The sequence below is a fragment of the Gymnogyps californianus genome, chromosome 5 (assembly GCF_018139145.2).
Source record: "Gymnogyps californianus isolate 813 chromosome 5, ASM1813914v2, whole genome shotgun sequence".
NCBI classification, from domain to species: domain Eukaryota; kingdom Metazoa; phylum Chordata; class Aves; order Accipitriformes; family Cathartidae; genus Gymnogyps; species Gymnogyps californianus.
The window spans coordinates 25,851,762-26,120,029 of record NC_059475.1 but is presented as its reverse complement, the minus strand read 5'-3'; the positions used below and the strand labels follow the sequence as shown (position 1 = coordinate 26,120,029).

Here is a 268,268-nt window from a genome sequence, read left to right as displayed (position 1 = left end):
GGCCATGGCTCCTATGGCCCATTGGCCTCTTCCCTGCATGTTCACGCATACACATGCATGCATGCACACAGAGAACAGCTCATAAATTTCTCTTAAAAATCCTGTGAAAAAAATTTACTTTCATCGGGAAATTTTCTGGGTTTAGTTTGTAGAAGGTGCAACCAGCCCTGTGCAGTAGTGGTGGTGAGGAAAACTCCAAACCCCTGCTTTCCACCCGAAAGCTACTGAGTGAAACTTGGACTCTTCAGAAGAAAACCTTAAAAAACCCCACCAAAACCCCCAAAGCCCAAGAATTCTATCTTTGAGCATAATGTGGTGAAAATATTTAGAAACTCTTGGAGATCCACTATATCTAGCATGAGTTATTACTTTCTTGGAAGTTGATACCAGAGGCATGAGATTCAATATTCACCTTCTGCTAGTCATTATTCTCCAGTTTAAACATTTCAAGCATACAATCAGCAAGAGGGGAAAACGCCTACTGACCAGTTACACATCCACAGTCACGAACAGCGATGTATGGAAACAAAACAATCTGAAAAGAAATGATGGGCTGGAAATTGTTCAGCCAAACACTTATGCAGAGTGCTGTTATTCTCAGAAATGAGAACAGGTCTGAACTGAAACTGCCATATCCAACATTCACATGTTTTAACCATCTGCCTTTGGGTTAAAGCATAGAAGCACAGACCTGCATCAGACATTAGGGGCTTGTCTGCTCTGATGGATGATACCTCTTATATTTATCTGTTTGCAGTTTATAACAGCCTGCGTGCTCTGTGGCTGCGTGAGTGCCTGCTCCCTTGTGCTAGTAATTGCATTCTGGGTCCGATGGGGATTTCTGGATGGAGGGAGAAATCGCACTGACCAAGAGAGAAACTGAGTTTGCAGAAGTGAGAGAAGGTACGGGCATGCAGGGGTGGGGAGGAGGTGGGTGGGAGGGAAAGGAGCTTCAGCGGAGAGACAGGGAGCTTGCTGCATGGGCAGAGGTGGGGAGGCTGCCAAGATGAGCAGGGAGAAGATGTACCACTCAGGCCTGGAAGAAGTCAGCTTTCCTTGAAGACTGTAAGGAGACAGTGTGGAATTTGCTGCTACTTGTCACTACTTGGACCTTTACCAAGCCTCTTTCTCTCTTTGCATTTCTGTTTCCAGTCTGTGTCAGCACTGGTTATTTTTACCTCCAGCACTGCAGAGTGGTGGGGCCAATGCGATGGGTGAAGGTTTGTGAGACACTTGGGTGAAGGTTTGTGAGACACTCTGAGTCCTTCCTGAGAAGACTCTGCAAAGGTGATGCCTGAGCCACTGGGGTGCTGGCTGGCTGGTAGCTGGGCTTTCTGCAGTCCCCCGCTGTATCTCAGCAAACTCTCAGGAGCTGAGACACCCAGGTGTGGCAGCCTTGCTGGCTTGGGGCAGGAAGCCTGGAGCTGAGGAAGGGAACCAGCTCTGTGCCTAGACACCAAACAAGCCAGGATCTGCTTCTGAAACTTCTCTGGATCTCACGAAATTGGCTCAAACTGATACATCTGCAAAAGACTGGAAACCCCACAAGAAGAGAATATTTCTGATGCTTCATGTTTCCCACCATGGAGAAGGCCTGCCACCGCCACACACAGTGCTTCTGGTCCTGTCCAGGTGGGTAGCATGCAGGCTGCCAGCCCTCCAAAACATGCTTCTTCTGCAGGCATTTTGCTGCAATTCCTCCTAGACCTGCTCCCACAACATCACATGCCTTAACTACCTCCAAAAGAGGCAAATGTTTGGAGCTGTGATCTAGCCCCAAAAGGTTATTCCCCTGCTTTGCTTTCAGAGAATAGAGTTCCTGTCTATCATTCTGTCCACACCTCTTTACACTGACCTGCAGTTATGTCTTTATCCACACTCTCGCTGGGTGATGGATATAATCCCTTAACCTAATCAGGGAATCTCTGTGCACAATTAAAACACTGAAACAAGCAGCCTGCTAAAGGGATGTGTGGCCGCCTTTTTTTCCTAACAACATGGTGACACATTGAGCCACAGGCAGCAAACAGCTTACTGATGGAGTAGTTGGTGGGGTTTGGGGTCAATGAACATTGCAGGATGTGGCAGGGAGAGGAAAGAGAGAAGTTCAGGCTGTCAGCAGCACAGTGAGGAGAGGACCACTTTCTAATCCCCTCTCATCTGAGCTGCCAGAACAACCAAAAAGAAAAGCAAAGGACTCTGGATAGAAACCTCATGTTTATTTCCTCAATAAGGGAACCCCTGTGAGGAAGAAAATAACCTTATCCCAGGAGCTGCTAGGCAGAGCCCTCGGGGCAGTTTTTATGCAGCAGCAATATCTAGACCTTCACAGGAGGGGAAATATAGTGCACTCAAATAAAAGTCTGTGCCTTCAGTTGTTCACTCCTGAACACAAAATAAAGAACCATATGTGCTGCTGCGCTGAAATGCTAGATGATGTTTCAGGAACCATTTGGAGGAGAGAGATGAGGATTATTGACATTGATGCCTGCAACCTCGCAAGTGTCAGAAGGCCAGCAGCTTGCAGCTGGGTTGTCTGCCTCAAATATAAACCAAGTTACACTCAAGCAGAGACACAAGAAGGTTTCTTTACTCTTCCTGGATTTGTAGGTGACACTAAGCAGTACAAGAATACAAAATTCTTGTGTCCCAGGAAATGTTTGTGGATGTCACGGGTCTAAATTAGCAAACATGAATATGTTGCACCTGAACACTCATGCCTGAGTGCCTGGCAGGTCTGAATACAGCTCTATCAAGGTATGTAGTTTTGCCCCTCTTGCCTGAAAGCACCCAGAGGTTTTTGTTTCTATGGGGTCTTTTATTTTGTGATATGTGTTCGGAGTAGTCCCTGAAGCCTTGGCTCGGAAGCAGCTGTTTGTTCTCTTCAGCGTGCAAGCAGCACAGTGGGGGCTCTTTCTGGAGGAGCGTTGGGCTCACAGAGATGTCCACCCAGTGTTTGCTTCCAGTCCCACCTGAGCTGGGAGGCTCTTTCTCTATGGCTGTTTTCTGCAGCACAGAACAGGGTCATTTTCCCTCACCACCCTTGCCTTGGCTTGGCTGTAGGACACACCAGCCTGCTGCAGATAATGTGAAGGAAAGCACAAAAGGGAAGGTTATGTATTCCTGCTCTTTTGGGTTATCAAGAAACTGAAAACACAATGGAAGCAGAATATGCTGGGAAAACATAAGAGTGTCAGTGATTGGCACAGACACATCCTCCAAACCTTGAACAACCCAAATGGGCTTATAGGTGAACAGTCTTGATGGAAAAAGATCTTGTACAGCATCTTCCAAATTAATAAATCACTACAGTGATAGATTTTCTTTGACTGGCAGAGTATCTGTGGCTTTGGTGTTTGTTCTGCTAAATTCAGTCTCTTCCATCCTTGGCTTTTTTTTTTAAATTCAAATCTGCAGGAAATGAAGCTAATATTTCATTCTATCTGTCAGCTTGTTGTTCTACAAAGCAGCATGTGAGAAGAATAAATGTGACTGTACCCTGACCTGCCTGGCAAAAAATCTGACCCTCTCCCTCCACAAACACACACAATTTTTGACTTGCTTCTTTGGGGAAGAACATGTACAAAGCTAGATGAGACCAGGCAAGAGAATGAGTTCATGAGGAAGGAAAACAGCTAATATTCCCATTTCACCAGGGCTTTTGAATAAATAAATAGAGCAATTAATAATTAATAGACCTAAACTTGAAGTCCTTACTCTAGGCAAAATTCTCCTTCAATGAGCTCTTTGCTCAAGCACAATGTAGGTCGGAAATTCAGATCTGGCATGAAGTAGATGTTAATAAATAATAATGGTGGGGTGATTTTCTCCCCTCCCAAAAGAAACATTAACTGGAAGGGCCATGTGGAAAGTAGAAGTCGGTATTGTTCTGCTGGATCTTGTTCAATGCTGGGGAAAGGAGGAGGCTAATGCATGGTCTGTGTCTTTCTTACACGTCTTTGGTTCAATAGGCAGCAATAAAGGCATCCAGGGAAGGGCATCATAAGGCCTCCTGAGCCCCGCTTTGTATGGGGCAGGGAGATAGTCTGTAGGAGAGCTTCCTGAGTGGAAGAAACCATAGTATAGCTGGACTCACCACTAATTCCATCTACAAAAACAATCTACAAACTATCCAAAGGGATTTCTTTGCTTACTGCCTATCCAGAGGGATTTCTTTGCTTACTGCCTAAAATGATGGCTAACAGCTTCAGACTAAAAGCCACACAGCAATTTGGCAGACCTGGAGCATTCTCGTGACTGAAACCAAAGCTTTAACACATGAATGGTGTGATTCAGGAGATTTTGAGGGCCCCTTGCTCACTGCCACCTCCTTCTTCTGTGCGTTTCTTCCATTTTTACTTTGGAGAGGTGATACTACAATCTTAGGAGAAAAATTATACAAAACTGAGTCAGGAAGGGAATTTGAACCATCAGTACTTGGATTTTTGTTTTTTCCATTTTTAATTTTTTCTAGTTCCGGATTGCGCTCTGCTTGCCATCTAAATTGCCATCCAAGCAACCTGTGCCTCTTCTGGCTGGATTTCCTTCTCAGGCTTTACTAATGCCTGCATGATGCTTCTCCCCAAACTCTCCAGCCATACTTAGTCTTCTCTCCTGTCCTGCCCCTGCTGCCTGCTCCCTGCCACGGCCCCATTTTTTGTTGTTTCAAATTCCCAATCCTGACCCCTACCTCCAGGGCTTCTGACGCTTCTGTTTATCCCACTCATCAGCAACCATAACATATCGGGATGTCTTTCCTCTTTGCTGGTGATGCTGGCCTAAACACTTTGCTTGTCTGCTTCTTGCAGATGTACAAAGGTTTCCAGCTCTCTTGAGATATATAGACAACAGCTTTCCTGAGCTAAGCCAGGAGCCTTCATCTCCTTCAGATGCCCCCCTACAAATCAACATTTCTTGCTGTTTGGAAAGATGGTAAGTGAACAGAAAGACCAAACAACATGCTGATGACAAAGCTGTCTCTGTGGTCAGTAGAGATGAAAGGGAACTCAAAGCAACTTCACATAGAATCGGATGGGTAAATGGCAACAAAAGAAATCAGTGTTGGTTTTTTTTCTTTAAAGGCTCAGAGCAGGAAGGCACTTCAACTGTTTGTACACTGTAAAAGTTTCCACATTAGCTCTGTCAGACAGGGAAGATACCAAGGCGTCATTGCAGACAGTTCAAAACAGCCTTTTTGACCTCGGTCAGCAAAGCTAATTGTGGCAGGCTGTAAGAGGAATGGGATGGAGGAATGTACTGAAACATGCTTGTGATATACATGCTGAAAGACACATAGGGCTGATGTATATATGTTTAAAAAATTACCCAGAATTTGCCCCAGGGCTGTCCCATTTTGTTTTCTTTGAAGAAGGCTGTAAAAGTGCTTTCATTTCATAAAGTATGGAGCACAAAGTAGCTGTCTGAATTTCATAAACCCTATTAGAGAAGTCAAGTGGGCTATGATTTTATAGCAGGTGCCTTCCCCGCCTATTGTTTGGCCAGGAGTGAGCCTGCAGTGTTGTTTTCTCACCAGCCATGGCTGGGGCAGAGGTGACGGCCAGGACAAGTGGGGAGAGGGGACCAAGTCCTCTGAACATGCAGCCTCCTGACCTGGCAGGTTCAGAGGGCTGGTCCAGCTTCATCATGGGAATGACAGACAAGTACCCTCAGTCCAAAATATCAACTGGCAAATGACAGCACTAGGGGAGAATATGCAACAGTGCTATCTTTTTCTCCAGCAGAGTGACTCATTCAGCCATGGCTGCCAGCTGGGGCTCATTAATTGCTTTAGATATTGAGGAGGCAGAGTGATCTGTGATTTGCTGAGAAAATATTAATTGCATAAAAAGATAATCATGGAAAGGCAATTCACTTCATGAAATGACTGTTTTGAGAAGGTGGCAGCTCTAGTGCTGGAGCAAGTGGATAATGCAGGAAGCGACGGGTGTTACGCTACATTGAGCAATTAAACACACGCTCCTGGCTGAGATGTATTCATAAACTGAGCAGCCTGTGAATCACTCACCCCAAGCATGCTTGAGATTTCACCTCCGTGACATATTCACTGCCACATAAACACGGCCTCCGACACTGGGCTGCATCAGGGATGGTTTGGCTTTCAAGCAGAGTCGGGGCTCTCCAGAGCTGCTGTGAGGACCTGCCAGGGTGAGACGGGCTTGGCCTCAGGCTGGGCGATTCCCCCCTGCCCTCAGCTGCAGGGGCACAGCCATGGCCATTTGCAGGCAAGTCCCACCTGTGCAGCCGGCTGCGCTGTTGGGATGGGTGCTGCCGAGCGCCCAGCTGGGACGTGGTGGCTGACCAGAGGGCTGTGATGGACTCTCAGTGGAAGCTGGCTCAGCCTCTGCAGATGGGCTCCCACTCTGGCTACGGGGTCTGCGCCCTATGGCCGGTGCGAGGCTCTGGGGGTGATGGGGAGAGAGTAAGTAACATTTACTGCAGCACAGCCAGGGCCTCTGTCTGTTTTGGCATTTGAGCCTTATCCATAATCTTCAGAGAAAAAACCCAAAGCAGTTATATACACTGAGGCCTTACTGATCTGATCTGACAGGAGGGAAGAGAGGGGAGGGGAGGGGAGGGGAGGGGAGGGGAGGGGAGGGGAGGGGAGGGGAAGAGGAGCGGAGCGGAGGGAAGGGAAGGGAAGGGAAGGGAAGGGAAGGGAAGGGAAGGGAAGGGAAGGGAAGGGAAGGGAAGGGAAGGGAAGAGAAGAGAAGAGAAGAGAAGAGAAGAGAAGAGAAGAGAAGAGAAGAGAAGAGAAGAGAAGAGAAGAGAAGAGAAGAGAAGAGAAGAGAAGAGAAGAGAAGAGAAGAGAAGAGAAGAGAAGAGAAGAGAAGAGGAAAAGCCCTCTGAGAGGATGAAAACAGTCCCTGCTGTGAAACGAGGCATCTGTGTCCCCTTTGACCAGAGCTGAGAAGTGCTTTTCTCTTCACAGCTCCACATAGTAGCAGGACACAGCCATGGTCTTCGCCTACAGGCAGTGGCTGAGAGGGATCCATGGGGGCACACAAGAAGCCCTCTGCTAACAACCTGTGTGTAGTCGAGTGGGTATCCAGAGCCCCTCTTCCCTGTATGGAGCTGTGAGGCTTTTCTGCAGAAAGCTGACAGCTGAGGATGCAGCTAGTTAAATCAGAAGAAGGTTGTAGGCAGGGAAGATGCTAATACAAAATACAGATATGAATACCTCTGTCATCTTGTCTTAAATTATCTCCCAAATTAGTCCTGGTTAGTCCCTCTTTCTCATATCCTTCTACCCCTCCACTTGAAGGTTGCCACCTCTCTTGCACACCGTCAGGGCTTCCTGCCAGCTCAGCAGCATCCCTCTCTCATCAGCCAGAGTTGGCAAGGGGTCACGCAAAATGTTCTCTCCTGCAGGGTGAGAAGGAAAGCACCCTATGAACCAAATCTTTCAGGGCCGATGCTTACCAACCCTGATGTGAACATCTGCTGTGGGATGACACAGCTGGGGAGCACACCAAAGAGTGCTCTGAAATTGTTATTTTTTGTATTACAGTAACACTTCCATGTGCAGTGAGACTGGTCATGGTAGTAACAACCCTAATCCAGAGGGCTTTGTACCAGGGACTCAAGAGTGACAAAGGGGCAGAATTGCAGGGAAGTGAAGTCAGGGTGACACAGCAGGTGAAACCATTGTCGGCTGGCAGCAGAATCCAGATTTCCAAAATCCCATTCTAGTGCCTCAGCCTTTGTGTCACATGCGATCCACTTGGGTTTTGTTAGTAAAAAATATTCTCCTTGCACATGGAAGACAGAGACTGCGAAGCTGAATAGGAGCTGATTCAGATGAGAATGTCCCAGCAGAACAATTGGTACTATTTATAAAAATGCACTCATTGCAGTGTATAATTAGAAGCTTTGCCTTCCACACACAAATTGGAGATAATGACTCTGAAATAAAGTGAAGGGAATCCAAACAGAACAATTTCTGTCCCGAAACTCACTTGCTAAAAATTCCTTCAGCTTTTCACTGAAGTCTCATCTGGAGAGTGTGCACTCTCCATGCCCCAGCTAAATGACTAGTGGGCCAGGGATGTGGAAGCATCACAAAGTGTTACTGAAGGTTTTGTAGCCAAGAAGGTAGCTCAGGTAGGTAGAAGTAAAACCTGTGGGAAGTTGGATGCCTGATTTGTGTTTGTCACACCCTCATGATCACAGATCACTTTTGAAAGCCCCTGTCATGGTTTAACCCCAGTCAGCAGCCAAGCACCACGCAGCTGCTTCCCCCTCCCCTTTCCCAGTGGGGTGCGGAGGAGGAAAGGAAAAAAGGTAAAACTCGTGGATTGAGATAAGAACAGTTTAATAACTAAAGTAAAAATAAAAATATACTACTAACTAAGAATAATAATAATTGTAATGAAAAAGAATACAACAACAACAAAAAAAGAAATAAGAAAAGACAAGCAGTGCACATTGCAATTGCTCACCACCCACTGACTGATGCCAGAGCCACGATCCACCCCTCCCGGCCAACTTCCCCCTGTTTATATACTGGGCATGACATTCCATGGTATGGAATACCCCTTTGGCTAGTTCAGGTCAGCTGCCCCAGCTATGCTCCCTCCCAGCTTCTTGCACACCTGCTTGCTGGCAGAGCATGGGAAACTGAAAAGTCCTTGGCTTAAGACAAGCGCTACTTAGCAACAACTAAAACATCAGCATGTTATCAACATTATTCTCACACTAAATCCAAAACCCAGCACTGTACCAGCTACTAAGAAGAGAGTTAACTCTGTCCCAGCCAAAACCAGGACAGCCCCACCTGTTGATGCCAAAGGGTGGAATGCAAAGCAGCCTGGAACAGAAGCTTCTATAGCTGGAGATCCAGACTTCTGAGTTGGAGCAAAATGTATTCTCAAAATTTATTGTGGAAAGGCAAAACCCAGCTGTTCCATTTTCTAATCACAGAAATACCTTTAATTGACAGTTATGTTTTAATATTTTAAAATACTTTGTTTCCATAATGTAAACACATATCATAGTATAGATAAAAACGTAACATGTCATTCTTAATCAACTTTCATATGTGTTGTTATATGTGTACACAATTAAAATTAATTAATAGCTAAAACTTTTTGAAAAGACAGCAAAGTAGTTCACAAAAATCAAAATAAAATGAAATCAGAAAGTTGCTTATGAAACCCTTTCGGTCAACATTTTTCTTAAAACTGACACAAAGTATTCCCACAAGATATCTCAGTTTTCATGAGGCAGCGTTTTCGGATGCTGTGCTGTCAACACTGTTTGTCCATCCACAGCTCAGAGGGAAGCCCAACTAGTGCTGCCAGCCTTGCTGCAAGCAAGGAACCTCCTCAGCAGTTGTCAGGCATTTTGGGAGACATCTTGGCCCTGGAACAAGGGAGAAAGGGAAGCCAAAGACCTGGTCCCAGCATGGCCCTGTGCAACAAGCTCTCCCACCAGCATTGCGGCCTCGGCTGATGCCGGTGGGGTAGGGACAGCCACTCTGATGTGTAGAAGCAGATTTTAATTAAATCCTGTCAGATGGCAAAACTCTTGGAGTCCAAATGCCAACTACTTCTCCGTCTAGGCAGAGAGCCTAGACACATCAAAGGGTGTGAGATCTTGAGTGCAGAGCCTAGACACATCAAAGGGTGTGAGATCTCGAGTGCGGGTGTGGGGGTTCCTGACTGCATTTGCTTGCCATGTGAGCTGTCTCTTTACAAAGTATAAATTAATAATATTTAAATTATTTTCATATATACATCATTGTTCAAAACTGATGAAGAACTGCTTTAAAAGCAGTGAAGGGAGTATTCATAGTCCCCCTACAGGGCAGCTCTTTCTTACTCCTATTTTGCAGAGAGATAAAATGAAGTGCCGTTGATCAGGATAAGTATCTGGTCTGGAGATCAGACAAATAGCTAGACGCAGAGCTAGAAATAGAAACCAGGAAACTTATTTTTCACTCTGTGTGCCACAGTGTCATTCATTCTCCTCATATGTGAAATGGAAATAATAAAACTACCATGGGAGCGTTGTGAGGTTTTGGTGGTGAAATGCTTTGGAAGGCTGGAAGGAAAACATTTCCTTCCCCACTCTCAGCTCTGTGTTGGCTCCCCTTCTCCGCTGACCACAGCGAACAGTAACAGACCCTCAAGTCTCTTGTCCTAAGGAAATATGTCGTTTGCATTTCTGACTCTTACTGGGTGCCATGAACTCCTGCCAGCCACAAGGCTACCCTTAATGAGCCTTTCAAGCATCCTTTGGGTGGGAGAAAAGAAAATCCGTTCTGGATGCCAGATGCATAACAGCAGGCTGGGCTCTTCTGCTGACTTGGTGATCCCTTTCCTCCGTAGCTCTGATTGCTCACCAACTGGAGACAGTGTATTGAGCAAGGCAGCGGCACTCCCTCTCCCAGTAGCTTTCTCTGAAATCAGAATATACACCACTGCTTGGATATGTGTTCACTCCTGATCTCTCAGCTACAACATCACAGCAAATATGGTTACCACAAGATTCTTGAAAAATATCCTAATCCTTACAATCTTTTTTTTTTTTTTAAAGCCTTCCCTAGTTGCTTGGCATATGGTTCAGATTATAGGATTTTCTGCGCTCTGCACTTCATTGCTGGTCATTGGTCCTCAAAGTTCGTTCCTTCCACCTCTGCTTGCTGGGCCCACAAGAACTTGGTTAGGATTGAGTGATAAATGCTTAAAAAGTGCTTCCAACAGCATGGGCTGAAATTTGGCGGGCTAAATCCTGTCCAGAAGAGATAAAGGCTGAAATGGCAGGACTGGGAATATGGATCAGTCCAACCAAGCAGGAGGCACCAACATGGCAGCCTTCTCCTGCCTAGGACATAGTAAGCAACCTGCTAGCAGGACAACCATGACAGTGTAGCCTGTGTGTCTGTAGATGGGCTCCACCTCCAGCCTGGGACCTTTTTTTCACCATGCTCATTTGACCAGAAGGAAGAATCTGTGGATAGGACTGGGGAGTCACTCATAACCTTCAGCATGACTTTACTCGTTTGGCTTCGCATGGATAATTCCTTAGGCAGCTGGTGATCAATGGGACCTGCTTGCAGCTGGGCCCCCTAATGCAGTTCACTTTTCAAAGAAATGCAGTAATGGAGCAGAACAGGCAGTAATGAAACTCTGAAGGACCCCAAAGTAGAGCTTCTTTTTCTCTCCCTTTAATTGCAAGGCTAATGTTCCACATAAATATCTAGCAGCTGGTTGTTTGTGTATGTCATTTTGAAAGCCTGGCTAAAAAACAAGAGAGAGTACAGCTGGGAGTCAAAAAAGCTTTCAGAGGAGATAAGGCACTTTGCCACCAGCACTTCATGGGAGGAGCATTCTGACAGCAACATGATTTTAAAAGATTAAGTGCACAGAGTATAAAGTTCTTCCAGAATTTAAATATTTATTAAACATAAGTACCAGAGGGAGCCACAAAGCACCAGGTTTAAAAGAGGGCTCCTGAGCTAAAAGGTAAATACTGGTGGTATACGATGCTCTCTAGTTCCACAGGAGGAGAAATCAGCCAGGCACTGCTAAATGAAAAAAAGCACAAACCTCTGAAATGAGCTGGGCAGTAATCGCCTAATGCCATAAGGACAGAGCACAGAGTTCTTTCCTCCATTCCCTTTATTATTCGTAATTAACTTTTTGCTCAAATCTGCAGCCATAACTGCTCTGGGTCACCCTCTGGGAAGCTGCTGGAGGCTGACATTTTAAAGGAAGAAGGAATCCAAGCTAGCCCCTGAAATGCAGGGTCTCTGCTTCTGTAGACAGTTACTCTGACGCCTCATGCAAATGTATGGATAAATATCCAATTATCTGTATTTGACAGACAGCCACGTCTGTATGAATAGAAACATGCAGATGTGTGCTCATCTCAGACTCCGGTGTTTAAAGATTGTCTCCTGCCTCAAGGAAGTTGGCATTCAAGAGGAGAGATGTGTTAACCCCCAGACGTTAGCTGGAAAGCCACAAAAGCTCAAGTAAGGAACCTCAGAGAACTGGCTTTCATGGAAACAGATGAGTAGAAGATTAGCTAACGGTCCGATCACACAGCACGCTGAGGAGCAAAGGGCAATGTGCTGCGGATGTGACACAGCAAGTTCATGTGCTGGTCTGCTGGGAATCGATGCAAATGGAGACTATGTGACTGTATAATGAAAATAAGAAAGAAACGTAAAACTAATCAAAAGTAAGGATTAATTCAGAGACCCAAAAGGGAATCCTTCCTAAGGAAGAAAGTCTTACCTCGGTTAAATTCAGAGATTAGGATTTAGGAAGGAGTCAGCCGCTGCAGATGAGAACATTCGCAGGGACACAGGTCAGAGGAAGTCAGCCTCAATGTGAGACCCCTTTTTTATGATCTTAATCAATAATACAAAATATTGGACTCCAGATGAGCTAATTAAGTATGTTCCTACCATCCTACCTTGGTCTAAATAGGGGGAAGAGTATGTCTGTTGGTACTTGCCAGCAAGCTGGCTCTTTTGACCTTTTTCTCACGGAAAGTCCTGACTCTGTGACCTAAATTCCACTTAACTTAACTAAAGCAATGATGATGCCTGTTATAGTTACTCATTCATGCTAAGCCACTACTCATATTCATATAAGGTTCAATTTCTAGTGGTTATAAACATTTTCCTCTATAATACAGGGCTACATTCGACTGTTTTTAGGCCTACTAAAAGAGTTAAAATTAAACAAAGGGCCAACATGTGAGACACGGGACGTGATCAATCGCCAGCACCGGTGGCAAGGCAAAGAAAAATCTGTGAGAAGATAACCTGAAGAGGTGAGAGTGGGTGGATGGAGTTTCCCACCAGCCGTTTCCAAGCAGGGGCTTTGCTTCCCGGGAGCAAGTCCCTGACATGGCGGCTCCTTGGTGCCATGGGGCTTCCTTTCTCGCTCTCCGGAGAGGCGGGTTTGGGGCTTGCTCCAACAGCGATGCGGTGCAGGTGTTGCTGCCCTTGCTCAGTGTGGAGGGCCAAAGCTGGGGACACAAGGAGAGGACACGCTTTCAGAGGGACCCACAATTTGGGCGATCCTAGCAAACACAGCTTCACCGGACTTCACTTTCAGGATGACTGTATTGAGCCCTTTCTGCCAAATCTGTCTCTTTTAAGCTATCTCCAAAATGGAGAAATTCATAGGCATTTTCCTAACCCCGTGGTGTACTAAGCTTAGAAAGCTGAATGGACTTAGGGCAGCCCAAGCTAATTTCTGAGATCCATTTATTGGCAGGATTTAGTTTCCTTTTGGATTTGTCAAACACCAAAAAATTAAATGCTTTTTTTTCCTCCTGTTTTGAAATGCTTGCCAAATGAGTCCTGCAAACGCATCAACATGGATACTCTCAACACAGACAATCTCTAACTGTGCCGATTAATGACTTTGAAATACTTGCACTGTGGGAATGTAGGAGCGCTATTGTTTTTCTTCCCAGGTGAGCATGATACCCACATCACTCACCCCCCTCCAAGGTTTTTGGGATAGCTGTGAGAATGTGCCCTGCACAAATAGATGCATGATATTTTCTCTAGACAAACTTTTCTTTATGTGCTTTCTTCAAATATTTGTGGGAAATAGATAAACGCGTCAGGAATGCCATGGTAGGGAATTAACTCTTTTCAGAGGAAAACGCCGTCACAGAGATACTGCAGCTCTTTCACTGAGCCTCTGCTCCAGCCTGCCCTGCTCACCTGTGCTGTTGGGCACACACCAGAACTGAAAATAGCACTGCTGGGCGTGAGCAATAAACTCTTTCATATCTGGGTTGCCGCTTCCAGTCTTGATGAGATGTGACAAAGTGGGTCTGATCAGATAATGATTTGCTGTCTGTGAAGCAAGGGGGAAGGCATCACTCCACTAGAGGATGAGTGCTTGAATCACTAAAATCATGACAGCATGGACACTACAGGTAGGATAAGAAAGCTGGTTTCTCCAGAGTCCCTCTATAATCAGTGAAGAAAAGCTCCTCGAAGAGGGACATTAGCTGCTTTAGGCTTCATGACTAACCAACCCCCTTACTGGACATTTGCTGGCAAGAGCATAAATCTTTTACATCCATGGAGCCTATGCCCAGCTCTTCTAGGCATGATATCATAGAGATGAACTTCAGCACTTCCTACAACAGCTCAGCCTGGGATGGGGCTAGAAAACCTCCAGTCAAGAGAGTTTCAAGGAGAAAATTTGGTCTAACGTGACAATAATCCAGTTCCTGTTCTTGAATACACAATGACAGGAGCTGCACTAGTGTCCTCCTTTGAACTCTCCCGTGGTATCTTTAGTAAGGTTTTCTCAGTTTCTAACACATTCCTACATGGCCTTTTATTTTCTCTCCTGCTAGGCAGATCTTTGAAGGATCATCAAGAGCCATTCAGTGCTTATAAAAGAAAGAAACCTTCCCTGGGGAAAGTAAGGTACCATCTTTCCATTGGGCAGGAAGGGGTTTGCCATTTAGTTGCCAAAAGCAGTCTCACAGGCAATCTCACTGTGTCAGGCAGTTTTGTTTGGGCTAGCAGGGTGTGTGGTGGAAGTTACCAGCTGTGCTGAGCCATCTGAGGTAGGTGGATTGAGATCAACAAGCCTTTCTCGAATGGGAAGAGGGAGGAACAGGCTGAGAAGGGAGTGAATTAAGATGGCAACCTGCTGTGCCAGACTTGACTCAGGTCAACCTTGTGCGGATCTGAAGAGGTCACTGTGCATTTTCCAGTTCAGGTGTTCCGAAGCTCCCAGACTTCAAAGTTTTCATTCTCAGAAGCTACGATTACTCAAGCCTATGAAAGTATATGGGTGCTAGTCTTGTCCAGCTCTAGCTCCTTCATATCTGTGATGAAATCCTGAATTTATGCCTGCTGGGTATTATGCATCATTCCAGCTCTTTTCCAGAGATTAAGTGGCTGAGCCAGGGTGTCCCCAGCAGACCTGAATTAGCAGCTGATCTCTGGGTTTTAAATGGACTTGGACAAGGCTCCATCATTCACGTATTTTTTCCAATGGAAAATGAGATGGACACCACTCACACATCTCACAAAAGCTGCTTTCCTTCAGTCTTGGATTTTCCTGTGACCATGGGTGCCCTGCCAAGCATTTTCATTTTGCTTTCTCACCAGACTAAATGCAGACCAGTCTGACAGTCATCACGAGGGCTAGCAATCCCGGACCCTCTCTCCTTTCCAAATCCTTTCCTATGAAGGGAGAATTAAATGTGGAGCTCTCCACAGGTTCGCCATGAAGAAGTGAGCATGGCACTGTCCAGTCCTATTTCCAATGAGAGGGAAGGACATGAGGGTTGCTCGAGCAGAGATCTTCCATGCATGATGAGAAGTTCAAGGAAGCATGGATTTATTTGTCCAACATTTAAAGGTATAAAGCTGAAAAGCCTGAAAATTACAGCTCATTTTGCCTGGTGAGCATGGATGCACCCAAGAAGTAGCAATACCTGCATCTCCCCCATGCTCTGGCACATGTTGGTGTGATTTCCACCTTCCCTGAAAACCTTCGCGAGGAGGTAAGAGATAGGCGTGCCTAAATCTCCAGCCTTTCCTTTGGGTGACCTTCTGGGCTAGTTTTGACTCAAGGGATGTTATGAACTGGGGACTCCTCCTCCTGATCCTCTTCATGAGGGTGATGAAAGAACCATTTGTGCCAAGCAGTCCCAAACTAACTGCACTGAACAACCCAGAACTTCTCTGTGAAACCATTAGCCTGTGGGTGAAAACTATTGAAATCTGATTTTTTATTTTCTGTCATAGGTGGCTTTCCAAATCTCAGTGCCGTTCAGTTTGCCAGCAGTAGCATCTCTGTGCTAGAAACTAAACTGAGATACCTGTTTATACAGTAAAAGATCAGAGTGGAAAACAAAAACCCATCAAACTGCATGATGGTTTTCTCCAACCTCAGGAACAGCCAGAAACGTTTCACAGTCGGAGTTCATCTGACACATTTTTCTGATGTATTCAAAGTCCGACTTGAATTCAGGTTTTGCACTCATGGCTAGACAAAAAAGTGGTTGTACTAAACAATGTGCCTGTTTGAGTAACCTCTGTAGATAGGATGTGAGAAGCTCACAGGTAAATGTTATAGAAAGCCCACAGAGATGTTTGTACAGCTATTCTTAGCAGAAACTTCATTGACCCAACATCATCTGTATTGCTTAAGATGACAGTTCTGGTAAAAAGTGCCAGACTGACAACTATGGGGACTTGAGGTTTGTTTATTCACTGAACTGAGAGAAAAGACAACAGTAGGGAATGCTTTCTTCCCAGCACTCCGTGCCAACTTTATTCTTATTACCTAACATTCATACTGAAGCACTGCTTAGGAGCTCCAACCAGTTTACACTCCCTCTGCTGAGCACTGTAAAAGTAGACAACCTCTTCCATTCTAGCAAGCAGGACCAGGAGAGTAAAGCACCTTTCACTCCCCTGAGACTCCCAATGTAGCTGCAGCTACATACTGTGGATTTTTTCTGTCCAGACCTGCAAACTCATCTCATGCAGGGAACAGTGTGAACATCTGGCATCAGCTAATCACTCAACACCTACTTAGGCTGCCATCAAAATCCTGTTTTAGTAGGACCCTGACCTAAAGCTGACACATGTTTCTGAGTAGTACATATGCTTAAGCCAAGAGAAAAGGAACAGCAGGAGAAGGAAAACTAGGAGAAGGGAATAGTTAGCAGAGACAGTGCATTACTGATACATCTGTTTGCCGCAGGGGCAGCAGAACACGACAAACTTGTGAAAATTACCTTTGATGGTCAGGGTTGAAGCTGAAGAACCTGACAAGATCTTGATTCTGGGGGAACTCCAGTGAAAGGAGATGGCATCCCCATTTGGAGTCCATCCAGTTCAGCGCTCAGTGCAGCCCTTCAGCATAGATCACTCTAATTGCATCCTATTTACTGTGTAATTGCCCTATAAACAGACACACACATACAGCATAAGAAGAGAATTGGGATGTATAATTATATGCAATTAGCAACATTCATTGCTCCCTGCTCTACTTATCCCTAATGAATGGCCTGTGCAAACAGCAGGCTTGGTACTGGGACAAATTGATGTGTGACATGGGCAAAGGTAGCACCAGAGATTAGCTCCATTCGTCACGGAGTGAGGAAACGGAGGAATATCGCAGTCTAGCACGAGCGATGAGCAGGTCCCCAAGGCCTGGGACGGGGTCAGATGGACAGAGCATGGCCAAAGAGCTCAGACTGTGCTTTTGGACCTGGCACTGTGGTTTCAGGAAAATAATTTTGGTATCTTTGTGCATCAACTTCACCACCTACAAGACAGGGCTGGCATCCTCATCTTCTTTGAAATGGAGGTGGGACATACAGAAGAAAATTTTTATGAAAGAGCTAAGATATACTGTTATTTCAACAATCCACAAGTGGCCTTCATATATTAGAGTCCAGTAAATACTTTGAAATCTTAGGGGGTGCAAAAGAATTAGAGAGATATAACTTAAAGATGTTCGCACTGCACCTGGTGAGAGCAGCACTGGCTGAAGAGGCACAAATGTGTGGCCGAGGAACTTCTCCAAAGTTGGAAATTTTAGGGCTAGGCAAAGCCAGATGTGTCTGAGGTGTTGACAGCAGATCATAGGGGAACAGGGACAGCCTCATCACATCAGGCTTGTAAAACAAAGCAATTAAATGTTGGAAAACTATATGCTTGGGTGCAAAAGAAGTCCTTCTGTGCCCGACAGATGGAGAAAATTGAGTTTTCTGTCCCTAGCAGCTACGGTTCTGGGAAACACAGTTGGGCCCTGAGTGAATCAAAACTGTCTGCGAAGCACTCCAGCAGATCTGTCATTTGCTAAACAATGATGATAGTGGTGAAAAAATATCCATGTGCTAAAGAAATCTGCTGAAAAGGGAAACCGCCCAGCTGGGCTTCCACTCTCTGTGCGAATTCAGGCTGTGGTATTATCTGGGAGGCTGCTTTCCTGCTGGCAAATGTTAGCCAGTACCTTCTGGAAGAGAAAAAAGCAAAACACTTTTTATGGCCCAGCTCTCCTGGGGAGGTGTATCCTACCAGGAGGAATTCAGCAGCTTAGCTTAGAATTGCTCTTTTTGTCTCTTCCATTTTTTTCTTGCATACCTAGCAACGCAGGTCATTTCCTTTGGCCTCCTTAGGCCCATCCTTGCAGTGTTCAGTCTCTTTTCCTCCCAGAGCATCATGTCCCTCTCTGGACTTCACCACACAGGTGAGGGTAGAGCCAGTGTGGCCGGGCTGCCCGGGTTGGCTGTGTTGCTGCCGCCTCAGAGAGACAACGCTCAGCCCTGCTGCTGACTGCACCTAGAGGCGTGCTTTGTGCCGGAGGCAGAAAAGCCTCGTATGTGCAATTTGTTTTGAGGAAGAAAATCTCTAGGAATTAAACATGAATTCCTGTTCTCTTTTGTTTGGTTACGGTCAGAAAATGTCGCCTCGGCAGGGCTGGCATCTCTTCCCACACACAGCCCGTGGCAGCTAAGGCTTCTCCTCTTTGTGCTCAGCTGGTTAGTGCCCTTCCCAAGAGGGCTTGTTTAATGAAATCTCCCATCTAATGGCAGAGTTCCCTGACACAGGCTCTCTCTTACTTGGCCCCAGGAGATTTAAGAATAAGCGGAGGAATTTCTCCACCCACATGGAGCAGAATGTAAGCCATGGGTGGGTGGGCAGCAGGCTCGGTTCTGGCAGCTTTGGAAGATAGTAAAGCATCTCCCTGGAGAAAGGCAGCTCCAACCTACCCTGGGGACCCATCCTCCCGCTCCCTTTCAGACAACACTAAAAGAGGCTGCTTCTGGTTCATCCCCTTTCTGGCATGTGCTTGGCTTTTTGGACCTTTATTTCCATGAGATATTGCCTGAGTTTTCCTGTGCTGTACAGAGGAGGTTTCATTCAGATATCAGCCTCACTTTCTCATCACACAGCTCAGAGGAACTCTGCGTCCTCCGCTGCAGCCCCAGCCCACTCCACTGGGCTGCCCGGCCCTGTGGAGCGCAGCATCACAGCAGGGCAGGCTCCTGGCTTGGTGCAATCCTGGAAACCCAGCAGGGACTCCCATCGGCTTTCCCTGTGCCAAGGAGCCTGGCACAAAGTGATACTGGCCAGGCATAAGCCTGTCGACCTGGAGGAGCTCAATGCTGGCTCTGCTTCAGCTGGAGAGCTCAGCAGGGCCTCAGCACTGGATAATCACAGCAACCTAGACACAGCCTCCGTGCTCAGTAAATGCTATATTTAATGTAAATAAAATAATTGCAGGCATTGCACTCACTGTAGTTAGAAAGAAAAAAGACTGCCTGCACCTTTGGTGTATGTTACCACTAAGGAGCAGTGTTTTCTTTAAATTCTTTTTCTTGCCCTGGAGCATGAGGGGTTTTGAGACCTAGCAATGACAGGAGAGGAGAAGGGAAGAACTTGAAACAAATTCTGCACTGGGTCCCAGCAGCACCCTGGGGCCAGACCCTTCTCCTCATCCCACCGGCAGCCAGACGTCTGCTTGGGGCTAGAGGGAACATGAAGCAGGGGCGCATTTTATGGCTGCCTAAAGGGCCTCTCCACCAGCAGGATCCTTTTGACAGCATGAGGAAGAGGAGCAGTCCATTTTTATCTTTGGTATTGGAGCAGCAGAAGGGTCCTACCCTCTGGGCTCAGAGAGAAAGAAACCTAAGATTACATTTTTAAGCCGTCCATCAAAGACCAGCAGCCGTAGCAAGCAAGACTTGTCTTTAAATTGCCAGTAGACACTGAACTGTCTGACGACGAATAGTTTTTTGCAGCTTGTGTATATGGGGGATGGATTCACCCAAACACATCTGTGGGTTGCAGATGGGGTGAGTATTTTGCCAAACTTCAGGAGACCTTAGGAGCTTGGCTGCATGCACGGAAGGACCAACAATTTCAGGGGCTTTTGCAAAACAGCACCCACAATAACAAGCAATTTTCCTTGTTCTTCCCAGAGCTGCACAACTCTCCCAGCATATTAAGAACAAGGCTACCCTGTAAATCCTAATAACATCCAGCAGTAAGGTTGATTCAATAGAGCATGGAATAAGTGCATGTGAGGGGAAAGGAGGGGCATGAAGAGATATTCTACGTAATTTTTAAACCGGGGCAGATCAGATGTGCTGAAGCAGCTCCTTACATCCAGGAGGATGCAGCAGCTGAGTGGGTGATTAATGAGGCCCCAGACTGACTGTATTGAACACTCTGCCAAGGAGTGGGCAGGGACACATCTGGGGGAGCTGGGGTGGAGTTGCAAGGAGGCAGCCTTAAAATTTGGTGCCGTTTGACAGCTTGCTGTTTGCTCAGCCTTGGCAATTCCTCCCTGTTTGGGTTGCTATGAGTATGGACAAGGGGATTGCAACCACTAGTTTTAGAAGTCTCAGATCAAAGATTTTTTATCATTAAAATTATTTCTTGATTGTAAAAAGAGAATAAATTTCACAGTAGCTCATAATGGCACTGTCAGTGAACAGATTATTTCTCATGCTCCTTGGAGAAGAGCAGTGAGAAAGACCGGTGAGCTGGGCAAGTTGAAAGAAAGATGAAAGAAGTTAACATAATGTAACGTTGACCTCGAGGACAGTGGAGGGAGAAATGTGCCATGGCAAGTTCGTAGGGCATAAGGAATGAGGAGGAAGAGCGCGCTGACCAAAGCGGCGCAATAGGTGATGGGAGAACCATAGCAACAGAAGCAGATTTAGGTGACAAAACAAGAAGTGCCTCCCAGGGTGAGGTCTCTCAGGGCAGTGAGATGACTGAACAGGACTGAACCAAGCCCAGGCAAAGAAAATCTGTCTGGAGTCGGCACTTGCTTCAGAAAATGGACCAGTGGAAGTCAAAGCAGTCTCTTACCTTGGTGCAAACAAACCCTGACATGGCTGGTTTTCTTGGAGCCAGAGCTGTTTTTAGGCTCAGCAAAAGTTATGGAAGCATTAATAATCATGATGCTTGGCTCTAGCCCTAATATCCACTTGAATGCATTGTCTTCTGCAAGATGCTGGGTCCTGCTTGCCTGTGCCAATTTATTGTCCAGTTTCTTATGCAAGTAATCTAATTAGTCTGTGGCAGATAAGATATGCAAATTATTGCTCTGCTACAAGAATAATTAATTTTATCATATGATTTTGAAATAATTCATACACTGTTTTCGTCGCTATATTTATAGAGTCCAAGCTTTTAAACCCAGGAGGCACAGGGCAATTCACCCTGACCATGTGTTTAAGCAGGCTGGCCAGACTGTCTTACCAACAATTTTAGTTTCAGACCAGCAACTTCTGTTTGAGATCCACTGCCTCTGATTGCTCTCTTTTTTCTGGTCCTCAGAGTCCATTGCAAGAACTGTTCCTACATTCAGGTGCAGATTAGAGCATATTCAAGCTGTCAACAGACAGTGAGCCTTTGCAGGTTTCCCTGACTGGTGCCTCTCCTGGTTCCAACCAGTTCTGCTTTCCACCATCATCCCAACCAAGGACTTGTCATAAATATGCTCAGGATTGCAGTAACAAACTGCTCAGCAAACAATATTGTTAATGATGTGAGGTGTTTTTCTGTTAAGAATGCTTCAACACGTTGGTAACGATGCTATCCTTGTGATCTTGGTCAGGCACTGCTTTTGGGTGGAGGCTGGAGGCGGTGGTGGTAATGGCACAGGTGCCTTCCACTTTCTGCCGTGAAGCTTATTACAGACTTTCCATTCCCACCTCCACGTCCAAAAAGGATAAGGTATTTTGGTCTTGCAGGAGGACTGGAAGAACTAAATCACTGAAGTTTCTGAAAGGCTGATCCACAGTGGCAATAAGCACATACATCCATCCAGCAGGAATTTAGAGACACGGGGTGAAATCTTGGTCTCTGGAAACAGGGGCAAAACTGCTCCATGATTTCAGTGGATCCAGATTTTCCCCTTTGGCACAAGCAAGATACACAACCTTTAGTTTCAGCCAGTGGTAAATCTGGCTCTCCTGCAAAGACAAATGGAATGATTGGTATACCCAATATAGGTACTGAGGACCAGAACATGTGCTATCGGTAGATTGTAAAGGATAGGGTGAGCGTAGGCTTTAATTGCATTTGCCTCTGTATCACTAGCAGCCTTCACCACTTTGTGTGAAATGAGATATTACTAATGCTATTCGTCTGCAGTGGCAGCAATCTTTCCCCAGCTGTGCGGGCTGGCATCGTAATTACAAACACTGCTTTTTTACACTATGCGCTGACTGCGCACAATCACCAACCATTGGCACTTGCTTTTCTTCAGTTCCTTTCTTTAATGAGGAATTAGCCTATACAATGGTGAACCCATGGTAAATATAATTTTCAGGTGGATACCTATGCCATAGCATTCAATTATTATAAAAGCTGCATTAACTGAGTTAAGTTATCAAGAAATATTTCCTGGTGTATGAAGTGGCAGCTGTTCTGGGAAGAGGGTAATTCTCCAGGCTCACAAAAGGCAGATGAAAATGCAGCGTAGGTCCTCCCTGGAGAAATATCACTGGCTGTCTCTACTCAACCTCTTAGCCAGCTCTCAGGCTTGAAAAGTAATCATCTGAAGCCTACATGTGCTGGCATGCAAAAAAGCCTCAAACCTTGAATACAGGGCTTGGACCCTGACCTTTGGGAAATGCTGACACAGCAGTCCCCCAAGTGCTGGCTCCCCAGGTGATGGTATGTGAATATAAAAGGAGTCAGGGTTTGAGTCCTGAGCTTGCTTTGTCCATGTGAAAGACATTTAGACAAATAACCACAGCCATTTTTTCTTTCACAGACAAACTAGATAACATGGCTCTCTTCTTCCTCTTGCTGCCCCGCCATTTTGCACATGCAACCAACAAAAATAGTGAATGAAAATGCTTGCGAGTATGATAGTTTCACTCGAATCTAATCCAGATTCTGCAACCATGTTGTAGAATAATTTTGTGGACTTTTTTTCCTGTGGGCTTTTAGCTTCATAGCTATATGCTTATATTTTATTTCTTCTACTCTTAAAATACTATCAGAAAGGCTAAGAGACATTAATGTGAAGATAGATGGGAGATCTGAAATGCATTATCAACATTGCCTTGTCAGCTGCCATCTGGGTAGACTAGCATGTAATAGAAATGTATGTTTAAGGTAATAAACTGTTTAAATTATTTCAGATTTGCCTCTCCAACTCCTACAGACAAGGCTGTATGGCAGTAACTACACATACAGAAGCAGTTTCATTTCTCTCTTCATAAACAGAGTGCATTAGGATGCTCCAGAGACCATATGTCAAGTTTCCTGAGTTTAGAAATCTGTGGAAACTCAAAGCAGAGAAGACAACCCTCAAGGGTCCTTTCTGTTCCCAAATCAATTGCGTCTCTTCGAGCTGTGAGGCTGAGATAGGCTACTGGGTTGCAATATGAATACATTGTGCCCAACTACAGACTTTGAGGGTCTCTCAGAAGTTTCAGTTAGCAGGGAAGGAAGAGGTTGTCCCATGCTACAGAGGCACAAAGCATCATCTCCTCCTCTCTGAACTGCAGTGGCTGCCCAAATGCTTGTAGATGCAGTTCAAGAGCTCTCACAATCCTGCGATCTTGGCTTGCTCATCAGTTGCCTTTGCTCATGGCAGTGCTGGCATGAGGCACTAGGGATGCCGGCTACTGAACTCACTGCAGCGGGTGCTGATCTCTGGGGAATTTCCTCCCTCAGACTTTATATTTAGCTATAAATAGAGAACAATGCAAAATACACTTAATTTACTGGGCATTTTCTTGGTTGCTTAGTTGGATGCCTTCTGTCTGGACAGATGAACACCACCCATGATAGCACAGTATTTTAAACAATGCTTGTTTATTCTTCATTGTGCTCGATGCCTGCATTGTGCTAGACATACTATAGTGATGGGCACTGACTCCATCCTGCAGTGAAATTCTTTCATATTTTCTTGGGAGACGGGCTGGGCTGGCTGTAGGTGCAATCGAGGCAGGCTTACACTGAGCTCTCAGCAGCACCCCACTTTCCTGCTGCTTCATCTGTAATAGTGCCACTTAGCTGCTTTCCAGTCTCTGGCAAGAGAGGAGGGTGACCTAAACACAGGAAGGGTCACGGGGAATTTTAAACAACCAGAAATCTGCTAGTGGAACTGGCTGTAGGCAAAGGTCACTCTGTGGCTGCTGAACGCCAGGTCCTGCTGCCAGTGGGACACGCACAGTCCCTGCTGCTGAATCGGCTCCATCAGCTCCTGAGGTGGACAGGGAGGGAGGAAACCAAACATAACCAATCCACTCCATGCACGTCTTGAGATGTCACCTATGGACTGGGACATACTCCTCTGTACCTGCTGGAGATATTTCCTTGGTGGTGGTATTTAAAGGGCAGTCTCCTGGGATGTCAGCCTCCCGAGACCTAGGGGAGGGAGCAGTAGGCTGGATTCTAAACACAGGACTTACTTACTTACTTACATTTAGAGCACAAGAGCTGAATTTTTGAGATGAATGCACAACTTCTGATGTGGCCGTTTCACGAAAGTTACAAGTAGTGCAGCACTGGACCAGGTTGCCTGGTTGAAATAGTTGTGAAATCTCCATCCTCGGAAATATTCACAAATTGGCTGGACAAAGGGCAAGTAACCTGACCTAAGCTGGCTCTGCTTTGAACAGGGACTGGGACCAGATGATCCTCAGAGGTCCCTTCCAACCCAAATTATCCTCTGGCACTCTGATGTCACGCTCAGATGACACGGCTTTTGAAAGAACTGTGAATATTCCCAATGCATGCTGGGCAAAATGTTTGAACATAGGCACATAAATTTACGTTCCTAACCTTTAGGTAAATAAAAGTGACCAAAAGTCCCAAATCCACTGATGTAAATGGGTTGTCTTTTCTTTTAAAAACATCGCTACTTTTCACTGCTCACCTTAGCCTTTCCTTTGATTCATTCTTCTGGGTTTTTCTTGTAACATAATAGTGAAGAAATCTGATTTATCCGCTAGAGCTGACAAGAAAGAAAGGCTTTTCACAAAGGATCAAATGTAGAGCTGTTTAAAGATTAAAAAAAAAAAAAAGAAACAAAAACTATAACACCACCCTGTATTGGGTTTGCATGGCAAGGTTTTGGTAGCGGGGGGGGACTACAGGGGTGGCTTCTGTGAGAAGCTTCCCCTATGTCCAATAGAGCCAATGCCAGCCGGCTCCAAGATGGACCCGCTGCTGGCCAAGGCCGAGCCCATCAGCAATGATGGTAGCACCTCTGTGATAGCATATTTAAGAAGGGGAAAAGTTACTAGGCAGCAGCAATTGCAGCCGGAGAAAGGAGTGAGAAGATGTGAGAGAAACAACTCTGCAGACACCAAGGTCAGTGAAGAAGGAGGGGCAGGAGGTGCCCCAGGTGTCAGACCAGAGATTCCCCTGCAGTCCGTGGTGAAGACCATGGTGAGGCAGGCTGTCCCCCTGCAGCCCATGGAGGTCCACGGTGGAGCAGATATCCACCTGCAGCCTGTGGAGGACCCCACGCCGGAGAAGGTGGATGCCCGAACGAGGTTGTGGCCCCATGGGAAGCCTGCACTGGAGCAGGCTCCTGGCAGGACCTGCGGACCTGTGGCCCCATGGAGAGAGGAGCCCATGCTGAAGCAGGTTTGCTGGCAGGACTTGTGACCCCATGGGGGACCCACACTGGAGCAGTCTGTTCCTGAAGGACTGCACCCCGTGGATGGGACCCATGCTGGAGCAGTTTGTGAAGAACTGTAGCCCAAGGGAAGGACTCATGTTGGAGAAGTTGGTGGAGGACTGTCTCCCGTGGGAGGGACCCCACACTGGAGCAGGGGAAGAGTGTGAGGAGTCCTCCCCCTGAGGAGGAAGGAGCAGCAGAAACAATGTGTGATGAACTGACTGCAACCCCCATTCCCCATCCCCCTGTGCCACTGGGCGGAGAGGAGGTAGAGAATTCGGGAGTAAGTTAAGCCCGGGAAGAAGGGAGGGATGGGGGGAAGGTGTTTTTAAGATTTGGTTTTGTTTCTCATTATCCTACTCTGATTTGACTAGCAATAAATTAAACTAATTTTTTTCCCCAAGTTGAGTCTGTTTTGCTGGTGACGGTAATTGCTGAGTGATCTCCCTGTCCTTATCTTGATCCACGAGCCCTTCGCTATATTTTCTCTCCCCTGTCCAGCTGAGGAGGGGAGCAATAGAGCAGCTTTGGTGGGCACCTGGCATCCAGCCAGGGTCAACCCACCACACATCCCCTTCCCCAAACACAAAACCCACAGCCGGGAATTATAAATCCTACAGAAGCGTCCAAACAGCCCAGTGCTTACAGCATTTATCTCAGGTATGGGCAAGCCAGAGTTAAGACCTTTTCTCTTTCTGGTTCATTATACGGCCAATGTTTTTAATTATATTTGTTTTGGCATAGGATAGACTCAGTGCAACCTGAGATCTGATGTCTGCTAGGGGACCAGGGTCTGAAGGACAGCTGGAGGAAAAAGCCAGCTTTGTTCTCTAGCCTTCATCCAAAAGCACACTTACTTGAATCCTGTACCAAGCATAGTTGCAATGAAATGACAGATCTGAGCCTGTAAACCCGAGTACTGAAGAAAACTCAGTTATGCTGGTAATGCATTAGTGTCCCTGAGACAAGCACATACTCTGACTGACAGAATTTCATTAGCTACATAAGATGAGGAGTCTTTTCAGAACAGTACAAGGGTGCAAGTCTGGAGTGGAGATGAAACATTTCAATATATTTTTTTATATTTTCAAGAAAGGGTCCTACGTTTTTCATTTGGGTCAGATTTTTGCCTGCTCTTTCTTCCTCTGCTGCAGGTTGCAAAGATGCACAGTCCTGGTTTCTGCTCCCATCTCTGCTGGGGAGGTGAAGCAGGGGCCTGGGCTGTCACTCTGCTGGCATGTTACACACACAGAGCAGGTCCTGTTGCAATTCATCTGTGGATTAAAGGATAGGCTGGGTGGCTTGCTTTGCCAGGAGTCACTCTTGGGGGCCTTCCTGTTATAGCAGCTGTAAACAGGGCAGGAAAAACATCATCCCTTCTTTGCAGGCTAAGGAACTGGTTTCAGAACAGCCTGGTCCAATACTCTATGAGAGCATCACTTGAGAGCTTGCACAAGTGCCGTTCCTGTTGCAGTGCTGAAATCTTCAAAAATAATGCAGTCATGAACAAAACCATTACTAACCCTTAAATGTTTAGTGAAGCCAAAAGAGAAAATTGGCAGGGAAAGAAATGTTCTTTTCAGACTTCTGAAAGAGCACTACAGGCAATGGGGAGCAAAGAGCAGTATTACAGGCTAATAACAATGCTGCTTGAGGACTCCTTCAAAGTAATAAATATGTTTTTAATAAGCTTATTTCCTCATTTTGGGAGCTCTGAGTTCACATACAGATGTAATTTCATATGCAGAGTGTGGCTGTCATGACGCATCTGAAATGCCGGGGGACTTCCCAGATGGGGAGGGCTGGGTATGTAGAGGAACAGCCTCCCATTAGAAGGTATTTAGTCTGAACTCTCTCAAAGATGAGAAAGAGCAGAAAAGCTGGCCGTCTCCCAGTCCCCTCCTCGTTCTCTGCCTCCCACAAAGGCGACTGCACGTGCTTCAGCAAGCGCTGCCCGAGAGAGTGCGAGACCCAGCCCCTGAGCAGGGCAGAGCATCAGCATCCTGGCTGTGCCTCCCGAATCACGCTATGGGGTATGGGCTGTTTCCCGCCCCAAGCCTCTGCATGGGGGCCACCAGCCTCTGGGACAGCCGCAGGGAATCTGCTGGCGATGCCGTGGTGACACAGCCCGATGGTCCGTCTGCCAAAGGTCCCTGCCACCTGCTTCTCATGAATGTCTAACAAAATTAATAGCGTGTCACTGCACTGTTGGGTGAGGGACACAATGGGGAGGGGTAGGCAGACTTCGGGTATGATTATCTTGTCTTCCCATGCTTTTTGCCTTTTAGTAAATAAACCTAATAAGATGCTGGGCAGCAATTCAATCTGTCACGCTTCACACATCAGAATAATTCAGCCAGAAATATAAAGTGTTCGACCCCCATTAGAGGCAGTGCCCTGAAGAACAGTCTGATTTCTCTGGTTTTTGGCTTGTAATTTATTTCACATCAATTATGCACTGCCAACAAAAGTAGCTTCATGCCAAGCTGTGATCTGCTTTTCTCTTAGAGACATCCTAACCATTTTACTTCTTCTCAGACTACTTGTTGGCAGGTTCCCATTGACAGCAAAGTCTCAAATATGTGAAGAAGTCACACATGGCACCTTGTTCCCAATACTCCAAGTTAATTGTCTTCGTGGCATAAGGTCCTGGCTCAGTTCTCCCCAAAGTCCTTCCCTCTCATTAAGACGGATGCTAGTTTTGCCTGGCCTTGTTCTGTTTGTCTCTGAGCAAGGACAATGTGTTTGGAGCAAAAGGTGACCGTCCCGCTGACCCCATGACCACCAGAGCAACCACGCGTGCCCTGGCCCTCAATCTTTGGCAGATCAGGGATTCAATACTCGCAGCTTAGGCTCATCTAAAAGAGGTGGCAGAGAGAGGAGCAGGAGTGCTGACACCATGGTCCAAACCACCGTGGTGGGAGCCAGGTTTCATGTTCACTATACATCTGTGTGCTCTAACCCTGGGTGGGAAGTTCCTCTGGAGAGAGAGATCCTCTCTGCATTGTCAGGCTGCTCCTATACCTCTGCCTCTGTTGCTGCATTGTCATGGTAATGTGTCTACTTCAAATGAAAAGCGATCCCCTTTTTTTATTACTGAATAAATTCTTCAGGGCAAATGCCATATGGCTTTGCTCCTCGTATTGCCACTAGCACAAAAGGCAAAACATTTTATACCTAAATTGCATCTTGCTGAAAAGGCACAGATAACATCCGCAAGAGAAAAGCAGGGCAGTTGGCAATGTCACTCCCATTTAGACAGCATTTCTGAGCTAATGTTTCCGTAAAGCAGAGGTGAAGCACCCCGAATGAACCACCCCTGTTGCTCAGCTCACTGTCCAGTGTGATGCTGTCTTGCCTTCCCTAGCTCTCATTGCACAGTGCACCTTCTGTATCCAAGTTTTCATGAATCAGACCTGGAATTCACAGCCTGTGCCAGAAATTGCTCATTCCATGCCCTTCGAAATGTTGCTGAATTGGACATTATTTTGATTCTGTTTTTTCGATCATTTGCAAACACACAGGGGGAACAAAACAGGTTTTATTTCTTCCGTCCCACATTCCCATCATGTGTCCCATTTTGAAAGCTTGTTGCAGGCACATGTGGAGATCTTTGTTTGAGGGAGCCATCGGTAGCTGCTGTCCTGGGAATCAAGTGAAAGGCAGGCAATAGCCCTCTGACAGGGAGAAGCTGGAGGTTTTTCACGTTTTTCTTGTGTGATGCCGGAGCCTAAAGGGGAAGGCACATCACTAAGAGGTGCACGTAAAGGCCATACCTGCCCAATGCATCCAGGACTCTGATCCTAATAGGAATCAAAGTGGAAATGTTAATTGATTCAGTCATCGAGCTGGCTATCATTTCTGTCATTAGCAAGGACGGGCAGGAGATGAATCATTCTCAGTGGCTGGCTCTGCCCCAGGGACGGGGGGGCGGCAAAGCCAGTCCCTGGTGGCACTGCAGTGCCAGGAGTGTGCCTGCGTTTGCCAAAGTGGACCCAGAGGGGCTGGCCTGTTCCATTTCAATCTCTCTGCCCTCTGGAGTGGGGGAGTGGGGCTGGGGAGAGGGGGGCTCGCCTCCTCCGGTTGCCCTCTGGAGGGGACAGGAAGGCTCCCGAGCACCTGGCATTTCCCGAGGGGAAGCAGAGCCCTTGGGTACCCACTGCTCTGGAGGAGGCGGCAGCTGGGAGCAGGAGTCTGCGTGCCAGGAGGCACTGAGACTGCTCTCCTTTTGAAGGGCTGTATTTAATTACTTTACTGCATAATAACATTACCTGTGTGTTTCCTTTGCTAATACATTTTTTCCTGCCATAGGAGACAAAGTGATTCTTAATCATGCCAAAGTAACAATTCAGGTATCAATAGCTCACTGTGTCGGTTATGAACCATGGCAGTATTCCCTTTATGTGTATTTTTGTGCCATTTCACCTGCAGGAGGTTGTAAGTATATCTCCTTTCTAACTTTCTAGCTAGTATTGTTTCTGCAGAGTCTTTCCGGGAGTTTTGCAAACAAGGCCAGCTTGTAAAGACCATTATGAGCTCTTTTAATAACCAGGGCAAGCTGCGACTAAGCTCCCTCCCCGGTGCAACGGGGCCGGGAGGTGCAGGAGTGGGATGCAGAGCCAGCCAAGGTGGCTGCGAGTCACTCAGGGCTTCTCACACTCATGTACAAGTGCCACTGTGGACAGTGGTGCACCTGCATGCACAGTAGTTTGTCTTTCTCCAATTTCCTCTATACATGTACATAAGTACATCATTGTCATTCTGTGTCTTACCTGAAACTCAGGCAAATACTCATTTGCTTCCAAGCAATTATTTTCAGAAAAATCTCCAAATCTTCTGAGTTTGCAGGAAACAAGCTATATCAGAACAATTTCCTCTGGTCTATTAAAGCTGTTGTTAGACTTAGGCTGAGACACTATGAGGTTTGTTTGTTTTCTTTAGAGCCCTGTCCTAAACACCCTGCACAAGCCCAATGTGCAAACAAGGTAGCGTTACTAAAGTGCTCTTCACAGTAGGTTTCATAATGTTTCAATGTCTATTTCTCATAGAGAAGCTCTTTGCCACCTGTAAATGTGCTCACAGACAGAGTCATGTTTTTCTCTCCCTTTGTTTTTTGTTCTACTTGCTGGAAAAAATGAGGGGGCTTGGGTGTTCTGTAATGAAAGAACAAATTCATGTTGTACAGCCCTTCCTGAAGGGCTCTCATGATGGGACAGAGTAAAACAATTTCCCTGGAAGGATGCCAGGCTCCAGCAGGCTGGACATTACTGGCACGGCCAGGGGTCTGGTGCTTATTCCTGTCTCCAGAACAGGCTCACTGCATGTCTGGGAGCACTACACGGGCTCCCTGCATCTCTGTCCCCATGCAAAGGCACTGCTGATACACAACCCCATCAGAGAAGTACTTGGACAGAAGCGAGTAGTGAGAGCTTATGCTGGTGAGGAATGCTGAGCCACCCAGAGCACCCAAGCAGTGCTGAGGTGCTCCTGGGGAGAGGAAAGCTGCGAGCAAGGCACACGTCACTCGCCAGGTCGCAGCAGCCCAGTCCCGGCCGATCCCACAGAGCTGCAGAGCCGCAGGCACTGGAGCCTGGATACCGTGCAACACTACCCATATTTAACTCACCACCAAACTAGAGGAAAGCACTGGTCCTTCACATACTTGTCTGGTGCGGTTTAACGCCAGCCAGCAACTAAGCATCACACAGCCGCTCCCCCCTCCCAGTGGGATGGGGAGGAGGATTGGGAGAAAAAGTAAAACCAGTGGGTTGAGATAAGAACAGTTTAATAACTAAAGTAAAATAAAATACAATACTAACTGATAATAATAAAAATATAATAATAATAATGAAAAGGAATATAACAAAAAAAAGAGAAATAAAACCCAAGAAAAAGACAAATGATGCACAATGCAATTGCTCACCACCCGCTGACCGATGCCCCAGCAGCTATACACGTTTCCTGGCCAACTCCCCCCTGTTTATATACCGAGCATGATGTTCTATGGTATGGAATATCTCTTTGGCTAGTTCGGGTCAGCTGCCCTGGCTCTGCTCCCTCCCAGCCTCTTGCACACCTGCTTGCTGGCAGAGCATGGGAAACTGAACAATCCTTAACTTAGGATAAGCGCTACTTAGCAACAACTAAAACATCAGCGTGTTATCACATCATTCTCACACTAAATCCAAAACACAGCACTGTACCAGCTACTAAGAAGAAAATTAACTCTATCCCAGCCAAAACCAGGACAATGTCTTACTTCTATTTAAGGACAGGTCAAGGGTCCTGCTGAATCAGGACATCCCATCCATGACTCAATGATCAGTGACAAAAGCATGACCTTACCATCACAGAGTGTTTCCAAGAGTGGGAAGGCAGTGATTTCTTCCTGATGCAGATGGAAATCAGCCTTGCCTCGAAGCACAATGATGGCCTTATCTCATAATTATTTCCTAATGAGTATCATTTCACATGCAAATCCCATCCATACAAAAATTTAATCCTTTTAAAAAATCTGAATAAGTGACAGGGTCTATAATTTCCTGCTGTGGCAACACCGCACAGTGTCATCAGGCAGTATGGTGGTTTCAGCACCCGCTGGTCTGATTTGCCTGCACACTGCACGAAGCATTGCCAATGTGCTTGTGGGCATTGCTGCCAGTACAGCCAAAGCTGCAAGGGTACTGGGCAAACAGTGAACTACACTCTGCAGGCACTTGCAATCTATGGGGCATTTATAAAACAAGATTTTCTCCGAACAAGCCCATTCAGGGCGCAAAATGCAGCTACAAAACTGTAACCCAGGTGCTTGGGGAACTGAAAAGGGTCCCTGATGTGTATCAGAGAAGGGGGATGACCACGAGAGATGTGGGAATTGCAGGTCAGGCTGATCGGTGCCAGCTGCCAGCCCATGCTGACCTTGGCTTAGCACGGGGCTAGCACAGGATCCTTTGCAGACAAGCAGGAAGGGAGAAAAAAGAAACCCAGAGATGTGAATTCGGGTAGGAATGATTCCTGGTCTTCAGCAGCCTCCAGCTGAAGGTCTCCAGTTGACAGCACCCTGTGGCCTGATTCCCACGTCCCCGCTGGGGATGTCCTGGTGGTCTGCTGAAGAAGTTGCGGAGGAGGGAGAAGCAGGGAAAGGTACTCTTCAAGGAGTTGTTTGCAGCTTTCTGTCCACTATCAAGGGGATTGATTAAAAAATTTGGAATTAATCTTTAAATAGGTTTGGTACTCAGACAGAAAAAACGCAAAAGTCATCTTCTGCAAATACAGTATTTTAATGTGATGAGCACCAACTGTCTAGATATTCATGTTCTTTTGCTTGGCGATTCCCCTGTTGGTTCACAGTTTGTATGAATCGATACAGCTCACAACTGCACCCTGAGCTCATGCTGAGAAAGGCAAGAGAGGATTCATACCTGAGGGGACTGCTTTCTTTACCTGGGCTGGCAGCCTGCCCAGAGTCGGCAGCCTTCAGCTGCAATCTATCAGTATCAAATTCATCAGTACCAGTTTGCTTTCTCATGATTGAAGTACAAGTGGTACTAGTTTGGATATAGCAAGAAATAAATCTCATCTCTGTCTCCCAGGAGACTTCTCTAAATGAAGTAACCCATCCTGCAAAGGCTTCGCCGGTGACAAACAGAGCATGCCTAATGTCGAATTAAAATCAAAACATACAGATTGACAAGAAAGAGTATCTTGGACTGGGGACAGGAATGCAAAAAGAGAGAAAGCAAAGCACAGAGACCAGGAGAGGAAGGAGTAAAGCCAGGAGGCAAATTAATTTAAAAGACATGAGCTGCTCCAGGCTGCATGCCTTCTCGCACAGCACCGTGACTGCTGGAGTTAATGCCAGAGTATAAAGCAGGCATTTGTGACAGCTGCTGCTGAGGAAACCTTCACCCACAACAGGAGCTGGGAGAAGGGAACAGTTTGCTTGGAGCCAGAACCCAAATCTGTGGGATGTCTGTAACCAGGGGAAAAGCTAAAAAGTCTTCCAGATGGCAGGAGATGGCAAAGCAGACTTACATATTGGGAAACCTTGGGTGTGCTGCCAGCCCTGGCCCTTGTAGATTTGTTGCTTTATACAAAGTTAAAGCGTGATTGAGCTCTGCTCACTTCAATATATTGCCTGGCTTTCTATTCAAGAGCAGCAGTTGAGAGGCCAAAGTACAAAGCTTTTTTATGTAAAGACAGTTCATTCAAAATCAGCCCAGAATAAATAACAGAATAAATTACTGCATCAGAGACCCGTGTGTTAGCCCACGTAAGAACAATTTGGTGGCCAGCAGTTCAACCCTTAATGGATCTGCTTGCAATGCTGGGACACACGCTGCCTTGTCAAACCAGAACGGGCATTTCTGGGTGGTCTTGTGAGAGAAGGCAGGACCTACTCTCACACTTTGAAGTGTTTTCTTCAAGGCAGGAGGTGAGCAGTTTTAAGAACTGCAGAGAAAGTCATCTTCCCCACTGGTGTTACACTTATGCTGCAAATAAATCTACTCCTTCTGAAGGCCATTGCTGGGCTGCCTTTTCTCTCACTGCCCTTCTCTCTGCCTGTCCTCTGGCCTGTCCCTGTCACCTGTCTCTGTCTCTGAATGGCATTCGCACCCCACAGACCTCAGCGTGTGGTCTAAAGGGCAGCATTCCCTGGTGTGGAGAGCAGAGAAAAAGCTGAGAACCAGAGACAAACTTGATTATTGTCCTGTTTCCTGGCCACATGATTGGTATAATTTCTGTATTCTCCTCTCTCCCTCCCAAAAGAACCAACACGTCTCAAAGGATGCACATTAAGGAGAAACAAGACTGCACGCGGGCGCTGGTGGAAGCTATTTTTATGTTGGGGTTGAAAAAAATGAAAGGACCCTGAATTTGCCATTTTCTTCCTTGTTGCAATTCTTCAGAAAGAAAGATAATTTAAATGGACAAAAGAGAGGAAGAAAGCCTGGGAAAAACAGCTGTTATCTTTGCACATATGAATGAAGCGTGCATTCAAACCCCAGAGATATTCTACAGGGGCAGCGAGCCCAGAGAGTATCCTGAGGTCCTATGAGGCAGACCATAAACGCAAAAATACTTGAACATCCTCTGTACTGGAAACTGGTTACTTTACAATCTGGAGATGCTTTATGATGACCTTGCCATGGGGTTTATGACTCCGAAAGTGGTCTCGCTGCTTTGTGGGAGAGCAGCCTGCAGGCTCCTGGGAACCTCTGGTCTTGCATCGGAGCACTGAGCACTGGGAGTGGAGCATTAACCCTGTTTCAGCCTATTGCTCCCAGCAGAAAGGCAAGATGATAGTTTGCTAATCCCCCAAATCACTCTTAGCAATAGACAAGCATTAAGTAAAAAAAGTCACATTGACTTCACTGCAATGCAAGGCCTAATGAAATAGTTAATATATTTAGAGACAGACTCCTATGACTGTGGTCTCACTGCAAGGCACTTCTGCTCCTCAGTTACGTAGCTAGTTACTCCAACTCAAAAAGCTTCAGAGTAAAGTCTTTTCTTCCAATAGCTTCCCAAAGCTGAGTCCTATTCCAGTGCCAAGCTTTTTCTACTTACTTGCCCTCTCCTAAAGTGCTGGTTGTGCAGCTTGAAATATCCCCTAAACATTTTCCAGCAGGCTTTCTGCTGAGTATATTCTTACCCTTGGGACTTCCTGCAACCCCTGGTCCTGACAACTGAACCACTTAGCCCTTCTGCTTTGCTAATGGTACTCTACCTGACAGAGTTCTGCCATCTTCAGGTAAAAATAATGCCTGTCCCACGTGGGTAGATCTCAGCAAATCTTACCTCCTCATGGGCTGTAAATAGCCCATGAAACCTGCTTCTTCTTAGCAAACAGATGGGTAGCATCAAATTTAGTATCTCTAAATGGACGGGAGCTTCTGTTCCTTACTTCTTATAATTTATCAGTCTACTTGGGAAACAAACATATATGTGAAGACAAGGGATATCCCAATACCTGACAGAAACATGGTGACACATGTTTGGGGCTGTTAGGAATAGAAAGTTCCTAAAAAGAGCATGCCAGAGTTGAGGATAACTCTAAAATACACAGTCAAGGTGTAGAGATGGTGTGCATTGGTACACCTACTCTGGCTTGAAATTATAATTTAACTGAAATTATGTAATTGGGTCCAAATAACAGCACTGCTGTGTCCACTCCAAGTTCCCAGCAGGCAGCAAAATCCAACCAAGATGGGTAAATCTCTGTGTGATTATCTTGTGTTGGTCTTTATCCTGCACAGTCCCTGTGGAGGTTGATTTAGGGCTAGATCTGGGGTCAATGTAACACACTTTTTGGTGCAAGGTATGTGAGGCAGGAAGCAAATACCTTAAACAAGTCTGGAAAAGATATGCTCAGTAGATGCTGAGGTATATGCACCTGTACCTAACTCTTTGTCATTTAGCCCTGATTGTTTTAGCTAATGATGTGATGTGATTTGATTGTTTGCGGTTTGTGTAATTATAGCACTCATTGTATCTCCATTGTTCAAAGTGCTTCCTTGTGGAAGAGATTATTCTTGTGAACGACACAATTTGTTCTTCCATGACAAATCTTAATCAAAAAAAAAAGCTAAATATAGTGTGGCTGATGGATCTTAAACAACTTGTCACTGTCGCTTGCTGTAGTGGAAGGAATCATATGTGGGACACTCAGATTCACCATTTCGGTACATTCGCCACTGTAGTATACGATGCATTAGAACAGGAGCAGGCTGCACTGATGTAGAGGGAAAGTTACTTATATAATGAATGACTATACTTGCAAGCTATTTGTGAAACAGGTGGGAAAGGGCAAAAATACATGCACCTAGCTCTAGGTAGCATACTTTAGCTGCAAATCCATGCCATGTACCACCTCTGTCTGGTTGCAAAACATTGCCTTGAGACAGTGGTAAATTATATCTCTAAACCATCTTAGAAGGGAGGATCTGCCCACAAGAACAGGGTAGTGGTTTATGTAGTTACACGTCCTAGCTGTTGCCATACTGGATAAGGGCATCAGTTCATCAAAATCTCTCTAGCCTGCCTCCAATGCACCAATTTTATTTTCCTACTGCATTAAATTGTCAGCTATGTTTCCCATATCTAATATCTTTGGAGAAAATTAGTTTCACTCACCACAAAATGTCACATTAGTTATAAACAGAATTAAATGCAATATGCATTTACTTCCTCCCTTCTTGCCCATCAGACGGCGGGTTGCACTGTGCATAGTTCAGAAGTTTGGTTTAGAAAAGCATCTCTGCTACCACAGAACTATGAAAATTAGAGAAGCTTGTTGGAACATGGTTAGAATTTGATCCTCAACAGTGCAGACAGTAGATTTTATAATCTTTATTTCACTTTTTCTGAGTCTAAAACTGACTCTGGGAAATGCCATGTGAGAATGTTCTTGCCAGCTTTCCAGTAGTCTGTGCTTCAAACTAAGCTGGGAGTACCAAAAGAGCAGACTCCAGAATGGCAGTCAATACACTTTGTCCTTCCTGCCAGCAAGGCCACCTTCATCTTTCTCTGTGAAGGACTTCAGGGATTGACTTATTCATATTCATAGCCTCACCTGGGAAATTTAGCCCACAGGAGCCCTGCAGCCACAATTCATGCCCTGTCAACCTGGTGCATCACACATCCTGCTCTGACATACGTTCATTCATTCATTCACTCCCAGATTACATCCCATGGTAAGAGTCTGGACATGTCCAATTTACCAGGTTAGGAACAAGCGTATTTGTCAACATTTCCCTTTCTGAGGGAGCTTTTCATATGCGAGAAACTCTCAAATTTGAGTTCATGACTTCATACACTTGATGGGAAGCAATCTACTGTTGTTCCATACATCTCCACCTCCCCAGCTGACACACAGGCAGTGCTGTCAGTCTGTGGTGAAAGAAGAGGAAACTGATGATTTACTTGCCTGACTGGGTCCACAGAAGAGACTTGTTAAGGAAAAACTTACCTAGATCTGAGGATCCAGAAGCAAAAGAGGTAAGAAGGAGAAGGATGGATCAAGCTATCTGACTCAGAATCTCTTTGAGAACCACAGAGTACCCTTTTTTCCCCAATATCAAAATGATGTCAAGCCATAATATAGAAGAAACACCCTGTTTTAGTAACAGATAGGTGACATCTTGAAACTAACCTACTAACCAGGCTGGTGACGACATGTTGTGTCAAGGTGTAGTAAGACCACTGCATATGACCTTACCATGCACAAAATGCATACAAGGTCCCTGAATTTTTATGGTAAGTCATATCTATTTGTGGTTCCTCCCCATCTGCTCCTGAGCGATTCCTTGGCGAACAGCATGTCAATACTACAATTTGTTTGAGAGTGTCCTACGATAAATAGTTGCCTTTTTGCTCCTGTGATTATCATCAGGCCTCTTCCAGGAACCCAGAGGACATCTGGATCAAATGGTCCACAGCCTGTCTTTAACAATATAGAAGAAGAAAACCACTCCCCAGTAAAGATGTCCTAATATGTTATAAACACAGACTGAGAGAGTAAGATGAGTGAGACATCATTAGGTGCACTGTGCTTTTACCATGTTCATGTTCAAGGGTCTATGTGCCTACTGACTCACCTGTTTGTTTTCTTCCTCCAGCTCCTTTTGGACTCTCACCTACTGCAAGACATCGCTGCTGGAGACAGAGGTGCCCGGGAAGTCTCTGTTACATCCACAGACTCTGCCACCCTTCCTCTCCACCCTTTCTTGCCTGGGCTGCCTTAAAGGCTCATACAATTATGTGCTGTTTGGCAGCCTGTAGCACATGTGCCTCCTTACTGGAAGGCAGCGCAGAGGTATTTTGAACTTAAACTAAGTTGACAGCATCAGTGCTTAGATCAGAAAGATGCAGGTGGGGAGCACACCAGGCCAAATGGTGCTTCCCAGAGACTTCCGTGCTGACATGATGAGTCACAGCCCCATCCCTTTCCATTGCTCTGGGCACAAACATCTATTCTCCATGCTGACCGCTGAACCATGAGCATCAAAGGGCTTTAACATTTCAAGTCTGAAGCCATGTCCAAGATTGCTGCTGCTATTGCTATGACATCTTTTGGGTCTGGTTAGACAAGCAATTTGTTAAAACACCACCACTTACCTACACAGTGTTTTCTACTAGTAATAGTCAAAATTTCTAATCATGAAGGAATCAGTAAGCAAAATTCTAAGGTCAAAATGATGATGAGTAAGCTCTATTAATTGGTAGATGTATCCAGGTCCTGTGCACAGATGTCCCGTGATAAGTCATGGCCAAATCACAGTCCACGTGTCACAATGTTCTTGGAGGAAGAGTTAGGTCAAGGAAATGTATTTATCCCTTCAGTCCTTCAGGACTTCCCTTAAATCAGAGGTGAGACACACTGCCTGTGCAGTAGGCAGTAGCTGTTTCTGCCCTGGAGAAAGAAAAAGTCAGTCACCAGCTGCAAGCCTACTTTACATTTATCTAAATAAATAAGAGTGTAATTAGCCCCCCTCAGAGCTCCCAGCACTGCTGGCTCCTCAGCAAGGCTGTCAGCATTGCCGGGGCTGGTACAGCCATCCACAGCATCCTGGAAGAGGGCTCCACTTTTCGGAGAGGTGATGGTCAAACCTGGAGAAACGGTGTGTGGGCAGAGCCCCAGGCAGGTCCTCTTCGGGTGTGGGAAAAGCAGCTCAGCTGTCAAGGAGGGAAGGTGTCCAGCCCAGCCTGCAGCGGGGCTGCTTCCCTCTTGCTCTCCTGTCAAACCAGCCCCTGGTGATCCCCTGGTGACCCCCCCCTCACTTGCAAGTGAAGCTGAGTATATCCATGACGGACAGAACTTGTGCTCTCTGGAGAAGGTGCTTTGGGGTGGCCTCTCCAAGGGGCAGCAACCAAGAAAACACAGCCGCGCAAGCTCAGTATTCAGGGAAAAACCCATCTCACAGGCTTTTTTTGCTTGCACTGAGAGGCAGGCGCTGCACAGGGCCAGGGGGTGAAGCCTGAGTTTTGGACAGCCTGGGAGGCAAATGCCAAGGGCCAGGGCGCGGGGCTGCACAGCTGCAAAGCGGTGTGGGCCTCAGGGGCTCAGGGGCTCAGGGGCTCTCGGCCACGTGCAGCCACAGGGCAGCAGCTGAGCCAGCCCCAAAGCATGGAGAAATACAAAAGGGATAAGAGTACAGCAGTCTACTGCCATTGGGGTCTGCTGCCGCTCCCATAAGCAGCTCTGTGAGCCAGCCTTCCCAGGGAAGGTAAATGGATCCAGCTAGGCCAGAGAGGTGTGGTCGTGGCCAGAGATGGACTGCTTTCTGCTCTCATATAGGTGAGATGTTGCAGGGAATTCCCTGGGGAAAATTGTGCCTCTGGCCCCAGATCCTGCATCCACATTGTCCTCCAGATATTTACATTTGTTCATGTTAATTTCTGGAACCTATAGCCATGTGACTGGTAAAGGTGATTAAGAAAGGATGAGGCTTTTGCTTACACATTACAGAATCACCCTCTGTTTCTAAATGCAGTTAGGAGACAATCATCTCCTCTACTGCGTAATTTAGATTTTTTCATAGTGCTGAGGTTTAAACAAAAGATTTTTTCCTAAAACAGGAAAGGAACTGGGAGCTACCAAGTACACAAGAGGTACAAACCTACTGAAAAAAAAATAAGTATAGCAGTTTTCTTCACGTGGCTGACGTGTGGCATCAGCAATTGGAAGTGGCATTGTCCAGCATAAAGTAAAAGGAAGGAAAATATGACAAGTCACATACAAGGACTTGTCAGCTAATGCAGCTAGTTTAGACTGAAAAAATATGTATGTATTAGAGCACAGCCTTCTTAAATTTGTGCAGATTTTGATTTCGATTTCTAAAAAAAAACCCAACCCACCCTGTTGGCCGTGTTGTTTCCTTTCAGTCTGGCTTGCGGTTTGGAGTTTTCTTTCTTTGTATTTTAAATATTTTCCATGTACGTTGACAATGGAAAAACCCACTTTGTTCACCATCCTTTCTCACCAGCCAGCTCCTGAATGAGCCAGCACAGCCCCCAGCAATCCCAGCTTGTACCAGGCTGGTTTTGCAGCAGCGGCAGCCGGCGCGGGAAGCAGGAAGCCTTTGGCTGCAGGACCAGCAGCCTTGGAGGTGCAGACCATGCCGTGCAGATGCAGGTTTGCAGGTCTCCGGTAGTGTCTTTGATGATCTGCGCGAGGCAGCTGGTGACTGACTCAGGCTGGGAAAACTCGACGCTTGTTTTGTGGTGACAAGGAAACGGCTCTCAGAAAGGCAGAACATTGTGGTGGTGGCTTCCAGTCTGTCCCTCACTTTGTCCATTGCATTTTCTGACCCTGTGGGAAGAGCTGGCTTGTGGGACAGAAGTGTGGGTGATAAAGACCTGGAGGATGTCTGTAGCTGTCTCAAAGGGGCCCACACTGCAAACTTAGGAGAACGGCGGCGCATAAGCTCTCACTGCCATAGATGAATTAAAAGGACAGAGCAGACTTATCACTTGCATAGTGCCTTCAAAGCTGAACAGAGACCATCATGCTGCTTCTATGGGGCCAGTCAAGCACAGCTAAATGCCCTCAGATGACAAGTGTTTGGGAACAAGGAAGGAAGTACCTAAACACCACCCTTTGGCCCTTCAAGGAGGGGTAAAATAAATCAGAGCAGTGACAGTGATGGAGAAGGCACCTAAGGCTGGGTCATTCACCTGCAGAGGGTGCTGGGGAGGGAGACCTCGGCCACCAGCAGCTCCATGCCCCAGAGCAGGGTGAGGGGCCTGGGGACCCCCTGCCTGAGTCATGCTGCCCACATGCCTGCGAAATGCCTTCCCAAGGCAGCCCCAAGAGATCAGGTGCCTGCTGTTTAGCAGCTTATTAAGGCACAGCTCAAAAGCACCATGGGCTCCCTCCTCTCGGCAGAGACCCACAAAGCAAAAATAAACCAGCTGGAAGAGACACGGGCAGTCCCTGTGTCTGGAGCAAGTGCCCAGGTTTGTTCAGAGCACCTGCAGCGATAGGAGGCAAAACTGAAGCAGGACCTATATCAGAAACGGCAGCGGGGAACAGGTACAGGCTGCCGCTGTTCGGGGCAAGGGGGCCCTTGTGCTCAGGGTGGGCCCTGCCCACTGTCTGCAGGGATGCTGCAGGGGCAGACCACGGAGCAGCGCTTCCCAGGCAGGCTGCTGCTGCCACCCACTCTTTGATGCCAAACAATACAGAAAAAGCTACTGGTTTTATTCTCAAAAACATCTGCTGTTAGATATACTCCTCAGTGTCAACACAACCTGCAGCACAGAGAGAAGGGATGAGATAGGCAGGGGACAGGGAAGAGGCTGTGATGGCTTTCTTAGCTGATAATCTCAGTGATGACCACGTCCCTCATTTTCCCTCAGCACATTTCTTCGCTCACATGGCTGTTGCTGTTTGCTCTCCAAGAATGTGAGGCTCTTTGGAGGCAAGTGAGCAGTGAATCCCATGACCCTCCCTGCCTCTTTGAGTCTGAAAATGGGGAAAGTTGTGGTTTGTGCTCTTTAATCTCCTGTTAGGAGGCTTAGTTAGGAGTCTGTTGTAGACTCTTTGCAGGATATATGCATCTGATATGTGTAGAGAGGCAAGGCTATCTTTGCAGGAAATACACTTTTCCTCTCCCTCCACCCCTTTTTTAATGATTTCATTCCCAGAGCAAGAAATGGCAGGTGGTTTCACACCACATATGGTCAACTCATAATGTGCATGTCCACAGAACTAATATCCTGCCATCAGCAATGTGCTTTCTTTGGGTCAGATTTGGAAGGTGATATAATCCTGGATGAATTGTCGGAGGGAGGCACACAACAGTTTATCTGCCACTCTCTTCCTCTGGCATCACAGTGGTGACGTGCAGCATTCCATTCCTGTTTGTGTGGGGTTTGTGCTTACAGCATTGCTGTGCGTTGAGATTTCTCACGCTTTCTGTCAGCTGGCCTAGACCTGGTTTCTGTGCGAGAGCCCAGGGCAGGTGGGGAGAGCTATGTCGTGCTTTTCAAGGGGGAGAAAAGTTTTAAAAAGGCTGGTTTAAAACTGTCACCCTTCCACAACCCAGTGGTAGAAGCAACGGTTAACATTTCTTCAGGTTCCAATAAAGCAGGAGTGCCATGTAAGTACGTGATTGCTAATACAAGAATTGTTAAAATAAACATATTTGTGGGAGATGCTTTAAATAAAGTGTATTTGTGGGAGAGAAGGAAAGGGCTAGATGGCTGTGTAATCCTCACAGCCCTCACATCACAGCAGTAGGGGAAGGTGACTCTCAGAAAAGCACGTGCGTGTTGCAATAGGTGCCATTGAGATAACACACCCCAGTGCACCCTGTGCCTGTTTGGAAGCCAGCGGGATGTACCGGAAAGGGTTGCTGTGCTACCAGGCCAGCTCCTAACTCACAGGGAGACAGCTGAGTGCATCCTCCACCACCAGAACTGACTCACAGCACCGATGGAGCTCTGCTTCTTTCCCCTCTGTAGTACCAGGGTTTGGTGCTGCTCTCCTGAAGCACAGTGCTCCGGTTTTAATGGTTTGTTGAGCCATCGCTCAGTGCAAATCTGGAGCTTGTCCGGTTTGCATGGTAATTTTTGTTTGACTTGAATAGTCTTGCTGGGAAATAAATTTCTTGCTAGTAGGGCTGTCTGGATCACTGGAACATATGAGTTTTCTCAGCACCTCCCAGGGCAGTTCCCAGGGAAGAAGTGGAGAAACAGAGCTAACTTAATTAGCTATCAACTAACAGTAAATAAACACATCTCACAATGAGCAAACAGCATCTCCAGGCCCTTGCTCCCCTCTGTCTCCTTTGCCTGCAAGTTGTAGAGGAAAGAGAGAAGCCAAATTGGCCATCACTCAATTTCCTGATCTGGGAAATATCAGATACATTCTTATTTGATATTGTCATAACATTTCTACGTATGAGAAGAAATATTTATGGAGGGACTTTTTGGATTTGCTGAAAATGTTTGGAAATTGCAGGGGTTTGTTTCGATGCAAAATTTTAAAATAGTTGTGGGAATGACACTGGATCAGAAACTTCTTTTATTTGACCAGCTTATGGAGAACAAAGAGGGAGGATGTGGGTATAGGCTAAGTGGAGAGCTGCTGTAACGCAGCACGGGAAATGGAATCTGATACATGTCCACAAAGCCAAACAGATGGAAATACAGTTTATACAAAATCTGTGTGAGCAGAAGGCAGGGATCAATCTGGAAAAGGGAGAGGAAGATCCAGGAGCATTAACTGATAAGCTGTGTTTAGTGCCCTGTAGCTTTAGAGTACTTTATGAGCCCTAATGAAGACTCACAACACCCTTCTCAAATGACAGCTACAAATGCCGTCCTACAGAGGAGATGTCTTGCTCTGCCTGAAATAACCCTACACCGTAAAAGTGCACGTATATATAGAACAAACAAAACAGGGAAATGCAACCCCAGCCAGCAGGAAATCCTCAGATGCATCAAGGGAAGCGGGCTGTGCTAGCGAGACGAGTCGTACATTATATCACTGAATTCAAGGCAAAATATAACCCAAAGGTTACATACGACAGGGAAAGGCAAGTAACATCCTTTTGATAAGCACTGCTGGTGAGGGCATAGAGATGCGGGACAGCACGGACAGAACTATGTGCTTGATTTTCACTTCGACTGTTTCATAAACCATAGAGAAACTTTGCTTCTTTTCTCCTTTTCCCCATTGCAGTTTTGGGGAGGGCACACCTTACGTAGCATGGCTATCAGGTGCAATGGGTCACCAGTGGGTTGAAAAAGCCCTCGGGGAATTTGCCTCTCCTCGGAGGGGCCCTTGGCGGCAGGGTCTCTGCCTGCCCTCTGGGAGCATCGCTGTCAGCCGGGGCAGGCAGAGCGCTCCCTTCCTCCCCCGGCGCCTGCCCCGCTCCTGCCCCTAGCTACCATTGTACTGACCACGGAGGTAACAGCTGGAGCACCTGAAGCCCCCAACACCCACAGTCTGGACTTTCTCAAACCACCCGATGGCAACAGGGAAGACGGAGGCTTCTTGCTTGTTCTGGCTGTGCAAGTGCACGCTTTTTCTCTTCCTAAGCCATCCTGCTCTGGTGCTTCTCCTTTAGCTCTCGGTTCATAGGCAGGTTAGCCTTTCCTCCTGGTTTATCTTCTTCAGCTAGTTTCCATTTCAGTGAGCCTTGTCAAACTCTTCTGTTTGTTCCCTTTTGCATGTGGAAAACCATTTTTCCAGTGGATCCCACCATCTGTCAGGTATTGCTGCCATTGCCTGGATGGCTACACAGACAGCACATGACGGAGGCATTTTCTGGACAGTAATCCAAGCACTATGGAACAGCTCTTCAGACAAAGATGTCCAGGAGCACAAAGATCAGGGAAAAGTATTGCAAGTTTCTTCTCACACTTTTTCTCTGCAGATTTTACTCATATCCAGCTGTTCTCCACCTTCTAGCACTGTCAAAAATAATGCAGCCTAGTGTCATCCCTGGAACAGGGCAGACTTGTTATTGTCCTGACACAACACTTCCAGGGGGAGGTAATATCTGGCTTTCAGGTAAATAGCCAAGGATAAACACAGGTCTTTGAACAAATCTAGATGCTCCAGACAACAATTCTCAAATAGCCGCACAGATATTCATGGCTCACAGGTACTCTCTTACAATTGCAGATTAGGAAAACAGACCCAGAGGGGCAGATTTGCATCCTTCTCCTGCCATGTTTCTCCAGCTGAGCTTCCAGATCAGGTGATGTGTGAACAGCTCTTCCCAAATCACAGAAGACAGCATGTGGTTTAGCTGAAGCAGATCCATGGGAGGGGCACTGGCAGGCTGCCATGCATGATGTGCAAGGAAAGGCTGAGGGAGATGGGCTCCTGCAGCCTCAGGATGAGAAGGCTTAGGAGGTTTCTCACTGCTGACTTTAGCTACCTCGTGGGGCAAGACAGAGCCAGGCTCCTCTCAGGGTAGGGAGAGGATAAGAAGCAATGAAGACAAGTTGTAAAAAGGGAAATTTTGGCTGCATGTAAGGAAAAACATTCTTCCCTGTGTCATAGAATCATAGAATAGTTTGCGTTGGAAGGGACCTTTAAAGGTCATCTAGTCCAACCTCCCTGCAATGAGCAGGGACAACTAGATCAGGTTGCTCAGAGCCCCGTCCAACCTGACCTTGAATGTTTCCAGGGTTGAGGCATCTACCACCTCTCTGGGCAACCTGTTCCAGCATTTCACTATCCTCATTGTAAAAAATTTCTTCCTTGTATCTAGTCTAAATCTACCCTCTTATAGTTTAAAAAGATTACCCCTTGTCCTGTCACTACAGGCCCTGCCAAAAAGTTTGTCCCCATCTTTCTTACAAGCCCACTTTAAGTACTGAAAAGCTGCAATGAGGTCTGCCTGGAGGCTTCTCTCCTCCAGGCTGAACAACCCCAACTCTCTCAGCCTGTCCTCATAGGAGAGGTGTTCCATTCCTCTGATCATTTTTGTGGCCCTCTTCTGGACCCGCTCCAACAGGTCCATGTCTTTCCTGTGCTGAGGGCTCCAGAGCTGGACGCAGTACTCCAGGTGGGGTCTCACCAGTGTGGAGTAGAGGGGCAGAATCACCTCCTTCAATCTGCTGGCCATGCTTCTTTTGATGCAGGCCAGGATATGGTTGGCTTTCTGGGCTGCGAGCACACATTGCCAGCTCATGTCCAGCTTTTCATCCACCAGTACCACCAAGTCCTTCTAGGCAAGGCTGCTCTCAATCCCTTCATCCCCCACCCTGTATTGATGCCAGGGGTTGCCCTGACCCAGGTGCAGGACCTTGCACTTGGCCTTATTGAACCTCATGAGGTTCATACAGGCCCACTTCTTGAGCTTGTCCAGGTCCCTCTGGATGGCAATCCGTCCCTCAGGTGAGTCAACCGTACCACTCAGCTTGGTGTCATCTGCAAACTTGCTGAGGGTGCACTCGATCCCACCATCTATGTCATTGATGAAGATTTGAACAGTACTGGTCCCAGTATGTCCCCCTGAGGGACACCACTTGTGACCGATCTCCATCTGGACATTGAGCCATTGACCGCTACCCTCTGGATCATCTACCCACTTCCTCTGATCATCCAGCCAATTCCTTATCCACCGAACAGTCAACCCATCAAATCCATATCTCTCCAATTTAGAGACAAAAATGTTGTAGAGGACCGTGCCAAAGGCCTTACGGAAGTCCAGATAGATAGACAACATCTGTAGCTCTTCCCTTGTCCACTGATGTAGTCACTCCATCATAGAAGGCCACTAGGTTGGTCAGGCAGGACTTGCCCTTGGTGAAGCCATGCTGGCTGTCTCGAATCACCTCCCTGTCCTCCATGTGCCTTAGTATAGCTTCTATGAGGATCTGTTCCATGATCTTGCCAGGCACAGAGGTGAGGCTGACAGGTTGGTAGTTCCCAGGGTCCTCCTTTCTACCCTTTTTAAAAATGGGTGCAATGTTTCCCTTTTTCCAGTCACCAGGGACTTCACCTGACTGCCATGACTTTTCAAATATCATGGAGAGTGGCTTGGCAACTACATCAGTCAATTCCCTCAGGACTCTGGGATGCATCTCGTCAGGTCCCGTAGACTTATGTATATTCAGGTTCCTCAGGTAGTCACGAACCTGATCTTCTCTTACAGTGGGAGGGACTTTGCTCCCCCAGTCCCTGCCTTGTGGTCCATCCACTCGAGAGGTGTGGGAAGAGAGGCTGCCAGTGAAGACGGAGGCAAAAAAGTTGTTGAGCACCTCAGCCTTCTCCTCGTCCGTTGTTACCAGTTTGCCAGTCTTGCTCATCGGGGGGGTACACTTTCTTTGACCTTCCTTTTCTGGCTGACATACCTGTAGAAGCCCTTCTTACTATTCTTTGCATACCTTGCTGTCCTGGTTTCGTCTGGGACAGAGTTAACTCTCTTCTTAGTAGCTGGTACAGTGCTGTGTTTTGGATTTAGTGTGAGAATAATGTTGATAACACGCTGATGTTTTCATTGTTGCTAAGTAGCGCTTATCTTAAGCCAAGGACTTTTCAGTTTCCCATGCTCTGCCAGCAAGCAGGTGTGCAAGAAGCTGGGAGGGAGCATAGCCAGGGCAGCTGACCTGAACTAGCCAAAGGGGTATTCCATACCATGGAACGTCATGCCCAGTGTATAAACTGGGGGGAGTTGGCCAGGAGAGGCGGATCGCAGCTCTGTCATCGGTCAGCAGGTGGTAAGCAATTGCATTGTGCATCACCGGGTCTTTTTCCTTCCCCCCCCTCTTCTTTTTTTGTTATATTCCTTTTCATTATTATTATTATTATTAGTAGTAGTAGTAGTAGTATATTTTACTTTAGTTATTAAACTCTTCTTATCTCAACCCACGAGTTCTGCCTTCTTTCCCAATTCTCCTCCCCATCCCACCAGGAGCAGGGAGGGAGGGGATGAGGAGTGAGGGAGCAGCTGTGTGGTGCTTGGCTGCTGACTGGGGTTAAACCATGACACTTGCCAAGTTCAGCTTCATTCGCACCTTGGCGTTCCTGACCCCATCCCTACACAACCGGGCAGTGTCCCTATGCTCTTCCCAGGATACCTGCCCCTGCTTCCACTGCCCGTGCATTTCCTTCTTGTCCTTTAGTTTGATCAGCAGGTCCTGACTCAGCCATGCTGGCCTCTTACCTTCGTTGCCTGATTTCTTACACCTGGGAATAGAGAGCTCTTACGCTCTATGGAAAGCATCCTTAAAGATCTGCCAGCTCTGTTCTGCTCCCTTGTCCCTGGAGGGCAGTTTCCCAGGGGGTCCTATTGACTAATTTCTTGAACAGCTGGAATTTTGCTTTCCTAAAATTCAGGGTCCTGATTTACTCTCAGCCTGACCCATATCCCTCAGGACTGTGAACTCCCCCAGTGCATGATCACTGCAGCCCAGGCTGCCTCCAGTCTTGACATCACCAATCAGCTCACTTGCGTTGGTGACCATCAGGGCCAGTGTCGCATCACCTCTGGTAGGGCCGTCTATTACCTGGCTTAAGAAGTTATCCTCAATGCATTCCAGGAGTCTCCTGGATTGCCTACAGCTCATGATGCTACTTTTCCAGCAGATGTTGGGGTGGTTGAAGTCCCCCAGCAGGACAAGAGCCTGCGAGCATGATGCCTCCTGTAGCTGGAGTAAGAAAGCTTTGTCAATAGGCTCCCCTTGACTGGGTGGCCTGTAGTAGACACCAACCACAAAGTTCCCTTTGTTGCCTTGGTCTCTAATTCTTACCAATAAGCTTTCAACCTGCTCATAGCTCTTCTTCAGAGACAGCTCTTCACACTCCATCCATTTCTTGATGTAGAGGGCAACCCCTCCACCCCTCCTTCCGTGCCTTTCTCTTCTGAACAGCTTGTAGTCATCGATAGCTGCACTCCAGTCATGGGATTCATCCCACCAAGTTTCAGTAATGGCAACTAGGTTGTAGCTTTCTAGCAGCGTGGTGGCTTCCAGCTCCTCCTGTTTGTTGCCCATGCTGCGTGCATTGGTGTAGAGGCACTTCAGCTGGGCTGTTGGCCGTGTCACCTTCTTAGAGGAACACCCCTTAATTCCTTTGAAGTATTTCACTAGTGTTTCCCTGTTGGCTCCTATTACCGCAGGAGCCCCTGGCTCATCTCCATAAGATTTCAAGTGTGCTCCAGTGTAGCCAGCACGTCTCGGAGCAGAAGGCTGAGGGCCCTCACTAGCACCCCATCCCTCTAACCTTGGCGTGTCATCCCACAGCTTGTCACAGGCAAGCCTGATATTATCCCCCTCACCCTTCAAGTCTAGTTTAAAGCTCTGTCAATGATGATGAACCCTGCTAGCTTGTGAGCAAAGACCCTCTTCCCCCTTTGAGAAAGGTGAATCCATCTGATGCCAGCAAGCCTGGTGCCGTCTAGGCCATCCCATTATCGAAAAACCCAAAACTGTGGCGGTGACACTAGCCACGGAGCCATGTATTAATAGACTGGGTGCATCTGTTTCTTCCAATGTTGCTGCCCGTAACTGGAAGGAGAGAGGAAAAAATAACCTGTGCTCCAGATTCCCTTACCAACCATTCCAAGGCCCTGAATTCTCTTTTGATCCCCCTGTAAAAGTGGTCATGCACTGGAAATGGTGCCCAGGGAGGCTGTGGTATCTCCACCCTTGGAGATACTCAAAGCTTGCCTGGACACAGCCCTGAGTGGCCTGATCTGACTGTGAAGACAGCTGTACCTTCATGGGGAGGTCAGCTCAGACGACCTTCCAAGGTCCCCACCAATGAAAACCATCCTGTGAGATCCATTGGGGCAAAGAAAGACAATGTAGAGCCTGGACTAGAGTGAAGCCAATGACTTTGATGGCAAAAATTACATCTTCTAATTCTAGTCTATTTAAACATCTAGGCCTACAATAGCAATATTAGGATCTAAGTTCACCAGCAAAATAATCTCAAAACCAAACAAGTTAAAAAAAACCCCTCGGGATACACTAACACAAGACATCAAGACATCCTTTCTTGATCTTCATGTGGTCACAGCTGCAGTGAAAATGAAGAAACCTGAAAATGTCCAAAAGAGACAACTTTAATTACCTTCCCAGGCATTAGTCTGCTGTTTGTGGAAAATCTTAAAATAAAATTTATTTGAAGGTGTGAAGCATGGAGGGGAATTTGTCAAATCTGGTGATGACCCATGGCACTAGACATATGTGCTGTATAAAATGATCCTTTCTCAAATTCTTGTTGCAAATCAGTTCCTAGGGGAGAGAACAGTTGAGGAGTTCCCTTTTTGATTAATCGTTTGCAGTGCCTCACCCTCAGATCACCTCTAAAGGGACAGATAGGAGAAGAGGAAAGGATCTTGTCCTGCTTTGTGCAGGAAGCCAAAAGCTCGGTATTGCTTATGGAACATATTTTTGCCTTTCTGAGGAAACATTTCCCAGCCAAACGCTTTTCATTTCTTCAACACAATTAAAGGAAAAGGAAGAGGCAGGCTTAGTTTGATGAAAATAGGCAGCAGATGCTGGAGGAGAAGAATGGGAAAGGTTGTCATCTGGAGCAAGGGGGAGAGAATAGCCTGTCGTGCGTGGGCACAGCTGGAAAGGGCCATGGGTCCACAGCCTTCTATCCGAGCCTGGAGCCACATCAGCTTTTCATGTGGAGGGGGACAGGTTACAAGTAACTCTCACAGGAAGGGAAAAATAATTTGTAAGCCCCAGGGATGAAAGGGATCAACATTAAAGTGAAGCCAGTTACTCCCTATAAGAGAATTGACTATATCCAGGACCCCTTCTTACAATTACACCACCCAACTTTGTGTGACTGGGGAGGTATTCTCTCTCTACTTTAGTATATATTCTTCTTGACTATAATTTTTCCTGCAGGCATTCAAGATATTCTGTGCAAGGGTAGGAAATGGCAAGTCTTGACCTAAATGTCTTGCAGTCTAACTGCATAAAATAGAAGACAGGAGATGAAATAATTTGGTGAACATCACATAGCCAGGCAGTACTGCAGCTAGGCACAGAAGCCAGGTCTCTGGAGTCAAAGTGCAAATCCATACACCCCAAAATAAGTCACCCTACTTCAGGCTTCCTGAAGTACAGTTCCTGTGACAGAGAACATGTTCTTGTCCCCAGAAACACACCAGGTTATACAAGGTTGTAAAAAAAACCCACACCAGCCACAACCAACAACAGCAAAAGCCCCACTTCATTGGAAAAACACCTATGATCAGAAAGCACCTGCCTTGGGGTGGTAGGAGAAACCCAGCAGAAATTTATAAACTTTGTTAAAATTTTTCTCTGTCTTTCTTTCTTAACAGTGACAGAAGTGGCATAACTCAGTGGAGTTCTACTTGTCTTATGCAACTAAGGTAACTACAAAAACTCCTTCAAACTTGTAATAACAGATAACAAGTTCATATTGCTGAGTTCTCATGCATTTGTGCTCCTACGCAGTAGCCCTCAATGAGGGTTTTGCTGGCAATCTCCAAGCTTGCAGAGGCAAGCATGTAGCAACCTGGGTTGAGTGTGACAAGCGACACGTAGAAGAAAGTATCCTCACCTTGTTAGTATTACCTTGTTAATGAGTAACCCAACATGGCCATGTTTTGTACACTGTTGTTCTCTTAGATCTCCACTGCATTACATGCATGTGGGCACACGTACACGCACGTACATCTACTACAACTTTTTCTGTTAAATTCCCCATCAGCTAAAAAGTTGTAGAGTTGTTACTGCCTGTGATTGTCCCCCAGACACTTGCTCACCCCACCAAAAGATCTAAGCTAAACTTTTGCTCCGGAAAAAAAAAAAAAATCCAACAAAGTACACACCAAAGCATCCCAGCACAAAGAAACCATTCCTGCAAAGGGCAGATATGAGAAGTTCTCTTTATTCAGTGCCATTATATGAAATTATTTCTAAATGCAAGCCTTTCACTGTAAGTGGGAAAACAAACACAATTGTTAGCAGAGTTGGTCTTGATGAGTCTTCTAGTACCTTGGAGTTTGTCATTACCGTGGCTGAAAACAGAGAGAGGGAGAAGGAGAAATCACCATTCTTACTCCTGCTGTTCAGAGAAAAAAAATAAATCAATGAATAGTTCCCCTGCAAGTGGTATGTATCATAAGCAAGAAAGGCTAGCTATTAAGGAATGTCCTTTGTTAAAACTTGAGCAGAAATCTCACGTCGCAGAAAATACTTAAACAGGAGTGAGGAGAAATTTTCTGTTCTAACAAAGAAAAAAAGACGCGGGGACTTCAACTCTTCTTTTCTGACTTACCAGACTGACTTCATTTTTATGGAGATTAGTATAAACCACAGATATTCCCAGCATCCCCTCACTCCTACTCTGACATCTCGTAAACTCCGCATTTTCACACCAGCATCTGCTGAAGGCAGCTCTAATTTCCAGTTCCGCACTTCCAACAAAGCTAGTGAAAAATGTTTTTTGTAATGGTTTGGTTAGCAGAGAAGTAAAAACCCTCAAGAAGTCTACAAAGACAGACTGGCATCTCGGTGGCTGTGCCAGTGTACCCTCTCCTGCTCTCTGTGATGGCGATGGGAGGTGGAGGCAGCCCCCCAAAACCAACCTGCTACCATTGGCTTTGCTAACACCGGGTATCAGGTCTGTGCCGGTGTGAACGAATTAATGGCACAAATGAGCATCACATCACAGGCCCCTGCTGAGCTGAGGGGGCTGAGATGCACACGGGCAAGCAGATCCCCCACCCCCCCAAGCAGAGCTGATCTGTGCATTTTTTTAAATCAAGTTCCTGCAGGCCAATGATCCCAAAATCCTTCTCACAAGCTGCTTCATTGAGTTGCACAGTTGCCACTCAGCACAGCCCTGACTAAAAACCCTAGTGCTGGGAAAGTTGAGGGTGGGAGCAGATGTCCTCCTCTTCCAGACCACGGCTCGACATGCCTGGAGGAGAAGAGGGAGCACTGCTGCGGGCAGCCCCACGGGCAGTCAGTGGCTGTGGGGTGCCCTGGGCAGGGGGCTGCGGCACGTCACTGGGGTCTGCCGCTCTCTGCTTTTGCCCCAGCAGAAACCAGCCTGTGCCACCTCAGTGCCTGGTCTTCTCTGTGAAGCACAAGAGGACTGAGAAGTTGGCACCAGGAAAATGCGGTCCTTTCTCCTGCGCCTGGCCCCGTGCCTCAGCGGTGACCTTTCCCTCCCACGCAGCAGCATCCAGGTCCTTGTCAGCCTTGGAAACACAGGGTGCATCGTTCCACGGCCACGCTCCCAGGGGAAGATTACCTAGAGTATATGTTGAATTCCTGACATTTTTGGAGGACAAGAGATAAGACTCTAACTAGGAAAGCAGAAACAGTTTTTTCAGAGAGGGGCTAGATCTTATGACCCCTGTCTCCAATGACCGTACATTTGGACCTCCAGCACTATCCTGTATCTCTGTGATTCACAACAAACTTGCGGGCTGCATAAGAAAATGTGTGTATTTCTGAGCACCTGAAAAGTTCAGCTACAAAACAGAAAAGCACTTTCAGCCTTAATTAGGATAAAGCTGTTTTCTGCCATGATGTAGAGTAATGTAAGAGGGGGATGAAAAAATTGGTTAGAGGCATGGGAAAACTTTCATAGGAAGACAGATTGAAAAGACAGAAACTGTCTAGTTTACAAAGAAAATGAGTATGAAGGACATGCTGCAACTGCATGAAATACAAACAAGCTAGAAACAGTAAATCCTTGATGCTTTCTCCTAGTAGAAAAATAGAAAGACATTCAGTGAAGCTGATACTCAGTAAATGCAAAACCTAAGAAAAAAATGTCATTTTCACACAGCACACAGTCAGCTTGCGAGACTCACTGGTATTTAAGTCAGGAGCTCAGCAGGACCTAAGGAGGGAGAGCGTGTTGTACAGAGGAGGATACTCTCAAGTATTACGGCAAAGGTTAAAATCGCAGATGGAAAACTACAAGAATTTGGGAGGGACATAAGCTGTCGTGTTCCAGGACATAAGCTACACACTAACAGCGAGTAGGGGCAAAATATTGACCTGTGGCCAGTTTTTTTACAATAGCTTGCTGCAGGTTGTTTGCGTTGTCCTCTGAAATGTTGCTGAGGGCCAGAGGCAGCGAGAGCTACAATGTCAGACCACCAGGAGCTGTGGTCTCCTGGGGCCTGTGGCAGGAGCTGTGGTCCCCTGTGGACTCCATACACTCATTTCTGGGCATGGTAACATGTCTGTGGAGCATCATCCCACGCACACAGCATCGAACCGGCGGCACCACCAGCCCTGCTGCCAGCATGGGGGGTTGAACTTTTGATAGAGGGAAAGACAGTCCTGCCTCCTGCCCCTTTGCTCTGGGGTCTCTGCCACAGGCACCAAGCGCTGCTCCGACCCTGCCCTGAAAGCGAAGAAACCAGCTGGATTTCAGCAGCTCCCAACAGAGACCCATCCCATTGGGCAGGTGAGAGACAAGTGGAACGTGCAAAACCAAGAGAGACTGCAAAATCACAGACGTGACCTCTGATCCAGCGATATTAAAATGAAGCTGATTTTAGGGTCTCTAAATTCATGCCATTGCCTAGTTTGACTTCTTAAACCATAACAGGTCACAGACTTTCATTCATTTATGACAGTAGTGAGAGTAATAACTCCTGCTTAAGTAAAAGATAGTTTTTAGAAAAGCAACCAGACTTCTGAATAACTGAAGAAAAATACTTTTCTCTCCTGACTGTCTGCTCGTGGTTAATTGCCCATGTTGTTTCTGTTTCGTGTATATATTTCTGTGAGCCAGAATACTCTTTGCTGTAAGTGAACAAAACTCTCATTAATATATCTTGATGCCAGCAATAAATCTGGTCCAGCATTGCACCTCAGTGAAAACATGCATACGTTGCAGTACAGACTGAGTCACAAGATGATGCTATTTCTTGGTACTAATGTAGGATTTTACGTGTTAGAAGCACTGTGGCTAATATTAACTAATGATAAGGTAATTAATCCAAATTTAGATGCCAATATAATTTCATTTTTGTGTCTGAAAGCTTTTAAGCTTCATACAGGCTATGCACAATGTGTGCCGTTCAATTAGCTGAACTCTAGTTAAGTATTGCAGTCTGCTACTCATCATCTCAGACAGAAAAAAACCCACATTATTAACCACTGATGGTATTTGATACTAGTAATAGCTTTAGCGGTTGTCTGTCTTTGCCAGTGATGACAACCAACAATTCATTCTCCATGTTAATTTTAATGGTGACTGCTAATACAAAGTCCAGCTGTGGTGATGAATGATTCAGCTTGCACAGAACTGGGGGAACCAGGCTGGCCTTGTGGGTGTTTTTTCTTGTCTTTTGAGGTCTACATGGGAATAATTTTTAAGGCAATCACATCATCATACCTTGTCTTTCATCAGTTTTGCAACAGGTCCCAGTGGGACAGTGGAAATTTGGCATTTTGGGGGTTGAACTTTCTCAGACAGGTCTCTACAAGAGCTGTCACTATCTAATACTGATAATCTAACAACAGACTTACACAGGTCAGATGGCCCCCCTCTGCCCGACCTCTGCTCTACCTGGCACCATGCTCGTTTGCAGATCTCTGTGCCTGATACCTCATACTCTCATCCAATTTTTGTAATTTCTCTGAAACACGTAGGAGGAAAAAAATGAATTCCTTAATGTGGTAACTGCAAGTGACTCTGCAATCACAAGCATAAGGTAGATCTGATACAGCTGTGGCCTCCTGAGTTACCCTGAGTTTTGCTGCAAGTTCAGTGCCTCTTTTCTCCCACAGCTTCACCCAAAGTCTTTTGGGACCACCGATGGCTTTGTAGAGACCCCTGTGCATTCCACCAGCTGTGAGTGCACCACAGCCTTGGTGAGACCAGCAGCACAGGTGATCCACTGAGGTTAACTCCTCAGCGAGCAGGGCACGCGTCATGCACCTACTGAATGAGCCACTGTCCTCAGGGGTGCTTACAATATAACTTGCTGTAAAGTTTGACTCACCCCATTTATGTGAGGTTCCTGTCAGCTCTGGGAAAGATTAAACAGAATTCTTTAGGGCAGCTTTTCCAAATCCTTTCTCATACTGAAGTTCTCAGTCACTGGGAGGGCTGTCAGATTTCTCTGCACTTCAGCTCGGTAGAAAACAGCTCTGGGCCCTAAGCCATCTCAGCAGTTTTGCAGCTAGAGCTTTCAGAGTATCCACAACTGCCTCTGTGTTACCAAGCTGTCACTTCTGGACTGCGACCCAAAGTGCTGGTGACGTGGAAGTCGGGGAAGGAGGGGTAGGCACTGCATGAGTTGGAAGGAGCGGGCTAGAGAGGGCCATCAGCTATGACAGGTTGCCTTGCCTGTTCTTACCCATAGCGATGATCTCAGCTTTCCATCTAGCTCAGGCACTCTACCTTTGGAGGCAGCGAAATGAATATTTCTGCTGGTTTTGTCTGCCCTGCCGAAGTAGATTTCATGATGAAAATGTGAGATAGGTTTCTCTCCAGCACTTAGGGACAATCGTCCAAGACCTCTACTTAAATTAGAGAGTCCTTATGAGAAATAAAGCCACGCAGGGATAACTATCTTTTGAAGGTAGTTAACAGGTGCACTTTGATGATGCCATTCTAGTACAGCACATTTCATTTCTTCTGGTGTTCTGATCAGTTACAGGATAACCCAAATAGGTCTTTCTGTACTCCCCCAGTGTCACTGCACATGAGGAAATAATCCAAAAGCTGAAATGTAAAAATGTGCTAAGTTGCTCAGCACTGATGAATAGCATGGAGCAGCTCCAACACCCTGGTCATGTAACATCCATCAAGCTGACAGAAACCATTTTCATGCCCTAGACTAATTATTTTTGCACAGTTGGCCATGTCATCCCTAGGACAATCTATTCCTGGTATCTAGTTAGTCTTTTATGTGTACACAAGCTCAGTAAAGTCCTTACAAAATATTTGGGAATGCATTATTAATAACAAAAATGGTTGTGATCTATGAGACATGGTGCATACTTGCATGCCTGCCGAAAATCCCGGAAAAGTATTATTAGTCTTATGTAAATAGGTCTCCTTTTTCTCTGTACTCTTTCTGAAATGCAATCTGCCTCACAAAAAAGGCAGCAATTATCCCCGTTTTCTGATTCTTTCCCAGTTCTCTGGTGCTTGTGTGCATCCCTATAATACATCTGATGTTGATGGAGGTCTTCTGGTGGCACCACATGGAATTCACTGCTCAGAAACCTGGCAGTGCCTCTGCTCATTCATTATGCTGTGCAGGTACACATTGCTTTACCCAGTGTAACCTAATGATAATGAGTTTACTGCGTAGGTATGCTTTAATACTGTGATAAACACCTTGATTATGGTGTGAGAGAGGTCTAGATGTGCTTTTCAAAACACTTTATTTCATAAATGATCTATTTACTTTCTTGTCAAGATGTGAAAAAAAGACTGTTTATTTTCCTGTCAGATTGCTGAAGAATTATTGCTTTGATCCCTCTGTGCTCTTGCAAAATCTATGAGATTTCAGAGTTCCCTTGCCTATGTTATCACATATTTCCTGTCTTTTTTTAACCTTCATTGCTAGGTGGGCGTGCACAAGGTCAGATTAGCTCTTAAGCTGTCAAATAATACAACTTCCTTTCTTGAAATAAGTTTAAAATCGATTCATCCATGAATCTGAACTGTTGTGTGTTTGTTGTTTCTTAGGTGAAGGAGGGCAGCAATTTCTGTTCTTGACGGACTGCTCTGTTACCCTGTCCAGTTTGGTCACTGACGTATTTCCAGAAGATCCCTTATTGCAAGTCTGTGTAGTAACACCCACCACTAGTATATTAGGTTGCCTCTGAAGTTGTGAATATGACGGTGTCACTTCCAGTGCTGTCCACGGCGATTTTTTGACAGGTACAGCTAAGCCAGTGACCCTGAAACCCTTTCTGCAGCATTTGCAGCAAGAGGAGCTTCTCCCAACACAGCCAGTACCAGACCGCTCGCTGGGCACAGTGTGCAGACGCCGTCGTTTTGCCTGAAACGCACCATGCCATTGCTGGATCTGGCACCATATCTGCAGCTCAGTTGTCATTTCTGACACATTCCAAAGGGACTTGGATTTGAGCTCCACTGCACGGAGGGCAGGGCTGGGTCTGCATAGGCAGATAATAACAAGTTTATTGTCATCACATTCCTCTAAAGCATGTGCTTGTTTAGAGAGGTATGCAAAAAGCTCTTTGTGTTTGCAGATCTATTGCTTCCAATTGTTTTCACACAAAAGAAAAAGATACCTGTGTGGGACAAGCCACAGCCATTTCCCTGCGGCAGTTACCATTGAGAAACATTTGTCGGAGGGACACAGCCCCAAAAAGCAGGTTGTCCCGCTATGTATGAATATGAGGTCTGCAGGAGATCAGACCTGGGATGCTTTACTGTTTTTTTTAAAGAAACAACTCCAAAATCTAGATGCAAATAATAGCACCTGGCTAACAGCAGTAATCATCAGGAGCCCAAATTAGAGCCGAGATCCCTTATGCTAGATACTGATCAGATCTGTGGTGAAAAAAACAGTTCTTTCTCCAAAGCACTCACGGACTTTGTCTGCCAGAGCTTGCCAGCCTGCTAGAGAGCTGCCGGGTCCAACAGATGACGAAGGTGTCAAAGGAGCACTTCAGGGAAGAAACAATCGAAGAAAGGAAAGGGAATGATTTGCATCAGTGTTTATTGCAGAGATGCTCAGGGAGGTTTCTACAGCAGAGTTATTTTATACAGGGGCTGAGTCAAACCCTCTCAGATTCAAACGTAGGGGAACTTTTGGAACAAATTAATGCAATGAACAGTAACAAATCACCAGGACCAGCCTTCACCCACACCTTAAGAGGAGTGTAAATTTGATACTGTTGAACCACTGATTTTGGGATATTACCTGCTGCTTGAACTGGTCTTCATGCCAGAAGAACTGTGCGTGGGAACCATGGCACCATTTTCAAAACCGGAACTCAAGGGGTGATCTGAGAAACCACAAACCAGCATTTCTGTTGCCCGTGCCGTTAGATATAAATGGTACAGAAGGGAGGAACTACTATGGTTTTGGCAGGGTCTGGTGGGTTGACCCTGGCTAGATGCCAGGTGCCCACCAAAGCTGCTCTATCACTCCCCCTCCTCAACTGGACAGGGGAGAGAAAATAAAACGAAAGGCTCGTGGGTCGAGATAAGGACAGGGAGATCACTCACCAATTACCGTCACGAGCAAAACAGACTCGACTTGGGGAAAAATTAATTTAATTTATTGCTAGTCAAATTAGAGCAGGATAATGAAAAATAAAACCAAATCTTAAAACACCTTCTCCCCATCCCTCCCTTCTTCCCAGGCTTAACTTTACTCCCGATTTTCTCTACCTCCCCCCCGCCCCGAGCGGTGCAGGGGGATGGGGAATGGGGGTTTGGGTCAGTTCATCACATGTTGTCTATGCCGCTCCTTCCTCCTCAGGGGGAGGACTCCTCACACTCTTCCCCTGCTCCAGCGTGGGGTCCCTCCCACGGGAGACAGTCCTTCACCAACTTCTCCAATGTGAGTCCTTCCCTTGGGCTACAGTTCTTCACAAACTGCTCCAGCGTGGGTCCCATCCACGGGGTGCAGTCCTTCAGGAACAGACTGCTCCAGCGTGGGTCCCCCGTGGGGTCACAAGTCCTGCCAGCAAACCTGCTTCAGCATGGGCTCCTCTCTCCATGGGGCCACGAGTCCGCAGGTCCTGCCAGGAGCCTGCTCCAGCACGGGCTTCCCACGGGGTCACAGCCTCCTTCAGGCATCCACCTGCTCCAGCGTGGGGTCCTCCACGGGCTGCAGGTGGATATCTGCTCCACCATGGACCTCCATGGGCTGCAGGGGGACAGCCTGCCTCACCATGGTCTTCACCACGGGCTGCAGGGGAATCTCTGCTCTGACACCTGGAGCACCTCCTGCCCCTCCTTCTTCACTGACCTTGGTGTCTGCAGAGTTGTTTCTCTCACATCTTCTCACTCTGCTCTCTCTGGCTGCAATTGCTACTCCCCTGTAACTTCTTTTCTCTTTCTTAAATATGTTATCACAGAGGCGCTACCACTGTTGCTGATGGGCTCGGCCTTGGCCAGAGGCAGGTCCATCTTGGAACCCGCTGGCATTGGCTCTATCGGACATAGGGGAAGCTTCTAGCAGCTTCTCACAGAAGCCACCCCTGTAGCCCCCCCCGCTACAAAAACCTTGCCACGCAAACCCAATACACAGAGGAAAGCCATACCTCACCTACCTGTGGGAACTCCTGGAAGCAATCCCCACCTCGGAAGCTATTCAAAGCTTGTCTGGACCAAGCCAGCCCCAAGCACCCTGGTCCAAGCTGGCCCTGCTTTCAGTGGGGAATTGGACTAGACAATCTCCACATGTCCCTTCAGACCTAAATAGTACTTTGGTTCTATATTCACAATGATAAGAAAAATGCATGAATGCCTAACAATAATTAAACTTCAAAATTCATTGCCACAGGACACCATTCTGATCAAAAGCAGAAATGGTTTTAAATATATAAGCCATATTAACTGTGGGAATACGAATGGCAACTAAATGCAATGATTTGTGTTCAAACTGTAGCACTGGAAGTCCCTGCAGTTTAAATTATATGAAGCTAAAAGCTGATACCTCAGAAAGCTCACTCGTGTGAGCTTGTGCTTCTCCTGTTACGCACTTTCTCTGAACTCCTGCTATAAGTTGCTGAAAGGGTTACAGCATTAAGTGAACTTTTATTCCGACTAGTGTAGCTGCTCTTATGTACAAAACTGATGGAAGAAAGTGAATGTGCATGCAGGGGTGCAGGGGGGGAAGCAAGGCAGCAGCAAGACCAGTATGAAGCAATGCTTTTTGAAGCTAATTGTCTTCAATTAGCCTTTCACCTTTGATTAAAGATGGACGGTTACTGCCAAAAAATGCCTCTTGAATATTCATTTAAATTAACTTGCCTTGGCCTGATTTCGTCTCTGTTTATTTCCTCTGAACACTCACACAGGATGGTTACACTGGCATGGAGGGCTGTGAATAGGACTGACAGAGCTGTGTGCCCAACTGTTTGTGAACAAAAAACTTTCGATTTATTCACACAGTGCTTATGTCAGAATGACCACACTAGTGCAGTGGGGGCTTTTTTGAACAGTCTCAGTAAAAGAACTTGACTTGCAGGGAGTTGTTAGTGGCCCAAAAGGAATTTAAAAAAGAAAGCTGTGAATATTGTTTGATGACTAAAAACAAACAAAATGAAAGAATACATGAAAATATACAGTCAAGGGAGAAGAGACTAACCAACTCAAGTAAGTCCTCATTCATTACAAATCATTTGTGTATTTTTTCCCCACTGGGTTGAACTGTGCCTTTCCCATAATCCATCAAACATTTTGGAAAGCAAGAGGCTGTGTAGTGGCCAAAATGTGGTGTCTCACACTTCTCAAGTTCATGCATCCACTTCTTCACCATCTTCTTGAATATCCCTGCAGAAAGTCCATGAGTTGGCTCATGTAGGTCAGAAATGTTGGCTGATGTGGAGGGATATGTCCCCCAAGCTGCGACACAGAAATTAACTGAATGGCATTGGAAACCCTGTGCTTTAAATGCTCAGACTTCACACTTTTCCTTCCCTACACCATTCTGCCTATGGTGTCACGCTGCTTCATTCCGAATAAACTACAGTCATAAGGCCCCATTTATCTTTTCTTAAAAGACAAAGCTCAAAGAGCCTTGTGTGGTAGGTTGACCCTAGCTGGATGCCAGGTGCCTACCAAAGCTGCTCTATCACTCTCCCTCTTCAGCTGAACAGGGGAAAGAAAACATAATGAAAGGTTTGTGGATTGAGATAAGGACAGGGAGAGATCACTCAGCAATTACCATCACCGGCAAAACAGACTTGACTTGGGGAAATTAGCTTAATTTATTACCAATCAAATCAGAGTAAGATAATGAGAAGTAAAAACTAAATCTTAAAACACCTTCCCCCCATCCCTCCCTTCTTCCCAGGCTTAACTTTACTCCCGATTTTCTCTACCTCCTCCCCCTGAGTGGCACAGGGGGATGGGGAATGGGGGTTTGGGTCAGTTCATCACATGTTGTCTATGCCGCTCCTTCCTCCTCAGGGGGAGGACTCCTCACACTCTTCCCCTGCTCCAATGTGGGGTCCCTCCCACAGGAGACAGTCCTCCACCAACTTCTCCAACATGAGTCCTTCCCTCGGGCTACAGTTCTCCATGAACTGCTCCAGTATGGGTCCCATCCACGGGGTGCAGTCCTTCAGGAACAGACTGCTCCAGCGTGGGTCCCCCGTGGGGTCACAAGTCCTGCCAGCAAACCTGCTCCAGCCTGGGCTCCTCTCTCTCCACGGGGCCACTGGTCCTGCCAGGAGGCTGCTCCAGCACGGGCTTCCCACGGGGTCACAGCCTCCTTCAGGCATCCACCTGCTCCGGCGTGGGGTCCTCCACGGGTAGGTGGATATCTGCTCCACCATTAACCTCCATGGGCTGCAGGGGGACAGCCTGCCTCACCATGGTCTTCACCACGGGCTGCAGGGGAATCTCTGGTCTGACACCTGGGGCACCTCCTGCCCCTCCTTCTTCACTGAGCTTGGTGTCTGCGGATTTGTTTCTCTCACATATTCTCACTCCTTTCTCCAGCTGCAGTTTCTGTTGTGCTGGTTTTTTTCCCCTTCTTAAATATGCTGTCACAGAGGCGCTACCACCGTCGCTGATGGGCTCGGCCTTGGCCAGCAGCGGGTCCATCTTGGAGCTGGCTGGCATTGGCTCTATTGGACATAGGGGAAGCTTCTAGCAGGTTTTCACAGAAGCCACCCCTGTAGTCCCCCCCTGCTACCAAAACGTTGCCATGCAAACCCAATATACCTTGGCAGTGTACAAAGCCCTCCTAGCCCCTACCCAAGTGGTAATAGTTAAACCTGACTGCCCTACACAACTTCACGTGCAGCATTTAATACTCGACTTGACAGCTCCCAAGTCATTGGAAACCCACATACCTATTCAAGGCACATTTTGTTCCTCCACAAATCATCCACACATTTCCTTTCCTCCATAAATGCTGTGATAACAGCTGAAAAGTGAGAGAAAAATAAAGCTGTGTGATATATGTGAAATGCAAAATGGTTGCTCTGTTCTGGCACCATTTGTACACTCATTTTCCCCTATCACCCACAAAAAGGGAGGTCATCAATAGAACAAGGCAAGGACTGTAAGGGAGGGTGATGCCTTGTATTAGATGAATTGGTACAGTTAGTCTAACTGTGACAGCAGATTCTTTTAGCCATATTTGTATTGAAATCCAAACCTTGGAAGATACAGCTCAGAAATTCAGAGATAATAAAAAAATGGAGGTATACAGAACCACTGAGCTGCCACTAGGGCCTCCTGCACAGGAAATAACTACTACTCTGTTTCCTGACCAACGTGCAGGCAGAAAGCAACATCAGCTCAAGGATGAGCAGGATTCAGGGCGAGAGGAAAGCCTCCTTTGGAGAGAGCTTGTAGTTCAGAGCCTGGTCCTGACAGGCACAATGCACAGTGAGGGAAAGGCCAGCAGCCTCGCGAGTTGTTAAGAGAAAAGAAAATAAACAACGAAATCACTGGTACTAATGAGGACCAGCACTCTCTGTCTTTGGAGGGCTCGGGAGTGTGGTCTCTGCTCAGAACAGCCATCAAAAAGTGCCGCGCAAGATGGAAAGGGGTACAACTGCTCCCTCAGGGTGAAACAGCTCCTGGAGATAAGGGGCAGCCCAAAACCCACCTTTCTCATCCTGGGAAACCCTGCAAGCTCACTGCCTTCCCAATACAGGTGGTCTGGGTGGGAGAGGGTCTCTTTTTTTTGCACGTTAGTGCACTCAACTCTAGTGTGTTGACACCTGGTGCTTTGTAGAGCAGCAGAGGAACAGTAATTGCCAGCTGATTCATTGGGAGATGAATGCTTCGGCTTTAGAGAAATGAACCCTGAGCACTTGTGTGGCTCTTCATGATTTATCACAGGCCTTTCAAGGTGCTCTTGAAGCACAGGGAGAGGATATGGCTTAGGCATCAAGGGGCTGATCTGGAGGTGAACAGAGCTGAAACTCTTCTCTGGCTCTGCGTACACACACATGTGTACACACATGGAATCATAGAATCATAGAATCATAGAATGGTTTGTGTTGGAAGGGACCTTAAACATCATCTAGTTCCAGCCCCCCTGCCATGGGCAGGGACACCTTCCACTAGACCAGGTTGCTCAAAGCCCCATCCAACCTGGCCTTGAACGCTTCCAGGGAGGCAGCATCCACAACTTCTCTGGGCAACCTGTTCCAGTGTCTCACTACCCTCATAGTGAAGAACTTCTTAATATCTAATCTAAATCTACCCTCTTTCAGTTTAAAACTGTTACCCCTCGTTCTGTCACTACACTCCCTGATAAAGAGTCCCTCCCCATCTTTCCTGTAGGCCCCCTTTAAGTACTGGAAGGCCGCTATAAGGTCTCCCTGGAGCCTTCTCTTCTCCAGGCTAAACAACCTGAAGTCTCTCAGCCTATCCTCATAGGGGAGGTGATCCAGCCCCTGATCATCTTCATGGCCCTCCACACACATGACTGCACATTTATTTTTGCATGAATTCCATTTTATACCATACATTTACAGAGAAGGATCAGGCTGAATCTATATTTAAAGAAACAGCATGGGATTAGGAGCTGTAGGCTCATTTTCCTTATCTGCCATAAATGTATATGAGAGTCTCCTTGTCCCATTCCCTATCTGTAGGACTGGATAATCTTCCTCTATCCCTTTGAAGACTCATCTACTTAATTGTAATGGCACCTGTCCCAAGAATGCTCCCATTTTTTTATGTCAGTAGAGCCAATTCCAAAATCCCTCAGGGATTAAAATTCATTCATACTGGGATAGGAAAGAAATCTGTGCTTTGTGCAAGCGGTTCAGACTAGATAACATCAGATCTGGCTGTCAGTTCTCTAACACATGACTGATAATAATAATAATAATAATAATAATAATAATAATAATAATAATAATGAGAGAACACATTGCACATTGTCTTTGGTCCAACCAAAATAGTCGCCAGCCTCTTTCGCTATGCTCTGTGGCCTCAGCCAGAGCTGAGATGGTTAGATCAGGGCGAGGATGATCATGGCCCCTGCGGTGGAGCACGGCAGGGCTGGGCTCATTAGCATGCCGAGAGAGCCCCTGTCCTGAGATGGAAAGCACCACAGAAGGCTCATTTTAATGCTCTATAGTTGAATAAGACTGCAAACAAAAAATATATCATTATCTGGGCACATCTTGTAATTCCTGTTCAAGTATTTTGCATAATTTGCTGCTACTTTCAACTTCTCTGTTCCCCATGTGGCATTGTTTGACAAAGGGGAAACAGTAAGCTATCTATTCTTGGAACATTTTCCATTGCTTATTGTCATATGGCTTCAGGCCAGACTCTAATTCAAAGGAGAAAAAACACATACAATCAGGAGTATGAATAGGACTGTCTAGTGAAAATCAATACACTTTTTAGTAGTAGGTCAGTAGATGGTTTGTTACCTCTCGCACCTAGAGATTTGGGGGTGGGGAAGGGATCTTCGAGTGAAGCAAGATGAGTCAAAGACCAGTCTCATTAACTACAGCTTGAGCACACATTCACCACTTAACACTTAGCAATTATGAAGAAAGAGCAAGGAAATGCATGAAAAATGTCTTTTCCTTACCTGCGTGCTTGTGTGGTAATAGGATGTATCTGATGCAGCAATGTCTCAAAACCGCCACTTAAGACTACTTGGGACTTATTATATGGTATAAACCTTTGTTCTGGAGTTTAAAAAATTTTTGTTACTAGCAAGAGCAGCTCTGCATTGCCATTAATGGGCATGCTGAAAAAGTAGGGGCCATGGTCTTGCTTGCAGGTCTGTCTTTGCTCTCCTGTGAACAGCTGTGAGGCTGAGCCACTCCTCCGTCAGTCGAATGGAAAGGCTTCTGCATTTTACAGGGGCAAAGGTACCCTATTCAGTGGATACAGATGCAGGCAATGTCTGACATACAGAATTTGGTATCCATTTTTTAAATGTCAAAGGTGTAGAGAGAGGGGATCAATTTTCAGAAGCAACCAGTGATTTTGGTGCTCATTGGAAAACAGTGTGACTTTTTTCTCCCCTCCAAACAAAATCAAACCCAAAGCACTAACATTCATGCTTAAACACTAAAATATTTGTTGCCTACAAGTAAGTAGCTGACTAATTCCAATCATAAACACATCACAGCAACATCATCCTTTTTTCTCAGATGAATTCAATTGCATCTTTTGTATGTAGGCAATAAATTTTAATAAAACCATGCTGTGGAGGATTGAGAGTGCCTTGTCAATACCTCATGTATTGACATTTACTTATTTGCAGAAGATGCTAAGACATTATTGAAGCATTTTACCATTGTTTTGCACTGGCAGACACAGGGTGGTATCAGCCATGCCGTGACTTGCAGGCACCCCCTTTGCTTCACAGCTCAGCCAGGAGCTCTCCACCGAAGGAGTGAGTATGGTTCAGGGGGCTTCACCCCTCGCTTTCCCTCTGTTCATCATGGCAAGTGTCAACTGCTACTCTGTGCTCTGGTTTTATTGCGTCTGAGCTCCATCCACGCTAAGATCAGATCACACAGTGCCGGCCAGCACAGAGTGTTAGCAGGGTACAAACACATGGTTGGTTACAGATGCTGCCATGCTTTTCTAGGAAATGTCTCTCTCTGTGAAAAAGAGTTTTAATAGAATTGCCAAAGTGATTTACAAATGAGGCCGCTCTGTGGTGCAGAAGACGGTGCTGATACAGTCTTTGGATTTTGGAGTTTATTTGCAACATAGACGTTGTGGCATATTCATTTGACAAAGGGAAAGAGAAAAGAAGAATTGCTCGGACTACTGCTGGATTTGTTTAGAGCTGATACGCGTAGTCAGGCCAAGACAAAATTCCCATGTAGTGTTGCAGATAAATGATGGATGGATTGGTCTTCTCTGGGCAGAGCGCCAGGGCATGTCCTGGGGAGCACCACTGCACTGTTTTAAATGGTGTAGTAGTAAATAAAAAGTGGATAAACCTACCTGCTGAGTATATACAAGAAGCCCATTAACTCTGTATTCCCTAAATTGGAGGCAGGTAATCTCCTTTATCTCTGTTTACCATCAGGTTTACCATCAGCTGCACAAAGGTTTATTGGGAGGGAACCAGCTTTCCCTGTGACGTAGAATGCAATTACAGAGAGATTGTCCTTGTGCCTCCGATGGCTCCCAGTCACTAACTGAGCCACACAGGCTGCCAGTGCCGCTACAGCAAGGAGAGCTGCCAGGAGCATTGCTGGACTATGCCGGCCATTTGCACTTCGGATGTCTGACAGGCTGGCAAGAAGGACTCCATCATCCTGTTCTGCTACTGGGGAGTCCACATCTGGTGGTAGAGAGGTGCAAAACCAATCCTTCCTTAGCATCATTTCTTTCTTCTTGTTTTACTGTCTTCTGTGGGTGTGACTAATTCCCTCCTTTATTGCCGCTGTTGTGAAGTGTTTATAATCTCCCATGAAGTCTCTCTCCTCACCCCTTGCAATCACTCTATGACGCAGTGAGACAACTCAGATTGTGCAAGTCTAGCTTCCTCTTCTCCTTCTCATATTTCTCTTCATTCCTTGCTGCCTAGGTGGTTTTCTCTTTGCCCTTCTTAGCATTTCTTATCTAATTTTTTGCACATTTTTGTGAAGAGAGACAAACAGAAGAGCGGGATCATGGAGCATCTTTGTCTGCAACAGTCCCACCCTGTTGTTCATCACCTTCATCCTTGAGCAGCTCTGATATAGTCTCCGTATTCCTGTTGTAACATAACGGCATGGGCTCTAGGATGTATACAGAGGACCTGCTGGTCTCTCTAACTGGGACTTCTTGCACTGAACTCAAGAACAGTTGGTTTTGACTCTTTGCATTGTAAGGCTAAGCTAGACAAAGTAAATCTGACTTTTGTCAGGGACACCTGTGTTAGTTATTCTAATTGCTTAGCTTTTAAATTCTAACTACCAGAGGAATTCCGTTAGCTCTGGGATTCGGTGATCTTTTTTTCTTCTGATTTTTTCTGTGGAATAAGACCAACACAACAAAAGTGATTTCAAAGAAGTATTTCAACTTCCATTACACATTTCAAGTCTGGTTTAAGATAGATTGTGATGATAATGGAGAAAGACTGGAGACAGGCAGACTTGACCCAAAACAGAGGTGAATACTCTATCAGTAAGCCATGACAGGTGAATAAATAGTGGAGTAATACAAATAATCAAAAGAAGCGAGGATGGTAATCATAACTGTCACTGCTGATATCAGTTTCATACCAATGAAGCACTGTTCACTGGAGAGATAGGAACAGCCACAAACTAATAAAAGAACAGTATGAAAGAACTGTACACTGAGCCAGGGGAAGCAGCTGATGGGCTCAATGTCTGCTTAGACTCTTCTGCAATAAAGTTCAACAATGTCTCAAGGGTGGCAGTGATGGGCAAGAGATCCCAATGTGCTCCTTGAAATGGGCTTTGTGAGATTCAGGCCACAAAGCACAAAAGCAATAGATAGACAATGATAGACAATATTCAGCTTTGCTTTCTCCACTCCCGGCACTGAATGAGATTTGCTGTCCTGAACCCAGGAAACCAGAGGTGACTCTTGGCTTAGGGATGGGCTGGAGTCTAATTCAAATGCCTTTTTACCTTTTATCATATTCCTCAAGGCAAAGAGGGGACAAAATGCTCCTGTATTGCAGGGGTCATGTTTGATAGCCATGTTGGGGTTTGGATGTTCTAGTTATTTATGTATACAATTGTGTTTCCCTGCGCGATCAACAGGCTTATGCTTTTGACCCACTCAGCTTGGTGGTCTATATCTGATAGCAGACTTCGGCTTTATATCATTAAGAACAAACAAATTAATAGAAAATGATCACATTTATTGAAGAGATGCCTGAAATAATGCTCATAAACAAATTACAGCTGGATGATCAGGACTGACACCAATGTCTGAACAAGGGAAAAAAGCCTGAAATCAGCTTTATCTAATCTAATTTGAATTCATGTGCAGTTGTTAAAGAAAAACCTACACACCTCTAGCTGTATTCATTCAAAAGGGTGAAGGCATGGCAAACATTTTGTATGCAGGCCTACAGAAATAGCACCAATTACCCTGCCCTGATCAGTTCTCTAGATAAAATGTTGTTACTCAGCAGTTCTTGCAATAGTAACAGCTGCCAAAAGAGGATTTTTCTCTGCAAAATACCAAAGATTGCTAAAAAAAAAAGGACAATGAAGTGTCAGGGAGAAGAACTGGCCAAGTAGTAACAACATTCAAAAGTTTTGATTGCACTTTTCAGTAGGAAGCCAAGAAAATGAGATTAATTTGCCAAAGATGCTCTCACCACTGTGAACTCAGAGCCCCTGGTCTGCCAGTTTCCAGACACCAGGGCTTCCTTCCTGTGGGCATGACTAAGGCGGGTGGTTGGTCATTAGCTGGACTGAAGATGAGAGTGGGATCCGGCTTCAGTGCTTACTGGGTTATTATCTCCTCTTAATTAAAGTGCCCTGTAATGTCACTTCTCCTTCAGAAGAAAGAGCCTCTAAAAGCTGTTAAACCTCAAAGCTAAGTAGGAGAACTTACATCCCCAATAACTTGAGAAAAGGGAAGGGTCGCTTGTCCAAATTAAAGAGGCAAATCCAGGAGTATATTTGCCGACTGATTCCAGAAAGGAAATCTTTATCCTCGAGATGAAGCCAATTAGTGAGGCTCATGACTGCATGTTCCACAAAGGGCATTTTGTGGGAGGAGAAAAAAAAAGCCAGTGTTAGTTGTTGAAAAGGTGACAAATTTCTTGTCCTTCTTTTCATACAGTAAGCACAAACTGCTGCAGGGCAAAGTCTTCTTCTAGTGATCACACTGGCCCAAGACTTCTGCTCTTTTGACCAACATGCAGGACCCCAGGTCTTCTTCTCTACATAGCACAGGGCCCACCAAAACTTGCTGATCCCCACAGTCACAATCCTGAGAGTACGTGGCTTGTTTCCAGTGACTTGAATGCTGGATCTGACTCATATTCCCCATTTTGTTTACATACTCATCATATTTGCTTCCCACTTATGCACCAGTGTAGCTCATGTCACAAAATTAGAAAATGAGACAGACTTGTTAGAGACCAAATATAATCTCTGGTTTGACTCAGCGGTGTTTATGTGGAGCTACCCAGACATAATGCGGTTTAGCACATTGAATGACACCAGAAACGGTGGGTTATAATAACATCCCAGTCTTTACCTCTCCCCCAGAAAAAAGCCCAACCCACTGAAATTAATTGGCATCTCCTGACATCTTCATTAATAATAGAAATAGATACACATGCATATGCCTTTTAGATCTGGGTTCAAAATTTAAAACTCCCTGAAAAGGCTTGTTTTTTCCCAGTTGTAGGAGTGATGCTCATGACAGGTACTACCTCTCCCTCCACAAATGCTCTTGCTCATTGCTTCACGTATGATATAAGATCATTCTGATTTCACACTTTAGATGTCTGCAAAAGGCTGAATCATCTTTATCTCTGGCTCTGATTCTGGCTGGTTTTTTGTAAGCTCTTGGGCAGGTGTTGATGGATGAGGGGACCAGGAGCAGGGTTTCCCAACGTGCATGGCAGGTGCGATGCCCGGGTGGGGGCTGGGTGGCTGCATTCATTGCCACATGTGTCTGTGTCCCCACGGGCTGGCAGGTGAATCCACATGGATAGCAGCTGCACAGAGTTGTTTCCTAGAGTTTGTGTGGGGACCAAAACAGGATCCAGCAGCCAACAGAGCGGGTTTGCGTAGCCAACAGAAACAGGCACTGAAGGCAGTGGCTCCAGGAAAACAAACACAAATATAAAGGCACAGCAACAACATGATATTATGGTGAGGAAGGGAGCTGAGCTACCTAACTAACTCAAGCAGTCGTGCACAAGCCAGCTGTACAGAGCGTCCCTCAGCTCAGGAGGTAACATGGGCAAAGGACCCCTTTCCATGGCCCTGAAAGCACGTCACGCTGTGATGGCAGTGAATTGTCAGCACAGAAAGAGATGGTCAGCTCAGGGGATGGTGCTGGTGAGGGCCTTTTGCCAAGATGGGAAACAGCAAAGACACTCATTGAACCTCCTGCCTACAAATTATACAAATGCCAACCTGTTGCATTGCAAATTTTTGGCTAAGGTGATTCAGGAACCCAAATCTACTGGATCTATATCCTCTGCCTTATCCAAGTATCTCACCATGTTTTCTCTATTCCTTCTTCTAACAGAAGCATTGGTTTCAGACTGGCACTGCTTGGTTAACAGAGAGGTAGCAGCCACGAGAAGGGTCCCGATGTTTACTCTCTTCGGATACAGTGGGGCTGCATCCCCAGGGTTGTAAACCCGGCAGGGTTTGCAGCAGCAGTGTTGGGGCTGGATCATGGAGCTGCGTGCTTGGCCTGATGGTCTCTGCACGTTTAATACCGGGCGTGAAAGAGCCTCACAGCGGCTGAGCCAGGCGGCCTGGATCGTATCTCTGTAGAAACAAGAACACATCATCTCCTTCCCTCTAAACACTCTCCTCTCATGGCTGAGGCAGAAACCGTGTAGGACAACTTGCTAGCAGTCTTGGAGATGGAGCCAAATTCAAGACAAATGTTGACCTCAGCTTTTGAATCCTAACCAGCCCATGCAAAGGCACCCTTACTTACACTTAATTTTCCTTCCAGCCTCATATTCTCCGGAGGCCTGGGGACAAGCCGCTTTCTTACACTGTGTGAGAGCTGAGCTAGGACAATCTAGAGTCTGGGAAGAGGGGAACCACACATCTTAATGGGGTAACACAGGGTCTTGCCTAACCTTTTTTTTCTCCTTTGGGACTTTTGGTTTGTTGTCTCCTGTGGTTTCCTGGATGACCCCAAAAGCAGAAGTCAGAACAGCACAGCAATTTGTGGAAAACATGCCACCCCAGTACAGCTCACGATCTGTTGCTTTTCTGTACGACAGCATTTATTTCAAAACAGGACCCACGTTTCTACAGCATTCAGCTCCTCTTATCGCTTACTCTCCACCTTGGTGTTTACACTTCTCTGTTTTGTGACAAAACAGCCATCCCTATGGCTTCCAGCTGTGATGCTACAAACACGGGATTGGGACCACAGGTAGTTTGCCATGTAAATTCCCTTAGTATTAAAAAAGAGCAACGATATGACATGCAATGAGAATGATGCCTTCGTGCCATCAAAAGTTTCTTGGGGAGAGAACCACACAATGAGATTTACAGGAATTTCACCTTTTTAACAGATAGTTTAGAAGCACAAATTAGCCTTGAGGGCTTGTACCTATCAAGGTGTTCCGTACCACTGGGGGCTTATTACCATGAGAAGGACTAGGCAGCTCAGGGCATTGCTCAGTAATCACCTTGGTGGGTGCAGCAAGGACAGTTGACACCTGGCCTGGCACCATGGCCTGAACTCAGGTGAAAATATTTAATAGCCTGTGACTAAATGAGTTAAAAATGGCGATTCTTCAGTTGCTCTAAGAAAACTCCCATATTATTCCTGTCAGATAACCTATCTTATCTTTTTGTGCTGGAGAACTACTGAGTCCCTCTATGATGATTCTCATGACATGGAGCCTAAAAAGGGTCTGACCCTTCCCCAGTGCTCCTCCAAGACCCTCCTGTCATGATCAAAATAATCCAGAGCTCTTAAAACAAAATGTGTCCTACTTCAGTGCAGGAGAATGGGGAGAAACTAATAGGAGCCTTGCCTGAACATCTAATTCCCCTCACTCTAGTTTTGCGGGGAAAGCATTGGTATAAAGGATTAGACGAGTAGAAACAAGAGGCACAGGTGCTCTAGATGTACTTCTTGTGGTGTTTCTAGAGCACTCAATGCACCTGCTTGTGATGTTAGCATTATTTTGGAGGCATGGGCCAGGTTTGGCAGCATGCTGGGCAATTGCTCTAAGGTCCTGCGTACTGTGGGCTTGTAATGGAGCCAGCGCGGCCATGATCCCTCAATCCTTGCTGGGCTGTTGGATCCCTAACCATGAGAGTCAGGAACAAACTCTGATTTTCATCTGAGCTATTGCTTCCATGTCCTTAGAAGGTTTAGGCCACAGACAGACATTAAGTTTTTCTTTAATTCACTGTTTAACACTGTTTAACACTGTTTAACAAACTGATTAAACTGGTGGTAATAAGAAGGAGCAAGCAATCTCCTCTGGTGTGTTATAATGGTCTACTGGTGATAAGGGGCTCCTTTCTTGGGGTCCTCTATATGCTTCCTATCAATAAAACATTCTGTTCTGTCACACACAAACCAAGGAGGCTGGTCCACTTGCAACGAAGGTCTTGTTCTGTCACAGGGTGTTTTGCGGCTTGTGATGCACTGAGAGGTTTCCCCTGGACCCAGCTGGATGAGTGGCCTGGAGTGACTATGGAGGTCCCTCCTTGGGGGATCATGCCCCTGCCTCGCACTGTCCCTGCCTGAAGCCAGTCCCTGAGCTGGAGTCTATGAAGCTAAAGAGGCTAATGACAAAACCTCTCTGCCCATGGGATCAATAATGAGGAGAGAGGCGGATGTGCCACACTCTCTTCATGGCAAGTGTTATTCATACTCCCCCTCAGATATGATTGGTGCATATAAATCACAGCAGAGACTATCTCAACATGTCCCACTCAATTCTTGTAAGAGAAAGTGCAGCTGGATTTTATTTCTCTTTCAATTCTATTTAAAGAAGGAGAATAATCTTGAATATAGTGGAAAAGCTCTTTAATCCCTCACACACAGAGTACAGAATAGAGTAGAAGGCTCAGGATCCCTGAAGTGAGTGACAGATGAGGAATGCTGTTCTCCCCTACATAAATCAAAAATCAGAGCAATTTTCTTGAATTCAGTCCTGTTATTGTGGTTTTCCGTATTTCCAATATGAGCATCAACCCTCCTCATTGTACGCAGCTACGTAATTGCATTCCCTGAATCCAAGAGGACATGTTAACTCTCACGGAGGACAAGTTTGCTGTCTCAAACCAGTAATTCTTATGATTTGCTATTCCAGTTGCAGCTCAGAGGCTGCACAGACAAATAGGAAGAGCTCTGAACAACTCATAGACCAGAAGAACCTTTTGGGCAACAACCATATTAAATGCAGGCTGGGGGGAAGGCAGGACAGACACAGCATCTCAGCCGCTGGGGGACTGTGGATGCCTACTTCAGACTTGTAAGCCATTACCCTTACACTGACTTGTGCAACTACTCTCCAAGGAGAATAAAATGGAAAACAAAAGCATTAGGGTCTGACCTAAAAGTTGGATGTATCTTATTAACTCAAGTAACAATTAAGTCCAAGTCCGAATACATCTGATCCTTCATCTCATTTGGTCGCTTCCCTTTCCTCTTTCTTGCATGTTTCCCAGTCGTTGACCGTGCCATTCTGCAGCTAAAGCTGCTTAATCGGGGGGGAGGGAGGGTTGCTGTTCCTTAAAATGCTCTTTCTTCATTGCTGCTTGGGTCTGAATCCCTTCCTGCTCTTATAATTAGTAAATGTTAAACATTGCATGCTCTCAATATTTACCTATTTTTAACCCTGACTCATTCTGTTTATTTCCATAATGCATGCCTCTCTACATTTTACTTCTCAATATCCGCATTCATTTTTTTAAGCCACAGAATATCCTAATTTATTTCCATTTGTAAGCACTTACGTCGTTTCTATTTTTAGTTCAGTTTTTAACTCTTCTTCTTTTCTTCTTGTCCAATTCTTGGTTTTTCTGGGATGTGGGATGTTGGGAGGTTCTTCTCCAGCCCAGGATCCCATATCCCTCTGTATCCTCGGCTTGGAGCTGCTATCTACCTGTTAGAAACATCCACCTCACTTTTACACTTTCCCCTGCAGAAATACCAGGGTCCACTGATTCATCCAATGAATCCTTAAGCATCACATCTCATACCCCATTGTATGGCAAAAACAGAGCTGAAAGCATCAGGAGACAAATTATCTCTGCAGCTCAGCTTACCGCTTAGCAAAAGAAAATCAAAAGGAAGATCTTAAAGGCAGATCCTACAGGAAGCCAGAGTGGTTAGCAATGGAAAGAAATCCCTTCCCTCCCCACTGCTGGTAATGAATCTTCTTTCCCTTTCAGCTGGTCCCAGTCCTCCCCTTGGAAAGCTAATTACCAATGTAGGGCACGCGGGAGCTGGCCATACAGCGTTAACTCTCAGTCCCCTAATGAGGCAGCACAGCAGATGTCAGGGTTATTTGGAGGTTATAGGTGCCCCTCCAACCCGTGCGGGGAAGCTGCGCCAGAGTGAGGTCACTACGAGCTCATCCAGGGAGCCCGTTCGGGGATATCATCAAGCCAGCAAACAAAGCAGCAGACAGAAGGGTTAATACTGCTCGATAAATGAACCAGCATCAAACAAGAGAGGCTTGAATCTTTCTTCCCCTGTAATACAATTTGTTGGCTGCTGGGAGCCTTCCCTCATTTAACTGGGGCCTTTCTCTCAGGCAAATCAGGGTGGGTGCTGCTTGCACAGCTGCAACATTCATTTCCAGTTCAGGGGCAGAAAAGGAGTTATTTTCTCCTCCTTTATGTCATCCCAGAATGAAAAAGGAGAAAAATAAATAAAAATCCCCTCTGTGCAGAATATGACACTGAGAGACCATTGTGCACGGCACAGCCCGCTCCTCCACCCACCCATCACCCTCTGGATACAACACTCTCTCATTAACTGGACTTTTCATACAGAGGCTGTTGCTCAACTTCATTTGGAATCATTTATTGGACCTGATTCATATCAACTTAATAGGGCTTTAGTTGAGTGCAGAAAATCCATTTCTCACCAGCAGTAATTGCAAGCGTGGTTAGGGGGTGACCCCTTCCAGCACACACACTGACAGGGCTGAGCGATGCTGGCCCCAGAGGATAAGGCTTTCACATGCATCGCTGGAAGCTGGATAGGATAACTCAAGGGTATCCCAAAGGTTTAATTCCAAATGGCACAATGCCTGTCCCCCTACCTTTCCCCCCCCCGCCACATCCTGTTGGCCGCTGCCACCCATGGCTTCCCCTCCAGCTCCTGCTTCTCAGCGCCGGATTGACCCCTCAGCCTTGCCCAGTCTTGAATCTTGCCAGACCTTTCCCTGCACCCGTCCTGCCTCTCCGAAACCAGTCTTCCTTTCCAGCTTCACTGCCTGCATAGCCCTTTCCCATCCTGTATCCAACCCTCCCAAATAGGACTATTTTCACGTATCCCAGTGGTGAGGGGGAGGTACCCTTGCTACCCACTGAAGAGCAGGTACCAAGCCCTATAATGCAAAATAGATGCCCTCCATGCGCTACAACCCCATGCCCGCTGCTGTCCTTGCTCCCTCCCAGGACTGTGGAAGAAGGGAGGAGAACCGTGCTGCAAAGTATTTTTGAAGATGATTCCTTCTCTTATCCCCTTGCAAATCATTTATGCCAAGCCAAAGAGCCCATCTGGAGAAGAGGTGGAGAAATGCCCATCCCTGTGTTTTCGGTCACCTCGTCCCACCTATGTGCTCCACAGCTTTGACAGCTGCTTCCTTTTCTGTGGCTGTTGGGTGGAAAAGCCCTGAGCCACGGTCCCCAGGCAGCAGCACAGTCCTGCAGGTGAGCACAGCAGCAGGGATGCTCAGCGGTAAGCCCACGCTGGCACGTTCATCCTGCCGTACCGCCTGCCATGCCACCAGCGCCAGGGAACAGGGAGACTTTGCTCCTTGTTCCTGGGGGATTATCCCTCGTGCGGCTGCCCGCAGTCACTGCCTGCTCTGGCAATTCAGTCCACAGCAGCGGCTCCCTTTCATGCCCCAATCTGTCAGGCTGGGGAGGGGTTAGAAGAAGAGGCTGGCCTCCCCATATGCCAGGGGCTTTTCAGTGTCTAACCCCAGAGCTGCTCAGCTGCGTGTGTCTTAACAGTACTGACTGATAAAGGCTTTCATTTCAGCCACGGCGTCTGGACCATTGTTCACATATGCCATTGAGTGTGCCTGCTGAAGCTCCTCACATAAACCGGTTTTCCTCAAGGCACATCTAACATGAAAGGGTTTCGGATGGACGCATGCACGCAGCAGGCTGACCTCTCCACTGTGCATGTCTGCCTTCCTTCCCTGCTGCTCCTCTCTTCCCATAATGCATTTATTTTAGAGGCCTGATATATGTTATGCCTGATGGGTAGATTTGTTGTGATACGGTTACTCTCTGCCCCACTGCCATGCCAGCTTGCTCATGTCAGGCTGTGTTTGAAGGCTATCAGTTATCAGTAGCCACCACTGAAGGTTAAACCCTTACCGTAGGGTTACTAGCGCCGCGCTGAAGTTTGCTCCAGAAGGTCGTGGTTGCTGTGGGCAGCTGTCCCAGGGAGGAGCAGGGCCAGGCTGTGCTCTGCTCTTGTGAGGCTGCTTCTGGGCACCCAGACTAAGCACAGGCATCACCGTGATACAGTAGCTCTAACCATACCTGGCACCACCAAAATGAATATGTGTGAGTACAGTTTGGTGGCCACATTGTAAATCTTGTGCCCAGAACCAGCAGGGAAGGCAGAGAGAGGCCGTGAAGGGACTGTGGCTTCTTCCCAGTGTTCCCAGCACTGACATGTACTCTGCTTCCACTGCCAATTAAAATGCAGCGGGGAGTGAGAGGGCAAGGGAGAACAGAGACTCCCTTTCACAACCGCCTGAAGCCCTCTGACCCTTTATATGAAAAATTAGCATCATAATACCTTGGCAGTATCACGGTGCTGTTAATTCCTCTCTCATTGTCCTCCTGAAAGATGCAAATGGCATCACCCATTACTAATTCTCAGCATCGGAGTTCTCTTTAGAAGAAGCTAACCAATAAGCAAGTTATTCTAAAATCAGCCTAATGGGCTTCTGCTGAACCTGAGCGCAGCTAGTGAGCCTGCCGATATGTGGCACACATTTGTAACACAGCGGTGGGTGAATGAGCGGGCTCAGTACGTTTGCAGTGGAGCATCTCTATTCCTGTTATAGCAGTAGGCATTACCTGATGCTCTGAGCGGATGGGAAAAGTCCTCCTGTTTTGCATACCACAAAAACTAAAGAAAGACAGTGCAGGGACAGCATCTTCCTTGATTTTCATAGTCTTTTGTGCAGATGGAGAAGAGATTTTTCAAAAGCCCAAAGGAAACTTTGACCTAAGGCTGCTCTCTGAAGATAATGGCCACCATGGAGAGCTTTTGCAAATCCTGCCCCCAGGCAGATAAAAAAACCTTTCAGTTGAATAAAGGAAGAGAGTAGTGGGAGTCAGAAAATTATGGAGCCATGAGCTGAACTTCTGTTTCTGGAAAAAATCCTGAAACAAATAATCGAACAAATATTTTGCAAGCACCTAGATGATAAGGCTGAGAAAAGTTGAAGTTAATAGGAATATGTCAAGAATAAATCGCGTCAACACAATCCAATTTCCTTCTTGACAGGGTAATAGGGTTTGTGGACAAGGCAGGAGCAGTCAATATGTCATGTGTCTTCACTTCAGTAAGGTTTACGACACCGGTCTTATATGACATACTCTTAAACAAGTTAGGGCCCAAAGGCAGCTTCTGTAGAATGAGTATAAGGGTAGCTTAAAACTGCTCACATTTAATTGTCAAGTTGGAATGATTCATCAGCTGAGATTTTGCAGTGATCATTCCTGTAGCAGATGTTATTCAATGTTTTCATTAATGGCTTAGACGATGGAATGAGAACATACTTATTAAATTTGCAGGTGGCATTAATCTGGGAGGGACTGTAGGCACATTTGATAAGATTAGAATTCAAAATGGTCTTGGTAAGTTAAAGAAATAGTCTGAAAATAACAGGAGGCACTTCAATAAAGACAAGTACAAAGTAGTATACTTAGGAAGGAATAATCAAATTCTTAAATAGAAGATGGAGATGGCAGGGTGAGTAGCGGGTCTGCTGGAAGAAAAGGGCTTGTAAAGCATCACATATGCAGACTTTAGACCATAGTTACACTTTGATGGAAAAAATCAAAATCATATTGGGACGTATGAATATAATTTGTAAGACAAATGAAGTGAGTCTACTTCGCTGGAGCAAAGCACTGCTGCTCAGAGGTGGCTCATGAGCCACACAGGTGTCCCTGTCACCAGAGAGGTGGTCTGCAGAAGAGCGGAGGGGGAGATGTCTGGGGGCAGTAATTCTCCCAGTCAGAGCACTTTAACCAACTGCCAAACGCCTGAAAATATCCCAAGGGTAAACCTCCCCAGCAGCCTAAACTAAGCAAAATCAGGGCTGCCTTCCTCCTTCCTTCACACCTCCACCCAGATGGTGCAGCCTGAGTGGCCAAAGTACCAGCCCTGCAAAAATAAGTGTTTCCTTTGCAGTGTCTTGCCAGCAGCTGAACTGGCTGGAAATGAACCCATCCTTTTTTTACTTTACAGGGATAGTATTTTGACCAGCTCAGCTCTCTGAACCCTCCCTACCCAGCCACCCACCCAACTGTGCTAGCAGTCCCACTGACCGCTGAGTAACCAATTCTCAAAATGACTAATGCTTGCAAATCGCTTAGATGTTGCCATCACTAGGCGAAATGGCGCGTTTTTTCAATGAAGCTGAGTTTCACAATTCTCCTACTCTCGAGCACGGATCTTCGCCAGCTGCTCATTGCTGCATAAGTCCAATTAGAAGCTTGTCTGCTTTTCCTTGGGGAGCCTGTGACCGGTGATACAGTGACAAAGTCTCCCTAAAACAACCTTGTTTGTTTTCCTTCACTGCTCGCTTCCATTTGCTAATAAACAGCCTACACACATATTTAGTCCCATCTAATCTTATGCTTCACTACAAGTGGAATTAAATTGGTTTCTCTCTCGTATTATGGGAAAAAAACAGATGCAACGTACATTATTTCTAAAAGTCAAGGACCCATTGGAATTCAAGCTGGTTTTTATTGTTCTTCCTGTCTCCCACTCTCTGTTTTTTTGCGGAAAACCAGTCGTCTTCTTCTTTTCCCCCAGAGCAAACATCCTAGAGCATGCCGAAGCCCAGCTACGCCATCATTTGCTGGGTTTTGCCACAAGCACTGGTTTCTTCAGGAGACAGTTTCAGGCGCAACGGAGCAAATCTCGCTGTTCGTCACCCTGAGAAGAAATTCCCCACTTGCTCCCCTGCCATGTCCCTGTTCCCCTCCTTTCTGCTCTAGCCCCAGAGACATGGCCCTGCCCACCTCCTTGCTTGGTTTGACCCCAAGCGGTGAGGCCAGCTACTGGGGTGCTGGAGCCATCCAGTCCATCCGATGGCACTTTATCCTCAGGTTAGTTTGAGCAAAAGGCTCTTTTCAGTGGTCTGGCCTAGGGGACAACCCCACAGCCTGTCCTACCGACACTGGCAGCAGTGGGGGCCTCTCATGCTGGGTTGAGAAAGCCTGGTGTACTGCTCCGCCAAAAGCAACGCACCATGGAAAAGCAACACGTGAGCTTAGATCTCATTAAACTCCCCCCAAACTCCTTTTATAGGATTAAAGCAGGTAGGCTTTAACTAATTCATTGTCATTCTCCTGGCTGTCCCCTTGGGGAACCTGGCAGTTACTTGCACCAGGAGGTTTAGGTCAGCCCTAATGAGCTCACATGTCTGTAAAATATGAATCTACTGTTTATGCTGGGCACATTGGGTGTAAGTATGTGAGATTTAAATGCTCACAAAGCCAGTTCAAAACATTCATCTTTTACCTTAAGGTACACATTGCCTTAGACAGCTTAAAATGCCATGGTGATTGCTGTTTGTTATAACCCAGGCAAAAGCTCTCTTGGGTGCCTAGAGGCTTTTGTAGCCAATTAAATGAAGGTCTTTTACAATCAGAGGGGTCATTTCACTGGTACAAGTCCACCTAACAGCACATTTGCAGGTAACATTAAAACCCACTAAAAGAGGAGGGGAAAACAAAATTGCAAAATTGAATGTAGAGTCCTGGGAGTGGCACATGTCATTCCATACCCTCTGTATGCACTTGGACTCTCCTTCCAAATCATCCTTCAGTGAAAGCAGAAACGTCTTGCAGGAGTTGCCCTGAGCAGCAGCCTCAACATTAGTGCTATTGCTGGGCTCCTGCCTCCGAATCTCTACTCTCTCGTGTTAATTCACCAAGTGGATGAACAGTTTGTACAATTATCCCTAACCCTGTCCTGCTCAGGATTGGCTGGAAATGGCTGAGACGTCCAGACAGGGGCTTTTGTTGGGTTTTTTTTAACGCTACCTTTCTGGCACCGAGTACGCCTGCGACAGCCTTTCTGTGCAGAGCATCCCCAGCCCCTACACCCAGCGAGGGAGGCACGTGGCTGTGGGTCTGACTGTACAGCATCAATAATGCTGGAAGAGGGCACGTGCCCACAGCCCGGCGCACAACTCGTTGCAGAGTCAGTGCCACCACAGTGCAGGCCCAGGTTGGATGTATATTAACATGCTGTTACCCAAAAAGGGCAACAGAAGTCTCTGTTGGTTAGTAAGAATGACGCAGATGTGGTGGTTTGCTATGTGAAGATGTTTGCGTTGTTTGCTAGAGCTGTGTCTGCTGAATAAGGAAGTGCAAGGCTGAACTGCAATAATAGCTTCACCGTAATAAAGCACATTTGAGGAAATGGATTTGTATAATCAAAAAGAGCTCGGCACTAATGCACAAATCAAAGTGGGTAAAGAAACTCTCAGAAAATCATCTTAGAAAATATAAGGGTGAAAAAGATATGGGTGAACCGTGGAAGGGGCTCAGGTCCCTGGACACCAAGCTAATGTGCTTCAACTAGCCTGTGCTGAAGTTACTGGGGCAAATAACTTTGGGCTTTAGGAGTAAAGAGTGTGAACATTGTGGGGTTTTTTATTTCCCCATAAAGATTTTTCTTAATAAAATGAGTGAGATTTGTCAGATGTGACCCTAGGAAAGCTGCTAAGTGTTAATTGGCTTCTACTTACTTTCAATGTAATTTGGGAGTGCGTAGCCTTTGTAGATCCACTCCCAAACACAAGCTGGAACTCGCACTTATGATAAGCAAATTTGGGTTGAAATGACGAACATCTCATTCTTTCCCATATGTCCTTCCCACAAAGGTAGAGCTCTAGACTGCTAATTGCACTCCCTCAAAATAGTTCCCAGTATTTCCCATAAAGCAGGCTCTTATCTCCCTGATAGTGCTTTTTTAAAATTTTATGCCATTTGTCTCCTTGGCTACCTGGCCCTACTCACCTCTCAGTGCCCCAGAGAAATTATATTTTACCCTTCTTTGGGAAAATATCATTGTAATTTTACTAGAAAGTGTGGGCAGAGTTCAGTCTGCCTCTCAGCAAGGTGGACATTGGAGAAGATTTGAAGGCACCTCTGAACACAAGGATACACTGGAAAAGTGTGCAAAGCCAGGGCCTTGCTCTGCCCGGACCCCTGCAGATCTGACCACCCCATGGCTTTGTCCAAGCCATGCCTGGCCTAGGGGCCGACCTGTAGATCTGAAAAGAAGAGCTGTTTTCTGCAGTCCCGCTGACAGCTGATAAGGGATTTAAATTCTCCTGGCTCTTTATTTGGGGAATAGAGGTACGGCATTTAAAACTCCAGCCAGGTCTGCACTAGGTCAAGGCTAGGAGTGAGGGCTGGAGCTCATCCTGAATGACAGATGTCTCCAGAGACTTGGCCTCTTGTGGTGAGGTTCCTCCAGTGGTAAAACTGGCCCTTTCTGGCTATGGATAGAAATTTCAGGAAGAGGGTGACAGGAAACATGGCCAGGTCTAAAGCCTTATTTCAAGCCTGCCTTTTGTTGTTATTATTAATTTGTATTTAAAGCTTAATTTTGATGATTAGAAAGGAAGGCAACTTGTCACTGTTTGTGCTGCTTATTTATTTCTTATATCACTTAGGCTTAAAACGTATTAGGCAGAAGCACTACACACAGCATCCTACTGCAGCCCTAGTTAAAATGGAAGTGGTTCATGGGTGTTGGACTGGCTCTTGCCACAGAGGGGAACCACAGTTTTGGTTCAGAGCTACAATGGATGGTTTCACTTACTGTTTACACCTGCTGCTTCGGAGGTGTCTGCACATCCCTGCAGCTGGGGATGCAGGGACAAGACAAAGTCTGTGTCACTTAAAAATTAAGAACCTGCCAGATGCTTCCTGTCAGCATTAACTCTTGTTCCTTCCTCCCAAGCTTCTTCTCCCCAGACCTAGCCCTGACTTTGATTCCCACTTTTAAGGGGTCCATTTCCCTTCAGCTGTGCTTCTGAGAAGTGCTGCTGTTTCTCCTTGCTCCCTGAGAGGAGACTGGACCTCAGGAACGGCTGCACCGGGAACTGGCCCCACTTTCGGCACGAGGGCGGCTGTCTGAGTGCCCAGAGACACAAAGAAGCCAGATGCAAGAAGCTTTCTGTTTACCCTAATGGGACTGAAAACATGTTTAGTAGATAGGCAAAATATACTGAGAACAGAACTCAGCACGCTGGAAAATATGGGAGTTGGCAAAGGCATTCATGGCATTAAAAGTATATACGTAAAGGTGCCAAGCATTATATTTATATAGCTAGCAGGCAGTGGAACATTTCCATCCCGCTAGATCGTCACCAAGGCCCTGCTCTCCAAGGGAAAGGTGTCCTCAGGGTCCAGCCATCACCTGCCAAGTTCTCTCAGCTAAATGCATCAATGTCCAACAGGTCAGGCAGGATGCCCCATGGCCAGGGCGGATGGCAGGCCAGCAGCTACCTCCTGGTGACAGAAATAACAAGTGGCCCTCCAGGCTGGCGGTGAAAGAGGCAGAAGTGACTGAAGAACGAGCAAGTGACTGAGCACCCCTTCAGTGTGGAGATCAGATCTGACCTCTCATCCAATGCTAACCCCATCAACCAAGGGTTGAGGAATTTGGCTTTATCCCTGCTCTGTCACCAGTCAAACCTGCATAAACACTTTGTCTCTCTTTTCCACTTTCCCTTGTTTACACTGACTGAGCTCATACCATTTACCCACCCTTATTTTGGTGAACACCATGTGCTAAGCAAATGCTACAGCTAAAATATGAGCTGCCATAGTGTCGAACACTCCCAGTCAGCAGGGAAAAAGGGAGCTGGCAAGCCTCAGCCAGCGCTGCCTGACCTCAGCCTGATGCAAAGCAGAGACGTGGGACCCTGTAAATCCCAACATCTGGCTGTGGGCAGCAGGTTACAGCTCTCCCTCGCAAGGGGCTGGTTGAGCACTGTCAGGCTGTGTCCCCATCGTGTATCCTGCACACAGCAGGCTGTCAGGTTGGTGCTGCACAAGACCAGCCCTGGACCCTGCTGACCCTGCGCAGCCACCCGCTAACTCCCAGTTTCCTTATAAAGTGCTTTTCCCGTCTTTTGGTTCCTCCAGCATCAGAGACTCCTCCTGGGCAGGGTCCCACAGGCGCCTGCGGCTCCTCGCTGTTCAACTCACATTGACCCAGCAGGGCACGGTGGGGTGCAGGGGCAGAGGCAGGACAGCGGGGCCAGGGTATTTTCCCAGTAACTTGTCGTGTTTTCCCTGAAAGTCTCTTTCCTGTCGATACCACGGGCAGCTGCAGGACAGCCTGTTGCAGCCTGTTCCTCACGAGCACCATTTTGCTTGCAGGGAGGTGCTCCAGTGCACCCCAGCCACTGAGGGACACTGAAGGGTAATTTATTTTTTGATGTAAATCTTTGCTCCCAGTGAGCAAAACTGGTCCCTTTCCCACTGCACAGCTGCTGAAGAAGCCCTGGGTTTGGTTCACTGTTTATGAATTTTTCCTATGTTTCTGTCAAATAAACCGTTACCATCAAGAAGAAATCTGTCTCTGGTGGATGTGTGCTTCCCGGTGTCATCTGGGAGTGCAACCGATTGCTCGGGGCCGGGGGGGAGGCATGCCTGGGAAAGGGGAGCTAGGCAGCCCGGAGCAAATGGCCACAGGCCAGGAGCAGCTCCGCTCATGGGCTGCGTTTCTCCTGGGGGTGCACACCGGCAGTGCCGGCTGAGGAGGGGACACCCATCTCGGGCAGGGGCTGCTCCTCTGAGATGCTGCTGCAGTAGCAGTGATGGGGTAGTGACCACGCTGGAGGCTGCAGGGAGGTCTGGAAGGGATCCCCACTGAAACCTTCAGCATCACCAGTGGAAAGCCCTGAATTTGAGCTTTCAAGCCAAGGAGACAAGGTGGGCATGCTCTGGGTGAGGGTCTGCAAGCCCCGCTTTGGCTGCAATGATACACAGGCTGGGAGCAATGAAAGGCAGACAGCGATGCTCCACGTTGCGTGACCAACCAAAAACTCGCCCGAGCACAGGTGCTGCTTTGCTTGGCAGCAGCCCTGCTGTGTCGCAGATCACAGCCGGTGAAACAAGCGCCCCTGAGAAGGGCCCAGCTGTTGACTGGGGAAGCTACACCTGCAGCAAACCACCAGCCCCAGCTCTAGTAAGGGTCCTGCTTTGAATATTCACCTTCGCGGTCATGCTTTGAATGTTGCCGGGAGTTGGCCTGCATGGCCGTGGCTCTGAAAGCGCCACGTAGGCAAAGAGGTCTGCGGTGGATGCTCTTCCCACCTTGCTGGAGCCTTCCAGCTGTTGACAGCTGCCCGGCTTTGTCCAGGGGCTGAAACAGTTAACTACAGAGATAGCTGAAATGTTAAACTAGGTGGCCTATATATGCCAAGAAACGTTCATGATTGCTCTTTGATGTTAAATTTAATCTGTAGTATGCTGTGTAAGTACGGTTGGCTGTGCATCTCGTATAAATTAATTACAAAGACCTCGTCATGCATGCAGAGAACAGCGGGCAGCACTATAAACACTGTGCACAGTCATTTAAGGTCGCAGGGGGAAATCCTGCTGCGAGGCTCTGCCACGGTGGTTTGCCTCCCTCCTCTTCGGGAGGCCACCCTGGGGATCACAGCTTCTCTGACCAGCAAGATGTGGTTCGAGCAGATCCCCCTCCTGTGCACATGGGTTTCTCCCTCCATCCGTGTCAGCCCCAACGAGAGGCACAGAGCCCCTTCCTCAGTCACCAGCACCCCAGGGTGATTCGGAGATAAGACACGCACTTGGTCTGGATGCTGGGGATGCACTTACTCTTTAACAAAAGGATGAAAAGAAAACTAGCATATTCGGGAGCTGACCCAGAAAGGGGCCATCCAGAATTACATGGAGGCTGTAATGGGGTTACCCGATGGCGAGTGGGCCATCAGGACCCAGGCTGACATATGCTGCATGCGTTTTAGGCAAAAAGTACCCTGGGAAAATGAGAGACCTTGTTAAGATGCCTGTGGTCTACAGTGGCACTTGGTTCGGTTTTCTTGTGACCTTTCGTTCTCAGCCTTGCACTGACAAGCTCTGAAGTCTTTACCTTGCAGCTCAAAAAGTAAATTGCTGCTTAACAGTTGTCGGGCCGTGGGGAACACATGTTCCAGCTGTACCATGCGCACATACCGGGTACGCACCAGCCCCAAAACCTGGCTCATGAGGGGACCGGAGGACAGCTCGCCTCCCTGCTTTGCAAAACGAGACAGCCAGCATCCTTTTCAGAAGGGAGAAGTTGTCTCCTTTCTTTCTCCCCTTTCCTCCCATCCTTCTGACCCAAAACTTCAGCAATCAACTAACACAAAGGAGAAGAATCTCACTTTCTGTCGGAGATTAAGCCAAGGAAATCTCAGCCCACAAGGTGAGAAAAGAAAAGCAATGAACAACCAGCAGCAAGAAGCTAGAAGGGAAAAGCTGACAGAGCCTTGTATTTGTCAATGTAAAACTGCTGTGGTGCCTACCCCAATGTCTGGTGTTGCTCACCTACCCGTCCTTCTCAAAGCACTTTGTAATCATTAGGTAAATTGGCTTACTTTAACATAGAAAAGGGAGGGGAGTATCTGAGCATCAAGTGCACAGGCCGCTGGGGTGCGCACGGCACAGGTGCGGGGAGCACCGGAGCTGGCATGGGGTGCAGCTCGGGCACGTGGCTGCCAGCAGCCCGGCAGTACCTTCCTACCACTGCGGTTTGAAAATACTTCTGCTGAGCTGGCACCTGAGCTTTCCATCCCCTCCAGAAACCCCCAGCAGCAAAAGACTGGGAGGCAGCTGGGGGGTCAGGGCAGGGAGGGAAGCCCCTTACTCCTGGTGTCGCCGGGGCGGCAGCATGGCCGCTCTGCAGTGGGAGGACTCGGCGGCCACAACTGGAGTGCCCAGCACAGCTGCCCTTGGAAGTGAGGGTCTCAAGCAAGGCTTATTCAGTAATTTTCCAGCACAAATCAAAGAGGACAAGGCTGGGAGGGAGCTCTGTCCTTGTTTCTATGTTATTCATTTGCTTCTATAGCTCCTATTGTTGCAGCCCCTCAGTGTCATTCACAGCCTTCCAGATGGGCAAGAGCATTACCAGACCCCAGTGTGGTGCCTGGGTTTAGGGGAAATCCCACCTCGCCCCATTAGCTCTGACACCTTTGCAACACTGCTCTCCATAACCCTTTTCCCCTTCCCCAGTCCTCTGTCCCTCCTGTTCTTGGCTGGGAGACCCCCTCACTAGGGTGTAAGATGTGCTCCTCTTGGGTACCAGAGGACAGGCAGCCTGCCTGTGTCACTTGCCTCTGCCTGTACCTGCAAATGAAAGCACAGGCAGCTCTTTTCCTGCGGGCAGCTCTCCATCAGCTTTGCTTTCCCCAAGAAAATGCCACAGCAGGTGCCGAAGCTGTCGGAGGGGCTTTGGTGGCCTCCCCTGGGTGCTGCTCCCATCCCTCCCTGCTGCCTTTTTCCTGCCGGGGAGAGAGGATGACCGCTGCCTTCTCTCCTGTTTTGCAGCAGACGCAATCCCAGGGTTAAAGCCATTGTGGTCTCCAGCCGTAGGTGAGGAGCCACTGGGTGAGCAGCCAGGCCAGCAGTGGTGGGAGGGAGAGCCGGTGGCTGCGGGGCCCTGGAGCTGTGGGAACCGCAGGGGCAGGAGCTGTGGCCCTCTGCCAGCACAGCCCGCTGCCCACCTGCCTGCCCTGCCCGCCATCACAGGGAAGCAGAAACACAGCACAAGGTATAACCATGGACCATTTATAAGTGACAGTTGCGTGGAAATCTAATCCCAGGTATAATCACTGCGCTGCTGTCGCCGGCATAGCACCTGGGAATGCCGGCAGGTGACAGACCCTGCTGGGATAATATCTGCTACCTCTTAACATTGCCACACTTTGACAGTCGACGCTTGGAAAATAGCTTTCCATTCAAATTTATGCTTCTCTGATGTCCTATACACGGCTCGTTTGTTTTCCTTGTGGGGAATCAGGTTGCTCAGTGTTTGCTGAGCACCAAGGAGGGCTTGGGAGATAACTTAATTTACCCTAGGTGGAAGGCTCAAGAAAAAGGCAAAGTGTTAATCCAGGAGGTGGCCCTGTGGTGTGTCATTTATTAACAGGAGATACAATGTTATACATATACTCCCAGAGCAGCCTCCTGTGAAGACTGAATGTGGGACCTTTAGATACAGAAGCCACAAAGCTGCTACTCCTGGAGCTCACTAAGGAAGAGACTTGCCCAGTGCCAAAAACAGATGTCCAGGAGGAAGTAAACACATGCGGAGAAACTTTGAGCTGCCACAGCTTCAAATTATACCTCATCCAATACAACTGCTCCACACATTCGCTCCATCACCACAAGCCTAGCACCACTAAGTTACCCCTTGCTTCCAGACGTACCCCTTGCTTCCAGATGTGCCATGTCCATTAAGCCAGCAGTACAGGGCACAGCAACTGCTAGTGACCAGAGATGGATGCCAAGCAAACTCCAGTGAGAAATTAGACACATTTTTTCACCAAGGCTGATTAAACATCGCAACAGGATTCTGGAATGGGACAGGCACTCGATTGCCCATCCCACCAGGTTTTTGTATCCAGAGGGAGGCTGTGCCCACCCTGTACACTTGCTGTTGGTTTCAAGCTGCTGCCTATAAGATGTGCACAATGGGATGGCTTTTGCCCCTGCCACCCACGTGCCTTGTGGAAGGCTGCGTGGGGGAAGGCAAGGTGACCTGTGGGTTGAGACACAGGGTCATACTGTTTTGGTTTGCCATTTTGTGTTGACTGGAGGCCTTCAGCATTCAGGAAGGTAACTTCTGCAAAGCAGCTTTATGGTAAAAGCTAGTCCTGACTGCCTTTCTGGAAAGTATGCTACAGCCAAGGAGAAGCACATGTTGTCACACTCAATACAGCTCTAACTAGATGAAATTCAGCAGCTGTGATGGATAGAGGAGTTTGGACTACGTAGTCTAATCATATCCTCTAATCTTACACCTTACAGATGTACCACTCAGTGCATTTTCTGTAGCATCTTTCAAAGGAAACACTAGGAAATATTTCCTAGTGTGAGAAAATGACAATCCAAAGGGTGAAAATTGAAGTCAGCAACTATCTCAACATGCTACAGGGACAAGATGACAATCTCAGATACAGAGCATAAAAGGACTGAAAAGAGGACACTCATGGATGCTCAGAGAGGCTCAGAGCTGATGGGGTGAGTAGGCACAGGGAAAAGCAGCTATAGGGTAACAGCAAAAAAGCATTGCAGAATTTTGAAAACGAGGGTGGCAATCCAGAAGGGCATGGGAGTCCGCTGAGGGGCAAGAAAAAGAGAGAAAAAATTATTGCTCTGTCCTGATGCGACCTTCTTTTGCAGCGGATGGAGTTTGTGCCCATCCTGCTGAGACAACAAAGCTCCTGCAGGAGCCTCGTGCAGGTGCTGGAGCCCCTTTCAGTGATACCCGGCTGCACACAGACTCCTTCCAACTCCTTCAGATGACACTCTCGGAAGAGCTTGTTGACTTTCATTTTTTTTGTTTTTTTTTTCCTCCTAAAAATGCCATTTCAGCAAAAACATTGAGTATGTCTTATGCTGCTTCAGGTAAAATTTGAAGAGATTGTTTTTAAAGTTTTTATTCCAATGGCACTTAGTTTTTCTGCTTAATTGGGTATACACAAAATTATTTAAAAGACAGAGATTGAAATGCAACACTTTGCATGCCCTGAATCAAAATGCCTTGACCTGAAACAACAGTTTTTGAGATTTTCTTGAAAGAAGAACAAAAAGTTCGTGCTAATCTGGAACCTATTTTTTCCTCTTTCTAGGCCTCATCACTTTTCACAGATCAGAAAACACAATTTTCTCAACAGCTTTTTTTCCTGCAACGTCTGTCCATCTGACTATGCAGCACCCTCGAAGGAGAGCAGCCTGGGGACACAGACCCTGCACCAGATCTCTGTGCTTCCCTTCCCAGACAAAAAGGTTACCTTGCTGTTAAAGCAGCTTGGGCCTTGTTCCGGGTGAAGACAGTGTCCCCGTCATTGTCTTCACCTTCCAGCCCCACCTTGGGGGCAGAATTAGGTCCCACCATGAGAAGTGATCCTAGCTCAAAAAGTACACGTTGTCTCGCAGGACCTGTGGGGCTGGGGTCACACCCTGGGGACACAAGGGGACAGATGGCCAGAGCTGTGAGAGGTGCTAATAAAAAAACAGACTTATCTACAGAGTATTGATTATTTCCACCTCTTTGCTGTTGCAAGGAGCTGCCTGCTGCATGCAAGCTAGCTGCCTCGCTTCCCCGGGCTGAGAAGGATGAGCTGCCCTCCCCAAGCCTCTTCCACAGAACAATTTTATCCTTCCACCCAACGCCTTGCTAACATAACTAAAGCAGCTCTGCACCCACCAGGTGCTGCGTAGGCAGAGGGCTTGCTTGAAGATGGCTGCAGCCTCCAGCCCCTTGGGCAGAGACCACCTTCACCCCCCGGAGCCTGGGAGGGGACATCTGAGGAAGGAGCACGTCTCGCTGCCAGCTCCAACCCCTTGCAGCACCCTGCTCTCTCAATATTGCCTCTCCATACGTTGCCCCTGGTTTTTCACAGGCAGGGTGCACCCACTCATACCCCTCATGGGTATTGCCAGACATGGCTCTCAGTGAGAAGATGACACCAGGGGCCAGCCCCCCAGGGCAGAGCAGGAGGCAGTGCCACCCACGGGCTTTACCTGCCCCCTCCATGTTTCCAACTGGCCTTGGAGAGAAATGAAGACTCAGCATTCCCTGGGGAAACAGCCAAATCCTCCCTGTCAGCATCGCGGGGGCTTGCGCCACACCCAGTCTAACAGAACTGAGTATCTGTGCTCTAGGTTCCCGCGCTGCTTCCTCTCAGCATGTATTTTAATGTGTTCAACACTGCATATAACAAATCCTACTCATGTATCTGCCTTAGTACATTTCAGAGGCATCATGTTTAACAGTCTGTCCTATTTGGAGATGCAGACGGCAGGCTGGTGTTTCTCCAGCCCAGGACTGCACAAACAGCACTCGGCTGTGCCTTTGATCTAGGGCTCCACACATTACACAAAAGGCTTTCTGCCCCACGATGGGGGAGGCTGTGAGACCCTTCTCCTTTGCAGATGCTCGTCCACCAGATATTCATGAGCGCAGCTCAGGAGGCACCCCAGGCCACCCTCTCCCTTCCCTGCTGCTCCCCGGGGACCTCAGAGCCCCTGTTCCTCTGTGTCCCGCTCTCTGCGAGTCACCACCTCTCTCCATGGACTCTCCCCCAAGCCCGGGACATTCCTTAGGGACAGTTCACAAATTTTTTCCTTTCCCTTTTCCCTCTCATCCAAGCGCCAGGCTCTGGCCAGCTCATGAGGGTGTCAGTGGCGAGCACAGCCCTCTCCGCGCTCCCCTCCTCCCTGCCCTTGTTTGCAACACCTCCATCCTGGTCTTCCCCCAGGCCCACAGCTCAGAGTTTGCTTTTCATCCTTCCTTCTCCACCGCCTGATTAAGTGCCTCAGCTGAAGCCCCTGGGGGACAGCGAGCTGGTGACTCTGAACTGTTTGATTTCCTCAGTCCTGCGGTACAACGCTGCATGACAATGTTAGCCCCAAGCCACTGGCGCCTGCTAGAGATGCTGCAGTGAAGGTTCGATTGCACACGTACTAAAGCTGCTGTGAAGGAAACTAAAGATTGTTTGGACCTGTGTAAGGTTGCAGCGCTGCGCAGGTGAAAGCCTCCTGCAGACCATCTGCTGCCTTTTGTAAGTCTTCTCACAAGTGCCTCCTGCCGCAGAGGGCCGCTGGTCGCTCCTGCGAGCTGTGTCACACCCCATGCCTGCCTGCAAGGAGTCACAGGAGAGATGCTGCCTGCATCCATCCGCCTGTTGCTTGGGGAGCCGGGAAATGCACAAGAAAGCCCGAGGTTACTTACCAAACCGCAGTCACACAGACCAGTACTAATGCTGTGATGACCCGCCCTGACGATACAGCATCAAAGAGAGAGGGGAGAGGGGCAGAGCTGAGAGCGCGTTTTGTGGCCGTTGTCCTGCCCTTGAAATACTCGGCAGGGAGGACAAAGGCTCTTCCCAGGCCTCTGAATGAGGAAAAGGTGGGTGGGTGGGAGATCTGGGCGGTCTCAAATAAAGCAGTTGCTGCAGAAGGCCTCTGGCTCTCGTTTATGAATTCAAATCTTGTCTGAGGGTAATATTTTCAAAAGCACGTTTATACGTGCCAGAAATAACCCTGGAGCTCCTTGTGACATCGGATGACACAAATGTTTGAATCACTTTTGAAAAATGACATTTACTACTTCTGAAACTCTTACCCCGATGCAGCAGCCTGAGCTATCCTTGGAAAACTGTCTGCTCATTACTTCTTTGAAACAATTTTGAGAGATCTCCTTGAATGCAAATTTCTCTTTAAAAAAGCCAGCATGACATATTTTGACTTGCCTTGTTTGACAATATCATAGTTATTTCATCTCAGTAATGTAAAGCATGATTGTTTCAGCTTTGTCTTCTCATTTTGCTCTGTGTGCTTTTGTATTACATTATCATATTTCAATGCCACAAAGCCCAGATGGAATACGTATAATATTTAATCTCTTGTACATGTTCTGGCACAATCACAGTGAAAATTTTGAACTTTATCACAGTAAAATGTTTCACTAGCTCCAAGTCAGGACTGGATTTGTTTTGGAATGTTGAATTTTTTTTTAAATATAAAATCTTCAGCTTTTTTTTTCCCGTTATGCAGCAAAACCAGCTATTGTAATGTCAGATATTCCCTCTGAAGAAATGTTCTGTTTCCCAAAGATTCATTACTTGGCCTCTGTGAAATGAGAGATTTCAGCCCAGTTCCCAGTGGATGAGCCTTCAGTTTCTAAAAGGACATCCTTGTGTTTGCAATGACCTCATCACACTGGACGTTTCGGGATGCGGTTCCCCATTAGGGTTTGTCCATGGGGTTAAAGCGAGTTCAAAGGTTCCCACCCCATCCCGCCTCGCTTTGCTTCCCTCTCCCTGACCCTCACCCGGGCGCATTGCCCTTCTCCTGCTTGCATGGTCCTCCTCTAAACCTCTAAACCAGATCAGTGAAATGAGCTGGGTCAAACAAACACACCAGAAACCTCACTCGGAAACCCAGGGAGTGGCATCAGGACAGAGACAGAGCTGCCCCCTGCTCCGCTGCCACCCCTCCATGTGCTAATTGCCCCTGATGTTTGCTGTTTACCATGTCGTCATTCTCTTTCATCACCATCTCATCTGGTCTGAGCTAACTGCAACATTAAAATGCCAGCACACCCGTTTTGCTCTCTGAGCACCCCTCCAGAGGGACCTAGTGATGCAAGCCTCACTCCAGGACAGGCTCTGGCGGAGGTTGCCGGGGGGAGCTGGCCCTGCAGCTCTCTGTGCAGAAGCAGGCCAGGCCCTTCCCCTGCACGAACTCACTTGGAAAAAATATGTGTTCCCCTGCGCCCACGTTTATTCTCTTCTGCCTTTTACAGGGAATTGTCTAACAGTCCTTGAAACCGTGTATACATGACCAGAACGACCGAGGCCCCATTTGTATTGCAGAGAAGGACTGGGACAATCTAGCCCTCACTTCGCCCTAACCCTCTGAACATGCAGAGATGAAAAAGCCCTCTGGCAGCTTCCCAAAGGGATGGGTGGGGCGAGGAGCCTTTTGTTGCTCCCAGTTACTGATTTATTTTCATAGGTCGCCCCCCCCCCCCCCCCAGGAACCGGCCCCCTGGACGCTGCTCTTTGTTCCCACGCGCCGAGCGCAGCCCACGCGTAACCTGCATATAAGCCACACGGAACCCACGCGTAACCCACAGGTAACCCACGCACCGCCCTGGCCGGGCAGACAGACGCTGCTTTCCGACGTGGCCGGCCGGGGGGTGCCGCGGAGCCGGTGCTGGGGCGGGCGGCGGGGCCGCCCCGTCGGGCGGGCGGCGGCGGCGGCGGCGGCGGCGGCGGCGGGTCCCGCCCCGCCCGCGGTGGGCCGGCCCGGGCGGGGCGGGCGGGCGCGGTAAAGGCGGTGCCGCGCGGGGGCCGGGCTCAGTCTGGCCGCCTGCGGGCTGCGCGGCGCCGGCCGGCTGCCCCCGCCGCCCCCGGATTGCTTTGCCCATGGGGCAGCCGCGCCGAGCCCTCGGGACGCCCCCCCGCCGCCGCCGGGACGTGCGCTAGGGCGGTGAGTACCGTGCGCGTCCCTCCGCGCCGCGGGCTTTCCGCGCCCCCCCGGGGTCTCGGGGACCCGGGTCAAGGGAATCGGGGGCGCGGACCCCGCCGTGGCCGTGCACCCCGCGGGAGCCCGCTGCTGGCAGCCGCCGTCCGGCCCCCACTCCCGGGCGTCCCCTCGGAGAGGGCTCCCCGGAGTCAGCGCGGGCGGGGGATGGATGGACGGACGGACGGACGGACAGGGGCGGCAGGAGAAGGAAGAGCCTTTGTGCTGGCTGCGCACGGCTGCGGTGGGACCATCTCCGTCCTGGCTGTGCGTGGTCCGGGTGGGATGGGTGGAGGAGGAGGTGGTGGAGCGCTGCATCCTGGTGGGAGAGTGGCAGGTTACCCGGACGCATAGGGGGGACAATAGCCATGCTGCCCTGCGAGGTGATGCGCAGGTGGGTCCCTTGGCTGCGAGCTTTGTGGTGAGGGCTTTCTCCTGGCTGTCACTCCACTCAAAGGCTGGGGTCCCATGTCGCTTCTTTCCTGGAAGCGCCCATCCTTTTCTGCTTGCTTGGGAAGAGTCACAGGAAGACCCCGGTCCCCAAATGGGTGCCTCAGGTGCCTGAAAAGGGAGGCTGTGCCCTGACCACTGCGTGGGCTGGGAGGTCAGCCTCGATGGCTGAGCCATGCCTGGGCTTGGGACGAAGGAGGCTGGCATGGCCGCGCTCCCATGGGGTGCAGCCCTGTAGGTGTGCTGGGGAGCCCTGGCTGCAGGGAGGGCTTGGCCATGGGGGATGGGCTGGTACTTGGGCTGGGGATGGAGGGAGAGGGACGGGGTGAGGGTGCTGCGATGGGGAGAGGAGACGGGACAGAGCCTCTGCCATCACAGCGGGGGAAGGTGAGGTGAGCCAGCTCTCAGTGGGCTCTGCATCCTTGCCTGGGCACTCGTGCATCTCTGCATGCTGAAATGTCTGCCATGCCACTTGAGGGACCTGGCTGTCCCAGCTGAGCAGGTGCGCTGCTCTGTCTAGAGCAGCAGCAGCAGCTCTTAGGCTTTCCAGGTGAGTACAGCTCCCACTGAGCAAACCAGGCTGAGGAAGAAGCAGCACCTTATTCAGCGCCTGCTCCTTGCCCTGCCCCAGCACTGCCTGGAGTTGGAGTCTACTGAGCCTTTCCCTTACCTGAGCGATGTCCCTGTCCCTCTTGCAGCTGCCTGAGAGACAGGGCCAGCAAAGCCCGAGCTGCAAGTGATTAAACGGGTACCATTTAATCCATCTCCTCTGTCTGCAGAGGCTAGGAGTTATAAACGCCAGCAGCAACCAAAGCCTTGTTGACATTAGGGCTACCACCAGTACAGCTGAGCCATGAGAAACTACAGAGTATGCAAGAGCACTGGCTATTCTGGACTTGGCATAAATAACTTGCTCAGTAACTCTATCTGTGCTAAAGCAGAGTCTGCTGAATAATGACACACAGGGCCTGTGGATGAGGACGGTGTTTTTTAAACAAATCAAGAGTAGTTACGCTTCAGGCAGGGGAGTACCCCCAGGAGGAAGTTTTCTTAGAAAGGTTTTGGTGAAAACCAAAAATAAACAAGATCCTAAGACTTGGAATGAAGTCGCTTCAACTAGCCATAACCATACCTTAGCTGGGTTGCATAAATACACCTGATGCGTGCACAGCTGTTTGCGAGGGACGCTGTGAACCTGCGGTGTCCTGGTGCCCTGAGCAGAGAGGGGACAGGTACTGATGGCAGCCAGGAAAAGCGAGACTTGGTTGCTTTTGAATGTGTCCGTGTGTTTTTGTTCTTTGTCTGCTCTGCAGAGCAAGGTCAAGGGAGCTCCTCTCCAGATAGGTGGTTTGTCCCAACCAGGAGGCTGAAGAGATGATGTCTGCCATATAGCCTCAAGGGAAATTTATCCCTTCTGCTTGCGGGCCTGTAGTGAGGATTTGTTGTAGAGAGATATGGGCAGAAGAGCATATCCAGAGACTTGCATCGGGGGGCGGGTTGGGGTGGCCATTGATCTGTGGGAGCCTAAACCACAGAGATGCTCAGCCCTGAGATTTTCTGTCCATTTGGAGCTGCTTGGAGGCTGGGGCCTGATCCAAAGAGAAATGTTTTTCTATTGTTCTCAATGAGCATCAAGTGCTGAAGTGTGCAAAATGCCCACAGTACATCTGCAGCTGGTGTTTGCTTGTCCTGCAGCTTTCTGAAGGGCAAAGTGTTTAACAGTAGGGGATGGGACTGGGAGGGATCATTCCACGTGCTGGTTACTAGCATCGCTTTGAGCTGGTCAGATCATGATCTGTTCCTTGCTATGTGTTTGGTAATGCCTCATCCAATAAATACCCAAATTTCTAATGAGAACTGCTAAATGCTGTTACAACACAGAGTATCTCCCTCTGCTGCAGGCAGGATGGGCTGCCACGCCACCGGGCTGCCCAGGAGGCTGCATGTTGACCTGGGTGGAGCTGGGGGCTCTTCTGAGCTGGCAAAAGTGAGAAGAGACCAACGGGACTATGAAGTGGGGGTGTCTGTCTTCCTAGTGCTACGTTTTTGGTTTCAAGCCTTCCTCTGGCAGAGGAAAAAAAGCACACGTGCACCAGAAAGATGTTGAGATTGTTTATGTTCTGCTTCTGGCCTGGTGCCAGGGGGAACGGCTTGGTGACCTTAGCACTGTTGGGACATTATTTATAGAAAGTAGATCTTCTGGGTTTTGTATTTTTGACGTAGGAATGTGAAAACAAGTCTTGGGAGGAAAAGACCTAATGCTGGCCCCCAAATACATTAGGACTTTCTCCAGACCAGGAAAAACAACACTGAAGAGGTGACCAGGTGTTCCCTGTTCACATGGCTTCTTGCCTTCCCTTGGAAAATACGGGTTTGATTCTGTCCTGGAGATTGCAGGCTGGCACGAGTTCACTCCATGTTTGAAGAGTTCTTGCTCAAGATGCTAAAAGATGTTCACAAAGACAAATCCAGCTATAACCAAAGACAGTTTGATGGTTCAGACATGAAGGGAAATGATAAATGACTCTCTGGTCTTCTTGGATTTCCTCTGTTTGTGAAGCTCTTTGTCATCTGCAAGGGTTAATGGATTTCAGTGTGTTTCAGTGCCCATCTGTGGTGCTGGTTAGTGTGGCTGCCCCCGGATGACAGATGGAGAAAATGAGGCTCAGAGATGCACAGGGTCTTGCTGGACGACGCACCATGCAGGAGCCCATGCTAGCCCCACAGCCCTGGCTCCCAGGGCTCTGATAAAACCCCAGTGGCAGACTTTCCCTCTGGGTTTCACAATGTGGGTACATTTCTCACCCTCATCCAGTGAGGAGGGTGTGTTTCAGTTACATAAATCCTTAAATGTCTTTCTATCCCTTTGTATGCAAAAGAGGAATTTATTGAGCACATTTGTTACTTGGTTTTGATGGGGAAATCCTTGCCTAGGCTGTACCTGACTCATCTATACCAGACCTTGGTTGAACCCGTGTACTCTGCTTTACCCAGCTCATCCTATGGGCAAAGCCAAGGACCCAAAGGGATGTCCAAAGCCACAAACAGAGTCTGTAAGAAAGCTCTAATCCACATTTATACTGACTGCAGCTGTGGTTGTGGGGAGGAGGGAGGAGAGATCTGTCACCAAAACGGGGAAATGGTCAAAATGATTGTAGCTGGGTTTAGTGCTAACAGTGAGAGGCTTCTGCTGATACTGGCCGTCACAAACTGTGTGCTCACTTTCTGAATCTATGGGGCCAAAATCAGAAGCTTGAGCATAGGGACTGGTATCTGGCTCCATTGCTGCAGGGCTTCCTAGAAGTTCTTGTTCGGGATTTGGATTAAGATAATTTAAGTCAAAGGTGCCGAGGAGAACATGGGGAGAAAAACAGAAATAAATCAAACAGTGATTTGGTAGTCCGGTCTCCTGGGGAGTGGTATTAGCAGTATGAGTTGATGTAGCAGGAGATGCGCACACAGGAGTGTCAGATAATACTGGCCACCAGCAACCTAATTCTTTGTTTGAAGCGATTCTGTGTTTTATAGGGAGATTAGCGCGTAGTCCCCTTTGCAGCTGCCCGCTGCTGCATGCAGGAGAGAAATTCCTCCTTTTCTTATTAAAATCAGGCAGCACTTCAACTGCTGGGCTCAGAGGGGCAGGAGGAAGGCAGGTGCAGGCAGAGCAGCACACAAAGGCTTGCAGCCCTCTCATTTTTAGCATATCCTGCCTGGGTTGAGAAAGTAAACAGTTTGAGGCCGTGTCAGCAGCCAAACAAGAGACCTACAGGGAAAACCCACAAGTTTTCAGGAAACTCTGTGGGTGACTCAGCCGGTGTTTTTGACTGACTACGCGTTCCTTGAGTAACCCATGATGGCAGCAGAAGTGCTCTTTTGTAGTGGTGCCATCTTATGAGTGAAATACAAACCTCTGGTCTCCGGTTGTTTCTGGTCATGGAAAGACTTGAGAAGCTTTTCCAGCTGACAGAGGTTATTTCAGGAATCCCACTGCTGACACCTAAAATCACTCCAGCCCTTGTTGGACACTGCAGTCTCTTTCTGGGCTCACAGCTGGCCCTGCTGTACATGCAGATGGCTGTGACAAAGAGCAGGCAGTTGCCCGAGGTCAGCCTGTGTATGCTGTGCTTCCTAACCCATCTTCCTTACGGCCAAGAAGGTGCCTTTAATTCAGCCCTCCTGGCTGTCTCGCCCTGCCTTGCTGTGCACGACATACACCCATCTAGGCAGCAGCCTCACTGGTCCCCTGTATGGTGTTGCTGCAAAGCTGTGAGAGATACATGGACGATGGCTTGGGCACAGCCTGGGTGCAGACTCTCTGCCATGCTATATGGAGCCTTAAGGAAGGAGCGTGTTATGGAAATGGGGGGGCGTATTGCCAGCAGTAAAGGAGTTCCAGGAAGCAGGCTGTTCTCTTAGGAAACAAGGTATCTTAAAGGTCCATGATTTTAAGTCCTTCTGAATCCTTCTGTTGGACGTTTAATTTTAGCTGCCTGGCATGTCATTCACAGTAAATGCTTGGTGTATTCCCAGGAGGTAGAAATGTGAGCTGCCCCCTCTCAGAGGGGAGAGGGAAACTCAAAAACCACAATACTGAGTCCAGAGGAGCTGGGTGGTATTGGCTTTTCACCAAAATTTTCTTTGTGGCCTAGGGAAAAAAAGTTACTGTAGAAGCTGCTTAATAGCAATAAAGAGCACCCAACAATTGCTTCACAGAAAGTGGAAATCTGCCAGGAGTCAAAGGCTACACTGAACAGGATTGAAGAATTTAGACCATCTGTCTGCGCATTCCCAGGTTGTTTTCATGGTAGGTGAGAATAAAATTTAGCTGCCTTTAATACCAGCATTGCTGGTGGAGTCTCTAAGTGCTGGCCACAGATGTGGCGTGCTTCTGAACATCAGGCACCTATAGTGCATCCTCCCACCCTCCTCCCCCATTGCCCTGCCCAGCGCAACCGTTTGCTCATTGGGGCGTATGAATGTGTTCTTGCCTTGTCTGCTGGCAAAAACCCAGATGCTGTACATCACGAGTTCAACAAGTCCCTTCCGTGAGCCGTGCCAACGTCCGCTGTTTAAATCTCTGGACAAGTAGGATGGATTGAGGGTTGATGGATGGAGGAATAATAAAGCACTTCAGCTTATCTCCTCTAGTCAATTTATTCCCTGCTCCACATCACCATGCAAACCAAGTGCCTTTCATTGATGCTTGCAAAGAACATGGAGAAGAGACCAGCCTGCAATCTCCAGAGCCACAGCTGCATGGGAATGACATTACAGGTAAGGTAATAGGGAAAGTGTTGACTAAAACCTGACACTTTGGTGTCATGAGCTCTTCTAAGCATGTGCTATATGCTTGCTGATAGAGATGTATACACACATACACACCAGTAAAGCACTATGTGTGTGTGTACACACGCATACTGCTGTTGTATGATGCTGATATTGCTGGAGCTTGTTGCGTTCAAGTGTCTGAGACTTAAAATTGTAGAAGCAAGGAAAGGTCCTTAAACAGCCCTTGATAGTTGAGATGAGACATCTGGCAACTCTGCATTTTCCATGGTTACTTGAGACCCTGATTTGTCAGTGCTGGTGCCACTAGCACTTGGCTTCCCAGGCATCCCTGTTGCCTCTTCCTCCCTGGGTACAGGAGTCAAACAAAGGTAGGCAGTCAGTGTGTAATTTGGCAAGGAAAAGGACTAGTCAGTAGTACCTTTACCCTTTCTTTCCTAAGGCTTCTCTTGCATGTGCCAAGTGAGATGGGGAGAGAGCTCCCTGACTGTGGGACCTCTCAGTTTTTCTCAGATATCCCCCACCACCGAGGCTATTGATGCCACACGCTGGAATCCATCCCTTTGTCTCCTCTCTGCTATAAAAAGAGAAATCTTGCTTTAGTTCCTTAGGCTGATATGCGTCCTCTGTGGCTGTGACTAATAAGAGCAGGTCTACTTAGGACATAGCTTCTCTGTGCCCAGCAGAAGAGAAGGGAACACCTTTCCTTGCAGGTTGTTGTCTAGCTTTTTTATAATCCCAAAGTGTGACTCCATGCTGCGAGATGGGCAAAAGTGATTGCATGTTTGCCTAGGATTGGGTAGTGAAAAGTTAACTGCAAGGATCAAGAATTTGTCTTGCCCATCCATATAAAAGCAATCAAAAACCTGGTCTCACTCATCTTCTAGGCTCCTCCTGTGGTCTATGGAAAGAGGTAAGCCATTGCAGGAGATGACGCATCCTGTCCTAAACCAGGCAGCTCTGGGGTATGGCTCACCCTGTCTATTTCCCAGGGAGCCAAAAAGAGGGAGATGAAGAGAGCTATAGGTTCATGTTATATTTGACACTTCCAAGCCCCACTCTCTCCACCTGTGACATGCTTTTATTCTGTGCTGGGGACAGACTGTCTGTGTCTGATCCTTGCAGTACACATACACTGGCCTTTTGTGGAAGCCAGAGAACCTCTCGCCCATCAGAGGCATTGTCTTTTTCAATCTTCTTTATATTATTTCCTTTTTCTGATGAAAGCTTTCTAAAGGGTACTTGTGTGCTGAATACCTGTTGCTGATAATGCACATTATGAAATCCAAAAGGAAGGTTGAGATTAAATGTCACACGCTTCACAGTCGGGGAATTCAAGGAGCCTTGTTGATCTGTGCGTAATTCAGGGGTTGACAGCTCATGCATAAACAAACATGCACATATATGCGTGCATGCACAGAGTCTTTTCCCCTGACTCGGCAGCAAATAAAAGCAAAATCAGGTTTGTATCAGCTCCTGAGGGGGTGTGGGTGCAGCATTTGTGGTGAGAGCCTGTGGGTTCTTCAGGGCTGTTTGACACTGGCAAAAGCGATTGCTTCTTGGTAGTGTGGTGGGCTCCCCTCTGTCTTCCTCCCCTGTGCAGCACCGCACTGAGCTGTGGCTGCTTTGGTTTAAGCATATGGGTTTAATCTGACCAGGAGGATCTTCCGAAAGCTTCTGGCACGTGTGAAGGCGGTATTGATGTGAGGTTCACCCCAAGGTTGCCACAGTGCTTTCTCCTGCCAGCAGGGAATTAAGACAGACAGAAAAAATTGATGTCATGCTAAGATGGTTGTTACTCAGGCCAGGAAGTGCATTTCTGCCTCTGACACGTCATGTGTAATGAACTGAGTGCTGCATGGGAGTCCGTAGCCTTCCTCAGCAGCACGGGGTGTCACAAGCAGGCAGTTGGCACTGGTGGGGTACGGTGCCTGGGCAGTCGCCTTTGAAATGCTATACCTGCTGAGCATAAGCCATGTGAACTTGGAGGGTAGGTTTACTTTTCATATACAACTGGGAAAACTCAGGTGTGAGAGGTTAAATAACCCGGTCTTGGTTGCATGGAGGGGCAGCAGCACTGCCAAACCTGCAGTCTAGTATTTTGGCTTTCAGGCTTGCTATTCTGTATGCTGGACTGTAGCTCTGTTCCTGAAAACAGCTGGTTATACTTCCAAGTGCTTCGTTGCAGGAGAGAGTGATACTTGTGGCTCCTCCTTGTTCTGGGGGGGATGCTGCAGTTCTGGGGGATGCTTCAGGCTGGAGCTCCACAGACACTTCCCCATGCACCACCCACTGCCCCACTAGCGGATTGCTAGGAATTTCTTTTAAGGTGGTTCGCCACCGACTTGCGAATTAGCAAAGCCTGTGCTAGCTCTGTCAGCAGCTATTTAGAAGTTTCTCTCTTCTAAATCTGTCCTCCTAGCTCCTGTTTGCCCAACATGGGGAATTTTGCGTCTAACATTTTTAGCATTAACCTGTTGCTATAGAAACCACTAAGGTGTCAGGGAAATTTTTGCCACTTGGGGATAGGCTACCAAGTAGTCGAAGTATGTGTTTTGTTGGGAGGCCTTCTGCTAAACAACTCCCTGAGCCCATCTGCATGTCTGTGGTTATTTCGAGTCTAAGGAGCCATGAGGGAGTGATAAACCTGGAGTTGTAATTGCATGCAAATAAGTGGGGCTTAATATTGGCAAATTGTTTAGGGAGGAAGTGAGAATGTGTTCCCAAGCTGCAGCTGATGGGTCCAAGTGGTGTGTAGGGTGGTAGTCCAGGGCCAAGAGCTGAAAGGTGGCATCAGTCTCTAGCACAGTAAATGGTTAACCTAGAAGCAGCGGTCAAGGCTCTTACAGACATCTCCCAGCAGGGAGTCTGGGATGAACTGCTCCCTGTGGCTTCCCTCTCCCCTGAGACTAAAATATAGGTGAATGCCAAAATACTTGTCTGGTCTGGCAGCCTGAATTTTCTTTACTAATGAGTCTCAAGAGATCATCACCATACAGTGGGACCCAAAGTAAGTCCACACAAACCAAACTGTAGCTTTTATTTGTATATTTATAGAAAGATAATATATACTTGATTTATTAATATATAATTTATTATTAGTTATGAATTATGTATATTTGTATAAATAATATGCTCTTACAGGATGTGGATGTGACCATGTAATATGGGAAATGCTCTATAACACAGGGTTGGTGACAACTCAGCTGTTGACTGAGGTCACTCAGGCCATTTCATATCAGGCCTGATTTACAGGACTTCTCTGTTGTAGAAGCAAATTTTGTTGCTTGCACATCAAGAGACACAAGTCCTGTGAGTGCCTATGTGCCTGGGACTCAGGAAATGTCCTGGCTAGACCAAAAGGCAATCTTCCTGCTTAATGCAAATTTATTCGTCTGCCCTTTTTTCCCCCCTTTGTGTGTGCCTAGACTGCACATCTGGCCATATCATGACAGACTATGGGAGAAGAGGAACCCTTTGTTTTCTACAAAAATGGAAGACAAAAATCTGATGGTGCAGGGGCATCTTGCAGCAGCTGTTCTCAGGCTGGGGCTGCAAATCCACCCATGAAACAGGCCAGGAACCTGCTTTTGGGGTGCCGGAGTGGCACAGCCTTATTGGTTTCATCTTCCATTTCATGGTTGTAGACATGTCGGTAGTGTATAGATTGCGGTAGTTGCATTGTGGTGGGTAAGTTACTGGACTGCAGGTAAAGAAATAATGTTGCTGGAGATCTTCTTTTGGGGGAGAATCCATCAAGAATGGCTTTGAAATCACCATCTCAGTGACGGTATACAGAGGGACGTCGTGCTCATGTGTCGCTGAGGAGGCCGAATCTCCCAAATAGTAATTTCTTACCATTTCCTTTTGAGTTCTGGAAAGGGACGGAGCTGGAGAATTGTTGGGAATGAAGGGCATCAGCTTCCTGAAGGGTTTGTGAGTGGAAAGTGTGAAGTGCTTGGCGGCACAGTGGAAAGAAAATCTGGGGATGTTTGAGGTTGTTGGGGGAAGAAGTGCCAAGAAGCCCCGTTTTACTGTGATGATCCAGTATTCAGCGGTGTCGTGGGTAAGCAGCGTGCGTCTGGGCTCCTCCCTGGTCCCAGGGTTACTTTCCACAGAGTTTCTTTGAGCCTGTGTCATACCTCAGGTGTGAGGCAGAGGAGATGAAATACTGAGTTGCATCAGATTTTCTGTAAAACCAACCTTTATTACCCTGTTTGGTTGCAGGGCTCTCCTGGCTTTTTAAAGCTGCTCTTTTCCAGTAGCAAGGGTTGATTTACTCGGGTTTTGGTGGTTTTTTTTTTATTTGTGTGTGTGTGTGCATATGGGTTTTATTTTTCCTTCTAATGTTTCCCTGTAGAAATCATCTGCAGGACAGATGGCCCGCTAAGCTTCTGGGACTGTCTCCCACAAACACCTGTCTAAGGCAGCTAGGAAATCAAAGAGGAATTCTTCTCTTTTAATGCCCTTAAAAAAAACCCAGCACCCAATCCCAGTAAGTCTTATTTCCTTCTCTTTCCATCCTCCCAGCTCCCTGGGAAACTTGAATGCTCGGTGGTGGCCATTCGGGGTGAAGGCGAGGGGCTGGGTACTGGCTGTGGGCTGAGGCTGGGACACAGCTGCCGGAGCCATCAGGAGGAGTGAGGGCAGCTTTGGGGTAATGCATTGCTGTGGTTGGCCGGGCTGAGAGTCTCCACAGCGGGGGGAGGATGATGGAGGGGATGGACTCATATGTAAGTAATACAGATGGGAGCTGCTGAAGCAGCAGATTGTACCTTGCATCCTTTGTATTTGCAGCCAAAACACTCCTCAGCAGCAAGGGATGGGCTACTTGAGAAAGCTGGATAGTGTGGCCAAGCTTGTACTTGGAGGGGGGGTGTGTGCATGCATGTGGTGGATGAAACGTGAAGTCTGTTTGTCCCCTGTGTTGGGAGCCCACCGAACCATGTGCAGCAGGGCTGTGGTGGGGCCAGGTGTCTGACTGCGTGCTGGTCGCCGTAGCCGTGCAGGGTGCCGACCGAGCGTGTTCAGTGTGTCGCAGACCACCCTGCCAGCTGCTGCGAGGGGCAAACAAGCATTTCTCCCCTAGGGTGAAGCCCGGGCACACTTGCTCATTGTGGAGGGATTGGCACGTTGCTGCAGGTGGTGGTTAGCAGGCCGGCAGGAGTGTGGTTGCTGTGTTTAATTATAGCTCCCGTTTGAGAAACTAGTAGAAGAACAGGGCTTTTTTATCTTGTTCTGGGGAAACCGAGCACTTCACAGCCTTTGATTGCTATATAACACATCCTGCGACATGGAGAGAAACTTTCCTGTGCTCCCTGCAAGAGGAAATTTGAAACCTATGGGCAATAAAATCCTTGAGCTGGGCCATACCTCCCAGACGGTATGACTTGGCCCCCAGTCACAGTGCTTCTTGGGGCAGGATGTTTTTATCGCCACAGGAAGCTTGTGGGCAGGAGCCGCAGCACCTAGGGACAGTGGGAGAGCTGGGGCTGCAGGAGAAGAGCTGCATCAAGGAGGGTGCAGGGGCTGAGACTGCCCGGGGGATGAAGCCCTAAAGCAGGCAGAGGGGAGAGTTCAGGATGCATGTGAAAGGCTGAGCAGGCTTTGGATGTCCTTTTCGGCCTGGAGTGGTAACAGGGTAAGTAAAACAAATTAACTCTTATCTCCTCAGTAGGTTGTCTCCTGCTGAGTGGTGATGGTGGCCACATCCGTTGCGTTCGTGGTTGCTGGAGCCACATGAGGCACAGGGTGTCACCGCCTTGCACGTGGTGGCTCCAGGGCCAGCTCTGCACTGCTCACAAACAGGGTTGGAGGGCATCCGGCTGTGTCTGTCCATGGGGCATGTCTAACCTGCAGGGTGAGCTTTGGACATGCCTGAGGCAACTCTTCGTGCATCACAGGTGGTTTGGGTTTTGAGGTTTCCCCTGGCTTGTCTGTAGATGATTTGGAGGCACCCAGTGAAGACGCCTTTTGATCTAGGGATTTTGCTTTGCATTTTCATCCTGTGTAGGGGCAGGAGATCTACTGTCTAGGTTAGTAGGTTTTCCCTAGGGAGGACACAGTGTCCCTGTGCCTGTTGGAGTTACTTAAGGAAGCAGCAGGGCTGTGGCAGAGTTGGGAATGAACCTCTGGCAAGAGATGTTTCCTACTGGTGTTGCAAAGAGCCTTCTGTACTGAAAGGGCTGGTGTTTATGTGGGAAGGGAGTCCCGTGTACCTGGCTTGTTACAGGTGAGAAATCTGAAGTATCCCTGTTGCTTAGGTGTACAGACTGTGCCAGACTGAGCGGGAGCAGCAGCCACATTATGCTGCCGTGGTGGCTGAGTGCTAATTGTTTTTACTGCCTGAGCATCAGGTTATTTTTAGATTGATCAAGTTTCATTCCCTGCAGGTCTCTGAGGCTTCCTGACCTGCAGAAACTGCTTTGGGAGAGTTTATCTTCTCTAGGGTGGAGAACTTACACACCTTATCCAGGGCATGGGTCGCAGTATATTCCTCCCAGCAAAAAAATGCAAATTATTTTATTGTTGTGTTAAGATGTGTTGCTAGCCCAGAGTGTGCAAAGCTGTGTGCTGCAGCTGGCATGGAAGAATTCCACTGGGAGATGGGGATAGTGATGGACTGCTGCAGCTGCCTGGTGGCAGAGAGGTCCTAATCATCTAGATCTCTGCTCTGGATAGAAATCTAGGCAGGGAGCTGGTTCAGTCACCATGGGTTTGGGATGTGCAGTTGGAGAAATACAGCATGAATCATAGAATAGAATAATAGAATCACAGAACAGTTTGGGTTGGAAGGGACCTTTAAAGGTCATCTAGTCCAACCCCCCCTGCAATGAGCAGGGACATCTTCAACTAGATCAGGTTGCTCAGAGCCCCGTCCAACCTGACCTTGAATGTTTCCAGGGATGGGGCATCTACCCCCTCTCTGGGTAACCTGTTCCAGTGTTTCACCACCCTCATCGTAAAAAAAATTTCGTCCTCATATCTAGTCTGAATCCACCCTCTTTTAGTTTAAAACCATTACCCCTTGTCCTGTCGCTACAGGCCCTGCTAAAACGTTTGTCCCCATCTTTCTTACAAGCCCCCTTTAAGTACTGAAAAGCTGCAGTAAGGTCTCCCTGGAGGCTTCTTTTCTCCAGGCTGAGCAACCCCAACTCTCTCAGCCTTTGCTCATAGGAGAGGTGTTCCATCCCTCTGATCATTTTTGTGTCCCTCCTCTGGACCTGCTCAGTCTTTCCTGTGCTGAGGGCTCCAGAGCTGGACGCAGTACTCCAGGTGGGGTCTCACCAGAGTGGAGTAGAGGGGCAGAATCACTTCCCTCGACCTGCTGGCCACACTTCTTTTGATGCAGCCCAGGATACGGTTGGCTTTCTGGGCTGCAAGTGCACGTTGCTGGAATATAGCTGTACCTTGGTAGTTACCTGGGACATGGGGAGTTCTGGCTCAGGGTCTGCTCCACCATGGGCTTCCTGGGGAAGCTTTTATTAGGCTGTTTGGATAGGATGCACAAAGATGCTTTGTGGCTCTCAGGTGTGTTGTTAGGTTAGACACAGGGGATTTGCCTCATCCCCTGGGATTTCAGAGTCCTCCGTGTCTGACGTTGTTTACCAAGAGATTTTATGCACATAAAAGTGAGCAGACTGAGCCTTCGTATGTGGGGGGAAAAAAAAGAGTCTTAGATCCCACTCGATTAGGCAACAGTCTAATGTTTGCAAGAGCCAAGGTACCTAGTATGTCTGTGGATCCTGTCCTTAATCTGCTGGTGTTTCCAAAGTGGGGATATCATCTGTCCTGAAGGTGCAGGGCTGTAGTAAGGTGAGATTGTGAGACACTGAGATACTTTGTTAATGAGCCTCGTGGACAAGAAGAGGGAAGAGATGGCTGGCTGGTTGAAAATCGTATGTGGAAAGTTATCTTTCTCTTTCTGGCTGGTCTTGTTCTTGTATGACTGCTCTGACCTGTGCATCCACCACCTCTCTTCTTTGCCCTGCCCATGTGTTTGAGCCCAGGCTTTCTTGCTGTATCTGTGGCCGAGTAGGTGTGGGGTCCAGAGCAGCTGCTATGGACCTGGCACTGTCCTCACTGGCAAAGAGACAGGACCACCAGAGCCTGGAGAAACAGCAGAAGAGCTGGACAAATGCGTTATGGCTGCCAGGGCCTTGCAAGAGAAATGCTGTGGGCATCAGCCCGGCTATGAGAACCAGGTACAGCGCAGCTGCCGCGCTGGGCACTCCTTTCATGTGCGGACCCCCTTGTGCTGCTGCAGTGCTGGAGACCTCCCGTCCCGGGGCAACTCCAGTATTGTAAAGAGATGGTGCTGCTGCTTCATATTTACTAGTGGTTCTCAACCTGTGGTCCATGAAAGATGCTTAGGCATGGCAAGTGCCCTCTTAGGCTGTTAGAAAGGACATACATCCACTGGACCTTCGGTTAACTCTTTGGCATAACAAATCAAAGTGGGCTCAAGATGTTGAGTTGTCTCAGGCATATTGCCTTGGAAAAACTAAAACCGGAGCCTGACAGGATAGCAAGAGTCCTCCCTCTGGCCTGAACATGATACAGCTGAATAAACTTGTGGCCAGCCTAAATGTATAAACCTTTCACTCATTATCCTGGCTTGACTGGTTCATTTTCTCTTCCTCTGCTTGCGTATTGGAAGTGGCCTCAAACCCTTGGAGTGAGAGGTACTGTAGTGCCACCTCTTGTATTCGAGCAGCACTGCTTTGTCGGGTAAAAGCCTGCACCGTGGATGGCAGTGCCACCGAAACAATGTCCAGCTAAGCAGTAGGCAGCAGCCCCATCCCCAGGGCCCCCTGGGGAGCCGTGTCCTCACAGGCAGGCAGGATAGCACCCGTCAGCCGCTTGGCAGCGGCTTCCCGAAGCTGTAGGCAGTCAACTTCAGGTGCCTGCGAGAACGGGGTCTGGTTCCCCTCTTGCACCCCCGTGCACCTCCCTCGATGGGTGCGCGGCTCTGGCTGCTGCAGCATCATTGCGTGTGTGGTTGAGTCTCCCCTCTCCTGTGCTGCAGAGCTCCTCTTCTCTCCAGACGCTGGGAGGGAAGTGGAGATGCTGGGGGAAGAGCTGTGGAGGTGGGGAGAGATTGAGCTATCATTAGTGTGGCACCAGTGAGGTTTCTTTGCACCACGAAGCAGTAGCTATCAAAATTGAGTGCAGTATGCTGAACAGCTGAGCAAGGGAACAGATACTGAAAGGAGCCTGCAAAGAAAAAGGATTTTGGAGGAAAAAAACCTCAACTGCACATAGGCACTGCCCATCACTGAGAGCTGTGTTGCGGAGTAGGAATTGCCTGTTTATGGTGATTGATCTGCGCAGCCCCTGGGATGCTCAGAAAACGGATTAAGGAGAAAAGAATTGCGGGAGAAGGAGGAGGTGGAGGTTCCCCTTTGAAAACGCACAGGCTGATAGAAAACATCCTCTAAATTGTCAGTGTGTCAGGATACATTAATGTAAGTATAACGTTTTCAAATCCTCGGCATCTTCTATCTGAATGTCATTGAATTGGCCTTAATGCATTCATTAGCTCATTATTCATTAATATTCAGTATTCATTAGACTGGCTCTTTCTCTGGAAGATGGGGATAATGAGACGTGGTACTGGCTGCGGGGCCATGCCGTAGCTGTGCTTAGTGTGGCAGGAGTGTGGTTTTATGTACCAGAATGGCCTTCGGTGATTGTTTTATTGGCACTTGTGTCTGGCCTATGTTGTCCCGGCTCTTGGCCAGTAGTTTACCACAAATTAGTGGAAATTCGTAGTGGGAGAGCAGTGCTAATGATGATGTGGATAAACTTCCACCACCAACTCTCCCCTGAAAGCAACTGGCAAGACAACTGATGAAGGCAAATTTTGATCTTTTGGCCTGTGGTCAGAGTTGCAAAACTGCCTCTAATCACAGAGCTGTTCTTCGCTGTCTTCATCGGTGAGTCATGGAGTCCCCCCTTCAACTCCCATCCCCTTCCTTTGCTTCTTGCCCTCAGGAGAGATTCTCTAGATATGAAGATGTCTAATTTTTTTTTTCCTTCTTTTCTCTTTTCTTTTTCTTTTTTCTTAATTTTTTTTGCCTTCCCATCTTCCCTTCCTCTGCCATTTCTGACCATGAAGAGGACAGAGCAGGAGGTGTGGGCAGTAGACTTTCCCTGGCAAGAAACCAAGAGGGATCCAGAGGTGCCAGGCTGGTGTGGCCAGCACACTCAGCACCCCAAGTCCTATCAAGACCAGCAAGCCTCAGGTCTCTCATCCCTGGGGAGGGCTTTGGTGACCTGGGGCCAGTAGGATGCTGCTGCTCAGGCCCTCTGCCAGACTTTTCCCTCAGCTAGCAAGCCTTCATGGAAGGACTTTGCTTTGCTCCCCACCAAAGCATGCAGGGGAGGGAGACTGGCCAGATAGGTACCTAGCACCTTTACAGGGGTGTGAGGGTCCTCCTGACAGCGTGGCATACCTTGGGCACCCCTTTGCTTGGGGCTGTCCTCCCCATGTCCCAGGAGCTGCACTGGGCCAGATGAGGGATGTGGGATGGCCTCAGAGTGGTCCTGAGGCTCAGTGTGAGAGAGGAGCATTCAGTAGAAGGGTATTGCTTCAGGATTGGGCTGGATTGCTTTGATCAGAAGATGCTGGGCTAGAAATACCACAGCAACAGGTCTTCTCTGGTTTCAGCAGCAGTGCAGTTCTGGTGGGAAACACTCAGCATCCAACTTCAAGAGTCTGGGTCTGTGAGGAGTGGAAAGGACTGCAGAAACTGTAGTAAAAGAAATTAAAAAGAGGTCAAGCTTTTCTTTTTGACACATCACTCTGCCTTTGGGGTGGATTTTGTGTGCAGATTATCTAGATTTGAGTACCCACAAGTTATTGTGACAATTTGTGTCAGCAAACTCCAGATATGAAAAATCTTCCAAACTTTTCTACTAGCAGCTACCTTTTGAGCTTCTTGCCTTGTGCTTGAGTGTAGGCATGAGTATACAGCTTCCACTGCCCTCCTGAGTGGTTGTTTTCCGTTGTCCCACTTCTGAAATATTTCTAGACCCTGGCTGCTGCATCTGGCTCTGTGCTGCCTTTCCAGGAACCTGGGCTTAGTTATTCAGTGGAATAAGAGCAAAAAAACGCAACCAGACAAAACCCCCTACAATCCAAAAGAAGCGCCTGCAAAGCCCTGAGTAGCTGAACTGTCTCGCTGAAAAGCATTTTGCCTGTGGTCTGCTGAAAGAGTCTTATTAAACCTTTGATCACGGGATTCAGTCTTTGCACTGTCCCAGTGAGACCTCTTAGCTTTGCCTTACAGGAAGAGTTATGTTGGGCACTTGCAGATATGGTTGGTTGCTCGTCTGGACAACCACAGGGAAGGGTTTTCCTGCGAGAGGGAAATCCCTTGCAAGGCAGCGGGACAACACTTGTATGCACGATGCCAAAATAACCGGCATCTCATTTCATTACTCCCCGAAGACTCATGAACTCTTTAGACACAAGCATAAATTCTCTCCTCCTGGGGCAGCCGTGGGAAGGCTCGGCTGGGGCGCAGGACTGCCGGTGCTTGAGCCCTGCGCTTGCTTGGGCTGGATTAGCTGTGCCTGGTGCCTCTGGGGATTCGTCTGTGGGTCTCTGGGAGGGTGAAGTGGCAAATGGAAAAATGTGTTTGTGTTCAGCTGAGGCAAGATGAGATGAAGACAAATTGGAGGAAAATACTTTCTGAACTGAGGGTTCCCAGGGTTTTATGATTGCAGGATGATATAGAGTGATTTCATGGGACTCTTGACACCTCTGCCTATATACCACCATGCCAAGGCAGAAGTTATCTCTTCCACCATAGCTTCTGTCAGTTGTCTTTTTCTTGTTCTTATCCCAGATAGTATTTGTAGTTTCTAGTTGCCGTCATCTTCCGTTTCCCAGAAAGCAATGTATCCTCAAGGAAAGTCTTGCCTCTGGCTTCTTGTTGTTCAGGGGCTGGTGTGTTCTGGCACAATGTGGGGGCTGCAGCGTCTCGGGGGGGACACAAATAAATACCTGAGACTTGTGTGGTATTTGGCCTGAAATGGCAGCTGAAGGGTGTGATGTATGGCACAGGGAAAGACAAAAGGCAAAGCATCACTTAATGACTTTAATTCCCCTAATCTGGCAAAGAGGTACCGTTGGGCATTGCCTCATGCTGGCATAGGCCAGACTACAGTTTGTAGGTCAAAAGCACTTATAGCTAAATGCCCACGCTAAAGCCACACTGCTCTGATTTTCCTTTCCCCCTCAGCAGATCCCAGTGACAGCAGGATCACCCTGAGATGAGCCACCCATAGCCGGGGCTGGCCCTGCTGCCAGGGCTCCCTGCCCCGGGATGATGAGGAGCCGTCTGCCAGCCTAACAGGAAGATTTTGTGGCGGTGGTGGTTTGTTTTTTTTTTTTTTTTTTCCCCCGAACCTCGTGAAATTTCATGTGACGGCGGAGCCACTTCCCGTACCCCCCGTGCGCCGTCTCGCAGCCGAGGGCTCGGTGGTGGAGGGCCACCACCATGGCGGCAAAGCAGCCCCCGCCGCTGATGAAGAAGCACAGCCAGACCGACCTGGTGAGCAGGCTGAAGACGCGCAAGATCCTGGGGGTCGGCGGGGAGGATGATGACGGTGAAGTCCATCGCTCAAAGGTGAGGGCAGGGGAGAGGGAAGCATATGCGCAGTAATGATAGAAAAGAGACCTTCTGCCTGGGCAAACCAAGGCGGTGTGGGGTTTATTTAGCATCTAACTTCTACAGCCTCTTTGGCAAAAACAGGGCTCCCATCTTCCGTGGGTCTCCTGTAAAGCAAGAGGTGAAGGCTGTGGTGGCACAAGCAACGCTGCCTTTGAGCAGCGACGGGCATGCAACCTTCTGGGTGCACGGGAGCTGCCCGAAACGGCTTTTCTTGGTAGCAGGGTGAGCTCTGCCCTCAAGCTGCTTTAATCCATTCCTGAAATTGTATTGCTGAGACACTCGTGAGCTAGCTCAGAGCTGGTGCCGTAGGAGCGCGGCACCACCGATGCCCACCAGCCGGTGGCCTGGACACTGGAGCAGCGATTTAAGCAGCGGTGCCTCTCGGAAGAGGCCTGAATTGCAGATGAACAACCTGTTTCAGTGAAATACCAGAGCTGGAAGACTAGAGTGAGCCCTGCAGGAGCCCTGTCCTGGATGCTCTCTGGAGAGCTTGCTGGCAGGGCATTGCCTGGCTCCTGCCTGCACGTGAGGAGCAGCGCAGAGCCCTCTGAGAGCTTTCTGCAACCAAAAGGTCCCCCAGTACCTTTCCCTGTTGCTGCTCTGTGTAGCCTTCCCATCCATGTGGTTTGGGGTAGTCACAGCCAGGCGTTGCTCTGGGCAGTGTGAACGCGAGAGCAGGACGGACTCTGTGACACCCTGAGGGCTCTGCTGGAGCCTGTGCTCCATCGGGATGTGACATGCAGGCGGTGTGTGGGAGGAGACAGTTCCCTCTTACATAGGTAAGAGGAGACAAGAGTTAATGTTGACCCTGCCCCAGCCGCACGCTGCACGTGGCTGATCCCAGTAAGGGAGCAGTAGAGGCTGCAGCACCTGATGGAAATCAAGGCAGCCTTTGGGAGGTGCTGGGACCAAGGGGTCACAGATTAATCCCGTGTCCTTGTCCTCCTTTCAGCCCTCTTAAACTCCCACATGGGGTTAGGTATGCGTTTTTGGGCTGGCGAATACTGCCTAAAGGCTGGGGAAGGGTCTGCTCAGTCACCTTATGTCTTTTATTTGAATTTCAGATTAGCCAAGTACTGGGAAATGAAATCAAGTTTGCTGTCCGGGAACCGCTGGGGCTCAGGTAAGATATTGGGCCACCTTGGAGTTGGGTTGTCTCAGGGCCCTCGGCCACAGCATCCCTGACAGCTCTGGCTGCTGACACCGGTGCTGCTGCTGCGCCAGCATCACTGCTCCCTGCAGAGGCTTCTTGGGGGCCGCAGGACCAGACCAGCTCTGCTTTCTTCCCCCATAAATCAGCCTGAGGCCCTCAAGCTCTTGTCCCACAGCAGGTACTGGGAACCACAGGGGCTGCGTGGGGCTGGAGGAGCTCCTGGTCTCATGTGTGACTGGGTGGTGCGTCCTGTGGGGACCCCCCCTCTGCGCCATCCTCTGGGCAGGGTCACTTCCCTCCTCTGCTTGGGTGAGGGGGATTTCAGCTCTGTCTCACCAGTGAGGCCGGTCTGCATGCTGAGTCTGGAGCTAGCAGGGTGTGGGGAGCTAAGTCCTCCCGCAGGAGGCTTGTGGCTGCCTCGGTTGTGTGAGGGGGGAGGATGAAGGCTGATGACCGAGCAGGCAGCCAGGAATGCTTTGTGAAGTATGAGTGATGGGATCGCCCCTGTGCTCACGCTGGGTCCTCTGTCTTCCCTCTCACGCAGGGTCTGGCAGCTGGTTTCTGCCGTCATGTTTTCTGGGGTCGCCATCATGGTAAGTGAGGGACATGGTCCTGGGCACTGCCAGCTCCCGGCTGCCAAAGGGGTACCCCAGCGTGGCTCCTCGACCCCCAGCATTTATCCCCCTCCTCTGCCTCCAGCAGCTGCCGCCGCTTTCTCTTGCAAGGCCTTTGCCCTCACCGTGGCTCAGTAATGGGCTTTGCCAGCAGTGTCCTTGGCGGTTTGTTCCCATCACCAGAGTCTGTTTTCATTAGTAGGGTCATAAACCACACACGGCACGGCAGCCTCAGCCATAGAAACCAGCTGTGAAGCCAGTAGCTGACATGCTGATATTTCTTGTGCCTCCTTAATTTCCAATTTCCTGGCCAGTGACTCTGATCCCATAAAGGCTTGATGTTGGAGCGCTGCTGCCCGAGAGGGCACGTTTTGATGGCCCTGGCCAGTGCAGGCTGCTGAGTCTCTCCCTTGCCTCTGCCAGGCCCTCGCTTTCCCTGACCAGCTCTACGACGCTGTCTTCGACGAGGTATCGGTGAGCAGCAAGACTCCCATCCGGCTCTATGGAGGAGCCCTCCTCAGTGAGTGCTGTGCCGCTGTACCCAGGGCGCACTGCTGCCCCATAGAGTGAGGGGACAAGAGGCCAAAGTGGCAGGAGGGAGCAAAGTCTGTGCCCAGCCAGACAACTGCAGCTGGAGAGCAGACCATCTGCTGTTAGCAAAGAAATTGTTTAGGGGTATTTTGAAAAGCTCAGCTACTACTGCTTTTTCCTAGTAGGGGCTCAGGCTCGCTGCAGGTAGGGTAAGAAGGGCTGTGCATGCTCTGAATACCTGGGAGAGTACCCCAAGTGTCCCAGCAAAGGGAGATTGCAGATGGGCTGGGAGATGGAGTGCTGGGCTGCAGCTGGGGCCAGACCCTCCCCGTGGGAGTGGGAGGAGAGAAGGGGCAGGCGACAGCATCCCGAGAGGGCCCCACGCGAGAGGCCCAAGAGGTGGGGGCCAAAGGACAAGAAGGTGAGGGGAGCCTAGAGAAATGATCTGGAAAAGAAAACGAGCGGAGGAATTAAACACACAGGGTTTGTGTAGCTTTGCACCCTGTGCTGCAGCTGCTAGTCCTTCCAGGCTGCAGGGACTGCACCTTTTGGGTGCCCTCTTTGGGGCTGGCACGCTGCAAAGGGTGGTGCCCAGCACCAAAGGGCAGGCAGGCTCTTGCAAAGCATGGGGTTTTTTGGGGGGGGGGGGCGGCTGGGGCTGAGAGCAGGCGGTTGGGTGGGATGCCCTGGCCCCGGCGGGCTGGCAGCCGGCTCCTTCCCGCAGCCTGCAGCAGCACCTCGCGGGGATGGCTGGAAATGCAGGGGCCACAGCGGCCGGGGAGAGCGCAGCTGCCCGCAGAGCTGCTTCCCTCCCGTGGGAGGCCGAAACGGTTCACCTGGGAGCAGGTGGGAGGGCTGCCCCTTCCCAGTGATCCCCCCTGGCCCTCGGGCAGCTGCGCTCTGCTGTGCCTCCGCAGGTATCTCGCTCATCATGTGGAATGCCCTCTACACAGCCGAAAAAGTCATTATCCGCTGGACCCTGCTGACGGAGGCATGCTACTTTGCCGTGCAGTTCCTGGGTGAGTAGCTGCAGCCACCCAGTAGGGAGGAGGAGGATGCAAAGGATGGGGATGCATGCTGCGTACCCCCACCGGGCGGGGAGGAGGGAGAAGTGAGAAGTGAAGGTGGGCAGGACAGCCAGCGTGAGCAGTGGGACCAAATGCAAAATTGGAGCAGTGCCTTTGGGTCCGATGGAGTAAACTCTAGGCTGAAGGAGTTGTGGGGTGAAGCCCTGGGAGTCATAGTGGACTCAGCTCATGGGAAGGCACTGTCTCTGCTGCCTGTCTGGCACAGCCACAGGGGCACCCGATCCCCAGCTGTTCCCGTGCTGTGCCTGGCTTGTGCTGGAGATGGCTCCTTTGCTCTGCAGGATGGGCAAAGATAACCTGGCCCCCAGAGCATCTTCCCTGCCAGCTGCTCTCCCTTTTCCTTCCTCATGGAGTAGCCTCTGCCTTGGGCTGCTCACTGAAGGGTGCCCAGGTGCAGGGGAAATATCTTCCTCTGATTCATTTATTTTTTCTCCCTAAAAACATCCTGGCCTTCATAGCCAGTACAGGTCATCTCCTGGAGTGGGCTGCCTAGATGCTGGGGCTAACAAGACAAGACTGTAGCAACCTACACTAAAAAGGGGGATGTTCCGTCTTACCAAAACAGAAAATAACAGTTCAGCTTGTTTCTAGGGAGCTTATCTATATTTAACAATGAAGGGGGTTCTTGTATGTGTGTATTGATAGCTCACTAAGTGTGTTATAAGGTAGCTGGTTTAGATACGGGCTATGTGTTGGTAGCCAAAAAAGGAGATGCTCGGAAAAGAGGTAGTGTGTGTGGACTATGCATATTTTGTAGCTGCTTCTAAAGTTGAAAAATGTTTATCACCGCTGAAGTGGTCAAGCCACAAAGCAAACTCAGGAACATGCAGCTTCCACAACTAACACCTGAGCAGGACGGAAACTCGCACCTGCTTGAGTGACCATTTCGGGCTGTGGCTGCCTGAATGTGGGGCTGCCTTTAAAGTAGGGTTTCTATAAGTGAGAGCTCTAGCGACTGTGGGTCTGTGGCTAACTTCAAGGCTGTGAAATCAAGCTAGTGAAGAGCCTCTGCCATAGGCTCACTCTGCGCATGAGCCTGCGCTGAAAGCTGCTGCGTTCGCAGGGCTCAGCAGGTCTTGCTAAGATGCTGCATTAGAGGGCAGCAGAAAACAGCTTTGTGCTGTTTGTCTCCATTTGTTTTTTCATCACCAACCTCTGCCTTGTCTCCCTCCTTCTCCTCCAGTTACCACTGTCTCCCTGGTTGAGAGTAGCCGGATAGCCACAGGTGCTGTGCTCCTCCTGGTCAGCCGAGCCTTCTTCATCCTCATCAGCATTTATTATTATTACCAAGTTGGACGCCGTCCCAAGAAGGTCTAATTCCTGGGCTTTTTGTCATGGGAAGGGTGGGAGGGGGGGTTTGTGTCGGTAATTTTGCATTATAATTATAACTTTTTTTTTGTTAGTCCCTTTTGGTTCTAAAGTGGTTTCCTTCTTTTCCACTTGCCGGCATGAATCAGTGTGTAACCCGGTGCTGGTGGCATTGCTAGGTGAAATGGGGGGAGCAGCATCGGGCGGAACCCCCCAGCCCCTCTGCAGGAGGTGAGGAGCAGCGGGAGGAAGGCTCAGGGAGGTGTGTGGGCCTGGCAGGCTCAGGGAAAAGAGCCGGTTTCCTGGAGGGAACTGGCCGATGGGATCACAGGCTCTGAACCGGCTAGAACAAAGCACAAAATAAGACCAGCACATTGAAACCAAATCCCTGAGAAGACAGGGTGGTAAGACAACCAACGAAGGACTCGGCTACTCCCTTTGGTGAGCCTTGCACCTGCCTGGTGGAGTATGCCCTCGTGTACAGTCTGTTCCCCTTTTAACAAGTACTGACTGCCCAGGTAGCTGGGAGCTGGACGGGGCTAGGTCGAGTTCAGCGCTTTGCAAACAGCTCTTCTTTCCTTGCTGCCAGAGGTGCCACCTCCTTCGGAGTTTTGCACCAGGTGCTGTGCAAAGCTTGGCAAGAGACAGAGCAAAAGAAGAGGGAGACCCCTTGCTTGTTCCCTTCGCAGGGACAGCACTGGGAACAGTGGAGCAGCTTGAACTACAATATGTGAGAAGTGGAGGAAGCTATCAGAAATAGCCCATTGAGCACAAAGACATCCCCTTGCTTGGGATGTTTCATGAAGTTTCTAGGCTGGGGTCCTGTCCCCTTCACCCCAGAATACTTCCTACAGTTGCGGCTTTACTGATGGTAGTAGCAGTGGTGGGTGTGAGGTAGCGTCTGATGCTTTAGTTAAGCAGGGGCTGGAGTGCTGTTGTGGTTAGCACTAGTAAGAGCAGAGCAAGCATCAGTACAGCTGCTTGGGTCAGTGAGCAGCCTCTAAAGATGAGCCCCAGCTGTGGGAGATAGTGTTCCAGCTCTGCTAATGTGCGGACATCACACCTTCTGACTTTCAGAAGAGAGGACCAAAGTTTGTAGCATTAAGATACTTAACTGGGATGAAGAACAGCAAGGAGCAGGGCTTATGAAGGCATCATTGCCTTTTCTAGCTCAGTCAAGGACTGACTAAATGTGCTTTAGTACTCACTGGCCAGTTTCTCCAACACCTCCTGGGCTTAACAGCACTGGCTGCCCTACTTCCTAGTGCTTTCCTTGCGGATTATCCCTGTCCACGGCTGGAGGTGGCATTTTTTGTTTTCCATGGGACTAAAGCCAGAAGGTCTGTGTACAGGATATGGACTTCTTATGTGCTACTGTTGACTGGATCAAAGCGTGCCCTGGAATAGACCTGACGTCCCAAAAGCCCAGTAGAAAGATGCTTACGCAAACAGAAGTGCTGGTGTGAACAACAGCCCTCAAGCCACTGGTGAGACTGGGATCTACGGCTATAGCTGTTTAATATCTTAGTAGAGTTAGAAGAAGGTAGTGCATAGTTACTGTATGTTGTATTAGTGCTTTTGGCATTTAGAAGCAGCTGCATAAACTTGGGCCACTGTGTGCATTGTACCTACTGGCCATGCAAAATGTCTGTCAGGTAAGAATATTGGAAATAGTTGAACCAGGAAACATCACAACTGTAATTTTTTTTCCCCTAAGAAGGAAATCAAAGGGAGAGGCAACATCCAAGAGCAGGCTAAATTCTGGAGCCTCCCAATAACACGCCTGCCAAGCTGCTTTCAACATGTCCAAAATATGATACTGAGCAACCAAAACATATTTAAGAGGAGCCCTGTTCCTGTTCAGGTGGAAGAGTTGGGCTCTAAGGGGGAGACGTTTTCCCTGTGAGGCAGGAAATGATCGAGTGCAGCCTGGAGAGTATCACAGATTAGACCGAGCGGTGCTGCGTGTGGGAGGTGGAGCATGGCATGCTGTGGCTGTTGCTTCTCACCCTGCGCACCACCTGCATGGGCAGCTGCAATGGCTTCAGTGCAGCACTTGGGCTGTAGTTGTTGGTATAGGTACGTGAAGCTTGATTCTTTGTGTTTTGGGGGTCACATGAAATGTATACACAGACTGATCGTTGGTTTTGGGGGGTGGGAAATTATGTTTCTAGGAAAGACAAGTAAAACTGACCACAGCAAAAGCAATCTTACAGAAGAAGGAAATGGAGGGTCTTCTTAATGCTGTCCTCCCATCTGTGTTGGCTGCAGGTCCTAGGAACTTAGTTATGACTCTGGGTCTGTAGATGGCTGCTTGATTAGTGTATGTTAAAATGTCATCCAGCAGGTGAGAGAAATGAGTTACTGCACTATGTGAGAGCAGTTCTCTGATGACTTCTTGATGGTTAAATCAGGTGGGAGGGTGGAGGAAGCAGTTACAGTGTTCTAAAGGAGCTTTAAATCAGGTGAGGTCAGATTCCTCTGGTCCCCTTCAAAACTTAAAACAGTGAGCCACTTCTAGTTTTGCCAGTCAATGTCTTCTGCTCCAACATAGAGCAAAGCCTGGGGGAGTGGCCACGTAAGAGATTTCATGCTACTTGGTACCTAGTCCTGAAAGGGGAGGGATGAAGAAGTTGTTTTATTTTCATGCTTCTTGCTCCATCTTGCTATAAATGGACCATGTAGAAAGCATGGAAGTGGACTGGGACTCTATACCTCTTCTACAACTAAGTGAGAAGGGGCAGATGGATGCCCTTGCTTGGCAATGGCTACGAAAAGGCTGTGGTCCCTGGCATGGTCCCTTCTCATCAGCAAGGTGCTGCAGGAGAAACATGGCCAGGCCCACTGGAGAAGGTGAATTTGTAGCAGGTGAGGTCTAGGAAGGAGTTTCTCAGGGTGGCTTGAGGATGGAGCCCAGGCAGAGCATCTGCAGCGCTGCCAGAAACCAACTGTGCCTGGTTGTCTTCACTCTGTTATGAATGGGGGAAAGGGAGGAGGATGCTGAAACGTTTGTACATAACTGCATCCCTAAGGAGAGAAGTGCTGCCATCACAGCTGCAGGTGGCAGTTGAGCATATAATTTGGGATCAAAAGCCTGAGGCATCACTTCAGGCTCTGCTACTGATCTGCTGAGAAAAAACTTCATCTCCACAGGCATCAGTTTCCTTATCTGTTAAATTGTGAGAAAGGCCTTGGACTGACATCATCTCCCAAGGGAGACTGCAGTGAATTACCTGCATTTGTATAATGTTGTGCAGGGGTGGGAGTTGTGTTCTCCACCGGGTTGTGCTCTGAGCAGGCACAGGCCAGGACTAAGGCTGACCCCCTTTCTCTGCCAGAGATGGACCCAAACTCTTGCATTCATAGAGCCCTTGCTTTTGAGGGTGAAGAAAGCTCATCATTCACGTAACTCCCTACATCACCTTATTTATGCCTAACCAATATCTGGCAAACTGGAGCTGGTGACAAAGGAGAGGCTCTGTCTGTCCTAAACTGGCCTCTCCTTTCTGGTCAAGGGTTTTTACTTGGTGGGGGTGGGGCAGGGGAGAATGGGACACTTCAGTTTATACCTCATTTTAGCTGCTGTACCTGAGTTTATTCTTCTTCCTCTGGTAAGAAAGTGACTGTACTTAACACCAAGCAAATAGTGAAAATTAAAGCCGTTTCACTTCACTGTCACAATATCTTTCTTTTATTTTTTTTTTTTTTTTTTAAGAAATGCACACAAAAACCGTGCAGAGAGTGCTTCAGGCTTGTGTTCTGGTTTATATTACCAAAAAAAAAAAATTCCTTTCAATATAAAAAAGCATTACAGTAGGGAATACAGGATAAATTAGCTCCACTATCTAATAAAAAGAACATTTACAGTTTTTTAAAATAGATTTCAAACATTATTTCACACGCAGCCCTTTTCCCAGGCATTCGTGACAGTCACTTGAGCATTAAATAACAGCTGGGAGGCAGGGGTGCCAAGAGGGGCTGCGGGCTCGCAGGCACAGGCTGCTCTCTACTACTTCCATCCAAGGTGCTTGGGCTGTGGTCACAGTGCTACAGCGAAGGAGGCAGCAGCACAGCAGCTCCCTCTGGTCCCCAGCCTGCCCAGAGCTCTCCAGTGAGCAGTGAATCTAGCATGAGCCCCTGACCCCAAAATATTCACCAGAGCTGTTAAAAACAAATATAAAAATACAGTTGCTTCTCCTGCCTACTGTTCTGAAAACTACTGTACAACAGAGGGGGCAACCACATATAACCAAGGGACAAAACCAACAAATTTACATGCTTTGCCAGACAGCGGGAGTCTGCTTTCTAGGCTTGCTTGTTCATTAAATTCCCCCAGGGGAAAATTCCTTCTGCCTGTTACCAGCTTCCACAGGTCCTCTCAGGCTTGCACGTATCTTTACAGCTATCTCCAGTTCTTGTTTAAAATGTGCTGCCTGGCCTTTGCTGGGGTTTCAAGCTGTGTTCCCAGTAGCCTGCCAGCCAGCTGCAGAGAAGAATTGAAGTCTTCATCCAGAAAAGAGCAATGGGGGATCAGACAAGGTAAGAAAGAGAGGAGAAACAGCTGTGCAAAGGCCAGAATGACAGATGAATAAGATATCCTTTTGAAGATACAGGGACTACCATTAGGGAGAGAGGGAAAGTGAGAAAGCTAAAAACAAAGCAATAAGTACAGAATTAGGAAAGCCAAAGATAAACAAGCCAGCAGAGATCCTACTTCAGGTGTGTGTATTTATCTCTTCATGCTCTGGCTGCTTTGGTCCGGTTCCCCCAGCTCTGACAATTTTTCCCCCATGCCACTGGTGGCAGAAAAAGGCTTTAAGGCCTCCCCCCCCCCCCCCCCCTCCCCCCCCCTTCAGCCACCTACCATGCACAAATCAGGGTATTCGCCTTCCAGGCTCTGACCTGAGACAGCCAGGCCTTTCCATAATAAACTGAGGGGAAAGGAAAAAATTGGAGACTGGGGGAGGCAGTTCTGCTTCTCTCACTCACCTCCAGCCAAATTACCATCTCTGCTGATGGTTTTGTTCCTCCCCTGGGAATTGCTCTCCCAGAACAGTCACTGACACCAGCTCCTGAGGCAGAAGCAGAACAGATAAGCTCACCTTCTGCTCAGCCCATTCCCTGCAAGACTAGTAGATGCAACAGATTTTTCCTATCTTAAGCGCAGCACCTGCTGTCGAGTACAAATACTGCTGGTTTTTGGCTAGCAAAACTGTTTTCCTTCATTAAACAACAGACCAGAATTTAATGCTAAAATGCCTCATTAAAAGAAGGTCCAGAGGGAAATAGTTCAGAAAAGCTTTCCACAAGGTTTAATGCAACATCTGAGGCTGCTCAGCAGCCCTGGCCACCTATTTCGTTGCTGGAATATGCTGACTGCGGCACGGGGGGGGGGGGGGGGGCTGCAGCTCTACCTGCGCAGGCCCTCTCCTGCTGATGAGCAAATTGTTGGTCTCAAATGAAGCTTGGAAAAGCTCTAATGCCTCCTTCCTGTTCCTTAGTATCCCAATTCCCCAACTTGGATATTTAGCCAGGATCTTTGTCTATTATGGACCAGGCTTTCTGCTGCTTTCCTTCCTTCCCTGTAGCCTGTGCAGTGCCACGGGGTGAGCTCAAGGGACACAGCCCCAGTGGTGTAAGGGAACAGCCAGTCAATGTACCTGCTGCTGCAAAGCCAGGGCACAAGGTTACTGTTCAGCTCCTTGCTGCTGCCTTCTGCCCCCTCTCCTTCCTTGCCAGTGGTTACAGCTTTCAGAGGGGCTGGTTTAAGCCTATATAAAAGTGTTCCATAATCTGAGCCTATAAAATCTGTAAAAAGACCTAAGCTAAACAAGAAAGCACAGCCCATTCTGTCTTCCCCCAAGTAAAATGAGTTTGGAGTCAGGGAGTGAACAATTAAGGCAACAGGGGTTGATGCTTCCAGAGCAGAGAAACCAGTGACCTGTCTGGGTTGATAACCACGACCACTGGAGCAGCGGCTGGAGCAGTTTGGCTGCACTCTGGGTGCTCTTAGAGCCTGCCTGGGGCCTCAGCAGTTCCATCTTAATCTCTGACCAAGGTCCAGTCCCAGGCATCTTTCTCAAGTTCACTTCCAAATGATTAAGTAGATGACATGTTAGTTAAATGTCAAACTATCTCAAGGGAGGAAACACTCTCAACTAACAGACTAAAACAATTCTGACTTGATGCTTTCATCATGAGCCCATGGGAGAATCTTGGGGAAAATCCTCTGAGCAGAAATGACGCCACAAGACTGTTTAAGGCAAACAGCATGGGAGTGGCTGACAAACCTCAGCTTCCTCCATCCAGCACCATGCCTGGACCTCCCCTTAGGGCTCAAAAGCATGTAGGAACCACTGCAAATATATATGCTAACAGAGCACCACAAACCATTTTTTCCAAGTATGAAGGGAAAGGCAAAGACTGACAGGATTTAAACACTATTTCCTCCCCTTCTCAGGAAGGCAGCAATATCAATGATTCTTGACCAGAGCCATTATTTTTCCCAGGAGATGGGAACACAGCAGGGAACCATTTGGTCTCTTTCACAACAATGAACAGTAAATCTTAGTAAAAACAGAAAAGTAGGCACCAAACTCTTGACCATCAGCCAGCCTTAGCTGAGTCCCATCGCTAAGTGAGACCACGCTGCCCCTGCTTGGGGCTCCAGAGAAAAGCCAGCCTCACTGAAGTGCTTGACTTCTCTGACAAGTTTCAGGTGACAGGGGCAAAGCTTCCACTGAAGAATGTGTGTTTTCATTTTGTGGCTGGGATTTAAAGCCAGAACCGTGCAAACAATGACTTCTTAGATGAGCCACCACCACTTGTTTCAAACCCACCTGGACAGTCACAGACTTCGGCCAGCCTGTTGCCTTATCCAGCCCCTGGTGTCTGTTCTTCAGTCCTTTGCTGTCTAAAGCATGATAAAGTCGCAAACGGTAGGCATGGCCTTGCGGGAGAGGCGGCTGTGCTCGTCCTCCCGCTCCCCACTCCCGCCGGCTCCATCAGTCTCTAGTGCAATCGGCTGCGCTGGGCTCCTGCTCCACGGCTGCTGTGGGTGGCTCTGGGCAAGGGTCCGGTGTACAGTGTAGTGCACATCACCTCAAAGTTCCAGCCCCTGAAGTACAATCCTTTTGGTCATTCATATATTACAACCCTCTTTTTTTTTTCTTTTTTCCCCCTACCCCATTTTGTTAAAAAAAATAAAGTTTTTTGGGTGTTGTCAGGTTTTGTTTCTTCTGATTTTCCTTCTTTCTTCTGAGCATGTGGGGAACGTGGTGGTTCATGGGCCACCTCTTACTGGATCCCTCGAAAGAGACACATAGCAAAGATCATGGCAAACAGCTGGGAAGAGGGGGGGGAAGAAGAGGGCAAAAACAAAACAGAGAAGCACAAGAGTCAGCTGCATCTTCCAGAAGATCGGCAAAGCCCTCCCTGGCCCTGGGACCACTCCTGTCATTCCCTCCTGCCCAGCAGTCAGTGACGCAGCGAGGGGGACCCTTCTCACCACCCAGGGAAGGCTGTGGCAAAACTGAAGGCGATCCCTCCCCTCCTTCCCCTGCCCCCCCAAACTGTTTGTGGCTACAGCAGCAGCCTGGCTTCATTCCCAAACTGCCCTTGGTGTCGCAGGGGAGCAGGCTCCGCGGTCCCTGCTGTGCACATCATTGCCACTGCCTGGAACGGGCACAGCGCGGCCTTTGAGGGGGCTCCTAGGGCTCTCTGACCAGATCCCTCTCCTTTGCACAAGACAAGGGACTAGGGAAAGCACCCGGCCTTGCCCCAGTAATGCTGCAGGGACATCAGTTCTGGGCTAATATCATGTCTGGTGGAAGCCTGTTCCTCAGAAACATCACCAAAGAGGTAAGTACTAATGCAGGATAATGGAGATGCTCTGGAGCCAATACAGTTTTGGGCTCTGAACAGAAGTTTTTAAAGCAAAGGCAGAGTTTGAACACATTAACCAAGTGACAGATTAGTCAACTTGCTGGGGTGCTGCTACAATGAGGGCAGTGACTGTGTGGGGCCCTGGGGCAGGCAGAGGGTCCCCAAAGCCCCTGTGGCCAGCGTGGCAGGGTGCGAGCTCTGCGGCGGGCCCAACACGAGGCGGCACTGCAGGCTTGCAGCACTGCGGGCGTTCGGCACCGGTTATTTCCCCGCCTTTTGTTGCAAAGGACCAAGCACCCGGCTCTTTCCAAGCAATTAAAACCACAAGTTCATAACCTGCTCGCACTTTGCAGGAGCAGCTTCCCCTGGCAAGGGGGAGCACCTGCCTGTTTGCCTCGCTGCTGGACATCTACCGACACTGCTTTTCTTCTAGTCACACAGCAGTAAGTACCTCAATAGCCAACACTCCAATGGCAAGGGCTCCTGCAAGGTACACGTAGGTCTCAAAGGAGTTCAGGATCACAGTGTAGCAGCCCTACGAAGGACAAAACATGGTGAGACACACGTGAGCAGCACATTGCATTGTTCTTACAGCATAGCCCTCATTAGTACAAGAGGTCCTCTCAGATCCAAGCACCGCAAGCACGGTTCCCTCTCACCCCCTCACGCAGCCCCACAGCACAGGAGGCAGAGACCCACAAGACAGTGCCGGGGAGGGGAAGGTTTTGCTGTGGTGGGATGGGAGTGGTTCACACCCACAACCCCTCACTGATCACAAGGAACTGTGACTTCTTGCTGGGCAGAGAGGAGCAGCACGGGAGAGTCACTCCCTCTGCGAAGGGCAGAGACTAAGCACAGCGAAAAGGACGCTCAGGGCATACGACAGGCAGCCCAGGCTGGCTAGGGAAAAGGACAATTTATTTAAAGCCAAGGCAGGAGATTTTTGAATACTTTCTCATAGCCAGCAGCTCCTTCTCACCCCAGGACCTTTTCTCTGTGCCTTCCCCCAAAGGAGCATGGATGAACACCTGCTGATCTTCTAGCTATAGGAGAATTAATTTCATTAAGAACGCAGGGCCATGCACTACAGCAATCCCTCCACACATGCCACATGATGGTGGCAGCACAGCCACCATCATCTTTAATGTCATTTATTATTGCTCATACAATTAACAGGAAGTAGATCTTCTGCAAAGGTTTCATGATGTTTCTGGAAATCACCAGCTTATCCTGGCCTCAGTTCTCCCAGCCTAAAATTCCAACCCACAAGCAAATTTCTGCAAATAGGTCACACATAAAAAGAAAAGTAGATTGGAGTTTGTCCAAAGCAGCTCTCCTCCCCACTGAGCATATACTTCACACATACACGTTTAATCCCATTCATACTGCTGGGATGTTTCAATCACCTGACTTTTTCCTTCAACCCATAAAGAAAATGTCTGAACTGCAAAGACAGCACAACAGTTACATACCGGTGTCCATGCCAGACCCTGCTCACTGCGAGTGAGAAACAACCAGAGGAGAGCGAGGGAGAGCACAGAGAGGATCCACTCATGAGGCAGACCCAGGGAGTGCAGACCATTGGGGCAGTAACTGAGCTATTAAAACAACGCTCTTGTCAACATGAGACCGCTCAGCAGCAGCTCTGTTCCAGCCACGTTTCAGCCCAATTTTGAGGGAAAAGCATCCAGCCCAGCAACAAAATGTTTGGGTGCTTGCCAGAACTCCAACCTTAACCCAACTTCCAGCATGCCCCACTCAGCTGGCTACAAACAGGGATGAGCACAAGTGCAGCCAGCACTGTCCCACCAGCATGGTGTCCCAAGAGCCTGACTTTGCTCCAGGAATGCCTGAATTCAGCCATCAGTTGCTTGGGAGTGTCCCTCCCATTTTACAGAAGTGCCTCGCTGTGTGCTTGGTGACACTCTCTGTGCACACAGCTTCTCCCACCAACACTCTGCAGTGACGAGGGCTCAAAGGAAACCTTCCCTTTCCGTAGAAGTGACAGGCCTCAGCATCACCACTTACGGAAAGCTAAATCTGTTATCTGCTTTAACCCTCTTTCTCAAAATGCAATTCTCTTTCCCTCCCTGCTGTTTGTCATCTCTCTCCTCTCTCTCCCCCCCATCTATTCACAGCAATCAGACCTAGCAGAAGCAGTACGGTGCTGTCTGCTATGATCTCTCACTCAGAGTGCCTTTGCCAACCATTTCCAGCTGCCAGGCAAGGAACAGCTCACACACTGCTTCCAAACTCCTTTACTCTCTTTCACAATCTGCTATCAGGTGCTGAAAAGAGGACCACTGCTTAGTCTGGAGAGAAAAGGAAGCTTGTACTTACAGTCAGGACAGAGCTCAGCTGGCTTATTCATGCTGAAGTGAACACAATCAGGAACATTGCTAGAAAGTTTCTTAAACTTCACGTTTTGGTGACATTGTAAGGAAACATGACTGTAGTATCAGTGTCAATGACATTATGCTGAACTGTCTTGTTCCAGTCTAGTATTGGGAAAAATTGCCAAGTCGACAGGCTTAGCAAAAGAAATGCCCTTTTTCTACTGTAAAGAGTAAAAGAGCAGAGAAATGCAGCTTTCCAACAATTCTCTTCCTTGGAAAACATAGTCTTCTGTGGCTGTTTAACCCTTGATCTCTTGGTTGCATATGTTGTTGATGAGGAGTCTTTGTGAACTAACCTGGAGCCACTACTGCAGCCAGTAAGAGCCAACTCCATTCCATCCTCGCTGACCTGTGCTAGCTTGCTAATTAACTTCTCAGAGACAGTACTAACCTTCAGAAACACAATAAAACTTGATGTAAACTTCCACCCCACCTCTCAATCCCTTGGTAAAATCTTTGTATTTCTGCTGATACAGTACAACATGGACTTAGCAGCGCACACAATGAAAGGGGATTTTCAAAATCAAACATATGCCATGACTTCAAATGCTGTCAGCAGAAGTGTAATTAGGATGTGAGCTACAGTCAAAATAGCCCAACCTGCCAGCTTCACTAGCTACCCATGACCACCACAGCCGTCTCTCTGCCCGCTGTGAAACTCCTTTTCCTAGTGTTCAGCTTCCCTTACCTGTCGGTTCTGAAACCGCTCGACGCCTGTGAGGCAGGCATGCTTGTTGACAAACATCCCTTCCCGGCTCTGGAGCTCTCGCTGGCAACAAGCCTCCGGTGTCGCTTTTTCCAAAGAGGAGTATAAAAGATGAGGGTCAGCTTCAAAATCTTCTGGTCCATTCACTCCACAGCAGGCAAACTAGGGAGAGGCACAGAGAAGAAAGGAAGACAGAGTTGACACTTTGCCCTGAAAGCAGATATGAGAAATCTACCAAAGACCTATTCTTGTAGGGATCAAAGCTTTAGTCGAAGCAGAGACAAAACAACTGTTGTTTCCAAAGAAGTGGGTTGTGCTTGTACCTTGGAGCTTCTGTTTCATCAAAGCCTTTTTATAAAGTCCCCCTGTTCCCATGTCATACTGTAGACTCTAAGGTACCACTGGGAATATTGCCATGAACTACGCAGGGCTTTGGAGCACATCCAGAATGACTCGCTTGAGATCACCCAGCAAGTCTGTAAGGGAGCCAGCAGTACAATCCAGGCTCCCGACTGCCTGTTCTCCCCATAGCTAATGGCCAGGATTGTTGCTGCTCAAAGGCACTGCTAGGTGATTCAAGTAAGGTCCCTTTTTAGGATTCAAGTCAGGTCCTTTTTAAGGATTCAAGTCATACTCTGACTCTGTCTCCTTTCAGTCAGCAAAAGGAAATGTCTTTATTAAAGTCCTGAATCAGCATGAAGGGCAGCAATCATCTTTTTCTTTTAAGATTAAAATTGACTTTTCATCTGCAGAGCCCGACATCCTGCTCTTCACTCCTGAAGAGATACACGGTGGGCTATACTGAGCACTAAGTTCACATGTGTACACACACACACAGAACTTCTTGTAGTAGATAATAACAACTCCAATTCCAATGACAGTCGATCTGTAACCTGCCTGATTAGGGCTGTAATAACAAAGTCAATTTTGATGGCTAATATTTCTATACTGAAAATATACCATTAGGCACACTCCTGCCTAATCTGCCACCTACCAACTCATTTCACAAGAGCTAACAAAAAGCCATTAGTTAGCACCAGTTTTTGGCTGCTGTTGGCTGGGAATAGTTCTGAAGTAGCCTGCAAGGTGCAAGGTCCAGGGTAAATGCAGCGATATTCAGTTGCAGACAGCTCCACGGCTTTCTGTGCCCACTGTTTGAAAGCTGGGGGTACCCAGTCAGGTCAAATGCCTCAGGCTTTGGCAAACCACAAAGGCTGACGCAGTGACTGGGAGCGTCTCTCTCGGGACCGATGGCAGCAAACCCATGTATTGGGTTTGCGTGGCAAGGTTTTGGTAGCGGGGGGGGCTACAGGGGTGGCTTCTGTGAAAACCTGCTAGAAGCTTCCCCTATGTCCTATAAAGTTAATGCCAGCGGGTTCCAAGATGGACCCACCGCTGGCCAAGGCCAAGCCCATCAGCAACAGTGGTAGCGCCTCTGTGACAACATATTTAAGAAAGGGAAAAGAAGTTACAGGGGAGTAGCAATTGCAGCCAGAGAGAGCAGAGTGAGAAGATGTGAGAGAAACAACTCCGCAGACACCAAGCTCAGTGAAGAAGGAGGGGGAGGAGGTGCTCCAGGCACCGGAGCAGAGATTCCCCTGCAGCCCGTGGTGAAGACCATGGTGAGGCAGGCTGTCCCCCTGCAGCCCATGGAGGTTAATGGTGGAGCAGATATCCACCTGCAGCCCGTGGAGGACCCCACGCCGGAGAAGGTGGATGCCCAAACGACGCTGTGACCCCGTGGGAAGCCCGTGCTGGAGCAGGCTCCTGGCAGGACCTGTGGCCCCGTGGAGAGAGGAGTCCACGCTGAAGCAGGTTTGCTGGCAGGACTTGTGACCCCACGGGGGACCCACGCTGGAGCAGTCTGCTCCTGAAGGACTGCACCCCGTGGATGGGACCCACGCTGGAGCAGCTCGTGAAGAACTGTAGCCCAAGGGAAGGACTCACATTGGAGAAGTTGGTGAAGGACTGTCTCCCGTGGGAGGGACCCCACGCTGGAGCAGGGGAAGAGTGTGAGGAGTCCTCCCCCTGAGGAGGAAGGAGCGGCAGAAACAACGTGTGGTGAACTGACCCAAACCCCCCTTCCCCATCCCCCTGTGCCGCTCGGGGGACGGGAGGAGGTAGAGAAAATCGGGAGTAAAGTTAAGCCCGGGAAGAAGGGAGGGATGGGGAGAAGGTGTTTTAAGATTTGGTTTTATTTCTCATTATCCTGCTCTAATTTGACTAGCAATAAATTAAATTAATTTTTCCCCAAGTTGAGTCTGTTTTGCCCGTGACGGTAATTGGTGAGTGATCTCCCTGTCCTTATCTCGACCCACGAGCCTTTCGTTTTATTTTCTCTCCCCTGTCCAGTTGAGGAGGGGGAGTGATAGAGCGGCTTTGGTGGGCACCTGGCATCCAGCCAGGGTCAACCCCCCACAGCTTTGAGAAAGACCAGCTGCCAGCTGAATTCTCATCTCCCTCCCACCACCGCCACAAACCCCAGTGCTATGCTTGACACGACAGGATGGTTGAAGCCGGCTGACCCTGGGCGAGTTGAGGGTGTGGGCTGAGCACCATGTTGATGGCCGCTGACCATGGGCAGCATGGGACTGGCACGGCCTGACTTACTGTGATCATAACAGAGTTCCAGGTGGAAGAGAAGACGTCCGTGTCGTTGTTCCTCAGGTAATGTTTCTTCAGCTCCTTGGTGAAAAACTCTCTGGTCAGCTGAAACGCACAGACAGGTGGAAATGTAAAGGCTACTGCCAACAGCTTTCCCAAGCACTTCCCAAAGCTCCCTTCTGTAAACGCTGGGGGTTGTTTGGTTGTTTTGGTTTTGTTCTTTTTTTTGCAAACCTCAGAGGAGAAACATGGGAAAAACCACTGGCTGAACCATAACTATATCCAGGGTGAATGGTACCTGTTGAATAAAACTGTTGCTCCTTAAAAATCAGGGACTGAATTATATCTATACTTGTGAGATAACGTTGACACTTAAAGGTGGGTTGGTTTTTTTAAATTTTCAGCACTATTTGAAAGTGTTTCATAAGTTGAGACAGGACTAAAACAGATTTTAGAAAGATCTTCAAATCCACACCCAAATAGTAGTTTAACTTACTATGTTTCATGAGGTCTGCAATCAAAGCATGATTTTCCCCTCATTTTTCATTTTAAACCAGTTAACTTCCTACTAATGACAGGGGAACTGCTCTGAATTTACTTCCATGTGTGAGAAAACAGAATGAAGCCCTAATATGAAGCTTTCTGGGAATGAAAAGGAAGTAAAAAAACATATAATGAACATGAAATGTTCAAGTCAACTTACGAACCAGAAAAAAAGACCATTTCCCTGACAATGCTTTAGATTATCTAAACTAACCCACACACATGAAGAAAAAAATCCTCTTTATATTTCCAGTGTTTAGATAATTTAAACATTTTCCCTAAGGTCACAATATAAACGAATGGAATTTCATTTACTCCTATTTACATTTACACTAAAATAGAAAAACTGAATGAACATTTTGGCTCAGAGTCTTCTCAAAAAGTTAGACACCTTGAAATTACATTTACTTAGGCTCACTCTCCGGAGGACTAGTAGATATACAAACTTAATAGACTTGTTAAACTGAACACCCCGATTCGATCTTGTTGCCTTTCCATCACTTCAGGATGAAAACTTCAAGGAATCCCCTTTTCAGGTTCCCAATAGGTCTTGACTTGTGTGATCACTTCTCCAAAACACCTTGTGACTTGTGATCCAAACAGGGAGAATCTCTCTGCCACTGCAAAGCCTCAGGGAAGGGGGTTGGATACAGCACTGCTCTAGTGTTGCATATTTACATGATCAGGACTTAAGCTGCCTGAAAAAGACGCCCTTTTTTTTTTTTCTGTTGTTCATACAGCACTGCAGATGCAGTAATATATACTGCTACAAGTTGGTTTCAGGTTCTTGATATGCAATGTGAAATATCACACATACGCATACATATGTATGAGATGTATGGGCGGGCACAAAAGCACAAGCACGAAATTGTTTGTTTCCTTTGTAGCTGTATCACAACATTTAAGGAAAAAAAGAGAAGGCTGTGGTGACTCTTTAAAGATCCCCAAATACCACTTAATATTGACTTCTCTTTTACAAATACAAACTAAGGCCAAATTTAGTGACTAAGTCTGGTAAAATCTGGGTAAAACTTTGTCACAAAGACTTGAAAGATGCAGATAGCTCAATCTCACTACCTTTTAATTAAATATGCTGCTAAATTTCTAAATCACTTTTACGGGACAGATATTCACTCATTTTTTGCTTTTGAATATTAAAATACCAGAGGACATGGTATTTTCCTTTGGGAATTTGGTGCACTGAGGGAAGATCAGGTTAGAAGATGCTGAAATATGTCCTCAGTGTTCTCCTTTCCTTCCCTTTCTCTGCGTACTTTATCCACGCAGCATCCTACCCTGCAGAGACAGCAGCACATTTTTTTGATGCTTGTCTGTTTCTGAAGCGCAGACTTTGAAACTGATATTACCGTTGGTCATAATCCCAGCTGACTGTCTTTGGTGGGGTCTAAAACAAAAGAGTCATTTAAATATAAAGTGAAACGTTTATTTTGACAGCAGCAACCCCAGAGGAAATTGTTCAGTGTTTGTGTGCAATTTTTACGAGACTTGGCCTAAAACAAAGCCTAGTGCTGGCTTTGTTTTACTTTTGGCAAAGTAAGTTTGCCAGGAAAATAACTGATTCCATTTTGCTGCTCTTAAACTGTTTGTCCTGAGCACCTGAAGTTCAGAAACATTTTAAAAATAAATAAATAACTAGATCAGCAGAAGCATCTTCCTTCTTTTAAAAAATTGCTGACAAAGGAAGATAAAAGTCAGTAAGACAGTCCTACTCACATGCTCACGGCCCCCCTCTCGCTGAAGCTAGTAACGGCACTGATGAGGTCTGTGCACATTGGAGTACTATGGCAAGAACTATTCAGAAGGGAGAAAAGGACCTACTAATAAAAGTAGATCTTCGCACACACTTCTGACAACACAGTTGTATTAGCCACAGTCATGAACAATAAAGAGCTGTTCAGTTGTGTTTTTTTCTAGCTGTTCTGGGGGGAACGTCTACAATACAGAAGAAGCACATGCATGCATACGTTTATATGCCAGTGAATGAAGTGGGACTGTTTTGTCACACTGATTCAAAAAATAGCTTGGCTGGGATTACTGCAGCCAGACAAAGGGGACTCATGAAAAAGAGGGCATTTCTGCACAACACAGGTGTGCCGGCACTGGCCAGGAAGGTCACAGCCTTCTCATGCAGCGCTGTGTTCAAGAATACTGAATGCTGTGCAAGAAGCTGGCTTCATGGTGCCTGCTTGGAAAAAAGGACACACTGCATCCATCTGCATCTGCATCTGTCCATCTGCATCTGCCTGGAGCATCCTAACATTTCTGACACAGTACAGCGCTTGTACTGTAGGTACAGTCACCAGTGCTGCACTTCTCACTTTCACAATGCCTTCCATCCAAGACACTTCCAGCTGCTCAGCTGAGGGATGGACGGATGGTTCATGTTCTTCAGTTTTTGCCTTATGTCTGAGGAAGCAGAGGTATGAGGAACCAAAGCAACTTGTTTATTAAGTGTCAGAACTGGGGCTAAAAATCCAAACATCCTGACCCCATCCAGAGCCCTGCCACTGGGCTCATCTGTTCCTACCATCCCACCTTCTTGCTTGCTAAGATAATTCACTAAGAAAGAGAGTCAAATATCCTTTCAGGGTTTTTCCCATCCAGACCTCTGAAGGGCATATAAAGAACAATTCCTGTACATAAGTTAAATTACTCTTTCACAGCCTCTCTGTTGTTCATGGAAGACGTTATTTTATGGGGGGTCTTCTAGATGAAAAAGGGTTCTCTACCCTCCAAAACCTCCTTTACAAAGGAAGAGAAACTCTGGTACTCCCATAGCTGATTAACAACAGCCTTCCTCTTCAGAGACTGCTTTTAAACAGTTCTTTGTGAGTGCAACTGGACTTGCAGATCACAGTAGCTCACCATCGTGAACACCACTTTCACTCACCCCACCACCACATTCTGCTTCACTGACTCTTCCTCACATGTCAAATCTCAGCAGAAAACATCTCTTTTCTCCCTTATTTTTGTCTCTTAATTTCTTTCACTCTCTCAGCTATTAATAATTTGTCCTGGTTTTGGCTGGGATAGAGTTAATTTTCTTCTTAGTAGCTGGTACAGTGCTGTGTTTTGGATTTAGTGTGAGAATAATGTTGATAACATGCTGATGTTTTAGTTGTTGCTAAGTAGCGCTTGTCTTAAGCCAAGGACTTTTCAGTTTCCCATGCTCTGCCAGCAAGCAGGTGTACAAAAAGCTGGGAGGGAGCAGAGCCAGGACAGCTGACCTGAACTAGCCAAAGGGGTATTCCATACCATAGAACGTCATGCCCAGTATATAAACAGGGGGGAGTTGGCTGGAGGGCGCGGATCGCTGCTCCAGCATCCATCAGCAGGTGGTGAGCAACTGCATTGTGCATCACTTGTCTTTTCCTGGATGTTAGTTCTTTTTTTTTTGTTATATTCCTTTTCATTAAAATTATTATTATTATTATATTATTGTTCTTATTCTTAGTTAGTAGTGTATTTTATTTTACTTTAGTTATTAAACTGTTCTTATCTCAACCCACAAGTTTTACTTTTTTTTCCCCCCTCCTCCCCACCCCACTGAGAGGGGGGAGGGGGAAGTGGCTGCGTGGTGCTTAGTTGCTGGCTGGGGTTAAACCACGACATAATTTAACTCTGTTGAGTGTTTGGGAGCTAGTTTGGGTGTAAAACACTACACAAGAGAAAGCTACACTGAACATTATCTGGAAAGTGAACAGATAGAGCGTATCTTTCTCTTTTGTCTCATTTTATGCACTCAGTGAGGCCACAGCCATACGGACTGGTGCAGTGACCATCACAGGAACCCACTTGGTAGGCTTCCAAGAAATTTAGGTTGCCTAAATGTGCATTTACCACCACATGCCTTGAAAGTAACTCGTTTCGCAGGGAAGAAAACAGCACATCTGAACCTGACCTTAAATTGCTACTGTGAAGAATTCTTCCCAACATGGGGTCACTGAAAGACCACCTCTGTCCCACGGATATCCTGTCCAGCCATCTAGCCTCACCCTAACTCAAAGATGACAGCAAAATTAGCCACAAGTAGTTACCAAGCCAGAGGAGCTACCACCAAAATATACAGCAACTGCAAAACAAGGTTTTTTCTTTCAGGAGAAACCTGAGCAGAGAACAAACCACAAGAACTTGCAGACTGAGTTTAACTTCTGCAACGAGCCATCTCCAGCTATGTTGGGATCTGACATTCTTCATTCCTTCCCATTTAAGCCCTTCCTGTCAGTCATTCTGACAGAGTGGGAAGCTGGCAATACAAACAAGGAGACAAGCTCAAGAAAGATAAAAGTTTGTTCCCCTTCAAGTTTTATCTCACAAAACACCGCCAGATGCCACAGAAGTCTAGAATAACCACTGTGACCTTATCTTGCAAGATAACATATCCTCATGTGTGTCACGGCTTCCATGGGAGTGGAAGGTACCGTCGCTTTCCCCAGAAGCAAGGTGTGAGCAGGCTCCTCGTGACTGAGGGCAGAGGACACAGCCAGCCCTGCAGTCACCCCGCACACAGGACTCGCAGCGAGCGAGTACCTTTTACCAGTTTCCCACAGGGAAGGTGGGAGGTGGGAGCAGTCAGCTGCTGGCTGCCCGGCCAGCCCCTGCTCACCAGGGACTGCGTTCTCTCTCTGTTGTGAAGCCTGTACCTGGGTCTGCAGGGCAGTTTCTACGTGTGCGGTCTGCTGCTTGTGCTGAACCAGAGGAATTCTCTAAAAACTCCTAACAGCAGAGCTGTAATGGCCAGAACACACCAGACCCCCCATGCTGCAACCTATTTATGGAGCAGTAGCTGTTCGCATGAGGGCATGGTCTCAAAGCCTAAGCTGGAATGGGGCACCCACTCTGTGTACAGAGCGCCGTCCCTTCCCCACTGCCTTCAGATCTGAGGCAAGAACAAAGAAAACCAGCTTATAAAGGAGAAAAAAAATCCTCTCACTACCTCCCCCCAAGACCATCCTACTGCACAAACACCACACTGTCTTGCTGTGAGCTTCCTAAGTCTTGATTCTTTGCTTATCAAAATCTTTTTATATGAATAAAATTAAAAGTATACGCTGGCTCAAGAAAATCATCATTATACATGGCCCTGCTACGCTCATGCCACATTTCTGTCGTGTTCAGTACAGGGAATGTGGTGTATGTTCTCTTACTACTGGCAGAGGCCAAATAAACAAAATAAATACCAACAGTCACTAGTGACCACCTCTACTGGCCAATGTTTTTTCACAGCCATCACTGAGTCATATTTCAAAGATGGGCTGACTTGAGAAGGATGGACCTAGTTCAGTTAGGCTCTTCTTTGCACATGTGGGAACATGAAAAAAACGCACAAATCTTTGCTGGTTAAAGAAACAAATGAGACTGTGCTTACTACTAGCGTAGTAAAAGCTTACTACTAGCATAAGGGAGAGATGATGGCCGTATAATAATATGCATAGCAGCAGAGTAGAGAAAGGCTACATCATATGAAGCTATGGAGAGAAGGACCAGAAACTTGTAACCAGGGCAATATGCAAGGGATCCATTGATGGGACTCAAAATACGGGACATGGGGAGACTTGCTCAGGGCAGGTCAGGAGGGATATCTTACAAGCAGCATTGAGAGGAATCTGGTGAGCACCAGAACACGAAAATTCAAGAAGGAATATGATTAGAAGATGCACAAGAGAGTTTTTGCACTGCAGAGCAAGCATTGGCTCTGTTGGGAAAACAGGAGGTTTCACTATTAATATTAAACACATGCTATATTGAAAAGAGTTGCTTTTAACCTTAGTGTGACTTTATTATAAAACTTCTCTCTGATGGAATGTGCAGCTGCTTTGGCTGTAAAAGAATCAGGAAGACTCTAAAAACTTCAGGATTTAAGTAGTCCCCCAGTGTCTATCTCCTGCGTTCATAAACCATTCACCCTGCACACACCAGGTTAGTTAGCATTCACTGGCTTGCTGGCAGTTCTGCAGACTGAGGGTAGTAATGAAGCAGGTTTGTTGGTATTTGAAACAAACAGTAGCTCTACAAACGAATCAGCCACCATCTAACACCATGCTCCAGCTGGGTACAGTCCCACTGGGGTTCAGAGTTTGCCCGCCATCGGATACTTACATTTTCTCTGAAGATAAAAGCCAGGATTGCAGCTGAAAGCTCCGCCAGGAAGATTAACAAAATAAACATGAAGAACTGGAAGAGAGAAGATGCAAAAAAAAAAAAAAACCCACAGACATACCATTAGGTGCGTGCAGTAGGTAGTAGGAACACAGGGTTTTGCTAGTCACCAAAGAGATGGAAAAAATAACTGAGGAAACTTTTTTTCCCCCTGACAATTAAAAAAACCTATGAGACAGTAACCTGGAGCAGACACAGCCCCTCTCCGACCATGTCACAGGACATGGGAGCTTGCGACACTTCTGCCTAGTTCTAATGGGTAAAAAGGAAATAAGGCTCCAGGACCCATAGCATCCCCTGATAAATCTGTACCAGGTTAAAACAGTAAAGCCTGCTTTGATGGAAAAAGTTATATGATTGTGTAGATGCCCATACAGGGTTAAACTGTCCTGACACAGGTGTATGCATCACGTGCATACACCTACACATGCACACATACTCCTCATCACAACATAAACAATTTTACTGTAATATGATCATGGCTCATTTTGTATGGAAGGAGGTCGTGGGACATATACTCAAATATTTACACTTATGACCAAAAATTGACTCTTTTCAAAGTATTCTGCATTTCAGGACAAAATTAGCTTTGGTTAATATCCCCCTCCACACAATGGGGTTGCACTGAGTTAAGTATTAACCATGCAGAACCTCTACAGAAAGTTGATAACACACCACTGTAATTTTAATTTGATTATGCAAGTATCATCCATGTCTCGTATAGTATCCAAAGTGTGCATATTCATATCCTTAAATTAAGGGCACACTGCAGACTTGACAGAAAGCAATAGCCTGCAGATTGAGTGGTAGCAAAAGAAAAACAGGCATCCAGTTTGAAGTAAAACCGTTACACTTATGTCATCATAATTCTAGGGAAGGGAAATGAAAGCAAACAGAGAAGCATGTCATTGTTCAATTTAAGCTGGAACTGTATTTTCATCCTGTTGCCTTTGCAACCTTCTGCTGCTTGGGTCTAAAAGTCTGGTCCTCGGTCTTACTAAAGGCATCTTGTTTCTGTGATGTGACCAAGCCTGAGCAATTCACCATGCCTTCACCACCCACCCCACAGAAGTAAATCAGATGCACTTAAGAGGTCTCATCCCCAGAGAGACTGACGTCTTGCTGCGAGGGTGCTGTCCCCAGGACCTTGTCCACCCAGAGCGCTCAGGTACTGTGGAGTGTTTCCTGCCTGGGATGAGTGCCAGGACTCCTGTGGGCTCCCACCTCAGACCCTCCTGCCCAGAAGCAGCACAGAAAACTGTTACATGGCTAGAGGGAAAACTCAAGTAGAGAGGAAAAGAGTGTTGAAGGGAACAAATCTCCCAGGGCAGGAAGGCACTCACTGACATCAAAGAGCTCAGGATTCAGCCTGTCCTTGGGACCGATTCTCAGTTACATATATGCCTCATGCTAGTTTGATGCTGCTTCAGTCCATAACAAACAGTAAAAGGAACAGGCAGGGATGTGCCCTCTAACATCCTCAAAACAACAAATGTTGGTGCTGAGGAACAACAACTATGGGAACAGAGCAGAAAGTGGCTAGGCTCACACCCTCTCCCAAAATGGCATTTATTTCCATTCTTGGAGACAAAATAGTGGGCATGAGGAACCATAAGTCTGAACTAGATGGACATTTTTTATGTTCTTATAGCCATAAAGAGAAATCACCATTTGAGAGTCATTCCTTCTAAAATTCAAGGATCCCAAGAATTAGCCCACAGACTCAAAGACGATTTTACAAAACTGAGTGAACATTTAGAAATGAACTCAGACTTTGGCACCACGTGAGAAAAACAGGAGTGAACAGAGAACCCAGTAAGACCACATCACACGAAGGGTAATAAACATGTGGCACATGTTACCAATGAAGGTGGTTCAAGCAACAAGTAGAAACAAACACAAGAGAAGTCTGGACGGGTTTTTTGTGTGAGAAGGTTATTGAAGGTCTTTCTGAAACAGAAGGCAGGCAGATGGGGCCAGAAGTACTATTGTGATCCCCAAGCAATGATTTATAAACAGTGTCTGAAATGCTGTGCACCGTGCATTTCGGTAATAGAGAGAGAATTCAAACTACCTGCTTGGAATGGGCAAAATCTTGTTTTGTTGTCAATTATCAGAGCTGTAAGCGATTTTTCCCCACTGGAAAAGTGCACGCACCACCCTGTCCCATTTGTCTTCCTGCTTCTGCAGTGGAAACAAAAGAAAAGGAGCCTGGGCTCAAATGACACAACAAGAAGAGTCAGATGAGCAGGGACTTCGGTTGCTAATAGAATGCTGTTGCTTGATTTTGCTGAACTAGTTAACTCTATAATTTATTCTTACTGCTGGAGTTTTCTGTGTGGCTTCTTTTTTTCCTGCTCAGAGACTGTTTTAATTTCACCACAGGAGGGCAAAGAACAAGTGATGAGAATGAACGATGCTTTGCAAATTCACATCATCATCCATCAAGGGATCTCAGCATAGTCACTAAGAGGTCTAAGGTGGTGATCAAGTGATTAATCCCATCACCCTGCTAATTGCATTTCATTTACTGATTACTGGGAGACACATGTTCACCCAAGCTCCAGCACAGGTCTGTACAGAAGTGGAAGCAGCCATTCCCAGATTATCTCTGATAAGCTTCATTATCATTCCCAAACTGATTTACACTTAGATTGTGCGGTCCGCATTACAGATTTGTAACAGCTACTGTAGAAAAAATACGAGCAGCCATTAGGGCTGATGAGAAAAAGAAGATGGATCATCAGTGTTTCAGAACTTGCTCTCATTCTGCATTTTAAGGAGAGTCAAAATCTGCTTATTATGTTTTGCCTCCCAAAATTAAACTGATTACTGATGTATGAGAGCACTAAACAGCCAACTGGGACACAGCAGCCTCACATTCAAATTCATGCTTGAGACCCAACACTTGAACGTGGGTACCCCCCGACATCCCAGGTGAACATCCTGAGGAGTGGGGTCTCACATGTTTGTCAAAAATCCTGCCTCAGATCCTGGTGATGGTTACAGGTTTATCAGAAGTTTCCACAAATTAATGTTTCATGTTTCTTTTTCACAACTCATCTACTGTTCCAGTTTCAGCAATGCTGTTCCAAAAAGAGCAGCAACTGCCTTTAACCCAAAGGACCCACATTTTCATGCTGAAAAGTTTCAGGGGCTACTGCATCCATTTTACAGGAGTGCAAAACAGGACGTCTGCACTCAAAACTAAGCCAAATGAAGCTAATACGGACTATTCTTGTTGCAAAGCTGAATTCAGTCCCGTGGTGCAATGCTGTATGCTCAACAGCACTTTGGATTCTGATTTTTATGGTGTTCTTTTGCAGTCAGAGGGTCTTTAGGACAATCCAGAAGTTATTCAACGTCTGATTTGCAGGCCAATATTTGTTGCTTTTTGTGAGTCAAGTCCAAATGCTGGGAAATCTAGAAACACTTCACAGCCTTGGGCTTAATGCAACATGTTAGGTTCCACAGTGATGTTTTTTTACCAAAAGCAGCTTAATGAAAAATAAAAGTCCTTGCAAACACAGAAGCCAGAACATGCATTTGTGCATCTGTCCTGTCCCTTCTATCTTCTGTTTACATTTGGACTAAAAGCTTCAGATATACATTATGCATCACTGTGAAATCTCACTCAAGCAGCTCTCTGACTCATCAATTCTTCAACAACTTTGTAAGTGGACTTGATTTGATCTAGCAACTTCTCCCCAAGTACCATCCCCCTGAAGCCTAACACTCTCTGTTTGGCAAGGTGTTCCCAGTCTCTCTGGCATACGCTCATGAATGGTTTGCCTTTTCAATGCCTAAAACTTACTCCCATCAGACTTCTAGTTTCACAGATGCTTTATGCATGTTAACATCAGCTGGTGTGGCCCCCAAAAAAGCAGAAATTAGCAACGTATCTCTTCTCACTTGGTATCAGCATAGATCCTCGTCCAAGTGCTTCACTGCTGTTGGACATGAGATGGCAGGTTGTTTAACAGAGTTGACTTTGATACCAGAAGCCCTGGAAGACCTGATCAAAGTGGAACACTAATTCCTCATCCAGTAATTACTTTTAGAGTTTCTCCTAGTCTAGGGCATTACTTCCAGCCCATATATTTCTCACATTCCAAGTATAAAATAAAATAATAATAAAAGTAAATAGATAAAGCAGCAGGGCTTAGAACTACCTCTAAGAGTCAGAAAAGTAATAACCACAAAATTGAGTGCACTGGAGTATAACTAAAACACCAGGAGGAACATTCAAACCGTGATGTAACTCTGTGATATTGCATCAGGAAAGAGCATGGCCCAGAGCTCCCTTCCTCCAGCCAAGTCCCCAATCTGTATGCAGCGGACATGGTCCAAACTGAAAATATTACTCCCCCATTCACTTACAATTGATACTTCTCATCAAACATAACTTTTAGTTTCTTAATCTGACAGGGACAGGCTTTGAAGTAACCTCAGGCTCACTGGGCCTGATCCTTTGCATTTTATTAGGTTCCCCTGGGCAGATCTCCACAACTTCACAGGTGATACATTTGGTTTTCTGATTTACTTCTGAGGTGAGTCACTAGAAATCAAACCCACAATGGCTTCCAGAAAAGGGCGCTCATTTGCAGGCTATAAATTCAAGGGATGGGTGAGCCAAGGGCCAGAGAGAATTTATCTCAGCGAAGCCACGCTCATCTCTAGGAAAAAAATGGTTTTGCATTCAAGAAAGAGGATTTTCCTGTTCTGTTTAAAGTCAGAGACAAGCCTCTTTTGCACCATGAAGCAGCTGTGCAAGATAGAATCATAACAAAACACCATAAGATCAAGATTTAAAAAAACCCAAAAAAACCCCACCAAAGCCCCAACAGACCCAGAGGGACAAACAAAAGGTCACATTTGACAAAAATGAAAAATAAAACTAATGATCTTTGTCTTTCAATACTGGTAATGCCTTCCAGTAAGAGATAACGGCTGGAAACCCTGCAGTATCAGAACTTAATGGCAGAGGTCAAAAGTGACTTATTTTAGAGGCTAGCTCTTTGTAAATAGCACTTGATGACCACACGGGCTGAAATTTAACCCTATCATTCAGGGGAAAATTTGCCCAAAGATAAGAAATCTGGTTCATTTTAGGAGCAGAGTAGGCTGCATAAGGGAGTGACCAGCTATTGAGAACTGCAATGACAGGCCACCATGCAGTTCTGAGCTGGGCATTTCTGCTGACATGGGGGGCTCCGTTACACAGATGCTTTGCTCTACATCTTCCCTCTGCTTTGTTGTGAACCACTGAGGAATGAATCCACAAGTGGAGCAGTGGATTTTGGGTGGCCAAAAGCGGACCATTTTTGGTCACTTTATAAAAGTAAAAAAACCCCAAACAACCAAATAGGACCATTTTGAAACAAAGCTTAGCAAGGTCAAAATACACTCCCAGACTCCATACCCACTGGGCTCAAATCTGGCATAGGGAAAAAGCAAATTCTCTGTATTTCTAGCTGTGTGTAGAAGTACCCTAAGCCTATTTATCACCTAAGGGAATAATGGCTACAATAACAGACACCCATTCATGCACTTATCACAGCATCATCTATCCAGTCACCTCCATTCTTGGGAAGCACCAAAAGGCCAACTGAAAATGCAAGGACACTTACAAAAAGCAGGAGGCATTTGTTCTCACGGATGGCACCGCAGCAGCCGAGGAAACCCAGCAGAAAGAGCATCGCTCCCATAGCCAGCATGATGTACGCTCCCGTGAAGAGCAGAGGGTTGGCAGCCACTATCTCTCGAAAACCTGTGGGATCCACAATGACCCAGATCCCAACTCCCAGCAGGCATGCTCCTCCCAGCTGTCATGGCACAAGGAGAGGAGAGAGAGGGAGACAGGTCAACATAAAACAACTGCTGCAGAAAAACTGGATTCATTGCTATCTTTTGATCAAAGGTGTTCACTTGGAGAATCTGTGTTTCTCTGTGGCATATATTCTCCGGTGACTGCTGACATGCTGCTCTTAGTATCTCTTGCTCACTAAATGAACCATTTGCAGCAAAAGCACCTTTCTTCCTTGACACATCACTCTACCAACTTACTCCCTCCCTAATGCTGAAAGACCAAGTCTTGAGCTGCTGCCACATCTGTAGGGGACAGCCCAGTGAAGGGGCACACATGAACCATCCCCGCCAGAGGCCAGGGCGCTCCCACCCTTCCTGTCAAGACAAGAGCAACAGGGTCACCGAGAATGACTCTACATGTGGTAGGAAAATGACTGTGTTTCCTAGTGAAAACCTCAGCAGGGCACCAAGGACTAGAAAACAATTTCTTCCGCCATTCAAGGATAGACCATGTATACCACTAGTTACAGCTTTCCCTCTGGTCTCCCTTGCCAAGGACAGGAATAACTCAGACAACAGTGCCACTGCGCTGGCTTGCTGAATGTCTGAGTATCTTTGGATGCTGCAAAACCCTCAGTGATTGCTAGTGCAAAGCTGAGGGGATATTCTGTACCATGGCAACTTTACCAAATTACAGCCTATCCTGCTGGGGAGCAGCAGGCTGCTGGAAACAGGATTCAGGAGAGAAAGTGGATTCTAAATACTTACAAATATAAAGAAATTGAAAAGAAACATCAGGTACTTCATGCAGCTCAGACAGTCTCCCTCCATGGTTTTCAGGCTCCTTGATCCAATTCTTCCTGCAAAACACCAGCACTTCCTTAGCACACTCATTTTTTATTGGAGTGACACAATCCTATGTCCATTTGTATTTTCCCTAAGATTCTGTGGAGTTCATTATACAGAAGAGCTCATTTCTTACCTGAACAAAGCAACATAGCACAGGCTAGTAAGAGATAATGATTGCTGCTAAGTCCCTTTGCATTCTTCCAGGTCTAAAGGTGAACGCAGATGTAAAGAGGAAGATTGCAGGAGAGGAAAGGTCTAGCTTTGCTTGCAGAGTGAGATGCTGGGGGAAAAAATATCCCTCTGCACATGATTTTTTTTTTCCCCAGTCCCTAAAGCCTGTCAAGTCTAAGAAGCACTGAATGTACCTGCCTACTTCACGCCAAAAAAGGTCATATCGACACAGGAGCCAGAATAAGCTGCGTGCATTTGAAAGACTCACAAGCAAGCAGTTGGGACAGTTAGCTCCATACAGGCTTCCTCTACAGAATGAATGCCACACAAACACGGACAACATTTTCCGGGAAACTTGTAGACATTTGGAGGAGCTGGGCTGGGAATGACTGCCGTGTGTGGGCGTGGAAGGGCCTGAGGAGGCTGTCCTCACACAGTTACTCAGCCTGGGGCACCACACCTGCTTGTCATGGAGTGTGAAATGCTACTGTGCCAGTGATGTCCTGGTGCGCTACACTCCACCCTGCGCACGTCTTTTGCAGGCACAGCCCATGGATCAACCCTGGTAAGCTTTTAAGACCAGGAAAAAATGCTAAGGAATCTTAACCAGTTTTGAACCTCCATGTCTGAATTAGACAACAAACTGCTTAGGACAGTACTTCTATTGGAAGAGCAGCTATAAATCCTGACCAGGTGAGGCTACATTGGAAGAAAGTTTCTGCTTGCTGTTTAACGAAGTGACTGTGTCTCCCAATATGCAATTATATCACCAAGTACCCTAGAGGGACAGACAAATAAATACATAAAATAGTAAAACTTTCACTGAAACAGAAGATAATGCAGTCATGGCACCGTGCACAGACGGATGCATACATATGCAAACACAGAGGCACAAGTTTGCTTAGCTCCCAAGCTAAGCCCTCCCGAAGCCCACATAATTCTTAACCCATCTCTTGCCCTTTCTCCACTGCGAATGCCATACCCTAAATAGACCTGCATCCAAGGATATGCTGTTAGCAAAGTACATTCCATTCACTTAAAACAGAAATTATCCAAGGTTTTCACCAGGCCAGAAATAAAACTCTTTCTTTCACTTCTTCATTGTTTTTGTTAATCCACAAAACAGTGCTTCCCTCTGTGACCATGGGAACTGCTATGCTTAAGCCAAAGAGCTGAGAAAACCCATGGCAGGCAGAGCTCCCAGCAAGGCCACATTTTTATCATACAGTGTGTGTTTGCTGCACGTCTTTGACTTGGTTTAAAAATCAAATCAGTTCCTTCCTAGTGGCAAAACAGGCAGAGACATAAATGGTGTGACGCAGAAGCTCATGTGGACATGTAGCTGCTTTCCCTCTGCATCTTCATGTACCTGGGGCAGGACAGCAGCGTGCCTCTGCTGGCTGGGTACTGCCCAGGGAACCCCCTTTGCTACAGGAATCCCAAGAAGATCCGCAAAGCCAGTCTTACAGTCCACCTCACTTCTGGAGAAACACAAATCTGAATCTGAACCTGAGAACAAGGGCAATATTTTTCTTTACAAAGTTTATTTTCTTATACCTCTGATACACAACTGTTCTGCCCAGAGAGACTCAAAGCCAAGACCATTACTGCAGGAGATGGAGTGGGGCACAGAGCTCTGACGTGGGCCTGGAGATGCCCACAGCTTCCTGACAGTGTTTAAAGCCTTGTCTGCAAATCTCACAGAGAAAGGAGATCTTGAAGTCCAGAAGGGTAAGGAGCTGGGGAGGGAATTCTTGATGTTTCATGGGAAAGGTGAACCTTCAGCTCCACGAACCCATGAGCTTGGACACTATTGTAGAGAGGGATATGAAAATACAGACAAATCGATAGGATACTGGAACTTCAAGAGCCCCACAATTAGTGGCAACCAGATGTTCCCATCATCACACAAAAAAGTTATGCTCCAATGAAACAAAGGATGGCTAAATCTCAGTATGTTAGCCAAAGTCTGACAGTTATCTGAGAAACTTCTAAGTCTTGCTGCCTTGAGCACCCACCCACATGATCCATATCACAGTAGCCTTAGGCAAAAAAGGAATAAAAAGGAAACCAGTTTAGCTGTATTGTGCCACTTCACATCATTCATACTTATCTCACTGCAGAGGCACCCACATGAAAAACATTGCCTGTGGTCCAAGAAGCAGCAGCTCCTGAGTCTAACGCTGTCTTGCTGCTTTGTAGAGTTGATAAATCACATTCCTGCCTTACTTTACTTTCCATGTCTGTGTCTCCTTCCTCTGCAAGACGAGCAGGCTCCCTTGGAACCACTCTGATTTACACGAGCTGAGTACAGGCCTCCTTTTCTTTTCAAAGACAAACGTAAGCTACGATTCCTTGCATTGCTCCTGCCCATGCACCCACTCAGTATGTTAAAATGTTTTCTAGGCATGAGCAGGCAAGGGAGCCTCTAAATCTGTTGAGCAATCAGGTCCTGAAAACTTCACTGGCAGGGCCACGCAGTCTCAGTAACCTGGGAGCAGCATGAAGACATGCACACTCAGCTTTGACAAATGAGGACTCCCTTGTTTGCCTGGGCAAGAAATCGTCCCCAGTGGTGGTGCTGGGCTCAGAGTTGTAATTTCTAAACCCACCACGCTTCACGCAGCAAAGCAACAACTAAGTATGATTGTGCTGTGCTTCAAGCCAGGAACACACCCAGTCGGGCTTACAAATCACAAAGTCCTTCAACTCAGGATGTACATGGAAGTCAGTGGCAACAGTGTGAGGTCTGGGCTGGCAAAGCCAAGAACAGAGCCTGTCAGAGCTTCCACATCATAATAGCTCAATGCAAACTTCCAAAAAATGCCAGCCCACTGACCTGATCTGAGAAACAGGAGCTCTGAGCAACTGTTTCAGTGCTGGAACGTAGAGCTTTGAGAGACCTGGACTTACCAGCGTAACACACCCTTTCCAGTTTCTGCTGGGTACTCAGATTCCCAAACAGCACATGCAAGATCACTATTTGGATCCTGTGATTGCACTGATTAAAACAGGGCAAATCAACTGAAAGCATGATCTGACCTCTTATGTAGCACTTAGAACTGTCTCATGTCAGAGCTCAAGCACTCCAGCATATATGAAATATATCACCATCTAGTTCATATATGCAGTAGTGCTCTAGACTTTGAAGAGTATGTAACTAATGCTATTTACAAACAATGCAAGCAAAATGCAAGTAATGTTACTCACACATAATGTAATTATGAAACAATTTGTGCCAACTGCTGCCTTACTTATTAGCTGAAGGTATCTGAAGTCCCTGATGACAGGCTGCATGGGGAAAATAACTGACATGAAAGGACAATCCTGACCCACAGAGCTGCTTTTTCCTTCTACTTTTCTTTTCAAGCCCTACACACAAAAGGCAAATTTTGTAAGTTACTCCTACTACACAGTGATGCAAGTACGATAAAAACTGAACACATATGTCTTAATCTACCTTTTAAAAATATCTTCTCTTCCCTCCTCCAGGCCTCAAATTTGTGACAGATTAAGTTCTTCTCTGCAGGAGACATTTAATGCTAAGCAAACATTAACAGTCAGAACTGCAGAAGACAGCGGCTGACAGATGCTTTCCCTGGCTTGTCCCATCTCAGACCTGTGAGACATATGAGATGCATTTGGTTTTGTCTGAAATGTAGCTATAAATGTTCAGCTTTTTCTTAGGCAGATTATTCTACATTTCTCCCCCCTAATACGAATTTTATCTTGCAAAGTGATGGGGAGGCTAAAAATCCCCAGCCGTGTAGCCAGGAAACATCCCCCAGCTGCTGTAATCAGTTAGGAATAAAGTCTAGTTTTTCAAGGCAAGGCATTTTTTTGTTCTCCAGTCACTATTTATTTCCTTCCTTCTGACATTTGCTTTTGCACGCCTTGCAGCCACCTTGAACTTCACATATCTAAAGGCAGCTGCTCAACCACACCCCCAAAAACTGCTTCCAAGTTTCTCTTTGCTACCACTGACATTTCCCTCTACCCCCATATCCCTTTCACGCTGGATTGAAAGCCACGGTTTCACTTCAATTGCTCCTTTACCTTTGCCTTGGAGATGGAATCACTGAAAAACCTAGGTTGGACAGGACCTCTGGATGTCGTTGAGTACAAACACCCAACACCAAATTGCCTCCAACCTGGGCCAATTCCAAAGTTTGATCCAACTTCAAAGTTAGAGCAGGTTGCTCAGGGTCACATTAGTTAAGTTTTGAATGTCTCCAAGGACTGAGATCCCCCAGTCTCCCTGGGCACCTCTTCCAATGTTTGACCACCCTCCTTGTGAAAAGATTTTTCAAAACAGCTGTCCAAGGTGTGTCCAGGTTACCTTGTGGCAAAAGGAACAAGAGCATCCCTTGGATATGCCAGTCTATAAGGTGCTAAGGAGCACCTTATCTTCAACAGTCTCAATCCTTACATCTTCCATATCATACCACTCCTACACTCTACTGAAAATAAGTGTGCAAACCATTTTCCTTGCCTACCATTCCAACCATGTAATCCCCACCCCTAACATACGTCTGCAGACTATTCGTATTTCACTATATAAAATTCAGACATTCTGCATCTGCTTGATGGCTCATCACAGTCTCCCTGTCTCAAATACTTGATAGAAATCACAGACTAACCAAGATTGGAAGAGATGTCTAGAGGTCACCTTGTCCAACCCTCATGCAAACCACTTTTTCAGTCACTTTTCTTCTGTCACATTGTCCATGTATATCTTCTTTTCACATAAATATCTCTTTGCCGTCAACATGCATGAAGACCTTGTCCACTGAACTGATCCATTGCTTCCTTTAAAACCTCAGAACCAGTTCTGCAGTACCTCCTACAAAATATTAGCCAGCGGCTTGAGGAGCAAATGGTGCTAACTCACACCTACTTTCATATTCATGCACAATGCAACCAAGTAAAAGCAGAAGACATGTCTGAAGCTCTCCAGAACCACTGCCAGACAGCCTTTAAAGAAATTAGAAAATGTAGACCAAATCCTCTTTCAAGTCAATGCATCAATTTCTAGAGGCTGTCCCAGCTGAGATGTCACTAGAAACGTCCCTGAAGCTCTAAGCTGCACCAGCGGTGAAGGACCACCACAACCTGGCATCGCTCCATTGCGTCCTCCCTCCAGCAACATGGCAGCCCACCCTTTGGCTTGCAGGTATGGAGACTTGGCTCAGCATGCTTGCCTTCCTTCACGGAGTACCCCCCTCCCAAGAGGATTTCTGTGTTCACTATCTGCAAGCAGTATCCAACTCCTTTAAACCAAAGTGGTGGGGTCTGCTACGAGAACATATCTAACAGGTGGTGCCTTCCAGAAGACCCTCTCAGAGTATTATTTCCACACAGTCTGCTCCTCTAGATAGAACAGAGATAGAAGCAGTTTAATTAGGAGACCGAAGGGGGCAACTTGCTGCAGTACACCTTGCAGGTGTTATGATGGTAGATGAGCTGTGTATTTCTTACACCCCTCCTGCACACCATAGCTACACCTAAGCAGCCTTGACAGAGATACAGAGAAAGCATCTGGCATGCAGAAAGAAAGAGCTGTAAACAAGACTCACCTTCACAAATCTTGGGACTTGAAGCACAGTGTCTATTCTAGTCTTTAATTGTCTGTGTGTCCCATGTATCTTTTTCTAGCCAAGCTTGTCCTGTAAGAGAAAAATATGCAATTACTGCAAAGTCAATAAAATGCAATCATGTTAAATACACAATTTATTAAAACACATCATCCTGATGAATATGCTCAGTCTAATTGCCACCTTAATTTAGTGTACATTAACACTAATGAAGAGCTTTTAATACCCAGTGAGGCATCCAATTCCTCAGAATCTCTTTAACAACCTTTGGGGTATTTTAAATGCCCACAGACCACATGTAAATCTATAGTCCCATTACACATGCACCTCATACCACAACAGGACTAGATTAATACCAGCTGCACCTTCAATATTTTATAGAAGGTTTAGACAAACTTTAATCTGCTGTAACTTTACAGCCCATTTACTGGGAAAATGGAAAAGGCAGAGGAAGGGAGATGGAATGCATCTTTGGGAAGCCCAGCTCAGCCATTAGGAGCAATGGCCTGAGACGCTGGGCGCTACCCCTCGTTCTTCCAGCCAGCTCTCACGCCAAGTTGAGCAAACTATTTCCTCTCCCTCTGCCTCATTGTCACTGCTTGTGAAGCAGCAACAGAGAGGAACAGCAAAGCCACCGCACTGCCCGCCCAAAGGCATGAGATAAACCGGTGCAGGCAGAGGGACCCGGGTGCAGACCGCCACTGCTGTTGAGTTAATAGTTACAATTTTCTCAGTAAATTTTAATTTCTGCCTGCACAATGCTAATGGCAGTCTTTGGCTAGGCAAAGGTGAGGTAAGACTACAGACTAACATGCAAAGCATGCTTGTTTGACTGTTTCTTTCTCAGGGCACCCTCTCCCAGGTTGTTTTTTCCACCCGTCTGACACAGCCCCAACCCCACACTGCAGGGCCTGTGGGGAAGGGCCAGCCTTTAACTGTTCAAACAGTGCCCCATCCCATAAGGGTCCAATATTCACATAGGATTGCTCGGCACTGTAACTCACTCACTCATCCTTCACAAATCGTTTTGGAATACTCGCAGCTTTGCTAAAGCCACTGCTTCCCTGTGAGGGATCAGATAAGTCACCTGGGTCTATCCCAGCTTTCTCACTGCCAGCATTTCATCGTGATTTCTGGAGGGGGTGCATTTAACATCTGTTTCCCACAAACATTTGCGAACATGCCTTTGAAAATTGCCTCCCATTAAGACTTCTGTGAGTAAAAGTCTATCGTTTGCTGTTGGCAGGCAGCGAACAAAGAGTTCCAAGGTGGCTGAGACTATCACAATGTAAAACATATCATGAATATTCATAGACTTTTTGTTTTGCATTAATCCCTCACTTTTAATGTCCTTCCTCTGTCACTGTGGACCTACATCTCTGAATGATGAGCAGGGATGGCTTCCCTTTTGAAATCTGGAGGGTACAAACATCTATAGCCAATTGACCCATCTCCGCTCAAAGTACTGAAGGCATCTGCCGAGCAGCGGCTGAATTGCCCCACTTTACAATGCTGTGTATGAAGGCTGCCCCAGATCAGTACAGCTTTACCACCCGTGTGGAAGTTCATAAGGTGCTATGTGACCAGCTGGGAGATGGTTGCAGCAGGCACAGGGACTGCTGGAGAGGGGCTTGGAGAGTCTACAGCTGGGACGAGAGCCAGTGTCACTGCCCCACAGTAGAGAGCCCCTTTTTGACAGTCAGAGCCCAGTGTACACCCTTACCTTTTTATCTTTTTCTTTTGTGTGTGGGGACACTTCACCCTGTGTTTTGCACATGCAATTGAGAGAGAATTTCTTCAGTTGTCCTGTCCTGTGATGCCACTATCCTGGGATAGCTGCTGCCAGGAGAAGATGGCTCTAACTTTAAAGCAGAGATGACACTGTGCTATATAAACCTATCATTAGGAAAGTAACCAGAATGATAGGATTCCTGCTCCTACTGCGTGTGCATATAATTACATCCCTACAAGCCCTCAAAGGTCTGCGTGGGAGAGGAATTTTATTTTTTTATTCCTCTTAAGTCACAATATTTTAAAGAAATTACAGCACCACAGAGAGGAACAGCTTAAATGCTTCAGTAGGTACCAGCAGGTGCTGCGTCAGAGGGATGAAAGAGCATGTCTGGTGCCAAACAATAGCAATACTCCATCTTATTCTATGGCCCTAAAGGGGAGGAAGTCCCTGCCAAACAGACTCTCTTTGGTTAATAGCTACGATTTTGTCATTAGGGAGAATTGCAGAAAGTGCAAAACCACCATGCCTAATTGTGACTCGAGCAAGCTGATGCCTTTAATTACAGTCGCTGGGGAAACACAGTGGAAGCTGGAGCAAGGGCCGAGGCCAAGCCTCCTTCCTTGGGGCTGCGCGCGTGCAAGCCATGCTGCCTCAGCTGGCTGAGCAGCTGCATTTGGCACGTTGTCCTGCCTCCTCGCTCATCTCACAGCCCCGCATCAAGTCTTGCTGAGCATTGGCTTCTCTTCACATTTGATGCTTTTAGAGCAGCTCTTTGGCTTTTAGAGCAGTTTTTGATGAAGGAAAAGCAGCTAAACTCATGACTCCTGCTGGTCTCATGCAGCAAGAAAGACAGTTGGAGAGCCAAGAGCAAAGAGGGAGAGGGCAAAAAGAGGCTGATATAGTCAACAGGTAGCAAATGAAACAAGAAATGAATGGAGGGTGCAGAATGAAGAAGCAAGGCCTGTCTTTAGGAGAAATCCAGTCTCCTGCATGTTAACTAGTGCAGGAAGGCCACCAGATAAATGGCTTACAGGTGTCCTGCTTCACAAGTGCCTCTAGCTACTGCCAGTCCCCTTTGCTCACCACATTTGCAGGATCTAGAGAAACTGAAACACATGCCAGCCCGTATGTCAGCCAAAGGAGAAGTTGAAGACAGAAGTCATGTCCTGCTGCGTCTCTGCAACAGGTCAGCGCTTTTATGGTGAAGGGTGAGGAGAAACATCTCTGTGGAAGCATGATCAGATTAATATCATTCCCTTGCAATCGCTTCAGAAAAAAGTAAAACATTTGCTGCTCCTGAACTGGAGCTTGGCACAGGCTGTCAGCCCCATGCATTATCCTGTAACTACTGCTCCTACATAAATAACTAATTGCACTGGAATTTCATAGTGCTTGCATAGCAGAGTCTTTGCTGTGACACAACTACATTACTGCATGTAAATCCAATTAGATTCCAAAGTGCACTGTGTAACTATAATCGGCCCCTGTGGAGCAGCGATGAGGGGACCTGCACAAGGCCATGCAACTAGATACTAAACTACAGTCAATCTACCTCCTCTTTAGTTGCATTAAAATGCTAATGTCGCTGTAATATGGGCCCATTTACCAGCGATGACTGCCTTGCCATGCAACACTGGAGTGAATGAGGTTGTTGCACTGCCTGAGAGCATTTAATTCCTCAGTACAGTTGAGTGAGCAAAGCCCTTAGGGGCATCTTATACCTCAAAAGCCAATCAGGTTATTGTTTTATAACACTAAAATCATATGAGGCTTGGGATGGTGTTTAAATGAATCTGAGCTGCTGCTAAAACTACCCTAAGTTTCCTACCCAAGCAGAGTGTTCAGGACAACTGGGCCACAACCCATCCTGACTCTTGTCTGTCTGCTTTTAACGAAGACACATTTCTGCCACAAAAAGGCTGTGCATAAAAGCACATCGGTCACACACAAGAGGAAAAAGAGGGCTGGATTGAACCTCTTAAAGCTTCATATAAATAACACCAGCTTTGCAACAAAAGCAATAATACAACACTTACCATCTACGTTTTATATTTGCAACTTTGCACAATGCGTGCATAGAATACATGAAATCATATGGAGGTAAAATCTCCTACACGTACACAGACATTCAAAATGGAAATTCGGAAGTCCCAGAGCAGAACCTGTTCTCCCAAATGTTGTAACGTTTGGAAAAGTACTAGGGTATGTGTTTGAAGTGACAGTATAGCATCAGGCTACAAACCACTCCATTTCAACTAGTGCAAATGTGCATACAGCACTGTTCAAAACACGAACTGCTCACCTTGGCCCCTTCCCAAGCAAAATTCAATAGGTAATCATCATGTCTGGCTCCTTCATACAGCTTTTCACACACAGACATCAGCCATCTCAGAAAAGAAGATACTGCATACAGAACCAACACATCTGATAGCCTGCAGCTCTTTTAAGTTCTGTTCCTTAAAAAAAAGTCCTCAGATATCTCACAGGTGTATTTTCCCTTGTATTAACCACAGTACAATGGAACCATATGGTACTGATTGTCTGTCTTTCTAAACAGATGACCCAAAGATTATATGCACTGATAATATAACAATATTAATTCTGTTTAGCAGATAAGAAAACCAAGGCTAAAAGGGGAATGGATGTGCTAGATCTCCTGACCCACAGTACAACCCTCTGTTCACCAGTCCATACTAAGACCAGTGCCAAACTCATGAAAAAGTTGATTACATCTGGCTGACGAGTTACACTCCTTGACAGGCATCTTCTGTCCCAGAAAGAAGCCTATTTAGAATACCAGAAGGGAGGCGGCTAACTTTGGCCTCCTATGTCTGAAAATACTTCCCTTCAGGATGGAATAGATGTCACCCTCTCGAGTGGATCATGGAGTTGCATCGCAAACCAAGTGACATTACCCACTGGCATGTAAGATACTGTCGAGTGTTGAAACACTCCATACGCTTGCACGGCACTCCAGACGCTTAGGGCATTTAACATAAAGTGTAAATGCCTGCCACTTCTTCCCTTAGCCTGACACATCTCACCTTTACAACAACTGACTCCTCAGTGCTCTTTTCCACTCTGTTTTTCTACAGCCTTGCTTTGTTTGCAGCAAATGCCTCAGCAGTTTGCGGCATTCATGATTGTTTTGAAAGAGGCAGGAATACCTCTCAGAAACACTGGGCAGTTGCTGTGGCAACCTTGTCCTCCTCAGACCGTGATTTCCAATATTTTAAGAATTTTCCTGGTACTTTGCAGGCTTCAGGGAAACAATGCAGAGGAGGAAAATGATTGATTTTAAAGTAAGGAAGCAATCAAAATGGATTACTATGAGCCACAGGGCCTTGTCCTATCAAAAAGATGATGATGGTCGCTCCTTAGCAAGGAAAAGCAGCCCCAGACCGGCAGGCAGGGGCACAGGCAAGGGCCCATGGGCGAGGGAATTTGAAACTCCTGCTTTTATCATCTGTTTTAATGCAGAACGGAGCTCCAGATCAGTAGGTTAACTTTTTTTTGTTGTTCTCAGTGCTTTTTCATAAGGAGGAGGTAGGGAAAAAGAAACCCACCCTTTAACACCATTTAATTGGGGGACTAATAATCTTTATTGCTTTTAAGAAAGAAATCCCAAATACAACTTTGAATGCATTAACTATTTTACAAAAAAATGAAAAATAAACTCTCTTTGTTCAAGGTAACTGCCTACACAGATGCAAAAACAAAACAGTCTGTTTAGTCAGGTTTAGTCAGTTTAGAAAAGCAAAGGTTAGGAAAAACGTCCTGTAAGAAAAGCAGAACTTAAATGAGGGATCTCAATAATACTAAATAAACCAGAAAATAATATTGCTGGAAATCTGAGGAGTGGCATTATTTATCTGATTCTGGTCATCATTTAAATGTTGTTAACAAGAAGAATAATGCATCCTAAAGTGCCATGGATTCTAAACACAATAGGACATTCTTTATCCCGTGGAGCTCACAATTCAGAGTGATTTATTTATCTAGGAAATAAATACATTTCACAAGCTATAGGTGTGATATGTCCAGGAAAACGTGACTGCAACAGAGGTCATGAGAAACAACCTAGGGAAGAGAGGCAGACATGAAGTCTAAGTTACCCTGCTTATAGCCAAACTAATACATACGCCGTATATTCCACGTGCAAACCTAAATGAGTTTCACTGTAATCCGCACCTTTAACTTACTCTGAGACATAAAACTTCAGCTAATGTGGTTTGAAAGGTAAATGTGACTGATCCCAGCCACACTTGTCCCGATTAAGGTATGAACACCCAACCATCCAAAATCTTTTGCTACAGATATTTCTGATTTCTGATTAAGAAAGAGTAAGAAGGAGGAGAAGGAGCAGAGAGAACCATGGCCACAGCCCACAACAGAGCTTCAGATGTTCTGCAGGAAAATAAATGAGTTAATAAATCCCATAATCTTGGCATACGAGTTTCTAAATGTTCTCGCTTCCTTCAAAGGATGTATAATCTAAGCACTCCAGCAACGATCAGGTTCCAGGCAGACAAAAGACCCTCAGCACAATTCATACGTAGATGACAGGAGTAGAGGGACTAAGTGAGATATGAGCCAAGACTCACAGGCTGGCTCCCAGCTGCTTTTGCTTTCCCAGTGGATAACAGATACTGCATCAAGACACACAATGTCATGCTAGTGAATTTGCTGCTCTTTTAACACCTCATTTTTCTCTCCATCTGAACTTATTCTGAAAGCGCACAGTTCACTGTCCCCCTTCTCCTTTCTCTTTTGTCCTTACTCATGGCAAAGGAAACATGAAAGACAGCATGGCTGGTTATTGTTAATGCATCTGAAAGTGCAGACATTAAAAAGAGGGTTATTCTGGAATGTGCCATGGTTTTCCTTGCTATTCGCACAGGCAGCTAATGATCACCCTAATAGCTTCTCTCTCTGAAGTCATAATAAGCTTACAAATGAACCCATTCAGCACATATTAAAAAGCAAGGGATGCTCCTTTGATTATAGCCTTTATAGAAATCTCCGAGTATTTGTTTTGGTGCTGCACAGCCGCAATTAGGACATACTGTTGGGAGCTGGCTCAACTGCCGGAGCGGTGAGATTTGGAGACACCTCCCAGCGCCACAGCAACACATGCACCTCTCCCAGCATCAGTCACGGGGAGCCTGGCGGCCATAGAGGCCAGACAAGCACACTTCAGCACTTCCAGGAATTAAGAAATAAAAGCTGCCTAATTAAAATTCCTCTGCTGATGCCTCAACCATGTTTATGAAGCGAAACGGACAGCCCCACGCTGCAGCTCTCATGAATGAGAGGAGAGTGCAGTGCCTGCACCGTGCAGCTGCCCTGCTGCACCCGCCACGGTCCTGCTCAGAGCACGGCATGGGGTCATGCAGCCTCCAGGCATCTCTCCGCACCTGCTCAGGGGGCTCTTGGGGTTGGAGGCATCTATTTCCCCCTGCAGGAAAACTAGGCAGTAAGGGGTACGTACATTGGAGAGTCTTGAGGAGGCCATAGGTTTATTCTTCTGAGGTGAGAATATGGGGAAACTCATTTCCCTCGCCACCTGTAACATTTCCTGTACAATAACCTCATCCTTCCACATGCGGTGAGGGGGAACCAAGTAACCCTACGGAAATCTCCTTACCACTTAACTGTTCAGAGGTTGATCCAAATCCCACTTAGGGATTAGTCTGACAGACTTAAAACTTCTTCAGAGAAGAAAGAAAAAAAAAGGCATTTTTAAGGACGTAAAAATCTAGCAAAATCGGGGATCTAGTCTTCATTAAGGTTTGCATCTGGGTCAAATATTTCATGTTAGCTAAAAGTTAAAAAAGCATACCTTTTTTCCCCCTTAATGAAGAGAACAACATGAACAATATATACACTTTCCCAAAATATCCTTATTCCCTAAGCACAGTACATCTACAGCGGTCTTAAGCGGAGAGACTTGGGAGCAATTCATTTTTGCACACAAAGACAGCAGCTTACGTGCTGATGACATGGATGCTTTCAGATAGCCTCAGTGGGGTGACTTTCACCCACAAAAAGTATAACGTCTCCTCTTAGAAAGCTAGCACTCTAAACAAACCGCTTCTGCTTTGCCTGAAAGACAAGACCTTTGTATGGAAAAGATATTTTCTACATCTCCGGGAGACTGGCTGGGGTTAAAGCAGGTCAAACCATGTAATACAGATAGCTTTGTGTTGATACTACCCATGGTGCCTATTAGGAAGGCCATAATTGTTAGAAATCATTTCTCAGCAAGGATATTTAATACAGTGCCAGAGTCTCCCCAGGCAGGCTTTGTTTCAAGGTTTGTGAGCTTTGGGGGGAAAGGATTTTATCTCTTCTTGTGAAGTGGTTCAGGGCCAGCAGGTTTTTAGCTCTATTGTAATCTAAATAACACCTAACGGGCAGCAGTGGAAACTTCAGTACCAGCATCACTTGCAAGCAGACTGGGAATAGCCTGGGGCAAAACCTGAAGCACCATCAATCATACATATCCGTAAGAATTGGCATGCACTGACAGAGTATCCTAAGGACTTTTTCAAAACCAAAACAGCAAATTTAACCATGGAAATACTCTGGATGCTGATGAATTTTCTTTTACTCAGTCTTCACTGATATTATACCTGCTGGAAGTCAGGAGTTAGAAACTGATGACATAAAACTTCTTCTAATTCAAATCAGGGGGGCTGAATAATTCCAAATGTACCAGTGAATGATGAAGGCATGATCTGAAACACCAACGCTAAGACAGCTCGCATGGCCTTAAAACGGTACAAAAAACAATTTGTAGCTGGGCTGCTGAACGCCTTGCTCTTCGCACACAAAAGCAGCAAGAACACAGTCTGACCCGATCTGGCAATTCTTATTCTTACAAAGTCTAGGCAACATTTTTAGGGAGGACAACAAACAGAACATATTGATAAAACCAGATCTCCTGCGAGGGACAGAGCTCCACAGGCTAACCTCCACGTCAATAATGACTGGGCTGAATTTTGACTGCAAAATCAGGCCAGTTTTCAGTGGCTAAAGTTCACTATAGCCCCCCCACCTTTGCTATGTCTCTTTTCTTGATCAGCATGAAATTTGAAAGCAATGTTGCCTTTCAGCTAAAAAAACCACCTATTTTTTTAAAGTATCAAAACCAAGTTTGCAGGGCAAACAGCCAAAGCAGCCCAGGTTTAGGCTGAGACACACAGGGAACAACAGGACGTTCAAGCCATTCCCAGCGTGGAGAGACAGCCCTTTTGGGGCGTTCTCCCAGTTAGGCTGCAGAGTTGCTCTGAGCTCTGCATCAAGGACAAGAAAAGTTGTCTCAAGTGACACAGCATTTAACAGCCTTTTCTCCCGTCACTGCTGCCAGCATGGGGAGAAGAATCTTTCTGAAAATATTGTGGAGTCTTGCTGTGCAAACACATTTGACGATAACTTATACGGCAAATTTCAAAATAAGATTTGTGGTCACCATTCTGCATGTCTGATGATACACAAACCACCTTGCATCAGAACATTAATACCCCTCAAGCCTTAGATTGCTTTCCATGTTACAGTCTGAAAGCCCCTGATGAAGCTCAGTGTCCTTTATAAAGCTGACGTGGCTTTGCTCCTAGATAACCAGCAAGTGTCCTGGGCAGCTTCTGTGGTCCCCTGTCTAGTGTTCAGACCACTTTATAGCTCCAGTTCTGCTAACATCTCTCACAGAAACTCACAGACTCTGGCAAGTCATTTCAAGTTGGTGTGCCACCCCCACCCCCCCACCCCCCCGTATTTAATATAATTAACAACAACACTTGTCTGCCACCCATGGAGTCTAAGTGATTTAATTCAGTATCCTATAAGAGTGCCAGGCTGCCTGTACTGAAAGCAGTAAAGAAAAATGTGCCCAGAAAGACAGTATTCAACATACAGTCATTTTTAGATCAAAACAAGCATTTTGAGTGATTGCCAGCATTATTTTAAAATGTTCAGGTACAAAACCCCAGGTGGGGTCCTTCATATGAACCGCACAGCTCTGAGCTCATGGCAACTGGACAGAAAAAGATCAGATGGCTTGTACTCCACCTTTGCCACGTTCCCGACAAGGATGTGCTCAGAACTGGGAAAGTATCCATCTAGCGCTGATGTCTCCAAAAACGCTCTCCTGCAGCCCTCATACAGGCACTCCCTGCAAGTTTCCTCTCTGGGTTCACACTGTCACCTCTTCACTAGGAGAATCTCAAGTCAACGATCTATTGATAGGAAGAGAGACACAGCAAACAATTTCATCTTGAAAGCAGGCACCGTCCATGACACAGTTGAGGCTCTTCATTGACCAGTGTTGCCAGTGCCCCAGGGCTCCTGGACAACACGGAGGTTACACTACAGGTGTTTGTGTTTTGGAGGGAAAGGCCATTCTTGTTAGGAGCTGAGAGCTATTGCCAACCCAGCGTATTTTGAAACTTCACCTTCTGTTTGGAGCTACTGTCATCTTACTCTTGCACCAGCTCTGTTCCCAGCACCTAGCCTGTGGCTAAGAAAAGATCCAGCACAGGATTTTCAGAGGTGAAGGGCAAAAGCAACCTGGTGATTGCCAAAAGACCTGAAGACACACCTTGTCCTCACTCATGGCTTGAATCTTCCTCTTCCCTTTAGCCTCAGTGCACACTGGAGGGACATACAAGCTTCTAAGTGACATCAAGGGGAGATGGCCGTTGGTTGCTTCACGTAACCCTTGCTGGAGGGCCATGTGTACACCAGATGTCATGGACCTGTTACACTTTACCCCATGCCAGCAGCAAGGGTGAGCACCACAGCAGCCCACACACCACCCTGCCCACTGTTCCACTGACAACTAGCTCTTCCAGGAGGTCAGCAGAGGCATAAGAGTCTTCAGGGCATTTGGGATCAAGGATCAGTATCCAGCTCCTACCCTGGCTGCTAATAAAGTCTGCGGGGTTGATGTGGGGATGCTTTTAGGAAATGCAGGATTTACAGCGGCTCCCTCAGAAGTAGCTCAGGAACAAAAGTTTTCCAGTCACCACAGACTTGATCAGGAGTTTGAGGTTCCAATCACTTCCAATTATCTGATATTTGAAATAGAAAAGCTGCAGCGCAAAACTTTCCCCAGTAAGGGGGGCCGCCTTTTCGCAGCCCTTGGAGAACAGGTTTGTTCTTACATCTTTTGGATGAAGCATATTAATCTGGACACAGGGTGCACTTGTGTAAATTGGCCTTCCAGTATTTCTGTTTCTATTTATTGACACGAGCCTCTGTCCGCTCAGGGCCCATATTTAACCTCCATCCTTTCAAGCTGTGCACGCAGGTGCCCTAGAGGTGAGTACGGCTTGACTCTGACGAGATGGAAGACCAGGCACAAGAGATGCACAAAGAAATACGAGAGGCAGGAGATGTGCTTAGGGATCTGTTATTTCGATAGGCTGCACTCCTTTTCTCAGCCTACACGCTGCCTATGGACCAAGCAGAAAGCAGGTGATGACGTTAGCCCACCCTGTAAAACCCTGCAGAATAGCTTTGACTTGGTTTGTCCTTTGCCAGTTTTGCTATTTAAATGCTGCTACTCAGTGAAGCTGGGCACACCTAATCAACAGAGCCAAGTTTCCCTCTTTCAGGCCCTTGAGCCCCAGAAGGGTGAGCGCACGGAGATGTGCAGGCTTTCCTCAGAGTTTTGCAGCTGGTGAAACGAGCATGGGCTCACATTGCCCTGACTGACCAAACCACCACCACCCCTACGCAGGCGCTTGCTGGTGTTCTCTTCCTCATCAATTCCACTGCTTCGAATTTTGATTGAGAGGCTGTATTTTATCATTTATTTCCTAACTTCCCCTCTCTTCTGCAATGCACTGTCTTGACACTGTTATCTGCACCATATATCATATACCATATTCATCTTTTTTGTCATCTGATTTTTGCATATGAGTTGTCATTTAGCAAATCTGATTTTGCTCAGAAGCATCCAAACAAATCTGTATGTCAAAAAGAATGAAGGAAAGAATAAAAGCAAATGCCAAGCAAGCCCCCATTTAAGCACTTTACATATCCTGTATGAAATACCAGCTCCTGAAATTAATTTTTTTGTGAGATGACATCTTCTCATATAATACATTATCTTTCCATTATCCCAGGGCGAAACCGCTCAGGTTTCTCAGCTAATACTTATCTGCTGCTTTCCTGCTATCCTGGAAGATTACAAATAAATTAGGTGACTCCAAAGCATTTTGGGGTAATAGCCAGGATATCCTTCTGGTAAAGAAGGCAAGTCAGAGGTGACCACATAACTACAGAATCTATCAGTACTGACCGGGGGGATTCATTTCTGTAAATCAATGTAATACTGCTAAGCCTATACCAAACACTCAGAATAATGACTTTTTCGCCACTTAAATCTTTACTATTGGCTCAATGGTTCTGAAATTAGTCCCTTCAACTGGACTATTGTTTGGTCTAGAGATTAAAAAAAAAAAAAATATCCATCTTAGGACAGGGTATTTTTTTAATGTCAGATCTCATTCAGCCATTTAACAGGAAAAAATGACTACACTGGTGGATACGGTATCAGCAATTATCCTACAAAACAAACTGATTTTAATTAAGGCGTCGACATGCAAGGGTTTGGCTGAAGACTGAATATCTGCTTCAAGAAGTATGATACATTTATACGAGTCATAGGCAAGATAGGGAGGAATTTACTTCACACATCCTGTTTATTTTAAGGACAGAAAATGCAGGATTTAGGTCATGAAGGCAGCTTTAAGTTACCACCTGTGGTTATTACCTTAGCTTTGCTTGGAGACCTCCATTTTACAGCCTAGCTGTAGTGGCTTATAGAAACAAGGGAATTTGCCTGGGGCAAAGCGTGCTTAACCTTGGTGGGTTTGACAATATCTTCACTCAGACTCTGTTTCATTTTCCCAACCAGACAACCAGACCACGGCCTCATCAGAGAGGCAGCTTCTGCTCCAAGCGAGGCCACATTTTTCTGGCTGAAATAAAATGATATGTCATGACTATGTTCCTTTTACAGCCTCAGTTTCTTTCCTACTGTACCTGAAGGCTCAGTGAGCAATTTAATAGAAACTTTATAATGCAGGGGCTTTTTCCTTTTTAAAGATAATGTATCTATCCTTTTTGTTAACAGATCTAAATGTAGATACACCAGAAAAATTTGTTCTTTCCCATAAACTGGAGTAAGTCATATTGCAGTAGGGGATTTTGCCACTTTCGCTATGCAGGTAAGAGCTAAATTAGCAACCCTGCATAGCATAGAACAAGGTTTCTTAGCATCTGTCCACTTTAAACAATGATGTCCAGCAAGAGCAATCAAACCAATACAGCTTACTCCAAATCCCAGAGCAAAATATCATCAAAAGCCTTTTTGTCCCACCAGTTTTAATAAGGGCACTTTAAGCTTTACATGGTGATTAAAAAATACACACCCATGAACAAAAACAAACAAACAAAAACAAAAAAAAAGAAAAAGGAAAAAAGGTCCACGTAGATCTGACCTGTGACAGCATTACTTTACATACTAAATTAAGACAGTAGTATTAATTACAAAGCTGAACAGATTCTGTGACCACCACAAAATAAAACAGGCACTTCTAATGACACAATTGGTAAAACAGACAGAAACATCAAGAGAATAAACTAACAAATGGCTAAATCAAAATCCACCCACCTTCCTCCAGGTCATCCTCCAGGTAAACATGAGCAGAGACCGACTTCCCACCCAGCCCTAGAAGTAGAGTGCTTTGTCCCATCCCCAGAGTCCCCTCGCCAGCCTGATGCTCCTCACGTGTGAATGTTAGGCACCTCAGCGAGCAATGGGCTGTTGGGCAGTTTCTGCAAACAGGCACATGCGAGACCTGAGCCAAGCACGGATCTTCTTACGCTTGGAATTGCTTCGGGAAAAGGGAGAAAGCCACCACAGCTGTAAAGCTGGGGTAATGCCACTCCCGTGGCTCCAGCCAACAAGCACCAGGGAGCTACAGGTTGTAAGTCATGAGGGTGCAACTAAGCAGCATTCAAAGGGGCCCTGCGCTGTACTTGCATAGTAATAAGAGATGATCAGACGAATAGGCAGCCCCATAACTATGTAACAGATCATCTGGGAAAAAAAAAAAAATGCACTTTTTGCCCAATACACCATCCAAGATCATCACATATATTGGTGGCAAAGGAAATGGACCACAAGGAAGCACACCCTGCCCTGAGGCCCTGAGGAGTGTGTGACACCACCTAAGGCAGCCTGAGGGCTCTCAGTGAGGGTTACAAGTTTCCAAGTCAGTCCTGAAAAGACAGTTTTCACGAGGACACTGACCTGCTGGGCACAGGTTAGCAGCAGGGACGTGCTATCATACACAACAGCAGGATAATGAGACAACCTGTAAATTTTGCATGCTCAATTCTTCAGCAACACTGGGTTTCAAAATACCAAAGATAGCTAATGAGTGCAAGCAAGAGGAAGGCCTTTTTTGTCTTTACAGCTTCAAACAATAGCACAGTGATAGGACCTTTACAGACCTTGGATATTACATGACCTACTCAAGAGCTCAGGCCCTGAGCTCTTTATCACAAGGTCTCTGTTCAGAACAAAGCCAAGTCCTTCCAGCTCCTCTTAAGTGACTCTACTAGCATTCATTAAAAGGACAGTAAAAGGGACAGCAAATGGTTTGCTAATAAAGTCTGATTCTGAGGTGCACTATGAATAGAGGCGAGGTAGCATAATTACATTAGTAAAGGTAACTGAGGTCACTGCCACATTGTTGTTTGCTCTTTAAGCAAAAATAGTGTAAGGTGGCTATAATTGGGGGGAAAAAAAGAAAAAGAAAAAAAAGGCAGGCGAAACTGTTCTGCTTTTGCGTAAGTCTGACTGCATGATTATAGGATGTTGGAGATGTCTAAGAGGGAGCTACTGAATATTTAACCTTAGAAATGGAAGCTTGGTTGTCTCTTGTCCTGTTAACATCCACACGTATCTTCCATTAACTCTAATTAGGGCTAACAGGGTGTTCACATAAGTATCTCCATAATTAATGTTAATAGTAGTTACAGGCAAATGTTGATAGAAGATGAAATGCCAAGTTTCTTCTCCAGGGTTAAACACTCAGCAGCCTGTCTGTCTCTCATTTCCATTTCCTCCCATAACGGCGCTCTAATCAATCGCACGTATCCCAGAGTCTCACACACCAAGTCTTGCAACAAGAGATACACGCAGCCGTAAGTAACAGCACATGCTGTTATTTATACAAAATATAAACACAGACACACAATACCTGAAACATATTAGACTGGTTCACTTCTGTATGCTCACTGCTGTACAGATGCTGCAACAACATACAACAGCGCAGACTGACACATCCCTTTTTCCTTCAAGATGCCCAGGCTTCACAGAGGAACAACATTGTTTCTATCATATATTAAGATAAGTCATTTTCAATTAACAAACCAAAGAGCAAACAAGATTATAGCAACAACCTCAATTACCCTTATTGATGCCATTATGCCACCCTTAGTTGATAGACTATACTATATTCCCAAATCAGACATTATTAACAAACCATTAAATTTGTAAATGAGAACAGCAAAATTATCTGCCATAATCAGAACGGTAATAATAATGCACCTTCTATTGTGCTTCTGGCTCGAGCCCTGAGCTCTGCAGCAGTAGTTCATTTAAAAGCATTAACAGACTGCTTCCAGCCAGGGGTCATTTGCTAGCACAAAGTCTCGCTCTCTGCTCTCTTATCCCATCATAAGTGGAGAATTTCCATCAAACTTGTGCAATTCTGGAGCTGAGTAGATTTATAAACTGCCTTTAGTTGGGAAAGGATTTATAAAGCCTCAGGGAACCAGAGAAGTACTCTGCTGTTTCCCTCATGAGTTGCAGATATTATTTGTAGAAACCTTATGATGCTGAAGCCTTTGCCAGGGACTTCACGAAGGGGCAAAAAGCACCAGAAGACGAGCGATGGGCAGACCCTGTGCAGGCAGCCAGACAGGGAGGAAGGAGCAGGACAAAGTCCCACTGGTGCTGGCCGTTGGAGCCAGACGAGGAGCTGCGCTTGCGGAAAATCTGACTCGCACATCTAAACCCTCCCTGGGCCCCACTCCCAGCAGTTGCTGGTCCTCATACGCTTTGGGGCAGCTCCAGTCACGAAACGCATGCAGGCATGAGTCCCACTGAAATTAATAGGTGCTTTCTCTAAAGGATGAGAGAAAAAAAAAAAAATCAATTTGTGTATTTGTCAACTCACCTATACTGGCCCCATGTTACATTAAAGAAGAGACGTCTCCTAGGACTTATGTTAAATCAGAACTGGACGTGTTTTGGCTTTGCTATGTGAAAACAAACTTTTTTTACTTGCTTTGTTTTCTGCCTTGGGGAATTAGTGACTCAGGCAGGATGCTGAAGACTCTGGGATTTATTTTTCATCATGTTGATGGTGGTTGGTTTTTTTTTTTTTATCAATCAGGCACGCAGGCTTATTAGTGCAGCTCCACTAAGAATAAGATTTTCAATAACCCATTTTGCCCCCCAATTTTTCCTCATAAGTTTATGGGGGGAGTGTGGGGAGGTTACTGTTCAGAAAAGCAAGGGACTGGAAGCACAGAAGGAACAGATCTGAGGCATGCTGGCTGTCTGCAAAGGGGACAGAGCCAGCTATCCTTCTAATGCACAAACCCCTTTGCCATTCCCTTCTCAGCCCCTTTTATCAAAGGGGAGGATCACATGCAGCTCCCAGGATGGGCCCTGCTCTGGGCACCTCGCGTTGCTTTTTTTGCAGCACTCAGTCCCCACACCACATCCCTCCTCTTCTGGTTCCACACTCCACCCAGACTCTTCTGAAGATACATCTTATGTCTTGCGTTGAAGCACCCACCTCGCTGCTGGATCCTGGGACCCCACAACTTCGTGAAAGATGAAACTGTCTATAGAGGAAAAACCTTCCCCTTTTCTTGATCAGGTTTGATTTACCGGAGGTACTTTTCTGTATCCACACAGCTTTTCTCAGAAAAGGAAAATAGAATACTCTTTCCCAGAGCTATAGGACCAGCAAGATTTTAGCTATAGTCAATCTGACCAAACACAGAACATTTCTTCCCAAACAATGAGTTGCTTTTTGAATATATTTTGAATATTCATGTTATACTATTTTTTACAACCACCTGAAGCAGTGGAAATATATGTAACAGCAGCAGAACCAAGAATGGCCAGAACTCTGTATTACCTGTTACAACACGGGTCCCCTCTCCACCCTGCTCATACTCTTGACATTTAAAAATGCACAATGAAAAAGAAAATACAGTCAGTAAAAGTAACACTTGTAAAATTACATTTTAAAATCAGAGTGTTGTAAAGTAGCAGCTACAAATGAGGTGAAACACTAAGCAACGAGTTGCCTAGACATTTTTATAGGAATTGGAATGAATGTCCAGTAAGTGTTCGAGGAAATCTGAGTTGATTGAAACTTCTGGCTACTCTATATTTTAACTGGATGGCTGGTGCTGCTTCAGTGTCTTGCCAGCAGGCTGACAAGGATATTAAAATAGAGAGCAGGAGGGGATCAGCCAAGAACAGTGAACAGACAGTTTATAGGAGAATAGTTCATCTTTTCTTCATTATTAGTCAACCTAGCGAGGATGTTCTCTGGTTATGCTGGATATCCAGTTAATTTTACCGAGGGCCGTGCAAAACACAAACCTATATTGGCAATATAGGTGGCATAAAGAGATGGATCTTATCTGAAGGAATTTGCTTTCACTAGCTTTTTTTCTCAGCACAAACAGAAATGATAGAAAAAAGCTTGAACTGCAAATTTTTTGTAAGACAGCTTAGCCAGAAGCTGAAAACATGAGCTCTGACATGTATTTGTAACTTTTTGAAATCTCTTCGTCTTTTTGTATTCTGCTGCCCAACTCACCTCTACAGCTCTACTGTTCTATTTAGCTAAAAAGAGACTGCCTTCCAGTACAAACTGCGTGCAAGTGGGATTTTGCACAGTGAAATCCTATGCTTATCTAGGGCTGTTGATACATGAATTGATATATGAACAGCTGCTTAGTTTCTGATACTACACAAAATAGTAACCTGCAAATACAACTATCTGGACAGCATTTCTACTGGTGTTGAGTTTGGGGGACTACTCGTCTATTTCCTATCATTCTGCACGATTAAATACCATGGACTTCCTGAGAGTTTGTTGCATCTTCCAGATGAAGCCTGAATCTGTCAGCTGAGAATTTCTTTCAGTTTGGGGAGAGAGAATAGTTGCTTTATTTTGTTTTAAGACTCAAACCCAGGCATTTTGTGATATTTCTGTGAATCCAGGATGGAACTTTTAATCAAAACAAGAGAGAAAGTTTTAACTAGCCAGAGGTGTGGTCAATGGGGCATTAACCTGGGGGACAGAAGATTCAGTCTGACATTTCTGGTCTTCCCAGTTCTCACCAGGGAACACAAACAACCTAATTGCTAGGCTATTGACCTAAAAATTCCACCAAGCCATACCAAGGTGGTTCTTGGAGAAGGCATCTTGTAGTGCTAGAGATTTATATCTTTTTTATTTGTTTCTTTACTTAGAACTATAGCAGGGTTTATATTTTTGGACCACAACAGAAGAGAAGAGAATCTCCCTAAAATTTCAAAACCTAGTATCTGCTTCATGAGATAGATGAAACAGAACACACCTTTTCTGCGTGACCCTAACTTAAAGATGATGCAATGTTTTACACAGATTGAAGTTCTTAGTCTTTCAAGTCTGGAAAGCAATGTTTTTCAGTGAAAGGCATCAGTGTTTTGCTTATGTCCCTACTCAAAAGGCCACTTGCAATTCCATTGTGTACAGGTTAGGAAGCGTTTTGGGAACTTAGGATGAAAGATAGTACTGGAGTGAATAGTATATAAAACAACTAACCAGCTAGATCTTAGCATCTTCCCCAGAGGACTCCAACTGGACATTGAAAGATGCTCTCCAACTGCAATGCACTGACACATCCATGTTTTTAAAAGGTAGAACCAAAACCAGCTGCAGACCTACTGATATACCAGAAACAGCAGAAAACTTCTACAGGGAGCATGGATCCTAACTACCCACTCAGAAATTCCCACCAGGGTAACAGTATAATTTTTTGCCCTGCCAGATCTACCTGTCTGCCTCTGGCAGTGTCCCATTGCGGTGCTGTCCCTCTGCTGTCCCACTGCAATGGGGTACGCGCTGGGGCACTGCACCCAGGCTCTCCCACTGACCAGCCTCAGCTGCCTTTGTAGGGAAAGTGCAAGTGACACCAAGCAGGCTGCCACTGCTTAAGAACCAAAAGTAACCACAGAAGTCATCCACATCCAAAAGCCACAAAAAAGTATTTATTTTCTTTCATTCTCTAAAATAAAATAAAACCATGTTATAATCATCCTAACCATAACAGATACTTCAGCTTGCAAACACTCTCAAAGATGCAGTGGGCAATAAATCAGACATGTCACTTCCAGCAACTCGAGTTGGTTGCTACATGGCCATAATATATAAAGAGGCTTTTTCCTGGTGATCCTCAGAGCCAAGATTCCTTTTGTTGGCTCTTCTTTAAATAACCACTCCTGTAAATTACAGTTGAATCTAAATTTAGCATTCAATTCTAATTATTTTCCTCTAATTAGTGATTTGAGGGTGGGTTTGGTTCTGATAGGCTGATACACTGTCATACTCATTTAAAAAATTTAATTCAGTTAACCCAACTCCCAACGTATGTATATGACATCTCCACTACATTAACTTATCATCATCACATAAATCACTCTGAAGGCAACCAAGATCTTCTGTTTTCCAGGCAAATTGTCTCAAAAGAACAACAACAAAAAATCAATAATGGGCAAAAGAAGCTTCTACAATGTCATCAAAGACCAGCAAAATGCACTGAGGCCATGCCCAAACATAGCTGTAACATCCCATCCCTTCCACATTACTCAGAAGAGAGCATTTTCAATAAAGCCACAGAAAATAAAGGCTTATACATCTTTGATGTCCCGCAGCTGGAGGGAAAGACAGCAGTTAAAAGTCCACTAATCTTGTACCATTTCCCTTTCATTAGTTTAAGTTTTGAATTTTGAATGGCACTGAATCTAGAAAGAGGGGCTAATTGTTTAACCTTACAAAAATAATTATGCCTCTTTTGGTGCTGCCTTTTGGCCTGTTTCATATTTTTAGTTTCCCAAAGGATTCGAAGCTCAACACACTGCTAAACTCTTTAGTGAATACTGTACCTGTGGATTCACTAAATAAAAATCTGAGACTAGACTTCAAGCTTTTTATAGACTTTGGATCTACCTGTTGTATGTGCTGTGGAAAAAAAACCTCCCAACATTTCTTTGAAACAAAACTTGAAATCAGGTTCATTTTTTTTAATCCAGTGTTTCAATACTGCACATATTCAATCCAATTCCTATCACACCACTTATTACCATAAGTTGGCTAGTAGAGGAGGTGATGTGGCATAGCTAACTCTGGTTTAGAACTCTTTCAAGCAGTTTTTTCAATCAGAATTTGTTGCAGTTCCATAACTATTTGTCCTCCTGTATGTTGTGAGCTATGTGGTTTTTTTCCCCAGTAAAGAGGTAGTTGAGTAGCGATGATTCCTTACTCTCTCAATAAAGCTGATGTTCAGCCCAGCCTTGTCATTCATACAGATCTGTCTACGGAGGTTAGAATCTCAATCTCCATTCTGGTCACTGTCTTTTAAAGCTCCTTCACGTTAATATGGTTCCCAAAAACGTTACTCCACTCTTCATTTCAGCAGGAACCAGAGTGCACACTCACTCCTCCCATCCACTCTTTCACTCCAGAAATTATGCAGTCCTTCCGCTTATGGTCTATATTAGGAAAAAATAAAAAAATAAGGGAAGAGAAAGGTGTGTGGTTTTACTTTTAAACAGGAAAATTTATATAGTGTAAAGTGCTTAATCCAACAGGTCAGAGGGATATTAATACTAAAATCTGATTAAGATATAGCATTTTATTGATACCCTTAGTTAGCAGGTACTTGGTTTACCTAAACAAATGAGCTGGTAAAACACCTAACAAATTTATTTATGAAGACAGGAAGAAGAGAGGAATAAACAATTTATATGACAAAAACCCTGTACCAGTCTATAGCAATTTTATGTCTAACTTCGCCTTCAGTAGGAGAGAGAAGGGTTTGTCCTTTCCGCTTATAGCAGATACTAAGCTTCTGAGAATAGTGTTATTTGCTGACAATCAGTGGCTTTGTGTGCATATTTTCATACATATATGTGTATGTATATATGTATATTTATACACACACACAGAGAGCCAAGACAAAGCAGATTCTAACCTTCAGCCCGGCCTTTCAACAGTCACCTCACAAGGAGTCTCAGTGAGCCGCATCTTTCATCCTCTGCCATTCTTAATACACATGTAGAGATACAAAGTGTGAACTACAACATCAGAACAATACGCTTGTGTCATCAATTGCTTCGCATTCATGTTGCGGAGATGAAAATACCTTCATAAATAATATTTTCTAAAGACCTAGGAAAACTTGCTCCAAGTTGCCTGACCTTCTACTATTTGCCTTGAAGCCCTCCAGGTTTTCAGTCTTCCAGCAGTTTTGTTTCTAATATTAGCTCAAAGTTAGGTGCTGTCCTCCTTCAGCAATGAAGATGAGCCAATCTTCACGTAGAACAAACTTTGTCCATTGTTGAGCTCCGTGCCATGGAGATTATGATAATGTGTTTTTAGAAGCCCAACATGGAACCTATTTAAGACCAAACTCAGTGCCTAGTATGGTCAGTAGAAAGGTCATTGACTTCAATGTGGCCTTGCTCAGGTGTTCATTTTCCCCCTGCTGCGTTATACTCATTTGTTTTCTCATTTTATATTAAAGTTGAATGTACGTGTTCTTAGATCAGGTAGTATTTCTGTCATGCAAATTTACAGTGCCTCGAACAAGAGGATCCTGGTTCATTATTAAAGATCTTGCACACTGTCTCAATCTAAAGGTTAATTACTGTTACTTTACTAATGCTCACTGACACAGTTCCCAAGTGCTGTTTGAAAAAGCACAGTGCTCTACAGACATACACAGCAAAAACTGTAGCATTACAACATGAACTAGCCCAAATTCAAAGTAGTTGAGCTTAAAAATTATTTTTAACTGATCCTAGTTAGTAAAGTTCATAGACATTTACACATGTGCTATACAACAGGGCATCCTGCTAACAATGAGCTTTCATGTGCTCAGCCAAGGAGAGAGGAGAAAGTTCTTGCAGTGCAGTTAGCATAGTCCTGTCTGAACACAGGAATAATGCATGACTTGGCCAATCGCTGTCACCAAGCAGTGATGTATATGAAGTGCAAAGAGCATTTTCATGTTTAAGAGGAAATACTTCATTTTAAATATTCAACAGTCACTGTCGTCTTCATATTGTTCTCCCAGGGTCTCAGCCAGACGAAGGCAGCTCACAGGCTCTGATGCCACGTTGCCGGGAAGGCTACTTGTCAGCAGTTGTAGTGTGAGCAACAGCAGGAGGCTCAGAACAAGCATGTGAAATAAAATGCTTATTCAAGAGACAGCACAATGGCTGGTTTTCTAAGTGGCATGAAGCGCTTCACCCTGCGGGAACCCTCAGATCTCTGCACTGAGCAGCTGGGTTGCACTTTTCTCCTATCAATAATAATGATAAATAATAATAACGATAGCAAAGTAAAAGGAAAATCTGAGCTTACAAGCTGTATCAGGTGGACTTAATGCTCCTGCATCCAAGCACATAGGGCTTAATTCCCCCACCTCTCCCCCCGCAGCCCCTTGCTTTCGCAGGGCTGGCTGGGGGGCTGAGATGCAGGGCTGCCCTGTATCCAGGCAACGGGCATTGCTGAGGCTCTGCAAACCTCTGCAATGAACAGGAGCACCAGCTGGGGCAGGTACCCCCTCCACACTTCACAGAATGCGGGAGAGAAGGAGCTTTTCCAATTTTAAAAAATAAAGGCAGAGAGTAAAGCAAGATCTCTAACTACCTTCCGACAACGAAAGCGCGTTCCCAGGTCTCCCTGGGGCTGCCTGCTTTCCCAGCACTGCTCACTGGTAAGGTGCCAGGGACAGTCCACAAAACTTACTGTGACTTTTTACTTCTCAGTGTTGTGTATGCTCTCATCTAGGTCCACCTCCTCCTACTGCAGGAACTTTCCAAATTTACTAGCCACCTATAGGTAGCAGTCTCAATTCCTGGAGCTGTGTTTTGGCCAGACAAAACCTACCAATGTCATGATTAATGGACATGCACGCACATCACCAGGCTTCAAAGATGGTCTGTGGGAGGAAAGGTCAGCTGAGAAAAAACGATCCATCAGTCCTTACATTCACAAGGGGAAAAAGTTCTTCATCGGTAAGGGGATAAACTTCTAGTGCCAGGGAGGTGAGTGGGAGTATTACCACTAACTTCAGTGACATCCAGATTTCATTGATGGTGCTTTGGGCAGGTTTACTCATGATGCCCTGTTCTACTCTCCTCCCCTGTACAGCTGATGTTGACAGAGATTGGGATGGTCTTACTTTGGCAGAGGTTCAGTATTTGAGGAAAGACCAAAGAACACCATGAACTAAGAAAGTTACGGACAAGAGCTAAAAACCACGCAAACCTGGTCCCTGAGCATCTTCAATTCACAGATGATCTACAGGCCACTGGCATTCAAAACACAAATTGCAGAGGATGAAGTTATTTGACAGAGAACTAGAAGTATACTCATAGAGCTTCTGTAGTGTTCAGCTGCCTCCCAAACAATTGTTGGAGCTGCCATATGACATTATATAATTGCAGATATATAGAGAAGAATGATCATGAATAGAAGAAAGAAATGTATGACAAATTGCTGCATTAAGATGCTCTGATTCAAGCCAGACTTAGTTCAAAGAAACCCTGTGTCTAGTATGAAAAAGAGGTCACAATGGCCCTTTCCCACCTTACTTGATGCTGTGTCAGCATTTGAGTACCTTAGCCATAAACATTGTTCACGATACAACACTACAGCAAACACAACAGATAGTCTAACCTTCCTCATTGTCACAGTACTGATATACTATCCAGGCGGGATTTTTGCTTTCATTCACCATGACTAGAAACGTTAAAGAAACACTACCTAGGGGTGCATGAAATGCTAAAATCAGGAGCACCCTTTGGATCTTGGGAATTCTCATGGCTCCTGCTGTAATCTCAGCTCCCTGCCCGTGCTTTCCCTTCTGTCTTAACTTATACAGCCTCACTGCCTTGGCAAATAGCTTCTTCTTCCAGTAGCGACAGCTGTTATTGTAGGAGACAGCACAGTATAAAGTTACTCATTAAGAGAGGTAAAGGACTACCTCCCTGGAACATAGCATCACCTCCAGTTGAACTCTGGAGAAAAATAAGTACAGTCCTCCTTTGCTCCTTTGTGAGCAATGACATGGAACATCAGAAGGGACTGGCCAAAGTGCACATTATACAGGTGTCCTCAAGGTGATTAATTCATAGCACGCAATTCCCACTACTGCTGCGAAGGGCAGCTCTAGTGCCAGAAGGCCAGATCCTTTGCAATACAGAGTGTGTCCTCCCCACCCAACTACACCAATTTTACAACAATTTGCTTAAGTCAGAAGTGTGAGCTGAGACCTGGGTACCAGGTGCTTCTGGATTTCAATCCCAGTTCGCCCACTGATTCACTCAGAGGGAAGGCAAATTTTTCTTTATCTTTTACATCAAACCAGCTTTCCCCCCACAATTCTTACACATATAAAGACTGTCTTGAATCACATAAATCTTCTTTACAGCCTTTCTCTCCCCAACATGCCCTTTTTCAAAAAAGCCCTTTGCAACATTGCCTCAGCAAAAGCAAGAGGACAACACACAGTTGACTGCAGCAGAGCTGAGTTGCATCAAAGAATCTGGAGGAAGAGGAAAGACAAAAGAAAGATGGGGAAAGGGGCAGGTCACCGATACGGCACCCCTGCAAAGCTGAAGCACGGAGGTCCTTTCTGAGATAAGGAGTGTTCCAGATCAGAGGTGACAGCAAAGATCCAAGGGCACAACTTAATCTTGATCTAGGAAACCATTGAGACATTCAGAGCACACTTCAGCAAAGCCCTACCACCACTGGCTTCTTCAGGACCTACAACTTTAAACACCCATTTAAGTGCTTTACAGAAAACAGGCCAGATGGCTTAGCCCATTGCAAGACCAAACTCTTCTGCCTGGTGCTAATCTGTGCAAATCAATCCCTCGTTCAGAAATTAAAAACAAAATGAGCAGCACTGAAAGACACGACAGAGCAGCTCCGATGGAGAAGAAACCCAGAGCGATGCTGATTGATTACTCCCAGAATGCCTTTCCCAGAAGCATTAATGAAGTACGTGCCTGGGACAGCAGCCCTGAGCAGTGCATGGAAACATTTGAAAAGCTCGCCGAGCCCTCCCCTGCACCCACAGACCTCCCTGCCTGATGAGCATATTTAAAACAGTTCTGCAAAGCACTACAGCCTGGGTCCCTACTAAAAACAACATTCCCTTCCCGCATGTCCTCCCCTTTAAATCAAGCTCAAACCCCAAATCTGGGGGCACCTCCAGTATGTGTACAATGGTATCCATCCAACATTCCTCAGTAATAGCATCACTTGGGATGGGGAGGAGAGAGCTGCTCATTGGGGAAGGCATCGTACAAGGGATACAGGCAAGAAATATAAACAATATCCTTTAGAGATTTCAAACAGAGGCTACTGCTGGTGCTGAGGGCAGTTATTTTAATCCTCAGCTGCAAGTCACTGGGACACAATAAAAGAGAATTAGCAAAGAAAACATTTAATGATAACTATGGGCACTCATGCTTTATTTCTTGACTTGCAGCTGAGAGTATTCAGTAACTCAGAGGTGGACAGGAAAATAGGAACAAGAAAAGCCACAGCAAACAGGCTACCTGCAACTACAAGCGACAAAAGCAACTCATCAGCAGCCCTAATGGTCATTCTCTTGCCAGACAAACCCCAAACTCTTCCAGCAGTGGAGCACAAAAATTTTATATTAGCAAAAACCAAGAAAAATTACTCTGCGTCAGTATCATCAGAAAGAACATAGCAAGATGATTAACAGATTTTGTTGTTTGGGTGACAAAACCAGAAAAAAGAGAGGAAGAATTGCTTCAGTTTGAACTGGAAGATTTTTCTTCTGCAACAAAACAATACAAAAGGTATTTCTTCACATCAACTCCCCAAAGTTTTGTTCAATCTAAGATGAAACTTCATTTTTTTATATTTCCTAACTTAAAAACCAAAACACACCCCCCCCAAAACACCACACCAAACAAACCAAAACCTCTTTTTATAAAAAGTTTGGATCAAATTTTAATAGGAAAATGTGGTTTTCATTTTAAAATGTTGAAAGGATCAGCTTTGGCATTTCTAAAACAAAAATAAGTTGCATTAAAAAAATCTGGAAGTAAATATTTTGATGTTTACAAATATATATGTAACCTTTTTGTTCACTGAAACTATTTGCTTAATTTCAGCTTAATTTTATGAAGATTTATGGTCTCTGTGAATATTTTGGAAAAAAGGTTTTTGTAATTTCTGTCTTTCATAAAAATGATCTACTACAGAGATGTAATTCACAGACTTGATACATACAGCTGATTTTCTATTGACAGGAGAAGAAACATCAGATCGCTACACTGTTGATCAGTTACCATTATTCTTGATCAATAGAAAAAACACATAGCAAAAGACCAAGATCTCAAGCAGCTAAGGCAGCACTTTTAGCTTTGTACACCTAATACTCAGGACTACTGAGTACCCCTAGGGATTTATATCACTAGTCCGAAACATCTGGATTCACATTTACACTTATAGCTAGCTAGTTTGAAGTTTTCCAAGTGAGTAATTTCCAACTACATCTTAAAAAAACAAAACAAAAAAACAAAAAAACATTTCATTACTCCTTTTTAAAAGCCACCATCACTTATCCCCTTTTCCTGGGATGAAGACTTGTTGAATATACTCAACTTTATCCACCGTGTGGACATACTAAGTCACTAGGAGAATCAGAGCTTTGCTGTACTGATCTTCAGGTATTTTAAATGACCATAAATTGTATTCATGTAAGTAGTCCGATCATACAGTCTTTATTTTGAACACTGGCTTTTGGCAGAAGGAGACAGAATAGCGGAATGCCAACTCCTGGTTCCAATCAGTTCAGTGAGAGTTTGGCCTTCAGTGCTGCCACCAGATAACATACAAAATTGGGAGATGGAAAGGGAAATGGAAAAGCAAAGGCAGTTCTGGCAAGTGATTCCACTTTCCAGTAATGTGATCCATACACTAAGCCAACTCAACTAACAGGCCAATAACTTGCGATAAACTTACAGCTCCATTCTGAGAGCTGAACACTTAAGCACGGGGAAAAAAAAGGACAAACTCATTCCTTTCTTTCTTGTTGACTGAATACTTGTGGGAGAAATAAATTAAAATTGAGGATATTATTTTTAGCCTCCTTGAAATGTACTCTTGGATGTACGTTGCAGCCACAAAGGTTATAAATGGTCCAGGTCAGTTTGAGGAGTCAGTGACAAATTCTGCCTCGACGTACATGGCATCTGTATTGCACTGGGTGTCCGTCTGTCTCTCTCTAGCATCAACAAGGGCTACCCAGACTGTAGGCAGGAATGCCCAAGCCTGATAACCACCCCTGCCGCAGACCCAGTGGGTCAGATAGCCATAAACTCTAATATCCTGTCATCAACAGTTGCCAGGGAAAGGTGCCAGAAACAGTTCAAGATGGCAATTACAGAACAGCCAGTTCCCAGGAAAAGCTTCCTCCTACCCTCCTGGGCTCAGGGGCTGGCTCGTGCCATGCTGCAGGGAGGGACTGAGCCTGTTAAAGCTCCTATATACTTTAACATTTCAAGCCAGTGCTACAGCCCATCTGTAAATTAGCACCTGGTGAGTGTTGGGGGATTTGAAAATAAACCTTCCACAAATGATTAAAAAAGGAAGTTTATGCTGCTTAAACATACTTCTTTGGAATTTATTTATTTTTGCACATGCTGCCGGGGGGGTTGGTCCACTCATACATGTGCTGTGCTCTACTTTTTCAGAAAAGGAACAGCTGCAGACAGTCCCCATGTTCAGCTCAAGACCTCACTATGCTGGGCACTGAAGCTAAAATACAGGCAGAGCACTGCCATTATATCCCCCCATGTCATCTGGCCACAAAATGCCTGCGTGTTATCTCTACCTTACAGCTCCCGCCACACGGTACCAAGGAGAACAGCCCTGAACGTCCAGCACAAGCACGTCCAAGGCTGTTCAGTCCCTAGTTTCTTATCTGGCAGTACTGTCAACAAATGTAACGTCTGCCAAGGATGCAGCTCACATCCATTAGAAGCTAACCGGAGAATGAGTCATTTTACAAAGGACAAATCAGCCATTAGATTATCATTATCTTTACTGTGCACACGCCTGGCCAGCAGCTAACCTACGCTTAGGCTCCTCTCGCAAAAGAGCTCTCAAGATTTTGCAGTAAATAGACACAGCAATGCCAGCAAGAAAGCTCAGCTTTAAAACAGGTCAGGGCATTCAAGAGTAATAATAACCTTTTACATATTCTGCAAGTTTAAAAATCAATTGTTTTTCTTTTTTTTTCTTTTTTTTTTTTTATGTAAGATGTATAGACATTTTTTGATGGGCAGTTTTTCATGTGAGGAGAGAGAATTTCTGGATTACCTCTTTCCTTTATTTCTTCCCTTCCCCATTCCTGCTTTGTCACAGAAAGGAGGAGCAACAGGAAAAAAAAATGAAGATAAACCCTCCAGAATGAAAACTTTTTCATCTTCAAGTTTCTCTGAAAAGGAATGCAAAGTTTCACGAAGCCAGTTTCTGCACAAAATAAAATACTTCTATCACTCTTTTTTAGAAGAGAAAACTTACCAGCTGTATTACCATCCTCATACAGATGGGGAAGAAATGCAGACAGGAATCAAGCTACTTCCCACTGTCAGAATGCAGGCTACGCGCAGAGCTAGTAATTGAATGCAAAACTCCCCAAACCCACTTCAATACTTACAGGGTAATACTATCCTTATTACTGATTTTTATAGTTATCACCTTTCACTGATTCTAGCTCTTACTCATAAGCCCAAGGAAAAAAGCTTCAAATACATGCACATGTACCCCTCTTACATATCTGCTTCCTGAGAAATCTCTACAGTGAGAGAATAATTCTATCAGCTCTTAAACTAAGTCCCCAGCTTCACTCAATATTTTTCAAAATTCACAAATCAAAAGCAAATGTAGTTCTGTAGGCCTCAAAATAAGCGATGCAAAGCCTTCACTGCCATTCTGAGTGACACCATGTCTCAGCCGCTCCACCCAGGACTCAGCACGGCGATGAAAGGCAGATTTGCTTTCCTGCCCTGTCACATTGGGTAAACCCCATTTTCCCTTGACAAAGCACTTTACCCGTGATACAGTCAGGCAAAAAAAGCTTTAAATTACCACTGTAGCATCAGACCTAAGTGACAGGAACTGATAGAGATATATTTCTAAGGACAATTTATTTCCTCCTTCTTCATTATCATTTACATGTCATGCAAGCTCCTGACTCCATAGGAAAACACGCACAGCCAAAACCAGTCCCCGCATGTGCCACAGTTAACATCAGAAGCACCGACTCCAAGTCTCTGGGGCAATACCTCTCAGAAGGTCAATCCACCTCTGCCAGAGTCAGCTGCAGCAACGTTAAAGCCCTCCGGCTATTTGTGTCACCTCTAGACCTGTAAGAGACAGAAGCAGCAAACACGCACCACATCGTCAGCAGCCACTTACAGCCTGATGAATTAGCTTACAGCACCTTCAGCAGCAGAAATTAAGAGCTGAAACCTCCTGCTACCCCAGCCGAGATCCCGAGTGGGGGTCCTCAGCTCCAGGAGCCCACAGGTGGCTGCTGGCCACTGCTGGGCACTCTTGGAGCGAGACTGAAATGGCGCTGGCAACATGCGCTCTGCCTGCCCTCTGGATGCATCACCGACCTGACGCTCACCCTTTACGCTCGTCTTTCGCTTATAAATGTGCATACAACAAACAGATCATCGTTGGCCATGACAGTTATTAGGACAGTTATAAATGTGAGCAGACTGTAACCAAAACACAAGGCCTGGGAGTCTGCAGAGAGCTTGAAACAATAGCTCTCGGGTGAGGAGCGTTCCATTTATCTGCACGATGTTAACTCAGATGTCCAATGACAGCCATGTACGTGTCAAAAGTTGTTAGCTGCTTCATTGGTAATTTGAGAACTGAGCACATGGGGCATTGCATCGTTCCACACCACTCGCTGTGAGTGGTATCTCCTCTTGATACTACAGTGGACAGCATTTGGGAGGCACCAAATTATCTTTTTTGAAGAAAAAGCTACTTGAGGACATTTCCCCGCCACACTAGGGCAAACTCAAGCATCTTGGTAAAGCCCAGGAGGCTTCCACAATTGTATCTCTAGTGTAAGCACAATTCATCATACCGGAAGATTCTCTTGGAGACTCATTTTGCAGAGATATGAGAGCAGCACAGCTTCTCCAAACAATTTAACTCACAGTCTAAAGAAAAATTAAGGAAAATTAGAACCTTCTCAGTATGATAGCTGCTTCCTTTGGTCAACATGACCTCCATTTCCAGGCTTTTATAAAAAACACTGAACCTTTAAAAAGTCCTTACTCCATTTTCACAAAATTGCAATTTCTTTAAAAGTTGTCCAATTGTTCAACATTTTAAAAAGAAAAAAGTGTATATTGCTAATGCATACACAGATAATAATAATATCAAACAATTAATTTTCTGCAAAAAAGTGTTTATAGAAAGTATTTTTTTCCACTTCTGTAATCACATCTCAGCATAACACAGATTCAGTATTATGACATGATTGTGGTAAATGAACCCCAAAATTTGTTTCTGCTATTTCTAAGAGGGAGTGGTTTTTTATCTCTTTTTATTTTTAGGAAGTCTGTAACATTATCAGTTGCTGAACAGATTTTTATAGGGGGATCAACAGGGCATCACAGGGCGTCAGAAGATGGCAACCACAGGGAGCACTGCTAAAGACTGTATCCCATTTACTGATACAAGAGGAAGTGCCCAACTCTTACACGCACATGCACAAGCACACACTCACTCGTCTCCAAGAGCTGGCTGTGTTCCCAGGTCCCAGACCTCCCAGCCCAGACTCTAGACTCTGCCTCTGCTTTCTGGAGTCAGGAGATTCAGCCTTATTTATGCTCATGTTGCTCCAGCTGTTCCTTCGCACAAGTCGCTAAGTGGATTTGTTTGGAGTTCAGACTTATTTCCAAAAAGTGAGCAGTTTCTGTTCATCAACAAGTGATGGCTGCACCAGGAAACAAAAACCAAACCTTAGGGGTGTTTTCAGTCCTCTTCCTGAGCCAGCATGTGTTCTGACCCACCCCTGTTGCCTGCGGAAGCACCTCAGCCTCTAAAATATTGCTGCATGCAGGCTTGCTTCCCGACGGCTCAAATGTTTCAGCTGCCTTTGGGGATAATCGGACTATGGTCGTCCCCAGCAGTGGACTTGGTCATTGAGCAGAGCAGAGGAAGCCAGTGGCCCAAACTGGTGCACGTCACTCACTCAGCACATGAGCAGGAATGAACAAAGCACAAGCTGGGAGCGGGAGGTTCAGGTCTCTGCAGCCCCATGTCCTCATCTAAAACACAGTGCAATGAGGATTAGCGCCATTTCATAAACCACGTTTTCAGGCAATGGAGAGGAACGGAAGCCCCAGTTCAGCAGCACTGTTTTTGTCCTAGCTCTCGATCACAAATCCTAAAGTTCTGGTGGAAAGAGATTTTCACCCCTTAAAATCTCAAGCACTGAAATAGGGACAATCTGGTAGGGAACACCCTGGGAGCAAAAGGCAGGATCCCCTTGTAAGAGTCCAGGTGTGCCTTCATCAGGACTGGAAACAGACTGAATAAATGGTAGATTGTGAATGAAGAGGGACACAGAGGGGCACTCCATGCCTCTGTCCCACTGCCTGAGTATCCTCTTAAGCAAGAAAAATCAAAAGGTGAGGAGGATTATTACCGAGTTCAGGATGCAGGAATATGCACAGCCACATCCTCCGCTCCTGTCATAGTAGCTGAACCTCATTTGCTATTGCTGCTTTGCCTAATCATCTGAACTGTGGTAACAGAACCAAAGCAAAATCTTTTGCACAGACCAAGACTGTATACATGCATACTGTAGCCTACCGCTTTCCTTTTGCCCAGATCTTCCACAAAAGCAGAACAGCTTTCAGCAATGAAAAAAGGCAACTGTAAAAAATCAATTTTTAGAAAGAATGTAGCATGATGCCATTTTCCTTATATGGCAACTGGTATCCCATGTGGAGTCTCAAACAATAGCCAGCCTGGCAGGGGGTGGAGTAAGAAGACGACTTGGAGGAAAAAAAATTATATATATATATATATATATATTTTCCCTGCTGGCCCTCACCCTCCATTTCCTCTTGGATTTCTTTGTGACTGCACTGAAAGGGGTCAATAGCTCCCAGCTTGAGAAATGCAGCTTTTGAAAGGACTATCACCAGCATCTGTATTTAAAGCACGCCTTTTACTTCACAGCCCCCCCAGCTAATGCAGAGCTTTTAAAAAGTGAGCAGCAAGATAAACTTTCAGGGAAAAGAAAAAGGGAAGAGTAGAGGAGAAACGGTACCTATCTGCCTTGGGTTTACTGACATTTTCACTGGAATAAAGCTTGACTGGCAAAGCAAGGACAGGGAACATAAGCTGCAGATGATCTAAAGCGCTACGGATCATTATACCTTGCTTCAGTCACCACCTCCCCATCCTTTAAAGTATGCTACAAAACCACATGAAGCAGCCAAGCACTGAGCTGGAAAAGAATTTCAACTGATTAAAAACAATGGGCAAATTAGCACTGGACTCATTGAACACATCAAAGCTTTGCAACTCAATCTTCAGTGTTTAAGAAATTCTGATCTGACAAACACAGCCAATCTAGTCAAATTTTAATAGGCTTAATTAACTTATCTTGATAATGAAACACCGGACCAGTGGCTAAGCTTGTATTTAGGCTTTCCATTTGAGGAAATACTCCATAAAAGCTATGGCACGTTAGAGCCAGGGATTTACTGGGAGGGAGGAGGAACAGGATTGTAACCTTCTCCTTTAGTGCCAGGGGACGCAGCCCATGTGGAAGGCTGGCACGTGCACAGTTTTTCAGGACCCCGGCCCCACTTCACGTTGCAGCCTCATTCAAACATCCAATAGCAATTATACTGCAGTTGCATTCTGTATTAGGATGTGGTTTTTAATTCACTTTGGAAGTGGATGAATCCAAGTGTCCACACAAAGAGTTTGTACAGATCAGCTCTTGCTGTGGTCTCCAGGTGTAAACAGGGTGAAATTCCATCCATGTGCTTTAGAAACTGAGTAACAGTTCTCACTACTAAAACTTTTCCAAATTTGAGGAGCAAAACGGGTGAAATGTCAGAGAAGGAAGCTCTACTTTGTGTTAAGTGGAGACAGACTAAATAAAACCAGCTATGATTTTCCAGCTCCAATTTATTTGACTTTATACTCGGCTGGTTATTTGACTGGAGCCTTTCAGTAAACATCAGCAGAAGCCCACAATATTCATCTAAGACAAGCCTGAAATTCACAGATGGAAAGGTGCAGTAGTACCTCCAGCAACACCACACACAGCAAAAAGCTATTTCATATAGTTCCTACCAAACTGTCCGAGAGAGAAGTAAAAAATGCGGCCAGAGAATGCTCCAGAAACAGAGAAGTAAATTGCCTCTGAGAGTCTCTAGCACAAGCAGAATATGACTTTGCATTTCACTTTAGTTTCCAATCATACCATCTTTCTCACAGGCATTCAAATACATTAGTCTGTGCCTTATCAGATCCTGAATTACGACTGTAGAAAAGCTCCTGCTGGTCTGAGAACTCCTTAGTTCAGAGACGTTTATGGGGCTGTAATGAGTACTGACAGATAAGCCACACTCATGCATACACGCTTGCAACTGATGTCTGGTTTAACACAATACAGCCCTAAGCCTTCATAATACAGCATAGGAAACAGAATCCTCCCATTGCCTACTACTAATTGCATCTGCAGTGGTCAGGGGTTGAAAGAGAAGTAAGCAGATTAATTCTATTAGACTGCAATAGTATCCCAAGGGGACAAGGGAAAATCCCATCATTTAAAACAGGACTGGTAGACGCTGCTGGGAATGTTGTTACATACTAGTAGGGGATTAAGGGTTTGGACTAAAGGGCCTCATCTTTTCTAGATCTGGTTTCCATGAGTCATAGCGATTAGAACTGCAGGGCTTTTCTGTTTGTTTTTTTCACTTTTGGATGATCTGAAACATCTTGCCCAGTTGAAAACTAAATGATTAAGTTAATTTCTTACTTAACCCCTTCCCCCCAACATACACTTCTTTATTCCTTTTCTTTAAAAGCTTTCTGTTTAAATTAAGGTAATTTTCAATATAAAATTATTTTAGAACAAGAAGTCTAACTATTGTGTTATTAATACCTCATATTTAACATTTTTCTTTTTTCAGCATACTACTCCCACACTTTTAGCCTATATTTATCTCAACCATATGAGCAGTCTTGATCCTCTGAAAGTACATTTTTGCTGAAAAACATTCCCCAAGCTGTAAATACAATGTAAGGTTTCACCTCTACAGACATGGCAGGCAGAGGCGACAAAGACCCTCTTGAGCCAAATGAATGTAAAAAATCTGCTGCTCAGTCCACTGCACCATACCCAGAGCCCAGCAGCAGCTGAGCCCGAGCATTAGGAGCACTGTCTGCTTTACCTGCGTGCTGCTTCGAGAGGACAGGCCTTCAGAGAAATACTTGTTCTCCTCAAGAAGTGAGGTCGTACTAAACATGCATCAGTCAGGATCCTTGCTTCAGGTCCCTAACGCTGTGATCCAGGCTGGTCAACCTGTCAGAAACAGCAACGAAAAATACATAAGACACATACCTCCATACTGGGCCTGAGAAGAAGACCGTGACCTTGCTTTACTCAATTCTTCCTGCTTAGGTAAAGACCAGCTCTTTCTTGCACACCTGAAGGACATGAGGGGAAGCATCTGGCAGTGACCCTGAAGACCCTGGCAAGGCCTGGACTGAAGGCAAAATCTTCCTCCTTACTTTCCGGTCCATTTAGACTGGCCAGAAAAGGGCTTTGACCAGAAGGCAGGAGGAGGACAGGACTATTTCCAGCAGAATAAGAAAGGAGCAACAGGGTTGTTCTGCATCTTCCGCTCCTGCTCCCCTGTGCAGCAGGGGAGAGTCACCAGGGAAACAGGAGAGGACAGGAACACCAGGAAGAGATGCTGTGAGTACCCCAAAGGCAAGTCCCAGAACAGAGGATGGAATAGTGCATGAAAAAACAAAGGTCGTTAAATGTTTGACACACACACACCCCTTCCTGTATTGTATACAACAAATGTGCACACACGTGTTCACTTAACTGGATAGATGTTAGAGTACAACTGTATGCTGAATGGAGGGAGCCAGAAAAGATTGAGGATGAAAAAGAGGGCAAGGTGTTGGAGCTGAGAGGCAGGTAAGGGTGGGGTGAAGATACCAACAGAGCCAGGAGGAGAAGTGTTCAGTGGGAGGTGCTCAGGTGGTGAAAGCAATAAGCAAGCAAAAGAAGGTAAATCAGAGCCTGGAGAAAGGCAGGAAAGGCCAGTGGGAAAGGAGGAGGGATCACGCCAGATCTTGTCCGTTTTCTCCTTGCAGAAATCAGCCAGACCCGGGGCACAGAGGTGGAGCCAGCACTTAACAGAGCAATCGCTCCGTAACAGCTTCTCTCTGGAGAACAGCACTGAGTCTGGACCTCATTCTCCCTGACAGTTCCAATTCAGATATGAAGCTGGCGCCACACAAATCCATTTCATAGTATTACTTCTCTCCTCCCCAGTCTACCTTGCTGCTTTGCTCTCTTTTGAAACCAAAACCCTCTGCCCTGCCCAACCCCTCCAGCATCCCAAAGCCAATGCCAACTGTCCACATGCAGCATCAGGGAGCATCAGTGCTCCCCCTGCATCACAGCGCTTAGTAACTCCTCCACAGTCCAGATGAAAAGCTGGGAGAGAAGGTCCTTTCACAGCAACTCCATTCAGCAGCCCTGTAAGACACTGAGACGGGGCTGCAGCCGGACGTCTCAAGCTCCCCTTCTCTGTCATGCTCTCTGGAGAAGACAGCCATACTTTGCTGAACTAGCATTTATTTGTCAATCCAGTAGATTACAAAGCCACTAACAAGCCAGCTGGGAAGTGCTAATGTCACACCAGACCACGTGAAAGGAAGTTCCTGCCATGCACGCGGGTATCGGCCCTCTGTCAGCAGCGCCCTGCTTCCCTCCACAGAAGCCCTACTTCACACTTCCCCAGGACAAGGGAGAGCGCTCAGTGGGACACAGGAGCACTGCACGCTGTGTCCAGCCTGAGACACCTTGCCGAGGAGCGCTCTGCACCCTGGTCATTCATCTTATGTGCACTAGAGGAGAAGCATGGTCTAGCGAGCAGAGCAGGGGCCCACCAAACAGGTACTCAGGCAGATGTTCTCCTTGCCCATGTCTCTAGTGGACTCACACACTTTCAGCTGAGCTTCGGTCCTCCTGTGGGTGTTTGTTTACAAGCCTCTTCCCTGCTCTGCACAACCTGGCATTTCAAATACACACATACTGACCACATCTTGGTTTTTTTAAAGGGTAAGGGCAAGTATTTGAGAGGTGCAAGTGCATGCATGTAGAAAATGCATACATCCATATACTTCTGCACAGGACAAAGCGCCTACTGCCTAATAGAAACCTATCCTATTGAACGCGGTCCTAGTCCTTTCAGACATGCAGTATTGGATAGCAACTCCTAGCCTTTGGACACAGTGAGAAAAAAAAGGATTAATTTATTCAGGTTTGTAAAGTGCTCTGAAACCACAAGATGGAAAGTGTCACAGGCAGGTGTACTGAGAGTCATCAAAAATTTGTTTCAATGGCATTTTTAGTACCAATTTTCTCTTTCCATTACGGAAGAACAGTGCTGTCCATGTAGGCAAAACCCATTCACTCCCTATTACTATTCCAGCTGATGTACCACTGTGATCAGAAGCAGAGAGCTCTAATATATTTAGGATCACTAATATTGTATTTTGTCTTCTGTGCGTACTTGCTCAGATGAGAGATTTCAATCATCTCTATTCAAGGAACATTAAGAAACAGAAGATATCTCAGGTCATCTAAATCCTCCTCTCCAGTGGAGGATCATGCCTCTCCCCTCCCCCCCGGCTTTGTTTATATCTAATCCAATTGAGAGTGTCTCAAGCAGCAGGAATATTCTCCTTTCTCTCAGCAGACCTCAGAAAAGTCTGACAGAGCACTGTCTTCAAGACTTGTTGGCTGCATAAACAGTCTGATTTTTTTTTTTAATGCGATTCCTTTGTATGTGACTAGAGCAAAAGCAGTAGCACGTGTGAAATGTGAATACGGACAATAAAAACCAGGCACCTTCTCCGAGGCCAATGCAGAGGGACAGACAGGGACAGCAGCACCACGGGATCCAACACTCCTTTAGCCCTGTAGGTGAATTTTCAAAAGAGGAGTAGAGCCAGTAGACTATGGGTCATCTGGGCTCAATACATTTTTAATATGAAAACAAAAATAAACAAAAGCTTAACATGGAATTTCTCCTGGTTAGCTGCCCTGGTCTCTAATCACTGGTCTTTCTAATCACTGCTGGCTGCTATCAGAGACAAGACCCTGGATTAGACAAGATCTGACCCAGCCTAGCAGCTCATAGATGCCCCTTCCACAACACTGCACTAAGATATACCCTTGGGGCTTTCGACTCTGTGGCTCCTGAGTTTGGTTTGATTTAGGCGGTACAAGAGACTGCTGGAATTAAGCTTTCTTTTTTTTATTTTTATTTTAAATCCAACCCTCATCACAGCTTCCTCCCCACTTCAATGTTTGTTTGCTTTGGGGCCCCAATGGTGGTATATTTTGCAAATGACTTTTTTTTTTCTCTTTGTATACTTCCACAATCATACACATGCTTGTATAAAGCCACTTAATCAAGCATAAGGAACAAGAGTTTGCACTATATACTGACACAGATCGGGAGGAACACAAAGCATTCCCATTTAACATTTTATACATCACAAGTAACACCCGAACAGATGTAAAACAAGTCAATTCCTCATTGTATTTTACACTTACCACAACACAAATCTTTGTGCATTAAATACAACTGAAAGGGAGCTGTGGAGTTGGCATTAGCTTGACAGATGCTAAGATGAGCTGCACCAGAAAGGAATATCTCAGCCTGAAACAGCGCATGTTAAAAAGGCATCTGCTTATTGTTTGATATGTGTATTTATTTACATAGACAGCTTGCTGACATGCTGAAAGGTTGGGGAGGGTGGTGTAGGCTGGCATTTTTAACTCTCAGCAGGCATTCAGCATGTAGTTTGTTATCCTTTGGTCATGTCACAAGCTTCCATTTTATTGCTGAGTGGTGGCAAAAGCGGGGAGCAGGGAAGGGAAGCAGGGGCCCCTCTGCTGCATAGACTTGGCTCCTCTCCAGGAGCTTGCCCTCAGCACACAAGGCAGTGCTTCCAAGTTCAGCCTCCACAGGCATGCTGCCCCTAGGGCTCACCCTCCAACTTCTGGGGCCTCTGTGCCTTTGATACAGACATGAGAAGAGTCCCTCAAAAGCAAGTCAAGCACAGCTTCTTATGCATAAAAAGAGATCTTCTTTAACAAGAAAGAAAATTAATTAAGTGGGTAAAATCCCACAGGTTGGAACAGCAGCTGAGGAACTATCTTTCTATCAGGTTGGTAATGAGGACTAAAAAACCTCACACAGACATTAACAGCTTTATATGGGCTCATTGGCATTCCAGATCAGATGCGAGGCTTGGCATTCCCAGGAGCAGCAGATGCAGCTCCAGTTACAGATCAGACTTTGGGCAAACCACGGTTTGCCCTGCTGAAAACAGTATCGCCACGATGCCTGAAAATGAAAGCTACATACCTATCTAGCAGAATAACTTTTTCCCACGGAAATTATGCCCAGGGAGACTGTAGGTCACAACATCCAATGCCCCAGGTTGATCTGACACACCTCCGAAACCCGTGTTCAGCTACAGGAGGGAGGGAGGGAGATTTATTCCACATGCTGTGGGGAACGTGAACAGCCAGCACACGTCTAGGTGCACATCAAATGACATGATCAGGCACTGACCAAATCCACCTCCTTTACCCTATTGATTTCCCCACCAACACTGCTGGCTGCTTAACCGTTAACGCTCACAAGTACTATTCAATTCTAACAAAGTAACGTCAATTATTTCCTATTCCCTGCAATGGAAAAACTACCTGATTTGGGGTCAATGACAAGAATGGCACGCAGTGATGCATTCATGGTAACCACTGCAACAGGGGATCGCTACCACGAAGAAGCCACAGAGCCTACTGAGCATCACACTGAACTGTACCAAGCTACTGAAAGCTACATTTCAGAAATGCATTAACTTCCCTGGCTACTAAGGCAAAGGAATTTGGGTGCTCCCCCCCCCCCCCCCCCCCCCCCCCCAAAAAAAAGGAAAGAAAAAAAATAGTAAACTACTGGCCACCTTTCCAAAAACATGCTTTTGGACGTCTTTCTGCCTCTTTGTTACTATTCGTAACACAAGAGTCCCATGACGCCCCACAGAACCAAGCTTTTTATTGTGGGCAGCATGGAAGAGCCCCCTGCCCAAAGACATTGCTGCCTAAACAGACAAAAAGCAGGAAAAAAGGAAATACTAATATTTCCCTTGTTACAGATGGGAAGTAGAAATCCAGAGAGATACTGGTGGTAAAGATCAGACAGGAAGCCAGTGACAGAACTGGGAAGAGAACATCTTCAGTCTCAGGCCTATTCCTTCAGTATAGAGATCACTGTTTCTTCCTTTCTCATTCTCCTGTCTTTCCCTGAAAGTTGTTTCTTTTACAGCTTGTAAAGTTCATCCTTAAAAGCAAAGTCCACAGCCTACTGATGTGCTTCTCATTTTCAGGGGGAGGAGGCTTAGGGATTCTGATGTAAAGGAGCACAAGGAATTCTCAGCTGGCACCTAAAAACTGCCCCAAAGAAGCCAATTTCCCCCTTTTAAATGAACAGCAAATGCTGGTATGTGCTGTTTCGTATAGGTTTTTAATATATCTAATCATGGGGCCTTCAGCTGACCAACTCAGAACCACACCAGTGCATGTACGTCTGAAGTAGATGTTTTATATATTACCTGTGTGTTATCAGTCAACACAGATGATATCCCTACCAGATGAGACAATTATTTCGCAATTACATTGAAATGAAAGATACTTCTTGCAAAGGTTTCACTGATTACCCAGGCTTACCAAAGGCTAAGGATAATGGAGTATTTTCCCACCATCTCTGTGTCTCATTAATCCAAATGCCCTCCGTGCCCTAAACCTATTGGAAAAAGAAACCAACGGCACTTCCTGAGCAATAGGATTAAATTACTTACTCCGAGGAAGCAGGTTGCCTAACAGAAGCATTTGCATTATTAATAGCTATTTCAAATCATTTTACATCATCTTTTAATAAGCACCACTACTTCCTTAGTTTCTCTTGGGTTTGAAATATCTGTAGTGCATAAACAACGGTTAATCTAACTGTTTTTCAAGTTATTCTTTCTTGTTTGACTCAGAAATAATGCTTTCTGTCAGTTTGAACTGTTAATTTAGGTTTGCTGTTGCTGCTCTCTCCCCTTCCCTTGAATAAAGGGCTGGCTGATCCCTGGGATACTGTGGCACAGCACTTGGGTTTTCAGACTCAAGCTGTCACTCTATTAGCTCTGACAACCTGGCTGGTTTGTATCATACTTTTCTAAGGCTCTCATCTACGTCTCATACCTCTTTCCTCAGATTCACCTGAGCAGACACATTGACACCTTTGGGCAGGATGTTCCCAGAATTACAGGAGCATCCAAGGGTGGAAAGAAAACAGACATTCAAGGCAGCATGCACTGTATGTGCAGCAAAGGTGTACGTCTATTATTAGCCATTCAAACATCTGCCAGTAGTGAGGTTAGTTTGGAAAGGCTTTGATTCCCGCCTAGGGAATTTAGTGTCATTTGCTTGCTCCATGAGAGTGCCATGGGCTTCCTCGTGCAGTGTGAGATCCAAATATACTCTTATGCATTACAGAGTCTTATGTATAATACATGTGTGTGTTCTGGTCTTTCAAAGTATTTCTCAGTAAAAAAGCTAATATAGAATGGAGCACTTCATGGAGTTGTATAGCTCTTCAATTCTCTTTTGGAATGCATCATTAGTTCTGCATAGCTGATATCCGTGCTTTATCTTCTTCAGATCCCCTTTCTTTAAACAAACTCCAGATTCACCCTACCCCCCCAAAAAATGCCTCTTAAGACCGGATTGTTTTTCTTGAAAGACACAATAATTTTAAAGGACTTAGCAGCAGTACTTCAAGAGGAAAAAGCACACAAAAACCAATAATCAAACGGTAAAGGCCAAGGAGAAAGCCACAGCCAGTTACGGAAAATGACATGCAATGCTGTTCCATTATCCTCTTGAAATGAAGAGTAAAAGCTTGCAAAATTCCATCCCAGTACCTGCAACTCCATCTAAATCCTCCTGACCACAGTAACAACGCTATTATATACCACGTGTCTTGGCATTTTCATCATGTTCCAAACATCTAGCACATAGCTCAAAGGTTTTGGCCCTTCAAACTAACGAATCTTGTGATCAGCACATGAAATCAGATTGCTAAGTGCAAAGAGAAAATGAAGATGACTTTCCAAGACATGGAGGAAACGACCCTCTCCCCTCATATCGTTCTTTATTTTCCCCACTGAGCAGGCCAGGTCTCCTTGCCCACATGCTACATCACCCTAACCTCTGTCACTCAGTGTCCAACCTTCTGCTGTTCTTAATTGCCTTCTTCATAGAATTTGAGGTGGCTCTAGCTGTGCATAGGTGCAAATAAACTACAATAAAGATCTGATTTTTGCAAATTACTGAACTTAACCTCTGAATAAAGGCTACCATGGAAGGGTACAGTGCAAATACAACTCCTAAGTCAGTCAAATCAGAGCTTTAAAAATTATCAGGGAGAAAAGTTTATTGGAACATGCAAGCCAACACACATTCCACACATGGAAGTACAGTTTAACTGACTTGGTTGGAAAATATATTGTCATTGTGCAGTAGGGCTGTTCATGGGAGGAAACTGTAGTAAATGAAAAGCTGAGCCCTACAGAAATAGTTACTAGATTTTCAAGTACCAAGAATCAGATGCCAGAATGTAAATACTATTAACAACATAAATATTAAAGGCCTCAAAAGGGTTTGCTCTCTCTGCACAATAGAAAGGCACCTATTCATCGCAGAAAGCCAGTAACTGGAAGGGATGAAGAACGTACAGAGTCAGCCAAACAAACAGCAGCAGAAGATAAGGAACAACTCCCAGTTAGCACCAGGCAAAGGGATACATCCATTCTTTTCTTCTTCTCCCAGAAAATAAAAATAGAAAATTGTGATATTTTAACAGCTATGTTTTTTCTTTTACGTTCTACTCCCTGTACATTCAAAAAAAAAAAAAAAAAAAAAAAGAAATAACTTCTGATTACCAGTCCTTCAGGAAAGGGCAAATCTAACAGAGATTCTTCTGGAATGCAATGTAAAAATGGTCAAAAGTTTTCAATGGTCCAAAAGAAACATGACTACCAGTAAATGTATTAGCAATTCCAGCAGCACGTGGTAGAAATATAGAGATGAGGTAATTTTTTCCTTAGCTAAGGCTCAGTTGTACAAGCACCTTAAAGCCATTTTGTACTGCATGGCATTCACCAAAATTATAGTACAGCAGAATGGACTGACTAGGGAGAAGGTGGCTATTTATTTCTTGCTGGTATTTTCTCATGATGGTGCTTTTGAGGACTCATACCAGCTTTCATTACTAGGGTATGTCCCCTCTTTGCAAATGTTTTTCATCAGCTGCTTTTCCCCCCAATCCATCCCACTGGTTTTCTCTTCTGCCCTCTCACTCAACAGCTTTAAACAACTAGTAATCGAAAGCAGGGTAGCATAATGGCAGCTGCAAGTATGGAGCTGGTCAGGCAGTTTAGTTCAGGGACTACTGTTGTTATTACAGGGCACAGGCAGAACAAAATACTCTGCAGGTTCTGCAATAATGCTGAATGAACCCAGTTCCCAAAGGATCTCCCAGAACTGGAGAAATGGGATGCCACCCCTTTGAAAGCCACAGAAAGCAAGCTCTCTGGCTCACTTTCACAGTGCGTCAGCAAAGGAACATTGCTTCCTCGCTTTGCCAGTTATTAATACAGTTATTAAAATGTGAGACAATGTTTTCAGCTGTAAAAACACTATATTGTCAGAGAATACCCTTTTGGAGGACTCTGTTAGGCAATTAGTGAAGGAGCACTTCTGAGCCTGCTGAACACAAGAGGAGGAGGGACAGCCAAGGGAAACGACAATTCCATTGAAACTGAGGGCAAAACTCCATGTCTGCAACAGGAGCACAACCAGATCCCAAACAGATGTATAGGGAGAAGCTTCACTGGGAAGGACAAGGTTTTCAGAAGTGGTCAGAGGTTTGGGGATGCATCTATACAAATGTCTCAAGCTGGCTATCCAAGACTCCTCAGGCAAGAAATGCTTACCCGTTTCTGAAAACCTCGCCCTTTGGAAGTGTTTCAAGTGAAGCAAAAAAAATTTTAAAAGTGTTTCCAAAATACTGCACATGCTGATGTTACTGTCTATGTTGCTTTTGGAGCCTGATCACGTAATAGGCTGTGGAAGCCAAAATGCAACTTTTAATCAGCCTGAGCAATAGAGAGGGCTTCTGACTCTCAGGTTTCCTCTTGACAATGGCACCGCAAATACTCTTTGCCATTGCAGGGGCTATTCCTTCCAACCAAGACCATGCATTCTGCTTCTCTATTACAGAGCTGCCTGCAAAAGTATGTCTTGAAAATGAACACAGCCTTACCTTCTGCCTGACCTTCCCCCATGCCTTTTTTTTATTTCAGCTTCAATTTTTTTTTTCAGCATTTCAGTAAGTGGCACATCTGCACTCCAGCATTTTGTACCAGACTAGAAACAGTGAGACTGAGAGACAAGGAAAAAGAAAAGACCAACAGTATTTGTAAAAGAGTTTGACTAAGAGCGTAAACTAAAATCAGCCTATTGGCCTTACAGTCAACCACAGGAGCTTTTACTAGCACTTAGCTTTTGACTGCACCATTCCACAAGAGCCTAGAGGAGGCAGCATCCCAGCTAATTAGGTAGGGATTACAATCAGGAAACCATGACAAGCAAACCATCAACTGCACAAAAAACGCTCTGCTGCATTATTTGTTTTGGACTCTTTGGCACACAAGCACACAAAAAGGCTCCCAGCACAGTTATGGCGTAGCTGCTAGGAGAGCATTACCTGCTCTGGACAGCAGTATTTCATTTTGGATGGAGTTAGGTGTTTAAAGGCCCTCAGAAAGCAGCTCCTAGCTGCGATAAGCTGAAGAGAGCTCCTCCAAGGGGAAACCTTTGTTCCCTTTGACTCACCTGGTGAAAGTTGCTGCTTATAATCCATGATTACTTAAGTCAGCTCTAATGTCTGGCTACCAGTTGGCAAGATACAGCAGTCTGCAGACAGCTCAAGCTAGGACCGTGAATAAATAATTTCCACCAGCTGAGAAAAGGTTTCTGGCACATGGGAAGTGAGCCCAGCAACTGGGAGAAAGGACGAAGCCTTAGGAGGCTGTGAAACCTTGCTCTTTGCAGTGATGGTGCAATCAAGTGGTACTGATTGGTTTCAGCCTTTGAGAGGTTTCTCAACACTTACACAGCTCCAGTCCATCCAGGCAAAGCATCAGACACCTCTTCCGAGGCACAAGCAAGTCAGTCTCAAGACAGTAATGAAAGAGAGATGTAGCGTGCATATCCCTCACCTAACTACACCTCAGAGTGAGTTTGCCAGAGCTTCAAAGACAGGTGCTGCAAAAGCATTCAGCCCACCCTATCTCCCAGCTACAACATAAACCAGCTGCATTTAAATGAAAGGCAGGTGAGAAGGACAACTAAGGTTCAGGCACCAGCTGCCATCCCAGATGAAAGCGGTCAGAGCAACGTTACAGCACAAGTGTCTAGAACCAGAGGCCTCCTTCCCCCTTGGACCTAGCCTCAGGAGCAAGACAGGTGGAGGAAGCATTTGGCTCACCATGAGCTTTTCTTCCTCAGTACCTCCTTTGAACGGCTGCCACACTGTCCTGCTCTTACCCAGGGCCAGGGGAGGCAGGGATCTCTTTCAACCGTCCTGTGCCCGCAGCTCATACTTAACCAGCAGACTCCTGTACCAGGAGTTAACTGGCAATGAAGAAGGTCAAACAAAACGATCGGTGTCATCTCCTCACCAAACTCTCCTCTGCCAAATGAGCTGCCAACCAATAAGACATGAAAGCCCTCACTAAAAACAGCTGCAAGATGCAAGAGCGTCTTTCTGTGCCCAGATAACACTCAACAGGGCCCTTCTCCGTGTGCGGCTGTTTCCAGAGCACTGCAACCAGAAAATCCAAGCCAGACAAGTAGCTCTTCAAGGCAGACATTAAACATTCCTTTGTAATAAACACCCTCCTGAGCCCCAGGGACCAGTGAGAGGTGTAGGGAAACACAACAAACAGAATCCAGAGAGGCCAGATTCACAATGCCTTGCACTGTGGTTATTTGAATATGTGAAAAAAAAAAAAAGTGTTTTCAAAATGGTCCATGTGCTAAGAAACAGACATGAAATTTTATATTTTGGACACTTTAGTTCTTCAAAGGCAGTTTTCCCTTATCTCTGAACAGCAAGAGAGCATACTTCTCACTGTTACTTTAGAAATGTATAAAAGAATTTCAAACATGCTCTCTGCATTGCTTTGCAATGCAATTCTTGGACTGAAATGTCTCCACACTTGCAAACTTCTTATCTTCTCTCTCTGGAGTAGGGGGGCAGTTGGGGAGGGCAAGGGAGAAAGGGACCTGTGAGACCACAGAACAAAGGTTGGGACTTGGAGAGAGCGGCCGGCTATTGCTAATTTAATGGCTTTGACTTGTCCAGTTAGAGCATTGGATTTTATTTATCTGTTGATTTTAAAACCACAGTACCATGAATGTAAACAGAACTGTGGAGTTCTAGGAACACGTAAGAGGAAAAAACTTTTAAGATCAGATAGAAGGACACACAGCAGGCAGGGGGCAACCAGCACTGAGGATGGAGGTCACTACATGCAGTTTCCACAGGAAATGCTTGTAACTGTTAACAATACATATGTGGATCTTTTTCATATAATTGCTTAATTTCACATAGGGGAAAAAATAAGTATTATAAAGATTAATATTTTAATATCATAGAAAAAAGATGGGCAAACACAGTTAAAGTAATAAAAATGCAGCTGAGTGCATAGCTGAAGCTTTACAGCAAATTTGTTCATTTATGGTAATGTCCACTGTCTATTAGTATTTCCATAAATACTCTTGTAAATAAGATTACCAGCAGAAACTGAAACAATCTTTTTTAAACAAATGTTAAAGAATGGCTGCAGAATAAGAATTTTGTAATTCAATGCAAATATTCGTGCAAGAAGCTAGATCCTAGGAATTATTACGCATTTAGTCAAGGAGCAGAAATAATATTGTGTGACCTATATGTCAAAATACAAACTGAATTGTGCAGCTGGAAGCGGAACACTTGAATACCAGCCACTGAATACTAAAAAGGAATTGCTTGTAAACAACCAGCAAACCAAGAAACAATCTATGAATAATTTCAAATAACTCATGCAATTGAGAAGTCAATAAGCTATTTGTAGACAATCTGTCAATAGAAGAACTTACATAGAAAAGTATATTTTAAAATTGCTACAAATTATCATGTAGCTATCATAAGAACATTTATGATTCATCATGAAGAGACATAAGTAATTATACCAGGGGTTGAAAAGGCATTTTCTTTCTTGTATGATATTCTGTAACTGATCAGGTGTATTAGGATATTTTTAGTTATAATTCTGCTGATCCCCAAGGCATAAGCCATTAGTGAGCGATGGAGGCAGGATGATGAAACTGGATGGCTAAGTAGTCTGATTCATTCTCACCAAGTTTGAGCAAAATCTGACATCCATGAGCCTGTACTTGAATGTACTAATGTCATTATTCGATCTCATTCTCACAGATGGTCATACCAGATAATAATTTCATTCTCTTGATTTGCAGAAGAGCAGTGACACCTTCAATTCAACGCAGCACAACCCTCTTTAATCCTTTAAAATTTAAAGCACCTGATTTGCTACTATTGTCCCATTGAAAAAAAAAAAAAAATACAAACCTTCCTAGAGCTGGATTTTCCAAGAATCCCAAAGAGCTCTCTAAGAGCTGCAGGACAGGGATCCCAAGCTGGACATGACAGTTGGAAAAAGAAGATTGGTGACCTTTCTACACCAATAAGTTAAGTCTATTATTTGTTGGATTTACCACAGTACTGCATGGAGAGGCAGCAAGCAGCCACCAAGACGCCTCAGTCCCCCAGGTTCACAGCAGCAGTTCCTGATGGAAACTTCACGAGCCTTCCAGTTCATGAGGAAAACAGCAGGTTAAAGGACAGAAGGAAAGCTGGCCCTGTTCAACTGTGATGAGATCTACTCCAGGAGCAACAGGAAACACATTTTTAGAAGGGTCTTATACTGAAGGAGCAAATTCCCAGAGCTACAGATCTTGTAAAAGCATTAGGTTTCCTTGACCTCAGTAATAAAATGGCAGGAGCCAACATTGCTGCAGAGGTTTTGCAACATTTAAGAACAATTTCATGGTTCTACTTCTCTCATCAATTTTGAGTTTCATTTGCGTTATTAGTTCTTCTATTGGCATAACAATGGAGAACGGTAAGTGACATCCTTTGTTGCACACAGAAGCCTTTATTCCCTTCCTCTTGACCTGAAATTAGAGCACTGCAGTGGATGGTCTGGGAGGCACTAATCACACTGACTGAACAACCAAGTTTGCTAAATCACAGAAACCAGAGCAGCAGAAGGGGGGAACAACCTCCCTCCCAAACAATTTCAAGGTTTGGTTACTCTTCATTGGGTCACGTATCTTCATTCATTTGGGGTTCTACCACCTGCCCCTCCTAAAAGATTTACAGCTCCCTGATTGTTGCACCTCAGCAGTGCAACATCTCATCTCCACAGCCTTCCATAAATTACACATTTGGGGAAATGTTAACAACCATGAGACTTAATATACTTCCAGTATATTTTACAAGTGGTCTCAAACACTTGTATTGTTTCCTTCAGATCAGGTACAAGACCAGATGAAGAACTTGCTCTCAGGTGTAACTTGATATCTCCCAAAAAGCAGCAGGGCAACCTAAGCAGATGGTTACTTTTTGCTAAATACTGCTTTTCCCTGTAATTGTACCTCTCCTGGCCCGCCTGAGATTCACTGGCAGTAAATCCTGTAACAAGGGTAGATTACAACTTGCATTAGCGCATCAGTATGGTATAACGAAGCATTCAAACAAGACTAATGTCTTTGGAATTGAGAGAGAGAGAGAGAGAGAGAGAAGGTAATTGAAAAGGACAGGAGAGTGGTCACAAATATACTACGCATTAAGTGTGGAGTCCAACAATTTGGAAGTGGCTCTGGCACAGTTGTCTAGTCAAGATTAATCACATTTCTGCCAGCACTCAGCCACACTTCTGTGATGTCCCTTCCCTGGACACTCTCTTCTCCTGTTTGGGTCACCAGTCAAAGGAAAACCTAGGACAACAAGCACCTCCTTTGGGGCTTTATTTAAACAGACAGCTCCTCCTGAAGAAATGCCAGTGTCATAATGACATCCAAACCATTTTTCAACATTTCACAACGTGTTTAAGGAGGAGAGATGCTGTCAGGCTGAAAAACTCAGCCAGCTGGCCATTAGGAACCAGCCACACTTCTTGGGGTGACTGACTTTAACTCTTTTCTTTGTGTATCTTGCCCTGCTTCCTCTCAGGATAAAGTTGCAGTGTAACTGTCTCATATCCCCCAGCCACAGAGGTCGGGCAGAGTTTGCCTGGGACACCTCGGAGCTCTCCCAGCTCAGGCAGGGGGGCAGGCGAGGAAGCTCCCAGCCTCGTCCTCCTGATACATGGAGGAACTTTGCTGTCATGAGGATACCAAGCCAACACGTCATGGGTTTTGGGCCTTACAGAAAATGTATCTTTCAAAAAAGAATAAAAAAATCTTACTTACTTTTAAAAAGGAACTGTAACATCACCAGGAAAAACATGCAATTAAAACTCGGTTCCCAAAGAGTTTTACAATGATCACTTGAGTCTGTCCTAAAGAGACAAACAACTTTATTACCTCTTCTCTCATTAACATACCCCTAACCTATCCCAGCTTCACAACTACATTTTCTCCAACAGATGGTCTGATTAACATAACTTTGCTAAACTCAGCGAAAGTGTTCTCAACATGTATTTATTTAGTTTTGAAGGCTGATGCTTCTATTTCAGACATGAGAAACCACATTTGCATGTTTAAAAGGTTACCTCCCCCAACAATATCAATAGGCATAATAAAAGATACAACCTACTTTCCCTGTCAACCTTGCCCAAAAAACTGCCACCAAGAAACTTGCCTGCTGTAGTATTTGTATCTGCTACCAGTACAGGCAGGATCATGTCATCCTTTTCTTAGACCAAGCACTCAGGGAGGAAGAGATCAGCAGGAGTAGAGCTTGCGCTCACAAGCAAGAGACCTAGCTTTCAAGTCCTTTGTACAGTATTTATAAACTATTGATGGAAGCAGCAGGTGACAGCTGGTTAACATCCTATAACACCACTACAGAACAATTTTGACCAGAAGGTAAAGAGAGCCTCATAATTAATTGAGGCTGCAGGAGGAATGCAGGCAGACTGACTAATTACCTCAGATACTCTGGCTAAGGCGCTTGCTGTTGCAACACGTGTTAGGGGATCTCTAGTGTTCATAAGCAGTCAGGATCTCTGTTTTGTGTCTCCACTAAAGATGCATTTCTAAATACCTAAACACAGCTCCCTCAGCCAGAGTCCTCACTCTGTGTTTCATTGCAACAGCTATCATTTTCCTTTCCCTTGCACAACACAGCCTTGCTCAGATCTGCCATCCGCTCCTGACAACCATAAGATTTCCCTGTTATGTACTGACCAGAAGGAGAAACAAAATGTGAATATTAAGATCAGCATAAAGTAATGTTGGAATTGCCACCCCCAGCCCCCCGAGCTGGACATTTACTTGGAAACAATCAGAAAATCATTCTTGCACTGAGAACCTTGCGAGGTTCAGCAAAGTGAGCACGAGGCAAGTGGAGCAGGCATATTAAAAAAAAAAAAAAAAAAAAAAGGCACATCTCTTCAGAGCCTCAGTGGAAGGAAAAAAATAGAATAACTTTAAAATAACTTTCATACAGCATTGGCCAAAATGCCTGCTAAGGGTACTTATACAATAAATCAGTTTCTGATTTCTGCTTAACCTTGTGACCTTTTAAATCCATACGTGGAAAGCTTTTTGGTTAGCAAAAAGTAAAACGAGGGATCAAGTTAAAAAGTTCACCTGGCAAATATGCAAGAGGCTTAAAAACTACCAGCCTCATTTCCCCAGATTAATCTGCAGCGCAAATGTGAAGATGCTAATGATTTATTTCTCACCCCTCTGCACCAACTCCCTCTTGGTCTCTTTAAGACAGAAAAATGAATAATAATAATAAATGTATGTGCTCCTTTCATTAACAACCCTGAGCTTTCATTTCTGACTTGGTATTAAAACATCAAAAACAAGCTCCCCAACCCCCATCACACCGGGTGATCAATGCTTCTTTACCATTTAGAGAAGATCTAAAGAGGCACCTAATACATTTATTATGTTACAGTCACCAGCACAAATTCTTTTCAAAATGCAGTAATCCCCTCCACGTGACACTTAACTCCCCAGTAGGTCCTTTTGCAGTCAGGTTAATAACCTTCATATTATGTAGGTAAAAAAAGATTAACAGTGAATATGTTGAATCCAAGTTTACAGTATGGTACCTCCTCCTTTTGTTTGGTTCCAGACCCTGCTGGCCTCTATCTAGGACTTGACAAATAAATCCCATTTGGTATTGATGGCAAATGCTCCTTGATTGAGCATTTGTGATCAAAGGGGGTCTTCTCATTTCTTCACACTGCAACTCTAGTGGTCTAGTCTCACTTTAATTTGTCTTCCTAGTCCAGCAGAAACTGTAGCAAGCAAGCAAGCAAGAGAGAATAATTCATTTCCCTTAAGAAATTCAGCTCTCAAAAATTTCTTTCCAAGTACTGCATTTTATCCACATTGCCATTAGAACAAAATACCATATTTTCAGAACAAAATACCATATTTTCAAACTTCAACAAGCACACAAACTCCTCTAAACTCATAAAATCCTCAAGATGGAAGAGTAAGCTCTAAATATGACTTTGTATTCTTAACAAAAGGTAGGTGTTTTCTCTCTCCTGTGTTTCCTTCCTGAAAACAGCACTCAACAGATCTGCAAGCACAGCTTGTTCTGCCCAAATTAGGAAACCCTCAGAGCAGCAGCAGCCTCCCCCATGAACCAAAGCAGCAAAAATTCCCTTTAGGTATCAGCAAGGCAGGGAGTAGAAACCACCACCTCGCTCCCCCAAGCAAGGCTAAGTGACCCACATTGGTCGCCCAGCAAAAGCTCCCCATCACCTCTTTGATACAGCTTGTTCTCCTGGGGGCTGTTCTGTAGAGAGGCTTTTGTGCTGATAACATGTGCAACAACCAGGTGCAGGCAAGAGCAACAGGGCTCATTCAGCACAGTGCAGAGACAACAGGAGGTGGCTGGGGAGGAAAAGAAATATGGGAAAACAGAAAAAGGCAGCAGGTCCTGAAATTCTGAAGTGCTTTCGCCTAATGAGAAGAGGATTTTACAAATACCAGCTATGAATCTGGTTAAAATCATAAACATGTGAAAGGAAAACATGCTGCCAGAAACCACCTGCCACCACATGTACAGTTACGAATCTCTCCTCCCCAAAGGAAACAGGAGCCTTATATTTCAGGGATTCGATCATGTTTCCAAAGTGAAACACAGCTGATAATAAACAAAACCCCAAGTACCCATGAAACACAGAGCTGTTCCGTGATATAAAGTCAGACTTTCAGCTCTCTACCTGATACTAGCAGCCAAGGACAAATCCTTGCTTTGAGTAGGGAACAGACTGCAAAAGCAGCCAGGGAATCATTTCTGTTGGGTGCTGTCAAGAGTTTTGAGCTGGATTAGGCAGCATCCCTAATCCTTTTCCTCCATCCGCTCCACTCAGGTCCTGGACTGCAGCAGATACATTTTCAAGGAAGTCTAAAATGAAATCTGAGAGGTGGAATTAGAACTTCCTTACCATGGTCACCTCCTCAGGTGACAGGCTGCAAATTCACTGCCATCCCTGAGATGGACCAGACAAGCACTGTGGTCTGACACAGGCACAACAGCAGGACTCAGATGGGCTGGGAAAAATCCAGGTGTACTTAGGTAGGGAACAAGGCTTTGCAAGAACCCTTCCTTTTCCGATTTTCAGATGTTGAACAGAGTCAAAATCCTGTCACACTTCATCCTCTTCAAAACAAAGCAAGTTGGAAAGGGAAGGAGAGGTTATCTGCTTTTTTTAGTGATAATTTTTTTTCCCCCCAAACATAAGCCTAACTGGTATTTTCTAGCCAAAAGTTCTTCTCAGATTAAAAAAAAAAAAAAAAAAAGCTCAAATCTTACAGGTTTTAGATTTAAAAATATCCACTTCATAGAAATTCCACAGAAAAGAGTGTATCTTCCTAGACCTCAAAATAATTGGGAAGGCGTTTAGGCAAAACGTGTTGCTGGCTCAAACTGAGCTGAATAATCACAAGTGCTCCTAACCCCAGGCTGGCTGGCGAGGCCTGGCTTCCCCCAGCTCAGATGCTAACTACAGTCACTCATCATCATTCAGCAGTGGCTCAGCACAGACAATACACACACTTGCACTGTAAAAAAGCAAAGGAAGGCACTTCTTCCTGACTCAGTGGATTTATATTCTAAGGCCATCAATCTCATCCTGACACTTGGTACACATGTCAATCAGCAGATGGATCACTGTCAAAGCACTGCATCCTTTTTACCTTTCTGATACTAAAGAGAACACAGCTGTACTTGGTGACTCTCTTCTGAAAACAAAGCTGGTCAAAACATTTTGAATTCAAACTTTTTCAACCAAAATGAGAGAGGAAAAAAAAACATTCCATGGTAATCTCTCCTGGTTTTCAAATCACTCTACTTGAAAAGCAGCTTTGAAGAAGATAGTGTTCAAAGAATATTTGGAGCTAACCGAGCACAGCTTATGAGGAACCAGCAGAGCCTGAAGCGTTCTGATTCTCCCTTGGTAAGGAGGTGCTGGTTTTAGTGTGATTGCCCCAAAAGAAGAGATAGGAACCCCTCTGTGCAGGGCTGCCACCAGGCTCTCCAAACTTGGGAGATGTAGTTGCAAACATATCTTAATTTGCTAGGATAGGATCAGGTAAATGGAAAGAGACTTTGCCCTGACATAGACAGGGTAGTGACTTTTATGTGCCCAGCCTGTGTTATGCAATAGAGCAGCCTCATACCCGATTGATACCCACCTGCTAGATCAGTCCTGTATGGTAGCTAGCAATTGCAGTGACTTGCTCCGCTTTGTTGGCCACACCAGCGCCAAGCCATCCTGCAAAAGCAAACTTCACGCTTCTTAGCCACAGATGAGGATGAGCTAAAGCCTTCGTCTGATACAGTAGATGATAGCAATGAACAGACCTGGGTTTTTTTCCAAGCTGTTAGATCTGTAATAATGTGCCGCTCCCACTGCACACCAGAATGAAAGCAGGGGGAGAATCTACCCCCAGGGAAGTGCTCTAAGCATTACTGGAAGGAAACTTGCCTCAATTGCCACTGAAGGGAGCTGGAGAAAGCAGAAATCCATCCATATATGCAGCCACAGCCGCTAACTACGTTGCTACAATTTTCTCCAAAGCCTCCCTGGGTCTAACAGTCAGATCTGCCCTTTGTGCAGGTAACTTTTGGATGCCCAGGCCACAGCTACAAACATCCATCAATATTGGTGCTGGTAGAATGCAAACAACCTCCTGTTGCCCCTGAACACAAAGTCTCTTTTCTCCAGCTCTTTTTCCCACCCTCTGGGAATCATTCAGGTGTAGCTAACAACTACGCTAAATCAACATGGCTGTAACCCCTGCGTATTTTAACTCGTCAGTTTCTAAGGCATGACTTCTCAATGAAATAAAGGCATTAGATGAGAGCAGAAAGGGATAGCAGGGTAACTAAAAGGAGAGCATCCTACAATGCAAGGAGATTTCTATCACTCTTCTGTCTTTGTTCAGATAACTAGGATGAAGGAGAGTCCAGAACAAAGAAAAGGGAGAGACATGGGTCTGAATGAAGTCCACCGGAAAGTCTGGAGTTTTTACTGTCTCGCAAAACACTGGATTTACTCAATGGGCAGTTCCTCCTTTCTCTCATCTCTTTCATCCCATACGTTACCACTGGGTTTGAAAGACTGCCCGACCCCTCCTGTAGTTTTATGCCACTTCACCCTAGCCAGCTTCAGCAGAACTGAGTTGAGTTCAGTGCCTCCCCTCCTAGCACAAGTGTCGTGGGTGCTCTCAGGCACTTTAGGGAGGCTGGGGAGAGTGGCTGTTATCCCCATCAGCATCTTCTGGAAGAGGAGTCTGCCCTTCAGAGTCTCTGGGCAGCTGACTGCAGTGGGCAGCCATATCAACATGACATGGTGCCAGTCTGACCTCCAGCCAGCAGGACTTGCCAGTTTAAAAAAGTAGAAAGAGACATAGCCCAGCCCTGGCATGCTCCACAGGGGCAGTCAGCTTCTAAAGGAGAGCTAGGCAGTAGCTGGGCAGGTACACACTGGATTCTCTACTTCTGCCCTCCTCGAGGCAGCAAAAGAAGAGACTTTTGGGCCTCTCCCCTTGTGTACCTCCGCAGAGGAAACGCGTCTGGCTCCGCCTGAGCCCCGCTGCAGCAAGAGTCAGAGGCAGTCATCAGCAGAGTCATCAACCCAGCACAAAGTTGAATTTAAGGCCTAGAGGCCTTAAACATATGGTCTAAAATGTGACATTTACATTCAAATTGTGATTTAAGGTTTACATTTGGGTACATGCATTCTGGACCACATACACACACAGTCACTGGACTGCCAAGTACTGCACAGAGAGCTGGAGGCGACGGGAAGGAAGGGCCGCACCGGGCTCCGTCCCTGGGGCCTCAAGCCCCAGCTCTGATGCAGAGTCCCATTGCGAACAAGTGATCTCAGAGGAAATGCTCACATCTAAGCAAATATCCCTTTTGAAAACCAAATAAATAAATAAATAAATAAGCCCTTGCCTTTCTGAACAGACTGAAGCACTGTCCTGGTTTCAGCTGGGATAGAGTTAATTTTCTTCCTAGTAGCTGGTACAGTGCTGTGTTTTGGATTTAGTAGGAGAATAATGTTGATAACACACTGATGTTTTTAGTTGTTGCTAAGTAGTGTTTATCCTAAGTGAAGGATTTTCAGCTTCTCATGCCCAGCCAGCAAGAAGGCTGCAGGGGCACAAGAAGCTGGGAGGGGACACAGCCAAGACAGCTGGCCCAAACTGGCCAAAGCGATATTCCATACCATCTGACATCATGCCCAGTATATAAACTGGGGGGAGTTGGCAGGGAGGGGTGGATTGCTGCTTGGGAACTAACTGGGCATCGGTCAGCAAGTAGCGAGCAACTGCATTGTGCATCACTTGTTTTGTACATTCTAATTCTTTTGGTATTATTATTGCCATTTTATTATTATCATCACTATCATTATTTTCCTTCCTTTCTGTCCTATTAAACTGTCTTTATCTCAATCCACAAATTTTGGGTTTTTTTTCAATTCTCTCCCCGATCCCACTGGGTGGGGGGAGTGAGCGAGTGGCTGCGTGGTGCTTAATTGCCAGCTGGGGTTAAACCACGACAAGCACACAAAAAGTTAAAGCCTCAACTGCCAGTGTAGCAGATTAATCACTTATTGATCATTGTGCCCAATGCAAGGGAAGGTACCCTCTAAAGGTCCCTGCACCAAGTGTGCGCAGAGGATGAGTCTCCTTTCCACCTGAGCGTAACAAAAAATCCTCCAACTCACCGAGCTGTGCCAAGCACATTGGAAGTCAGCGTGGCAAATGACAGCATTACGCATCAGGACATGAATTATGCAAAATTATGTACACAGACACACAGCGGGGGGGGCAATCCAACTTCTCCCAGTTGTGGCAGACATTAGCTCTTCAGTGTGTGCCTGCAAACTCCATCAAAGGAAGGGATACGCAAGGCCAGAGAAAATATCTCCCCCCGCCCTCCTTTTCATGAAAACTTCTCATAGCAAAGATAGCCTTAAATGAGCATATGATACAGAATATAGGCTGGATTTTCTGCTTGCTGAGTTCAGTTTCACAACCCTGTGACTCCATTTGCTTTGGTGGTGTCACTCCTCATTTATGAGGGAGGGAGAAATCAGGTCCCGAGTGTGCAACTCAAGCACCACACTCTTTAAGTGTTTTCCTGTAAAGTGGTTCAGTCATACTCTCAGAAAATAACTAGAGCCAAGAGTGATTTTATAAGCTTAGTGGAAAGTGTCTCAAGCAAGACACCACGGCGTGGGTTGCAAAAGGCACAAAACACCATATATACCCCTTTGCCCTAGGCTTGTAGCAACCTCTGACGGCTGACATCTGTTAACTTTAGCAGACTTTCTAATTCTGTTTTTAAAACAGCAAAATTCAAGTCCTTACAACAGATAAAACTGAGTAAATAAGCAAACCATCCTGACAAGAAACCCTACTTTCCATGCCCACTAAACCTGAAACCCTTTCAAATCTTCTCTAGCAGCTGCAAGCATCCTTCTGAAAGTTTCTGGGACACCTGTTGGCTGGCTACACAGCATGTAAGAGAGGCCTCTAAGGATGCCTGTCTCTCTCCTTGCGAAAGGAAAGATAGAGATTATATTTGTCAAATGGGAATAAGAAGGTAATGGGGCTGATAAGGTTACACATGCCAAGCAATTCAGCAAACAATTCTGGAAAGAATGATTAGATCTAGGCTAACTAAGTATGATAAATGCTGACTTTAACCCAATTACTTACAATGATTTTAGAGGTCTGGGAAGAGCTGAGCACTACAGCGTTGTAATCAATGAATGTGCATGAAACTGGGCAGGCTCCCTTTCTCACCCCACCTCCCAAAGAAACAGAAATTGAAGTTGAACAGATCTTGGGAAAAGAAAGGTCTCTGAATTTTTTCTAAATTTAAAAACTTTGTCCTGGCTCTAGCCAGGTCTTAGCAGCGGGGAAATCAAGATCAGTTCCCAAAACTAATTTTATTTTTTCTATTTCAGAAAATTAGCTTTTCTCAAAGACTTTCGTGGTCTTATGCAAGGTAGAAGACAATGGAGACATACGCTTGGTCTCTGCTCTTTCTGAAGAAAGCCTTTTCCCCCTACAAATAACATCAACTGGAATAATCAAAAGAAAATATTTGTCTTAGAGAAACGCTCCATTCTTTTTTCTCTAACCTACAAGCCAAAGACCCCGAGGTCATTTTCTGCTTAAGCTGGTGCCTCTCCACTTTCTGTGGCTCTGCACTGTCACTCTGTAGAGAGTGAAAGTCACACCAGACAGAGGCCAGCCCAAGGTCTGTGGCTCACTTAAGTCATACAGGCTTAACGCAAAGATCAAGGGGTTTGTGAAGCCAAGACCATTTTCATCAGATTTATAAAACGCTAGATGGGAAAATATCCCTGTCTCTTAGCTGCACACCACCACATGACATTTAATAATAGCAAAGACAACAACTGTAGGTTAGGCCAGAGAGTTTCTCAGTCAACTTGACTTTGAAGTACGTGGCTTCAATAATAAACTCATTTGCTGTTCATGTTTTCATGCTGAGGACTTATCCAGAAGGAATACTGGCTCCTGTTTCTGTTTTTTTTCCAAAGCATCTTTCATTTATGTCGTGAAACATATCAACCTAGTTTTTTTCATCCAATTTAATCTGTGGTCCTGGCTTGTCATAGCACCAAAATATTTCTTCAGTATCTTGTTAAAGAGCATACATACATTCACACGTGCTTCAACAAACAATTTTGGATGGGGAAGTTTTGGGGGAAATTGCTTGGAGAAGTTTGAAAGAAATTAATGCTATTTTATTATTAGGACTTGTAGAACATAAATATAGCTCCCAGCCATTTTTTCTTTTTCAAAAAATTCTGTACACTAGAAAAAGCCTTGAAGTTACTGCAAACTGGCAAACTCCAGACCCAAGGATTATTTTGTAGAAGAGAGTATGAAAATATTTTTTATTGCAAGCATTCATAGTTACAGTGTTCTTGAATTATGCTGGATGTCTAAAACAGAGCTGAACGTAAACAGGATGCACCAGCATGGTCTGTGCTGAACCAGCAAATTAAATACAAAGATAAATGAAAGAATTTTGCTTCAAGATTGTGCACTCCCTTACAACTCCAGGATCATGTCGTCTTACATGTATTTTCTCCTTGCAATGCTTTTAAGAGCCAGGGAAAGTCTAGACGCTACAAAGAGCTGGAGCTCTCAGAGGCATCTGGCTAGCCAGAAATCCATGCGCTTCCACTTGTGCTGGACTCTGCAGGGTGCAACCAAGCTCCACACGCTCGGTCCCTGTGTAACCAGGGTAGTGCCTGCTGGCAGCCCCACTAACAAGCCTCTCAGAGGCAGCTCTTTATTAGTAGCAGCACAGTTCTGTGTTTTTAAGTCTAAATGACTTCCAGGCTAAGCTAGCATGCAACTGTAGTAGCAAGCAAAATTCCTCCAAATCAGCTGTGATAGACCCCAAGTAAGCACTACGCTCCTTAGCATGTACAGATTCAGGATCACCAACACAAGGTAAGGAGAGCTTAAGAACCTAATGACCTGCATTTTCTCCTAAAGGGTTTGTTTACGGAAGTTTGGCTGGCAAGCCAGTGAGGGAAGGAGAATTTTGGATGGATGACATTAGTTGATTTAGAAGTCTCTGTATTTCAATGGCTTCATGGTCAGAAATTCACCTATCGCCTGGCTGCTGGGCACAACTGATAGACCAGGAAAAGAAGTAAGTGTGAAACAGCAATACCTAAAAGAATTATCTAAGAGTAAAATACTCAGATGCACAAGTAATTCATTATCTCCAGGAAGAGGGGTGGGGGTTAAAAATGGTGTGGGAAAGAAGCCACATGAAGTGATGAGTCAGCAAGTAATCAGTTAAAACATCTAGCTTTAGCTGTGGAGCACTGGCCCTCTGGAAATCATAATTGGAGCACAGCCTAATACTCTCCAGCTGCTCCTTTCCACCCTAAGCTCAGGGGCACCAACTTTAACCAAAAAGGCCGGGGCAGACACAGGAGAGTCTTCCTGCTCACTGAAAGATTAAACACTCCCTCCTATGAAAAACAGGCCAAGTGAGGCATGCAGCTACTCCTGGGCTCTTCTTCATTCCCTAATTCACCCTGTGACGTGAACACCACTCGCACTTGCTGGGAATCACTGCGGCACCACAATTATTTTTGTTCTTTAAACAAAGCTCTGCTGGGCTTGGGTGACTAAATGCTTAGAGCCAAGAAGCAGGTGGACTAATTTTGCTTGGCAAGGATTCAGAGCTGGCAGTACCTTGAGGGACAACAAACCCAAGCAATGTGCAAGGGTTTAACGACACTCAGTCTGAGGCAAATTATGAAGAGCCCAAAATGGCATGAATTGAGAAATCCATGTTAGGAAGCAGACGTGTGAAGGGCTCTCCTGCTAGGGCAGAAGCAGGCAGCAGCAGGTCCTGCTCGGGGGGCGAGGGGCAGCGAAAGCTGTGCTGGCCTGCCCTGTCCCAGCCATCAGGATCACAAATCCTGCCTGCCACATTTCCAGCCAGCAGTGGCTGGCAATAAAGTACAACTGATCTAAGCTGTCAAAAGCAGTTTCTTTATTAATACAGGCAAAAATAATCTTTGGGCATGGAGGCAGCTTAACTCAAAACATTAAAGCTGATCTCCACCAAAGTGTTGAATTCGTCCATACAACCAGAAGAAGGAATAAAGAGAACAGTCTCCAAAGAAATTAAGCTGCCTCTAACCCTGCTTATTGTCAGTTACAGCATTTGATGGCTTACTCAACACAGGACTAAATACCGCTCTGCCCTAGCCTTGAATTCCAACATAAGGTATAACATTTGTTTGGCCCCTGACTTCAAACTTTGCTAACAGTTATTCCTGCTACATGGATTGCACCCATAGGAGAAAACGATTTTCAGTAGGAAGTACCAAAACCAGAACAGTGGTTCTGAGGCTGTTTGGCCCTCTTCAAGCTGCAACTTGTTTTGCTGAACTCTTCTTCAAGAGCTTGGGCTCATTTGAAAGAAATTCTAACTACAGCAACCTCAAACAGAAAGGGAGAGCTCTCAACTCTGCAAGTGTCAATTTGCAGTATCATGCAATACGTCAATACCAGAGGGCTTCCCTTTCCTGTGATATTAGTTCTCACTGATCTGCATTAGTACGCAATGTTTATGTTAGTGCAGAGGAAGAGTCCAGTGGTTTATGGAAAAGAGTGGATCCTGTGAGACACCCTGTTTCAAGCCCTGCTTTACCTGAGATTTCCTGAGTTATTTGGATAAGTCACCTCTCTGGGCTGCTTCTTCCTATCTGGGGATAAAGTCCCTGCCCTGCTGCAAGCAGGCTTGCAAATCCCACCGAGTGTTGTGTGGCTGAACTGAAAAGCATGGTGAGTGGAGGGTGGAAAAAGATGGAGGCTGTCCAAGCTGAACCTGATGGAAGAGCTCCCACACGTAGGAACACGTGTTACCAGCTGTGTCTTCCATCATTTACTCCTTGGTTGGTCAGATTTTTTCCAGAATACCAGAGTCACTGGTAGTAAAGGCATGTGAAAGCACAACTTCTACAGAGAGAGTGTGTCGTGGTTTAACCCCAGCCAGCAACTAAGCACCACGCAGCCGCTTCCCCCTCCCCCTCCCAGTGGGGTGAGGAGGAGGAAAGCAAAGGAAAAAAAAAAGTAAAACTCGTGGGTTGAGATAAGAACAGTTTAATAACTAAAGTAAAATATAATACTAACAATAGTAATAATGAAATATAATAATAATAGTAATGAAAAGGAATGCAACAAAAGAGGGGGGGGGGGGGAAGAAAAAAAACCAGTGATGCACAATGCAATTGCTCACCACCCGCTGACCGATGCTCAGTTAGTTCCCGAACCCCGATCCGCGCCTCCCGGCCAGCTCCCCCCTGTTTATATACTGGGCATGACGTTCCATGGTATGGAATACCTCTTTGGCTAGTTCAGGTCAGCTGCCCCGGCTATGCTCCCTCCCAGCTCCTTGCCCACCTGCTTGCTGGCAGAGCATGGGAAACTGAAAAGTCCTTGGCTTAAGATAAGCGCTACTTAGCAACAGCTAAAACATCAGAGTGTTATCAACATCATTCTCACACTAAATCCAAAACACAGCACTGTACCAGCTACTAAAAAGAAAGTTAACTCTGTCCCAGCCGAAACCAGGACAGAGTGCAAGCCCCAAACTTCTTGACTGTAAGGTATGTTAGCATAAGCACTGCCTTGCTCTAGCTGATGCTGCTGACTTTCAAACCTTTCCACTGATGCTCTTCCGTTTTTAAGATACTCGAGTGATGATTAAAAATGCTCTTCACAGAACATCGGTATTTAGCTATGAAACTTATCTCCTCACTCATGCAATACACTGGCACCTGCTTTGTCCTGGGCAGAAGAGGAGAGAAACAGGAGAGAACAACAGGGGCAAAAACCTACAGGGAAAAGGAAATCCCCAAACCTTTCTATGTGCCTGATAAAGAATAGCAACTCCATGCTATCTGCTGGGCTCATGAATTGTGACACCCCCCAGAAAAGCTAATGGTAGAGCAGGGCATGAGCAAACAAAGAGATAAGACCAAACAAATGTACTATTTGAGGGGTGAGAGGCTAGAGGGTGAAATGGACAGATATCTCCCTTCCCCCTTAAAAAACCCTCATACCTATTACAGGAGCAGAAAGTTCATTCTCCATCCCATGCACTGTGGAAAACATTGAAACTAGCAGAGGAGCACACACCTGCTATTGCATTTTGACTTTGCACCCTAATTGGGAGGGGAAAAAAAAAAAGAAAAAACCAAAAGAGACAAATCATGATGGAAGGGCATTGAAGAAGACACTGGCAGGGAAGTAAGAGGAACTACATTTACGAGAATTCCTTGTAAGCACCAGCCCCTGAAAAACAGGCTGAGATACTGCTGCTTATAGGAAAGTAGTGAAAAATGCCTTTGGTATATTCCTTTCTCAAAGGATTAGAATAATTTTCTTTCCATTCCACATGAAGATTTACAGTGGGCTTTAATTCCCTGCAAAGGAGCAGGCAGTACTCCATAAAGGATGGACATGGAGACTATGCAGACAAGACTACTGTTGGGATAACATTTACTTTAACTCTGATTTTCTGGTGACACACAGAAGTGTTTGAAAATAATAAAGGTTGTCAAAATATTTTCTATAATAAACTCCTACACACAGCAGATTTACAAGACCAGCACAATTTCCCACCCAGCTGGTGCACTATCTGCTACCAAGAGATTCTCTGATTACTAAGATGCCATCTCAGCTTGGGTGGGAGCTTGCCTTCTCAGTACAGGCTGAAGCATTCCCCCTCCTTGTCGTTACGTTGTTGACTCTCTCAGTATGCACAGTGTCCTGCATTCTCACAAGTGGTAGCATTTGGGTAGTAGAGGATTTCTCCTGAAAGGGTAACTACTGATCCCAGAGGTATCAACTACCTCAAAACAATTGCAGGGGAAGGCAGTAGAGCTCTGTAACATGTAATACCTCTAGGCAGGCTGGGGAGGACAAAAGCAAGTCACAACTCCCCTGCTTTACTTTACTTTGCCATGGGTACATATGTAGGATGCAAGGGTATGGGGATTTCCATTTTTGCTAAACATCAGTGGCAAGACAGACAAAATAAATTTAACATGTACTCTCAATTTGAGAATGGCAGATTCATTCCCACCAGGCAAGCTACACTTCCCATCCCTGACTTGGGATACAAGCTCTGGAACACAGATCCTGAGGCTCTTTATTTCAGACCTTCATTTAATGCCTTAGTAAAGCTTCTCTTCCCCCCACCCCCCGTTTCCTTAATTGGAGATACAAAAAGAGAAACAAACAAAAAAGCCCTCAAAATCCTACAACAGGGTGAGGCGCCCATGCTCTCTGCCATAATAGCATTCACTAATTAAAACACAAAGCAGCCAGGGCTGCAGAATTAATGGACATGGTTTCCTCTTTTCAAGTCTCACCCGCTGACAGATCGCCTCATTCCTTCCTTGCTCTTGAACCTCTCAGGAAAAAAAAAAAAAAAAAAAAAATCCAGTTTGCTTATCTTACAGTGTGGGGTTGCCATGGAAACCGCATCCCCCTGTGAGATGCTCTGTCATAACATTTCAGCACTGTATGGAAGGCTTAAAGACACAGCATCCTCTGCTCTGAGGGCTTCTGAGCCAGCCAGAGTCTTTGCAGATGAGCAGCTGTCAAACCTAGTGAAAGTCTGAAGTTGGGAGGGAGAGATAGAGAAGTAACAGTAGAAATATTCAGTTGCCCAGTTCTTTGCAAAAATCCACTTCTTGCATTGGCAATTAATATTGACCAACAAATATTTCAATTTGGTGTAAGACACATTTTGCTGTTTGAAGAACCTGCCTCCCAACAGCCTGTTGAAAGAAAGAGTGCTGGCACCAAAACATAACCCCATCATTCTACCATGGGGTAGCACAAAGCACCTCTTTAGTCAGGGTTTTATGTCAGATTAGTCTTTGAGCCCTATTTTCTCAGTCCTTTCGTAAGAAAGGAGGGAAAAAGTAGCAAGCATAATAATTGCCCATAATGGGAACAGACCTCCTATAGCCTGCTCCTTAATTACAGGGATGGCTTCCAGGCTGTAATCACTAGGGGTCCAGATGGAAGTTCTCCAAGCTCTTTGAGGGACAGAATGTGTCAGTTATTAATTAAACATATGAGGCAATTAGCCTAAAAACTTCATAGTAAATCACTACAGCTGTGTTACTTTCGCTTTTTCCTTTGGTGAGTGCAAGTCAAATGCACAGTGCATTTCCCAGGGGAGTCACAAGGACTGCAGCCAAAAAGCATTCCCAAACAAGACCTTTGTTGTTGGGTGGGAAAAAGTATCTGCAGAAAGCTTGTTTTCAGAAGTCAGCTACTTCACAGTCACATCCCTCACGAGAGACGATGGATTCTGTGTACGATAGCTATTCGCCGCTCAAGCCGTCTGGTGTGCAAAGCAGCTGAATTCTCTCTGCCACCCCAAAACAGCAGCCGGAAGTTGTTCTGTTACAGCAAGAGGAGACTATTCCTGTGGTTAACATGGCCCATATTCCAGCATCAGCTATCAACTGTAATTCATTGTTTCGGAGCTTGTCAAGACTTCTATCTCAGTAGACTCCAGCACGTGTACGACCCTGTTGCTGGTTGGTCACACGTTTGAAAATGAGATGCTGTGTTGCATTCTTTGTCTATCTCCAAGTTCAGAAACCAGGCCAAAACCACAATGGTTGTTAAAACCCAGCTAGTGATTTATTGCAGTATTTGTACTCACAGACAAAAACTCGGTCACATCAAGATAGCCTGACGTCAGTGCATTGTTAGTCTGCGTTTTACTCCGTGGTTCAGTGCCACAGTTGGAGATTCTATCATCTACAAAAACCTCAGTTTGTTTCCCTACGCTTTTCTCACATGTAGCTGACAAATGATGCAATAACTCATTATTGACAATAGTAAGAACTGGGTGGTGACCTCAGTCCTGTTTTACTCTAACATATAAAGCACTTTGACCCCTTCCTTAGACATTTTAGCATGCTTGGAGAATACACTTTGAGAAAACACATAGGAAAACTGGAGAAGAACACCACATGCAGCCTGTAATCAAGTGCTGTAAGCTCCCCCTGGTACTTGGCAAAACACTGCAAGAAGAGCCTAGGAGACTCCTTTGGAGTCAGCAGCCACTGAATTCTCAAGAAGAATCAGATATGTTGCGTCTCCCAGCAATAAGTGATGATGGCTTGCACAGTTTAGAGAACACAGCAGTCTGAAGGAGACCCAAGCCCACTGAAGGTTACTTAAGTTAGCGGAGAACACACATATTCTCTCGTCATGGAAGAGGATAGAAGAGAGCCGACAGCACGCCAGGTAGCCATTTACCTTTAGGACAGTTGAATTTAACAAGGCAACACATGATTGATGTGCAGAATAGTAGTACTTCGTGTGCAGGCAGCTCTCATTTATAAATTCATTTTCCCCCTTTGCTCAACAGGCCAGATCTGAACAAAACAAAGTGGCCTTCTATGGCAAACCATATTGCTGCGTTGAGCTTTTTATGATAAAAACTGGATGTAGCTTTTCATGTTCACCCCATCCCTGTCCTTGTGATTCTAACTCATGTTTGACTACCATGTGAGCAAAGAGACATTTAATGTGAAATTTTTGCAGATTTTCTTAAATGAATTCTATCAAATTCAAACTGAAATACTGAATACTAAATATTTCTGAAAGTAAAACCTTTCAGAATGTTTGCAGACAGTGAACAGAAAGTAAAGCAAAATCTTATCACCACCTTTGATTAAAAAAGTCTGACCTGAGTAAAGTTTAGTTGAATGACTTTAGAATGGATTTCCAATGTCTCTAAAGTTTATGCTCAGAAACAGGTAGATAAAACTCAATATATGCAGCCACACACATCATATCTTTAATCACTTTTAATAGGAGAATCTCCCCATCAGGAGAACTTTTCACTTCTCTGCACAGCCCTTGCCATTCTCAATGTAGACTTGATAGCATTTGCTCAGCATCCCAAAGAAAAAGGCAGGGGTGAAAAGAGAGCTTGTGTTCCATAAGAATAGAAATGCACCTTAGTTTCATATATTTAAAGTTTATTTCAGAAAAGAAAAAAAAAGGGGGGGGGGGGGGGGGAGAAAAAAACCAAACCCCACCCCCAGGAACTAAATCACTTGCTATCATCCCCATCTAGAAAGGGGCAAGAATGAACTTTCAGCAGGCACATTTTAAGCTGGGTTTCTAAACTGGGTATAGAAAGTCAGTCATTGTAAAGCCCTGGCCAGAATAATCAGAATGTTACAGCAGAGGTAGTATTTCCATCTTCCCTAGCCGAAAAGAATGTAATACTAAACTTAAAAAATGAAAGTAATTTAACCACACTAGTACATTTGAACCTTGAGGGTCTTTGACATTCATGAAAGCAGGGAAGTTGTTCAGTATGAAGAAGGTTACCCAAGAGTAACCTGATAAAAAACAAGCATCAAAATCAACCCAAACATCAAAAGAATAATCTCTAATTAAATATGCTGGGGATTTTGTCAGCCTATTGCCAGGGTCTTGATGATCTTTTCTGATTTCCCAGGGCTCAGACAGGAATAATGACATTTAATATTCTGTGTGTACTTGGAAGAGAAATGAGGGAGAACTGACACAAATAGCTTCAAATTACTCCTAAGATCCCACACCTTGTACTTACAAAAAGGTGGAACTTCAAATTGGTCAACTCGGAACATATTGTCACTGCCAAACAAGCCCCAAGAACACTGTGGCCAAGGAGCTTCTGTTTTCTGGAGGTGACTGGCAAGATGCTACCCCACTTTGTGATGCACAGGCAGACTGCTTTTGTCCTTCAGAGCTTTTTTTCCTTTGGTAACGGTTCTGGACCTCTCTGCCTAATTGCACCCACTTCATCTGTGAAGAGAGATTTATAATGGAACATAATTTTGAGGGATTAACTTTGACGCTGGTATATGGCCCATGCAGAAGTGACAGCAAAAAATTTATATTAGCTGTTGCTCCTGCCAAAGAATAACAGAGAAGCTTATTACACAGGCAATCAAGCTCCCAAATTAGTGCTGATTTTCACCCCATGCCACTTTACTACTGTTAATGATGGGAAGCAGCAGCAAATATGAAGCAAAAAGCCATCAGAAAACTAGCTTTCAATTTTTATTATTGAATGGGGTGACCAAAGTCCTTGTTCAGGTACAAATCCCAAAGGCAGCGAGAGCTGAAGAGAGACCACAACAAAACTGGCGGAATGTTCTACTGACCAGGGTCCTTACTGAAATGTTCTCGGGGAACCTCTAGTCCAGCGTGTCTAATTCACAGGGCTAGGAGAGCATCAATCTTCTCCCTTCCTCCCCCCTACCGAAGAATTCTCCTAGAAGCTGTGTCCAAGGCAAGGCTGAATGCTTTTGGGAGCCACAGCCACATTTACCTGGCACTACTATTTCCAGGAAGGTACATAGCTACAGCACAAGCACCACTCCCTAACCCACGAGACAGGGCTGCTCCCCATCTCCTGTGACACCCCCAGTGATGTGAGAGCACTTTCAGCAATTTGGGACCATCTGTGAGGACTGTCCCAGTCCTAGACAGAGCTCAACTTGAGACATTTAGATTTGTGTTTTAACCCATAGAGAACCCAGTACTAACTATAATGGTAGCCATCATGGTCCCACTTGCAAAAGGATATAGGTAGGAGGACAGGCCTCTGTCTAGACTTTCTCTACCACAAGTCTCTTAGAACAGAGTGCAAGTGGACAGGACTTCCACTATGAACTATTGTGCTTAAAATATTGCCATTGCTGCGATTCACTACCAGTGTGATACTACTGACAGACCTGAACTACTGGAAGCAATGGAAGAGAAATAAATCTGGTAAAAACAAGAGAAACTGGGCCCCTTCCTAGTATTCCACAGAAGAAAGAAGGGTTCTTTGGGATCTGTCATCTGAGAAACACCCAAAGGTGCAAGCCAGCTTTAAATATACGCAATATGATGTGCTTAATAGAAATCAAGGCTAGAAACAGGCCCTCTACCCTAGAAAGGTCATGACACGTTGTAACCAGAAAGTTCACACTGATCACATTTCGCTTCACTTCAAAGGGATCCTGACTCCCCAGATCACCTGAACAGTTTTCTCTTCCCTGTGCTTTCCCATGTGCTGTTGATGCCTCCTTGCAGTTAGTTAAAAAATTATTTCCTTTCTCCTGACTTTTATGCCTTATAGGTAAGAGGCAACTTCTGCGATGGAAGTGTCTTGCAGGACTCAAGTGCCCATCTACACACAATCATTTCTGTTCAAGTTTTCTTTCGAAAGCAGGCTAATGCCTTGCTCAGCTCTCACTGAAATTAGTTGGATTTCTTCTACCAAGTTCCAAGCTGGAGCCATCTTAACTGAAATGGTGTATGTATGTGAAGTTTGTCCATAGTTTGCACAGAACCTCTGTGGATTAATCCAGCCAAATAAAGATCATTGTCATCATAGATAATTGAACACCCATAAAAATGAGGCAAATCTCCTTGCAACATGCCTAAGAGGTTACAAGTAAAATATTTCTTCTTATTATTTTATTTTCTGCTATTTGACACCATGCTTCCCACATGGATTGGTTGTTGGCCTCAACTATAAACCTCTCCATACAGTCTCTCTTAAAACTATTATTTAGCAAGACTGGTTACCTCTGTTTGCACTATGCATGGCCATTCTTATGGCTGAGTAGAACTACTTTATGGAGAATACTCAATTATCCCAACATCTCCAACTGCTACTGAAAGAAGGCATTGCAGTCAGAGGTGGCAAGGAGAGACCTGTCCTTAGATCAACTCTGATACAGGAACGCCTCGGTCATGTCATGTACTCCCAAGCGTGGCAAGACCAGGCTGATATAGTCTGGGCCTGACAGCTCTGTGACAACCCTCCTGTTCACTTGCTAATAGAGTCTAGAAAAGCTTTTTACGGTAGCTGGCAGAAGCAGTAACAGTAACTTGAGATACGTTCATGCTACACTTCCTTTGCTAGTGTTTGGTTTAATGGTGTGATTTCATAAATTTTCAAAGGAGGCCTCCCCCCCCTCACCAGGGAACACTCACATTAGACCAGGACAGCTACCTTTAAGGATTCGAAGACCTACCTGGTAATTTTGCTAAGGAGTAACTGTGACTCACCACTCTGCAAACTGGTGGGTCGGTCCAAGGTACAGCATGAAGGGACTACTAGACAGTTTAAGTTACTATGTTAATATAGTGTTAACTATATTATATATATGTATGTAACATATATATGTTAATATAGTGTTAACTATAGTTAACACTATTTAAGTTATGGCTTCAAAATAGTTGTTATGCACTGAATAAGCAGTACCATGGGTGACAGACTGGAGGGCTGCATAAAACAGGGCAGATGCAGCCATAAGCTGAATGAGGTAAGGGAACAGACATATGGTTGTATCATGTGCTGCAAGCACTGCATGGGGCTAATGTTGGGGAAGGGGAGCAGGCAGGGACTACAGCTCATTAGCCCCTCCAGAAAAATCTGCTCCCAGCCTCCAAAAGCGCGCTTTTCGTAAATCAGCCAACAGCTCCTTAATGTACAACCTCACCATCAACACCACAACATGGCGAGTGATGCATCCAATCAAGGATGGCTCCGAAGTGCTATGCCAGCAGAAGTAGCAAAGTAAATTACAACACTGTCCTCAGTGCCATTACAGAAGAAGAACAGCTGGAGACAAGATTCTGGAATATTAATTGCTCACAAAGTGAACACCATACTGTAATCCAGATAACAAAGCACATTTAATGTATGTATAAGCTGTGGTGCCTGATAGCATGAGAGCCCATTAAAGGACCAAAGGCTGCCAAAAATACACTTCAAGTGAAAGAAACAAAACATAACCACAACAAAAACCACATGAAGCCATACATGCAATGGAGAAGGGGTAAAAAAAAAATTCCTGTGCATGAGGCCACAAACCATACAAAGGGGCCTTCAGGACCACAAGCTCTACTGCTGGACACTCACATCTGTAGCACGTGCAGCAGGGCCAAATCAAACACACCACAGCTATGTCTGAGTAAGGTGATATTGTAGCGCTGTGTGGAGATGCAAGCTCAAGTTCCAGCAGCACTGTGGACACTGCATCCTACCGATTTAAGGCTCTGTTTACTGGTCGCACTGATGTAGCTGTATTACTTCCAGTTCCAGAAGCATTTTTCTAAACACTATCTCTGACATCTCTTCAGTGCAGTATAGTCAAGGGTAAAAATAGCTTTTACATCTCTCTATCTCTTCCCCTCTTTCTGCATTTCTGTTTCTCTCCTTGTAAAGAGGAGAGCAACATCAGTTAAGTCATCCAGCAAATATAAAGTTGTCACGGTTCCTGCTAAAAGGGACACTACAGCCATGAAGCTACCACTGCAATTAGTGATTTGAAGTCTAATGGAGGAGGAAGCAGCAAACTATGCAATAAAAGTTTTAGAGAATATCCACACTAAGCATACCAAGTGCACGTTAGGCCAGAAGCAGCTGTGGCCGTACCAATTTCAAGGTCCCCAAAACAGCTTTTACATGTGCCTGAAAGAACCTGCTTTATTCAACACCTTTTAAGCCTGATTGAACTGGACAGTCTCAGCAGTTCTCATATACAAGGCATGCAAGTTCAGCAGCTATGAGTACTCTCTTCAGTGGTACGCCCTTGTCCTTTAAGCTTGCTTTAGGTATCACACTTAAAAGCTATAGAGCTTCATTAAGCTATCTAGGGATACAGGTCTGATCGAGCCAGACAACTTCTCTACAGCAGCAACACCACTAAGGGCAGGATCACATTTTGCTTTTCATACTGGGCTGGCTGTTGGAGCTGGGAGATGGTAACCCAGACAAGGCATCAGGAGCAGGCACTAACAATGTTGGCTCTGGCACAGACCTCCTTATCTACGCAACTCTGCTTTGGCAACTCCCATGGCAGCCCATGGTACCTCTGTCTCTCAGCCTTCTCATCCATATAATGGGGAGCACACAGCATTTCTGTATCTGACTGGGGTGCTGCATTACCTATGGTTTGCTCACCACTAGAAAGAGACCAAACAGTACACTTCCTCAGGTAAACACATCAAGAGACAAGCTCTAGTCCCGACTTGAAGGATATATGAAAAAAATAGTATCTTTGTGCCTCCTTTATACCCATCAGCAAAATCCACCCATCCCTGTAATTTGCTTTGAAATAAGGGAAAAAGCACTAATTGTTCAGAATTATTCGCTGGCTGGAACACCAACATCTAAGAGTATGCATTTTCTGCAGACATGAACTTGCTCTGTCCCAGGGCTTGGGAAAGTACCAGTTCCACTGGTGCACAGCACTATCTTTTGAAAGCCTCACCACAGCATGCACTACATGAACTTGCCTGCCTGAACTTAGATTTTAAACCAGAACAAATATATTACTGTGAAATGCGCAAGACGTGCCTGAGCAAGTTATTTCCAGCCAATTTTCCCGTGAACATCTAACAAAACTGAAGTTTACATTAAATATACACTGAGGATTTTTCTCTTTCTTTTGAGGGCAATCAATATCCGAGTTCCTCTGCCCCAGGAGGTACTGGCACAATCCACTCTGATTAGACTCAGGAGGGGGAGCAAACAGACAATTACTCTGATAACAATCTTATCTGAGGACAGAAATGAGATTAGCAGTCTAGCTGCAGTGATTCTTCCTCAGATAAAGTGTTAAAAGGACTGACTAACCCAGCACGGGACAGAGAAGGAATTTCCCTACGGAGCATGTTGGCAAGTAAAGTGAGGTGCAATTCTTCACCTACTGGTCCCTTTCAAGCAGGGAGAATTATCTGTTAAGACCAAGTGGCCATGAACAGCACAGGTTCCAGGCTAGACGTCTTCCTGACAATGCAGCAGCTGAGCAATTTCTTCCTTCTAGTTTTCTACTGTTACACAGAATCTTATAAGCAAAAAGCAGTGAGTAAGATTGGCTGGAACCCTTCCCTGCCAATAGGGAACAACTCCATCCCACTGTCCTTCCTACTATTTCATTCTTGCAGTCTACTCTCAAAATTCTCAGACGGCAGAGCACACATTAGCTTTCCATGAACCTACTGAACAATGCTGTTGGGAAGTCCTCCTCAAACAGTTTTGATTTTACTTCTCTAACTTGATCCCATTCTTTTTAGTTATTCCCTTTACAATAGCCAAACTAACCCCTCTCCCCTGGGTGTTTACAGCCTTCACATCTCTGGAATGATGTCCAGCAACAGATAGGGCAACATCAAGGGATATTAACAGAACTTCTGAGATAAGGATCCCAGATAAGTCTGCACTTAAATCTCACAAAGACAGGATAATAATATAGTAACAGGACAGAAGCCAAACTACTCAGAAGATTGCTTACACCATACCTATACCAACAGCTTTACACTCAGGGCTTATAAGTATTCCCTGCAATGGACACGACACACCAGACTTGAGATGCCAACTTTGTTCCTGGTAAATCCGGATGCTGTAGGCTCTGCTCTGCAGCTGGGGGAATGTGTGTGTCTGTAGGGGGGCGGGGGGATCTTCAGCAACTGAGCTACAAATTTTGTATCTCTAATACAGCAGTTTCATGAACTCTACATTGCCCAGTTGCAGGAAGGCGACAAAGACCTACAAAACACAGATTCACCAGAAATGCCACGCCCAAAAAGAATAACAATTTCAACAGCCTGAGTAAATCAGGCTGATGGCAATTTGAAAACTAATAAAAGTTGCTAGCAAAAAGACAGAGGTAAGCTTTCCTCCTGCAGTATATGACAACATCGTGCTTCAATATTTACAGTTTTCTTTACACATCTATTTAGACTAAGACAAATATCCTCATAAAAATACATAAGTAAGCAGCACAAGAAGAGGGCCAACTGCTATATTCTGCTTTGCTGATCTGAATTCACAGCATTTATTTAGTTATAATCCTTCGTATAGGAAGTTTATTTATACAGACAGGGATTTCTGGAATTCTGCAGGATTAGTCAATCTACAGCATTCTCAGTGCATGAATTTTAGCATCAGAATTACACTGCCTGGATATTCAATGCCTAGAGTAAATATTTGGGCTGATGAAGGTTAAACAGATTAGTCAAGATGAAGCCAGGGTTCTCTGCTTATTTACTCAGAAGCTTAAATATTGCTCTTCTTCATTTAAGAAGCCTAGTTTAAAAGAAAAACCCACAAAAGCAACAAACGAACCATACTTACCCAACCCGAAGTGAGACAGCACCAAGATTTCTATCATCTTCAGCGTGGGTACGCATGTGACAAAGCCACACACTGAATCACAAATCTCACACTCCTTGGCCTCCTTATGGGAAATGTGCAGAGGAAACAACAGCTTCAGCACAAGCTTGCTGCTCTGAGTTTCAGCTGCACCAGGGAAATGGGATAAACAACCCCCCTCTCTGTTCTATTCAAAAGCAAGAGGGAAATAATTGGTGTGAAAACCATTTGCAGTTCAGTTACACTTTTGAGATGTGAAGAGGCAGTTATGCACAAGGCCGTCTGAGACCTGATCGTGTCCATAAGTCCTACTGTGGAGAGGATTTCCAAACGTTCTCAGCAATGTCACACATCAGCTTTCATCAAAATCAGCAATAAATTCCCACCCATTATAGGCAGAGCAGTGTTAAACTAGGTCCAGTTCCTGAGCCCACCTGCTGTATCCTCCAAGCTTGCAGTGCCATCTTTCTGCGGCATGTCAAGTGCCTGATCCAAAGCCCCCCCACTGCCAACAGGCTTTGGATCTGTCAGTGAAGGAACGGTAGTTAAGTGCCAGAGTCAGAAAGCAAAACTGTTTGATACATGTAGATCAAGACTAAAAGCAAAAGGACAAGCTATTTAATAAAAAGAAAAGTCTACGTGTCAGCAGGTACAAAGCTAGCACAAGCTAAGAGTTTGAGGAGGAGCAGGCAGGCATTAGGAGTTCACATTTCAGTCCATTTGTTCAGTTTCAATTTCTGAATCAATTTTATTTAAAGGCACAGACATGAAAATGTTTTCTATTAAGGCATCAGGAAAATAAAACTTGTGTTTCAACTAAATGCCTCTGCAGAAAACTACTCCCACTTGCTGGCTTTCCACCCTTCACTACTGCATGCCATCCATCCCCACTGAGGTTGTGTCTTGTTTACCTCACTCTCAAGAAAATTTGTGCACAAATTTCAGACACTTTGGAAGAGGAAAAAGTGCCTTCCCTCTGATCCACATTTACTCTGAACAGATGTAACATTCCTAAGAAGCTCTCAGCTGACTGCGTTTGAAGTCTGAAGAAAAAGGGGAGGGAAAAAAAAAAGGCTCGACCTTGAAAGATACATTTCTTCCCTTAAAAGAAGTTGTCTCCAGGGACTCTTGAGAAAAATAAAAAGCAAATTCTCCAGATCCTTATCTCATGCTATTTTTGAGAGGCTTTTGTTTTGTTCCTTTGCTCTTGTCATGTTTTGGATTAAAGGACTTCCACAGACATGGCACACATGCAAGTGGACCGTTCACCATACCGGATTTGTGCCCCCCGTGCCAGGCCAGGGCAGCCCCCCCCCTTCAGTCCCAGATCTGCCCAGGGAAAGTGCAGCACAGCTGCAGAACGAAGTGTGACAAGAAAGATTTTGTGGCCGGCAGCTTGCAAAGAGAAGTTTTGCAAACATAAAACATTGACCCAAACTGAATTCCCACCCACAAGCACTCCCACAGAAAGTCCCCCCTTGTGATGGGTTGGGGTCTAGACAGCACTTGAAAAGCACGCAGACTTGCACACCAACACGCCTTGGAGTCGTGCTGTGGCCTCTCACGGTGCCATGGCTGGGAATACCGTTATTTCAGCAGACACAGCTTGCACTTACCCCAAAATTGTCAGTGGTGACTAAGTTAACGTCAACATGGCAAAAAGGGGCTGCTTTTCCTGTTTTACTTCCCTCTGTCTGCTGCCACGTCCTTGGTGTTCATCTCCTCCTCTTCCAAGCTCAGCTCCTCCTCTGTTAGTCTGCCCTATTAACCTTCTCCATATCCCACCCACCCAAATTTGCACATTATTAAGCATCCAGAGCCTTTTGTTCAAGGTCCTTAAACAAAAGCATAGCTACTGCATTTCCTGGCAAGAGGTGCCTTATACCCAGCAATCACTTAGGGCAGCTCTAATAGACTCATTTCTCCCAAACACAAAAACAAGGCACGCCAGACATGCGAATTCAAGGACACGTCCTTTCCTGAATTCCACAGAGCAAGATAAGCCTGTGAGCTTTGTGCTTACTTTATCTTAACTAAGAGGCTTCCCCCGTTCTCCCACTCAGTAAAAAACTAATTATTTACCACTGAGGCACAGAATAGGTTAAAGTTTTCTCTGTCTTGTCTCAGCTCCCTTTGCAGATTAGGGGAAAACAATGAAGTCTCCACACTTTGTGATACTGCTAATGCTTCCTGTGGGGATAGCAGCGCCGGCTGCAAAGAGGATTATGATTACGGTTTAAAAGGAGTGTGCACTGTACTGCCGCAAGAGGCACAGGCTTATCAGAAAAGAAACCAAGCTGCCCCCAAACTATGCACGTGGGACTCCTGCCTGCCTTCAGTTCTGGCTGATGGCTCTGCCTCAGATCACACGCCCTCTTATCAGGAGTGATAAAGCAGCAGCTGAGCTTCCAGGGGGCATGGGGGGGGCGGGGGATAAATGAGTAACGCTGTGCAAGCAGCTTGCATATGTTCACCATCAGAACACACAGCAACGTTTACAGATCACCCCACCACATTCATCTGCATCAATACACGGAGCTGGCCAGGGCACAGCAGAGCACAGGGGCTGCGCATTCCTGGCCACAGTTGGGAAATCTTGAAAGAAAAAGTGTTGGCGGAGCTGTACTAGCTGTGGTGACACTGGCTGGCCTTCCACAGGCAAGACTGCAAATGCTTTGAAAAGCACAGCATCATCAGTTAGACCTGCTCTGAGCAGAGTTAGCTTTGAGGTACAGCTTCAAGTGCTGCTGAAGGGCCCCTGTCAGGTTCACTGCTGAGCACGGAGTTGACTCAGTTGAAGAAAGAATAAGAAATTGCTACTGAGCATTCATAAGACGCATTTTCCATCGCTCTGGGCTCTCTAAGGTACTATGAGCAAGACAGCAGTTTACTCACACCCATACATCTCTACCAGCTATTACAAAAGAGACACAGCACAATTTCTTTTTTGTAACACCAAGGCTTTGGCCAAACCAGCCATCAAAAATTCCTCAACTTCAAGGAGTGCTTAACCTAAGCGGCAGGATGCACCTACTGGCTAACGCCAAGGTCAGCATGCCACTTTTTTCCCCCCTAATAGTTGCACAGTTCAAACCAGCCAGCATGAGAACCTGAGTCCTCTTGAAGTCTCACATTTGGCATAGACACATCTTGCTGATGTGCGAGAGGGTTTTGTTGTTGTTGCTGTTGGTTTCAGTTTTTGTTTGGGTTGGTTGTTGTTTGTTTCTTTTTTTAAACAAACACTATCACTGTGCTTGTTCTTCTCCAAGTTATTTGTACAACTGATGCAAGCTGAAGTTACACAGATATTCCTTCTCACCCCTAATTCTGTTCAGAGGGGTTTAATAGCTCCCTATCTGCTTGCTAGAGGCTAGAACAGCAAGCAATAGCATTAATGCATGCTCTCCTAGATTTTTACAGGCTTAGAACTGACTGAGCTTCACCCCCCCAGGCCTCATCCAGCATGGCACTATCTCATTACACAGTGTTGTTCTAAACAGTCTTTGCCACTTCCCATCACACACCAGAAAAGCCACAGACCAAACCCTCCAACCAGTTGTAATACTGAACAAAGCAACAGTTATGATGCTCACAAGATACTTCCATGAATTGTTGCATGCCTTAAACCAAGCTGTTTGGCTCCTGCAGAGGGCTAAGGTCTCTTAGAGTCAGTGAAAGTTGGATGCTTTTCACTAACCAAAACAAACCTTCTTGTGCTGGCATAGTTCATGCATTTCTCTACTAGCCTTTGCTGCTGGGTGCAGGACTCACCTGGGTTCCCTCTCTATCCACTTTTCCTTACCATTAATCTCTATGTAAGAGAAGAAGAAATGGATCTGAAAGACCAAAGATTTGCCTGGCTTATGGCTTTTAAAAACAGAACACAAACTAAAACAGAAACTTTCCCATTAACCTGCCTTCAACAAACTTGTGCTTTAAGGGATTTGTGAGCCCCTGCAGAGATCTGAATTCCAATTGACCTAATGTTTTTGATGGTCTCTTATTCTCCGAGAACAATGGGGGCAGAGACATTTGCAATAATAAATTAAATAAAGTCACTGTCCTTCAAATCTTAAGTCATCATGTGGGCCCTGAGCCTTGGGAAGGCGAAACTTAAGTGCATTTCTCAATTTCACATCCTGAAAGCCAGATGATTTAAGGTATGCAAGGAAACTTCATACCTCAGAAAAAATGTCCTGCTTGATGGTGTTTTAAAGATTATCTAAAAAGATTAATAGGATTATTTGATAACAGCTTCTACACAAGGGAACAGTGAGAGGAAAGGCAACCTTAGCAAGGAGGACCAACACAAAAGCAGCAGAAAAACAATCAAAAGAAATCCATCAAGGTGACGGCTGAATAAGTAGGCTTAAGAAAAAACAAATTGATAGAGTGGATTCAGGTCTAGATAAAGACACTTCATCATCACCTCTGCAGACAAGTCATTTTCTTTTTGGCAACATGGATGTATCAGCAGCATCAGGACAAGCTTTCCACTCAAATCTAGTCGATACGTCTCTGCTCCTTCCAGCCTCAGTGGCTCAGATAGAGACTTTGACTGACAGTGGCATACATCATCATACTATAGAGACCTTTGATACTCTCTGCAAAGGAGACCCACCCACAGGATGGGCTGTTGATTTAAAACAAAGGAAAAGCAGACAGAGTAAGCGTGTCACTTTGCCAGGTTACCACTAGCAGTGATGCAGATAGAAAAGCGTTTTGCAAAGGACAGCTCTCCAAGTTTGGGCAGAACCAATCAAAACTGCTATCCAAGAGAAGGCTGGAAGCAAGGAATCAAAATAGATATATAGGTAAACTTTACACCTCTGTCCTGTTTGAGAATGCAGGGCTAAGCCTGCATAAACTCTACCTTAATCAAGATTTAATTGAAGATACAAGTTATTTAGATAACTAAATGTCTGACTTTCAGTAGAGACCAGGTACACAGAAAATTGCATTGCAGCCACAGTAAACAGGAGAAGAAAGAACAATTCATCTTAAAACATGTTGTCTTCCACACGGGCCTTAATGTCAAATGCAGTGATTCATTTTATGACCTGCACAGACTCACCAACGCATTTCTCACCGGTCATCTCTACCACAGCAACAATCGAACCAGGCTGGACTGAATAGACCACATCACACTGAGGAGCTCCACACTTCTGTGGCCTCTTGAGCCTCCTTACCTGAAAGGCATTTAGCACTCTAAACACTTTAAACTGGGGAGTGCTTGCTGCCCTACATGGATATATCTCACTCTGCCTATACAGAGACTTCGGTATATCAACTTTCAGAATGCAATTTATACATTTCTAAAATCAATCAGAATCCCTAAGCTCTTACAAAAGGAAATGAAAAATATTACTGCCAAATGCCCATCAGACCTAGAAGCCTAGGTGACTGTCATACATTAAAGAAATTAAAAGGCTGTATTTGAGATAGGGATGGGAAGAGAATATACTATCTTGAAAGGCCCTGATTAAAGCGCTCTTAGTATCAAAATTCAATTTCTTTCAGGTTTTGCAAACAACAACGGCCTTGAGCTGAATGCTGCCAGCCTGCCTGCAGCCTTTGAGGAGATTAGGTTATTACCTGCCAACTATGAGAATCTTAAATCCAGTATTAATCCTAATTCCCATTTAACCACATCTTCATTGTGCAGTGAAAGCTGGCTGTGTATGAACTTGCACATGCATTCTTCCATGTGCAATGATCTGTGTCACAAACAACAGATGCTAAACCTCATATACGTTTAAGAAATACATTCTGACCTTGGTTTCCAGAAAATCCCAGTAAAGGAGAAAGACTGGAGCTGGGAAAAGAGTGGGCCAAGCTGGAATGATTTCTGGGAGATGATAGGAATGGGACAATTTCCAGCCTAAAAGCTTTTAGCAGCCAATAACAGGAGATTTCAGCCCTGGCTTGGAAGAAAACAGGATGCATAGCCAAATCAGAAGGACATAGAAGCATCTGTGACCCTGACCTGATAATGCTGCAGTGGTGCTGCCAGTGTCACATCACACCAGACCATTCAGATGATAACCACTGGGACTGCAGAAAGCACTGCCCATCACTATGGGCACGTTCACTCCCCCAAGATAAGTTTTTGGGGGCAAAAGGTTCAACATTTCCTCTGAGCAAGCCCTCGTTCCCCTCTCCTAGAGGTTCTGAAGCCAGCATGGCCCACCTCGCCACCCTCAGCTGCTGAGCCTCTGGGGATTGGGTCAGACCAAGGTGAGGCCTTCTCACTGCCCACCAGAGCAAAGGCACCTCCTGCAATTCTTGGTCTCCACAAGTTGTGCTGACACAGGCTCGCTACAAAAGCTTTCGCTAACAGCTAGCTCATCCTATTGTAAATGCAGGGGAGCCAAAGTGCCACCCTATGTACTTTCCAACATTGTTTTACACCAATTCCCTTTCAAACTCCATTATGGCAGACAAATTGGGCATGGCTCCAGGCTGCCAAGGCTTGCTGAATCATCCATGGGCAAGATCAGGTCATTCAGTACCTCCTGGCATTCCTAGGCAAGGTACTGATTCTACAGACAAAGCAACTGAAGATGAGGACAGACTGCTGCTTGGTTTACTATCAAATGGGAAAATTTTAATTCAGTTAAAAAAAAGTTCTCACAGATATTTGGAAAAACCCCAGTAATGTTTCCTGTGTTTAAAGCACAAGAATTCACTGCAGATGAAAGGAACCTTTCAGGAAACACATGCCCAAGAGAACAAAATTGTTTTTGGCACGAGTGCCCGTTACAGCCAAGATGACCTGCCTACTGGCAAGGGAGTCAACATCTGCTGGAAAAGGCAAACTTTTTTTTTTTTAAAAGTAGGTACAATAATTGCTGAAAACCTCTATTTCCATCAGCCCCAAACTCAGAAGTCTGAACTCCTCAAACTAAAAATGTTATGAGGTTTAGGGACAATATTATTTAATTGGAGGCACAACTAGATCTTTCTTCTCCTTGCAACTGGCTATGACCTATTGCTTGGTCACCAGGACACTCAAGTGGAGGCCCCAATAAAGTTATGGTACACTGGAGTAACAGTAGGCTGTACATCAACAGAGCTGTGGTAGCTCTCCATATGCATGCTCATCCCCTGCAGCTGATGTGAGGTAATTTAATTTAGCAATGATAGAGTTCAGCTAAATTGCATTACCTTTCATTTACCATGGGCTAAGACCACACACATGGACAACAACCACAGCTCATCCAACAGCTGGTAATTTGACTGAGTGCCTGGCTTCTGGAATACTGCAGACTAGTTCATATACTCTTTTTGCCTAACTTCAAGCCAATATTTGAACCAAGCACTTTCCCTTTCCCAGAAGGTGTCCTACCCATCATGCTGGTGCATATCCTGGGGCAAGGTATCTTCAGTCTCGGGAATCTGGAAGCACGAAGCTTCTTGATGGAAATAATTACTGCTACAATGAAGACTGAAATCTCTCGGAGCATAACAACTCCAATATGCCAAACCTCTATTATGACAGGAGAGCACAGATATGTCCAGTCTGAGAAAAGAGGAACTTTCCCTGTTTACTGTCATGGGTCTCCTACAACACTTCTCACCTCAGAAACATAGACTAGTACATGCAAACAAGGCCAACAGCTGTGGGATGGCAACTTGCAAGTTTTAGACTGTGGTTTCTGGCAATCAGCATTTCAGCGCCCCTTCTTTCCTCATTAAGTCAACAGAAAGGAGAATTAGGGGTTTTAAATTATGCAGGCAATTAAAAAAATAAAAGGAAGAAGCTAGAGATTCCTATTCTATTCTGCACAAGAATTACTCTCCCAAATACAACCCTAAATAAAATGAACACCTGCATTGCTTTATATCAAAGAGGGTGACCCATCCCCTTCCAATAAACACCCTTCACAGACCATGCCTGCATATCCCACTACCCCATTGGCCAACCCAGCAACCTGCTTCACAGGCTCATCCGAAAGCCCAACTCTAAATGGCATGTTTCTTCAGAAGTAGTAGAGGATTTTGTTTTGCATTTGTGTTTAGTACTTAATCTGCAGAGACTAACTGCATACTTAATCACAGAAGTGAGGTTGATGTGTCACGTACGTACATTCCTCTGTAAATCCTACTTTTCCTACTGCCACTACCTTCATCTTCTAGCATGGAAGAAGGGGTTGTGGTGGAAGAACGCAGCTCAGGCTCCTTTCTCTTTACACACACAAAAAAACCAAATGGTAACTGCAAAGCAGTTGCACAGTTTAAGATTTTTGTCTGCAAAACAGCTATGGACACAATAAAAGCCATCTATTTATGCATGCAATCTTAAATTTTCAAGATCAAGCAAAATATACTTCATGCAAGAAAACAAGTAACTCTAAGTTAGAAAAAGGTAACAAGATTTTTCTTCCAATGATCACAAACATTTCAGGGGGAATAATTTCTTATTAAAAGGTATTGTTTGCAATACCTAAAGCCACCCATTGAGAAATGTAAGAATTGGAGAGAGAAGAGTCCACTGAAAACAGCCTTTAAATATACATGAGATTGACAAGCAGATTGTAACTGTCCATGCCAGGAAAAATACAAGGCAGGGGGTGGGGAAATACCTATTCCTTGTCCCACATATGTAAATACACACACAGAGTCTCCAAATAATAAATTTGCTAAAAGCCACACAGGAAATCATGGTCAACACACATATCAGATGTCACAAGTACCCCAATGCTTAGTGCACTATGCACCAGCCATCTCTTCATATCATTTAGAACAATCCAAGGCAAACCAGTTTTCCCTAAAGCTGATTTCCCCAGTGTCCTATCCAATCTAGCTTAGGATGCCCCAAGCAAAGCAATACCTCATCATACTTATGCTGAATGAGAAAGGAAAAGCCCAATTCCATAGTCTCTCACTGCTATCCAGCCCCTTTACCTCCCTTCATCTGGTGTCCTCCTGGTACCAACCCCAAACAGATCCCTGCAGCAATCCTTTTTATACTGCCTGCCCTTGTCCAGCCCCAGGTGGTATGTGTTGGCAACCTTATTCTTCAGCTACAAAATGGAAAACACTGATGCTTTGAAGATATGAAATAAGCTGGCAGCTAATATTTAACAGTAAATATGCCTTAAAAAAAAAGAAAAACACAAAACAAAACTTTGAAAGTTCATTGAAACCTGAAAGCCACAACCTTAAGGGCAAAGATAACCCTGCAGCTCAGCGATTCGGGCTCTCCTGGGGGCTGAAATTGCCTGGCTAGTCCTGATTAAAAAGATAAGCACAGACAGACCCATTGCTCTAAGATATTTCAGAGACAGCTAAAGGAATGACTGAGTCTCCCGGGTTTAATAACACTTACAATTTCAGTTATTTATATCACCAGTTATCCAAGTTGTCCTGGTTTCGGCTGGGACAGAGTTAACTCTCTTTTTAGTAGCTGGTACAGTGCTGGGTTTTGGATTTAGTGTGAGAATAATGTTGATAACACTCTGAGGTTTCAGTTGTTGCTAAGTAGCACTTATCTTAAGCCAAGGACTTTTCAGTTTCCCATGCTCTGCCAGCAAGCAGGTGTGCAAGAAGCTGGGAGGGAGCACAGCCAGGACAGCTGACCTGAACTAGCCAAAGGGGTATTCCATACCATGGAACATCATGCCCAGTATATAAACAGGGGGGAGTTGGCTGGGAGGTGCGGATCGTGGCTCGGGAACTAACTGGGCATTGGTCAGTGGGTGGTGAGCAATTGCATCGTGCATCACTGTTTCCCCCCCCTTCCTTTTTTTGTTATATTCCTTTTCATTACTATTATTATTATTATTATATTTCATTATTACTATTGTTAGTATTATATTTTACTTTAGTTATTAAACTGTTCTTATCTCAACCCACGAGTTTTACTTTTTCCTTTCCTTTCCTCCTCCTCACCCCACTGGGAGGGGGAGGGGGAAACGGCTGCGTGGTGCTTAGTTGCTGACTGGGGTTAAACCACGACACAAGTATTTACCTGGCTCCAAAGCAGAACATTAACAGAATCTCTGTAGAGTTGAATGAGATATTCCTAACATGTCAAAAACCTCAGCCAAAAACCTAAATAAAAGGAACAGAAGTTCTTCACAGATACAGATAGTATCCCCAGAGGAAGATGCCTGCTTGCCCCCTGTGCAGACTTAACCAGCCCAGCTGCTTTGGGCAGCAACAGCAGGGTAGCCACAGCAGCACAGAGCTACTGCAAATACAGTATCTGCTCAGCACCTGAGACAAGCCTTGCTGCCCAGGTCACAGCTGCCACGTAGCAAACACACACAATGCTCTGAGCTGTGTGTCCACCTACAGCCCACATCTTCCCTTGTGTTAGGATAGTGAGGCAAGATAGCCAGGAGAATCAGAGTCTCCTTGGTGAAAAACTAGCGTAAGCAAATGGAGGACATGCCTGCACTACTGTAGGAGACTTGTGTTCAACCTGCCGCAGGTAGGATGATCCATCCCATCCCAGGGCCCTTCAGGTATGTACTTGACTTGACGAATTGCTCTGGTGTGGCAGAACTCCCTGCATCCCAGCAGCCACACAGACCTCTTGCACAACAGAGGCATCCACAACACTGCGGGCAGGGTTTGCGTCCCAAAAACCGGCTGGGGAAGCACCAAGCCTCCAGCCTGCTCCCTTAGTCACCCCAGGAAGGGGCTGCAGGAGTCATCCAGCCACAGCAACCTGGTTCTGACTTCACTTTTTTGGGGAGGAGGGAGCTCCTCAGCCCTGTGCTAGCCGTTCCTGTAGGATGTTGGTTGCAGGGAGTACCTGACCTACACCTCACCTGTGGATGGGCTCAACTGAGCATACAGAATTCATCTGCCCAAGTGATGGGTGCATCATTCTTCCTTACCACTGGGAGAAGTTGTGGCTAACATATGAAAAGCTACTTAAAACTTTACTTCTGGCTGGACTGTCCTTTTGCAGTTGAATAACATCATTCTCACCTCACCTCCAACAGCTCCGTATGTTGAAAGGGTTAAAAAAGACAGCAGAACCATTAGCATTTTGATAGCTTTCCACACATTTATAGCAAAAAGTCTTTAAAATTCATTGCACTGAGATAATCCTTGAAGTCTAGCATTTCCTCTTCAGCTTGAGGCAACCAACTGGTTTTCCGCCCCTTAATACCTTAATAGAAAGCTCCAAGGAGTTGCCAGGCTAGAAGTCTCAAATATGCTCAAGAAAAGCAGAGTCCTGAAGTTCAAGAGAAGCCATGTAAAGTGTCTGGGGTTTAATTAAGAAACAAGTATAGGGGCATCATCTTAGATACTGCAACCCCCCCTAGAGATCCTGGCTTCTGTACATTGCAGCTCACAACACATGCACACACTGTTTTCCTTCCAAATTGCTGAGCACACACAGTCCCCACTAATTTCAGCTGCCACGGAAGGTACTCAGCATCTCTGAAGAACGAACAAATTAAAAACCTTGACCCTGATTCAACATAAGCTCAGAGACTTGAGCTCTCATCAAGATTAAGGCTGAATTTTTTAACACTATTACAATCTCAAGAACAAAGCTGTGATTTTGAACTGCACAATTGGCATTAATACCCAGCAGCTCCACACCTGTGCCTGGGAAGTTTTTTGGGGTTTTTTTTTGGTTTTTTTTTTTTTTTTTTTTTTTTTTTTTTACAGCATGTGCCTTTTTAAAAACTCCAAAGCAAATCGCTTTCTCAAGGAAGCACCCAGGAGTGCCTCAGGGTGGAGAAAGCAGCCATCTCACTTTGTGGCTTTGATTAGGATTGCTGCAGTGAAACAGGCAAATGCTTCAGGACCACATCACTCCTCAGATACCACTAAATAGTGACTCCTTGAGTCCTACCACCTTGTTAAGGACTGTTAGGCCTGATTAGATCCTCTCCGCAAACACTTTTTGGGGGGTTAAACAGTCTGAAAAAAACCAGTCTGTTCAAAGGAAAATGCATGTTATAAACCTGTGCACACTTCTAAGGAAGTTTAACAGGTCCAAAGTTGGCATTCAAAAGAAGGCAAGAGTAGCAGTGAGTGCACTGCTGTAGGATGTGGAAAAAGGAGGTCCAGATCCCAGGGCCATGACCTGTAGTCTCCCATACTCTAATGCATATCCCAAACCACAAAATATTGACTATTTTGGCTGAGGTAAGAATCCCTCCCCCCATCCTTCCAAAACTTCAGAAGATCTTTGTTTCTCTATGAGAAACAACCTATCAACCCTCCCCCCCCCCCAAAAAAAAACAAACCCAAAACCAAACAGAGCTTCATCTTCAGAGAAAAAGGTGTTCCATCCAAATTTAGTAAATGCACAATTAACACAGTCAAAAGAAGAGAAGGCCTTAACAACATATCACTGAGCTATATAGGACATTTGGCTCCAAGAGAACAGCAAAGCAAGCCATTTATTTAGCTGGGAAAAATCTTCCTATAATACAGGAAATATTCCCTCCCCGTTTTTTAAACCCGGGATATCTTTTCTCGGAGCAAAATTTGGATAGGTGCTCTGAAGGAAGAAAGAGTGACTCTGGCTCTTCCTTAAAAGCAAGATCTCTTATTTTCTAGTCTGTTACAAGTTTCCCATGACACCCTCGACAAGTCATTTAGATTTCACTTACATCAGTAAAATGGGAATTGGTAAACAGGATTCTCTGCCTCAAAAAGGTGCTACAAAGATAAAATCCATTTGCAACTGTGAGATGTTCAGATAACATGGACCACACAGCAACTCAATAAACAAGTGGTAGGTAATCACTGTGACACAAAATAGGGAGGCTACATCTGCCAGAAAAATTCTGAGCAACAGACTCATTCTGGTGGGCTAGTACATGGATAGTTCAGATGCCTGCCCAATCCGTTCACTCAGGCACACTGCGCTGTTTCATTATCCCCCAGTCAATCTCTGATTTATGTCTAGGAGTATACACACAATAACAAATGTTCCTCGCAATGCGAATCCTCTTTCGAATGCATTTACAGTTATTGGAAGGGTGAGAAAATTACTTTATCATCAGTTTCAACAACTGCATCTGTTTCACCACCTCCTTGCTAAACAACAGTGTATCTGGACAAATCCTTGCTTTACTAGGCAGAATTCATCACAAGGAAAAAAGCTCAGGGGCAGTAGAACAGGAAAGGGGAAGGAAGTGACAAATCTTGTCCACGCAGAGTTACCTACAGAGCTGCAAGACAGCCAGACTCAGGTGTTCTTACATTTAATCATATTCCATTTAAAAATCAATGTTTGGTCCCACTCCGTACTGTGGCACTTCATAAAGAATCCAACATTACAGCTGAAGACTGCAGCTTCATGTTAAAGGACAGTCTACAGGTGTAATCTTGTAGGATGCCAGGGGAGACTGATCCACTATATGGCTTCTTTTGGGCTCCTTCAGCTTTAAATGACCAGTCCTAGATTGCAACATTGAAGCCCACAGGAATACAGCTCCAACAACAGAAAGGACTTTGCAAGTCAATCTCGGGGAACAGCTGGGGCATGCAGCCCTGATCTGAGTTATGGCAAACCCTCCACAACACTATCCTAGTGCAGTCTGTCCCTATTTCAACAGGACGAATTTGCAGTGCAGCTCCACCATACAGCTAAGTTCTCAATTTACCGGAACTATTGTCACACTAACCTGATTTTTTTCAGTTCTCCATGCCTGATTCAGAAGAAGAACAAAAGAGTGAAGTCTTAGATCAATAGCTTGCTTCTCTCAATAATTTAAATATATTTAACAAACGTGCAGAATATGGACATGAAATGGATGCAAAGAAGTCTGGTCATTCACTGATTAGAAAACGCAAACTGACTTTTGTGGGCAAACAGTCTAGTCCTCAAAAAGGTCTCATATAATTCCCAAATGCCAGCTATCATTAACAGCACAGTCTAAGCCTCTGAAGAAAAGCAGCCACTTACCTTCATCCTCCTGGGGATCTAAGGAACTTTAGCAATCAGCCTCTTAGAGGTTCCTTTAATGACTGTAACCAGAAGAAGCAAGAGACAGAAGTCTGCTGATATTTCAATCAAAGATAGAAGACTTAGACTTGATTAAATTAAGAGAAATATTTTCTTTTCTTAGATCAATTTTTTGTGCAAACGTATTAAGAGATTATTGTCATCTAATATTTGAAAATAAGTGTTGCCTTTTTATCACCAAAAAAACATAAAAACAAGGCTTAGGGTGTTTTTATTTGTCCTTTCAAACACTCCGTATCTGGGGTCTGCATCTCTGCCTGGGGGGCAGACACATTGGAGCTCATCTCACATCCAGGAGTGCTTATGATATCCAGAGCCTGACTGTGTGTTGTGGATTCCTCTGTGCTGCACCCAACAGAGCTGTATGGAGATCCTGGTTCTAGCTTCCACTCGCTCAGGTCTTCTGCTGCCCCATGCTTGTGTGCTATAAACACACCTTATGCCTCCTACTTTAACTTGAAGGAGAAGGAGGGGTGAAATCAAAAAGGCAAGCTCAGACTCCTCATCTACCACAAGATGAACAAAAGTCGTCTTAAAACAGGTTAGCAGAGACCATCTGAGGATGCACTTGGCTTCTTGGAAACAGGAAATTCCCGTTATTTAAACCTCAAATGCACAGCAAGGGCCCGGAATGTTTTGCCTTTAAGAGGAGTGTTTTGTCTTTGCCTATGCAATGATGAAGCTTCAACCCTCAGCCTTCCCCCCCCCTTTTAAAAGCAGGGGGAACCAAATACAAAGTAAAAGCAGAGTGCCATTCTCATACGATCAGAACTGGAGTGTGCACCTCGATTTTGCAATCCCACCTTTTACAACAGGAGCCCCTGAAAGCTCCCCTCGGCAGCCAAGCCGCACACAGCACATCAGGATTCAGGTGGCTGAGCTGCCCTGGAATAACTAGATCCAGGGTCTTTGATGATGCAGAGAGCAACCACAGAGAACAAATGCCCTGGCTAAGCACACACCTAGCTTTTCTCAGATCTCCTTCTGGCCTTCTCCTTGTTATCTCCTCACTCTCCAAGGAGAATTAAGAAAGGATGAAGAGAGGACCACTTTCCTCTCCTCTCCATAAAACAGGGGGAGAGAAGACATTGGAAGAAAGAGGCTTATTACTGAGACCACGTGTTACCCCTGCCTTTGCTGAGCTCACTGCAATCAAACCAGCAGGAGAGTGTTTCGTCCTGTTCCAAGAAGCTCCTCTCTTGCCCTAAGCATTATTTTTCCTACCCTGCCCAACAATAATGGCCCAGGCACAAACATATCAGCAGTGTTCAGCTATATTTTCCTTGGCTGCTTAAGGTGCTTTTCTAATAATACTCCTCAGAGAAGGCAGGGGTTTAAGATCTATATAGCCTTGTATGGCCTTGACCCTGCCAAAATACACCAGCAGTGCTTCTGGGTCAGTCGCTCTCCTCCTGTGACTGACATGCTGATTATTTTGCCAACATCTCCAGACACCCTTTGCTCCATTCCATGAAGAGCACATCCAAGGGAGACACAAACCTGCAGAACCAGTGAGGAAAGACAGTAAGGCCACTGAGGGAGACACAAGGACACCTGGATGGGAACTTAGTTTCTCATTCCACCACATTTTTTGAGACTTAAAATATTTTTTCATTTCACATAGGGATGAAGGTTTGGAATCCACCTTGGAATCCTTCATGCAAGAAGCCATGTGCTCTATAACAGCAGTCCTGTGGTTAGGACATGCATTTCTGGCATGTAGGAAACCTGCTTTCAGGACCCTGTTTCGGATTTGTGACAGCATAGGTGAAAAACCCAAACCATTTGGCTCCTAACCAGCATCTCTGTTTTGACTAAGAAATTCTATCCCAAATGCAAGAAATTCACCCAAGGAGAACTGAGTGGAGACCAACCCTTTCCCACAAAGCAGTACTGGTTTCAATAAATCAGCATTTTCTGCAGGCAAATTGTTTCCTTGAAAAACTCCCAGCCAGTCCTAGCCTCCAGTAGTAACTACTGTGGTTTCTGCTGAAGACATAAGCCTGGAAGCAACCCACCCAACAGAGGTTCTGCTTAGGAACAGCTCGCCTCCCCTAAGTAGGGCCAAGCCAACACTGTGTAGAAGAAACAAATAAGGTTTCCTGAAGTTTGCCCTGACACCTCAGGATTCTCTCTTCTCCTAAACCAGTAGCTTGTATTGTTAAACAGAGGAAAGGAGGTGTGGTGGGAAAACCTCACACACTCCATTCCTGTTTACTTTATTCGTTCCTTAGTCTGTGTGATTTGAGACAGTAAAAATGTTGCTGCTGTCCAAAAGAGCATGTGCCTGTACGTATGTGTGTGGTAAAAGCTTTGGAGCCTGGCCTGTACATTATGTGGACAACTTTACGCACTGGGGCAGACAGCATCTTTTTCTTCTGTAGCGCTAAGGAGAGGTAAACCTGTCTGCAGAGGGAATTAAAAGAAAACACACAGTAATATCACAGATATATCTCACAGTTTGTCTTGCTGATTTAAGACACTTCCTATGAATTGGCTTGAAAGCATCTTCAAAAGTACAGCCTTCTTAAACTACGTTCTCCAGACAGAATGCTTCTCCCCTTCTAAACACAGGATTTTATGTGCAATACAGGATTATCCTATACAGGTCACTGACACTCCGTGGAAACCTGTGTAAGAAGCACTATTTAGATGAATAGCTCTATTCCCACACTAAATTTTTTGGCTTCTCTTCCTTTATTGCTAAGAATATTTCAACTGAAACAACATCTTTGTGCCTTTGAGGATCTCTACTGCTGCTGCCACTTCCCCACCTGGAGCTATAATGCTTGTCACAAACCCAGCCACTGCTGCAGAAGTTACTACACCTACAATCTGCAGATTATAGCAACTTTTAATAGGGGATAAGCAGCAGGAAAAGGTGAGTTTGAGCAGCAAAGAACCTGCTGGTTCAAAGAGCCCTATTATTAATATTTATTATTTTTAAGCATTCATTGAGTGCTGTAGAAGATAAAAGAATGAACTGAAAGCAAGAACCAAGGAACCAAGTTTATGTAAAATGAGACAACGGGAGAGCATAAAGAATGACTACAGTGTCTGGGGAGGAGGGGAGCCAAAGAAGAAGTAGTAACAGCAAGGGAAAAAAGCCACCCCTTTTATCAACAAGATGTTCCTAATAGTAAGAAGTATGAAGAGAATTAAAGAATTCCTCAGTGTCTAATCAGAACTGTTCCCCATAGGGGATCTTCTCAGCATTATTACAAAGCATTGGCATATCTTTAAAGAATGGAGCTTTGATCATAAAAAGCAAGTGTGTGGAGGGGGGGACTGGAAAAACAACAAAAGGAAATGCAACTGCATCACCCTGTGGTATGAGGGCAAAATCCAGCCCTGGACAGATGCTTTACAAAGCTCCAAGTAAATCCATTTAGACCTTGTGTAAAAGGTTAGAATGAGGCATAATTCTCACTCAGGTCCTCCATCATAGGCAAACTCCTTTTCTTTCCCACAAACCCTTTTCCCCTGTTGCCCCAGAAGGGCTCCCAGTTGGTACTTCTCTTCCCTAACAAAGATGCAAGCTTGTGGCTTACACATTGTAAACCTTCACACTTTCAGACAACAACCCATGACGCTTCACAGTTCCAATGCACTTTACCAAGATTAGCTAACAAGCATGTTCATCATACCCACATGCTGAGGGTACTGTCTTCATTTTCACAGCTGGTGAAACAGATGCTCAGAAAAGCAACACAACTTTCCCAGAGCCAAAGAGGCTCTGCAGCGGGCCGATGTTAGTGATGCTGCCATTTGCACCTCTCAGTTCTGAGCAGTAAAATCAGTGATAGGATTTGGGAGTGAGAGTCCAACCCCCCTCCCAATGCCCTCTGCTCCCCAAGGCTAGTGCAGAGCTTCAAAGCTGTTCCCAAAGAGCATCACATTACCGAAATACTACAAAAAATCCACTACCAACTGAAACTTGGAACTATCTGCAGCAGCATTAACAAAGAAAATTAATGTTTTTAAACTAAACTCTGACTCTTCTCCTGCCAAGCCCTCCCCACTGCAATATCAAAATATGAACACACAAAATACAAAGCATGAAACCTTCTGCTCCTTTCAGCACGGGGTGGGGGGGACACAAAACAAAACAAAAAAAACCCCTCTTAATCCAGCCAGTCTCTGGGAAGCCCTATTCTTTCTTAGTCTCATCAGACTGTTGTTCCCCTTAACATTTAAAAGAAGAGAATCAGTTTTTAATTGGCAAAGCATCACTGTAGTAAGCTGAAATCCTTATCAGTTTGGAAGGTCTTTTTTCAAGACTGCAAAACCAGAGTCATTCACCACATCAGCAAGGTATTACATTGTTGTGAGAAATGTGAATTTGATTCGTGTGAGTAAAAACAATAGAAGAGGGAGGATTGGTTCATGTAGATGTGAAGACATAGTTGAGTGAAAGCACCATTGTTTTAATGCAACTGCGGACCCTGACGGGGAAGCTTGTGTAATCGCAAAACTGCAGAAGTCCCTTTGTCTATGGGGTTGTAAGTTTCTAAGTGTTACAAGCTTAAAATCGGTTGGGGGACGATTGATTATCAGAAGGAATGACAGAAGACATGCGCTGCGCAAGATAAGAAGGTGAAGAGTTCAACCTTAAAAGTCTGTATAAAGGTTGCTGAGGAAGACTCTTACTTCATCCCGAGACCCTCGCCCAAGACCACCAGGAGGCAGGGCGCATGTGAAAGGGACTTGCAAAATTCATTTTAATACAAAGCGAAGGACAATTTGCATATTGCATCACCCTGTTGAATATGTAAGAGTATAGACTATAAACGCTATATGCTGCTGTCTGTAGGTGTGCGTGTTGGTAGAGCCTAGGCTCCCCGCGCACCCAGCGCTGTTTGCTTGCCTTTATTCGCTAATAAACCAAGTTCCTGTTAACGTATTATTTCGGGACTTGGTCGTTTATCACAATTTGGGGGCTCATCCGGGATGGTCTTGGTTCCTGAATTCTGACTTGATCTAGGAGGGGCGCCCCACCATTTGGTGGCTCCTGTTCAGGTCGGGTCAGGACCAACGCCATCTTGAACCTGAATAGAGGCAAGCAAAGAATTCAATTTTTGGAGCTCCCTTGCCGGTTGCGGCAGTTGATTTTGCCCGTAATTCTGCGCGCGAAGACCCGAACGAAGACGATGGAGTCGTGAGTATTAAAGGCGTATACCGTTCGGTTGGGTGGGATTCGGTTGCCTGTGTGTGTAGAGTGTGATTGAGACGGAACGTAGTTCCGAAGCGAGTGCAGAGGTCTTCTAACCGCGGTTCCAATCTCCCATGAGGGACTTGGCCGGTGAAGGACCGAAGCAATTCCTATAGGATTCGTGGGCAGGTGATAGGTCCTAAGCCCCCTGCAAGACACTCTTGTTAAGGTAACCAAGGGCTGTAGGAATTGCCACGGTAAAATTCCTAGATGGGTCAAATAAAATCTAAGACCCAGGACCAGAAGAAAGGGAGCAAATTACCAGACATACCGCTAGAAAGTCCATTAGGGATAATGATTAGAAATTGGAATAATAGGGGCCCCAGAAAAGGAAAAAGTAAATTAAAAATGGTTCAATATTGTATGGTAGAGTGGCCGAAGGAGCCTTTAAAACCACATGTTTTTTGGCCTGTTTTTGGATCTTTTGAGGACTGGGTCTGCCAAGCCTTAAATATATATGTTAATACAAAGGAACCTTTTAGTCAAGAGGAAAGTGATTATGCAGGATTATGGATTAGGACTTCACGTCCTTTTCCCGCCTCGATACTTGCATTAAAGGCAGATGAAAAGCCTGAGGAGGAAGAAAAAGAGAAAGAAAAAGGAAAAAATAATGATGAATGGGAACTGCTAGACAACATACCACCACCGTATAATCCACCCCCAGCAGCTCCGCTCCCGGTGATGGTACCACCCCCTCTTCCGGCACCAACAGCTCCCAGATCAGATCTACCACCAGCTGCATGTACGCGAAGTAGAACTGCCGCTTCTGAAGGAACTGTTTTATACCCCCTAAGGGAAGTACCCCTTGGAGGAAATCAGGGAGGCATTGGATTTGTAGCTGTACCACTAAGTACTACAGATGTGAGAAACTTCAAAAAGGAAATGGGGACTTTATTAGATGATCCTTTAGGAGTGGCCGAAAAACTAGATCAATTCCTAGGTCCTAATACCTATACCTGGGAAGAAATGCAGTCCATTTTAGGGATTTTATTTACTACTAAGGAAAAGGGAATGATCAGAGAGGCTGGAATGAGAATTTGGGAAAGACAGAATCAGGCAGGACCCCCGGCGGACCAGAAACGGCCGAACGTGGATCCTCACTGGGATCATCAACAACCCCAGGGGAGACAGAACATGAGGGATTTGAGAACGTTAATCATACGAGGAATAAGGGAGGCGGTTCCACGGGGACAAAACATCAATAAAGCATTTAGTGAACAGCAAAGGAAGGATGAATCTCCCATGGAGTGGTTGGAGAGATTAAGGAAGAGTCTGCAGATGTATTCAGGAATTGATCCGAATACAGTAGCTGGAACCACACTCCTCAGAACACAATTTGTGGCCAAATCCTGGGGAGATACAAGAAGAAAATTAGAAAAGCTAGAAGATTGGCAAGAGAGGGGATTAGAGGAGTTACTCAGGGAAGCACAAAAAGTCTATGTCAGACGAGATGAAGAAAAACAAAAAGCGAAAGCAAAAATTTTCGTAGCTGCTGTTCGAGAGAGTCAGAAAAATAAGAATTCATCTGGGGAAAGGAAAGAAAGAGGGGCGAACAGAATTCCCCAAGAACCACCCCGCCGAGAAAGAACAACTATTCCTGTTTGCTATTACTGTGGCAAAAAGGGACACATTCAGAAGAATTGCCGTAAGCGGAAACAGGATGAGCAAATGCTTAAAGAAGAATAGGGGTGTCAGGGGCTATATCTCTTGGGGACTTCAACATCAACAGAGCCCTTGATAAAATTGTTAATAGGTCTCCATAAAGAGGAATACTCATTTTTAGTAGATACTGGGGCTGAGAAATCAACGATTCAAAAACTTCCAAAAGGCATAGAAAAAGGGAAAAATTACATGTCAGTAATTGGTGCAAAAGGGGAGCCTTTTAAGGTACCTATTCTAGAAGACGTAGAAATAGAATCGGAAAAGAAAATCTGCTTGAATGATTTACTTTTGATTCCCGAAGCAGAATATAATCTTTTAGGAAGAGACTTAATTCTGAAATTAAATTTGAGTATTCAGAGTCAAGGGGACAAACTACAGGTTAAATTATACACTTTAACACAAGCAGATGAAGAAGTTATCAACCCCTCAGTATGGTATCAGGAAGGGGAAACTGGGAAGATAGATATGAATCCAATAGTTGTCCAAATAACAGATCCACATCGTCCGATTAGAATCAAACAATATCCCATACCGATGGAAGGTTGAAGAGGATTGAATCCTATAGCAGAGAGGCTTTTAAAAAAAGGGACTTTAGAACCGTGTATGTCACCTCATAATACACCCATCCTACCTGTAAAGAAACCCGATGGGTCATATAGGATGGTACAAGATTTAAGGGCCGTAAATCAACGAACGATTACCAAATTCCCTGTGGTAGCTAATCCTTATACTTTATTGAGTCATTTATCTCCCAAGCGTATTTGGTATAGTGTAATAGATCTGAAAGATGCTTTTTGGGCTTGCCCCCTAGATAAAGGATCTAGAGATTATTTTGTCTTTGAATGGGAGGATCCTGAAACAGGGAGAAAACAACAATTGAGGTGGACCGTGCTACCACAGGGGTTTACAGAATCACCTAATCTGTTTGGACAAACATTAGAAACAATTTTACAAGATTTCACTATACCCAGGGAGGTAAAGTTATTACAATATGTAGATGACCTATTGATAGCAGGGGAAACTGAGGAAGAAACCCAAAAGGCTACTATTAAACTATTAAATTTCCTGGGAGAAAAGGGATTAAAGGTGTCCCGGTCAAAATTGCAATTTACAGAACAAGAAGTGAGATATTTAGGGCATTGGTTAAGTAAAGGAAAAAAGAAATTAGACCCTGACAGAGTATCTGGGATTTTAGCCCTGAGACCCCCAAAAACTAAAAAGGAAATAAGACAAGTATTGGGATTATTAGGGGATTGCAGACCATGGCTTGAAGGCTATAGTGAAAAGGTAAAATTTCTATATGACAAATTGACTAATAACCAGTTTAAGTGGTATGTGGAAGATGATAAAAAGTTTGAAGAAATTAAAAGGACACTTGTGGAAGCACCTGTGTTGAGCCTTCCAGAGTTGGAAAAACCTTTTTATCTATTTGTAAATACATCCAATCAAACAGCATATGGAGTTCTCACTCAAGACTGGGCAGGGATTAAAAAGCCTGTAGGATACTTGTCTAAATTACTTGATCCAGTAAGTAGAGGATGGCCTGCTTGTCTCCAGGCCTTGGTTGCTACAGCACTATTAATAGAAGAAGCTAGGAAAATCACTTTTAGCGCCCCTGTGAAGGTATTTACCCCACACAATGTTAGGGGAGTTCTCCAACAAAAAGCTGAAAAACGGATAGCAGAATTTTAAAGTATGAGACCATATTGATTAACTCTCCAGATTTAGAGCTAAAAGTTACTTCTGCTCAAAGTCCAGCACAATTTTTGTTCGGAGAACCGTCAGAAAAGTTACAACATGATTGCTTAGAAGTAATCGAAGTTCAAACTAAAGTGAGACCGGATTTAAAGGAAACTGAACTAGAAAAAGGAGAAAAATTGTCTGTAGATGGATCTTCCCGAATAGTTGAAGGGAAAAGAAAATCAGGGTATGCAATAATAAATAAAGATTTAGAGATTGTGGAATCAGGACCTTTAAGTCCAGCATGGTCAGCTCAAGCTTGTGAGTTATATGCTCTATACAGAGCTTTAGAATTATTAAAGGAAAAAAGAGGAACAATATTCACGGACTCTAAATATGCATTTGGAGTGGTCCACACTTTTGGAAAAATATGGGAAGAAAGAGGCCTAATTAATACTCAAGGGAAGAATCTAATACATCAAGAATTAATAATAAAAATTTTAAGAATGTTAAGGAAACCAAAGGAGATAGCAGTAGTACATATAAAAGGACATCAAAAAGGGTTAGATTATCAGACTAGGGGAAACAATCTCGCAGATAAAGAAGCCCAGGAGGCAGCTTTAAGGGCTCCGATTGTTCGGGTTAATATAATACAAACAAAAGAGGATACAAGTGAGGAGGAACGAAAAAGGGAAAAGAAGTATACCCCTGAGGAAATAACAAGACTTGAGAAAATAGGGGCAAAATTCGAACAAGGAAAATGGACACTGCCTGATGGCAGAGAAATGTTGCCAAAGGCTTATGCTAGACAGATTTTGGAGCGTTTACATGTACAAACACATTGGGGTACAAGAGCATTAAGTGATCATTTTCTTAAACAATTTGGCTGTATTGGAATCTTTGAAATAGCTAAACAGATTACACAAGGTTGCTTGACTTGTCAGAAAGTAAACAAGAAAGTGTTCCGACAAGTGGCAGCAGGGGGAAGAAGAACAGCTTATAGACCTTTTGAGAGAATACAAGTTGATTTTACTGAACTCCCTAAAGTTGGAAGGTTGAAATATCTATTGGTAATAGTAGACCATTTAACACAATGGGTAGAAGCCTACCCTGTGACACGAGCTACAGCACAAATGGTAGTGAAAATTGTATTAGAACACTTAATACCTAGATATGGGATAATCCAGTACATTGATTCTGACCAAGGCACTCATTTTACTTCCAAAATAATAAAGCTGCTATGTCAATCCTTAGGTATCAGGTGGGAATACCACACCCCATGGCATCCACAAAGCTCGGGAAAAGTAGAGAGAATGAATCAAACAATAAAACAACAACTGGCCAAATTAATGATTGAAACACAGGTGCCTTGGACAAAATGCCTATCATTGGCACTTCTAAATATAAGAACAAAACCCCATAGTGAGACTGGATTATCACCCTATGAAATGCTATATGGCATGCCCTACTCTCAGGGGATGCCACTTGGAAATAATATAGTAGAAGATCATGATGTTCAGAAATATATAATTATTTTGGGAAAAAGGTTGAGAGAATTAAGAGAAATAGGAATGTTAGCTCAAACACCACCCCTGGAATTTGCAATCCATCAGTTGAAGCCTGGGGACAGGGTGTTGATAAAAACATGGAAAGAAGAAACTTTATCCCCCCTTTGGGAGGGACCTTTTCTTGTTTTGTTAACCACAGATACCGCTGTCCGAACTGCGGAAAAAGGGTGGACCCACGTATCGCGAGTCAAGGGTCCAATAAAGGAGTGGAAGGTAACATCGGAGCCAGGAGAGACTAAGCTAATCATAAGACGAACCTGAAGACCTGGACAACGAAAAGAAGACTGGACCTATGGACAGCTTCCTTTAAACCAGGCAAACTCTGTCTGGATTAATTTATGTCAATTGAAGTTAGAGAAAGTCTTTATACATGGTTCCAAATACCACAGGGATGTAAGGTGAAACAGGTATACTTTATTCCTTGGAGGGAAGAAAGAATACCTCAACTAACAGGGGGAGCAGGCTGTTATAAAATCACGGGAGTCCCAAAAATTTTTCCCTTGGCCTGTGATTTAGAAAAAGAAATACCGGGATTTCCTAGATCAATAATCCCACCTGAAATCCCATGCATTAAACACCCTGATTCGGGTCATCTATGTTGGATAGTCTGTAGATGCTGGAATTGTAACCAAAAATGGTCTTGTGTATCGTTTAACAAACAACCATACTGCAAAAAGTGCAGAAACCCTAATTCACTCCCTACAAGGGAACAAATAAGTCGAAATTCTTAAATTGTTTTGCGGCTGGGAATTGCTTTTACCTGAAACATGGGAAGTATTTGAGAACGATTGGTATCGGGTTTTGGCCAAGTATGCTAAAGAGTTTGCGTGGAAGAGGGCCCAGCGAAAATATTAAATAACAGAATAAGAGCAGGGTCAATCTCTAAATTATAAATCAGAAATTAAACTAACTATTGGAACATAGCGTACAAGTGACTAAAGGGTTTGAGAAGCCCCAACTTTGGTCTCAAAGTGATCTAAGGGAGTCACCCGATACTAAAAGGAAAAGAGGGCAAGACTGGAGTGGGAACCGGTATTGCGGCTGTAGAAGTCTGCCAAGGGCTGCAACCCCTTTGGGCTGTGACTGCCGAATACTATGGCCCTGTCCGGACCTCTTTTGATTATACTTGGGGTAAACTCCTTAACTTTGGCTACGACAGATAACTGCAGTCTATGTGTGACGACCACTAGGAGGGGAAAAGTAAGCTCCCAAACCTTGGTTTATCACACTATCTATGACTGCAAAGGCAAAAAAATGGGAACTGTATTCATAATTCGACCCAGTATGCCCTGTGTAACGAAGGAAATAGAACTGTATGCTATGATCCCACAGAACTCCCTTATCAATATTGGGTAGAAATAAGGACAAATTCAGAGGAAGGTAGATTAATCGGAACAAGTGAGGTCATAACCGATTTGAGTACTCTGGTTTCAATAGTTTTTGATGCATGTGACGTTATAGATGATGATCTAGATACTAATTGTGGAAGTTTAGAATGGAGACGATATTACAATAATCAACCAAAATATATTTGCCCAGGTGCACATCAATGTCAAATAAATCCTGATTATATACCAAGTCAAACAGCTAGGTACCAGTCGTCACATCTATGTGGAAGGAGGGACTGGTCTTGCGTATGTTGGGATACTACAGGTTGGGGATATGATTATCACTGTAAGGATCTAAAAGCTTTAATAACGAGGATAGAAACAGGAAGTAATTGCACAACTCATACCTGTAATCCGGTAAATTTAACCCTTATAAATTTGGAAGATTGGAAGCAGAAACAGGTAACCAAAATTGGACTTAAGATATATGGACCTGGAAAAGATCCAGGTGTAGTCATTAATATTAAAATTAAAGAAAGGACAAAAGAATCAGTACAACACAGATTATTATTTAACTCATTCTACCATGAAATGGAGACAGGAGTGAAATATGAAATCCCCACAGTAGCTAAAAATCTATTTGTAAATCTTGCTGAAAACATTGCTAAGTCATTAAGTGTAACTAACTGTTATGTTTGTGGTGGAACAAATCAAGGTGAACGATGGCCATGGGAAGCTATGGAGAGCAACATAAGTGATTCCCAAGTATGGAACACAACGGGAACAGGTAACAGGAAACAACGATGGGTACTCCAAACGAGTATGATCAGAAGGAGTTGTTGGCAAAACCTAAAAGATAATGGAAAGCAAGTAGGTCACTTGGAATGTGAAGGAGGTTACCTATGGAATGAAACAACGAATAACTGGGATAAGTGGGGAAGCCCACTGAAAATGAATGATCAATTTACGAATTGGACTAGTAGGCGAGACATATCGAATGGCTGGCCAACCCCTGAAGGACATTATTGGATTTGTGGCAAACTAGCCAATGCATATTTGCCAAAGAATTGGACAGGATCATGTGTATTAGGAACTATAAGACCTAGTTTTTTCCTGTTACCCATAAGCCGAGGAGAACGATTGGGAGTCCGAGTGTATGCTGAAACGGATGAGTTAAGGCGAAGGCGGCAAAAAAGAAATCTACACATAGGGAATTGGGCAGACAACGAATGGCCACCCGAAAGAATAATTGCCTACTATGGTCCTGCTACATGGGCGGAAGACGGGTCTTGGGGTTATAGAACTCCAATATATATGCTTAATAGAATTATAAGATTACAAGCTGTAGTAGAAATAGTTGTAAACAAGACTGGAGATGCATTAGGACTAATTGCAAAACAAAATACAAAAATGGGAACCGCTTTATATCAAAACCGCTTAGCTTTAGATTATTTGTTAGCACAGGAAGGAGGTGTGTGTGGAAAACTTAACCTTAGTAATTGCTGTTTAGAAATTGATGATGAAGGGAAAGCTGTAAACGAACTTATAAGGGAAATGAAGAAAATTGCACATGTCCCAGTTCAAACATGGAACGGGATAAATTTAGGGGGAATGTGGGAAAACCTCTTCAACAATGATTGGCTCACCAGGATTGGAATAATAGTTTTGGGAATATTTGGCGGATTATTGATTATCCCGTGTTTAATACCGTGTTTTATTAGATTAATACACTCGATTATACAAAGAATACAAATATTGGCTGTACCTATTGATCCCAAGGAAGGAAAAGGGAAAACACATTCCCTAATGATAGTCAAAACAAAGGAAGATCCAGAGTTAATTCTAATAAAACAGGTATTAACAAGATTAGAAACCAAAACACGAATCAATGCAATCAAATAGAAAATGGGGGATTGTGAGAAATGTGAATTTGATTCGTGTGAGTAAAAACAGAATAGAAGAGGGAGGATTGGTTCATGTAGATGTGAAGACATAGTTGAGTGAAAGCACCATTGTTTTAATGCAACTGTGGACCCTGACGGGGAAGCCTGTGTAATCGCAAAACTGCAGAAGTCCCTTTGTCTATGGGGTTGTAAGTTTCTAAGTGTTACAAGCTTAAAACCAGTTGGGGGACGATTGATTATCGGAAGGAATGACAGAAGACATGCACTGCGCAAGATAAGAAGGTGAAGAGTTCAACCTTAAAAGTCTGTATAAAGGTCGCTGAGGAAGACTCTTACTTCATCCCGAGACCCTCGCCCAAGACCACCAGGAGGCAGGGCGCATGCGAAAGGGACTTGCAAAACTCATTTTAATACAAAGCAAAGGACAATTTGCATATTGCATCACCCTGTTGAATATGTAAGAGTATAGACTATAAACGCTATATGCTGCTGTCTGTAGGTGTGCGTGTTGGTAGAGCCTAGGCTCCCCGCGCACCCAGTGCTGTTTGCTTGCCTTTATTCGCTAATAAACCAAGTTCCTGTTAACGTATTATTTCGGGACTCGGTCGTTTATCACATTGTCAATTCTCAGGCTGCCAAAGCAAAACGTAGGTCAACGAGATCTATTGATGCTTCCAGCATTGTGCCTTGAGCATTTCCAGAACTAGCTCTTAGCTTTTCCTGTATCTTATTCTGAAAAACAGCTTGGTGCAACTCTAGAAGATCCCTGTTATGTGCATGTGCCTCAGCCATATTCCCATTGGAAGCAAAAGCTTTGTTGATCAACACAAAATAAGCTCCAAGAATCCCCTCTGACATTAACAGGAACAAAGAGCAGTCAGCAGTTCAAAAAAACGTCATATCCAAAGTCCACTCCTCTTAAGAACATTTTGAGACATTCAATCCTTTATTCTCAATTATTTCTCATACATGTCCATTGTGGACCCACCACATTATTATCACTATTAAGCCCCACCAATTATTATCAGCAAGACTAACATCAAAAAGCATTCTGTTTTTAAACGACTACAGAAATTACGTACATCAACAACAGTGACAGTGACTTCCATTCCAAAATCCACTGAATTTCCATACCACTACCTCATTCACCCTAGCAGGAGGTTTTGAGAAGTTCATCTGAAAGGTATCCAGAGGTCCCAGAGACTTCCATGAGAAACAGGTTCTCAGTGGGCCCGAGAATCTAGCCCAGTATAGGCATAAGCTCTTTCTGTACAAGAAGATCTGGTTCTCTTCGCTCCCGAAGAAAATGAGATGTGCCATCAAGTGAGCCAAGAACAAACCCTGTCATTGCTTTCCCAGCATAGCATGTTCCAGTTCAGTGCCCTGTGAGGTCCATGTCTCAAGAACAGGCAAACTGCCAGTCAGTTCATTTAGACCATTTTTCCTGAACAAGTGTAGACACCATCATTTATTGCAATCTTTATTACTCTAAAACTCCCTCCTCATAGACTGTCATACACTGAGCTTTTCATAAGAAGTAAATATAGTAACTGTTTCCATAATAACGTTAAAAATACCCCAACAGATTAAATACAACAGATGAAACAGGGCCATAAATACGTATGTCTAGCAACATGACCAAAATCACCCTTCTTCAAACTGGGCATTGGGCCATGAAAAAAAGCTGCTAGCATTACAATTTCAGTGCTGAGCCTTATGAGAAGCACAGAGCTGCAGAAACAGTCAGCACTGTAATCATGCACAATATATACAACCCGAGCTGCAGCCAGGGCCTCTAAGCTCCTGAGTCCCTGCCAGGCTGTGCCATTGACCTACAGTCAACAAGTCACCGTATGGTCCCATACCCCATTCCGCTCATCTGTCTTGGCTTTCCAGACATCTGGGATGGCATAAAATGTATTTAAAGCTGTTTATGACTCAAGTGAGAAGTCTGAAACAATATAAGAGCTATTATTATCTCTGCTATACTACATGACTTTTCACATTAGCAGCTTGGTTCAGTTCCACTTCCCCAGGATCAACAAGCACTGTAAGATTTTGTCCTGACACTAACATCACAGACATCAGGAGTAAAGAGGATACTGGTTATACTGCTTCCAGAAGACTAACTAGGACAGGCTCCAGATCACACTAGGCACCACAGACACCCCAAGAAAGAAAGAAACTCAAAGCTAAGCCCTAATTCACAAAATCATGCAGCCCCTTTAATAATCACAGAACCAAGTAATATCAAGCACACAGATGAGATTCAGTTTCAGCACTGTTTATTTCATCAAAAGCATCCTCTGTTTCTTCCTGAAGTGATACACTGGTCTAAAAAAATCTGAACGTCATTTGGGTTTAAGAATTGAGTCTTCTACAGTGATCTTTCAATTTATTTCTCAAGTAGCTGGAAACTTCCATCTTAGACCAGGTTTATTTAGTAAATATATAGCAAAGGGAACATTCTGATGGCCAAAAAAAGCCCCAAAGGACAAGAACCCCCAGAGACTTACCAATCATTGGAATCCTTGTTAGAGGGACTACACAGACAGGAGGGATCTGTGCAGAAACAAGACCCGTACTAAAAATCTGTGACAGTCAAAAATCCACTTCCATCATCTCTGAGGACAACGACAAGATACTGGTTTTGGTTTTCTTTTAACTGAATTTGGTGAGGGTAAATTGACACCACATGCATACTCTCAACTACCATGTAACATCCACTGCATATTAGTCCACCAAACAGGAAGCATTCACATTAGGCATGTGGTCATCCAAAGCTTCCTGTATCAAGACACCTGCAGAGGCAATTCAGATCCAAAAAAAAATCACACATACACAACTCACCCGGATATTGAGCCTCTCTGTCTCTAGCTCTGAGGAAGACCAATGAAGGACAGCACCTCCAGCACAGCTCCACTGCCCTGGAAGAGTACATGCTGTTTCTTACAAACTTCGGGAAAATGGAAATCCTTCAAGCCCATAGCTAGAGAACAGAAGGTGGCAGAGGTTCAGAAGCAAATCCCATTTGGGGTCAATTTGTAAGAGTAAAATATCTTTATCCTTTGCTTCTTTAAACCTTATCTGTGCAAAAAATAAATAAAAACATGCTGACAAACTGTTTTAGCAGCTGGTGTGGTTAACAAAAAAGATCAATGCACCGCCTTCCTATAGCCACTTCTTTCAGTCTCAGACAATTTATACTAAATTAGCTCATGACAGATCTTTACCAATGCAGAAATGATAAACAGCAAAGCAGCTGCTAAATGCTCGGGGGGGTGGGGGGCAGAAAGGAGAAAAAAAGGTCCCATCAACTATTTGGTGGGCACTGAATTCACCCGAATCCTCTGGAACTAAGGGGTAGGATAACTCATTCACCATTTTGGAAACTCAAGACTGCAAAAGCAGTGAAAAGAAAATAAGAAATGCTGGTGTAGGGGAAGGAACGGACACAAGAGGAATGCTGAACTGTGCAGTCATGAGCAATGGTAGGACCAAATACAACTCGGCTGTCATATCAATTACAAATGAGATAGCAGCGACCATCAGAAAGCAAAGCTCTAGACATCTGGAACATATCCTCATATGAAATACAATTAAAGTCCAGTAGTCTTCCCAGTGCTGAGAAGTGGTGGGAAGGGAGGGAATGGACAACACAAAACTTTTAAGGAAGTTTTAGAAGGAATAATCATCATAAGAAAGAATGGAGTTGTCTGGACTGATTTTTCTGTACAACCTTTTTCTTCCTTCATTTGCTACTTCCAATTAAGATTAACAATCATTTACAAGAAAAAAAATAAATAAAAAAGAGAACTCCTAAGAAATACCTTAAAAGGGAATGAGCAATTTCAGATCCCAAACAGCTCATTCCTGTGCATCTTGGGGGAGAAATGCACAGGCTTTGCCCTCTCATGCAAATACACTACTTGGTTTTGAGTCACTATTTTAAAGTGAAAACTAAAGACCATCACTTCCCAAAGCAAGTTTCCAACCCTCACTGTACTACTTGCGGGTTTTTTCTCAAAAAACAAGAAAAATGGATCCAAAATCTTTCCCTCACATTTTATGGATAAGCTAGTTTAACCAACCAACCAACCAACAAAAAAAAAAAATCATACTAACATTAGTTAAAAACTCTTGAAAAAGCAAAAGTAGGCATTATCTTGGGGGGCAACAATACCCCCAAACAAGGACTGCTTCAGCAGCCTCACAGGATTAGCAAGGAGTATAGATATTCATCTGTTTTAATTATAGCTCCCAAACAGACCTTGGACCTACTACCACCTCATGCAATGACTCATCTTCAAGATGTCAAGAACTATGCACTACCTCACAAAACTCTCCAAATACAACTTGGACCACCATCTGCTTATTTAGATACCTTAAGCCTCAATTTTGTAGCATCTGAACTTGTCTTTTCAAGTCTTTCCTCATCTAAGACCCACGGCCCCATAAATCCAGTAGCTTCTGTTCCCAGAGCAGTTGTGTCTGTTTTCCTGCAGCCTGGTGAGAACAGACAGGACTCAAGATAATTAAATAAAAACACAGGAACTGCATTATTTATTTTAAAGGAAAACGTGTTTTCTAGGAAGAAAGTCCTTTATTTGGGCAAATCTGTAAGCTGTTTATCAGCTTAAACTCATTATCTGTCCATATGGTCTTCGCACTGTGGTTTAAAAAAAAAAAAAAATGGGCATGCACTAGCTGATGAAATGTCATCTGCCCCTATGCCAGAAACTAGTATTTTTGCATTGACGTCAAATTAGGATCCTTGCCACAAGTGAAGGGCTACCATAAGGATAGTCATAATATTTTAATTATGAAGGGATCTTACAGAAGGCAGCAAGGAAGGCAGGGGCAAAGCAAGACAACCCATTCACAAAAATACAAAGTCACTTAATTCACTTTTTGCCTCCTCTGGTCTAATTCTTTTTGTTTGGGGAGGTAGGGTGGGAAGAGAGCAACCTAACTTAAAAAGAAAAAAAAAGGCAAGAGAATGAGACACTAGAGCCAATAAACACACATCAAAGCATGAGATGGCTCTGCTTCAACTGCCTACAGTATTCAACCTGGGATAGATTAAGGCAAGATAAAAGGTGCTAGGAGGGAAAATACTACCCCTACAGCAGTGCAGACCCCCCCTCTCACATGCTCAGCCCTAATGCTGAGAGAACGCCAAGATCCCAGCCAGCTCTGCCGCACTGAAAGCAGCAAGCGCACGACAGACCTAGTTTTACAGAAAGCCAAATGTGTCCACCATTGTCTGCTGTTGGGGACTAGCTTCACGCAGTGAGGTGGTTTGAAGCCCTTCCCGCTCCCCCATCGAGCCACTGCAGCGGAGCAGGAGCTGGGTTTATTGATTCTGTGAGTCACAATTAGCCACGGGACGCAGGACCAAAGGTTTAGCACAGGACATTAAACCTGACTGTCTGAGCTGTCAACTTGGTTATTCCAAGGAGAGAGAAACAAATTGAAGTCACAGTAACAGATGTTTCTCATGTTTTATGAACTGCAATATTATTCCTGGTTACAGATACAGTTTCTGCCTTTTAAAACAGACCTGCAATGCTGTGTGTGTGAAATTATTTGAATTAAACAACACACAGGCAACTTGGCAAAGGACTTAAGGATAGCTCAGCATTTTCATATGCACACAATGATTCCCATTTCCCTTTCACCCAGCCCCACCCTGAGAAGTATAATACATGTTGAAGCAGCCAAAAATGAGATCACACCAGGATAGAGTCAGTTGTTGCCATCAGTTGAGGCAAGGATGCAAACACTCAGACCCCACTCCTCTTTTGTGAAAAACCCACTCAGCCTCTTCTCGGTTTCCACTGTGGGGAAATTAAGTTGCTGGGATCCGTTCTAAGTTTTAAGTGAGCCTGGAAACGGAAGACTGGTGTTCTTCCCAGGATGTCTTATCCTTACGCCCCAGGGGGATTAAAGGGATTTCCCCATAATTTACAAAGGAAATCTGAAATACTTACCCTATGAGCAAAAGCCACCCCCACGTTCATTTTGCTGCTCCGTACCCACGAGGCAAGCGGAGGGGCGGCGGGCGCTACGAAGGCTCTGCTGAAGAGCCGCGCTGACACCGCACAGCAAGAAAGCCCTCTCGTGGAAACAGCCAGCATCACCCACCCGAGCCCTCCTCCCGCGGAGCTGGCCCCGGCCCCGGGGGTCCCGGCCTGCCCAGGGCGCCGCGCCCCAGCGCAGTGCATCCCCCCCCCCCCCCGGCTCCCACCGCACCCCCGTTATCCCCTGGGCTGCGGACTGCTGGTCCGCCTCCGTCTGTCCCTTTCCCAAGGAGCTACAACTGCCCGCTCACCTGCATCTCTCGCGGGTTTAAACACACAGCAACCTGGGTAGCTAAGCAATTTGTGGCAAAGGTCTGCTTTGCAGAAAGGGTGGGACAATCAGTAGAAATTTTATCTCGATTTTGCTGGCAGTCCGCAGTATCTCAGAAAAGTTAAAGCTCTTCCTTTCTTCTTCTCAGCCCGCTACGCTTACATTCATGGCAACTGTATCGCATGGTATTTTAGCTTACGCCAACAAAAGCTGTACCTCGGCCACAACAAATACAGAAACATTAACTGCCTTCCAGGGAGGGTCAAACATTTGAATCATTTTAACATACTATACAAATACTTCAGTGAAAGCACGTGATAAAGAAGCGCATCTGTACATTATGCTACACAGTCGAATTTGAAAGATTCCCCCCAAATTATGAAAAAGCTAAAGAACATACTTATGTCTCCCAATGACATCCCTATCATTTGCTCTCAGTTTGTATACTTTTGAGACAGACCAACTGCTGCTCCTTACAAAAGCACTAAATACCAAAATAAGCATTTTACTGGTACAACCCATCAAACACTTGGATACATCCTGTTGAATTAAGACAACTCTTTAATAACTCCACACACTTTTTACCCACCAGTAAAAATCCAGGGCAAGCCTGGGCTCACAATTTGCATATACCCAGCCAGGCACACAGCCATCTCCAGCACACTTCTGCCCAAGTAGCTTTGGTAGCCACTGGCTATTCCATGAAATACGTGCCTAGAGTCTATTAATTGTGTTAAAATTTTCTCTTATTACAGAAATACAAGCAGTAATCAGGCTGAGCTTACTAATTGCTGAGAGAAGTGCTAGAGAAAAAAGAAATTACAATTATCTAACAGACTTCATAGAACACCACCCAAGTACAATGCACTTGAAAATGCTGTCTACTCGCTCACTACAACATTTAAATTAAAGTTATGATAAAACTTTAAGTACCCAGCTGTACAGTTTATAAAACCCACACATCTGAGTGGGGTGGTACCTCACTACCATGTTGCTGCAGCTATAAATCTCTATCAGAAAGCAGGGACTGACCCAGGGCGGCGGGACTGCAGTTTGCCGATCAGCAAAGTGTGAAAGAGAAAATCCCGACCGGACTGGACTGAAGTCAGAAACACGGGTAATTCTCCCACCTTCCTCATCCAAACTTCAGGGGTGGTGGCACACCCCAAAACGCTACAAACGCACGGCCGAGCGCTCCAGGCACAGCCTCCAGACACCCAGCCGTTCCTCCGCTTGCCTTTACAGTAAGAGGGCTCCCGGAGGGGAGTGGGGGGTTGGGGCGGGGGGCAACAAAATACAGAAATGTTGAGGGCAGGCTCTGAGACTCCCGAGACGCTCCCGGGTACCGACCACGAGAGGCTCCCCGGGGCCCGACCCCGGAGAGGTGTTACCAGCGGGGCGAGTTCAGCTGGATCGGGCTGCCAGGGACCTCCCCGCCAGCTCCCTCGCCGGCGTTACTGTCAGGCGAGCTGGCATTTCAGCCCCGAGAAACTTGCACGCCCAGCACCCCGGGGAGCCACGACGCTCCCGCACCACCACCCCCCCCGGGGAAACAACGCGGCGGCGGGGGGGGCGAGCCCCCCTCCCGTGGGTGCCCCAGGCCGGCATCCCCGCGCGTCCCAGGGCAGCGGGAGGGCGGCGTGGTGCCAAGCCGGAGCCGGCAGCGCCGGCAGGGGGACGGGACCCTCGGCAGGGCTGGCCGCGGAAAGGCTGCCGCGCACAGCCGGGGCACCGAGAAGCGAACCCCGGCCCCGGCCCGTTACCTGCCGGCGGCTGCAGCAGGCTCCCGCGGCGGCGGCGGCTCCCCGGGGACAGACCGAGCGGGCGGCTCCCGGCGGCGCTGGGCTCCCACTGCCGTGCGCGCCCCGTGCCCGGCAGCCGCGGAGCGCCAGAGCCGCCAGCGCAGCCGGCTCCACCTCCCGGCCGTGCCCCCTTCTCCGCCCCCGCCCGGCCCGGCCCGGCCCGGCCCGGCCCGGCTCAGCCCCGCCCGCCCGCCTCGGCCCGGCCCCGGCGGCTGGGCGCGCCTCCGCCCGTGCTCCTCCCGCCTCGCCGCCTGCCCCTCTCGTCTGCCCCGTCCCTCGCCAGGAAACTTCCCGGGTGCCTTCGGCCGGAGTTGCCAAAGGCAACCTCGGGACTCGTCGCTTGCATGACGTGCCCCGGCGGCGGCTCGGCCGTTTGGGGGTGCGGGAGCGGCAGCCCTGGGAGGGGGCCCACGGGCAGCCAGCCTGGGACCCTCCCCGCCGGGGGGTGAGTCCTGAGCCCGCCGAGCTCGCAGGAGGCACCGGAGGAAGGAGAGCTGCCTACTCCCCGTCTCCAGGGTGCCCCCCGTAACACCTGATGGACTTCCGATGCACCGGGGGTGATCCCTGGGATGCAAAAGAAAGAGACCAGGAAGGTGGGAGGTCACTTGTTGACCGGTATCAGTGAGAGCTGCCTAAATGCGTTCGAAGATCTGTCAGAGAAACTTCAAACCAAGAATGACACTGCGGGATTGGAAGGCCTTTCAGAAATGCATACCAAACCAAATGAAGAGCCCATGTTTGTGACACGGGAAAAGCCAGCCCTCCTCAGCCTGGTTTCCTAAGGAAATACGGCTTGTGCAGTTGTGCTCTGTGTGCGTGCCAATAACTTTTGAGCCAGTTAAACAATTTCAATTGACAACTACAAATTTCAGAAAAATAGATAACTGTGTAGGAGAGGTCATCTCTTTTACTGCTCTTGCACATAGGACGACTGTATCCTGAGTCCAACAGCATCCAACAGACACCAGGGAATCCACAGGGGGGGTTCAACTCAACTATCCCCTACAGAAACCCCACTTCACTGGTCCTGATGCTCACAAAAGTGCTTGCTGGGTTGGAGGGAAAGAAATGGAGGGAGTAAAAAGTGTGCAGAAGTAATGCTGTTACTTGCAGCAACAATCAATAGCTCAGGAGCAAGGGCGTTAGTAAATTGGACATTGCGCTCACATATAATAACAGAGAAAGCAATCCTGCACGTGGTCCTCTGCCAATGTGTCCTTGTGCTGATAAGTCCTGTTTATTTCATGATGCTCTACAAGATGGGGGATGCGGATCTGAACCCTCAAAGCTTATTAGAAGAACAAGAGACAACAGGAATGTCTAACAGTGCAGCGCAAAGGAAAAAAGATGCGCCAGCATCTCTGCATAAATATCTCTGCTAATGCCTCATATATCTGGTAATGAACAGTTACAAGGCTCCCCAGGTGCAGATACTTGTTGGCGTTGGCTTTCTGTTTTTTCCTAATGTGATATAAAAATAGGGAGATACACATAGAATTTAACAGTTATGGTCCCAAATCCATTTCTGTGTAATAGCAAAACTAGATTACACAACCAGATCGTATTTGTAACGTATGTTTTGTTATAGTCTATTGCTTAAGACAGGCAATCATTTCAAGGTCTGATATTTTCTCGTGATGTTTGGGCCCATGTTTTTCCATTTCTGTTTCACTATTCATTTATTTGTGTCACAGCATGATCCTACCTCTCCTTGGTCTTTGTGGCAGAGTAGGGGATTTCCATTTCTTTATTAGACACAGTTTGACACAAGGTAATAGCCTTGTTCCTTATTTGATTCCTTTGCAAAGGACTCAGAGCGCTATTTTCCAGGAGGCTGCCTTGTCATACCCCTTGAGCAGCAGATCATGGTTCTTTAAGGCAGAGATTACATTTGTGCTCTGCAGACCTGTCAAACTGGGCTCCATTGGTCCTCCCTCTGCGCTCCGCCATAACAATCATCTCACACATTTACCCCTGCACTGTCACAGGACATTTTTAGGACCCCACACGCCAGGCAATTTTGCTGTGTACCTGGTGAATAAACCACGAAAATGTGTGCGTATCTGTCTAGCTGCCCGACTCCTACCCCTGTTTTGTGGCCTAATGCACAGATCTCATGCAGAGGGTGTCTAGGAAACTGAGTGGACTTAGTCCTGTCCAAAACACCACAGTTTTAAACAGCTCCAGATTCTATAGACAAGATCCGTTCCTCGTCAGGGACACTCTTGGCATTTTTCCAACAACTGCCCCTCCCTCCCCCACTTCCAGTGACATCATTATTCTGATATTTTGGAAAAAAGTACAGGGCAATGTATCCTAAGACTTGTATGTGTTTTCTGTTTTCCATCCTGATTCTGTGAAACGGTTTTGTAAATGAACAGAAGTCAACTATATGTGACCCCAGCTTTCAAATCTTCCACATGCTCGCATAGACACAATAGCGCTCTTACATGCTCAGCTGTGCAATTTAAGGGGCCACTATTGAAAATTAGCTTCCCGAGTTTATAGTGCTTGCACTGTCATGAAGGAACTGCTTTGTGAATCCCAGCCAGCACTGAATTGAGTTTTGCATTTAAAGCTGGGGTTTACATTCTTTGCTATATGTAAAGGATATAGTATATCCTCTGTGAACTTAAAGCATAATAGCAACCTTGGATAAAACCAATTTTATGATAGATAAACTTGCGAGAGGGCTTTTACTTGTTTTCTGATAAATACATCACTGAATTGAAATCAGAACAAGGAAATAGTTCCATGGTTTAGCCCAAAACACTAAAGCCACTTTCTCCTGTTTCAGAAGTGCCTAGAGCTGCAGCCCTCCCACCATCTGAAGGGTCTGTTCCTTGAATATTACATCATATGTATCATAATCTGAATAGTCTCTCCGTTACACTTCTGATAGTTTGAGTTTTCAGAAGCAGAAACTGCAATGTTGGGAAGCCATGAACAAATTGGGGCAGGTTCCTCACTGGTGTAACTGTATGGATTTTGAGAGAATTGAATTTCACTCCATACAGCTAACCCATTACTTAGGAACCCTTTCCTGCCTGTGCTTCGCATCTTAGTTCTCAACTTCACAGTTTTCCTGTTGCTTCCTTCCCCGGCCTCCCCACCTTTCCTCCCACTTCCTTTGCCTTCATACTGCTCCCTTTCTTTTCCTATTATTTTCTCTCAGTGGTTCTACTAATGTCTTTCCCAATTTGCTGTGAAGGCAGATAAAGCAGGAATCCAACCACAATGCAGCTTGGCTGTAGTTCCTAGAGCTGGACTGACACACAGCCCAGCTCATTGCCTAGGCAAATGGGCAGAAGGAAACTCTCTGGCATCTGCGTGCTGGAACCTGAGTACCAGTCTATTTCCAGATAACCATGGCACATTCCAGGAGCAATCTGTGCTCAGTAGAAATCACACAGTGTTATTAACTCTGCCATGAGACTGAACGGCACTTCAGAGAGTGTAAAACAAACAAGATCTTAGCCACAAAGAGCTTAAGATGACAAACTGACTGTCTGAACCTGATCACCTGCTCCCAGATGAAGACAGCAAAGTAAGAGATCTTGTTTTTCCGAAATGTCAAGCACTTGTAGTGCTGACTGGTGTTATGCTGATCAGTATGCTCTCTCATCTGCTATCAGACTGCTTTCCCAGGGCCCCCGCATCAGGCCTGGGAAAACAGCATGAGGGGGCAGTTGATGTACTGGTAGCGAGAGGTTTGTTCAAGCTTCATTATTAAAATCATAATTAAAACCTTGCCACTGTATTTTTCAACCCAGTTTTGCTTTCCCAGGGTCAGCTGGGAAAACTGAAGCTAAATTGTTTATGAGTTGGTTTCTTTGTCAATATCAGCATTTCCCAATCATTTTCATCCAAGCAACAACTGACATTTTGGAGAAAAAAATATCACAGGCCCTCATGCAGCTTTGCCATGGTAATTTTTTTTTTAATCAAGAACTAAGCTGCATTTTGAATATTCATTTACAGATTTATTTTTCCCAACTTTGTTTTCATATTTACTTGATCACATGGTAACATACACATATGTTTTTCTGAAGTGAAAAAGCATGTTTTGTCATCATTTCACATATGACCTTCTCATGTCTCTCAGACCCACAGACCACAAGATGGGAAGCAGGCTTCTAGGGCAAAAGACACGGTCTTCTTAAGATTATCCAATCCATGAACAACACTTCATGCTCATTGAGATACTCAAACAGGTAGACATAATTTTCCTAAATGTTTTCCTGCCCACCTCCCTCCTTCCTTGTCTTTGAAGCTGAAAGATTGTACAGAAGAACTGGCAGTGTACCTAAAACCAAAACTGCAGAAGCAACGATTGAATGAACCCTTGGACTCTGCCCAGAAAAATCTCAATTAGGAGAATTCTTTGTAATAATTTTAATATTCAGCATTGAAGAGATACTTTTAAAGCAAAATGAACATATTTAAGATGATAGCCATCTCCACTGTTAACAACAGGTAAAGCTGTGTATTACTGAACTGAAAAAAACCCAGAAAATATCCTGTCCACTGTTTGCTTTTTTTCCTTAAGTTTCCTAAAATGGAGCTTATGCCAAAACCCCAAGATTTCCAACTGTACATCCTTTGAGAAAGTTCTCAATGTTCATATTTCCTCTGAAATTTGCAGCTGAGCTTTTTCTGTGCTTCTTGAACCCTACATGGAAACAAACTTTGTTTCTCACAGTCTTTTTAGTAATTTTCACTAAGGACAACCAAAATGGAGGCCCCCATTACACATTTAAATATGACAAGAGAGACAAATACAGAGGAACAGTTATCCCCATTTACAAATAGGAAATTGAAGCAGGAAGAGTGAATGCTGAAGAAGTACTAGAGGTCTGTGGCAGCTCCAGGACATGAGCTAGGAGATCCTGGATTCCAGACAAGTGCCTTACTCATCCAAATATCTATCCTCAAATTTTTTGATGCTTCTTGGCATTTGTATTTCTCTTATAACACAGAGGGAGGAGGCTCAAATGCACTTCTAAAACTCCAGCTGACACTAAAATCCTGAAGCTATTTTTATTCTCATAAGATTTTACAAAGCACCTTTCTCCTTTTAAAAAAGAGAAAGCTAACAAACATAGCTTCAGGGTTTATTGTTCCTTGAGATGTTCCAATTAAATAACACTTCATTGGACAGTTAGACTTCTTCATGATTTTTCTGACAAAGATATGGTACATAGTTCACAGATATCTACAGAGACAAGCAGTAACTGCCAGGGGGCAGATGGAAGTGTTGAAAACTTCACTTCTGACAACAGTTAGATGGTCACCCTGCAATTTGTTTCAACACAGCCAGTTGTGTTGCCATAACTTGTTAAACATCTGCAAAAAACATATGGAATCCTCCTGGGGGATGTAAGTTGATGCTACTCATCAAACTATTTCACTGCTTCCCTTCTCCCCAAATGACTCCCTCCAGAGAGCCAACTGAAGCAAAGGATTCTAATGTGTATATGTGGAAAGGGATCCCTAGCCAGAAAAGTGGTGATAGCTCCCCTTGAACCTGGGAGAAGGTCCTATCCAAGCAAATTCTTCTGAAGCACATGTAACATGGTTAAGGACAAAAACAAAACAGCACATCATCAGAACTCCAGATCAGTCATCGCACGGGGCCCTTAGGTGAAAGGAGGTAGGACGGTGTCCTACGGCAAAACTATTCCCCATTCTGCAGAAGCTGGTTTATATGGGCACTGCCAGGTTAGCTGGGAGATTGCTGAAATTATGACCTTTGGCATGGAAGGACCGAAAGTTTTTCCTGGTATCACATAAAATAGAATTTTATTAAATCCAGAAAGTTGGACTGCACGCTGTCTAAACACTGGGATAAACACTTATGGCTGTGTAAAATGACTGCAAGAAGGGTGTAAAATGCAACCACAGTGTCAATGATGTGGAGCATTATGACTGGCACTCAATTTGCATGGTGTAAAGGTTGCTGGACATCACACATGATCCCAGAATTTTTCATGATCAAATTCAGTGCCCTAAGTGGGGAGTAGCTTTTAAGATCGGGACTGATTTCCAGTGACAGAGGGAGATGTCACTTCTCTGCAGACCCCTTTTCACTTTCATTCACTCCCCTTCCAAGCATACGCACAGCCAGGGCAGAAACAAAACTGCACAAGTTTTGCTTCTTTTTCCTCAGTCTCAAGAGTCCTTCTGTGCGTGTGTGTGTAAAAGGCAGCCCTGTTCTTCTGTCAACAAAAGGGAACTGGTAAGTGAATAGAGCATCCATGCTGGGTGTAGGAGCTGTGAAATTGCTGAATGCTGCGCGGTGTGATTGAAGCAGACTTGGTGCTAGGTTAAGATCAGTTATTTTTAAAAATGCAGTAATAAAATGAATGGTCCTTGTGAACCCTTCAACAGGCACTAATTAATCAGCCTCCCATTTTTACAAGTGAGAGCAAATGAGGGCCAGGAATATGCAGTGATTTCCCCAAGTGGGCATCAGGATTAGAATTTAGGGCTCCTTACCTGTGATCAAACCACATGATTGCACCTCTATCAGCTACTTCAGACACGAGGTTTCTTTACTTGAAGATGAAAACCCTTTCACTGGCTGGACACTCATTAGTCGGAATGACTGTTGTACAAATATGGTTATTTTACAGCTTAAGAACATGGATTCTTGTAGGCCACTGTGGAACACAGGTTGGAACTATGTGAGTACCTTATCTGACTGATTCCTGCTGTGAATGTTTTGAACAACATTGTGAGTTACTAGCTGCTGTTTCCTATCAGGAAGAGATAAACTGTGGATTTATTAAAGGTTGGAGCCAACTTCACCCCTGGTTTTACTAGACTGATTTCAATGAAATAATGCCAAGGACACATTCTCTTAGCTAAGTGGCTCTTAGCTAAGTAGCTCTTAGCCACCTACTGAGGTTAACTTATTGTACATATATCACAAAAGCTTACAAAGCAAGAGAAAAGAAGCATCTCCTTGTTTCCTGTTTTTCTGACCTACCCTCAGAGAAGGATCCAGAATCTAGATTCTGTTTGAAAGATCCCCAAGACACTCTTCCAGTCTACTAGAAGGTTGAATCCAGCAAATCCTTGAAACCTGACAAGTATAGAAAGCCTGGCAAAGGCTCTGAAGCTTCCTGCTCCTCCCTCTTGTTGCAGCCAGCCCCTTTGTGCAGCCTTTCATGCCATGTTTTGGCACTTGTGATCCTGGCTGTGATAACAAATTGCGGAAGTGGCTGTGCAAGTTAAAGACATTAAGAAGAAAATGTTAACCGGACTTTTCTGAAATCATGAAAAGTACAGCTGAGTCAAGACTAAGGAGTTTAGAGGGGAACAGGGGTTTTCCCAAACCACTTCTGCAGCACTGCTTTTAAGACAGTTTCAATTGGTCTAGCAGAGGTGCAGAGGGGAAGAAGTGGTGCAAGCCCTCAGCTTAGCTCCTTCTGTGCAGTCTGCAATCCAGCCTGTATATTTCCATCTTCCTCCTTCTCAGTATGTCTCACGGCCTCTCTCCTGCTTTCATCTCCTCTTCTTTTCTCTAGGCTCGTTTTCTCTCACTGTCTCCAGCCCTGTTGTGTTCTCTGTAGGACTTTCACTCTAATTCTTTACATTCCCCCATATATCCCTGTGATAACCCCTCACTATCAGGTGCCTATGTTGTCTTCTAGGTGATCTCATTTCGGTTCCACAGATAAAGACACAAAGCAGAGAGTGAGTAGGGAAAGGAGGGTCAGAGGCAGACAGAAGGGGCTTTTCTCTTTAACCTGACAGAATGGGGGCAAATACCTCTGTCGCAAGCAGAAGCAATGGCATGTTAGAAAGGATGAGAATGGAAACTCTGGCTTTCTTGGAAACAGCCACTGAAATGAAGCAATAGTTTTGGGAAGCCCAGGGTATTAACAGAGCAGCTGCTCTCCGTCCAACTGGGATTCACTGTGTTCCAGGGCTATAATCAGGCAAATAGAGAATTTGCCAACCAAGGCTTTATTCAATGTGCCAGGGAGCAGCCGTCCCTTCACCTGAGCTAGAAATGGCTTCACTAATGTGCAGCATGTGCATGAGTCACTAAAGAGCCTTCACCCTTCATCAGTCAGAGAAGTGCAGTTGTGTGTGCAGCAGGACCAGCAGAGGAAAGGGGATGGCAAGCTATTAAGAATGAAGCCTAACGGCCCCTTGAGAGCATTGGGAGTGGGGAAATAAAATAAAATTAAAAAAACCCTTCACCTGAATTTTAATCACACCCAAGGGAAGACATGAGATTTAATACAAAACATTACACAGCTGCTTTGCTACACGAGATTAACTTCACGTAACAGGATGAATAAAAATATTCCCACTCCAACTTTCTGAAACATTCTGCCCTGAGGCAGTGAGAGAAATGGCACAGAATGCAGAATGAGGCAGAGAGATGAGCTAGAGATGCTTTTAAGCTCTGTGCAAGTCACCCATCCAAAGCTGGGCTCTGACACAAATCTCCTTCAGTATCTCAAATTAATAATTCATCCTTAGCTGGGCGATCATTAAAGATCTCTTTTTGTAGACAGACAGTCAGAGAGAACAAATATAAGAGTTAATGCCGACTGTCAATACTGTGAATCTTTGAAAGCAACAGGCTATGACAGCACTTCTTAGGTTCTGCTAGTGCTATGCTTAGAGCCTGGGCATCTGCAAAAGACTGTAAATGTGCGTGTATGAGGAGTGACCCACTTCTGCAACTGGAAGCTGGAATGCCTCCCAGATGCACACATGACGTTTTGGCAACACAGAGAGAGAGAAGTTCAAGGAAACTAGGAAAAGAGTTCAGAAGAGGAGTGTGAACGAAAATACCAAAGCAGCAAAACATCTAGTCCTAAACTCTTTGTAATCAGTCATCCAAGATGAGCTGCTATCAAGGTCACAAGAGATCTTTGCGGTAGAAATGAGGCAACTTCCCTCAGCCACCAAGAGAAGTTGTAAGCTCACATCGCAGCCCATCAAAGTCAGCAGGGACTTAGTCATAAATTGATTTACAAGAATATCAGCTGGAGATATAACCTTTTTACTTTTCAAGCTGTAGAGTAAATGCATGTCCCTTGACAAGTAACTTTCCCTGCTAACCCTGTCAACCATTTATGAAGCAAGAGTGGTATTTCCTTAGTGCTCAGCATGACAGGCAGTGTGCAATTCACAAAATACACCTCCATCCATAATCAACAA

At 45.6% G+C, this 268,268-nt stretch overlaps 2 protein-coding genes across 3 annotated transcripts; one reads left to right on the top strand and one right to left on the bottom strand.

Annotated features, from left to right (window-relative positions):
- The first annotated feature begins 112,781 nt into the window (after positions 1-112,781).
- On the top strand, positions 112,782-117,759 carry TP53I11 (tumor protein p53 inducible protein 11). The gene is made up of 6 exons (XM_050898033.1): positions 112,782-113,002; positions 114,112-114,170; positions 114,745-114,793; positions 115,238-115,334; positions 116,263-116,364; positions 117,617-117,759. The coding sequence occupies exons 1-6, from the start codon at positions 112,874-112,876 to the stop codon at positions 117,748-117,750; spliced, it is 570 nt and encodes a 189-aa protein (XP_050753990.1). The 5' UTR covers positions 112,782-112,873; the 3' UTR covers positions 117,751-117,759.
- A 5,387-nt stretch (positions 117,760-123,146) lies between these two features.
- TSPAN18 (tetraspanin 18) lies at positions 123,147-259,105 on the bottom strand. Of its 2 annotated transcripts, XM_050898089.1 has the most exons (10): positions 259,044-259,105; positions 185,102-185,232; positions 150,459-150,548; positions 144,631-144,722; positions 143,685-143,879; positions 137,995-138,069; positions 131,338-131,436; positions 128,710-128,889; positions 126,077-126,160; positions 123,147-125,085 (listed from the first exon to the last, which is right to left on the bottom strand). In XM_050898089.1, the coding sequence occupies exons 4-10, from the start codon at positions 144,691-144,693 to the stop codon at positions 125,038-125,040; spliced, it is 744 nt and encodes a 247-aa protein (XP_050754046.1). In that variant the 5' UTR covers positions 144,694-144,722; positions 150,459-150,548; positions 185,102-185,232; positions 259,044-259,105; the 3' UTR covers positions 123,147-125,037. The 2 variants fall into 2 exon arrangements, with proteins under 2 accessions (XP_050754046.1, XP_050754047.1); XM_050898090.1 differs by lacking the exons at positions 185,102-185,232; positions 259,044-259,105 and adding an exon at positions 179,936-179,995.
- Between the last annotated feature and the right edge of the window lie 9,163 nt (positions 259,106-268,268).

Coding starts and splice junctions, on each gene's coding strand:
- TP53I11 (XM_050898033.1), top strand. CDS start 112,874: ATGGCGGCAAAGCAGCCCCCGCCGCTGATGAAGAAGCACAGCCAGACC. Junction 115,335..116,262: donor CTATGGAGGAGCCCTCCTCA/GTGAGTGCTGTG, acceptor GTGCCTCCGCAG/GTATCTCGCTCATCATGTGG. Junction 116,365..117,616: donor CTTTGCCGTGCAGTTCCTGG/GTGAGTAGCTGC, acceptor CTTCTCCTCCAG/TTACCACTGTCTCCCTGGTT.
- TSPAN18 (XM_050898089.1), bottom strand. CDS start 144,693: ATGGAGGGAGACTGTCTGAGCTGCATGAAGTACCTGATGTTTCTTTTC. Junction 143,880..144,630: donor TTTTCAATTTCTTTATATTT/GTAAGTATTTAG, acceptor GTGCCATGACAG/CTGGGAGGAGCATGCCTGCT. Junction 125,086..126,076: donor TTGGAGTGTTGGCTATTGAG/GTACTTACTGCT, acceptor CCCTCTTCCCAG/CTGTTTGCCATGATCTTTGC.